The sequence below is a fragment of the Cervus elaphus genome, chromosome 5 (assembly GCF_910594005.1).
Source record: "Cervus elaphus chromosome 5, mCerEla1.1, whole genome shotgun sequence".
Classification (NCBI taxonomy): domain Eukaryota; kingdom Metazoa; phylum Chordata; class Mammalia; order Artiodactyla; family Cervidae; genus Cervus; species Cervus elaphus.
Window position 1 is genome coordinate 66,623,461 of NC_057819.1, and position 288,358 is coordinate 66,911,818.

Consider the following 288,358-nt stretch of genomic DNA (forward strand, 5'->3'; position numbering starts at 1 on the left):
TGTTTGCATTTCTAATAACACTTAAAACTTCCAAAGTGCAAATGTAAATGACTTTGGCAAGGGTAATTAGGTAAAGGGAAATGAATAATCAATGAGAGAGTAGCTATTGATAAGGTGGATATATAAAAATTATTAATTAGAAACCAATAGCCATCTTCTATAAAGGAACAGCTAGTGAAAATATATAATGGAAGAAAAAATGTACTTATATATATGTAATTTCTACCATGCACACATACACATACAACTAGATAAAATATCTAAGGAGAAATTAACAAGAAATAAGCAAGATTGATATTATTAAAAATTCCAAACAATACTATCAGGATATAAAATAAGAGCTGGTGAAAATTAAAATCATGCTCTATGCCTAAATAAAGAGATTCAATAAAACTGTCAATTATTTCTGTGATAGTTTAGAACTGTATTGATATTGTAATAAGGCTAAATTCAATTTTTTTTTGTTCTTTCTCCTTTTCTTCCTTTTTAAAAAGGAGTTAGGTAAGATGTTTCTAAAGTGCAATGAAAAAAAGAAAATTATCTTGGAAAATTCTAAACAAGAAGAAAAATGAGGGCAAAACTATCTCTCAAATATTAAAGCATGTTATTAATCCATAATTTTTAAAAAATGCAATACTGGACCATGGTAGGTAGATAGATAAATATTCTTCAGATATAGGCCTAAATATATGTTGGTGTTTAGTATGATCAAGTTGACATTGCATAGGGAATGATAGAAAAAAATTATTCAGTATATGGCATTAGTATGGTATTAGCATAATTTCCCAATTATCTATCTGCAATGTGCAATTATATCTGCAATTATATATCTGCAATTATGCTATCTGCAATGAACTGCAGGATGATTCTTTTATTTTTTATTTAAATTAATTTACTTATTTTAATATGAGGCTAATTACTTTACAATATTGTAGTGGTTTTTGCCATACATTGACATGAATCAGCCATGGGTGTGCATGTGTTCCCCATCCTGAACCCCTCTCCCACCTCCCTCCCCATCCCATCCCTCAGGGTCATCCCAGGGTGCACCAGCCCTGAGCACCCTGTCTCATGCATTGAACCTGGACTGGTGATCTGCTTCACATATGATAATATACATGTTTCAATGCTATTCTCTCAAATCCCAAGAGGAGACAGCATTTCTCTCCTAGAGAAGAAAGTAATTTAGGTGGAAAGGCCATTCATCACAGATGAAACGATATTAGGACCAGTTGACTTGCCCTCATGATAAGGTGTGCATCTTACTAGTAAGCATGTTGGGCAGAACATGTTGTCATTGAGCTTCTTTTTGCTGAAGACCATAAAATATCAACTTCTTGAATTTAAGGTAATAATTTATAACTTTATGCTAACTATATATATAAATATAATACATAACTTCATATATACAAGGTTAATAAAGACTTAAATTGAGGAAACTGGAAATTCTTATATAATTTTGGAAGTGTAGTGTATTCTGGTTTGGGGCTGACTTGCCTTAGGATCTGATATGTGTCATCACAGTTTTACAGAAAAGGCTTGTTTTCTTTTTCTCACCAGAATCTCAAGTCCTAAATCAGAGTCCTATCAGATAAGATGCTCTCTGAGGGAAAATGGCCAACAGTGACTCAGTGACCTGCAGTGGCCTTGCATTCAGGCACTTGGGTTTTATTAAATTTTAACTACTTGTTGTCTTCCATGTTTGGGATACTTTTTTCCCCCTCTGATAAATTATAAATGATTAATGAATTCCAGGAAAGAAGAATATTTCTTAAATCAAATTTCTTCTACATCCCAGTTGATTTTCTGAGAAAATAGCATAGGTAATATTTAAGCCAAAATAATCATTTTATTTAATTCAGAGATCAATGGGCTTGCTTATTGATTTAATAATTTCCCAAATCACCTATCATCGAATTATTTGTACTCTGATTTAAAAATAGAAGATCTATTGCTAATGATCTTCATGTACATTGATCATTCACTCAATGAGTTCCCTTTTCTCTTTTGTTCATCTCTGCTCCAAATTGTTTGTTGAATTTGAATTGGATTATGTAAAGCTAAACTTAAGATGTCCTAACTGTGACAAATGTTATAGGCCTGAAAGAATAATAGAAGCACTTATTTTAAGAATCTTCCTTATATTTGATGTCATGCTACAGTTTAGCTGATGATGTTTTGTATTTTCTGTCATTTAATCCTCACAACACGCCTTGTAAGTAGATCTGATTATCTGCATCTTATGAATGAAGGAGAGCCTTTGGGGGGTTATGGTGATATACACAAGGTCATTGTGCACACAGAGTTCCAAACCCATGGGTCCAATACCTGTACTCTTAACCATGACTGCAAATGTAATCATGAAGCACTTCTTTTTATTTTTTTAAATTTTAATTGGAGGATAATTGCTTTACAATGTTGTGTTGGTTTCTGCCATGCAACAACATGAATCAACTGTAAGTATACATACATCCCTTCCCTTGGAGCCTCCTTCCCACTCCCCTATCGCCCACCCCCGACCACCCCACCCTTCTAGGTCAAGCAGAGCACCAGGTTGAGCTTACTGTCTTGTACACAACTTCCCACTAGCTATCTATTTTACACATGGAAAAATATATCTTTCATTGCTACTCTCTCAGTTTCTCCCACCCTCTCCTTCCCCCACTGTGCCCACAAGTCTGTTCTCTATGCCTGTGTCTCTATTCCTCTCCTATAAATAGGTTCATCAGTGCCATTAATGAAGCACTTCTTAATCTAAGGTGGTATACAGATATAAAATGTTATCATGAGAATCAAAGTTATTCATTGATAGAATGGTTTGCTGGTGGGGTTTATGGATTTTAAAAATTAATGTGTGTATGCATGTGTATCAGAGAAGGGAATGGCCACCCACTCCAGTATTCTTGCCTGGAAAATCCCGTGGACAGAGGAGCCTGGTGGGCTACAGTTCACGGGGTCGCAAGAGTCGGACACAACTGAGGGACTCAGCAGCAGCATGCATGTGCCTGTATGATTATATGAACTTGTATTTACATCTCTTTTACCTGTCTATCTAATCTGCCTATCTATCTTCTCTGGGTTAGAAACAAGGTTGACTTTTACTGTCTTTCTTAAACCTGGATTTTAGTTATTTTGTAATTGCATTTGTATTTTCAGTCCAAGTTTAAAAGGAAGCAGTTTTTCAATGATGACCACATGGTTCACATGGTTCAAGTAAATAGGACTTGATGAATTGAATTCTCTCAGTAGCTTAAAGGAAGGTACATCAGTTGAATGGTCCAAGGAAACTCAAATCAATGCTGACAATGATAAGTCTATTTTTCTAACATTAAACCATTTCCAGATCTAAGCTAAATTTATAGCCTTACTCTTTAGAATTGGATTTCCTTAAAATAGCAAAAAGAAATGACCTGTTGACACTGTTGAAAATCAGTCCAACCTAATAGTTAAAATATACCACTAAGGAAAAAAGTTATCTGTTAGAATATTTGCTTTGTTTATAAAAACAGCCCAAGGAAAGTGAAAATGAAATTTTTTCCTTGATAGTCTATGAACAACGTGCTTTTAGTTTCACTATGTAAATTAAAGACAGAAAAACAAAGTGAGACAGGTAATACAGGGTTCTCCCTGGGGGTGGGGTAGCAGTCACAGACTGGGTTTTGAGCTTCTTAACTTTTCAAAGAAAGTTTCACTGGATGTGTCCATGGAAGCATACGGCTGAGGGCAGGGGTGTTCACAAAGTGCTGTGGCTGGGATATAGGAAACTAAGGGTTTAAGAGAGAAGGATTATCCTAATTGGAATTACATCAAGAGCCCCAAATGGCCAAGAATCAGCCCTTTTCAATACTGACTGGAGATAAAGGAATGTGCTGAGGCCGCCCTGGATTGATACAAAGTGAAATGGAGAAGAAGTTAGATTTAAGCCTTTGATGAGACAACTTGGTCCCTTACTGCATTCCTGGTTGGTTTGTTTGTTTCTATCTTCACGAAATTTGCAATTTGAGGTCCCTTGCCCTGTGAAAGAAATTTCACCACTAATTTTCATTTTTCTGTTTGAGAAACTCTGATCATTTTGTCCAATAAATTATCTTTGGAGAAAAACAATGATCTATTCCCAAAGAAGAAGAGAAGGTAAGAAGAATGCTGTCAGATCAACAAAATGATTCATCTTATCCTACTTAATGCCCACATTTACTTTAACTTCCTATCTTGAATGAGGGCAAATAAACATTTGCAAGACTTGTATCTTTGTTTTAAATTGTAACTACTTAGGTTAGCTTACTACCTTACTGTGATTTGGCTTTAGTCCCTCCTGTTCAAAGTTAAGTCCTTAAAGAATACACTGTGTACAAAGGCTGACTCCTTATTGACATTTTGAAGGAACTTGCTTCATCCCTGAAAGGTGACATGGTTGCTACCTTTCTTCAAGCAGAGATTGGTGTGTGTGTTTTACCTTGAGTGATGGAGCAGTAACCTCTGATCAGTAAATAAAGATATGATTTGTAAACACCCAAATGTTTGCTGAATGTTTTGCAAGGAAGACTAGAGTTTGTAAACCACACCCCTAGTTGATAACCATTGTGCCTGCAGGACTAACTGGGACAAGCTTATTCATCAAGAAACAAAATAAGTCAAAATTCAGAACACTGTGTTTCATATTTTATAAAGAACACAGAGGAAATTCCTTTTACCAAGATCCAGAAAACTAATTGCTTAATCACACATCAGTCTAGTTCTGAAACTGCCCAATATTCTTACCTCAGTGCTTCCTGTGGATCTCACTCAATTTGCTCTATTAAGTCAATTTCATTGATATTTAATTCCACATCATCTCATTGTGGATGTGGAAGGCCCCTTCCTCAACCCTTTCATATCTTCCTCACGTGGTAAACTGCCTCTGGATCTGACACATGGGCCATATAGAAGCATTCTAGGAAAATTCCTGAAATAATGCTTGATCAGATATGCACCCCCAATTTGGTTAAAAGGTCACTAAACATTTCCCATGATGCTCCTCTGCTGGCTCTCAGACCAAATGCTTGAAGTTCTATATGCCAGACCCTCCTTGTCCAACACAATAAGCAAAATAGACAAAACTCTGCTTTCAGGAAGTTTACCCTCTGCTGGAGAGAATGAGGCAATAAACAACATATTATGAAATGCTTAAAACAAAAACCGAAAACAGCCTCAGGGTGTCCGTGCTGGGTGCTGTGACTTTGCTGGGTTTGTGGTGGGCGCGTCGCAGAGTGCATGGCTGGCTTACCACTGGCACTTGGAGGCCTCGGGAAGGTGGGTGGTTTGGGGCCAACATACATAGTTTTTTTGATTTGGGATTGTCAGAAATTTGACAAGCTCAGCTAAGTGACAGAGTAAGAATAAAGTAGAGGAAGCTTGTAAAAGTTAGTCCCCAAACACCACGAAGTCCACCTATCCACATCTGCTCACGAGTGTCACCTCTGGGATCATGCCTCATGATGCCATTTTCCTTATCAAAAACTTCCAAGGACTCCTTCAGTGTGTGCAAGTCGCTTCAGGGTCTGACTCTTTGCAACCCTCCACCAGGCTTCTCCGTCCATGGGGTCCTCCTGTCAAGAGTACTGGAGTGGGTTGCCATGCCCTTCTCCAGGGTAATCTTCCCAACCCAGGATTGAACTCATATCTCATAGTCTCCTGCATTGGCAGGTGAGTTCTTTACCACTAGGGCCACCTGGCAAGCTCAGAAGCCAAGGATGTGAGCTCCTAAAGATAGGTTTTAGGAAACAACCCTTGGGAGAGAGTTATGAAATCAAATAACACAACTGAGGTGACTAAAGTAGTATTATAAATCAATTTAATGGTGTAAGAATAATATTTTATTTCTTTATTAAGCACTCAGAATTTCTTCTACATGACTTTTTCTTTAGAATGCGACTTAGATTTTTGTTTTATTTTGTTTAAAAATGCAGATCTCTCAGCTTTGTTTTGAATATACTGAATCAGTGTAGCAGGGTTGGACCCCAAGAATCTGCATTTTATTAACAAGCTTCCCCAGATGATTACTAAGCCCAGGAAAGGAGGAAAATTCCTGGTAGCTCTGGGCTGCAAAATAATCACACTGGCTCTACATAAGGAGGCCCGATTTCTGCTCTATAATCTTAAAGCTCACATAATTCCACTTTGTTATATTGGATTGGCCAAAAAGTTTGTTCAGGCTTTTTTGTAAGATGCTATGAAAAACCTGAACAAACTCTTTGGCCAACTCACTTATTCAAGATACACGAAATCAATTATTGTGACAAGAAGAATAAAACATCAAACTACTTCAGTTTCTTCTATTTAAACTAAAATAAGATTTTTGGTAATTAAATTTATTGATATGTACTGCTCTATGAGTTTTGCTTCAATGCTGCCAAAGCAATGAAAAGTAACTGGCGCCAAGTCCAAGGCCTTCACACAGTGCAAGAGTCCTTGTTTATACGAAGGATTCAAGAAACAGTTTCAAGGCCTACAAGCACTTTACAGAATAGACCAGAAAGGATTTAGGGAAGGATAGAATTGGGAGGATGTGGAGGGGAGAAAAGGATCAAAAATAGTAGCTTTGAGGAACAGAGGAGATGGGGGACCATTAACAGAAATCAGCAAATGCGAAGAAGGAAGCGGTTTAGGGCAGAGAGGAGACTGGGCAAAGTTTCCAATATTTTAAGTCTGAGCAGCTGCAACAGCCTTGGAACTCTGGAGTCAGAGATTTGGGGACGAAAACTGATGTTGAGTTGATGGTTGGCAATGAGAGTTTCCCAGAAGAAAATGTGGTGTGAAAATAAAAGGGCCTGGAAACAGAACTTGGACCTGAATTTAAGGCTATCAGAACAGACAGATAAGGAAAGAATGGTTCTGTGCCTGCCTCACTCCCCAACCCTACAAGACCCCAAACACTTTCAAATCTCCAAAGTGAAATCCCTTGGACTGAGTTCACCTATTTATCTGGACTTGGAATACTTTCAAATTAAAAAATAATAAATAATATTATATATAGAGAACCTTTTCTGTTGGATAATATGTCTAATGATACAGAATGAGTAGTGGGGTAGTCATTTCACTTATTTGGTGTCCTAGGGAGCCAGGAGCAGGTAGACTATTCTAGTAAATGGATTTTGTTTTCTTTTCCAAAAACTAAATACATGTATTGAGTTTCCTGAAGGGCCTGGGGGAAACTGTTGGATTGCACAGTGAATGGGCTTAATATCACACATGTTATTGTAAATGCCCATGATTTGAAGGGCTTGCTAGAGCTGTGACCAGATATAAGGAATTTATGTACTTTTTTTTCAGGCCCTAGGGCTGAAGGCAGACCCTCTCGGATGTGTTATGTAACAGAGCCGCCTGCTGGTGAAATTGGACAACAACAAGCACACTGATGTGGACACACACCTATCCACTCAAACTGCCTCATAGATATTGTATGTACAATATCTTCCTGCCCATTCCTTTTGTGTGTATATTATTTGTTGTCTGAGTGTTAGATTTCTTTGTTTTTGTGCTGATGAAGGGATGGCGAGGCAATAACCATCATCAGCCACGTTGATGACCAGCATTCAAAGTGGGTCCTCCAGTCAGAACCCTGGATCCAGAATTTGGGTATGCACCATCCGTCTGGGCCTGGTGGAGCTGTGCGTGCTGGCTCTGTTTGGCTGTACTTCCTCCTGGGTCTTGGGATACTACATAAATAAGCCGAAGATGATGCCCATATATTGGCTCCTGGATTGTTGTGAAGACAACAGTCTGGGATCCCTGAACTCAAAAGCCTGTGGACTCCCAAGCCAAATTTTCGTATTTACAGCATACTCAGCTGTTTTAAACACAGCCTCAGTTCAGTTCAATTCAGTTCAGTCGCTCAGTCGTGTCCAACTCTTTGTGACCCTGTGGACTGCAGCACGACAGGCTTCCCTGTCCGTCACCAACTCCCGGAGTTTACTCAAACTCATGTCAGTGATGCCATCCAACCATCTCATCCTCTGTCGTCCCCTTCCCCCACCTTCAATCCCTCCCAGTATCAGGGTCTTTTCCAGTGAGTCAGTTAGTCGCATCAGATGGCCGAAGTATTGGAGTTTCATCTTCAGCATCAGTCCTTCCAAAGAATATTCAGGACTGATTTCCTTGAGGATTGACTGGTTGGATCTCCTTGCAGTCCAAGGAACTCTCGAGAGTCTTCTCCAACACCACAGTTCAAAAGCATCAGTTCTTTGGCGCTCAACTTTCTTTAGAGTCCAACTCTCACATCCATACAGGACTACTGGAAAAACCATAACTTTGACTAGATGGACATTTGTCAGCAAAGTAATGTCTCTGCTTTTGAATATGCTGTCTAGGTTGGACATAGCTTTTCTTCCAAGGACCAAGCATCTTTTAATTTCATGGCTGCAGTCACCGTCTGCAGTGATTTTGGAGTCCCCAGAAATAAAGTATCTCATTGTTTCCATTGTTTCCCCATCTGTTTGCTATGAAGAGATGGGACCAGATGCCATGATCTTAGTTTTCTGAATGTTGAGTTTTAAGTCAACTTTTTGTTGCAGGATATAAAATTAACACACAGAAATCCCTTGCATTCCTATATACTAACAATGAAAAAACAGAGAAATTAAGGAAACAATACCATTCACCATTGCAACAAAAAGAATAAGATACTTAGGAGTATATCTACCTAAAGAAACAAAAGACCTATACATAGAAAAGTATAAAACACTGATGAAAGAAATCAAAGAGGACACAAACAGATGGAGAAACATACCGTGTTCATGGATTGGAAGAATCAATATTGTCAAAATGGCGATTCTACCCAAAGCAAACTATAGATTCAATGCAATCCCTTCAAGCTACCAATGGTATTTTTCACAGAACTAGAACAAATAATTTCACAATTTGTATGGAAATACAAAAAACCTCGAATAGCCAAAGTAATCTTGAGAAAGAAGAATGGAAGTGGAGGAATCAACCTGCCTGACTTCAGACTCTACTACAAAGCCACAGTCATCAAGACAGTATGGTACTGGCACAAAGACAGAAATATAGATCAATGGAACAGAATAGAAAGCCCAGAGATAAATCCACGAACCTATGGACACCTTATCTTTGACAAAGGAGGCAAGGATATACAATGGAAAAAAGACAACCTCTTTAACAAGTGGTGCTGGGAAAGCTGGTCAACCACTTGTAAAAGAATGAAACTAGAACACTTTCTAACACCATACACAAAAATAAACTCAAAATGGATTAAAGATCTAAATGCAAGACCAGAAACTATAAAACTCCTAGAGGAGAACATAGGCAGAACACTTTCCGACATAAACCACAGCAAGATCCTCTATGACCCACCTCCCAGAATATTGGAAATAAAAGCAAAACTAAACAAATGGGACCTAATGAAACTTAAAAGCTTTTGCACTACAAAGGAAACTATAAGTAAGGTGAAAAGACAGCCCTCAGATTGGGAGAAAATAATAGCAAATGAAGAAACAGACAAAGGATTAATCTCAAAAATATACAAGCAACTCTTGAAGCTCAGTTCCAGAAAAATAAATGACCCAATCAAAAAATGGGCCAAAGAACTAAACAGACATTTCTCCAAAGAAGATATTCAGATGGCTAACAAACACATGAAAAGATGCTCAACATCACTCATTATCAGAGAAATGCAAATCAAAACCACAATGAGGTACCATTACACACCAGCCAGGATGGCTGCTATCCAAAAGTCTACAAGCAATAAATGCTGGAGAGGGTGTGGAGAAAAGGGGACCCTCTTACACTGTTGGTGGGAATGCAAACTAGTACAGCCACTATGGAAAACAGTGTGGAGATTTCTTTAAAAACTGGAAATAGAACTGCCATATGACCCAGCAATCCCACCTCTGGGCATACACACTGAGGAAACCAGATCTGAAAGAGACACGTGCACCCCAATGTTCATCGCAGCACTGTTTATAATAGCCAGGACATGGAAGCAACCTAGATGCCCATCAGCAGATGAATGGATAAGGAAGCTGTGGTACATATACACCATGGAATATTACTCAGCCATTAAAAAGAATTCATTTGAATCAGTCCTAATGAGATGGATGAAACTGGAGCCCATTATACAGAGTGAAGTAAGCCAGAAAGATAAAGAACATCACAGCATACTAACACATATATATGGAATTTAGAAAGATGGTAACGATAACCCTATATGCAAAACAGAAAAAGAGACACAGAAATACAGAACAGACTTTTGAACTCTGTGGGAAAAGGTAAGGGTGGGATGTTTCAAAAGAACAGCATGTATACTATCTATGGTGAAACAGATCACCAGCCCAGGTTGGATGCATGAGACAAGTGCTCGGGCCTGGTGCACTGGGAAGACCCAGAGGAATCGGGTGGAGAGGGAAGTGGGAGGGGGGATCGGGATGGGGAATACGTGTAAATCTATGGCTGATTCATATCAATGTATGACAAAACCCACTGAAATGTTGTGAAGTAATTAGCCTCCAACCAATAAAAAAAAAATTAAAAAAAAATTAAAAAAAAAAAATTAAGTCAACTTTTTCACTCTCCTCTTTCACTTTCATCGAGAGGCTCTTTAGTTCTTCGCTTTCCGCCATAAGGGTGGTGTCATCTGCATATCTGAGGTTATTGGTATTTCACCCAGCAATCTTGATTCCAGCATGTGCTTCATCCAGCTCAGCATTTTGCATGATGTACTCTGCATATAAGTTAAATAAGCAGGGTGACAATATACAGCCTTGACATACTCCTTTCCCAATTTGGAAACAGTCTGTTTTTCCATGTCCAGTTCTAACTGTTGCTTCTTGACCTGCACACAGAATTCTTAGGAGGCAGGTCAGGTGGTCTGGTATTCCCATCTCTTTAAGAATTTTCCACAGTTTGTTGTGATCCACACAGTCAAGGGCTTTGGCGTAGTCAAACACAGCCTAGATGAGCAGATTTTTAAATGTTTAGAAATGGCCTGCTTTGTATATCCTGAGAAACTGCATCCAGCATCTGAGAGCCACAGAGAAGCCTGGAGCTGTTAGAGACCTTGCTGGCCGGTACCCTTTGGGAGAGCCTGGAAGCAGAGACTCCCAGAGGGCCTGCCGAGCACCCTCCTCTAGACGCCTAAGTCCCTCCCCACCCCTCTCCCTGAGAGCCCCTTTACCTTCTCACTCTCTGTGGGGTGGTTCCGTGCGGCCTCTGAGGGCCCATAGCTTCTGTGTGGAATTCCCCTCCTCGTGTTCCAGATACAAACCTATCAAAGTGTTGCTCCAAACTTTTGCTTTTATCTTTTTCCCTGTTCAGCCCCCAGCATCCCTTGAACTCACTATACTGTGCAAATATTCCTCTCCTGGGTGGGGAGAGAGAGAGGAGCTTCATAAATGGACCCAAACCAAGCTGTACATGGTCATAGTCAATACACATCCTCTGTCCTTCCTCTTTGACTGCCCTTGCTCCCCTTCAGAAAGCAAAACCGTTTCCCAAATAGGAGCCTGGAAGGCGTGGAGGTACTGGCTATGCCTTCTCAAAGCGCCCTGAGGCCGGGCCTCAGAGGGGATAGAAGCTCGGTGTGCAGGCGCTCTACATACGCTATGATTCCTCAGGAAAGAGACAGGGAAGATGTCTGGAGCATGGGTGGTTGGTCGCGTCTGACTCTTTGTGACCCCACAGACTGTAGATTGCCAGGCCCCTGGTGGCCATGGAATTTTCAAGGCAAGAATATTGGAGTGGGTTGCCATTTCCTCCTGCAGGGGGTTTTCCCAACCCAGGAATCGAACTCAAGTCTCCTGCATTGGCAGGAAGATTCACCATTAAGCTATTTGGGACTCATCTAACTCTGCATTTGGTCAAGGATGCCTGTGTTCTCAGCATCACTAGTGGAGTTTAGGAATGTTGGAGCTGCTTGAAGAGAAAGCCCAGACCAGCGCTAAATCTAGGAAAGAGCATGAGTGACTGAGTCTAAAAGCCAGGGGCTCAGGTCATGAAAGCTTCATACACTTTGTTTATTTTATTTTTTTTAGAAAAATGGTAATGATAACCCTATATGCAAGACAGAAAAAGAGACACAGATGTACAGAACAGACTTCTGGACTCTATGGGAGAAGGCGAGGATGGGATGATCTGAGAGAACAGCATCGAAACATGTATATTATCAAGTGTGAAACAGATCACCAGTCCAGGTTGGATGCATGAGACAAGTGCTCGGGGCTGGTGCACTGGGACAACCCAGAGAATGGGATAGGGAGGGAGGCGGGATGGGGGTTCAGGATGGGGAACACATGTAAATCCATGGCTGATTCATGTCAATGTATGGCAAAAACCACTACAATATTGTAAAGTAATTAGCCTCCAAGTAGTAAAAATAAATAGGAAAAAAAAAAAGCTTCATATACTTTGGAGACAATTCATTCTATCTCCACATGGCTGAATGTATGAAAATAGCTTCTCTCTTCTTCTGGTTAATTAATAATCAGACGGGGGGCCCCACTTACAAGCTCTGTGATCCTGGACAGTTCCTTAGCCTGTGTTTACATTTCTTTTCCTGTAAGACTGAGAAATAATAGTACCCACCTGGTATATTTGTTGTGCGGATTAAGTAAGATCTTAGTTCATTTTTCTTCCAACTGAGGCCGTGTAACATGAGAGCTGAGAGTGTGGACACTGAAGCCAGACCATCTGGCTTTAAATCTCAGCTTTATAACTTACAGCTGAGTGACCTTGGAGAAGATACTTTTTTTCTGTGTCTCAGTCTCAACTGTAAAATGGGGATAATTACAGTATTCATCTCATACCTGCTAAGTGCATGCTTGCTAACGTGCTTCAGTCATGTCTGACTCTTCGTGATACTAAGGATGGTAGCCTGCCAGGCTCCTTTGTCCATGGGACTCTTCAAACAAGAATACTGGAGTGGATAGCCATGCCCTCCTCCAGGGGATCTTTCTGACCTAGGGATTGAACCTGAGTCTCCTGCACTGGCAGGAGGGTTCTTTACCAGTAGCCTGTGAAGCCCCATTCATCTCACAGGGCTGTTTTATTTAATGTGCTAATAAATGTAAAACATTTAAGGAAATGCCATAAAAGCTGATTTTTATTATAAAGCAAATAAAGCTATTAGAACAGTTTCTGGTAAATAGTAAGGACTCAATAAATGTTGACTTGTATTATTTATCACAAAATTGTCTAGACAATCCATAACCTTTATTAATCATCCTGTAAAGAAGGGAGGCCTGGTTTCTGTTTCCTTTTATTTTGCTTCTTCTAACTTGAACTCTTGCTTTGCTAAACTCAATCTAAGAAGAGAGCACCACTGGACTTGAAAGAAAAGCCCATTAATGGAAACAAAACAAAAGATTAAGTTTAAAAAAAGAGACAGGCGACCCTTCGTTCACTAACGATTAACTAGATTGTGACTTCCTGTGTGTGGTTCTTTCCCATCGTTTTCAGTACCTAGGAAAGAACCTATGTGGTCATCATGTGCCCCACAGGCTTTGATCAGATGGTATTTATAACTATAGGAAAACGAAGCAAACAGGTTCTTCACCGCCCTGTCTAGAGAAGCAAAGCTGGCCTAGATACAGTTCTCTAGCTGCTTGGAAAAGACATTGTTGTTTTTCTGTCAGCCAGTGGTGTGTGATTTTTTGGGGCCCCATGTACTGCAGCACGCTAGGCTCCCTGTCCTTCACCATCTCCTGCAGTTTGATCAAACTCATGTCCATCGAGTCGGTGATGCCATCCAGCCGTCTCACCCTCTGTCGTCCGCTTCTCCTCCTGCCGTCTATCTTTCGCAGCATCAGGGTCTTTCCAATGAGTGGCTGTTGGCATCAGTTAGCCAAAAAAATTTGGGGGCTCCCATGTATTTATCTTGTTTGATTTTTTTCCTTCTGAAACTCAGAATTTGGAAGGGAATGGGGAGTGCAGGGAGAAATTTTAACTTTTTGGCGCAAACTTCAAAAACAGAAGGAAGGAGTTGAACCAGCAACCCTAATCAAGGTTTTGCAGGCTTAATGGTTGCACCTGATCTCTGTTCAACGCGGGGCCTCCGGGCCGGGCTGGGCGCTGTGGCGCTCGGCCAGTAGGGGGCGCGCGGGAGCCGAGGCCCCACGGGGCGGCCGTGCGCGCGGGGCCGGTGGCTCTGGGCTTCCGCGCGCGCGACGAGCGGAGACGCGCCGCTGCGCCCGCTTCGGCGATTCTCCGGCCCGGGATTGGGCTCCCCCGGGCGCCTCCTCGGCCGCGGGGTCGCGGAGACTGGGCACCTGGGCGGAGGCGGGGGACCGGCGAGCGCTGGAGGGCCCCGTCCCGCCGCACGCCGTGCGCTCTGGCCGCGCCTCCGCTTTCTGAGGAGTCAGGTAACCGAGAGGCGGCCCTCACTCAACGCGCGCGGCGGCCGCGTCCACCCCGCGGTCCGGAAAGGAGAGGCGGGAAGGGAGGGCGCCAAGTCAGCTGCAGCCGTAGCCCCGGTCGGGGCCCCCGGCCCCGTTGGTGGTACTCGGACTCTGCCAAGCCAGAGCCCCGTCAGGCTTCGCGGCTCCGGAGGAGGCTCGGCCCCTGGGGGCCCTCGCGGATCCTCTCCCTGGCCAAGTGCCCGCCTTTCCTGGCCTGTGATGGTCAATCCTCCGTCCCCACTTCGTGCAGCTCCTTTTCGTCCATTCCCCGCTCTTCTTCCCTTTGGAAATTTTCACTTCCTAGTCTGCAAAATCGTTCAGCAGATGTTGGCAACAGTGGATTCCTTAAAGGAATTGGGGTTGACTATTGGGGGTTGAGTTTGAGCGGGGCACCTTGATAAAGTCAAGTAAAGGAAAGAGCATGCGGAATCAGATCCCTTCTCTTCAAGTCCTGACTATACATAGCACTAGTGACATCTGGTAATCAGGCCTGATTATTTACATGGGAATCTAATTATTCACATGGAAATCACCTAGCAAAATGCAGTGAGCAATGAACACAGAATTCATTTTGAGGAGATGTAAACCTTCCTTTGCATTGAATTGTGTTTGACACCTGGGCCTGCCCTCTTTGCAGTGTCTGTCTACTTGATTTGAGGGCCATTGCCTCTGTTATGAAATGCCAAACCTTGGACTGTCATTGTGCCCCCAAATTCTACTGACGTTCATTCCTTTTGGGTTATGGTCTTAGTATTCTTTTAAAGCCCCCCTCATGAATGGCAGTTACCATGGGAAGGATGGTCATAACAGGTAGAAGAGCCTGGTCTGGAATTCAGGAACCAAGGCTCACTTCTGAAGGCCTGTGTTCAGGGTTTTGTTCTGGGCCCCCAGTTCTATTGCCAACTGGCTACGTGACCCTGGTTGTTCAATTTATTTAATCTTTCAGGACCTTGTTTTTCTCATTTCAGGGAAGCTAGTAACACTAATAGCCTCCTAGTATTCTTGCCTGGAAAATCCCATGGACAGAAGAGTCTGGCAGGCTACACCCCGTAGAGTCACAAAGAGTTGGACATGACTGAAACAGCTTAGCAGGCACACATTGGCCAATGACTGTGCTAAATTCAGTAGTCAGTCTTGACCTTCACCCTCCTTGACCTATCAATGGTATTGGACCAAATCAATCATTGTCTCTGTAAAATTCTTTCTTCTGGAAGTCTTATGATTTCTGTCTTCCTCCCTCCCACTCTTTCTTAGTTTCCTTGACTGGATCCTCTTTGTTTCTAAAAGTTAAAGTGTGGAGTGCTGTAGGCCTTTCCTCTGACTCACTTTGTAAGTTTGCTAGACCCCACATTTATGCCTCCAACGTGGACTTGTCCTCCTGTAAAACCCATATTCAGGTGTCCAGCTGCCTTTTTGATGTCTTTTATAAAAGGCATCTTAGAAGTAATATGTTTAAAGCTGAAACTCCTGATCTTCATTCCCACACCTGCTTCCCTCCATCCCCCAGTCTTGTCTGTCTCCGTAAATGGCAGTCCCATCTCTTCATGCTCAGGCCAAGACCATTGCAGTCAAACTTGTCCTTCACCATCATTCTAGTATAAAGCACCACCCTTCTGATTGGACTGTAGAAATGCCCCCTGCCTCGTCTCCCCTTGCCCTTCTACAGTCTTTTCTTGTAGCTGCAGGAGCAGTCATGCAAGTTAGTCATGTGCTGTGTTGGTTGAAAGCCGTCCAATGATTTGTCTCCTTCAGAGTAAAATCCAAAGTCCTTAAAGTGACCTAAGAAACAGTGATTTAGTCTCAGCTCCTTTTCTGGCCTCATATCTTTCTTGCCGCCCTCCCCTCTAGTTATTAACACTGCCGGCACATTGACCTCCCAGCTATTATTATGGGTTGGTGCAAACATAATTGCAGTTTCAGACCATGAATTTAAAATCTTTATAAGTAGGCTCAAAAACATCTTTATTAATCAAAATAGGAACCAACACAATCAATGCATTTGATACAATAAGAAATAAGTTTGTTTATTCCTGTAGCAAAAAAATTTGTGCTTCAGAATTCAATGAACTCTTGGAAAGCATTTTCTGCCTCCTGCTGGTTGTGGAAGGGTTTTCCCTGCATAAAGTTGTCAAGATGCTTGAAGTGGTAGTTGGTTGGTGAGAATATGACAGATGAAGCAAAACTTCGTAACCAGATTCATTCAACTTTTGAAGTGTTGGTTGTGTGACATCAGTTGGGCGATGTGAAGAATTGGGCCCTTTCTGTTGACCAAAGCTGGCTGCAGGTTTTTCAATTTTCAGTGCACCTCAGGGATTTGTTGAGCATCCTTCTCAGATGTAATAGTTTCTCAGGGATTTAGAAGGCTGTAGTGGATCAGACTGGCAGCAGACCACCAAACAGTGGCCATAACGTTTTTTTTTCTTGTGGAAGTTTTGGCTTCCAAACTTTGGTTTGGCTTCTTCTTGATCCAGTCACTGAGCTGGTTGTCGCTAATTGTCCTATAAAATCCACTGTTCGTTGCGTATCACAGATCGAGAAATGGCTCATTGTTGTTGTGTAGAATAAAAGAACACAACTCTTTAACATGATAGCTTTGGTTTTTGGTCAGTTCACGAGGCACCCACTCATCGAGCTTGCTCGCCTTTCCAGGTTGCTTTAAACACCAGATGACTGTAGAATGGGTGACGGCTGACTTCTCTGGCAGCTTCTCATGTCGTTGTAAGAGGATCCGCTTCAGTGATTGCTCTCCATCCGACGTCGTCAACTCCCAAAGGCTGTCATCTCCTCTGTAAAACTGCTTGAACCACCCTTGCACTGTATGTCCATTAGCAGTCCCTGCGCCAAACGCATTGTTGATGTTGCAAATTGTCTCGCTGCTTTGCAGCCCATTTTGAACTCAAATAAGAATGTTGCTCAAATTTGCTTTTTGTCTCACGTTGTTTCCATAGTCTGAAATAAATATAAAGCACACAGCAAGTAATAAGTCATTAGCAAAAAAAAAAAAATAATAATAATGATAAAGCAAGAAATGCTCTTTAAAATGAAGTATAACATAACTATATTTATTTAAAAATGTGTTCCAATAATCAGACAACAAATTTTAACAATGCAAAACTTCAGTTTCTTCTGCACCAGCCTAATATTCCAATAGGCCAAGAACATCCCTGTTTTGGGGACTTTGCACTTAATAGTCTGCATCTGGAACACTCTTTCTGCAGGTGACCCATGGCTGGCTGGCTGGCTCTACTTCCTTCAGATCTCTGCTCACTCAGATATCTTATGAAAGACCCCTGCCCTTGACCACTCCATACTCAATAGCTACATTTCTACCCAATCCTGCCTAGGACCTCCTAACCCCTTACTTTGCCTTATCTTTCTCCACCGCACTTGCCAACTGGACAAATATCTGTTGGGTTTCTTTTTTCCTCTTCCCACACCCTCGCCAGAATGTAAATTCCAAAGACAGTTTTGTTCACTGCTGTGTCTCCCATGCCTGGAACAGTGTTTGGAATGTGTCTTAGATGACTTGGGATTCTGTAACAAAATGCCAGAGACTGGGTAGCTTACAAACAACAAAAATGTATTTCTCAGAGTCCTGGAGGCTGGAAGGGGATCTGAGAACAGGGTGCCCGTATGGAATGGAAAGGCCTCTTCCTTATTGTATCTTCACATGTCAGAAGACACTAGGGAGAATCCCAGTGATGACCCAAGCACCACCCAAAGGCCTCACCTCATAATACCATTCTACTGGGCATTAGGACTTCAGCGTATGAATTTTGATGGGACACAAACATTCAGTCCAAAGCAGCAGGTAAGGTTATCAATATGTCTTTATTGAATGAGTGAGTCTGTAAAGTTAATACTTCTATCATGTGGTTAAAGTTAGGATCACATTGTGAATACACTTTTTATTCTAGAAAGAACCCTGGTTTACAGTAACACAAATCTGGCTTCAAATCCTGGTTACACACACTTTATGGTGTGAACGCCTCAGAAGGTCTGTTTTCTGTATTTGTGGGATGGATATAGTATAATGCCACAAAGGCTTATTGTGAGTATAAGGTGAAACATTAACACACATAAGACAGTTAGTTATGAGGAGGCTAAAAAGTGAGCAGCTTTGATAATTTATGTATGGATGTGCTTTGTAAAGGATTCCAGGTGGCTCAGTGGTAAAGAATCTGTCTTCTAATGCAAGATATGCAGAAGACTCAAGTTCGATCTCTGGGTTAGGAAGATCCCCTGGAAGAGGGACTGGCTACCCACTCCAATATTCTTGCAGGGAAAACCCCATGGACAGAGGAGCCTAGTGGGCTACAGTCCATGGGATTGCAAAGAGTCGGACATGAATGAGCATGCATACACACTTTGTAAGTTCTAAAGTCACATACATACATATTGCATGAAAATTACCAAGGACTGTCATATGCAGTGTACTGTTCTAAATATTTCAGGGTGAAATGAGCATTTCAGTGCTCATAGAATAGTGCAGTTTAGAAAATGAATAGTCAGTGGCACCTATACCTCATGTGTTCTAATGGAATCAATTGTCTGACATCCATTATTCCTGCGTAATTTTCCCTTATCCTTTGGCCCTGCTGTGCCAATATATAGGCAAAATATATTATTTTCTTTTAAAGTAAAACAAAATTTAATGCATTTAGACAATTTTCAGAGTAGCAATTCTGTTTAGTGAAAGTGGACTTTAAGCTTGGCCCAATTATACAGGCAATAATTCCACAGAGGTGCAGTAATCACTTTTTTCAGACGTCATCAAAAGACGATATTTTTGTTTTCTGTGGTAGTTTTTATTTATTATTATTTTTAAACTATTGTTAACATAGCATGGCAGAAAGATTATATCAGGAATGTGATATAATACAACTGTTTCCATTGATGTCTTAGAACTTACTGTTCCCTAGGCAGCTGAGAATGTCCTCCTCCCTTGCACTAAAGTTCAACTGTGATGCCTTTACTGCCTTTCCCAGTAAATAGAAAAATATCACACTACTACACTGAAGGTATATTTTACAATTACCATTAGCAGCATTACTGAACTTTCCATAATTGGGGTTCTACAGAGTTAAATACTTTTGAAACAGGCAACATATATTCTTGTTATCTCAGTCTCTCATAAAAACTTGAGTACAAATTCAGTCACTTAAGTCACTGACAGCTAACCCAAGTATACAGCTGGTAAGAAAAGCTGTCAGTTGCCATCTCTTCAGCATGGTCGTACTGCATGAATACTATTTTAGTTCAGTGCATAATGTTGTGAAGATCCCCTAGAGGAGGAAATGGTAACCCACTCCAGTATTCTTGCCCAGAATATCCCACGGACAGAGGACCTTACAGTCTGTGGAGTCACAAGGAGTGGGACGTGACTCAGAGACTGAGTACACATGTAATGCTAGGCCTCAGAGATTTAAAGGGAAATGTGGCATTTTTTTTTAATCTTTTGATAGTTTTTTTCCTGAAATTCCATATTCTTAAGACTCTAAGTAAGCTTAGAAGAGTCCAGGTCACTGTTGTTGGGGGGTGGGGGCTAAGACCCAGACCTAGTTTTGTATTCTTATGGGTAGAGATTTAAGAATCATGGTCTACAGGACTGCTAGATAAATGGAGACAGCTTCAGAACCTGCCTGGGAATTCCCCAGCCATCCTACTTGGGCTGTGATGTGACTTTTCCTTGGTTTGCAGCACCTTCTTGAGTACATGCAGGTTCAGAATGATTTCAAGAACCCAGGAAGCAGCTGAGCTTTCCCTGGATCCACACCCCCGCCTCCCCGACAGCCCCGCCTCCCAGACAGCCCTTCCCTAGCGGCCCAGTCTCCCCCGCATCCCACCTGAACAGAGCTAGACTCCCTACGGGCTGAGCAGGTGCCCCACCTGGTGCTGAGGGAGCCAACCCCCAACGAGTGAGGGTTCAAGCAGACAGAGGTGTCCTAGGCCTGGAGGAGAGGCTGGTGTATTTGACCTTAGGACATCACACTTGAAGAAGAAACTTCTTCAATTTAGAAGTTGGGTATGGCCAATAAGTGCCTTTATTTTCCAATAAAGTAAAAACAGCCTGATAAGCACTCACAGAACTGAGACCAGGTTTTATTCATTCTTGCCTGGCACAGTGCCTCTCTCACACAGAATATCACTTATTTATTAATTGTACATAGATTTATTCTTTAGGAATATCGATGAGTCTCTTATTCATCAGGAATTATGGAATATCTACATAATTTGAATTGTTCTGGTTAGCATTTACTTAACAATAAATAATTCTTGAGCACTGTGCTGAATCTTGGAAATACAAAACAGAACACAAGCTATTGGAGAGAGTCAGTCTTTTCTAGCAAGGGGGTCTCTGTTGCTTCTGCATCCTTGTCCCTTCCCTTTCTGACATGGGCTGCTTGGCTGGTTCCTGTGCACCGGAGGTAAGGCAGACTGATAGCCAGTTCTGCTCCTTCTTGAAATTTTCCACCGTTTCTTCCACTGGTTCAGATAGCTTTCATCAAGAAAGCAAATCTCATGAGCCTCTCCATTTGCTTCTTGACGAGTAAAACACTCACTGGCAGATATGATGACTTAAGAATCTGAACAAGGAAACATTTAAAACTGCATGGCTCTCATTTGCAATGGAGCTCCCCTCTGTTTTGGAGTTTGCGTTGTCTCTGCAGCCTATGGTGGTCATTAAACCACCTGTCAGCCACAGACTGGGCTTTGTCTGCTCTCTGTGGTATCCATTTGTTCTTGTCTTGCTTTTCTCTCTTCCCACAATATTCCCACGATCGCAGACACAACCTTGTTTGAATTTCATACTTTTACTAGGCATTTTGACTTGAAATCCCAAAGTCAGATTTATCATCCGTCTCTGAAATCCCTAATGAAAAGATTCTGTTTTGTGTGCAGTCTGTAGAACAGTTTAATTGGAGATTGACAGACATTTCATCAGATAGTTCTGCTTCTCATCTCAGAGTAGTTTCTGTAGACCTTTCTGAGTTCAGATGTCCTGGAGAAATAACGTAGAATTAATTATAGATACATTTGTCTTTCAAAAATTTCTCCTCATATGTTAATAGTCTTTTTGTATGTATATCACATCATGTCTGAATTTGCTCTTTTATGACTGTAAAAGCCACCCATCGTCTCATGGCATACTATCTTGTAGCATATTATACAGGGGGAAATATGTGAATAACTTCTCAGTAATTAAGAAATACTTCTGCACTGCCCTTATGTATTTGCATAAGACTTTGCTGTACCAAGGTCTCTGATATAGTAGAAAGTGTTTCCCTGTGAAAAACCTTTACATAGAATCTTTACAGTAGGCATGAGGAATTTCAACAGGTCAGAAGAAAGGGATTCTATGGCAGTTAATAAGAAATTAGAGGTTGAAGTACTCCTTCATTATGACTCACAGCTCATGAAAAATGAGAGATATGTGAAGAAACCTTTAAGAATAAGAGCTCTTTTGAAATATATTCTCTATTATTTCAACCAACTTTTACTAAGTGCCCATCGAGTACAGTGCTGGAGACTTAGGGACCCCACATTAAGACAAAGCTCCTGCCTTTCAACATACCACTGTTTAGGAGAAAACAGTATCTTATGATAGTATTTTTCTTTAGACTTTTTAGTTCTCTTGTTTTGCACTTTGAGAATTGCCTTTATTTTTAGTTAGGGAGTAACTTGAAGACAGCCAGCTATCTTAGAATGAGGTAAGGAGCAAAACTAGAGGCTTGATTGGAGCAGATTTGCCCTTTGACCTCTCATGTTTACATCAGACCAGGTAGTGAGGGGCAGAGTTGATTTTTGTCTGAATTGATTTATAAGCTTGGAATAGCAAAGATTTTACACCTGGTGAATTAAAAATAGATCATTTCTTTTATCAACAGTCTTTGCCATTTGAGGGAAACAGCTTCTGGGGGGCACTGGGCATAGGGAAATCTGCTGTCACTGTTGTAGATATTTCTCTACTTCTTGTCTTTTCTGTTACCCTGTAATTACTTTTCTTTAGTTAGCGTGGTTCAGTGTGTGGATTTTCACCCCAAAATGATGATGCTTGGATGTAAAGAACAATGACCAAAAGCTCACTGTGATAAAATGATTTCCCATGCATAACCCCAAAAAGCATAAGTGTATACCCACAGCATCTGTACTTGAATATGTAAAGCGAATAAGATCTTACACATTTTCCCAATTAAATCAAAGTTAAATTCCAATTAAACATTTTTGATTAAGTTATTGTTAATATTAAGTTTAAAAAGCACAAATACTTTGTGCTTTACTTCTAGTTCCTCAGCTACTATCTGTAGAGAAGCTGGATAATTTGTTTTCTTTTAAATTTATTTATTTTTAATTGTAGAGTAATTGCTTTACAATGTTATATTGGTTTCCACCTTGCATCAACATGAATTATCCATAAGTATACAATGTCCCCTCCCTCTAAAACCTCCCTCCCACCTCCTACTCCACCCCACCCTTCTAGGTGATTATTTGGTTTTTGATTAATTCTCAGAGATAACCATATGTCTGCTAACTGCTACAAAAGTAAAATAGTCTGTAAGTTAAGTAGTGTGGTCATTTTAATGGCCAAGTAACCACACATGGGTGGTTACAAGGAAATGATTATGTGATTTATTGTAAAACTTTAAAATGTGAGGTCTTCTTAATTTTTGTGAAGTCTTCTTCAGGCTTCCATTGTGGCTCAGCTGGTAAAGAATCTTCCAGCAGTGCAGGAGACCTGGGTTCGATCCCTGGGTTGGAAAGATCCCCTGGAAAAAGGAAAAGCTACCCACTCCAATATTCTGACCCGGAGAATTCCATGGACAGTCCATGGTGTCATAAAGAGTTGGACATGATTGAGTGACTTTCACTTTCACTTCTTTTTTTCTTATTCTTGGGGAAAAAGTATAAGTCTTTGGCTATTTGCCATCACATAAGTCAGAATTATCCTGAGGAAATATAGCTAACTGCAGAAGAACTTTATTCTAAAAGATGGATAGCACAGCCCCATGTATTATGTACACAAAAACTAAAGGCCTAAATGCCTAACTGGAAGGGAATGGTTGAACAGATGAGGAGATCTCCAGACGATGAAAACTTAAATACTCAATAAAATTATGTTTATGAAAAGCTTTCTTGACAAGGAAATTTTTTATGCTGTCATATATGGTACATGATAAATATCTTAGTCCTAACTTTGAATATTTCTGTTAGTTCCAGTGGATTAAATTTTCTCCTTTTAAAATGTAGGGCCTAGATATTGGCCTGAGGCATGGACTATCCCAGCAGAAATTCCATTTAGACAAGAGAAACATTCACATGATTTAGCTTGTTAGAAAATATGTAAAAGTCTTAGTATAATTATGCCATCAACTTTGTGATATTTAGTCTATGTAAGTACCTGCTTTTACTTGGTAGAATTAATTTTTAAAAAATGAACCCATAGTAATAAAACTAATTATCTAGCTTGTGCTTTAAACTGTAGTTTGATTGAAAATGAGATACTTTTGAATAACTACATCACTCCCAGTGACTCTTAGTTCAATCTACCATTTTGGTCTCCTGTATCTATTTCTATAATCTTATCAACTACATGTGAACTTATTGGCGTCTATTGAGAATTAATGTTGGGTTTTCAATATGAATGCTCAGGGCTTGTATAGTGTTAGCAATTTTAGGTTTTACTAGAACTTTGGAATTAAAATTACTAATAGATCACAAAAGAGAAGTGATAGTTTTTAAAGTTATTATCATAATGCTCAAAATTCTCCAAGCCAGGCTTCAGCAGTATGTGACCCGTGAACTTCCAGATGTTCAAGCTGGTTTTAGAAAAGGCAGAGGAACCAGAGATCAAGTTGCCAACATCCGCTGGATCATCATAAAAGCAAGAGAGTTCCAGAAAAACATCTCTTTCTGCTTTATTGACTATGCCAAAGCCTTTGACTGTGTGGATCACAATAAACTGGGGAAAATTCTTCAAGGGATGGGAATACCAGACCACCTGACCTGCCTCTTGAGAAACCTATATGCAGGTAAGGAAGCAACAGTTAGAACTGGACATGGAAAAACAGACTGGTTCCAAATAGGAAAAGGAGTACGTCAAGGCTGTATATTGTCACCGTGCTTATTTAACTTCTATGCAGAGTACATCATGAGAAACGCTGGGCTGGAAGAAGCACAAACTGGAATCAAGATTGCTGGGAGAAATATCAATAACTTCAGATATGCAGATGACACCACCCTTATGGCAGAAAGTGAAGAGGAACTAAAAAGCCTCTTGATGAAAGTGAAAGAGGAGAGTGAAAAAGTTGGCTTAAAGCTCAACATTCAGAAAACTAAGATCATGGCATCTGGTCCCATCACTTCATGGGAAATAAATGGGGAAACAATGGAAACAGTGTCACACTTTATTTTGGGGGGCTCCAAAATCACTGCAGATGGTGACTGCAGCCAGGAAATTAAAAGACACTTACTCCTTGGAAGGAAAGTTATGACCAACCTAGATAGCATATTAAAAAGCAGAGACATTACTTTGCCAACAACAGTCCGTCTAGTCAAGGCTATTGTTTTTCCAGTAGTCATGTATGGATGTGAGAGTTGGACTGTGAAGAAAGCTGAGTGCCGAAGAATTGATGCTTTTGAACTGTGGTGTTGGAGAAGACTCTTGAGAGTCCCCTGGACTACAAGGAGATCCAACTAGCCCATCCTAAAGGAGATCAGTCCTGGGTGTTCATTGGAAGGACTGATGCTGAAGCTGAAACTCCAATACTTTGGCCATCTCATGCGAAGAGTTGACTCATTGGTAAAGACCCTGATGTTGGGAAGGATTGGGGGAAGGAGGAGTAGGGGATGACAAAGGATGAGATGGTTGGATGGCATCACCAACTTGATAAGGACATGAGTTTGAATAAACTCTGGGAGTTGGTGATGGATAGGGAATCCTGGCGTGCTGCGATTCATGGAATCGCAAGGAGTCGGACACGACTGAGCGACTGAACTGAACTGAACTGATCTTTATTTCATCACTTTGGTGCTGATGAAAGTTCCATTTATTTTGAACATAATTTTAGACCTTTCCATTGATTGATCATATTTTCAAATTCACATCAGACTACTTCTTTTCAGGCAACGTAAATATTACAATTACTTAGTGTTTAATGTAGCTTTGCAAGTAATTAAAAGATTGATTAGTCTATTGCCTTTGAGTTGATTGCATACATTTTATAGTGCATGACACATTTATTTTTATATTTTAGGACTTGGACTATGTTCCTGATTTGTCTAGACTGCCATGGCTCCATATATAAAGGACATTCATCAAAAAGGTAATCTGAAAAATGTTTGTCATTAAATCATCTTAAGTTCCTATATTCAGTGCCATGTCAAATTTTAAGAATGAGAGATGTTTTTTAAGAACATAGCATTTTTTCCAGTTTGAAGATGGTGATGTAGAATGACTTATGGTCATCTCCTCCTGTGAGATCACCAAAATCACAACTATTGAACAACCATGGACAGGAGGATGCTGAAAACGTTAGTTACTCAGTCATGTCTGACTCTTTGTAACCCCATGGACTGTAGCCCACCAGGCTCCTCTGTCCCTAGAATTTTCCAGGCAAGAATACTGGAATGGGTTACTATTTCCTTCTCTAGGGGGTCTCCCAACCCAGGGATTGAAACTGGGTCTCCCATATTGCAGGCAGACTCTTTACTAACTGAGCCACCAAGGAAGACCCTGAAGGATGCTGGAACCTACCAGAAAAAGATACCCCACGTCCAAAGATAAAGAAAAAGCCACAGTGAGAATGGGGGAGGGGCACAATCACAATAAAATCAAATCCCATTCTTACTGAGTAGGTGACCCTCAAACTAGAGAACAATAATACCAAAGAAGTTCTCCCACTTCTGAATGTTCTGAAGGTATGAAAGTTCTGAACCACATGTCAGACTTCCCAGTCTGGGTATCTGACAAAGGGACTGGAAATCCCCAGGGAATCTGACCTTGAAGGCCAGTGGGATTTGATTACAAGACTTCCACAAGACTCCCAGTCTTGGAGGGCACAAACAAAACCTTGCTCGCACCAAGACTCAGAGGAAAGGAGCAGTGACTCCACAGGAGAATGAATCAAAGCTACCTGCTAGTGTTGGAGGGTCTCCTGTGGGGATGTGGATCAGCAGGGTTTCACCACAGGGATGGGGGCACTAGCAACAGCAGTCTGTGAAGGTCACCTTTGGTGTAAATCCTCTTGGAGGTTGCCATTAACCCAACCATAGAACCCACAGACCTATGAAGGCTGGGTCACCTCAGGCTAAAAAACCCCACCCATCATCAGATATTTGGATTAAAGTTTTACTGAGCAAGCCCAGCCCATCAGAGAAAGATCCAGCTTTGCCCACCACCAGGCCCTCCCATCAGGAAGCCTCTTAGCCTTCTCCATTGGAGAGCAAGCAGAAGAAGCAAGAGCCACAGCCCTACAGTGACTGAAACAAAAACCACATTACAGAAAGTTAATCAGCATGAAAAGGCAGAAAGTTATGTCCCAGATGAGAAAATAATAGCAAATGAAGAAACAGACAAAGGATTAATCTCAAAAATATACAAGCAACTCCTGCAGCTCAATTCCAGAAAAATAAATGACCCAATCAAAAAATGGACCAAAGAACTAAACAGACATTTCTCCAAAGAAGATATTCAGATGGCTAACAAACACATGAAAGGATGCTCAACATCACTCATTATCAGAGAAATGCAAATCAAAACCTCAATGAGGTACCACTACACACCAGTCAGAATGGCTGCTATCCAAAAGTCTACAAGCAATAAATGCTGGAGAGGGTGTGGAGAAAAGGGAACCCTCTTACACTGTTGGTGGGAATGCAAACTAGTACAGCCACTATGGAGAACAGTGTGGAGATTTCTTTAAAAACTGGAATTAGAACTGCCATATGACCCAGCAATCCCACCTCTGGGCATACACACTGAGGAAACCAGATCTGAAAGAGACACGTGCACCCCAATGTTCATCACAGCACTGTTTATAATAGCCAGGACATGGAAGCAACCTAGATGCCCATTAGCAGACAAATGGATAAGAAAGCTGTGGTACATATTCACAATAGAATGTTACTCAGCCATTAAAAAGAATTCATTTGAGTCAGTTCTAATGAGATGGATGAAACTGGAGCCCATTATACAGAGTGAAGTAAGCCAGAAAGATAAAGACCAATACAGTATACTAACACATATATATGGAATTTAGAAAGATGGTAACAATAACCCTATATGCAAGACAGAAAAAGAGACACAGATGTACAGAACAGACTTTTAGACTCTGTGTGAGAAGGTGAGGGTGGGATGTTCAGAGAGAACAGCATTGAAACAAGTATACTATCAAGGGTGAAACAGACCGCCAGCCCACGTTGGATGCATGAGACAAGTGCTCTGGGCTGGTGCACTGGGAAGACCCAGAGGGATGGAATGGGGAGGGAGGTGGGAGGGGGGATCGGGATGGGGAACACATGTAAATCCATGGCTGATTCATGTCAATGTATGGCAAAAACCACTACAATATTATAAAGTGATTAGCCTCCAACTAATAAAAATAAATGGAAAAAAATTATATATATATGTATATATATATAAAAGAAAGAAAAAAAAATAAAAAATAAAAAAATAAAATCCCAGAAAAACAACTAAATGGAGTGGAGATAGGCAAAATTCCAGAAAAAAATTCAGAATAAGGATAGTGAAGTTGACTCAGCATCTTGGAAAAAGAATGGAGGCAAAGATTGAGAAGATGCAAGAAATGTTTACCAAAGACCTAGAAGACCTAAGGAATAAACCAACAGAGATTCTTTGAGACCCCATGGACTATACAGTCCATGGAATTCTCCAGGCCAGAATACTGGAGTGGGTAGCCTTTCCCTTCTTCAGGTAAAATGTTAAAAGCGCCAAGGGAAAAATGACTAATAACACTGAAGGGAACTCCCATCAGGCAGTCAGTTGATTTCTCAACAGAAACTCCGCAAGCCAGAAGGGAATGGCTTCTGTAACATGTTTAAAGTGATGAAAGGGAAGAACCTACAAGCAAGAACACTCTACCCGGCAAGACTCTCCTTCATATTTGATGCAGAAAACAAAAACTTTCCAGGAAAGCAGAAGTTAAGGGAATTCAGGGCCACCAAACCAGCTTGACCACAAATGCTAAAGGAACTTCTCTAGGCAGGAAATAAGAGAAGGCGAATACCTATCTACAGAAAATAACCCCCCCCCAAATTAAGAAAACAGTAATAGGATCATACATATTGATAATTACCTTAAATGTAAATAGGTTAAATGCACCAACTAAAGACTTGCACTTCCACTTACCACATCACTGTGCTAGACCCTCTAAATTGTATGTAATTATTTTATATTATTAGGTTAATCATTAATCATGTTTCCATTATGGTTTGCAACTGTAATTATCCTTTTTTTCCCCTGGCTATTGATTGTGGAAACTGATAAACATCTTCCACTGTTGTGGGAAAAAAAGAACACGGCATTTTTATTACTAATATTTTAATTTACTTATTAATTGCACTTGGTCTTTTTAAAATTAATTCATTCATTTTAATTGGAGGATAATTTCTTTACAGTATTGTGGATGTTATTGTCGTACATTGACATGAATCACCCACAGGTGTACATTTGTCCCCCCATCCTGAACACCACTCCCATCTCCCTCCCCACCCCATCCCCCTGGGTTGTCCTAGAGCATTGGCTTTGAGTGCCCTGCTTCATGCATGACACTTGCACTGGTCATCTATTTTACATATGGTAATGTTGGGTAGTTAGAATAGGAAAAAGGGAGTCCAAAATGGTGGTGGCTAAAAGACAAAGAAGGGAAAAGCCCGCAAAAATAGAACAAAGGAAGGTCTGAGGACTGGAGTGAGGACCTCAGGTAAAACAAACAGCCCTCCTGGCTAGCTCAGTTTACATAGGGCAGGCCCAGAGGGAGGAGAAAAAACATATAAAAAGAGGAGTCAAAATCAGGCTGGGGGCCTCTCTTCTCTTCGTCTTTTGGGTCTGCCCACCCTCACTCCTCGAGGATGTATTTTCCTTTGCTTGCCAATAAAACTGAGCTATAACACCAGTCTGTCCGTCGCTTCAAATTTTTGCTGCAGAGACAGAACCGAGGAAATTACACACTCTCCCAACAGTAATATACATGTTTCAATGCTATTCTCTCAAATCATTCCACCCTCCCTTTATCCCATGTAGTCCAAAAGTCTCTTTACATCTGTGTCTCTTTTGCTGCCCTGCATATAGGATCATTTTTACTGTTCTCCTAAACTCCGTAGATATGCATTAATATACTATATTGGTGTTTCTCTTTCTGACTTACTTCACTCTGTATAGTAGGCTCCAGTTTCATCCACCTCATTAGAACTGACTCAAATGTGTTCTTTTTAATAGCTGAGTAATATTCCATTGTGTATATGTACCACAGCTTTCTTATCCATTTGTCGGCTGATGGACATCTAGGTTGCTTCCATGTCCTGGCTATTGTAAACAGTGCTGCGATGAACACTGGAGTACACGTGTCTCTCTCAATTCTGGTTTCCTTGGTGTGTATGCCCAGCACTGGAATTGCTGGGTCACATGGCAGTTCTATTTCCAATTTTTAAAGGAATCTCCACACCATTCTCCATAGTGGCTGTACCAGTTTGCATTCCCACCAGTAGTGTAACAGGGTTCCCTTTTCTCCACACCCTGTAGACTTTTTGATGGTGGCCATTCGGTACCTCATTGAGGTTTTGATTTGCATTTCTCTGATAATGAGTGACGTTGAGCATCTTTTCATGTGTTCATTAGCCACCTGTATGTCTTCTTTGGAGAAATGTCTGTTAGGTTCTTTGGCCCACTTTTTTATTGGGTTGTTCATTTTTCTGTTATTGAGCTGCCTCTGCTGCTCAATATTTTGGAGATTCTTTGTCAGTTGTTCCATTTGAGATTATTTTCTCCAATTCTGAAGGCTACCTTTTCACCTTATTTATAGTTTTCTATGTTGTGCAAAAGCTTTTAAGTTTAACCAGGTCCCATTTGTTTATTTTTGTTTTTATTTCCATTACTCTGGGAGGTGGGTCATAGAGGATCTTGCTGTGATTTATGTCGGACAGTATTCTATGTTTTCCTCTAAGAGTTTTATAGTTTCTGGTCTTACATTTAAATCTTTAATAAATTTTGAGTTTGTTTCTGTGTATAGTGTTAGAAAGTGTTCTATAATTCTTTTACACGTGGTTGATCAGTTTTCCCAGCACCACTTTTTGAGAAGACTTCTTTTCTGCATTGTATATTTTTGCCTCTTTTGTCAAAGAGGTGTGGATATAAGGTGTCCATAGGTGTGTGGATTTATCTCTGGGCTTTCTACTTTGTTCCACTGATCTATGTTTCTGTCTTTGTGCCAGTTCCGTACTGTCTTGATGACTGTAGCTCTGTAGTATAGTCTGAAGTCAGAAAGGTTGATTCCTGTAGTTCCATTCTTCTCTCTTAAGATTGCTTTGGCTATTCAAGGTTTTTTCTGTTCCCATACAAAAAAGCATATAAAAATTGTGACATTATTTGTTTTAGTTCTGTGAAAAATACCATTGTAACTTGATAGGGATTGTATTGAATCTATAGATTGCTTTGGTTCTCCAAGTCCATGAACATGGTATATTTCTCAGTCTATTTGTGTCATCTTTGATTTCTTTCATCAGTGTTTCACAGTTTTCTGTATATAGGTCATTTTTTTCTTTAGGTAAATTTTTTCCTAAGCATTTTATTCTTTATGTTGAAATGGTAAATGGGATTATTTCCTTAATTTCTCTTTCTGTTTTTTCATTGTTAGTGTATAGGAATGCAAGGGATTTCTGTGTATTAATTTTACATCCTGCATCTTTACCATATTCATTGATTAGCTCTAGTAACGTTATAGCGGTATCTTTAGGGTTTTCTATGTAGAAGATCATGTCATCTGCAAACAGTGAAGGTTTTACTTCTTCTTTTCCAGTCTGGATTCCTTTTATTTCTTTTTCTTCTCTGATTGCTGTGGCTAGGACTTCTGAAACCTAGTTGAATAGTAATAGAGAGAGTGGCTTTTCTTGTTCCTGATTTTAAAGGAAATGCTTTCAGTTTTTTGCCATTGAAGATGTTTGCTGTGGGTTTTTTGTATATGGCTTTTCTTATGTTGAGGTATGTTCCTTCTATGCCTGCTTTCTGGAGAGTTTTTATCATAAATGGGTGTTGAGTTTTCACTGGATCTTGTTGCTGTGTGAGGGCTTCCCCTAGCTTGCTGAGTAGAAGCTGTTCTTTGTTGTGGTGCTTGGTCCTCTCATTGCGGTGGCTTCTTTGTGGAGCATTGGCTCCAGGGCATGCACCCTTCACTCATTGCAGTTCACGGGCTTAGTTGCCCTGTGGCATATGGGATCTTCCCAGACGAGGGAGGGAACCCATGTCTCTGCATTGGCAGGTTCCTAACCACTGGACCACCAGGGAAGCCCAGGTTCAAGATATATAAAGAAAGAAAGAAAGAAAACTGGCTGATACAACCACTAAAAGTAAAGAACTCAGTGAGACTTTGGGCTTTATTGGCCACATCAATGTGGTCATGAGGAAAGAGGGAAGTTACTGTTAGAGGAAAGAATGTTTAAAAATATGGCCACTGTTAACTCCCAGTACACTTGGGTTGATTTCTAGTCAGAGGCTTAGAATTGTGGTTGTTTGCTCTCTCTCACCCTGGGTCTTCTTTGGCTCAGGGAGAATCTTACTTAGATGACTTTCTGGAGTCAGGGTGAAGCCCTGTGAATTTGGGCCCCATAGAAGATGCTTGAACCAGATCTAGGGCTGTGCTCCCACTAGCATAACACTGTGATTTATTGGGCTAATGGAAATCTTGCCATTAGGTATGGAGGTGGCATTACTGAATATTTCTTTTTTAAGTAGTGAAAATGTATCTCTGCTTGAGAAGGATAAATACCTACAACATGTTGTTATTTATTGTCATAAGATGAAGAGCTTTGGATAATTAATAGTCTGGATGTCGTTTTTACATACCTATTAGTTTTATTGTTGGTGTATTTTAGAATACACTAGTTAAGAGGGTTTCTTTTTAATCTTATTATTGTCCACCAGGGGGAGCTATATCCCCTTTTAAAAACTTGTTCCTTCCCTGCCATTTTCCACTCTTTGCGACCCCATGGACCGCAGCCCGTCAGGCTTCCCTGTCCTCCACTGTCTCCCAGAGTTTGCTCAAACTCATGTCTACCGCGTCAGTGATGCTGTATAACCATCTCATCCTCTGCTGCCCTCTTCTCCTATTGCCTTCAATCTTTCCCATCATCAGCATCTTTTCCAATAACTCAGCTTTTCACATCGAGTGGCCAAAGTATTGGAGTTTCGACTCTCTAGAGGATTATTTAGAAAATCCAGAGTGGCACCAAAGCCAAAAGCAGCTCCACCATCAAGGGTTAAAGCTAGGACTGCTCCACCCTAAATCACCAATATGGGACGTGGTGTTATACATGATGATGTATGTGTAATATAAAACACACACATACATATCCTATAGAACATATGTGTGCTCAGTCATTTCAGTCGCATCTGACTGCAATTCCATGGACTGTACCTGGCCAGGCACCTCTGTCCATGGGATTCTCCAGGCAAGAATACAGGAGTGGGTTGCCAGTTCGTCCTCCAAGGGATCTTCCCAACCCAGGAACTGAACCTGCATCTCCTGCAGCTCATGCATTGGCAGGCGGATTCTTTACCACTGAGCCACCTGAGAAGCCCATAGAACATATAAGGACATGTTATTAATATATATTATGACAAGTATGTTTTACATTGTGTCAGTTATCATTACAACAAGGAGTAGGTTTAGACTATAAAAGGTCAAATGTTGTTCCAAGGGAGGACCTACTTCTCAATATTACTGTTTCCATATTTGTTTTCTATAAACATATTAAGCTTAAATCTCGCTAGGCATATCTTCCTTTCCATAAGAGAAAGACAGGCTTACAGTTTAATTCTCTTGGTTAGGATTTGCATGTTTGTTATCACATTGGGATTATTAAAACAGTATCTGTCACTTGCTAATGTTGAATCAGATTTAAATATATCAATAGATAGTTAGGCAACAAACTCACTCATAGCAGTTACTTTCTAAGTAGTTAAAAAATAACCTGTTTTTAGGAGAAGGACACAGATGAACTAGCAATACATTATTGACACAGAAATAGGAGGACTCTCATGGTTCTCTCCACAGCAGTTTCCACAAATCACAAATCTAACTCTGCAGATAGTACATTTACATTCCTGGCTCTAGGAAGATAAGCTGTTAATAGTTATCAGATCCAGAGAAGGAAATGGCAACCCACTCCAGTATTCTTGCCTGCAGAATGCCAGGGACAGAGGAGCCTGGTGGGCTGCCGTCTATAGGGTCACACAAAGTCAGACATGACTGAAGCGACTTAGCAGCAGCAGCAGCAGTAGTTATCAGCTGCTCTGTTCTGTTCACACTCAGACAAATGAGTCATTTGGTTTTCTGTGGGTTCCTGTCAGCTAGTACCAATATTATAAATATCCAAAGACTCATAAAACATATTTGCATTTCACAAGTAGGATTTTACCTCTTTTGCACTTTACCAGGTGTCAAGTACTGATGGCCTTCCCAGATGGCACAGTGATAAAGAATCCTCCTGCCAGTGCAAGAGACACAAAAGACGCGGGTCTGATCCCTGGGTCAGGAAGATCCCCTGGAGTAGGAAATGGCAACCAACTCCAGTTTTCTTACCTGGAAAATTCCATAGACAGAGGAACCTAGCGGGCTACAGTCTATGGAGTCGCAGAGTCAGACATGACTGAACACACCCCATGCAAGCACAGATGGTACTAAGGAAAGAATGCTATGAGAAGCTTGGAATAAAACCTGAGCAAAGAACAAGAAGTGTTCAAAGAAGGTCTAGATGGATTTTAATAGAAGGCAAGTGAACTTCTATTAATTAAGCATAAATATTGATAAAAATTCAACCGATAGATTAAACAGCAGATTAGATTCAATTAATAGATTAATGAATTGGAAAATGGATCCGAAAAAAATTATCTGGAGTACAGGTCAAGGAAAAGAGACAGAAAATGAACAAAAATAAATATGTGGATAGAATTATAAGCCTCAACTCTTATATTAACTCTAGAATTAAGAGTTTCTAGAAGAAGAAAATGTAAAGAAGGGGTGGGGGGAAGCAGTATTCAAAGATGATGACTGAGCGTTTTTCAGGGTTGATGGCACAGACATATCCACAGAATCAAGAAGGAGATTCACTCTCAGGCAGATTAAAGGAAAAGAAATCCATACCAGAAGTATCAGCACAATTGTCTAAAACCAAACACTAAGAGTATAAGAGCATCTAAGGGAGAAGACAGATAACACACAAAGGTCAGCGCTTAGACTGATAGCCACCTTTTCATGGTGGCCTGGGATGCCAGATGATTGTGAGATAGGATCCCTGTAGTAAAATGACTTCTGTTCACCTTCTGCCCAGATAAACTAGAATAGAATGAAGGTGGTGCTGACAGAATGCTTGACAAACAGCTCTACAGGAAACGCTGATTGAAAAAAAAGGTAATAGAAGTAAATATTTAGGATTGTTTTTATCCACATTATTTTATGACTGGAATTACTTAAGGCATATTGTGTCATCGGGTGAAATGATAACATTGGCTATTTTGCTTGTTTTAATCAAAAGCCTTCATCTGACCTGGGGTAAAAACAGTAACAGCGATGTCCTTCTCCCCAAAGAGCAAGGCCCTGGACCTTGGTGCTGACTTGGTTCTGACAGTATGCTGTGGACAGTGCTTTGGTGCTGGGACCCCTCATTCATACAGTGAGTTTATGGAGAGAACACTTTTACCAGCTCAAGTTTAACATCTTTGTTTTACTTTCTAACACAGTTCATTTTCTTTAGCCTTTTCAAAATGTGTTTTCAGGTGCCGATTCGTTAACTTTAAAACATTAAAAGCAAACCAAAGAAAATAAATTGCTTTCCTATTTGGGGTTGATATATAGTGTATCAAAAGGCACATGGTGAGTTTCAAATTCAATTTTATAGAACAATAATGTTCTGTTTAAAATGGTAGACAATTTGTTGTTACTGTTAACCAGATTATTCGGAGATGACCATGTGAAGTTGGTTTATAAGCTGTGCTGTGTGGTTGGTGTAGTAACTTCTGCACGTATTCAGTATCCCCAGGTTTTATATTACATATCTTGTAATTCTTAAGAATCTTAGGGTAGTTTACAATTTGAAGCCCCTTCTGCATCTTTGGGGGCTATTTTGCTTACATTAATTTTTTTATAGTAACTTTCCCTAAATTTAGGAGGAATGATCCTTTCCTGTTTCAAATTCCCAATTCTTGGCATGTCTCCATCTAATTCCTTAGGGGCTTGAAGTTCTATATTGTAAGATATTCTCAAGTCAGATTAGGCTTCTCAGGGATAGTGGGCCCACTTTTCCTACATATGGAAAGAGAATGACAGTCATTGTGTTGTTTAGGTAGAAATGAAGATCCATGTTTCAGGCTTCTAGGTTTGCCCTGTTTGCCCATTCAGACCGAACCCAGAGAGTTCTTTAGTTTTAAGCTTACACTTTCCCATGGGGGCTGCTTCAGGGCCAGACCCCTCGTGTTGCCCCTCAGATCCATGTAGCTTTTGGCCCTGCTTCCTTCCAGTAGTCACTTCCTTCCATCCTTTTCCAATCAGTGTCTCTTTAGGGCCTGGCTCTTACTGATACTGACCTCTTTTTTCCTCTCTTTTCTTCCTCCTGCTCAGGAAGTATTGTTCTTTGTAATCTTTGTCTTGCTAATGGTTTGAGCAAATTGTATCCTATGTAGATTCAATAGACTGGCAGCATTTATCATTATCTCTTACTAACTGTGTGACTTTGGGAACTTACGTAATTGCAGGGCCTCTGCTTCTTCATCTTTGTATCCACATAGGTTATTGTGATGATTAGATGAGAGAATGCAGGTGAAGCCCTTAGTTTAGTGTCTGTAAGGCCCCAACAAACATTCTAGTTGTTACTAGAGATACGACGAACATCATGGCAGGGAATGTTTAGGAAGTGTAGGAGGTTTATAGCAGGGGTCCTAACCTGTTCAGTGGGGGGCGAGGAAGGTCCTTCAGGGGAGGTGATATTTAAGTTGAGACCTTCAGGGTGAAGAGAGATTGTTCTGGTGAAAAAACAAAAATTCCAAGTAGAAGACACGACACTGCACATCCCAGGGTCTAAAGACACAGGCTGCAGGGATGTAGAAGCTTATGAGTCCTAAGTGGTGGGATAGAGGGATGCAGCTAGAAGGATGGTGAGAGCACAGGCTTGGAGATATGGGCAGGAGCCTGGAGGCAGAGGACTCTGAAGGTCACGGCTAGGATTGTATACCTCCTTTATCTTAAAAAAAAAAAAACAAAAAAAAACCTACTTATTTTATTTTTGGCTGTGCTGAGTCTTTGCTGCTGGCAGGCTTTCTCTAGTTGCAGCAAGCTGGGGTGGCGGGGGCGACTCTTCATCTCAGTGCATAGGTTTCTCATCACAGGGGCTTCTGTGACTGTGGAGTACCGGCTCGAGGTGTGCAGGCTCAGTAGTAGAGGTTCATGAGCTTAGTTCAAGTAATATAGGTTCATTTTGGAAAATATGGTTGATCAAAAGAATAAAGTAAAATGTAATAATAATCCCACTTCAGTTCAGTTCAGTCGCTCAGTCGTGTCCGACTCTGCAATCGCACAGAGAGCAGCACGCCAGGCCTCCCTGTCCATCACCAACTCCCGGAGTCCACCCAAACTCAGGTCCATTGAGTCGGTGATGCCATCCAACCATCTCATCCTCTGTCGTCCCCTTCTCCTCCTGCCCTCAATCTTTCCCAGCATCAGGGTCTTTTCAAATGACTCAGCTCTTCGCATCAGGTGGCCCAAGTATTGGAGTTTCAGCTTCAACATCAGTCCTTCCAATGAATAATCCCACTACATATAGCTATAGTCATATATTCTTCCCATCATCTACCTATGGGTATGAACACATATATTTCATTTAAAACCAATCATTATATATGTGTAATAAAAGCTTGACTCCATTTTTGATGTCTGGGTGCTGATAGCTGTCTAGCACCCCTACTCCCCTGCATTTGGGCAAGCTCCCTCATTTGGTTCCAGTGACAAGTTGAAAACACAAATCTTACATGTGGGCACCCTCACCCCAGCCCTACCCCTGAACTGCAATAAAGTACAATCCAATCTCCTTTCCTTGCTCTCTAGAGCCCTTAAAATTTGTTTTTTAATACATAATTTTTATTTGTCAATTATGACTCAATAAAACTGGGAAGAATATGGGATGCCTGATTAAATTTGAACTTAAGATAAACATCGAATAATTTTGTTTTAACTTAAATGTGTCCCAGATATTGCATGGGTAGGCCTGAAGGATTGAAGTTGTATCAGAGAAGGCTGCCTGGAAGAGATGAGTATGATCTGGTCTTGGGCTGAGAGAGAAGTCAGGTGCAATAATGCCAGTATACCTGCTGCCCCAGCCCCTGATGCAGATGTGATGGCTAGGGAAAGGCAGCAGTTCCGTGGTTGTAGAGCACAAGTGAGCATGTGGACTCGGGAATGTCAGCTAGGGTGCTTCTAGCCCTTATGGCCACTTCCACTTCACTGGCCACCTCTGCTTGCTGCCTGCCAACTTCCCCTCCTGGGCCCTGCTCCATCTGACATCCCCCTGCCCCACATCATGGGAAATGTCATGCTGGATGAGTCACAAGCTGGAATCAAGATTGCCAGAAGAAATATCAAGCACCTCAGATATGCAGATGACACCACTCTGATGACAGAAAGTTGAGGAGCTAAAGAGCCTCTTGATAAGGGTGAACGAGGAGAGTGGAAAAGCTGGCTTGAAACTCAACATTAAAAAAAACTAAGATCATGGCGTCTGGTTCCATCACTTAATGGCAAATAGTAGAAAAAGTAGAAGCAGTGACAGATTTTATTTTCTTCAACTCTGAAATCACCGCTGACAGTGACTGCAGCTATGAAATTAAAAGACACTTGATCCTTGGAAGGAAAACTATGACAAACCTAGACAACATATTAAAAAGAAGAGACATCACTTTGCTGACAAAGATCTGTATAGTCAAAGCCAGTGGTTATGTATGGATGTGAGAGTTGGACCATAAAAAAGACTGGGGACCAAAGAACTGATGCTTTGTAATTGTGGTGCTGGAGAAAACGCTTCAGAGTCCTTTGGACTGCAAGGAGATCCAACCAGTGAATCCTAAAGGAAATCAACCTTGAATATTCATTGGAAGGACTGTTGCTGAAGCGCCAATATTTTGGCTATCTGATGCAAAGAGCTGACTCATTGGAAAAGACCCTGATGATGGGAAAGAATGAAGATGAAAGGAGAAGGGGGCAACAGTGGATAGATGGTTGCACGGCATCACCAACTCAAAGGACATGAATCTGAGAAAACTCCAGGAGATAGTGGAGGACAGAAGAGCCTGGAGTGCTACAGTCCACGAGGTCACAAAGAGTCAGACATAACTTAGCAACTGAACAACAGCAAGAAATCAGGCTCAGAGAGGTGAAGCCATTTGCCCAAGGGCACATAGCTTTTAAGTGGCAGAGGCAGGACTGGAATCCAGGTTCAAGTCATTTTTGGATCTGCTTAGGAGACTCTGCTCTCCCCAGAAAACCTCACTATGTAAGTAATAAACCTTTTATTAGATGCTTTGTATGTGGGGCATCATCATCAATCTCTGTGTCTGAACCAGCTTCAGTTGATGAGGGCTGAGGGGCACGTCCATCACATCTCCTTGCTGTGGACTATAAACATGAAAAAGTTAACTTATGTATCTCAAACAAGAGGGCTTCCCTGGTGGCTGAGTGGTAAAGCATCACCAGTGCAGGAAATGCAAGAGATGGAGGTTCTGTCCTTGGGTCAGGAAGATCCCCTAGAGAAGGAAATGGCAACCCACTCCGGTATTCTTGCCTAGAGAATCCCATGGCTACAGTCCATAGTCACAAAGGGTGAACACTACAGAAGCAACTTAGCATGCATGCATGCTTGGTTCAAATGATGTAGCTTATTATAAGTGGACATATATGTTGCTTACGATTTTCTTTACTATTTAAAATAAGCTACAGTGGATATCCTTGTAGCTAAATCTTGGTGTCTTTTTATCATTATTATTTCTTTAAGATAAATTCTCCTGTTTTTAGGTGTTAATGAATACATTAACACTTACATACATACATACATTCAGCTCACTAGGGTGATCACTAATGGAGCATGAACTACGGGCAGGTATTCAGTTCAGTTCAGTCACTCAGTCGTGTCTGACTCTTTGCGACCCCATGAACCACAGCAGGCTAGGCCTCCCTGTCCATCACAAACTCCTGGAATCCACCCAAGCTCATGTCCATTGAGTCAGTGATGTCATCTAACCATCTCTGTCGTCCCCTTCTCCTCCTGCCTTCAATCTTTCCCAACATCAGGGTCTTTTCAAATGAGTCAGCTCTTCACCTCAGGTGGCCAAAATATTGGAGTTTCAGCTTCAACATCAGTCCTTCCAATGAACACCCAGGACTGATCTACTTTACGATGGACTGGTTGGATCTCCTTGCAGTCCAAGGGACTCTCAAGAGTCTTCTCCAACACCACAGTTCAAAAGCATCAATTCTTAGGCACTCAGCTTTCTTTATTGTCCAACTCTCACATCCATACATGACTACTGGAAAATCCATACCCTTGACTAGACAGACGTTTGTTGACAAAGTAATGTGTCTGCTTTTTAATATGCTGTCTAGGTTGGTCATAATTTTCCTTCCAAGCAGTAAGCGTCTTTTAATTTCATGGCTGCAATCACTATCTGCAGTGATTTTAGAGCCCAGAAAAATAAAGTCAGCCACTGTTTCCACTGTTTCCCCATCTATTTGCTATGAAGTCATGGGATCAGATGCCATGATCTTAGTTTTCTGAATGTTGAGCTTTAAGCCAACTTTTTGACTCTTCTCTTTCGTTTTCATCAAGAGGTTCTTTAGTTCTTCTTTACTTTCTGCCATAAGGGTGGTGTCATCTGCATATCTGAGATTATGGATACTTCTCCCGGCAATCTTGATTCCAGCTTATGCTTCTTCCAGCCCAGGGTTTCTCATGATGTACTCAGTGTATAAGTTAAATAAGCAGGGTGACAATATACAGCCTTGATGTACTCCTTTTCCTATTTGGAACCAGTCTATTTTTCTATGTCCAGTTCTAACTTTTGCTTCCTTACCTGCATACAGGTTTATCAAGAGGCAGGTCAGGTGGTCTGGTATGCCCATCTCCTTCAGAATTTTCCACAGTTTATTTTGATCCACACAGTCAAAGGCTTTGGCATAGTCAATATACAGAAAGAGATGTTTTTCTGGAACTCTCTTGCTTTTTTGATGATCCAGTGGATGTTGACAATTTGATCTCTGGTTCCTCTGCATTTTCTAAAACCAGCTTGAACATCTGGAAGTTCATAGTTCACGTATTGCTGAACCCTGGCTTGGAGAATTTTGAGCTTTACTTTACTAGCATGTGAGATGAGCGCTATTGAGCGTAATTTGAGCATTCTTTGGGATTGCCTTTCTTTTGGATTGGAATGAAAACTGACCTTTTCCAGTCCTGTAACCACTGCTGAGTTTTACATTTTGTGGGAATATTGAGTGCAGCACTTTCACAGCATCATCTTTTAAGGATTTGAAATAGCTCACCTGGAATTCCATCACCTCCACTAGCTTTGTTTGTAATGATGCTTCCTAAGGGCCACTTGACTTCACATGCCAGGATATCTGGCTCTAGGTGAATGATCACACTGTCGTGATAATCTGGGTCATGAAGATCTTTTTTGTACAGTTCTTCTGTGTATTCCTGCCACCTCTTCTTAATCTCTTCTGCTTCTATTAGGTCCATACCATTTCTGTCCTTTATTTTGCCCATCTTTGCATGAAATGTTCCCTTGGTATCTCTAATTTTCTTGACGAGATCTCTGTCTTTCCCATTCTATTGTTTTCGTATATTTCTTTGCATTGATCACTGAGGAAGGCTTTCTTATGTCTCCTTGCTATTCTTTGGAACTCTGCATTCAAATGGGAATATCTTTCCTTTTCTCCTTTGCTTTTCGCTTCTCTTCTTTTCACAGCTATTTGTAAGGCCTCCTCAGACAGCCATTTTGCTTTTTTGCATTTCTTTTTCTTGGGGATGGTCTTGATACCTGTCTCCTGTCCAGTGTCATGAACCTCCATCCATAGTTCATCAGGCACTTTGTCTATCAGATCTAGTCCCTTAAATTATTTCTCACTTCCACTGTATAATCATAACGGATTTGATTTAGGTCATACCTGAAAGGTCTAGTGGTTTTTCCCACTTTCTTCAATTTAAGTCTGAATTTGGCAATAAGGAGTTCATGATCTGAGCCACAGTCAGCTTCAGGTCTTGCTTTTGCTGTCTGTATAGAGCTTCTCCATCTTTGGTTGCAAAGAATATAATCAGTCTGATTTTGGTGTTGACCATCTGGTAATGTCCATGTATAGAGTCTTCTCTTGTGTTGTTGGAAGAGGGTGTTTGCTATGCCCAATGCATTCTCTTGGCAAAACTCTATTAGCCTTTGCCCTGCTTCATTCTGTACTCCAAGGCCAAATTTGCCTGTTACTCCAGGTGTTTCTTGACTTCCTACTTTTGCATTCCAGTCCCCTATAATGAAAATGACATCTTTTTTGGGTGTTAGTTCTAAAAGGTCTTGTAGGTCTTCATAGAACCATTCAACTTCAACATCTTCAATGTTACTGGTCAGAGCATAGACTTGGATTACCATGATATTGAATGGTTTGCCTTGGAAACAAACAGAGATCATTCTGTCATTTTTGAGATTGCATCCAAGTACTGCATTTTGGACTCTTTTGTTGACTATGATGGCTACTCCATTTCTTCTAAGGGATTCTTGCCCACAGTAGTAGATATGATGGCCATCTGAGTTAAATGCACCCATTCCAGTCCATTTTAATTCACTGATTCCTAAAATGTCGACGTTCACTCTTGCCATCTCCTGTTTGACCTCTTCCAATTTGCCTTGATTCATGGACCTAACATTCCAGGTTCCTATGCAATATTGCTCTTTACAGCATTGGACCTCGCTTCTATCACCAGTCACATCCACAATTGGGTGTTGTTTTTGGTTTGGCTCCATCCCTTCCTTCTTTCTGGAGTTATTTCTCCACTGATCTCCAGTAGCATATTGGGCACCTACTGACCTGGGGAGTTCATCTTTCAGTGTCCTACCTTTTTGCCTTTTCATAAGAGAAACCCAAGTAAGACGGTAGGTGCTGAGAGAGGGCATCAGAAGGCAGACAGACTGAAACCATAATCACAGAAAACTAGCCAATCTGATCACACGGACCACAGCTTGTCTAACTCAATGAAACTAAGACATGCTATGTGGGGCCACCCAAGACGAACGGGTCATGGTGGAGAGGTCTGACAGAATGTGGTCCACTGGAGAAGAAATTGGCAAACCCCTTCAGTATTCTTGCCTTGAGAACCCCATGAACAGTATGGGCAGGCATTGGCGATCTTCAATACAAAAGACATCAAACTTGTTTTCAGATAGGCCGAGACATCAGGTTGGCCAAAAAGTTCCTTTGATTTTTAAGTAAAAATAAGACACAATTTTCATTTTCACCAAAAGAACTTGATTGACCAACATATTCACTCTTTTGTTCCATTAATTTCTGCCATTTTTCAGGCAACTTCATAATTCAGTCCTCCCAAAACTTTTTTCTCTTTGAGCAAAGAACTATTCCAAGTACCTTTTGTAGTCTTTCAAAGAATTGAATTTTTTTTCCATTAAGAGAATTTTGCAAAGACCAAAAAAAAAAGAAAAATGGAAATTTGAAGGTGCAGTGTGTGGTGAATATGGCAGATGAATCAGAACCTCCCACCAAGCTGTAACAGTTTTTGCCTGGTCATCAAAGAAACATGCGGTCTTGCATTATCCTAGTTTTTAAGTAAAAATAAAAGACACGATTTTCACTTTCATCAAAGAACTTCATTGAAGAAAATATTCACCATTTTGTTCTACTAATTTCTGCCATTTTCCGGGAAACTTCATAATTCATAATTGGATAATTATATGTTTTCTGTTGACTAATTCCAGATGCTTTTCAGTTGGTCTAATTGGGAACAGTACTTGTTAGAATTAATCATTTGGTTTTCTAGAAGGAACTCATATTAACAATAGAGGATTGCTTTCCAATCCCACCATATACACAATATCACCTTCTTTGGATGAACACCAGCCTTTGGTTTGGTTGGTGGTGGTTCATTTCACTTGTACGACGATCTCTTCCATTCCACATTATTGTACAGTATCCACTGTACACTGCCTGTCACAATTTGTTTTAAAAATAGAACGTTTTCATTACATTCAAGTAGAGAATCACATGCAGAAATGCGGTCAATTAGGTTTTTTTCACCTATGTGAAATCCAGATATCAAAGCGATGAACGTAACCAACCTTGCGCGAATGATTTTCTCACCTAATGTCTCAACTTGATTGCTATCAACTTCAACTCATTTACCCACCCATGAAGTGCGGAATCATCCAGTGAGGAATCTTCAGTACAGAACTTTACAAACCACTTTGGACATGTTTGATCAGTCACACCTTCTATACAAATCCTTTATTATCTTTCAGTTGAGTTTTTACCTTTCTTGAAATAATAAAGCACCACACACCAGAAATGTTGCTTTCTTTCTTCTATCTTCAGTATTCTCGCCAATTCTGGTAAGTATTTTTAAATGCATGCTGATTTGACAGCTATCATAATACAATCTAACAAAATCGTTTCAGATGAAGTTAAAGACATGTCATGTCATGCGTTAGTTGCTCAGCTGTGTCAGACTTTTTGCAGCCTCATAGACTGCAGCCCGCCAGGCCCCTGGGTCCATGGAATTCTCCAGGCAAGGACACTGGAGTGGGTTGCCATACCCTCCTCCAGGGCATCTTCCCAGTCCAGGGACAGAAGTCGGTCTCCCACCTTGCAGGCAGATTCTTTACTGTCTGAGCCAGCAGGGAATGAAGCACTAGTGGAGACGTCTTACGTGAAAAGCTGAATGACTTCTTTGGCCAACCCAATTCAGTAAGGGATTCAGAAGAAGGTTTGCAAGTTAAAAACTGTAATGGTTTTTAAGTGAGGACATCTAAACCCAATAAACGATCTATTTGTACAAAATTTATAAGGTGTGACGTTGACCACAGGGTAGCACCAATATGTTTCCACTTATTTGTAATGTGTTAATGAGCAGTTTTTTCCTTCTTTTTTGGTGAAAAATGCTTAGGTTTAATTTGTAGGTTTACAAATTAATAAAGCTTAGGTTTAGTTTGACATTCAAATAAAACTTAGGTTTAGTTTGACATTTAAGAAAATTAGTCTACATTTAAAAAAAGACAAAGCAGGATTTTTATTTAAAAGCCCAGGTATTATATATGTTTTCATAACCACAGAGCCTGACAGATGATTTTTAAAAAACCAAAAATCATATTACTGAACATAGTATGTACTTATGTGTGTTTGCATGTGTGAGTACATAAATTTATGGGTGTAAGGGGGTAAAATAACCAATTTGCAGAGTTGGTTTTATATTCTGACTTTTGTCTAGCTGAAATTTCACCTTTTATATTTTCTTAAATTAGAAATCCTTAGTGGTCCATTTTTTTCTCTCCTGCACCAATAAAATCTTGGAAATGGGAAGCTTATACATAGTATACACTATGGTTTGCCCCTGCTTCTTCCCATCTCTGAACATTCTGAGTGCACCCAGGGGCCTTTGCTCCACTTCTTCCCAATTACTGCTGTAGTAAACTGTTAATGACAATTATATTTATATAATTATTATTTCCTTCTGATGAAAGTCCTCCTTATCATTGTAAAATGACACTTTAAAATTTTATAATATCAGTATAAAGTTGTTATTTTGGTGTTGGCTCTAATGTTCTTCTATGCATCTTTACTGTAGTGGTCTACTTTCAAGTGATGTTACATGTAGTATAAGAATTTTACAATCATATACTTCTATTTCTCTTGTTTTTTGTACTCTTCCTACATTTTACTTCTATGTATGTTATAAACTCAACAATTCATTGTTATTATTTAATATTATGTTCTTATTCATTGTTATTCATATTTTATTGACATTGTAATAAAGTATCGTTTAAAATGCTTTATTTTATTTTAAGATTTTGTTTTTTGTTTTAGTGTGGACCATTTTTAAATTCTCCATTGAATTTGTTGAATAATGCTTCTGTTGTTTATGTTTTTTTTTTTTTGGCCATGAGTCCTGTGGAATCTTAGCTTCCCAACCAGGGACTGAACCTGTGCCCCCTGCATTGGTAGTGATGTCCTGATCACTGGACTGCCAGGAAAGTTCCTAAAGTGCTTTAAATACTATAAAGAATAGATAAGAAATCCTAGATAGTTATCCAAGTAGTTAACATTTTTGAGGCTTTTCAGTCTTTTGCAAGGATTAACATTTCCATCTAGTAGCATTCCTTCTGCCTGAAGGACTTTGATATTTGGAGTGTTATTATAATACAGGTCTGCTGGTGGTAAATTCTTTCAGCTTTTTTATGTCTAGAAAAGTCTTTCTTTTTTTCAAAAGATATTTTCCTTGAGTATAGAATTCTAGGCTGGCAGTTTTTTTTTCAGTGATTTAAAGTTAATGCCTACTGCATTCTCAGCATTGCTTCTGATGAGAAATCTGCTGTCATTCTCGTCATTGTATCTCTACATGTAAGATGTCTTGCTTTTGTGTTTGCTTTCAAGAGTCTTTCTTTATCCCTGGTATTAAACGGTTTTATTAGGATGTAGCTTTTCTTCACGTTTCTTGTGTTTGGTGTTTGATCTTCTTGTATCTGTGAATTTATAGTTTTTGTCAAACTTGAAAATATTTAGCCTTTATTTCTTCAAATATTTTTTATGTTCCTCTCCCTTCTCTGGGACTAAAACTTAGCAACAATTCATTGTTAAAATTCACTCTCCAAAAATCTGGAATATCTCGCATATAGGGTCATCGTTACCATCTTTCTTAATTCCATATATATGCATTAATATACTGTATTGGTGTTTTTCTTTCTGACTTACTTTACTCTGTATAATAGGCTCCAGTTTCATCCACCTCATTAGAACTGATTCAAATGCATTCTTTTTAATAGCTGAGTAATATAGGATATAAATATTCTATAAGTTGTCTCTCCTACTCTATAACATAATGACAATATCACACTTCAAGTATGATAATAACTTACATGTTGAAGCCTTTTGCAATGTTCATAGTGTTTTCACATATTTTTTTTCAGTTAATTCTTACAACTATACCAGAAACACATTAGCCTCATTTTGCTTAGTCTCTCACTTGGCCCCAGATCTTGTGGTTCTTAGACCAGTGGGTTTTCTACTATTCCAAGATAGCCTTCCTACATTTTAACTTTCTTTATCAAAACATACCAAAGAAAATGGCACCTTTCCCACTTTTATGATGATAACTTCAAAAGTCAACTTTATTTATAATCTATTATTTTATATTTGCCCAATTGTTGGTGACTCAATGGTAATCAAATGGTGATAAAAACCATCCAAGATTGCAAAATGGCAAAATGGTTGTCTGAGGACACCCTACAAATAGCTGTGAAAAGAAGAGAAGTGAAAGGTAAAGGAGAAAAGGAAAGCTATACCCGTTTGAATGCAGAGTTCCAAAGAATAGCAAGGAGAGATAAAAAAGCCTTCCTAAATGAACAATGCAAAGAAACAGAGGAAAATAATAGATTGGGAAAGACTAGAGATCTCTTCAAGAAAATTAGAGATACTAAGGGAACATTTCATGCAAAGATGGGCACAATAAAGGACAGAAATGGTATGGACCTAACAGAAGCAGAAGAGATTAAGAAGAAGTGGCAAGAATACACAGAAGAACTGTACAAAAAAGATCTTCATAACAATCATGATGGTGTGATCATTCACCTAGAGCCAGACATCCTGGCATGTGAAGTCAAGTGAGCCTTAGGAAGTATCACTATGAACAAAGCCAGTGGAGATGATGGAATTCCAGTTAAACTATTTCAAATCCTGAAAGATGATGCTGTGAAAGTGCTGCAATCATTATGCTGGCAAATTTGGAAAACTCAGCAGTGGCCACAGGAGTCAAAAAGGTCAGTTTTCATTCCAGTTCCAAAGAAAGTTTTCATTTCCAGTTTTCATTTCCATTCCATTACTGAAGAAAGGTAATGCCCAAGAAAGTTCAGACTGTCACACAACTGTACTCACTTCACACGCTAGCAAAGTAATGCTCAAAATTCTCCAAGCTAGGCTTCAACAGCATGTGAACTGAGAACTTCCAGATGTTCAAGCTCGATTTAGAAAAGGCAGAGGAACCAGAGATCAAATTGCCAACATCCACTGGATCATCAAAAAAGCAAGAGAATTCCAGAAAAACATGTACTTCTGCTTCATTGACTATGCTAAAAACTTTGACTGTGTGCATCACAACAAACTGGAAAATTCTTAAAGAGTTGGGAATACCTGAGAAGACTGTAGGCAGGTCAAGAAGCAACAATTAGAACTAGACATGAAACTGGTTCCAAATTGGGAAAAGATTACGTCAAGGCTATATATTGTCACCCTGCTTATTTAACTTACATGCAAGAGTACATCATGCAAAATGCTGGGCTGGATGAAGCACAAGCTAGAACCAAGATTGCGGGAAGGAATATCAATAATTTCACATATGCAGATAACACCACCCTTATGGAAGAAAGTGAAGAGGAACTAAAAAGCCTCTTGATGAAAGTGAAATAGGAGAGTGAAAAAGCTGGGTTAAAACTCAACATTCAGAAAACTAATATCTGGCATCCGGTCCCATCACTTCATGGCAAATAGATGGGGAAACAATGGAACCAGTGAGAAACTTTATTTTTTGGGCTCCAAAATCACTGCAGATGGTGACTACAGCCATGAAATTAAGATGCCTGCTCCTTGGAAGAGAAACTATGACAAACCTAGACAATGTATTAAAAAGCAGAGATGTTACTTTGCCAACAAAGGTTTGTCTAGTCAAAGCTATGGTTTCTTCAGTAGTCACATATAGATATGGGAGTTTGACCATAATGAAGGCTGAGCACTGAAGAATTAATGTTTTGAACTGTGTTGGAGAGGAGTCTTGAGAGTCCCTTGGGCTGCAAAGAGATCAAACCAGTCAATCCTAAAGGAAATCAAGATCCTGAATATTCATTGGGAGGACTGGTGCTGAATCTGAAGCTCCAATATTTTGGCCACCCAATGCGAAGAGCCAACTCATTAGAAAAGACTGATGCTGGCAATGATTGAAGGCAGGAAAAGAAGGGGATGACAGAGGATGAGATGGTTGGATGCCATCACTGACTCAATGGACCTGAGTTTGAGCAAGCTCTGGGACATGATGCAGGACTGGAAGCCTGACATGCAGCCCATGGGGTCGCAAAGAGTCAGACATAACTGAGCAACCGAACAACAAGAGATGGTAAAGAATCTGCCTGTAATGCAGGAGACCTGGTTTCAATCCCTAGGTCAGGAAGGTCCCCTGGTGGAGGAAATGGCAACCCATGCCAGTATTCTTGCCTGGAGAATTCCATGCAGAGAAGATTCTGGTAGATTATAGCCCAGGGGATAGCAAAGAGTCGGACACGACTGAGCAATTAACACTTACTTATTTTATATTTGGACAAGTATCAAAAGTTTTGCTTATCATATTAATGCTATTTTTTGTTTGCTTTGCAATCTTGCAGGCCATCTCATTGAATAGATTACTGGTGGAATATTCACAGATTGGAAATTGGTGCCAGACTGGTAGGAAGCAATCCATATATTATAAAGGTTTTCAGGTGGCATTATAGCATCTACATTTTAGAAATTTTATTATCTGTTCATTAAACTATATTTAATAATTGCTCATTTTTATTTGCTCTTTTAAAATTTGTATTGCATATTGCTTTTATTTTTACTGTGAAATGCAAACAAATTTTATGTCTTAGCCACAAGTATCTTATTAGGATCCAGAGCTAAGTTTCAAGAGCATCCTATTTGGCATCTTAAAAGTCACACTTCTCTCAATAATATATAATGTTTTCATATTCCTGTTATTTTGGTCTTCATTAGTAAGATGAACTTTGCATGTCTTAGGGTAGAATTGTATCCTCTAAAGATAATGTTGAAGTTCTAACCCCAGGACCTTAGAACATGATCTTATTTGTACACAGGGGTTTTTTGTTGTTGTTCAGTTGCTGAGTTGTGTCCAATTCTTTGCAAACCTATGAACTGTAGGCTGCCAGGCTCCTCTGTCCATGGGATTCTCCAGGCAAGATTACTGGAGAGGGTTGCCATTTCCTCCTCCAGGGAATCTTCCCAACACAGTGACTGAACCTGTGTCTCTTTATCTCCTGCATTGCAGATGGATTCTTTACCACTGAGCTACTGGGGAAACCCACATAAAGGCTTTACAGAAGTAATGAAATTAAAATGGGATCATTTGAGTGGGTCTTAATGCAATAGGACTTTTGTTCTTATAAAAGTGGAGAAATTTGGGCATAAAGACACCTACAGAGAGAAGACAATGTGCAGACACACAGGGAAAGCACCATGTGAGGACAGGATTGGAATTATGTGTCTACAAACCAGGGAACACCAGATTGCCAGCAACCAGCAGAGAACAGGAAAGGACAAGAAAAGACTGACCCCTAGAACCTTCAGAGACAGCGGACTCTGCCTGTGGACTTGATTTCAAACCTCCAGCCCCCAGAACTGAGATAATGTTTCTTTAAGTCAGCCAGTTTTGGGAAATACTTTACTAGGGCTTCCCTGGTGGCTCAGATGGTAAAGAATCTACCTGTAATACAAGAGACCTGGGTGTGATCCCTGGGTCAGGAAGATCTCCTGGAGAAGGGAATGGCTGCTCCAGTGTTCTTGCCTGGAGAATCTCTGCACAGAGGAGCCTGGTGGGCTCCATGAGGTCCATGGGATGGCAAAGAGTTAGACGTGCCTGATACTTGAACTTTTCGCTTTGTTGTGATGACCTTCAGTTTAGTTCAGTCGCTCAGTCGTGTCTGACTCTTTGTGACCCCATGGAGTGCAGCACACCAGGCCTCCCTGTCCATCACCAACTCCTGGAGTCCACCCAAACCCATGTCCATTGAGTCAGTGATGCCATCCAGCCATCTCATCCTCTGATGTCCCCTTCTCCTCCTGCCGCCAATCCCTCCCAGCATCAGGGTCTTTTCCAATGAGTCAACTCTTCACATGAGGTGGCCAAAGTATTAGAGTTTCAGCTTCAGCATCAGTCCTTCCAATGAACACCCAGGACTGATCTACTTTAGGATGGGCTAGTTGGATCTCCTTGCAGTCCAAGGGACTCTCGAGTATTCTCCAACACCATAGTTCAAAAACATCAGCTTTTGAAAGCTCAGCTTTCTTCACAGCCCAACTCTCACATCCATACATGACCACTGGAAAAACCATAGCCTTGACTAGACAGAATTTTGTTGGCAAAGTAATGTCTCTGCTTTTTAATATGCTGTCTAGTTGGTCATAACTTTTCTTCCAAGGAATAAGTGTCTTTTAATTTCATGGCTGCAATCACCATCTGCAGTGATTTTGGAGCCCAGAAAAATAAAGTGTGACACTGTTTCCATTGTTTCCCCATTTATTTCCCATGAAGTGATGGGACCAGATGCCATGATCTTAGTTTTCTGAATGTTGAGCTTTAAGCCAACTTTTTCACTCTCCTCTTTCACTTTCATCAAGAGGCTTTTTATTTCCTCTTCACTTTCTTCCATAAGGGTGGTATCATCTGCATATCTGAGGTTATTGATATTTCTCCCGGCAATCTTGATTCCAGCTTGTGCTTCTTCCAGCCCAGCATTTCTCATGATGTACTCTGCATAGAAGTTAAATAAGCAGGGTGACAATATACAGCCTTGACGTACTCCTTTTCCTATTTGGAACCAGTCTGTTGTTCCATGTCCCGTTCTAACTGTTGCTTCCTTACCTGCATATAGGTTTCTCAAGAGGCAGGTCAGGTGGTGTAGTATGCCCATCTCTTGAAGAATTTTCCACACAGTTTATTATGATCCACACAGTCAAAGGCTTTGGCATAGTCAATAAAGCAGAAAGAGATGTTTTTCTGGAACTCTCTTGCTTTTTCGATGATCCAATGGATGTTGGCAATTTGATTTCTGATTCCTCTGCCTTTTCTAAAACTAGCTTGAACATCTGGAAGTCCACGGTTCATGTATTACTGAAGCCTGGCTTGGACAATTTTGAGCATTACTTTACTAGCGTGTGAGATGAGTGCTATTGTGCAGTAGTTTGAGCATTCTTTGGCATTGTCTTTCTTTGGGATTGGAATGAAAACTGACCTTTTCCAGTCCTGTGGCCACTGCTGAGTTTTCCAAATTTGCTGACCTATTGAGAACAGCACTTTCACAGCATCATCTTTTAGGATTTGAAATAGCTCAACTGGAATTCCATCACATCCACTAGCTTTCTTCATAGTGATGCTTTCTAAGGCCCACTTGACTTCACATTCCAGAATGTCTGGCTCTAGGTGAGTGATCATGCCATCGTGATGATCTGGGTCGTGATGATCTTTTTTGTATAGTTCTTCTGTGTATTTTTGCCACCTCTTCTTAATATCTACTGCTTCTGTTAGGGCCATAGCATTTCTGCCCTTTATTGAGCCCATCTTTGCATGAAATTTTCCCTTGATAGCTCTCATTTTCTTGAAGAGATCTCTAGTCTTTCCCATTCTATTGTTTTCGTATATTTCTTTGCATTGATCACTGAGGAAGGCTTTCTTATCTCTCCTGGCTATTCTTTGGAACTTTGCATTCAAATGGGAACATCTCTCCTTTTCTCCTTTGCTTTTCACTTCTCTTCTTTTCACAGGTGTTTGTAAGGCCTCCTCAGACAGCCATTTTACCTTTTTGCATTTCTTTTCCATGGGGATGATCTTGATCCCTGCTTCCTGTGCAATGTCACTGAATACACTAAGTAGAGTGGAGTGTTGAAATATCAGCTTACACTAGTCAATTACTTTTTCTAACACCCTACTGCATCCAGGGCTTTGTTATTAGTACCAGAAGGCTCTTAGTCCTGATCTAAGAAGCCTCTAGGACATGAGCCGGCTCACCAGTGTGAAGCTTAGAGTACATAGGTCTTTGCCTTCAGTGTCAAGTGGGAGCCTCTAGAGGCCCTTCCAGACTGCACTCAGTCTAGGCAGTGGCTCTGTGCTCTCTTGTTTCCGCTCCTCCTCCGAGGCTTGTCTAGAGCCAGGCGGGTGCTGCTCACTCCTTTTTTCTCTTCCTCCTTGACTGTCTCACGATGCCAGGCTGGTAGGAAACAGTGAAGACGTGAGGGCTCCCGCACCCTGGGATGTGGTCCGCAGCCCTGCACTCTCTCCTTCAGAATGATGCTCTATCAGCAGTTGAAAGCAGCTTGGCAGAATGTGAGGAAAAGACTTGGAGATTTCCATGACACTCAGTGAGAGACAAGCTTCGAAGCCTTGGAAGGGGTGTGTGGCTTGGAGGGTGCAGAGTCAGCAAACCCAGGGAGGGCAAGGGTGAGGGCAAGGATGAGTCATGGGAAGAGTACAGCTTACATTCAGAGGTAGTGGGAGGAAGAAGGTGCAGTCTAAGATGGGATGCTGTCACCACAGGCTGCCCGAGAGAAAGAGATCAAGGGTCAAGGAGGACAGTCCAGGCTGGTCTGCCCCAGCCCCACCCTCCTGCCCTCTCTGCCAGCAGTTGCTCAGTCATCCTCTCATCCTTCTTTCTGTCTCAGAATTGTCTTTTTTTCTCTAACACTTAAAAGTGTTACATCTAGATGCTAAATCACTTCAGTCATGTCTGATTCTGTGCGACCCCATAGATGGCAGCCCACCAGGCTCCCCCATCCCTGGGATTCCCCAGGCAAGAACACTGGAGTGGATTGCCATTTCCTTCTCCAATGCATGAAAGTGAAAAGTGAAAGTGAAGTCGCTCAGTCGTGTCCGACCCTTCGAGACCCCATCAACTATAGCCTACCAGGCTCCTCCGTCCATGGGATTTTCCAGGCAAGAGTACTGGAGTGGGGTGCCATTGCCTTCTCCGTACATCTAGATAGATAGGTTTAAATAGACACACACAGAGTATTTGTCATAAATGAGTAAACGTGGTCATATCCTACCTGCTCAGTTTACTGCAGCGTTTTCAAATGTTTTCTTTGGCTCTCTTTTCCCATCAACCCTCTCTCCCACTCTCAGTATCACTTCTGCCCATGTAATCATGCTACCGACCTAGCATACATTCTTTCATATTTCTCATACTTCAAACTTTTATTAATCCTCAGATAAGAGTGGGGTGCCATTGCCTTCTCCGTACATCTAGATAGATAGGTTTAAATAGACACACACAGAGTATTTGTCATAAATGAGTAAACGTGGTCATATCCTACCTGCTCAGTTTACTGCAGCGTTTTCAAATGTTTTCTTTGGCTCTCTTTTCCCATCAACCCTCTCTCCCACTCTCAGTATCACTTCTGCCCATGTAATCATGCTACCGACCTAGCATACATTCTTTCATATTTCTCATACTTCAAACTTTTATTAATCCTCAGATAATCATATGTGGATTTAAACACATATGCAAACACTCAGATATTGGTGATGAGCCAAGTCCTTCTTCACTCCTCGACTTCTTAAGATGTGTTTTGCTGTTCTCTGTCATTCATTCTTCCACATGAAACTTAAGATTCTTTTATCGAAAGAAGGCAATTCCAGTTGGATTTATTTGCAGTGTATAAATTTGTTACAACCAACATTTTTTTTATAATGTTTTCCCATCTAAGAAGTTTGTTTGTTTTGCCATGGAAATATCTTGTTTTATTGCCCTTCACAACATTTTAGAAATGTTGAAAAAAATGCATCAGCTTTCATTATCTTTTTTTTTTATATATGATCTACTCATTTTGACTTTTAAACTTATATTATGGCCTCAGTTCAGTTCAGTTCAGTTCAGTCACTCAGTCGTGTCTGACTCTTTGCGATCCCATGAATCGCAGCACGCCAGGCCTGCCTGTCCATCACCAACTCCCAGAGTTTACTCAAACTCATGTCCATCCAGTTGGTGATGCCGTCCAAACTATCTCATCCTCTGTCGTCCCCTTCTCCTGCCTTCAATCTTTCCCAGCATGAGGGTCTTTTCCAATGAGTCAACTCTTCGCATCAGGTGGCCAAAGTATTAGAGTTTCAGATTCAGCATCAGTCCTTCCAGTGAACACATTTAGGATAGACTGGTTGGATCTCCTTGCAGTCCAAGGGACTCTGAAGAGTCTTCTCCAATACCACAGTTCAAAAGCATCAATTCTTCAGCACTCAGCTTTCTTTATAGTCCAACTCTCACATCCATACATGACTACTGAAAAACCATAGCTTTGATTAGATGGACCTTTGTTGGCAAAGTAATGTCTCTGCTTTTTAATATGCTGTCTTGGTTGGCCATAACTTTTCTTCCAAGGAGTAAGTGTCTTTTAATTTCATGGCTGCATTCACCATCTGCAGTGATTTTGGAGTCTAAAATATAAAGTCTGTCACTGTTTCCACTGTTTCCCCATCTATTTCCCATGAAGTGATGGGACCAGAGGCCATGATCTTAGTTTTCTGAATGTTGAGCTTTAAGCCAACTGTTTGACTCTTCTCTTTCACTTTCATCAAGAGGTTCTTTAGTTCTTCTTCACTTTCTTTCATAAGGGTGGTGTCATCTGCATATCAGAGGTTATTCATATTTCTCCTGCAATCTTGATTCCAGCTTGTGGTTCATTTAGCCCAGCCTTTCTCATGATGTACTCTGCATATAAGTTAAACAAGCAGGGTGAAAATATACAGCCTTGACATATTCCTTTCCCGATTTGGAACCAGTCTGTTGTTCCATGTCCAGTTCTAACTGTTGCTTCCTGACTTGCATATAGATTTCTCAAGAGGCAGGTTAAGTGGTCTGGTATTCTCATCTCTTTCAAAATTTTCCACAGTTCATGTTGATCCATACAGTCAAAGGCTTTGGCATAGTCAGTAAAGCAGAAACAGATGTTTTCCTGGAACTCTCTTGCTTTTCCGATGATCCAGTGGATGTTGGCAATTTGATCTCTGGTTCCTCTGCCTTTTTTAAACCCAGCTTGAAGATTTGAAAGTTTGTGATTCACATACTATTGAAGCCTGGCTTGAAGAATTTTGAGCATTATTTTACTAGCATGTGAGATGAGTGCAATTGTGCAGTTGTTTGAGTATTCTTTGGCATTGCCTTTCTTTGGGATTGGAATGAAAACTGACCTTTTCCAGTCCTGTGGCCACTGCTGAGTTTTCCAAATTTGCTGGCACATTGAATGCAGCACTTTCACAGCATCATCTTTTAGGATTTGAAATAGCTCAACCGGAATCCCATCACCTCTACTAGCTGTGTTCGTAATGATGCTTCCTAAGGGCCACTTGACTTCACATTCCAAGATATCTGGCTCTAGGTGAATGATCACACCATTGTGATTATCTGGTCATGAACATCTCTTTTGTACAATTCTTCTGTGTATTTTTGCCACCTCTTCTTAATATTTTCTGCTTCTGTTAGGACCATACCATTTCTGTCCTTTATTTTGCCCATCTTTGCATGAAATGTTCCCTTGGTATCTCTAATTTTCTTGAAGAGATCTCTATTCTTTCTCATTCTATTGTTTTCCTCTATTTCTTTGCATTGATCACTGAGGAAGGCTTTCTTCTTTCTCCTTGCTATTCTTTGGAACTCTGCATTCAAATGGGTATATCTTTCTGTTTCTCCTTTGTTTTTTGCTTCTCTTCTTTTCTCAGCTATTTGTAAGGCCTCCTCAGAGAGCCAGTTTGCTTTTTTGCATTTCTTTTTCTTGGGGATGGTCTTGATCCCTGTCTCCTGTACAATGTCATGAACCTCCGTCCATAGTTCATCAGGCACTCTGTCTATCAGATCTAGTCCCTTAAATCTATTTCCCACTTTCACTGTATAATTGTAAGGGATTTGATTTATGTCATACCTGAATGGTCTAGCGGTTTTCCCTAGTTTCTTCAATTTAAGTCTGAATTTGGCAATAAGGCGTTCATGATGTGAGCCACAGTCAGCTCCCGGTCTTGTTTTTTCTGACTATATAGAGCTTCTCCATCTTTGGCTGCAAAGAATATAATCAGTCTGATTTCAGTATTGACCATCTGGTGATGTCCATGTGTAGAGTCTTCTCTTGTGTTGTTGGAAGAGGGTGTTTACTATGGCTAGTGCGTTCTCTTGGCAGAGCTCTATTAACCTTTGCCTTGCTTCATTCTGTACTCCAAGGCCAAATTTGCCTGTTATTCCAGGTGTTTCTTGACTTCCTACTTTTGCATTCCAGTCCCCTATAATTAGTTCTAGAAAGTCTTGCAGTTCTTCATAGAACCATTCAGCTTCTGTTTCCTCAGTATTACTCGTTGGGGCATAGACTTGGATTACTGTGATATTGAATGGTTTGCCTTGGAAGCAAACAGAGATCATTCTGTCATTTTTGAGTTTGCATCAAGTAGTGCATTTCAGACTCTTTTGTTGACTATGATGGCTATTCCATTTCTTCTAAGGGATTCTTGCCCACAGTAGTAGATGTGATGGTCATCTGAGTTAAATTCACCCATTCCAGTCCATTTTAGTTTGCTGATTCCTAGAATGTTGACATTCACTCTTGGAATCTCCTGTTTGACCACTTCCAATTTGCTTTGATTCATGGAGCTAACATTCCAAGTTCCTATGCAATATTGCTCTTTATGGCATCGGACCTTGCTTCTATCACCAGTCACATCCACAGCTGGGTGTTGTTTTTGCTTTGATTCCATCCCTCCACTCTTTCTGGAGTTATTTCTCCACTGTTCTCCAGTAGCATATTGGGCACTTTCCGACCTGGGGAGTTCATCTTTCAGTGTCCTATCTTTTTACCTTTTCATACTGTTCACGTTAATGTTCATATTATGGCCTACCTCAGTGAAATGTTCTTTTCTCCCAGAATCAAAGAGAAGTATTTTCCTTATTATTCAGAATGATCATGTTTAATATTGAACATTACTAAATAACATGGTAGGACCAAACAAAGGCTATATCTCTAAATTACCCTGGATTTCTACTCTTTATTTATCATTTTTAATCGTCTCGTATTTCTTAGTGAAATAACAGATTAACTTTATAAATTAAGGGCTTCTTGAAAGCTGAGGCCCAAGTCTCCCCTGCCTGGGTTTATAATAAGCAGTAAGAGGAGGGCGGGGAAACCCAGCAGATCACCAGTGGAGTGAGCTGTGCTGTAGGCGGAAGCTCACTAGCGACCAGAGAAATCCCACTGGACAGCATCCCGTGACGTGCAGTTCTCTCAGCACCACAGCTCCTGCAGTCTCACCTTGACTTCTTATCCTTGAATATCATCTGGGATTCTGATTGTTCTCACATCGAAAGGACACAGAGACCATTTGCAAGCTTTTTTAAAAACAGTATCTGAATCTCTACACCAAATCTTCATCCATTCCTCTCAGTATGATTTCTTTTTCTCTGGACCCCAGATATCCTCTGTATTCAGTGCTTATTACACACTAATAAATCAGCGTGATTTCAGAAGGTGTCACATTAAATATAAAGCTAGAACAAGCAAAATACATGGTGAGTTTTTGGATAATTATGATTCATCAGAAGTACTTTTTGTTATGCTGTAGTCTCTTTTCCTTAGGCTTTTCTTCTGACTTCTGTAAACCATAGGTTTCCATGTTTTTCACCTAGTCACAATATAGGACTTCCCACAGTAGACTGTGTTCCTGGTGGACAGCTCACCCTACCCAAGCCCCCGGCACGGCGTGTGTATGTTTGTGGTGGGGTAGACTTCGTTGGTTCCATGGATGAACAGCTGGTACATGAAATCTGCAACCCGCAGCGTTTCCTCTTACCTGACATCATTTGTGACCTTTTTCAGGCTTCTAGTACTGAAATTCCAGCTCAGTGACTACTAATAGAGTTTTGTTCTAAGATGATCTAAATTCTGGTCTAAATGTTTTAAATTCTCTCTCTCTCTCTTTCTACAAGTTTTTAACAAACAAAAGAGTAATTGTTTCCAAATACAATACCATCTTTCTAAGCAAAATGTGGAAAATTGACATTTTTGGGATGAGATCAGTGGCATATATTAGAATATAGTTGACATGAGATGGTTAAGAGATTTTTTTTTAAATTTGCTCTTAATTTGTGTTTTATAATTTGACCAAAAATAACTTAATCAGGTATTCAGCTAGCAATTAACTTCAAGATTAGTTTGCCACCTGGAAATAGTGTCTTCTACCCACTTCCAAATCATTTACCTGTATCCCTCACATGGCACTAAATGATTTCAACCTTGTATTATTTACTTATTTCTATATTCATTTTATTCCATATTTCTTCTACTGTAGCCTTCTGAAAACAAAACTTTTGCCTGGTTAATTTGTCTTTTATAATCCTTAGCATAGCATCTTGTAAATGATAAATACCACATTAACAGCTATTAAGTGAATGAATGAAGAAATGGCGTGATCCACTAAAATCAATTGACAGTACATGGAGAAAATATTGATATGCTGGAGAGAACCAAATGTGCTTTTCAACTTAAGAAGCAAGTTATAGATTTAAAGCTCTGTGGTAAAGCTGGGGTCACACGTCTGACAGAAGAAATTGAGAACCAGTGAGTTCCACCCTTACTCAATCCATTTAGAATCCTTCACTGAACTCTGTACCAGTACTTTATAAAAAGAAAATGTTTTAAATCTGGAAACCCAGCAGTTATGTGCTAAATTTTATATACATGTTCACTATTATTTTCCTTGAAATTATTCTTCTAAACATTCTCAAAAAATGTGAAGGTTTTACCCAAAATAAAATCTTAATTTTTGCTTCAGCAATTCAAGTAGTATTGACTAATGTTTGTTCAATTTAAATTTTTTTTCAATGACAGTAATTTTCTTCCAACTTAAACATTTTTCTTGGCTTCCTGTGGTGTTCTTAAATAGCATTTTTAGCAACTGCAAATTAAAAATCATCTCTTGTCAGTTAAATAGCAAGATGATACTTATTTACTATTTCTGATGTTTTACTCTTTTTTCTATATCTCTGTATAACTGTTCTTAAATATGTAGTTTAAACAAATTATTCAATACAGTATAAGATAGGACAGCTGTTGTACTTTATTATCAGAGTAACCAAAATTGATCTACAGCTTCTCCTCTCAAAACAGCCCCAATGATGCTATTGTAGGCACCTTCCTTGTAATCATTGTTGCCGTTATGCATTGCACATGGTCTTTTAAAATTTGTAATTTTTATTCACAAAGCTTAAAGATGCTGTGATCACAATGCAGTAGAACATAGCTGCAATTAGTTATATTTATCCTTTTTTTTCACTTTAGTCTTTAATAAACTCCCAGTGAACTTTTACCTTGTAAATGACCTGATATGACATATTTGAACTTACCATGAACTTTTACATGAACTTTTATTCTCTGAGAAATACAACAGATGGAAAATGGGCAGATTTTTCAAATATTTTTAGCTGCAGTACTTTGACATGTTTGACAAAGTCAACAAGGCCAACTATCTCTTTCCAGTGTTTACTTTGCTGACTTCATGGTACCACAGGCCGTTTGGTTACATTATATTCCCAAATTCAGAGGTTCCCTTATATTTTTGTTTGACCAGCATCTTGATTTTAAACCAGTACTTGTATATTCATTTAAAGATGAAGCTAATTGTATCATAAGGTGTAACAAATTGTAAGAAAACTTTATTTGATCTATTGAAATATGGTTGTTTCAAATCACTTAGATACTAGGGGCTTTTAAAGTATCCATTTCAGATTTTGGAATATGAATCCATTATAATGTTTTACCTTTGAATAGTTTGTAACTAGGAATTCAGTTCAAAATGCACATGGTTTTTGAAGGGTCACTTGGGAAAGGAAGAGGAAAATTAACTGAGCACGAGCTATTGTGTTACTGCTGCTGTGGTGAGAGATAGTCTCCTTAGAGGTTTTTAATGTTTATAACTCTCTTCTGAAGTAGTTATCCTGCTTGTTTTCTAAGAGGGAAGGGAGACAGAGAGGTTGAGTAACTTGCTGGAGAAGTGACACGTCAGTTGGGAATTAAATCCAGGTCTCCCAGGCTTTCAAATCCTCGTACCTTTGAAGGATGAATTGTTGACAGTTTCATGCTCCCACAAACAAAATGCTTTCTTTGATCAAATAGACACTAAAGATAAAGGTGTGATGAAACTATAATACCTCCGTAATCTTTTTTTGAGAATTTGAGTTTATTTCTTTGTATTTATTGCACAGTATTAATAAATGAATTAGATTAAAAAAACTCTCAGAATGCTCTCAGTGATATAAAAATAGTAACATTTTTGCTTCTCTTGAAAGTTTTCTGTTGTTTGCAAAAAACTACATATACATGTGTTACATTTACCAATAATGCAAGCATGTATATTATTTATCCATTGATATGCATCTCCTTGCTCAGAATCAGTTCTTATTAACGCCCACTTTATTCTCAGACCATAATTTATTCATACTGAAGAGTATATTAGATGTTTTTTAGTTCAAAGGGAGATTATACTTAATAGGCATAGATATGTATAAAACAACATACAACTGCATTTATAAGATCAGAACTCTGTTAAGCTTTAATTAGCCCAAGTTTCCTGACACTTTACTTAGTAATGACAGTATCATTGGCAAAGCTGATAAAGACTTTGTGTTTCACAAGGACATGTTCAGAAGCTTAAAAGGCCTGTTGTGGTCTGGTCAGTGATGTAATTTAAATGGAGAGCAAGTTAAAATAAGTTGTGTTACTCATTTTAAGGGAATTGCTAATAATCTGTATGCTTTAATTTTTAGTTCATTTTATAAACAATTTTTCATTAAAAATTATGAACAGGCTTTATATTAAAATAAATGATGTTGTTTCTCTCTCCAGTGTTTAGGTATTGAAGGTGGAGCATTGCAGGTTCAAGGAGCAAAGAGCTCTCTTCCTTCTTCCTCTTATAAGATCTTTTCACAGGTGTTATTTTGTTGCCTGTTTAGAGTTCCAGGAGGAGGTGCATAAATTTGCCTCTATACAACAGATAGGGGATTTAGTTAGGCATGAAGATATTTTCTTGAAGAAAGTGGGCCAGAAAACATGGTAGGAGAATAAGCCCACAGAATATCTTTGGTTTCTTGGTATTGGTTAAGATTAATTGGTATATATAAATTCCAAAACTTATGATTACACTTATAATAAGGCAATTTCTTAAATTTAAGATAATCATCATTTACTCAAACTTGCAGGTGTGTATGGTGGTACCATGATTACAGAGCCTCATAGAGAAGGATAGGTTCTGAAGTATTGATGCATACAATGTATATTTATAAGATACTAGAAATAATGTTATTTTTTCAACATATGTCCATGACAGAAAACATAATTTTAGGTATATGTGCTTTTTCTTTTATTCTCTTGCTTTAACAAGGACTCTGAAAGCTATAAAGTGATACTATTTCTAAAATTAAGGTGTCAGTTTAAAAAAAACAAACTTCAGAAAAGTTCTTAAAATTAATTTTCCTTAATAACCTACAAGTTTCTAGTTAGGACTTTTTTGATTGCAAGAGATGAAAACTAAATTCAGACTAGCATAAAAAAAGGGGGGGTGGCAATCACATTCAAATACAAATGCAAATTTAGGTTATATTGTATGCTGTTTCTGCATCTTTTTAAAATTTAATATCAGGAGCATTTCCTCATGGTTAAATGCTTTTTATTTCAGAAGTACTTCATAGCACTTCATTATCTGTATACATCATGGCATATTTAACCAGTACCCTCCTGTGGGACATTTAGATTGTTTCCAATAGAGTATTTCCAAATTCACAGCCCAAGTAGAGTAAAAAGCTAGATTGGCAGCTTAAATAGCAGTAAAATTTAAAAGCAGAAAAATATTTTTCTAAATTCCAAAATAAAAGTCAAATATAGTTGTAATTAGTTATTCAGTTATTTGGCTAGTGAATAATTTTAGTAATTTATTAAATTCAGTGTTGACACAAAAGTAGTTTTTAAAAGAACATATTTCTTATAATGAACTTGGTCTCAATTTACTCTTGTAAATTTTGTTTGCTAGTCTTTTGTTTGTTTTTGTTACTTAGTAATTGGGGTATCCCTCCATAGGTGGGCCAGTTTCTTCATATAGTTTTAACCAGTAACTAATGGGAAAGGACTCTGTCTAGGCTGTATATTGTCACCGTGCTCTTTTAACTTATATGTAGATTACTTCCTGTGAAATGCCAGGCTGGATGAAGCCCAAGCTGGAATCAAGGTTTCTGGGAGAAATATCAATAACCTCAGATATGCAGATGACACGACCCTTAAGGCAGAAAGCAAAGAGGAACTAAAGCCTCTTGATGAAGGTGAAAGAGGAGAGTGAAAAAGTTGGCTTAAAGTTCAACATTCAAAAATCTAAGATCATGGCATCAGGTCCCATCACTTCATGGCAAATAGATGGGGAACCAATGGAAATAGTGAGAGACTTTATTTTGGGGGGCTCCAAAATCACTGTAGGTGGTGACTGCAGCCATGAAATTAAAAGACACTTACTCCTTGGAAGAAAAGCTATGACAAACCTAGACAGCATATTAAAAAGCAGACACATTACTTTGCCAAAAAGGTCCATCTAGTCAAAGCTTTGGCTTTTCCAGTAGTCATGTATGGATGTGACAGTTGGACCATAAAGAAAGCTGAGCACCGAAGAACTGATGCTTTTGAACTATGGTGCTGGAGAAGACTCTTGAGAGTCCCTTGGACCAAAAGAAGATCAAACCAGTCAATCCTCAAGGAAATCAGTCCTGAATATTCATTGGAAGGACTGATGCTGAAGCTGAAGCTCCAATACTTTGGCCACCTGATGCGAAGCTCTGACTCACTGGAAAAGACCCTGATGCTGGGAAAGATTGAAGCCAAAGGGGTGGCAGAGGAAGAGATGGTTAGATAGCATCACTGACTCAATGGGCATGAATTTGAGCAAACTATAGACCCAGGTTCGGTCCTGGGGTCAGGAGATCCCCTGGAGAAAGGAATGGCAACCCACTCCAGTATTCTTGTCTGGAAAATCTCATGGACAGAGGAGCCTGGTGGGCTACATTCCATGGGGTTGCAAATAGTAGGACATGACTTAGCAATGAACACACATACATAGGAGATAGGAGAGGACAGAAGAGCTTGGCTTTAGTCCATGAGGTCTCAAACAGTTGGACACAACTTAGTGACTGAACAGCAAGTGACAACAAACTATTTATGTAATTAGAATAGATAAAATAGTTTCTGATCAATAGTTCCATGGCCCATTCTAGGGCATATTATTGTTGGCACAGATTAATACCATTGTTTATATTTGTAACCTTATGTCATCAGGTAAATACTTTTTTTTTTTTTAATTTATTTATTTATTTTTTTTTGTCATACATTGATATGGATCAGCCATAGATTTACATGTATTCCCCATCCCGATTCCCCCTCCCACCTCCCTCTCCACCTGATTCCTCTGGGTCTTCCCAGTGCACCAGGCCCGAGCACTTGTCTCATGCATCCCACCTGGGCTGGTGATCTGTTTCACAGAAATACAGAACAGACTTTTGAACTCTGTGGGAGAATGTGAGGGTGGGATATTTCAAAAGAACAGCATGTATACTATTTAAGGTAAATACTTATTACCATGATGGTTTTAGAGCACCTACTGTCTGCCCAACGGGAGGGCCAAAAGCAGCTGAAAAAGGAAGGAGGACAACTCAAGAGTATTTTGAAAAAGTTTGTATGAAACAAAAAATGAGCTCTCCCATATAACTAAATTCAAGATTTGATTGTTAGCAATCAAAATATTTCACAGGAATCATTATTATTTTATAAAATTGTCTAAAACATTATTTTATAACAAAATATTTTATTTTTATAACATAATATTTTATACATATTAACATTTTCCCCTCGAGTACTCATACATCTATCCAGCATGTTTTAAGTGACAGTTTCTGATACAAATGAGTCCTGTGCCAATAATTTTAGAGTTTAGCCTGCACAGTTACCTGGGAACAGTAAGTATTGGAAAAGCTTCATGGATAATTCTGAATTCTACTAGAAAACCTATACATTTTTTTCTCTTAACCTAAAGATTATGTTCAGAAAGTTAACATCCTGTACATAGACAATAGAATCAGAACTAATACTGTCAAAACTTTGACAGTTTTGTTGGTAATTTCAACTGTTTAGTGTCTGGAGACCATTTAGTTTGTCCCAGAAATTTATATTTTCTTTTAAAAAATCCAGATAAAAATTTTTATAATATTTCTGTAACCAAATTTAACTAACAAGTTTTATAAAATTGCTGATGCTTAATCAAAACATTTCCATCCTATCTGCAGTAGTAATGTGCCCTTCCATGTCTTATATTTAAACCATGTTATTCACTTAATCAAGAAACTCTGGATGAAAAGATTCTTTTAATAAAAATAAGTAAGCACTGATGAGAGATAAGAATAGACAAATTAGTGCTAATTTTTTTTCTTTCATAGGGAAGGAGTCATCAAATCATTTTATTCTTTATCAACAATAATCATAAAACATTTAAAAGTGCAAAAAATATAAACATGAAAATTAATGGAAATAGTGCAGCATCCCTTCAGTCACTATAGAATCAGTGTTTTGTGTTTAGTTATTTATTTGACCACGTGGCCTGCAGGATTTTAGTTCCCAGTCAGGGATGAACCCAGCCCCATAGTGAAAGCACCAAGTCTTATGCACTGGACCACCAGGGAATTCCCTCAAAGCATTCTTAAAGAGAACTACAATTTGAATTTGTAAGACTAAATTGATTATTAATTACTTAATCCTCTCTTTGAACTAACCATTACCACAGGGCAAGCACTCTGGGTCCTGGCTGTGCCCTGAACAGATGAAGTTGCTATCTAATGGACGGAGCTCAGCATGTGGGTAGACATTAAACTAATAATTCACAAATCAAGTAATGTATTTTGAAGAAATACTAAAGAGTGCTATGAAAATGAATAATAAGGGAACATAATTTTTTTTGGCTGCACCTTGCAGCTTGTGGAATCTTTAGTTCCCTTATCGGGGGTTGAACCTGGGCCACAGCAGTAAAAGTGCCCAGTCCTAACCACTGGACCACCAGGGAATTCCCAGGGAACATAGTTTAGATTTAGTAGTGTTAAAGAAGGTTTTATTAAGTGATGTTTGGATAGAGAAACCTGAAAGATGAGTACCTGCTTAGGCACTTAAATAAAATGAAAGCAATGAAAACATGTGACACACAATATTCAGTATGTATTGTTGAATGAATGAACGCTCCCCTTAAAGTCAGAAAACAAAGCAAACACTAAAACAGAAGCATAAATCAAGACCTCAGAAGTTATTTAAAAAACCATAGCTGTTCAAACAAGCATAAATAATAACAAACTTCCCAAATAAGAAGATGAAGTCTCTTAGACTAAAATCAAAATCCCACTAAGTCTTATGATGCACACTGAAGTAGAACAATGCAAGAGTTAGAAATATCAGAATATGCAAGGAACAAGAAGGAGGGCAAGGAAGCAGACATGGAGGAGGAGAATGAGGAAGAAAAAAGTTGGGGGACATGACCTGAACAGTAAAGTAGTGGCTTCCCCAAGCTTCCCAGGTGGCACTCGTGGGAAAGCACCCACTTGCCAGTGTGGGAGACACAAGCGTCAAGGGCTCAGTCCCTGGTGGGAGATCCATTGGAGGAGGGCTGGCAACCCACCCCAACATTCACACCTGGAGAATCCCTGTGGACGGAGGAGCCTGGCGGGCGAAGGTCCACAGGGTCTCAGAGAGCTGGACACGACTGAAGTGATTTAGCATGCATGCAGTGGCATCCTGGTGACTCAGGGATACAGAATTCTCCTGCCAATGTAGGAGACGTGAATTCGATCGCCGACCTGGGAAGATCCTACATGCTACGGAACGGCTAAGCCAGAGTGCCACAACTACTGAGCTTTGCTCTGGGGCCCAGGAGCCACAACCACTGAAGCATGCAGGCCCTAGAGCCCATACTCCGCAACAAGAGGAGTCACTTCAGTGAGAAACCTGGTCACTGCAACTAGAGAGTAGCCCTGCTCACCAGCTAGAGGAAAACCGCACAGCAGTGGAGACCCTGCACAGGCAGAAATAATTAAATAAATGAAGTTATTAATGTTAAAGTGGCATTCAAATGACATAAGTGTACCTACACAGTAACGATAAGGTAGTCATGCTCTCATGTGCATAAATAACATAGAATTAGTATATTTAAGTCAGCACTATTAGATCTGCTGTGGAAGATTTCAACAGATCTTAATATTTATTAAGTTGATTAAAAAGAACATAGAGTATTAGAACATAAGTGTTGAATTAATAGCTACAGGTAGGGCATTTTCCCCCATAAGATAAGTATGCCCATTATTTCCAAGCATCCTCAAGATTACTATAATCTGTTTCAGACAATAGAAATTTTATAGGTCTAATTCTTTGACCATATATAATATAATAGATTAATAATTAAACTTTAAGCAAAACCAAAAACTCTAGTCTCTTAGAAATATAGAAAGTACTTGTACATATAATTACTGGGTCAAATAGGAAATCTTCAATTTTAGACTATTTAGAAAATAAGGACATTGAGGCTATAATATGTCAGATGCTGTGGTTTGAAGCTAAAACTACATTCAGGAGTGCCTAATGGCCTTTAATACCCTAGATTGCCCTGCTTTGACTGTAATTATTATTTATATACAAAGTGGATGACAAACCAAAACTAAGGGATTGTGGAAGTTGATCTAGTATAAATTCAGGAATATTTTCAAATCACATTTACTTTGCTGCAGAACTCAAATTTGAAGAAACTAGTTTGGAAGATTATAGTGAGGTTCATGTTTTAGGATCTGAGTAAACATTGGAACACGAGCTAAAGAACATTTTAATAGAGTAAGTAGAACAGGAGATTTCTCATTCCAGTGCAAATTAGCAGGTTGAAATACAGTAAGTTCCCTACATATGATCCTGGAAGTTGTGAACTTTTCAAAGTTGTGAACATGCGTTCACATGTCCAGTCACATAAGTTAGTTCACGTGTCTGGGGTGCATTGTCACCTGCATACAACCTCTACCAAAGGTTATGCTTTTGTGTATTTTACTGTACCATACTGTATTCAGTGGGCTTCCCAGGGGGCTCAGTGGTAAGGAATCCGCCTGCCGATGCAGGAGCCACAAGAGACGCAGGTTTGATTCCTGGGTTGTGAAGGTCCTGGGGTAGGAAACGGCAACCCACTCAGTATTCTTGTCTGGGAAATGGCATGGACAGAGGAGCCTGGCGGGCTACAGTCCATGGGGTCACAAAGAGTCAGACACGACTGAGCCATGGAGCACACATGCATGTATAGAGCGCAGTAGGACAGTATTCTTATTTTAAGCCCAGGATGTCCAGAAGCAAGCATAAAAGTAGCAGTGATGTGGCTGGTACTACTGTACTTTTCAAGATATTGTACATAAGATTAAAAATGTTTTCTCTATTTCTGTGATTTTTTATGTAGTATTTCTGTGAGAAGTATTATACACCGATTACAGTAGAATACTATATAGCCAATGGTGTTAGTTGGGTACCTAGGCTAGCTTTGTTGGACTTGTGGACAAACTAGACTTACGAACCTGCTCTTGGAACAGAACTCATTTGTATGTAGGGGACTGACTGTATTCTTAATTTGTGTATGAAAGTATTTATTGTGAAGGTTAGCCTAGTTAAGTTTTAATGGGTAATTAATTTGGGGTTACTTCTGTTTTACAGTGTGTATATATTTTTTAATTTATAGTTTTAAAACAAGTTTATAGTTCAGTTTGAATATTCTGTGTGCCTATGGCAATACTTACCCCAATTCCATTCCCTTCCTTCCTTGTTCTAACTTTAATATTTGAGTTATGTTTAGGCTCTTGGGTGTCACATATATTGTTTTCTTCAAAATTTTTTAGAGTTGTGAATTTAAATTTTTAACTTCTACCTTGTTCTTACTATATGTTGTTTGCTCTTTAGAAGTATTATTTTTTCTATTCTTGCTGGAAAATTTCTCACTATTGACTAAAAAAGGGATCAGTGATTTAGAATTAAGTATTTGTTTTCATTAAAAAATTCAGCATATAAAGCATGTCAATATCTATTATAAACACCCATTAGAAATCAATTTCATTAATTTAGTCCAAGATATATTGAGGTTATTTTTAAAAATATGAATGGCTAAATTAAATGAAGTATGAAAAAGTCTCATTAAATTATGGATAATTTCACCTTGTGTAGGTAGTTTTTTCTGTATTTAAACATTTATTCCAGCAGCATTATTATAGATACATCCTAAATAAGCTTTCTGTTCACATCTTGAACCCCTTTTAGGACTTTTTAATCCTGATAGTCATATTTACCATGGTTTGGCCATCTTATTCGTCCCAGAGTATTTGTGGATATCCTGGCTTATGGTGATTGCTTTCACTTAAGTATCAATCAAAGATGGGAAAGTGTAAGGGAAATAACAGTGACAGTGAACAGTGAGCAGTAATTGAGGGGTTGGTGTGTCAGGCACTGTTCTGAGTGCGTCACTTGTGTTGTCCTTTAGTTCTCACAGTCTTTTCTGGGAGCTCTGTTAGTATACCTGTTTTAGAAACGAGGAAACTCGGGCACAGAGAGTAATTTGTTTGTGGTCTAAGAGCTCTGAGGGACAGAACCAGATTTTGCATCCACTACCATCTAGTTCTAGCATCTGTATTTTGAACCACTAGGAGCAAGAGTTTCATTTTGATGTGGCCTAAGACCTTTATGACTGAATTATTAAGGCTTGAATAATATTAAAAGATAATTTATTAAATTTTCAAAGAGAAAAATAATATTGTTATTCATAGTCCAGATATATTAAATAACTCAAATATCTGTTCAAAACTTTAGTAAGATTCTTTTCTGTTTAGAAATTTTAGAAACTTAGAAATTTTCTCTTTTATATGAAATAGTACGTAAGTTCCACAGGATATTGACTAAATGTTTTATTTCAATGACACTTTTAAAAAAAGAATTCTTGGCTTCATAATTTTTGCAGTTTGTTACTCATTTCATATTATAAAACTCACAAAATACCAAAACTCTTGTGTTTCATTTTGTATGACTAGTGTGTGGAAAGGCCAGGATATAAACTAGGGACCATTTAGAATTATATAGGAAATTTTAGATGTTTGATAAAATCCAGAAACAGGAAAGAAAGTGAAGTCACTCAGTTGTGTCTGACTCTTTGCAACCCCGTGGACGGTAGCCTACCAGGCTCCTCTGTCCATGGAATTTTTCAGGCAAGAATACTGGAGTGGGTTGCCATTTCCTTCTTCAGGGGATCTTTCCGACCCAGGGATTGAACCTGCACCTCCTGCATTGCTGGCAGACACTTAACTATCTGAGCCACCTGAGAAGCCCAGAAACAGGAGCCAGATGTCAAAGTGTAGCTGTTCACTGTTCACAGAAATGTGTGCTGTATTAGTTTCCAGGTAGCTTAATTATCGTATTTAATCCACTGAACTAGAGCTAGCGAGTGTAGAACTTAAAAGGAAAGGTTATTGTGAAAGACAACTTTTAATTTGTTGTTTGAAAGCCTCTCTTTATTAAAAGATTGTGGAAAGCATTATCTATGTCTATTTTTCTTGATGTGCCCATGAACATCATTTTAGTCACATAATTAAATTGTCAAATAGATTCATTAAGTTGGTTTTAGATAGAGGGGTTGACAGTAAACCTAAAAGGGAAAAGTAGAAGTTTAATTACTAGTCTTATTAAAATAATTATATCTCATATTTGTACTTGAAGCAATGTTTCACATTTGATGCCACCATATCTGATGTCATCATAATAGCTCTATGCAGTGGTTAGGAAACTGATATGATCTGCATTTTGCTAAAAAGGAAAATTATATTATGTAGAAATAAACTGACTTAATTAAAGACAAGTAGTTCTTTGGATGAAGCGGCAGAACTAGTCCTCAGAACAAGTTCCACTACCTTTTAGTGACCTTCCTTAGAAAATGGTTGCTGAATTCTTAATATTTTTAAATGATACATTTTATTTACATACTTATAAGCTATAATTCTGTTTCAAAGTAGGATAATCAATTCATTCTGTAATAAACTATGCAATAACTATAGATGATCTATAAATACGTTGTGGATATTCTTAGGAGAAACACATGTAATTTAAAATCACCTGTTATATGAAGAAAGTAATCAGTATCAAGGAAATAAAAGAGGAAAAATTTCAAAAAAGGAATTTTGCAAATATAATTTTTGCATTTTTTGAAGCTATCGTTACCATGTGTCAAGTAATATTCTCAAGATAAAGTTAATTATTATTAATTTATGAGGGACTCAGAGTGTTATCATCTATTTTTTTTTTGTTCTTTTTCTTTATCATCTATTTTTTATAGGATGTTTATTTTTGTGGACATGGATGGCATAATTGGGGAGAGATAATAATAAACCCCTTATAGCAATCATGCAGACTAGAGATATTTATATGGTCCAGAAAATAATCTTTCATGCTATGCAAGCACAGATTTGTGCCTTATTTTGACCTATTCATTTGTTAATTTCTACTCTTTGCTAATCGGGTCCTTGAGAAGTAGTCCTTTGGCTTTCAGTACATCATAAACAAAAGGGGCTTCCCCAGTGGCACAGCAGTAAAGAATCTGCCTGCAATGCAGGAGACTCGGGTTCAATCCCTGGGTCAGGAAGATCCTCTAGAGAAGCAAATGGCAACCCACTCCAGTATGCTTGCCTGGAAATCCATGGACAGAGGAGCCTGATGGGCTGCAGTCCATGGGGTCCCCAAAAGAGCTGGACATGGCTTAGCAACTAAATAGCAACATCATAAATAGATGGTGGCAGTGAAAATTTTTTGAAGAGAAATTGTACCAGCAGGGACTGGAATGGATAAATACACATTTTTTACAGTAACTCTAAGAATTTGTCCAAGAATCCCTTGCTTTCTTATCACCAGCTCAATTATAATAGTCATTACTCCTGAACTTGGCAATGTGTGCTAAGTTGTACTGTACTGTACTCCCATCCCTTTTGCCTTTGAGCATTTTAAAATCTTTTAAACATTCATCTGATACATACCTCTTCTCATAATACTTATCAAAATTTTAGAAGCCTCCTTAAGTGTGGCTGTTGGTATTTTCCCACTATGTGTATTCCAAACGATGGACTTGGGTGTGGTCCCAGGTAAAGCAACCTGGTGAAGTCCACTTCAGGTTTGCTGCGTCGGATCCTGGTTTGCAGTCCCCCCACATTCCCCTCCACTGCTCCAGAGCGGTCTCTTCTGTCCTGGAGACCCCCACCTCCGGCACACAGCCCCTTCCCCACAGTGCTGTGGCTCTCTCGTACCTGAAACGGCGCTGCTGCGGTCACAGGGCCAGCTCTCTCAAGAGCCTTCTGAGTTCTAATCCAGGGAACTCAGTCGGTCACTTGGACATAACTGTTTTACATATGGAGACACTGAGGCTTAGAGAGATGAAGTAGGTAAGATGAGCGAGGGCAGGTGTCCTCCTTTGGTTCGCAATAAGAGAAGTAAAATGTTCCAGTGACAATAATGTCACAGGAAAAGTTCTGTTCTATTGCCACTTCTTTCCTCTTCTTCTACCAGTGATTAAAGTGGAGCAGAGAGTTGAATTTTGGCCAAGCAAGACTTACATTTTAAAAATTAAAGGAAAGCAAAAATCAGCAAGTGGGGCTACATTAAACTAAAAAGCCTCTGCACAGAAAAAGAAACAAGCCACAAAATGAGAAGGCAGCCTACAAAATGGGCGGAAATATTTGCACATATCTAACAAGGAGTCAATTTTTTAAATAAAGGAGGAATGGGTAGAAACAGCAAAAACCAAACAATACAGTTAAAAATGGGCTGAAGATTTGAAGAGATATTTTTCCAAAGAAGACATGCAAGTGCAGCACTAGTACTCGGGAAGGTGCTCAGTACCACTGATCATCAGCAGAATATCAACCAGAACCGCAATGGGTGTTACCTGCTGCCTGTTAGAATGGCTGCTATCAAAAAGACAAGAGCGAACAGGTGCTCGCGAGGGTTTAGAGAAAAGGGAACCTTTTACACCAGTGTAAACTGGGGTAGCCAAAACAGTAAACAGTATGTGGAGTCCTTAAGAAGCTATAAATGGAACTGACATATGATTTAGCAATTCCACTTCTGGGCATTTATCCAAAAGATATGAAAAGACTAACTAATGCACCTTCATGTTCATCACAAAATTATGTGCAGTAGTCAAGACATGGAAGCAACTAACTTGTTCATCAATAGTTGAATGGGTAAAGAAAATGTGATATACACACATGTGAACATGGATGGGCCTTGAAGTCATTCAGTTCAGTTCAGTTCAGTCGCTCAGTCGTGTCCGACTCTGCGACCCCATGAATCGCAGCACACCAGGCCTCCCTGTGTTGAAGTCGTTAGCCTGAGTCAAATAGGTCAGAGAGGGAAAGACAGATAGTGTATGATCTCACTTATATATGGAATCAAAAACATTGAGCTCCTGGAAACAGAGTCAAATGGTGGTTGCCAGGGTCTAGGGGCAGGGGACATGGGGAGGTGGTAGTCAAAAGGTACACGATTCAGTTCTGAGTTGAATAAGTTCTGGGGATCGAACGCACAGCAGGGTGACTAGAGCTGATGCTGCTGTATTGTATACTGGAAAGTTGCTATGAGAGTCGAACTTTAATGTTCTCATCATAACAAGAATTTGGTAATTATGTGAGGCAAAGCATTTGTTAACTCACCTTATTGTGGTAAACATTTTGCAAGATATGCTTATATAAAATCATCACATTGTACACCTTAAACTTATACAATGTTGTATGTCAATTATATCCCAATAAAGTCACAAAAAGAATCAAGTTAAATTAAAACAAGAAACACATTATGGAAAAAGCAGAGAAGCGTATTCACCATAAAGCCAGTGAAGCTTAAACTCCAGGATCCCTGATGCACGGGCCCCTTCCTACTGTTGTGCTCAAAGAGGCAGATGTTTTGTAAATTTTCTAAGAGTAAGGTGTTTTATCTGCAGGACTCTTACGATCTCTTTCCACTTCCATCAAACTGTAAATTGTAAGAATGTTTCCTAAACTTTCTTAAAATTTAACTTGTTGATTTGACAACAAATACTAACATCAATGGCGCTAATGGTAAATAATCCGCCTGCCAATACAGGAGACATGAGAGATGCTGATTCAATCCCTGTATTGGGAAGACCCCCTGGAGTAGGAAATGGCAACCCACTCCAGTGTTCTTGCCTGGAAGATTCCAGGGACAGAGGAGCCCGGCGGGCTACATGGAGTCTCAAAGAGGTGGATATGACTGAGCACACTTGGCAGCAGCACTGACATAAATAAAACAGTGTAAAACTCACAATATCACACAAAATAAACCATCAGTTACGAGCTGGCTGAGTGTTGTCATAAAGCATGTAAGATTAACTTGCACAAGAGAATGGAAATGTTCTGACCTCCTATAGCAAGGGCGTGAAAGAAACTTCTTTCCCAAACTTAAGCTTACAGGACATAAAAGAGGTGTGAGGCTGAATTTTTTTTTTCAAAACTATTAATAATAAAGAGTACATTTCAATCTGCTTTGCTAAAGAATGAAAACCTTTTTGACTTTATGTAGACATTTATATGTAAAAAATTATTTTCATATGAAGAGGTGATCAGATTATGCACCATAGACATGTAGGAAAAGATATTGGAGAAGATATTAAGCAGTTAATTACTTAAAACTTATTCTTTTTGCCATATTCTGTGATATTGGTGATATTTTTCAGCTTTGTAAAATTATGATTTGTGTTTTTTCTTATTAACTTTCATATCAGAGTTTATATTTTTAGTTTTGTATTATTTTCCTTAGCAAAGTTTCTGCAAATTATATTAGCTTCAGGCCTCACCAAACCTGGATCTGCTCTACTTCTAATTAATGATTCTAACACTTGATTTTTAATGTTAAAATAGTTGTAAAAGTTTTTAAAGCCCCAGTTCCTTCTCTTCTTTGAGAACAATAATAAATAATGAATAATGCCTGCCCAGATATCCTATAGGGTTACAGGGTTCTCAAACAAGGAAAGGAGATGGGGAGGGAGGGACACAATGGGGAGATGGACAGGAGGAGAGAGAGGAGGAGGAAGAGACAGGAGCAGAGGAGAGAGAAGGAATATATGAAAATGTATTTTAAGCTGCAAAGCGACGTTCATGAGTCAAATACAAAGTGATCTCAGTGAACTCTTGCCATAGCATGTTATCTACTCCTCTCTCTTAGCAAATTGCTCATCATTTTGCTGTTTCCTGATGATTTGGGATTGCCATTTTCAACATACTCAAGTGTGTAGACTGACTCTTCCTTTATAGTGTCCATTAATCTTCAAAGCTTGAGGGAAAAAAAAAATCCCAGATTTAAGTCCCTGTTTTGTTTTCTTTGTTGTTGTTGTTTGTTTGTTTTTTTAAAGGTTTTGATGCAGCTGAAAACAATTTCTAAGCGATACTGAATTTGGGAAGGAGTTTAGGACTTCTGAGAACTCCTACTAAATCTCCTTATTTTAGGCAAATTTTTCTTATTACTTCCTCTACTGGAACATTCACAGCACCTCGTCTGTCTTCTGAGGTACAGCAGGGGATAGTTTGACAAAACTTTGTGTCACAGAGTTACTAGCTTTCTGCTTCCAGTGTGTGCGCCTTCCCTGCTCAGAGCACCACCTCCTCCAGTAATCCAGTTCTACATTTTAGGCACAGAACTCCATTTCCTGGTACCAAACTCTATGTAAGTCAAGGTTGCTAGTCTTAGCAGAACTCTAGGTGGTTTAAGCAGAAAGAGATTTATTAAAAGCTATTAGGTGGCTCCCAGAATCTTGCGACCACGACGTTTGGGTGCTTCTCAATCAAAACCCAGCCGCAGAGTGGGCTAGGGAGCCACTGCTGCCTCGGGCAGGCAGCAGGCGTGCGCCCGGGCCCACCTCCACGGTCCTGGAAGCACCACTTGGCTCCACCACCAGCCTTCCCAGAGACACCAGCTCCTGCACGGCTGCCACCTCTCACTGCCCATTTCTCATCCAAGTCCTGGCCAGACAGCTCTGCCAGCCAGGAGCCTTGGCCACATGCCTGCACCCTAGCTGCAATAACACTGAAAAATGTTGGAGTTAGGATGAGTGAGGGTGAGCCCAGCTGCAGAATCTTCCAGAGCTTCCTGCTTCCTTACAAATTCATTGTGAGACTTTAGGCAAGGTATTTAACTCTCTAATCCATCTTCCTAATCACTAGCATGAGGATTTGGGACTCCATAAATTCCAAAAGTCCTTACAGTAATACAAAACTCTGTGTTAGTTGCAATTCTGGCATCTAGTGATGCAGTCCTTACATGAACCTAACTGTGGGAAGAGCAGGGGTGAAGCTGACTTCAGGGATGCCTGGCTCATCTGACCACGTGCTGTCTCCCCGCTCTGCTTTCTGGATGTTGGCTGTAGAAACTAGCTTCTCAGTGAAACTAAAGAGGCAGCCCCTGACAGCTTCAAAGCTCACATGCCTCAGATTCTAAAGGAAAAGGATGCAATGGCTCCTTCTCAGAATCCATTTCTAAGATCTGGAAGAAGGACTCTCATTAATCAGGCTTGGTTTGCACGCCTGCTCTTGGTTTGTGTGACCAGATGGTAGAGTCTAACCAGAGAAAGGGTGTCACACAGGCATGGCCACCTGGGAATTGTGAGGCAGTCAGCCACCCCCGCTGTGAGCAATACAGCTCTAAGATCTAGGGCGCCTCAGTATGTGATGTGGGCTTTACTCATTCGGCTGCAGGCTTTTATTTTTGTGAATCCCAGTGAGGTATGGGGTTTGGTGGGAGATACAAACACTACTTAGGACTGAGCGCCTGCATTCAGGGAGCTTACAATTTAGAGGTAGAAGCAGTTAGTCATAGACGTGATAATGATCTGAAATCCTAAAGTATATGAATATAGAATTGAAAGCATGAATTGATTTAACAGTTTTTGTCCGGCATTTTGTCCCAAATCATATCCCCAAACCACATTTGGCTTGAAACATCATTGATAAATATTAAAACTGACATTTATTTCTTTGAATTTTTGGTCTTGATCTTTTTTTCTTGGATGTTGAGTGTGTTGGCATATAGACAGAATTTTCCTTTATAAACTTATATTATTGTACTGAAACATATTTTGTATTTAGCAATAAAGAGGACAATATGACCCTTTGGTCATACACTTCATGTGCATGAAAGTGAAAGTTGCTCAGTTGTGTCCGACTCTTTTCGATCCTGTGGACTATACAGTCCATTGAATTCTCCAGGCCACAATACTAGAGTGGGTAGCCTATCCCTTCTCCAGTGGATCTTCCTGACCTGGGAATTGAACCAGGGTCTCCTGCATTGCAAGTGGATCCTTTACTTGCTGAGCTACTTGAAGTGAAAGAAAGTGAAAGTCGCTCAGTCCAGTCCGACTTTTTGTGACCTCATGGACTGTAGCCTGCCAGGTTCATCTGTTCATAGAATTCTCCAGGCCAGTATACTGGAGTGGGTAACCGCTCCCTTCTCCAGGGGATCTTCTGAACCAAGCTCTCCCACGTTGCAGGTGGATTCTTTAACATCTGAGCCACTAGGGAAGCCCATGTACATATCTTATATAACCTGGAAAAAAAAATCCATTTTCTCCTTAGAATCTGGCTTATCTTAAAATTTATCTGAAATTCAGATAGCATTTTGTGTATTAATTTATATTGTATTGACAATTAGATTGTTGAAAATTTTTAAAAAGCTTCAGCTGATCAAAGTGTCAGCCTTTGGTTCATCATACAAAGCAACTTCTTGGTTTTATAATCTGAAGCACATGCATATTAAGTAGAGAAAACTAATTACAGTAAATCCTGGTAATAATCTGATGTTTCAAGAATGACACATTGTTATTTCTGAATTTATGTGTAACACTGTTACATAAGGGTCTTATTTTTAAATTATTTTAGTCTTGTTGGCCTCTGCTTCTTTGATGATTAAATTAGTGATGATTAAACTAATGATTTAATCTGATGATTAAACTATTGACTTAATTAGACTTTATTTAACTAAATTTTCTGCTTAAGTCATGTTAAAGCTTTTGAGTGCATTTAAATTTTTTTACACTTTTATTTATTTTACTTCCTAAACTAACAATTCTCAAAAGGCTACAAAAAAGTAGAGATAAATGTATAGTGTAACCCACATATCAGTCACCCAGCTTCAATAATTCTCAATATATGGTAAGTTTTGTTTATTAAATACTTCCACATAATTCTGGTGTTTTGTTTATTAAATACTTCCACATAATTCTGGTCTGGATTGTTCTGAAGCAAATCTTAGTCATTAAAACATTCTGTCAGTATGTTATTAATAGGATGTAACTGTAAATTATAAGACATTATTTTTTAGTTTTTATAAACAAAATAACATTATCATATCTTAAGATAGCACTTCTTTAATTCATCAAGTTACCCAGTCAAAATATTTGCAATTTTTTGGAAAAATCAATGAAAACTAATTGAGTTAATTTACATAAGATAATGTCACTACATATAAGTATGCAATTTGATGACTTTTGAAAAATGTGTAGGCTCATATAATTATTGTTACAATCAAGATATATAGCACATTTCTATCACTCCATAATTTTTCCCCATGCATTTTTACTGGCTGGGGTATATGATAGGTGCATGTTTAATTTTTAAGAAATAGTTATGGAGTTTTCCAAAGTGATCATATCATGTTACTGTCCTGCCAGCAGTATATGAGAGTTTTAGTCTCACCAACACTGAAGTGGTTGAATGCGTTTTATGCCCTTCTCCTTGTGGACAATCCATATAGATGTAGTTAGTGGTTTATACATAATTTGCTTAATTATTTTTCTTGGAATTTTTACTGCAATAGGCAATAACAATTTACATACCTCAGGGATGATAGAAGGTCACTTCTTGTCTTCAGAAGTAGGATATATCCATCCTAATAAGTGGAACGCTGTGCAGTGCTTAGTTGCTCAGTCGTGTCCAATTCTTTGCGACCCTATGGACAGCAGCCCACCAGGCTCCTCTATCTTGGGGATTCTCCAGGTAAGAACACTGGAGTGGGTTTACATGCCCTCCTCAATAAGTAGAATATAATTGTCTAAATGACTACTAAAGTCATTCTAATGGCTTTCTTAAAATGTATGTCCTTTTTTCATTGTAGAGTAAGTGACTCTTTAAAAATTAAATGCAAATCCTTAATATTACAGGGATTCAATCCACAACCATTAATGAATGCCTGTGCTATACAGAGAATTGTCTTAGGGCCAAGAAAATTCAAATCTTGGCATTATAATCTAGCTAAGGAATGTATTTGGAGAAATGAAATGTGTCCTTATGTAGCAAAACAAAACAAAAATAAGATAGTAGGGGTATAGGATGTTATGCAAACACATAGCAGGAACACCCAGCCCAGCTTAAGGTCCCAGAGCAGTGGAAACCTAAACTGAGAATTGAAAGGTTAGTACTAGTGATACTTAGCCTTGTAAAAACAAATTCTGGTCAGAGGACATACACACAAGCTTTGAAGTAAAAGAGAGGGTGGCAAAACCACCAGAACAACAGCCTAGAGATGAGGTCCTCTGAGGGAGAGGTTTAGGAAGCTGATACCAGAAGAGGTTAACCTGGGAGAAGATTAGCAGGACAGAGAGGAGGGGGCTGGTCACAGAGCTTTAGGAGCTGAATTCACAAAGATTACTGATTAACTGGATTTGAGGAACAAGGGAGAGAGGGGACATCAAGGGTCATTTTAGAATCTGGCTTGGAGCCCTGGGTAGATGGTACCACTTATGGAGAAAGAAAACATGGGGAGGGTTTGTGCTCCTGAAGAGATGCAGATTGAGGGTACAGCAGTATATAGATTCTAACCTCATACCAACAGGCAAAAACAGGGTCCTTCCAAAGAGGCTCAGAAGCATCTGCCAGAGGAAGGAAGAAAAACTAGGACAGAATACTTTTTAAAATTCTAAGGGAGAAAATATTTCAAAAAGGATAGTGTGGTCATGGTGTCAAATGTGACAAAGAGGTAAATTAAGTTAAAAACAAAAAAACTTCCCGTAGGATTTTGTGGTAAGATGTAGCTGGTGACCTTGGCAAAAGCACTTTCAGTGGTGGCCAGGGCACAATCCAGATACAGTGAGTTGAGGAATAGGAGATAAGGAATTGGGACTGTGGATGTAGACAGCTCTTTTAAGAAGAATGTTGGTGAAAGGAGGGACAAAGATAAGGCAGAAGCAGCTCAGGAAGATGCCAGGGTGAGGGACAGTTTGTTTATACCTGAATGTTTTATCTAGTACAGCGGAAATGAGTGTGTGAAACAATGATGATGGGAAATAGAGGAGAAAGGTTGGAGATACTGAAGGGAAAGGGGTGCAGTCAATAGCAGGGCCTCTGAGAAGGTAGAAATGGGATGCGTGGTGCTGGATAAGAAGCCCTCTTAACTGGAAGGGAGACAACAGCTTCAGTGTCAGCTAGGAATGCTTTCCCTTGCAATAACAGAAAACCCAGCTACTAAGAGTGCCTCACACTTGCGGAGGTTTATTTTTCTCAAGTGACCGTGTTTCTCTCAGGGAAGCAACCGCTGGCGTGGCTTCTGCACTCAGGGACAGGGTGCACCTCGCTGAGGTCCACTGAGAGGGCGGACCTCCCTGCGTTCTCTTTTCCCTCTCAGGCCACGAGCAAGGCGGGAGGAAGGGGAAGGCTGGCTACGCTTCAATCAGGGAAGTGCTTCCAGAGGCCGCCAGGATCCCTCTGCTTACATCTCATTGGCCAGTGCTAGGTCACATGACCATGCGTCACTCCAAGAGAGGCTGGGAAAGCTTTCCTCTTCTCCAGTAGAAGAAATCACAGACTTGATATGGCAGCTGGATCAGCCAGATGGCAGCGTCTACCACAGAGCATGCAGGTGAAGGACTTCCCATCTGATACTTCTGTTTTCTTTGAACTTGGAAATGAGATCATCTGTTCAAAGAGTAATGGAACTTTTGAGAATGATAACAATGTAAATACTGCCTTTGGAGCTTTGGAGAAATTGAGGACTGATAATTTTTAGCACCAGTGAGGTCCAGTTGAGATTAGAGACCCTGAATTGGAAGCGCACAACGAGGGGACATCAGGAAGTTGTTCTTCCCTGTGTATCCCGCTTTTAATGCATAGGAAATGATTGCCCTATTTAATGATTTGTATTTTGAATTCAGTTTATATGAAATTCATATATCTTTTAAAATTTATACTGTATACATCATTACCTCCTTGTTTTAGGTATGTCTATTATAGATTTGCATATCGTTGTAGGAGATTAATAATATATACATTTCTGTGGAATTTTTTCCACAGCTTTTAATTTTGATAGTTTTCACATCTATAGATAAATGTAAAGACTAGTAGAGTGAATACCTTTGCCATCCTGTAACATTCAGTAATTAACACTTTCCCTCATATCCTGTCTCCTTTCTGTTTTTTTTTTTTAAATGTCTTTTTCTTTCTCTCTACACACATAGGTACACACGTAGACACTTACTTTTTTCCCCTGAATTATTGAAACTTAAATTGTAGACACTGTGACACTTCAGCCCTACACATGTCAGCCCGCAGCTCTGGGACAATCTCCTACTAACTACAGCAGTGTAACTGCACCCTAGAGAATTAACATCAATATCATGTCTAATCTTTTGTATGTATTTACACTTCCCAGTTGTTCTTAAAGTGTCTTTCAACCTAAATATACTAAAGATACTTGAAAGCTGTATCTATTTTGAACCTCTAACAGGTTCAGTAGCAGGCTTAATGTTGCAATTTTGTTGCCATTTGTCAGAGCCTTTCCATAGTCTTCCTAGGCTTTCATTTTATATGCACATATCAATTTACAGTATCTTATATATGTGTATATATCTAAAACTTATAGGAATATATTTCCAACATACTTTAGCAGTATCCTCCTATTTCCCAATTTAATGATCAGCCTTTCCATCTTCCATCTGTTGCTATGGGTGAGTATTATGTGTTATCAGCCTCATCACATAAATTATCAGCTTTATATCTTCAATAAGCTAATTAAAGTCTACATTTCAGTATATATTATAAACTGCTGTTTTCATTGTTTAGATGGTAAATTGTGACTTAGTGTTTGTCCAAGTGAATAAAGTAGCTATTTTGTGGGTTCATTAGAACTTCCCATAAAACCTAATCTAGTGATTGGGAGGAAAGCATGTCATATAGAAAATCAATTTACTCTAGGTAAAATTGCAAATACTAGTGATTAATGTGCCCTGGACAAAGGATACTCTAGGAAAAAAACTGGGTTTCCCTAATATAATATATTAATTATATATTAATATATAAACAATAATATTGTTAATAATATTAATAATATTGATAATTGTTTAAAATAATAATAATATTATTATATTTAATATATTAAATATATATTTATTTATATATACATAAATATATTTATATATAAATATATATAATAAATATATATTTATAAATATACATTTATAGATATATAAAAATAAATATATAAAAATATAAACATAAATAAATATAAATGTATATATAATATATAAATATATATAATAAATAATATATAAATAAATATATAAATATAAATATATAAGATAAATTTTAAATAAAATATAAAAATATATTTATATTTATATAGATATATTTAAATATATATTTTATATATTATATATATTTATATATATAATATATGTTACATAGATATTATATATTTAATATATCAAACAATATAATATTAATATAGTAATATAATAAAAATAATATATTAATATATATTATATATATTATAATCCTAGATATAATACAAACACAATTCCTTATCAAGGAACTGGAATTCTAAAACAACATTGAAATGCACATGTAAATAAAAGACTTGGTAAGGAAACGAAGTCTGTACATTGAGGCTGTCTGCCAAATGCATAGGTAGGATTGAGGATATTTAAAAAGGAACATGTTCCTTGACTTAGATTGTCTCCTTTTAATTTTAAAATTTTGTCCCATTTTCTCCATTTTCTTTGCCATGTCTCCTTTCTCCCTGACTGTTAATGCTGGGGAATCCCAAGTTCTGCACCGTGGCCCTCCCCTCTTCTCTAGCTATGTTCCACCCTTAAGTGAGGGATTCTTAACCTAGAGTCCACAGGTCTGGTCTCTGTGATCTTGAAAGGGAAACATTTCTTTATTTTCATGAACCTCTAGATGAACTCTTGCATTTCCTGAAATCGTGAATATAGACAACCAAACCACGGCAATATCAGCTAGATCTGTGAGTTTATTTGCTAATAAAAAATTGCAGATATTTCCATCTCATTATAGTTGTTACAGATATCTTGAAATATTTATGCATATGACTTCTTTGAAGTGACTGTGATTATTTTGCTCACTGTTAGATCTCATTATTTAGTGTGTCAATTAAAATATTGGTTTACTACTGTGTAACTTTTAAGATGTTTTGATGACTTGTTTTATTATAATTGGCTTTCTTTATATCAATTATATATACCAAAACATATTTAAGATGTATTTTATTCTGTGCATTTAAAATGTCATTCAGGGAAGGAGTCTGTGGGTTTTAACAAATTTTCAAAAGGGTTCATACACAAAAACCTTTAAGAGTCTATACCCTAAATGTCGCTAATGTCACAGCTTTAAATATTATTGAAAGTTCATGCTTCTCAATTTATATTTCTTGCCACAATCTCCCTTTTTAGCTGCTAAACTCACATCTCAACTGCTTCGCAACATTTCCTCTTGGATGTTTAATTAGTGCCTCCACCCTACCCTGTGAAAAACTCAGCTCCAGGAGCTCACTCTAGACCTGCCTCTCACAGTACCCTGCTCAGTAAAGGGCAGCTCCATTTTTCTGGGTGCTCAGGCCCCAACCACAGAGTCACCCCGCATGCCCCTCTTTCACGAGCCATGTCTGATTTAGTGGCAGTTTGGCTGATGTGTCATCTAAGGCGTGCAGGGCCTAACTAACCACTTCTCACCAGTTCCACACTGCCCATCCTGGTCCAAGCTGTCACCTCGTCTTGCCTGGATCTTTGCAGCAGTGTCCCAATAGCACTTCTTCCACCACGGAGTACCTGCCCCCAGCATGAACACGTGTGCACACACTCACAGTTATCAAAACAGCAGCCAGAATGATCCTGTTACAACATATTTAATCAGATGGCGCTGCTCTCCTCTTTGGAATTCTCCATGGCTGCCCTACTCAAAGTAAAAGTCAAAGTCTCCATAGTGGTCCATGAGGCCCACAGAATTTTGCCCCTGCCTAACACTGTGCCCTGGGCTTCCCTGGCAGCTCAGATGGTAAAGAATCTGCCTCCAATGCAAGAGACCTGGGTTCGATCCCTGGGTTGGGAAGATCCCCTGGAGAAGGGAATGGCAACCCACTCCAGTATTCTTGCCTGGAGAATCCCATGGACAGAGGAGGCTGGTGGGCACAGTCTATGGGATCAAAGAGTCAGACGTGAGCTGCTAACACTTTTGCTTCACTTAACACTGTGACCAGGTCTTCTTATCATCCCTCACACACACCAAATGTGCTTCCCCTCGCGCATTTGGCATTTGCTATCATCTCTGCCTGCAGGGTCTCTTTATCTGGATGGCTTTTTCTCTCAAGGATAAAATAGCAGTTCCTTCTACCACATTCCTCATCACCTTTTCCACGCTTTAGTCTTCCCCATGGCACTATCACTCTCTGATGAAGTAATTACAAATTACAAATTGATTGCTTTTTATAGCCTCTCTCTCACTGCCATATCCTCAATGACTAGAACAATGCCTGGCCCCTGAGGGTACTCAATAAATATTTGTTGAATAAATAATTTCTTCTGTTTCACAGAGATTTTTCACTATCTCCAGGAGATGAAGACTATGAAGCTTTTAAAATAAAATATTCAGAAACACTGTTTTAAATCAAACACACTTAAATTAAACACACTAGTACAAGTTGAGTAGTAATGTTTTACTCAAGTTTATATTAGAGTATAGGATTTTCATACATAAGATTTATTTATTCATACCAACTATTTTTCTAATGATTAAAGCTATGATATAGGACCTTATCTGGGGTCTTATTAAGAAAAGTCTTAGCAATGTGAGTAATTTAAATTTGGTGTCCTGAAAATGTAGTTAAATTTTAAGTTAAAGATATCCCCCCAGACACACAAAATTAAAGGAAAATATATGGTTACATTCAGCCCATTGCTATTTTAGAAATCTAGGCTGCTTATAGAATTATGTCTCAAGGGAAAATTTTTAATGAAATCTTGTTCATTCTGAATTTTTATGTGAACATAAAAAACATTTTTTTATTGTGGCTTATTAATATTTACATTATAATTGCAGCAGGAAGCATTAATGACCACTTGTGATATTCCCTATGCTTTCTTTGATTCCAACCTGTTCAAGCTAGAGCAAAACAGATAATTAGGTTATGTAACTCTGTGATCTCTTCCAAGTCTAATATTCTGTGATTAAATGATGTCAATGAGTAATAAGCTGTTGGAGAAATAGGATTATACCTGTTTGGGAAGAAGTGATAAACCATGCTTTTTGTTCACTCTTACTCGTTTTCTTTGAAATAACAAGTGCTAAAGTATAGGAAACATAAAAGTTCTTTACTTGAAGTTTTCAAAAAGTCCCTATCAGTGCTACATCCCAGGCCACCCAATTCTTACCATATCCTGTGCTAAACTCCAATCTAAATCACTGTCCTCTCTTGCCAGGACTGTTTTAAAAGCCTTCTAGCTTGCTAGAGTCGTCATCTTTGCAGCCCTGCACCTTTTCTCTACATAGGCTCCAGAATGAGCTTCCCAGCGATGGTTTCCCACGACCGTTAGAGCAGAAAACAAACTCCTTGTGTGGCCGATGCCCCTTCCTGCCCTGTGGCCTGCTGATCTCCCTGACCTCACCTCCCACGTCTCAGCCTCACTCCCTGCCTTCTTTCTGCTCCTTGAACACGCCAAGCCCAGGTCCCACATTCTCCCTGCTCAGTCCTGACATCCTCTCCTGATTTAGGTGTCAGATGGGCCTCTCCACAGAGGCTGTCTTCATCATACAACTGAAGTAACACCTCCATCACTCCTCTCCTGTACTCCCACTACTTTTTGTCATACAACTTACCACTATCTGCAATTACATTATTGATTTGTCATGTCTTTACCTTTTCTCAGAGGACAAGTGATTGTTATTGTTCATGATTGTTATCATTCACCACCACCTCCCCAGCACCAATGGTCATCGCAGATGCTCAGCACATTTATGTTCAATGATGGATGAATGAACTAGGTGCAGGTGACAGCAAATACTAACTGGCAGAGTGCGTCACTCAGAACCTCACTGAAAGGGAACCAAGTAGATACCTGCAAATACTTTCCCTCATTTATCATAGTTTGAATGTGTAATTCTAAGCCCTTCTTCTTTAATGTGATGACTGATGAAATAATTCCATATAATTAATTATCCTGATGCAGGTTAGCAAAAAATTTTTAAGGTGAGAATCAAAAGTCTAGGGAAAAAAGCCAGGAATAGGTATTAGCTTATAAATTTGAGTGTTAAACAGAAAACTGAGAGAATAAACTTTAGAAATAAACAATGTATTTTAAAGACCAACAATTTAGTAAAATTTGTAATGATGTTTGGTGGTAGTGGTTTATTCACTAAGTCCTGCCCAACTCTTGTGATCCAATGGACTGTAGCCTGCCAGGCTCCTCTGTCCATGGGGATTCTCCAGGAGAGAATACTGGAGTGGGTTGCCATTTCCTTCTCCAGAGGAGCTTCCTGATCCAGGAACTGAACCCAGGTCTCCTGCATTGCAGGCAGACTCTTCACCAACTGAGCTATGAGGGAAGTTCTCATAGCTAAAGTAATGATCTTTACGGTGTAGTTTCTAGAATGAGCAATGAAAAAAAGACTATGCCATCTTATCATTTTTAATTTTTTCCTCTTCTACTTTTTTTTTGAGATATAATTGACATACAGCAGTATGTAAGTTTAAGGTGTACAACATACAACATAATTATTTGACTTATGTGCATCATAAAATGATTACCACAATAAGCTTAATGAACATCTTCTCATACAAATACAAAATTAAAGAAATTGAAAAATACTTTCCCTTTGATGAGAATTCTTAGGATTTACTCTCTTAACAACTTTCATATTTAACATACAATAGTGTTAATTCTATTTATTATAATGTACATTATATCTCTATTTATTTATTTCATAACTGGAAGTTTGTACATTTCTGATTATGACAAATCTGATCTCTTTTTCTATGACTCTATTTTTGAAGTATAATTGAGCTACAACCCTGTTAGTTCCTATTATACAACACAATGATTTGATATTTCTATACATTTGAAAATGATCACTGGGGAGGAGGGTGATCCTCCCCAGTGGAGGAGGGGGAGACTAGACATAAGTCTAGTCAGCATACAGAGATGTTGTATATTTATATTCCCTGCACTGTACACTTCATAGCATGACAATACATTTCATATATTTTACAAGTGGAAGTCTATAGCTCTTATGTTGGTGCCATGTTATTTTAGATACAGAGAAAAAAATGAATTGGCATGGTGCACACACTGGATGTCATTCTTACATGCAAATGTTTCCTAATCATCAGTACCAAAACATGTATAGACCATACTGGGTTGTCTATATTTTTGGTTGTTAACAATACCTTAAAATATTAATTTGACATTTTTACTTTTCTCCATTTCTTTTTATTTTATTTATAAACAGTCATGAAACCCCACAGGCCTGGATAACAGCAGTCTGCAGTGGGGACCTACTGTCGGGAGTTTAAGCAGAGTTCAGTAACTATAGAGTATCTCACTAATAGGGGAAGAGGAAGACAAACCCTTGGTTGACCTTTGTTTCACATTAAAATGACCGGAGTTTGACACCAAAATGACAGCTGGTCAAAACAGCTTGAGATTTCAAAGTGCTTCAGGATATATAAATATTTTGACTGATCTCATAAGCGTGTTGGAAAACACTCTAAGAAAGGTCCTTGGTTTAATAGTTGGCTATGTTGTCCCCTTTTGTTTGGAGGAAAGTATCACCCTCCTCCCCAGAAAAAGTTTTATCTTCTGGATTTAGAGGAAGTAGAATAATTAGAATCATGTAGTTGACCTCAACAGAACCAAGACTGAAGATTAATACTGTGAATGTAAATTACTGTTTCATGCACAAACCTAGCCTCAAATTCCTGTCAATTGATAATAAGACAGTTTGCGCTTCAAATCAACTTTATATAATGAGATGTCAGTAGCAATAGTGTGTAGAAAGTTCATCACTAAAGTTTATTTTAGCTGTTTATTTTTCTACAACAGATGTATATCATGAACAGATCAACCCTCAACTCTAGTCTTGTAGTATTCCTAAGGGCACACCTACTCTCAAACCCCTTCTTTTACAATTGTCTTGACTTTTAAAAAATCCCCTTAAAGCTACTGTTTACTGTAAATGTGATATAATAGCTACGTGGGGCCTTCTGTGCAGTTTTCTGTGGGCAAGGAAACTTTGGGGTGACAGTGGGGGAGAATAGGAAGCAAGAATGATAAACAAGAGTCAAAATTATGTGTTTGTTATTGGACAGAATAGACTAACATTATCAGCAGTACAGAGTTCAGGCAGAAGCTTTCCCATGAAGTTTGTAACATTTCTAAAAGAGGGATTAGCATCAGTTGAAGAATCAGTTCAGCAAAGTGGAGTCTGACTAGGGTCAAACCATCAGGGTGTGGGTGCAGAGCGGAGGGCAGAGAGCAGCAATGCTTGTCTCCACAAGGCAGTGAGCAAAGAAGAGGGAGGCGGTGTGCATAGCATAGGCTGAGATGAGTGATTTTATTTCTATGTTTACTTTTAAATTCTTAAAAAATGCACAAGTTACCAAGTTCAAACAATACAACAGAAAATAGAATGAGAATTAAGTTAGCTTTACACCTTAAATCCAAGTACTTAGTTCTACTCCAGAAGGTTAAAACTTTCTTATAAACCTTGTATATGTATATGGACAAGAATTTATTTATAGCTGCTTTTTAAAAATCAAGCAATAGTGTTATATACAATATCTCCATTTTTCATACAGTTACAGTGCAAGTCATACTAAACATTGATTTCTTTTTTAACCCAATAGATTATAGTTTCCCTCCTCCTTATGTCCTCAATTCCTTGTCACAACCACATTATATTTTATCCTATGAATGTGACAGTCCCTTATGATGGACATTTAAGTTGTTTGCAGTCCTTTGGCCCTATAAACAGTGCTTCAGTCATAGCCTCGTATGCCTCAGTTCATATCTTTTTCTACTTCTGCTCAAAAATATTAGAATTGGTATAGAAAGATCAGAAAATAGAGTTGTCCGAATTAGATTGGTATATATAGGCCAGACCCGTTTATTCTGGGACAGAGAGAAATTAGAATTAGGTGGTATTGATAAGAGAATAAAGTTGATTTAGATTAATTGAGTTTCATTGCTCTGTAAGTTGATTTGAGGCAAAGAAAAATATGCTTCTGGATATTTTGGTGCTAATTTTCACAAAAATAAAAGTTTAAAGTTAGAGTAAGTAGCTAATGAAAGTGAGTAGACAGCAAATGTAATGATGGCTGTATAAATCTTTTAAAGGAAAGCAAGTTATTATTTGTAGATATTCCCTCACAGCATTAATTACTAATTTCAAAAATTATTAATAAAATAAGAAAAACTCATTGGTACATATAGGCAGTAAGCATGTCAAAATGTGAGCTCTATTACAAAATAAAGAAATAAAAAGCATGTGTGTACAATTTAGAAAAAATTATTTTAAATTATAATGCACAATGTTTGTATTTAAATAAATAAAGATACTTTTACATGGAGACAGTTTTAAATAATATTTTGAAGACTACTGGCATGTAAATATTCACATTATATTGTGAAATCAAATTTTATACTATCTACACACTATGTTATACTATCTACACAGAATCCTACGATAACTAAATCTGAGATATGTTCTCTACTTAATGGATTATATAGCTTCTTTAGGATATTTTGTGTTTCCCAAATGTGCTACAGAAGTCCTTTTTTTTTTTTAAAAGATTGAATAAAAAAAGAAAGACTGAAGAATGTAAAGATGGAGATACAGCTTATTTTTAATAAGAACTTTTCAAAAAATGTCTATTCCTTCTCTCAGAAGATGCATTCCTAGCTCCATCTACGTTTAGAAGAATACTTGATTCAGGATTTCTTAAGGACCTCACATTTCTATAGATTTTATGTTTTTGTCAATTGAATGTCACACTGAGATTCATTGTGAATGGTCTGAAACCCTCCACAATTTCTCTAGGTTAAGTCTATTACAAGTATGGACTGTCCTGAATGTACCTCCCCAGCCTAGACCTGCCTTCCAAGCTTCAGACCTGCATACCCAATGCCTCCACAACATCTCTGCCCGCGTATCTCCTCGGCAGCGCTAAGATAGCACGTGTTTGTCCTAAAGGAGCGCGAGGTCTTCCTTCAGTCTCACGTATCCCTTCCAAATCCCTCTCCCACACCCGCGTCACCTTTGACCCCAGGGTCAGTGCTCGTGCACAGCCTCACCCGGCAGGTCGGTCCCACCTGCACAGTGTGTGGGGCTCTGCCCCGCTCCATCTCCACTGCCACACCCAGCCATCCCAGCCCGGCTCACTGCTCTCCCTGAGTTCCCTCTTGGCCCCTTCAAGTCATTGCCACGTGCAGTGGACAGGACCTGTTCTCTTCATGAGAGAAATTCAAGCTACAACAAGATGCCGTTTTCCATCTATCAGACTGGTGAATTTTAAAAATTCTGATCATACCTTTGTTGGGAAGAGGGTTTCCCAGGTGACTCAGTGGTAAAGAACCCGCCTGCCAATGCAGGGGATGCAGGAGACGCGGGTTTGATCCCTGGGTCGGGAAGACTCCCCTCAAGTAGGAAATGGCAACCCACTCCAGTATTCTTGCCTGGAAAAATTCCATGGCCAGAGGAGCCTGATGGGTTCCAGTGTGTGGGGTTGCAAAGAGTTGGACATAACAGAGTGATAATAGGATAATAGGTGCTCAATACATTTATGGGAGTATAAATTAATTTGCTCACTTTGGGGAACAATAGCATTATCCATCAAAGTTAAAAGTATATAAAGCCTTTATGACCCAGCTGTTTATTTCTGGAAATTGATCCTTTAAGTATCTTACAGAAGGGCAAAATGATATATGCCTCTTCAGTGTGACATATGTGTATGTACATATATGTGTGTGTATCTCCTAAATATCTACAAAGGGAAAACTGATCTAAATAAAGACTTGTGAATGATATGCAATAGTGTACTATGCAGCTTTTGGTCAGCTCTAAGTGAGCTGTGTGAAAAGTGCTCTAAGATGGTTAAGGAAATAAAGCAAAATGCAAACAATGTATATATTTCAATTTTTGTAAAAAATAAAAAGAAGAAATAGTGTTTGATCTGGGACAGAGAAGTGGGTGGTTGTAAAACAGGAGTGAGATGAATTCTAATGAATACCCTAATTTTGAACCTGATATTGTATATAGTTTACACATTTAAGAGGCAAAAACATTTCTTTTAAATAGTCAAGGTACTGGGCACATGGCCCCTGCTAAGCATCCTTCTGTGAATTCCTTTGCATCTAGGAAAAAACCCAGTCCAGGACTCCATGCCTCCACTTGAGCCAACCTCTGTCCATCTCCCCAGGGGGCTTTGAGGATTTCTCTGAGCTCCCACTCTCCAGCCCTGCTTTCAGTTACTCTAACATGCCATGTTGTTAATTTTTTAAGAATCTCAGGAATGAGAAAGTACATGCATCTCTGTTTATATTGCACCTGAAATGCTTCTTTCCTTCTTCTACAGAGAAAATTCTCTGTATAAATTAAGTCCCCTTATTAGTCTTTCTCGTAGAAAGATGAAAGTACATATGTATTTGGGTTTTTTTCTCTAATATTTTTAGTTCAAGGATAATTACAATATTGTGTTGGTTTCTGCCATACATCAATATGAAATCAGCCATAAGATATTTGTTTGGATTTTAATTTCTGTCCTGTGCAGCACTTTTTATTCTATCAGGTTAAGGTAGTGGCAAAAAACATTTTGTTTAGATTCAAGAAATCTGAGTTCTGATCCTATGGCTGCATAATGATTGCTGTTGTCATTGTCCAGTTGCTAAGTCCTGTCCTACTCTTTGAACCCCACGGACTGCAGCACGCCAGGATTCCCTGTCCTTCACTATCTCCTGGAATTTGCTCAGATTCATGTCTATTGAGTCAGTGATGCTATCTAACCATCTCTTCTTTCTCTGCCACCCCTTCTCCTTTTGCCTTCAATCTTTCCCAGCATCAGGGTTTTCTCTAACGAGTCAGCTCTTTGCATCAGGTGGACAGAGTACTGGAGCTTCAGCTTTAGCATCAGTCCTTCCAATGAATATTCAGAGTTGATTTCCTTTAGGATTGACTGGTTTGATCTCCTTGCAGTTCGAGGAACTCTCAAGAGTCTTCTCCAGCACCACAATTGGAAAGTATAAATTCTTTGGTGCTCAGCCTTCTTTATGATCTAACGCTTACATCCATACTTGACTGCTGAAAAAACCATAGCTTTGACTATAGATCTTTAGTGGCAAGGTGATTGATGTCCTTGCTTTTTGACATGCTGTCTAGGTTTGTCACAGCTTTTCTTCCAAAGAGCAAATGTTTTTTAAATGTCATGGTTGAAGTCAGTGTCTGCATTGATTTTGGAGCCCAGGAAAATAAAATCTGTCACTGCTTTCACTTTTCCACTTCTATTTGCCATGAAGTGATGGGACTGGATGCCATGATCTTTGTTTTTAGAACACTGACTTTTAAGTCAGCTATTTCAGTCTCCTCTTTCACCCTCATCAAGAGCTCCTCTTCACTTTCTGACATTAGAGTGGTATCATATGCAAATAGCATATTGTTGATGTTTCTGCTGGCAATCTTGATTCCAGCTTATGAGTCATCCAGCCTGGTGTTTCTCATGATGTACTCTGCGTGTAACTTAAATAAACAGTGTGACAATGTACAGCCTTGTTGTACTCCTTTCCAAATTTTGAACCAGTCAGTTGTTGCATGTGAGGCTCTGTTGCTTCTTTACCTGCATACAGGTTTCTCAGGAGACAAGTCAGGTGGTCTGGTAACTGCAACTCTTTAAGAATTTTCCACAGTTTGTTGTGATCCACTCAGTGAAAGGCTTTAGCATAGTTGATGAAGCAGAAGTAGATGTTTTTCTGGCATCCCTTTGCTTTCTCTATGATCCAACGATTATTGAAAATTTGATCTCTGACTCCTCTGCCTTTTCTAAACCCAACTTGTACATCTGGAAGTTCTCAGTTCATGTACTGCTGAAGCCTAGTTTGAAGGATTTTGAGCATAACCTTACTAGCATGGGAAATGAGCACAGTGCATAGTAGTTTGAACATTCTTTAATTGCCTTTCTTTGGAATTGAAATGAAAACTGACCTTTTCCAGTCCTGTGGCCACTGCTGAGTTTTCCAAATTTGCTGGCATATTGAGTGCAGCACTTTAACACATCATCTTTTAGGATTTGAAATAGCTCAGCTGGAATTCCATCACCTCCACTAGCTTTATTTGTAGTAGTGTTTCCTATGGCCCACTTGACTTCACAGTACATAGTATAGAGTGAAATACACATAAATATTGAATGCAAGTGTACTCTGAATATAATTGAAATACACCAAAATATTGCATGCTTCTATAAAATAATTTTATTATGACTGAAAGTTTAATTAAGTTCTTTCTTCAGAGTAACTTAACTTTATGATTATTCTCCACAGTGTAGTTGTTAGAGTCCTTCCTTACTGTTTATGAATGTGTCAGATACCTAGATATTCGGCTAACATTCTCAGATATACTTAATACTTAATGTAGAGACAGGATATTCTGAAATGCCAAACCCCAATTTTTTTTATAATATTCTCTTGCCATGTTTTTATAAAGCAATTTTTTCCCCAATATTTCTGCAATTTAGATCATATAGCTATTTTCTCATTCTTGTTTTCAATTAAATTGTAAATCCACTAGGTGTTGAGTATGGGCAGAGAGAAAGAAAAAAAGATAGCTCATTTTTTTTTCTACTCTATATCTCAAATTAAAAGTTTCTATTTGAGAAGTCTCAAAATTTATGATTACATTTGGCTTTTGGAGGAAGAGGAAGATATCGCCATCAAAAAAACAAAACCCAAAAGAATCTTTTGCAATAAATGTTAAGATTTCTATTGGCTGTTAAAATAGTTAATCCTACAAATTGAATATTTAAATCAGAAGAATGTATTAAATAAATACAATTTGATTCAAAAATATGAAAATTGTTTGTCTTCTTATCTCTTACAGCTTTTTCAGCTGCAATAATAACTTGACTCCACTCCATGAGAATTTTTTTTTAAATGTGTATTTATTTATTTGAACTGAGTCTTAGTTGTAGCATGCAAACCCTTAGTTGTAGCATGTGGAATCTAGTTCCCTGACCAAGGATGGAACCCAGGACCCTTGCATTGGGAGCTCATAGTCTTAGCCACTGGACCACCAGGGAAGTCCCCCATGAGAATTTTTAATTATCAAATTATTCCTTCAATACTGGTTCCTACTTTCAAATTCTGGACATTGTTTAACCTGTGTTTTCTGAAGATCTCACTACACCCTACAGAGTGAGAAAATCAATCCTTTGTTAGAATGAGCCTCACTGGGGTTTGGGGTTACATTATAGTAATTTACAAATCCCTATGTTATAAGAAGGACATTTTTGTAATTAATTTTTTTTTCTCTTTAGCATATAGTCAGGCCGCAGTGCTTTGGAAGTTGTCCGAAAGTGCAAGTTTGCAAATGATAGGCTAAAGTCAGTCCTCTCTGTCGTTCCCTCAGTCCGGTTTTCTGGATGCGGGGAGGGCAGGGTGGATCAGGGATCAGAGGCCTCTCCCCCTGCCACATCTTGTTCGTATTCTCCTAGACTTGTGGCAGGTCTACCGAGGTTCTTGAACAGGAGGCTGGCATTATCTGAGACTCACCTGTGCTGACCCTGGATGAGTCAGACAGATGCATTGGCCCCTGGGGTTAAAGTTCTCAGGAGATAAATGGCATTATAAGGTAATAACATAATCCTGAGCTAGTCTATTTTTCCAGCTACTAGTTTGAGGGAAATTTTATTTGTTGACAAATAAAGGGGAGTTCTTCAGCATCACGAAACGTAGTCAGAGGAAGGCGGCCACTTCAGTCAGGCAACCAGACTCCCTAGTTCAGTTTCTCTTGGTACAGAAAACAATTCTCTGTTTTAAGAAAGTGAAGCGGGTTATTGTACTTTTGTGGAATTTTCTAGTTGTTTCGAGCTCTGTTCCCTTAGAATGAAATAAGGTATGATATGACCAGACTGCTGCTGCTTTACAGTATATATTTGTGTCAGTTTAATCAGGAATACATGGATTTTCTTTCTGTCTAAAAGTCAGATGAGTCAATAAAAGAGCCTCAGAATTGTCTGTCCCTAACTTGTCACCATTTCCCCAGAACTGCCCTTGTCCGAGTCTCCCAAAACCTTTATTTTGTTTAATACTGCGGTCTATTATTATCATCTCACTTGGAACCCGAGCCTCTTTTGACACCATTAGTCACTTCTTTAAATACTTTAATTGGCTCCCACAGCACTGCAGTTCCCTGGGGGACTCCTACCTCCCTGTCTGATAATCCTCCATCTCGTGTGCTGGATCTTCCTCTTCCTCTTCTAAATATGGCAGTGTTCCAGAGATGGTCTTTGGACCTCTCCTCATTTCTAGCTACACTTAGACCCACAATTATCTCATCCTATCTTTAACCTTCAGATACCACCTGTATGTTGAACTAAATACTAAGTCGCTTCAGTCCTGTCCAACTCTTTGTGACCCCATGGACTGCAGCCTGCCAGGCTCCTCTGTATATGGGATTTTCCAGACAAGAATACTGGAGTGGGTTGCTATCCCCTTCTCCAGGGGACCTTCCTGACCCAGGGATGGAACCTGCCTCTCTGCTGTATTGGCAGGCTGAAGCTTTACCCCTAGCGCCATCTACCTGAATGCTCAGTTCAGTTTAGTCACTCAGTCTTGTCTGACTCTGCAATCCCATGGACTACAGCACGCCAGCCTTCCCTGTCCTTCACCAACTCCCAGAGTTTGCTCAAACTCATGTCCATTGAGTCAGTGATGCCATCCAACCAGCTGATTCTCTGTCACCCCCTTCTCCTCCTGTCTTCAATCTTTCCTAGCATCAGGTCTTTTCTAAGGAGTCAATTTTTTCTGAAAGGTGCAAAGTATTGGAGCTTCAGCTTCAGCTACAGTCCTTCCAATGAATATGCAGGACTGATTTCCTTTAGGATTGACTGACTTGACTGCCTTGCATTCCAAGGGACTCTCAAGAGTCTTCTCCAACACCACAGTTCAAAAGCATCAATTCTTCAGCACTCAGCTTTCTTTATGATCCAACTCTCACATCCATCCATGACTACTGGAGAAACTATAGCTTTGACTAGACAGACTTTTGTTGGCAAAATAATGTCTCTGCTTTTTAATACACTCCCTGCGTTTGTCATAGCTTTTCTTTCAAGGAGTAAGCATCTTTTAATTTCATGGCTGCAGTCACCATCTGCAGTGATTTTGGAGCCAAAAAAATTAAAATCTATCACTGTTTCCATTGTTTCTCCATCTATTTGCCATGAAGTGATGGGACTGGATGGATGCCATGATCTTAGATTTTTGAATGTTGAGTTTTAAGCCAAATTTTTCACTCTCCTCTTTCACTTTCATCAAGAGGCTCTTTAGTTCTTCTTTGCTTTCTGCCATAAGGGTGGTGTCATCTGCATATCTGAGGTTATTGACATTTCTCCTGGTAATCTTGATTCCAGTTTGTGCTTTAATCCAGCCCAGCGTTTCTCATGATGTACACTGCATGTAAGTAAAATAAGCAGGGTGACAATATACAACCTCGATGCACTCCTTTCCGGAAAATTTTGAACCAGTCTGTTGTTCCATGTCCGTTTCTGACTGTTGCTTCTTGACCTGCATACAGATCTCTCAGGAGGCAGGTATGTTCAAGCTGGATTTAAAGCTGGATTTAGAAAAGGCAGAGGAACCAGAGATCAAATTGCTAGCATCTGTTGGATCACAGAAAAAGCAAGAGAGTTCCAGAAAAACATCTACTTCTACTTTCTTGACTACACCAAAGCCTTGGACTGTGTGGATCACAGAAAACTATGGAAAATTCTTAAAGAGATGGGAATACCAGACCAACCTACCTGCCTCCTGAGAAATCTGTATGCAGGCAAATCAAGAAGCAACAGCTAGAACCTGTATGCTAACGACTCTCAAATTAATTTTTCCAGCTTCTATGTTTCCCTCTACCCTCAAACTCATATATCAATTGTTTAATTAACAATCCCACTTGGATGCCTAGTAAACATTTCAAGCTTAACATGTCCCAGATGAACTCCACTCTACCGCCATCCAACCAACACCTCCTCTTCTCAGTAAATGACTGCTTCAAGCCAAAAGCCTTCGTATCATCCCTGCTTGCTCCCTTTTTCTCATGCCTCACAGTCCATCAGCAACAGCTCTGCACCTATGCCTTCAAAACATGCCAAAATTCTGTCCTCTTATCACCTCCACTCTTGCCACCCTAGTTGCAGCATAGCCTCAGTTATTGCAATAATCTCCTAACTGGTGTCCCTATGTCTACTCTCCACTGTCTTCCATTCCCAAAAGAGAATCGTCCTTTAAACACATAAGTCAGACCATGTCTGTGCATTGTCCACCTACTCAAATCACCTAGAGTAACAGCCAAGGTCCTTCAAATGTCTAGCCTCTGATCCACTCTCCAGCCATCTCCCAGGCATTCCCTCCGCTCCAGCCACACTGGCCCCCTTTCCAGGCTGCCTCGAGGTCTTTGCACATCCTTCTCCCTCTGACTCAGAGTCTCACTGCCTCTGTGTCACTTCAGGTCTCAACTCAAGAAGTCAGCTTTTCAAAGAGAACAACCTGGCAACCCTATTTAATGTTGCCTAAAACCCTCTAACATTTCCTGTCCCCCTACCCCGATTCATTTATCTTGAGGGCACTTATTCCTATCTGCCCTACTGTCTGTTTTACTTACTTATTTTTTATTACCAACACACTTCTGCTGCACTCCCACCCCTCACCCTCACCCCACACACTCAAGTATAAGCCCTTTGAGGGCAGAGAATTTTGTGTTCACTGTTGTACCCTTAGCACTGGAGGAGCGCTTGGTATAGAGTGAGCCCTTAATGTGTGTGCATGTGCTCAGTTGCTCAATCGAGTCCTACTCTTTTGCGACCCTATGGACTATAGCCCTCCAAGTTCCTCTGTCTGTGGGACAAGAATTCCCCAGGCAAGAATACTGGAGTGGGTTTCCATTTTCTCCTCCAGGATATCTTCCCAACCCAGAGACTGAACCCATGTCTCCTGCATTAGCAGGTGGATTCTTCACCACTGAGCCACCTGGCAAGCCCAGGCCCTTCATAAATATTTGTAAAATGAACTCGCATTTTAAAAAAGTTTGTATTGTTACATACCCTAATGACTCTAATGTGATAGGATGGAAACAATGTTAACAGGCAAAACTGTAACACTGTGAACTTTCCTGTGTTTGAACTATTAAGGTAAGATTAACTGAACATCCACTCTGTGCCAGGACTTATTTAGCACTAAGCATAGAGAGATGAGTAAAACATAGCCATGTGCTCCATTTAAAATTTTATTTTGTGTCCAAAAAAAGAAAAAGTATATACCCTTTATATCAAAAACATAAAAAGTAATAAACTCTTGTATGCCTACCTCATACCTGAAGAAAGAAAACATTACCAGCACAGGTAAGCTCTCATTTTACTCTTCTCAACTGCATCTCCTTCCTTGCTGCCAAAGGGAACTGCTATCCTGAATTTGGTGTTTATTATTCCCATGCATTTTACAAATACTTTTGCTACATATGGAATCCTAAACCACACATAGCATTGTTAAGTTAAAATACTGTCAAAACACAAGTCTTTGGCTTTTCTCAGTGTTGTTTATGAGATTCATCTGTGTTGATACACATAACCATTTATTTTCACTGCTTTATAGCTTTCCACCTTCTTATCCATTCCCCTGTTAGTGGACATTTAGGTTATTTCTAGGGTTTTGATATTATGAGTATTGTTGCCTTAACTCGAGACCAGTTCTGCCCAATAGAAATGCCTGTACTGATGGAAATGTCTCATATCTGGATGTTACAGTAGCATAGCTCTAGCCACACATGGCTCCTGAGCATTTGAAATATGGCTAATCTGGGTGAGGGATCTTATTTTTTTAATTTAATTTAACTTTAAATAATGTGGTTTGTGGCTACTGTACACCATAGTTCTGTACTATATTTGTCTCTTTGGGTACATATCAGAATTTATCTAGGGTGGTAATTCTCAGTACCGTCAAACATCACAAATTTATTTTGTGTCACCCCATTTACAATCTTGAAATGAAATTCATAAATAATTTAACTTATCTACACACAGTAAAAAATCAAATGTAATGTATTTACTGTGATATAAGAAAGTTAACTTAAATAAAACAGTAGGTATTTCAATATGTTAATGGCCACAGATACATGGTAGTACATTAGGAGACGAAATGAAGTCACCTACAAGTGCAGACCCATAGAGGCTTGTGATGTTGGAAACTCAACTTTCAAAAAACTAAGATTGTGGCATCCAGTCTCATCACTTCAGGACAAATAGATTGGGAAACAATGGAAACAGTGATAGACGTTATTTTCTTAGGCTCCAAAATCACTGTGGATGGTGACTGCAGCCTTGAAATTAAGACACTTGCTCCTTGGAAGAAAAACAACGACAAACCTAGACAGTGTATTAAAAAGCAGAGAGATTATTTTGTGTACAAAGGTCCATATAGTCAAAACTATGATTTTTCCAGTAGTCATGTGCAGATGTGAAAGCTAGACAAAAAAAAAAAGAAAAAGGCTGAGAGCTGAAGAATTGATGCTTTCAAAGTGTGGTGCTGGAGAAGACTCTTGAGAGTCCCTTGGACTGCAAGGAGATCAAACCAGTCAATCCTAAAGGAAATCAGTCCTAAATATTCATCAGAAGACTGATGCTGAAGCTGAAGCTCTGATACTTTGGCACCTGATGGGAAAAGCCAAGTCATTGGAAAAGACCCTGATACTGGGAAACAACAAAGGCAGGAGGAGAAGGGGACCACAGAGGATGAGATGGTTAGATGGCATCACCGACTCAATGGACATGAGTCTGAGCAAGCTCTGGGAGACAGTGAAGGACAGGGAAGCCTGGCGTGCTGCAGTCCGTGGGGTCACTAAGAGTCAGACGCGACTGAGCGACTGAACAGCAACAGCAACAGCCCATCACATGGCAGACACCAGAAGCAAGAAGAACTACAGCCCTGCAGCCTGCATAACACACACTGTAAACACAAAAGTGTAAAGAGAATGAGACAGCAGAGGAATGTATTCCAGACAAAGGAACAAGGTAAAACGCCAGAAGAACTATTAAGTGAGCTGTATAGGCAATTAAGGGTTATAGGCAATCTATCTGAAAAGGAATTCAGAGTAATGAGAGTAAAGATGATCTAATATCTTGGAAAAATAATGGAGACATAGACTGAGAAGATACAAGAAATGTTTAATGAAGAACTAGAAGATAAAAAGAACAGGGTAAAACAATACAATAACTAAAATGGAAAAGCACTATAAGGAATCAGTAGCAGAATAAAGGAGGAGATTTATTTAGCTGGGAAATTGGTATAAATCACTGTCATGGAACAGAATAAATAAAAAGGAATGAAATAAAATGAAGACAGTTTAAGAAACCACTAGGATAATAGTAAGTGCACAAAAATTCATGTAATAGGGCTCCCAGAAGGAGAAGAAAAAAGGAGCCTGAGAAAATAGTTGAAGAGATAATAGTTGAAAATTTCCCTAACATGGGAAAGGACATAGTCACTCAAATCCAGGAAGCACAGAGAGTCCCCTATAGGATAATCCCAAGGAGGAACTTGCAGAGACAAGGTTAATCAAATTGACAAACACTAAAGACAAAGAAAAAATATTACAAGCACAAAGGAAAAGCAACAAATAACATACAAGGGATTCCACATAAGGTTATCAGTTGACTTTTCAGCAGAAGCTCTGCAGGCCAGAAAGGAGTGGCATGATATATTTAAAGTGATGAAAGGGAAAAACACGCTCTACTGTAGGAAGAATACCTGCAACCAAGAATACTCTATTCAGCAAGGTTCTCATTCAAATTCAATAGGGAGAAATCAAAAGCTTTACATGTAAGAAAAAGCTAAGAGAATTCAGTACCACCAAACCAACTTACAGCAAATAGTAAACAAACTTCTCTAGGCAAAGAAGAGAAGGCCACAACTAGAAACAAAATGACAAATGAGAAAACGGACCAGTAAAGGCAAACATATAGTAAAGATAGGAAATCATCCACACACAAATATGATAGCAAAGCCAGCAATCATGAGAAGAGTAAAAATTAGAATTGCACTTGAAATTAAGAGACCAGCTACTTAAAATTATCTTGTGTGTGTATATATATATAGACTGCTATATTAAAACCTTGTGCTAACCACAAACCAAAAATATACAATAGCTATACACACACAAAAGAAACAGGAATCCAAACAGAACACTAAAGATACTTATCAAAGCACAAGAGAAGAGAGCAAAAATGGAAGGGAAGGAAAAAGACCCACAAAAACAAATCCAAGACAATTAATGACGTAGCAATAAGAACATGTGTGTGTGTGTTAGCTGCTTAGTCGTGTCCGACTCTTTGCAACCCCATAGACCACAGCCCACCGGGCACCCCCGTCCCTGGGATTCTCCAGGCCAGAACACTGGAGTGGGTTGCCATTTCCTTCTCCAAAAGGAACTATAGAAAGAAAGAAAGAGAAGTCGCTCAGTCATGTCTGACTCTTTGCGACCCCATGGACTGTAGCCTACCAGGCTCCTCCATCCATGGAATTTTCCATGCAGGAGTACTGGAGTGGGTTGCCATTTCCTTCTCCAAAGCAAAGAGAACATACATATCAGTAATTACTTTAAATACAAATGAATTAAATGCTCCAACCAAAAAACAGACTAGCTGAATGGATACAAAGCCAAGACTCATAGGAATTATGTCTCCAAGGGATCCACTTCATATCTAGGGACACATACTGACTGGGAGTGAAGGGACAGAAAAAGTTACCCCATGCAAATAGAAAAAAAAAAAAAAAGCTGGCGCAGCAATACTCATTCAGACAAAACAGACTTTAAAATAAAGACTGTTACAAGAAACAAAGACATTACATAATGATCAAGGGATGGATCCAAGAAGAAGATATAACAACTGTAAATATATATGCACCCAATATAGGATTACCTCAATATATAAGGCAAACATTAAGAGCCATAAAAGGAGAAATTGTTTGTAGCACAATCATAGTGGGAGACTTTAACACCCCACATCAGTGGACAGATCATCCAGACAGAAAATCAATAAGGAAACACAGGCCTTAAATGACACATTAGACCTGATGGAATTAATTGATATTTATATATAGAACATCTTGTCTATTTTTATTATAGAACATTCCATCTGAAAGGATCAGAGTACATGTTCTGAAACATTCTCCAAGAGGTATCACATGCTAAGTCATAAAGCAAGCCTTGCTAAATTTAAGAAAATTAAAATCCTATCAAGCATCTTTTCTGACCACAAAGCTATGAGATTAGAAATCAACCACAAGAAAAAGAAAACATAAACACAAACACAAAGAGGCAAAACAGTATGCTACTAAACAACCAATGGCCTACTGAAGAAAGCAAAGAGGAAATGGAAAAAAAATAGAGACAGATAAAACAAAAACATGATGATTCAAAACCTATGGGATGCAGCTAAAGCACTTCTAAGAGGGAAATTTACAGCAATACAGTCTAACCTTAAGAAACAAGATAAAGCTCAAATAAGCAAGCTAACCTTAAACCTAATGCAATTAGAGAAAGAAAAAGAAAGAAAACTCAAAATTAGTAGAAAGAAAGAGATCATAAAGATCAGAGCAGAAATAAAATAGAGACAAAGACAATAGCACAGATTAAAGAAACTAAAAACTGGCTTTTTGAAAGGATAAAAAAAAATTGATAAAACTTTAGCCAGACTCATCAAGAAAAAAAGGGAGAGGGCTCTAGTCAATAAATTAGAAATGAAAAAGAAGAAATTACAACTGACACCACAGAAACACAAAGGACCATGACTACAAGCAATTGTATGCCAATAAAATGGACAACTTAGAAGAAATGGATAAATTCTTAGAAGTACAATCTCCCAAGACTGAACCAATATGAATAGACAAATCACAAGTACTGAAATTGAACTGTGATTTAAAAACTCCCAGAAAACCAAAGTCCAGGACCAGATGGCTTCACAGGTAAATTTTATCAACCATTCAGAGAAAGGTTAACACCTATCCTTCTGAAACTCTTCCCAAAATTTTCAGAGGAAGGAAAACTCCCAAACTCTTTCTATGTGGCCACCATTACCCTGATATCAAAACCAGGCAAAGATACAACACAAAACAAGACAATGACAGACGTACATCACTGATGAAACTACATGCAAAAATTCTCAACAAAATACTTGCAAACTGAGTCTAACCATACACTAAAAGTATCATTCACCATAATCAACTGGTATTTATACCAGGGATACAAGCATTTTTCAATATCTGCAAATCAATCAGCATGATATACCACAAAAATAAATTGAAGAATAAAATCCATATGATTATATGATCCATATGATTTTGCATCAATAGATGCAAAAAAAAGCTTTTGACAGAATTCAACACCCATTTATGATTTAAAAAAACTCCAGAAAATGAGCATAGAGGGAATATGTACTGTGCTTAGTTGTTCAGTCATGTCCAACTATTTGAAACCCCCTTGGACTGTACCCCCCAGGCTTCTCTGTCCATGCAGATTCTCCAGGCAAGAATACTGGTATGGGTTGCCACACCCTCCTCCAGGGGATCTTCCCAACCCAGGGATCGAACCCAGGTCTCCCTCAATGCAGGTAGATTCTTCTCCATCTGCACCACCAGGAAAGCCCAAGAATACTGGAGTGGGTTCAGTTCAGTTCTGTTCAGTTGCTCAGTTGTGTCCAACTCTTTGCAACCCCATGAATCGCAGCACGCCAGGCCTCCCTGTCCATCACCAACTTCCAGAGTTTACTCAAACTCATGTCCATCGAGTAGGTGATGCCATCCAGCCATCTCATCCTCTGTCGTCCCCTTCTCCTCCGGCCCCCAATCCCTCCCAGCATCAGGGTCTTTTCCAATGAGTCAATTTTTTTGCATGAGGTGGCCAAAGTACTGGAGTTTCAGCTTCAGCATCAGTCCTTCCAATGAACACCCAGGACTGATCTCCTTTAGGATGGACTGGTTGGATCTCCTTGCAGTCCAAGGGACTCTCAAGAGTCTTCTCCAACACCATAGTTCAAAAGCATCAATTTTTTGGTGCTCATCTTTCGTCACAGTCCAACTCTCACATCCATACATGACTACTGGAAAAACCATAGCCTTGACCAGACAGACCTTTGTTGGCAAAGTAATATCTCTGCTTTTTAGTATGCTATCTAGGTTGGTTATAACTTTCCGTCCAAGGAGTAAGCGTCTCTTAATTTCATGGCTGCAGTCACCTTCTGCAGTGATTTAGGAGCCCAAAAAAATCAAGTCTGACACTGTTTCCACTGATTCCCCATTTATTTCCCATGAAGTGATGGGACAAGATGCCATGATCTTAGTTTTCTGAATGTTGAGCTTTAAGCCAAATTTTTCACTCTCCTCTTTCACTTTCATCAAGGGGCTTTTTATTCCTCTTCACTTTCTGCCATAAGGGTGGTGTTATCTGCATATCTGAGGTTGTTGATATTTCTCCCCGCAATCTTGATTCATCCAGCCCAGCGTTTCTCATGATGTACTCTGCATAGAAGTTAAATAAGCAGGGTGACAATATACAGCCTTGACGTACTCCTTTTCCTATTTGGAACCAGTCCGTTGTTCCATGTCCAGTTCTAACCCTTCCTTCCTGACCTGCATATAGGTTGGGTAGCCTATCCTTTCTCCAGGGGATCTTCACGACCCAGGAATTGAACTGAGGTCTCCTGCATTGCAGGCGGATTCTTTACCAGCTGAACTACCAGGGAAATCCCTAGAGGGAATATACCTCAACATAATAAAGGCCACATATGACAAACTCAGTCTATCTGCCCTCTGATGCCCTCTCTTAGCACCTACCATCCTACTGGGGTTTCTCTTACCTTGGACTTGGAGTATCTCTTCACAGCAACTCCAGCAGAGCGCAGCTGCTGCTCCTTACCTTGAACATGGGGTATCTCCTGTCAGCCACTGCTGCTGACCACAGTCTTGTCTAACTCAATGAAACTAAGCCATGCCGTGTGGGGCCACCCAAGACGGTCGGGTCATGGTGGAGAGGTCTGACAGAATGTGGTCCACTGGAGAAGGGAATGGCAAACCACTTCAGTATTCTTGCCTTGAGAACCTGATGAACAGTATGAAAAGGCAAAAATATAGGACACTGAAAGATGAACTCCCCAGTTCACTAGGTGCCCAATATGCTACTAGAGATCAGTGGAGAAATAACTCCAGAAAGAATGAAGGGATGGAGCCAAAGCAAAAACAACACCCAGTTGTGGATGTGACTGGTGATAGAACCAAGGTTGGATGCTATAAAGAGCAATATTGCATAGGAACCTGGAATATTAGGTCCATGAATCAAGGCAAATTGGAAGTGGTCAAACAGGAGATGGCAAGTGTGAATGTCGACATTTTAGGAATCATCAAACAAAAATGACTGGAATGGATGAATTTAACTCAGATGACTATGGGCAAGAATCCCTTAGAGGAAATGGAGTAGCCATTATAGTCAGCAAAAGAGTCTGAAATGCAGTACTTGGAAACAATCTAAAAAATGACAGAATGATCTCTGTTCATTTCCAAGGCAAACCATTCAATATCATGGTAATCCAAGTCTATGCCCTGACCAGCAGTGCTGAAGAAGCTGAAGTTGAACAGTTCTGTGAAGACCTACAAACCTTTTAGAACTAATACCCAAAAAAAGATGTCATTTTCATTATAGGAGACTGGAATGCAAAAGTAGGAAGTCAAGAAACACCTGGAGTAACAGGCAAATTTGGCCTTGGATTACAGAATGAAGCAGAGCAAAGGCTAATAGAGTTTTGCTAAGAGAATGCACTGGTCAGAGCAAACACCCTCTTCCATCAACACAAGAGAAGACTCTACACATGGACATCACCAGATGGTCAATACTGAAATCAGACTGATTATATTCTTTGCAGCCAAAGATGGAGAAGCTCTATACAGTCAGCAAAAACAAGACTGGGAGCTGACTGTGGCTCAGATCATGAACTCCTTATTGCCAAATTCAGACTTATTTCAAAGAAAGTAGGGAAAACCACAAAATCATTCAAGTATGACCTAAGTCAAATCCATCATGATTATACAGTGGAATTGGGAATTAGATTTAAGGGACTAGATCTGATAGACAGAGTGCCTGATGAACTATAGACGAAGGTTCGTGACATTGTATAGGAGATAGGTATCAAGACCATCCCCAAGAGAAAGAAAAGCAAAAAAGTAAAATGGCAATCTGAGGAGGCCTTACAAATAGCTGTGAAAAGAAGAGAAGTGAAAGCAAAGGAGAAAAGGAAAGATACCCATCTGAATGCAGAGTTCCAAAGAAGAGCAAGGAGATATAAGAAAGCCTTTCTCAGTGACCAGTGCAAGTAAATAGAGGAACACAATAGAATCGAAAGACTAGAGATCTCTTCAAGAAAGTTAGAGCTACCAAGGGAACATTTCATGCAAAGATGGGCAAAATAAAGGAAAGAAGTGGGATGGACCTATCAGAAGCAGAAGAGATTAAAAAGAGGTGGCAAGAATACACAGAAAAACTGTACAAAAAAGATCTTCATGACCCAGATAATCAGGACAGTGTGATCACTCACCCAGAGCCAGACATCCTGGAATGTGAAGTCAAGCGGGCCTTAGAAAGCATCACTACGAACAAAGTTAGTGGAGGTGAAGGAATTCCAGTTGAGCTAATTCAAATCCTAAAAGATGATGTTGTGAAAGTATTTGCTGCACTCAACTATGCCAGCAAATTTGGAAAACTCAGCAGTGGCCACAGGACTGAAAAAGGTCAGTTTTCATTCCAATCCAAAAGAAAGGCAATCCCAAAGAATGCTCATACTACCGCACAATTGTACTCATCTCACGTGCTAGTAAAGTAATGCTCAAAATTCTCCAAGCCAGGCTTCAGCAATACGTGAACTGTGAACTTCCAGATGTTCAAGCTAGTTTTACAAAAGGCAGAGGAACCAGAGATCAATCTGCCAACATCCACTGGATCATGGAAAAAGCAAAGTGAGTTCCAGAAAAACATCTATTTCTGCTTTATTGACTATGCCAAAGCCTTTGACTGGGTGGATCACAGCAAACTATTGAAAATTCTTCAAGAGGTGGGAATACCAGACCACCTGATCTGCCTCTTGAGAAACCTGTATGCAGGTCAGGAAGCAACAGTCAGAACTGGACATGGAACAATGGACTGGTTCCAAATAGGAAAAGGAGTACGTCGAGGCTGTATATTGTCACCCTGCTTATTTAACTTCTATGCAGAGTACATCATGAGAAACGCTGGGCTGGAAGAGCACAATCTGGAGTCAAGATTGCGGGGAGAAATATCAATAACCTCAGATATGCAGATGACACCACCCTTATGGCAGAAAGCAAAGAGCAACTAAGGAGCCTCTTGATGAAAGTGAAAGAGGAGAGTGAAAAAGTTGGCTTAAAGCTCAGCATTTAGAAAACTAAGATCATGGCATCCAGTCCCACACTTCATGGCAAATAGATGGAGAAACAGTGGAAACAGTGGCTGACTTTATTTTTGGGGGCTCCAAAATTGCTGCAGATGGTGACTGAAGCCATGAAATTAAAAGACGCTTACTCCTTGGAAAGAAAGTTTTGACCAACCTAGATAGCATATTAAAAAGCAGAGACATTACTTTGCCAACAAAGGTCCATCTGGTCAAGGCTATGGCTTTTCCAGTAGTCACGTATGGATGTGAGAGTTGGACTGTAAAGAAAGCTGAGCGCCAAATAATTGATGCTTTTGAACTATGGTGTTGGAGAAGACTCTTGAGAGTCCCTTGGACTGCAAGGAGATCCAACTAGCCCATCCTAAAGTAGATCAGTCCTGAGTGTTCATTGGAAGAACTGATGTTGAAGCTGAAACTCCAATACTTTAGCCACCTCGTGCAAAGAGCTGACTCATTTGAAAAGACCCTGATGCTGGGAGGGATTGGGGGTAGGACGAGAAGGGGACGACAGAGGATGAGATGGTTGGATGGCATCACTGACTCGATGGACATTGGTTTGAGTAAACTCTGGAAGTTGGTGATGGACAGGGAGGCCTGGCGTGCTGCAGTCCATGGGGTCACAAAGAGTCAGACACGACTCAACAACTGAACTGAACTGATCTGACTGATAACAAACTCACTGCTAACATAGTCAATAGTGAAAAGCTAAAAGCATTTCCTCTAAGATCAATAACAAAACAACGATGTCAATTCTGGCCTCTTTTATTCAGCATAGTTTTAGAAGTCCTAGCCATGGCAGAGAGGAAAAAGAAATTTTAAAAATCTAAATTGGAAAGGAAGATGTAAAATTGTTACTGTTTGCAGATGACATGATACTATACATAGAAAGTACTGAAAATGACCCCAGGAAATACTAGAGCTGATCAGTAAATTAAATAAAGTGTCAGGATACAAAATTAACATACAGAAATCTCTTACATTTCTAAATACTAGCAATGAAAGATCAGAAAGAGAAATCAGGGGGAAAATTCCACTTACCATCACATCAAAAATGATAAAATATCTAGGAATAAAGCTACTTAAGAAGGCAAAAGAACTGTACTCCAGAACTTATAAGATGCTGACAAAAGAAATAAAAGATGACAGAAACGGATGGATAGACCTACCATGTTCTTGTATTGAAAGAATCAATATCATGAAAATGACTATGCTACCCAAGGTATTGAATCTGTAGATTCAATGCAATTCCTATGAAATTATTAGTGTTGTTTTTGCAGATCTAGAACAAAATGTCTTAATATTTATGTAGAAACACAAAAGACCCAGAATAGCCAAAGCAATCTTTGGAAAGTATCAGGCTCCCTGACTTCGGACTATACTATAAAGCTACAGTGTTGGAGATGATGCTTGAGAGTGATAGCAAGGAGCTCAAACCAATCAATCATAAAGGAAATCAGTGCTGGGTGTTCAGTGGAAGGACTGATGATGAAGCTGAAGCTCCAACACTTTGGCCACCTGATGCAAAGAACTGACTCATTGGAAAAGACCCTGAGGCTGGGAAAGATTGAAGGCAGGAGGAGAAGGGGATGACAGAAGATGAGATGGTTGGATGGCATCACTGACTCGATGGATATGAATTTGAGCAAGCTCTCGGAGTTGGTGATGGACAAAGAAGCTTTGTGTGCTGCAGTCGATAGGATTGCAAAGAGTTGGACATGACTGAGTGACTGAACTGAACTGAATCAAAAGATTATGGTACTGGCAAAAAGACATACTTGTGGATCAATGGAATAGCATAAAAGGCCTAGAAATAAACCCACATACCTATGATCAATTAATCTGACAGTGGAGACAAGAATATACAATGGAGAAAAACTGTCCCTTCAATAAGTGATCCTGGGAAAACTGGACAGCTACATGTAAAAGAATAAAATGAGAACATTTTCTAACATTTCTAACTGTACACAAAAAGGAGCTTAAAATGGATTAATACCTAAGTGTAAGACTGGATGCTGTAAAATTCAGAGGAAAACATAGGCAGAATACTCTTTGACATAAATTGCAGCAAGGTCTTTTTTTTGATCCACCCCCTTTAGTAAAGAAAATAAATAAATAAATAAACAGATGGGACCTACTTAAATATAAAAGCTTCTGTATAGCAAAGAAAACAAAACAAAAAAGACAGACCACAGAATGAAAGAAAATATTTGCAAATGATGAGACCAACAGGGGATTAACTTCTAAAATATACAAACAACAGGTGCAACTCAATATGAAATAAGCAAGCAATCCAAGCAAAAAACTAGGCAGAAGACCTAAGTAGACATTTCTCCAAAGAATACATACAGATGGCCAAAAAGCATATGAAAAGATTCTCAACATCACTAATTATGAGAGAAATGCAAATCAAAAGTACAATGAGGTACCAACTCACGCTGGTCAGAATGGCCGTCGTCAAAAAGTCTACAAACAGCAAATGCTGGAGAGGGTGTGGAGAGAAGGAAATCCTCCTACACTGTTGGTGGGAATGTAGTTGGTGGAGCCACCACTGACAATAGTATGAAGGTTCCTCAAAACTCTAAAACAGAGCTCCCGTTGATCCAGCAATCTCACTCCCATATATCCAGAGAAAAACGTAATTTGAAAAGATCCATACACCTCAGTGTTCATTGCAGTACTGTTTACAATAGCCAAGACAAGGAAGCAGTTTAAATGTCCATTGGCAAATGAATGGATAAAGACAGTATAGTACATATATACAACAGAATATTACTCATCCATAAAAGAGAATGAAATAATGCTATTTGTAGCAACCTGGACAGAACTAAAAATTATCATACTGAGTAAAGTAAGCCACACTCAGAAAGACAAATATCATATGATATCACTTATATATGAAATATAAAAAATGATACAAATTAGCTTATTTAAAAAACAGGAACTGATTCACAGACTTAGAAAACAAATTTATGGTTATCACAGGTGAAAAGGGGCAAGGAGGGATATATTAAAAGGTTAGGATTAATATATACACACTACTATATATAGAGTAAATAACCAATAAGATTCTATTGTATAGCACAGGAACTCTTCTCAATATTCTATAATAACCTATTTGGGAAGAAAAATCTGAAAAATAATAGATATGTGTATATGTATAACTGAATCACTTGGCTGTACACTTGAAACTAACACAACACTGTAAGTCAACTATATGCCTATAGAAGATCAAATTTAAAAATAAAAAATCAATAACAAGTTTTTCATCTACATGAATGCTATAGTATACCATCTAAAGACATGGAGAACCCAGGACAACTCTTTTTGGAATGGGACAAGCCTTCAGATTGCAGGACATATGGGACACCTGGCTCCTACCTACTATTTGGCAGCAAACTCCCCATCACTCTTATAAACAAAAATGCCCCACAGGCGTGGCACCAGTCCTGTTGAGTCCCACTGGGACACATCTAGCCTCACATTACTGGCTCTTAAGAAATGAGCATCTTCAACTCTATTTATTATAATATATGCTTGTTCTCCAAAGTGATTTCCAATTACTCCAAGGTCTCTGAAGTGTTTAGACCAATTTACATTCATAGGATGTGAAATCTACCATTTCTTCACAAATATGCAATTTTTACCTCTAAAATTGCTCTTTTCATAAGTTACAGCTTTGTTGACTTCAACAGTTAGCTGTTAAGAAACATAACCTACCTATGCTCTAATTCTATATATGTCTCGCCAAAGTAGGGCATCTCCTAACTGTATCAATCATCCTATAACAACATACCTCTCACTTGAATGCAGGGGCAGTCTCTTTGGCCATTTTGCCAAGTGTAGCTATGGCAAGAAGTTCCTTACTGATCTTCCCTCCTGTTCACTAACACCAAGGAGGTTTATTCCCATCTCCAATAAGTCCTTTTCTTTGAATTCCAAAGGGATTTGGTAGCACTTTCCTGGGCATTTAGAATTTGCCTTGAAAAAATCTTGAAATCTGAATCTCTGGTTTCATAGAGCAAACGCAGAATGAAATAAATGGAGCCAAGTCCACTATTAAGGAATGATAACGACTTGACCTTTATACCTCTGACTATAGCTGTAAAACAATCTTCACCACCATAATGGCAAAATACTCCACACTCAGAGCTTCACAATAATAAACACTTTTTCTCGAGTTCAGGTCAACTTTAGCTGGGCTGACATAGGCTCAGCTGCAGTGGACAGCTGCGCTTCAAGTTGTGGGTTAGCTGGGCTTCAGCATGAGCTCAGGTCTGCCCCGTATGTTTCATTCTGGGGTCCAGGGGCAGCAGCCACCAGGGCTTGCTCTTCTCCTGCAAATCACTGGAACACAAGAGCATGAGTCCACCATTCAAGGATACTTAGCGCTGATTTCCCAGTGGCCAAAGCATGTCACATGGACAAGCCCCCAAATAGGAAAATAGATTTCATTCCAAAGGAGAGTTGGAGGAGGTTAATAAAACAGTCTATGGTTAGAAGAACTTTTTTGGTATTATGACCAAAACACAGCAAATATATCAAAACCAATATCAAGAATTAATGGAATAACAACCAGAACTGAAGCCCTTTTGTGCACGTACACACACACACACGCACTCCTTCTATCATGCCTACACACTCACGCTGCCATGGAGTCACAGTTTCCTGACTCCTTCTTCAGTGGCAGAAGACAGAGCTATATGGTTTGGAGCAGAGCCTCCAGTGTTTCTCTAATGCGTTAAAAAAGGGGAAAGAAACCCCACTTCTCCTTCCATCTTCCCTCTCTGCCAGCTCAATAAGAATCAGCACTCTCTGGTTAGTCCTTTTCTGAAGTACACTGAATTTAAGAAAATTTATTGTTCCCCTCCTTTAAATGAATCAGCTTCATAAATTAAAAGATAGTTGATATCTTCCCCTTAATGAAAGTCTAAGTAGTTAGAAAAAGATTAAGACTTCTTTGGCTTTTTAAAACATCTAAAATTAGAATGGATAAAGAAGTCGTGGTACATTATTTTAATATATTTGAATACCAGACAGCAACAAAAATTCATAATATTTACTTTATGTAGCCGAACAAATCACAGCTACATTCAATAGCATGTGTGAATCTCATAAATACAATATTGAGTGAAATAAGTCAGGAACAAAGAATATATACAGTAATTCCATTTATATAGAGTTCAAAAAGAAGACAAAAATACACTAGTGTTTGAAGACTCATGCTTAGGTGGAAGAACTATAAAGAAAGCAAGGAAATGATTTTCATAAAAGTCAGGATAGTGTTTACCTTTATTCGGGGTGGTAGTGATTGGAAGAAGTAGGAAGGAACCAGGTAACATTGGTAGTAAGTACGTGGACATTGTTCTCTGATAAGTCATCAAACTGTACATGTTTGTTCTTTGAACTTTTCCCTGCAGCTATTATGTTTACTATTTAAGGTTTAAAATGTCTAAGGATCCCATGGTATTTGGTCCCATCAACTTAATCTTTACAAACCATAAAATTTAGTAATAACATACTTTATCTCTAGTTTTTACTTAGTCTACGTGTTTTCAGTGGCTTCTCTATGTATGTCTTCCTGTTTATCCCTTTTGTGGGGTTTCCTTCTAATTGTTGTCTGTCCACATTGGATAAGTAATAGATTTCCTTCCAACCATTATATTTGTGATTAAGGTTAAGCTTAAATTTAGATCCCATTAAAAGGTTATTTATCTCTGTCTATGCCTAGAAACTATGCCCTAGCTCCACCCAGACTTCTTTTAGGTAGGTTCTCACTTGGTACCCAGGTTTGATCCCTCTGTCGGGAAGATCCCCTGGAGAAGGAAATGGCAGCCCACTCCAGTATCCTTGCCTGGAGAATCCCATGGATGACGGAGCCTACAGGCATGGGGTCGCAAAGAGTTGGACATGACTGAGCGACTTCACTTTCTTTCTTTCACTTGGTAGTCACCTCATCCTTAGACTGGTGAAGGAATATACTGGTGAAAATCCATAAGTAGTACTAGAAAAACAGCTTCACCATTTAATGACCCACTAATGTGTAGTTTTTGTGTATGGAAAGACATTATCTGTTAAAGACATCTTATTGCTCCTTGGTAGGATCAAAGGGAAATGCAAACAAGAAATAGATCAGTGTATATGTCAATGGAAAACTAGATAGAGTTTAGTCAGGCATGACAAGTAGCAGAAGTCTGTGGAAAATCCCCTCCTTCTTTTCTGGGCCCCCAGATTTGTGAACCTAATTTTATTGCACCTCTTTTGTATTTTATCTCTAGATCTCCTGTTCTAAAACTACTTTTATTTCTGTATCCCCCAGAAAAGCTTAAGGTAAGAGAGTTTCCTTAATCTGCTTCAATAGTACCTTAATTATTTAATAGTTTCAAGCACATGTAATGTGGGTGGTTTGGGGAGAGGCTAATCTTGACAAGTTTCCTTCATTCAGTTGACCCTTAAATATAAGGTCCACTGATGTGTGTGTGTGTTTGTGTGTAGTAAATACTACAGTACTGTACAGTCCACAGTTGGTTGAGTCATGGATGACAAACCAGCAGGTACAGAGAGCTATGATTTATATGTACATTTTCCACCCTGAGGAACCCCTAAGCCTGCATTGTTCAAAAGGTCAACTGTATATTATTTGACTAAAAGGAGAAAAGCTGTTAAGGGACATAGTTGGGGAATAGGTCACTCTGATTACCTGATTGTTTCTATTAAGTGAAAATTAATTCTCCCTATGAATTGTATCTGTCTTAACTTTAGACTACTGACTTTATGACTACTCAGATGAGTAGACTACATGCTATTGCATCTGGATTTTTCCTTAGGGCTGTGAGATTATATTGGATAGTGTCTCAAGTTATTTACTTTTTAAAATATGGCACTTTATCAATCATCTTTAGTTTAGGAATCAGGATAGCATGCACAATGACAATATACTAAAAATATAAACATCTCTGATCATTTTATTTAAATAGAATAAACCAAATAAAGAGAAAGTGAATGTTTATAAACCTTCACACATTAAATATAAAATTTCAGAAGCCATGCATGTGTGCTTGGTCACTCGGTCATATCCTACTCTTTACAATCCCACTGACTGCAGCCTGTCAGGCTCCTCTGTCCATAGGGATTCTCCAGGCAAGAATGCTATAGCGGGTTGCCATGCCCTCCTCCAGAGGACCTTCCCAACTCAGGAATTGAATCTGCATCTCTTATGTCTCTTGTATTGGCAGGTAGGTTCTTTATCACTAGCACCACCTGGGAAGCCCTTCAGAAGCTCTTAGTTCCTAAAAAAAAAAAAAAAATCTGAGTTTCTCTAGAAAGTAATTGTCCAAGTAATCAAAGATAGAAAGTGAAGTTGCTCAGTCGTGTCCGACTCTTTGTGACCCCATGGACTGCAGCCTACCAGGCTCCTCTGTCCATGGGATTTTCCAGTGCTTGCAAATTTCTGAGTCAGCAAAATTAGGAAATTTTTAAAACTAACATGTATTATAAGTTACATGAAGAGGAGGGATCATATCTATCTTATTCACCACTATATCCTGGGCATAATGACTGGCACATTGTAGGTGCCCACAAAAGATTTTTAAATGGATGAATGAATGTCCATTGTGGGTTCACAGCATTATAATTGCTATGTAATCTTCACAGTAATGTTAAAAGGTAGGCTTTGGAATTCCTATTTTATAGATGAAGAGACTGAGTCTTATCAAGGGTAAAAAGTTGCCCAAGCCACACAACTAGGAAATGACAGAGATGGGACTCAAAGTAATGAGTCTGACTCCAAATCCAGCTCTTGCCCAGCAATGATGTTCATTCTGGCAGACTGCCATTTGCCTGCCCAACACCCTTTCCCTCCTCATCCTTAGCCAGAGCCTACTTTTGTTTAGTGTCCTATTCCCACAGATGACTCAGGTAAATCCTAGTTTGTGGAAGCCCAAATAATGCCCTCCTTCTGCTTGCCTGTGACCAGTTTTGGGGTTTGGAACATAATCTGGTTTTGTCCAGTGAGATTGGAAGGAACTATTCTGATGGTGGGGGCCGGGAAAGTGTTCTGGAAAAGGATTTTTGTTGCCTCTTTAACAAAGAAATATGAGAGAAACAGCCCTTTCTCTGACTGCTGAGTGTTGCGGGGTTGTGATGCACAGAGCACTGAGGCCGCCTTGCTGCCAGGAGGCAGCCAGAAGACGTGGTTCAGTGCCGGATATGCTGTTGGGTGGGCTTCCCTGGTAGCTCGGCTGGAAAAAAGTCTTCCTGCAATGCAGGAGACACCGGATCCATTCCTGGGTTGCAAAGATCAGCTGGAGAAGGGATAGGCTACCCACGCCAGTATTCTTGGACTTTCCTGGTGGCTCAGTTGGTAAAGAATCTGCCTGCAATGCAGGAGACCTGGGTTCAATCCCTGGGTTAGGGAGATCCCCTGGAGGAGGGCATGGCAACCCACTCCAGTGTTCTTGCCTGGGGCACCCCCATGGACAGAGGAGCCTGGTGGGCTGCAGTCCATGGGGTCACAGAGCGTCAGACATGACTGAACGACTAAGCACAGCACAGCAGCATGCTGTTGGGCCTCCAGAGTTGCTCAGCAGGTGGCAACTATCAGTCAAGTCCTTGGTTTTGGTCAGCCAGTTACTTGAGAGCATGGCTGCCAACCATCTAATTGGAGTGGCAGTCACTCTGCAATACTGACTGTCAAAACTAGCTCTACCAGTTTTAAAAATCTATATTCCAAATGAGCACATAAAATGAAATGCTATTAGAGTTTTATTAATTATTTTATGGGAATGGGACGTCTTCACTTATTCATTAACTCACTAGCCAGTTACTTGGTGCCAAGTGCCAGGAACACGGTAAGTACTTGAGAAGAAGCACAAAGAGAGACACTCAAAGAGCCTGCTCAGGAAGAGGCAGAGTCAGAGAGAAAGCCCCAGGGACATTTCTACCCCAGGGCTGCCAAGAAGGGACATGTGAATGGAGCCCTGAAAGACCGGTGGGAGTTATTCGGGTAGAAAAAGAGGAAAAGGGGGCATTCCTTGCAAAGGTACCATATGGCAGCCTTAGAGAATGTGGCACAATTGGGGAAGCACAACTAATTGAGTCTGTAAGGTTCAGGTCAGAAGAGTCGGGAAAGGAGTCTAGAGAGGTGAACAGAGGCCCTGGGGCCTAGCTACCCAAGCCCTGGGGAGTTACTGATGGATATTGAGGATGTACAGGACACGATTCACTTTGGCAGCAGGAAGAAAGATATTTTGGAGAGGAAGATGGTGAGAGGTGATGAGCTCGAGAGAAGAAATGAATGGTTAAGATGGAACTTGGTGACTGGATATGAGGGATGAGAGAGTAGTGGTAAGAAGTCAGCAAAGAAAAGTAGGACTAGAGACTGCCAGGAGGCAGTGGAGGAGACTGCCAGGCTGTGTGCTGGGGGCTCGGGGCAGGACAGGGACCATAAGCTAGTGGCTCCAGCGCACAGCATTGAGTGATGGACTTAGTGTGCTGTTAGAAGCAAAGAAGACTGAATTAATCCGTGTTTCAGTAAGCAGTGCAGAAGGAAAAAGGAGAAAGAAATTGAAGATATTGTTTAAAGAGACAAGTTGAAGTGCTGAACCAAAGTGAGATGGAGAAGGAAGCAAAAGAAACTCTTTAACACCTGGAGTGAAGAATAGGAAATAGGACTTTAGTCACATTTGTGGATACAAGTACGACTGAAACGGTGAGGGTAATAGGAGCCTATGGTGAGAAAGCTGAGCCAATTGGTTTAAGATTTTACAGGTGGAGCAGCTCCAGGTGGTAACAAGGGAGACGGCGTGAGTTGTTGATTTCTGTGCAGAGACGCAGGTCACTGGAGTTGGAGAAGTCAAGGTCCTGAGTATTGGAAGAGTTGTCCAGTGAACACTAAAGAGAGAAGGATTGTGGCAGACTTAAGGTGAAGAGAAAAATCATAAGCTGTGTTCCAAAATTCTCTGATGCACACAAGAACAAAAAGAAGGGCTGGAGGATAGTACATTTGGGAGGTCCAAGTTTCAAAGGGAAGGATTTTTACAGGAGAGTGAAGGAATACTGAATGGTTAAATGTGAACAGTCATTTAGCACTTATTGTGCGCCAAGTTCTGTTCCAAGTTCTTTACAAAACTCATTAAATTCTCCCTTGTGAGATGAGTACTATTATTATTCCCATTTTGCAAATGAGGAAACTGAGGCTCTCAGATATTGAATAACCTGCTCAAGGTATCGACCCATGATTTCAGTCCAGACAGTGAGGCAACAGCATCCACACACTTACCCACATCCTTATTTTGCTGATTCTGCTGGATAAGCCTGGCCAGCCCCTGTGGTTAATGGAAATGTCAAGAACAAATAGCCTTCACTTGAGTGTAGGGAGGAGGTAGCATCTGAGGTGGGGAGCCATTCAAAAAAAGCATAACATGACTGGTCCTTGATAGCATCGACTCCTTTATGTTTTCAAGTCTATTTTATTTTAGTACTTAACCATAATGGTGTGCCTTTGAACTATGTGTTAATGTGTAAACTGCCTCCGGCCTTTTAGAAGTGGGTGAGGTAGACTTTTAAAATAAATAGCTACATTAATTATTAACTATAAGTACTCAATTACATAAAGGAATTAATTTGCATCTTTCAGAAAACTTATACACAGTCTAAGAATTGCAGATAAGAAACTAAAACATGCAATCTTGAAAAATATATGGTTGTTTTTTCTGTGTATTAATAAGCTTTATGGCAAACCAGTTTAATTTGGGGTTCATGACTACCTGTTGGAAGGAAAACTCTCCTTTTTCTTTTTGTTACCTACCAGACACTACCTAAAAACCAAGAGCCCAAAAATGTAAAAAGGCTTTATAATTCAAAGGAGAAGGCTATTTTGCTAGACTCATATTAAATTCTGCTTATTTTCATAGAATTAATGCCCAAAGAGTCTTTGCATAAAGTACTAATACTGCAAAGTGTTGAGAAACCAGCTTCCTGTCTTACAAAGCTGTTTCTCTTCATGAAAATTGTGACTCTTGGAAGTACAGACATGAGGAAAATATAGATTTGTACGAAAGAAAATTTATGGTATAGTTATAAACTATACCATAAAATCATAATTGGAAATTTTCATCTCAATATACATTTAAAAACTCCAGTGCATACAAATTTATTCTTTGAAAATGTGAATCTAGTGCTTCTTGGAAACGCATCTACTGAAATGAAGCTTACTGCAAAAAGTTTATGCTAATCATGAATGTGGTCATAGACAGTGTAATCCAAATTCAGATTGGATTCATCAGAAGTAGAGTCTCAGTCAGGTCATTTAAAAGAAACAAATGATTTTTTTCCATCTCAAAGTTTCACAGAGGCGGCTTTCGACTCTTCAAGGTAGCTGTTCTCAATGCAACTGAAATAACTAGAAGGTTTATAGACCAAATCGTTCTACACAAGGGGAGAGAACAGAAATTGGAAAATTCTTAGTAAAGAAGATTATCCTTTACTTCTATTACCACCTGACTCTTGGGAGCAAATTATGTGAAGTCAGAGAGTCAAGAAGAAGAAAAGGCAGTGAGATTCAACACAAATCAGTCTGATGCATTTTCAGTGTCCAATGTGCAAGACTCCACGATCCCTGCTAAACTGGGTCTATATGGTGAGGGTGGGGGGAGGAGGTGGTAGAAACAAGATACAGTCTTTCTTCTCAGGTTGCTAATAATGTACTTGAATTTTATGCTTATTATTTTGCTGATTATCTGTATATTTTGCCACTTATATACATATTTCAAAGAATTGGTTGCTTAGTTTTACAAAATTTTGAACTTTATATACATGGACTCAAGCTTTGTTTTCTTCTATAACTTGCTTTTCTCACTCAAGTGTTGAGACATGTAGCAGTTATCATTCATTTTTCATACCTGTAGAATACTCTGTCATGAATATGCTTTGGGTATGCCACAGTGACAGTGGCACAGTTAATCAAGTGCTTTTGCCTTGGTAACCTTAAGCAAGATGAACTAACCAGCAGTGTTAAGCAGGCTGGATAGGCTGGCAGGAGAATGAAGGTGCCATTTGTTTAGCTGGAACATCTTGGAGACAAAAATCATCCTGGAATAATACAGAATACCTTTGCAACTGATATGTATTGCCTGCCTACTCTGTGCAACTTGGTTCCAGTTCTCACAACCCTTGCATTGGTCAAGGAGAGGATCAAGAATAACTGCAAGGGAAGCTTTGAGAAACAAACAAAACCCTTAGGTTTAGTATGACAGTTACTGAGAGCTTGTATATTGCAGGTACTGACTGCCTAGGCATTAGGACACAAAGAAGCAGCAGTTAGGGCCCCACTTTCATACAGTCATATAACGCGGCCGTATAAGCCACTACCAAAGACATGCCACTCTAGACTCCCTGTTACAATATGAGCTGACTGCATTGCTGCATGAGCCAGGTTCACGCTGCCCTGATAATGAGATGAGACTGGTTTGACCCAGAATACTCCATTGTGAGGCCCTGGCACTTGAGAGAAAATATGCCACAGACCTGATTGAATTCTTGGAGGACAGGATAAGGAAGCTGGAAATGCTTTTCCTGGGAGCTGTATGAGTGAGGCAGGCATCAGTCATCAGTTCTCAAGAAATGATCTTTGATTCCAGTGTCAGCTGCGGGTCTGTACTTGTTAGTGCGTCTTCATCTTAGTTTTCCCCAGTCTGCCAACCAGAGTTCTCTGTCACTCTGTCCTCACCAACAGCAAGCAGAGGCAGGCCCTCCTGAGAGAGGAATGCTTGCCGAGAAGCAGAAGAAAAGAGAAGTTGGAGGCAAGTAATGCTTTAGCTGTTTGCACTAAGAGGAGTGACAAAGCAGTCAGCTCCATGCAGTTTGTAACAGCTTCAAAAACAGAACTTCCAAGGAGAGAGTAAAGAACCAACCAGTTCATATTAACCTAACTAATTCCAGTTAACCTAAATGATAACAGACTTGCTTACTCATAAAAGCTTTTATTCCCCATTTCCTGGCTTAAAAATATTTTTTTCAGGTTGATACACACGTTAAAGGAGAATATGTTAAAACCTTTGAGGAAGGTCTCACCTTGACACATACACATTGGTTCCACCAAATTTATCCAAGACAGATGATGACTGTGAAAGAAACTGAGTAGACTGAAGAGGCTCCATTTTCAGGGAGGAAAATGACGAGCCTGCAATTCTGCTTGGTCTATCCTCTCTTCCTGGATGAAAGGGTCCAAGCAAATGTAAAGGTTATTATTGCATAAATCAAGGATTGGTCTGCACAAGTGGAAGGTCAGATTTTATCCCGATTTCAAGAGGCAAACATTCAGAAAAATGATCCTCTCCTTCTAGGAGGAAGACTTTTTAATGAGGTTAAAAAGGGTTAACAAAAGGCACTGTCTGTTATGGGAAATAGTCAGGAAGCATTTGAATCAGAAAGAGAGAGTGAGCTCAGGAAGGCTCTCAGCCTTTTAGGGATTCATCCTCAGGAAACTAGAGTAAGTTTGCAGTTTGCTCTGACTTGCCAGGCTCCTCTCCATGTCTGGATCAACTTTCAACCTTTTACCCCTGTACTTTCCCTGGTGTGGAATAGCGCCAAGAATTCCTGTAAGGTGAAGGTTTTCTTTCAGCAGGCATCATTTCCTCTGGGATGTCTCCATGCTTTTGATCACAGTCATTTTTTCCTGTATGTTGATATATTTGCCTTCACTCATTTCCTCTAACTGCACATCGAGTTTTTCAGACATCGAGTGTCTGCCTTCCTCCTGTCAGCTCTTCCTTCTGTAATTCTTTTACAGATGGTCTGAATTTTACTTCCCTTGATACCACTTGTCGTTTTTTAAAGCACTTTCATATTTCTTGGCCAGATCTCTCTTCCAGGGGCCCATTTTTGTAAAATATTGTGTGGGTTTGTTGAGAGATAGGGAAGCGACGCAACCACACACTTTGTGTGTGTACATGAACTGAATAATAATCTTGCAATTACATCCAGTTGATTTATCTTGGTATTGAAATTGGAACCCTGCTGTTGGCAGACTGGTGTTAATCAACTAAATCTTGATAACAGAAATTTCTGTATATTGGAATGCAAAGTGAAGACTGCCTATGTATTTAAAGGATTTATAGTGTAATTGTCCATGTACTTTTTGGCATAAATCTAGTTTTTGTGTTTATGAAATTTGCTTTAAAGGTATTTTACCATTAAGGTTTTTTTCCACTTTTTGGACAAGTTTTCTTATTAATTCATTTTAAAGAGGTCTTACTGGCTTTGCACATTTTTTATCTTTATCTTGGTAAACATGTTTATTGCATAGTTCCCTGTATTAACTTAAATACTATTCAACCTTAGAGAATATCCATAGCACTGTGGTCTCCTGGGAAGATGAGTTGTGAATTTAGAGTCTAATGAAGGGAAAGTCGCTCAGTCGTGTCTGACTCTTTGTGACCCCATGAACAACTATACAGTCCATGGAATTCTCCAGGCCAGAATACGAGAGTGGGCAGCCATTTCCTTCTCCAGATTTAGAATCTAAACAAAGTACTATTTTACCATAAAAGCATCATTGTTGACTGGGAAAAAAAAAAAAAAGACAAACAAATATGAGAATTGTGTTACATTTTCTTTGGGGCAAAGTGAGGACTATAGCCCAGGAGACAGCCTCTCAGAGAGCTCTGAGGAGTACTCCACAGAGGTGAGGGAACAGGTCAGTATTTCACTTACGTCTTCTTTGAATTGGCCTTTTGCCAAGAGTTCACTTTAAATCTTTCCCTAATGTTCCCTAAATAGTACAATACCTCATTATTATCACTATTATTTCTGCTTTTCCTTATTCATACATATTTCATTTATTTTTATATTTTAAAGAATATCTTTTTATCCTTAAAATTCGTTTCTTCTTTTCCTCTCCAGAAATTGGTGGCTCCTTTCCTTTTCTTCTTAGGATAACTTCCCTGGTACTTTCTCCTTTTTTAACCTCATGGAATGCGATTCAGCTCTCTTTCCTGAAATTCAGAGGATAATCAGACAATTTTTTAATAAATGCCTTTAAGTGGACTGTAAAAAGCTGTCATCCTTTAGTAAAATCAATATATATTTATATATTTTAAATATATAAAATATATAAAAGTCAGAGTTGTCTTAAATTTCTATTGTCTAGTAAATTTGTAAGCTTAAAAGATGGTTCATCTACAGATTCATTTTCAAGGTGCCTGTGTCCACTATGCCATAAACAGTGATTGCACTGATGCTTGATCTGTACCGGGCAGGTGATCTGGGTTCTAGCTACAGTTACTACCTCCATCACCTGCTATGTTTATTGAAGCTGGTTGAGCTGAGGTGACTAAAAGGACTAGATTAGCCAACTTTTTATTCCTGATGATAAAAAGGAAGAGTTTGCTTTTGTAGAAAAAATTGAGACATTTATATCTGCTAGTGAAGTGAAAGAAAGTCACTCAATTTTGTCCAACTCTTTGCGACCCCATGGACTATGGAATTCCATGGAATTCTCCAGGCCAGAATACTGAAGTGGGTAGTCTTTCCCTTCTCCAGGAGATCTTCTCAACCCAGGGATTGAAGCCAGGTCTCCCACATTGCAGGCAGATTCTTTACCAGCTGAGCCACAAGGGAAGCTCTTATATTTGCTAATTTTTCCTCAAAAGAAACAAAAACAAAAAACATTCCCTAGAATACCACTTGTGGAATTGTGGGCAGGAATAGAGCAGAGAGCATGGTATTCAAGGTCCTTGACCTCTAAAACATGTAGTCTTTTGAAGTTAACATCCTAACATCCTCCATTTGATTTTGCATCTATCTTCCATCCCCTCTTTGCAAGTTATTGATACAGCTATACAACATAAGCTTGGTTTCAAAAAGTAAAGGAATGAAAGTAAATCTTCTAGAATTTTATAATTCCCCTTGAGATAATTACAGTTGACAGATTAAAGGAAAGCCTTGTAAAATCAAAATTTCAGATAAGCAATGAATAATTTTTAGAAAAAGTGTGCCCCATGCAATAATTATTTGAGTATGCCCTAAATTAGACATACCTAAGTCTGGCAACCTCAAATTAGAGAAACTCTGGACATTGTCAAAACAGGGAGAATGATAATCACTACCAGGAGACTCATTCAATGGCAACAGTTGGATGCTGTGTTCCCATCAAATCCCTCCACTTCTCCCATTCTCAGCTGACAAACAGTATCCTCACTGAATCAGAGTAATGTACTTCAAATTATTGAGTCATCTGGATCCATCTTCATTGTATGTGCTTATGAATATGTGGTTTTGTATACAATAGGCATCATAGCACAGCACCCTCTCTCTACTACGCATACTTAAAAAAATTTCTGACTGCTCAGGCCGTAGAAGATTATTTATAGCATAGTCTATGTAAAGAACCACCTGAAGGGAATACAGTAGTAAGGTATGGTTCAACATAAGTGATTGAATTACTGCATCTTTATTTAGGAATTATAAATAGTTGAGGGTGTTAATTTTGAATTAGGTGATCAATAACTTTTATTTTGATCCTAGGACTTTTATCTTTTGTCCACATTATGGGAGGAACAAAAAAGCAGAAGACTTAATCTTTATTCTTCAAAATGAATTGGTGGTCTTGCTAAATTGGCAAGATTTGGAGCATCTAGGCCTTCCCTGGTGGCTCAGATGGTTAAGAATCCATTCACCTGCAATGTGGGAAACCTGAGTTTGATCCCTGGGTTGGGAAGATCCCCTGAAGGAGGGCATGGCAACCCACTCCAGTATTCTTGCCTGGAGAATCCCCATGGACAGAGATGCCTGGTGTGCTGCAGTCCATGGAGTTGCAAAGAGTCGGACACGATTAAGCACACAGCAACTCTTTGATACATGCTAAATTGGTGATCCAAACACTAACCCTGAAGCCCTGAAAAAAGCTGCATAACACAGACTAGGAAAAAACTTGGTGGAACTACTATATTGAACTTTTAAATGTTGCCTCAATTGCAGAAGCTTAGTATAATTGAATCATATGCAAGAAAATATTTATTGTTGAAATGCAAATTTCTTTGGATTACTCAATCTAAGTGAAAGCCTAACTTTTTTAAAATTAGAGTTTTTAAAGATATAAGATTTATATTAATATATAGGATGGTATATATATTTTAAAGCTCTAAGTTTTATATGTATTATTGGACATTAAGTTGTTTTCTTTAAAGATAACTAACATTTTCAATGAATATATAAGCTATACAATTTTTCTTTTAATCAGATTAGTATTTCATTATTATTTAACTTCTTTGCATTTTCTGATAGCTGACTTTTAGAAATTTACATATCTTAACAGTTTAGTCTAAGACTAGAAGATTGAAGTAAATAGATGAATTTATTTACCATCCAAAATCAACAATTAGAACATTCAAAACTAAAAGTGGCATAATAGATATTATTACTTCTATCAGTTCAGTTCAGTTGCTCAGTCATGTCTGACTCTTTGCCACCCCATGGACTGCAGCACGTCAGGCTTCCCTGTCCATCACCAACTCCCAGAAATTGCTCAAACTCATGTCCATCGAGTCAGTGATGCCATCCCACCATCTCATCCTCTGTTATCCCCCTCTCCTCCTGCCTTCAATCTTTCCTAGCATCAGGGTTTTTTCCAGTGAGTCAGTTCTTCGCATCAGGTGGCCAAAGTATTGGAGCAACAGCTTCAGCATCAGTCCTTCCAATGAATATGCAGGACTGATTTCCTTTAGGATTGACTTGTTTGATCTCCTTGCAGTCCAAGAGACTCTTAAGAGTCTTCTCTAAAACCAAAGTTCAAAAGCATCAATTTTTTGGTGCTCAGCTTTCTTTATGGTCCAACTCTCACATCCATAGGTGACCACTGGAAAAACCATAACTTTAACTAGACGGCAAAGTAATGTCTCTGTTTCGTTTTGTTTTAATTAATTAATTTTTTATTGAAGGATAATTGCTTTACAAAATTTTACTGTTTTCTGTCAAACCTCAACATGAATCAAACATAGGTGCACATATATCCCCTTGCTTTTGAACCTCCCTCCCATCTCCCTCTCCATTCCACCCCTCTAGGATGATACAGCGCTCCTGTTTGAGTTTCCTGAGCCATACAGCAAATTCCCGTTGGCTATCTATTTTACATATGGTAATGTGAGTTTCCATGTTACTCTCTCCATACATCTCACCCTCTCCTCCCTCCCCCCCATGTCCATAAGTCTATTCTCTATGTCTGTTTCTCCATTGTTGCCCTGTTTAATATTCTGTCTAGATTTGTCATAGCTTTTCTTCCAAGGAGCAAGTGTCTTTTAAATTCGTGACAGAAGTCACCATCTGCAGTGATTTTGGAGCCCAAGGAAATAAAGTCTGTCTCTGTTTCCATTGTTTCCCTGTTTGCCATGAAGTGATGGGACCAGATGCCATGATTTTAGTTTTTTGAATGTTGAGTTTTAAGCCAGCTTTTTCACTCTCCTCTTTCACTTTCATCAAGAAGCTTTTTAGTTCTTTCCTTTCTGCCATAAGGGTGGTGTCATCTGCATATCTGAGGTTATTGATATTTCTCCCAGCAATCTTGATTCCAGCTTGTGCTTCATCCAGCCCAGCGTTTCTCATGATATACTCTGCATTTAAGTTAAATAAGCAGGGTGACAGTATTCAGCCTTGACATACTCCTTTCCCAATTTGGAACCAGTGCGTTGTTCCATGTCCAGTTCTAACTGTTGCTTCTTGACCTGCATACAGTCTTCTCAGGAGCCAGGTTAGGTGGTCTGGTATTCTCATCTTTTGAAGAATTTCCCACAGTTTGTTGTGATCCACACAGTCAAACATTTTGGCGTAGTCGATAAAGCAGAAGTAGATATTTTTCTGAAAGTCTCTCTATGATCCAAAGGATATTAGCAATTTGATCTCTGGTTCCTCTGCCTTTTCTAAATCCAGCTTGAATGTCTGGAAGTTCTCAGTTCACACTGTTGAAGCTTAGCTTGGAGTCTTTTAAGCATTACTTTGCTAGTGTGTGAGATGAGTGCAATTGTGGGGTAATTTGAACTTTCTTTGGCATTGCCTTTCTTTGAGATTGGAATGAAAACTGACTTTTTCTAGTCCTGTGGCCACTGCTGAACTTTCCAAATTTGTTGGCATGTTGAGTGCAGCACTTTCACAGCATCGTCTTTTAGGATTTGAAATACATCAGCTGGAATTCCATCATCTCCACTAGCTTTGTTCATAGTGAAGCTTCCTAAGGCCCACTTGACTTTGCACTCCAGTATGTCTGGCTCTAGGTGAGTGATGACACCATCGTGGTTATCTGGGTCATGAAGATCCTTTTTGTATAATTCTTCTGTGTATTATTGCAACCTCTTCCTAATATCTTCTCCTTCTGTTAGGTCCATGCCATTTCTGTCCTTTATTCTGTCCATCTTTGCCTGAAATGTTCCCTTGGTATCTCTAATTTTCTTGAAGAGATCTCTAGTCTTTCCCATTCTATTGCTTTCCTCTATTTCTTTGCGTTGATTACTTAGGCAGGCTTTCTTATTATCTCTCCTTGCTATTCTTTGGAACTCTGGATTCAGATAGATATATCTTTCCTTTTGTCCTTTGCCTTTTGCTTCTCTTTTCTTAGCTAATATGTCTATATAAATGATCTTTTCTGTACTCTCTGATTTTGGAATGTGCTCCTACTTAAAAACATTGCAAATCTTTATTTTAGTTAATTTGTGTTTTCTGCCTGACTAAAAGCAGCAATGAGGCTCTACATTATTTTTGGCACTGTTTCACTCCATAATAAAGCTAATTGGCACTCCTTCGCACTCTAGGTGGGTTTTATGAAGTACTTTGGCTTATAATAGATGTTTGGGTATGTCAGATCAGTAGCTCTTGGGACTGAAAAGTGCTGCTACGGTTCAGTAAAATTAGAAGGCAGTTTATGCAGCAGTTTTGAGAAGACAGGCAGGCAAGAAAACCAGACAGATCACCATCGGTGTTTTGAGTGGGAGAAGAACTTGAAATGGGCTGGAGTTGAAGAATCCCTTGGGCAAGTCTCAGTAGAGGACCATGACCCATTAGACCAGATCAAAACAGGGCAAAGCTGTTGGCAGGTTGAAACCTATTGCCTTAGCCAAACAGGACAGGCTCAGGGAAGGCTGCAGTCATGATCAGATGAGTTAGGAGGCGGACCAGGAATTCCTTGAGGAATGTGAGACAGCCAGATAAGCAGAAGCTGAGGCCTTGCCCTGAGCTAGTGCTAAGTATCAGTTCCTCTTGGTTGTTTCCATAAGCTCTGCTACACTTGGGCTTTTCCTCTGTCTAGGCAAGTACAAATCTTCCACAGGTGGCTCTGCTACTACGCCTGTGTTTCTAGGATGTGTTTGTTGGGGCAAATCAGCAGCTGTATTTTTCACTCCCAAGCCCTGAGCCCTGTGTGTGGGGGGCAGCAGTGCTCTGACCACAGGCCTCAGCAGGGGTCTCCTCCAGGCTGAGTGCTCTGATTCCTTTAAGCTCCTTTGTGGGACTTTTACTCCAGTTGCTCCCCACCCCCACATCTGGGCCAAGGGCCAGGCTTATAAAACCAGGCTTTGAATCAGGGCTGAGACATACGTTGCCTATAAAAATGTCTCTGAATTGGCAATAATTAATCTGCTGTGCAACTGTATTTGGCTCTAAAATGCTGTGTGTACTAGCAATTGCCCTAACTGGAAACAGATCCACGGCAGTTGGTCAGGGATGATATAAATATCCTCAATCAATGGGGGTGGGAAATCTAGGAATATTTCTGTTACTGTCTCCTTATCAAAGCTTTTAAAACTACTGAACTCTGATATTAGGTTTCTAAATGTTACAGGAAAAGGCTGTATCCAGTGTGATTTGATTCTCCTGTGATCTCTGGCCATCAGATAAGTGGTTCTCAACCCAAGGCATTTAGAAATTAACATGAATGTGTTTTGGTTATCACAAGGACAGGTGAAAATTCCTGGCATTGAGTAAATTAGCCAGTGATGCTACAGTCCTGCAAAACCAAGAGTTACCTGGCATAGAATTCCTCCAGCACACTCAAAATTGACAACACTTGTAGTGATCTCTGGTTGACTCTCAGCTGTATTCCCACTAGTAACTATCCCAAACTATTTCTGCTCTCAGAACCACTTAGTTACTACCATAATTTCACACTCTTCTTTCCTCAGACTTTTCATATTATTCAACAAAAGCTTAGTGAAATTCCCTCCCTTTTCCCTTTTCTATTCTCCATCTGTACCTGCCCAGCCTGGTATCTTTGCTGCCCTTTCAGTTATTCCTAAGGATAACAACAGCTCCATTGGAGATACTGATTGCTCCCACCTTGCTCCACTCCATCCCATCCCAGCCCTCTCGCATCTTCAATGCCTTGCCAATTCCTTCTTCCCCTCAGAAAAGTGCTTGAGTTTTTCCATGCCTATGTCAATAAAAGCAGAAACAAAAACCCTTAAAGCTGCTACTTACCCCCTCAAATTAACACTCCATATAATTTCTTCATCATCTACTGACTCCCAAAACCCTCATAAGCTGGTTTCCACTCCCCATTTCTGCTTTCTTTAAGGTTATCTCAATGGTCAGTTGCCAGACCACTCACTCTTCAAATTCTTTGCATTTCTCTGAAAAAACTGGAGCCTTGAAAACCCAGCTAAAGATCATTTCTCTTCTTGTTCCTTCAGCTGTTTCTTGATATCCCCAAGAAGACTGGGGCCAGCCACACCATAAGAGCATCTTAATTTTCTTGAGCTTCATTTTAACATTTCCCTGGGTGTACTTGTGCAGGATCCTGGCTGGCCATCTTTGGGGCTCCTTTTCCTCATCATTTTCCCCTAATTTGGATACAGATGTTGGCTGCACTCTATTTACTGTCCTTAGCCTTCTTCTCAACTAAGTAAATGATCCTCAGACCTACATACAGAACTAATCATAACCTCTTCTCTTGAACTCTAGGCCAGAGCCAGCTGCCTGACAGATAATTTCATCCACTGGTTCATTGTTGCTGTTGTTTAGTCACTAAGTCATGTCTGACTCTTTCATGCCTCCATGGACAGAGAGGCATCCCCGCCAGGCTCCCTCTCCTTGGGATTTCCCAGGCAAGAATAATGGAGTAGGTAGCCATTTCCTTCTCCATAGGATCTTCCCGATCCAGGCATTGAACCCACATCTCCTACATTGGCAGGCGGTTTCTTTACCACTGAGCCACCAGGGAAGCCCCAATAGCAAGGACCCAACAGAAGCAGAAGAGATCAAGAAGTGGCAAAAATACACATGAGGCTTATACAAAAAAGGTATTAATGACCCAGATAACCATGATGGTGCGGTCACTTACCTAGACCCAGACACCCAGGAGTGTGAAGTCCAGAGGGCCTCAGGAAGCATTACTACAAAGCTGGTGGAGGTGATGAAATTCCAGCTGAGCTATTTCAAATCCAAAAAGATGCTGCTGCTAAAGGGCTGCACTCAGTATGCCAGCAAATTTGGAAAACTCAGCAGTGGCCGTAGGACTGGAAAAATGTCACTTTTCATTACAATCTCAAAGAAGGGTGATTCCAAAGAATGGTCAAACTACCATACAATTGCACTCTTTTCACATACTAGCAAGGTAATACTCAAAATACTCCAAGCTAGGCTTCAGCAGTGTGTGAACTGAGAACTTCCAGTTTTACAAGCTAGATTTACAAAAGGAAGAGAAATCAGAGATAAAATTGCCAACATTCATCGGATCACTGAAAAAGCAAGGGAATTTAAAAAAAACCATCTATTTCTGCTTTGTTGACTACGTGAAAGCCTTTGACTGTGTGGATCACAACCAACTGTGGAAAATTCTTAAAGAGATGGGGTTACCAGACCACCTTACCTGTCTCCTGAGAAACCTGCATGTAGGGCAAGAAGCAACAGTTAGACCTGGACCTGAACCAACGGACTGGTTCCAAATTGGGAAAGGAGTACGTCAAGGCTATACACTGTCACCCTGCTTATTTAACTTCTATGCAGAGTACATCATGAGACACGCTGGGCTGGATGAAGCACAGCTCGAATCAGGATTGCCGGGAGAAATATCAGTAACCCTGTACATGGAGATGACCCCACTTTACTGACAGAGAGTGAAGAGGAACTGAAGGGCCTCTGAGGGTGAAAGAGGAGCATGAAGAAGCTCTGGCTAAAAGGAACATTCAGAAAACTAGGATCATGGCGTCCAGTCCCATCACTTCATGGCAAATAGCTGGGGAAAAAGTGGAACCAATGACAGATTTTATTTTCTTGGGCTCCAGAATCACTGCGGATGGTGATTGAAACCAGGAAATTAAAAGATGCTTGCTCCTTGGAAGAAAAGCTATGACAAACCTAGTATGCATGTGTGCTAACTCACTTCAGTTGGGTCTGACTCTACGTGATCCTCTGGACTGTAGCCTGCCAAGCTCCTCTGTCCAGGGGATTCTCCAGGCAAGAGGGTGGGGATGAAGTGGTAGAAACCTTATAAACAATCTTAGAGATAAATGAATATATCACATCTGCTTAAATATTTAAGGTAAAGAATGGGTGTGTTTAGGTGTCTCTACTCAGGATAGCATGTGTTTTAGTTAACTATCTCCTGCAAAAACCCATGAAAATGAAGTCGCTCAGTCGTGTCCGACTCTTTGCGACCCCGTGGACTGTAGCCCACCAGGCTCCTCCGTCCTCCTCCTTCTCTCTCCAGGCAAGAATACTGGAGTGGGTTGCCATTTCTTCTCCAGGGGATCTTCCCAACCCAGGGATGGAACCCAGGTCTCCCGCATTGCAGGCAGATGTTTTAACCTCTGAGCCACCAGGGAAGCCCCTGAAAAAACCCACATGCAGGCGTAAATCTACACACAGAAGATTAACTTCATTTAACACTGAATATTTAAGAAACTATGGTATTCTTAGGGTATGTACTTTATTACAATATTGAATGGTCAGTAAAACAGAAATTGAAGAGCAGTAGACCGCATGTCTCGCTGATCCTGCTGACTATACCAGGCGTCTTGCTGTATTTCACTGTGTGCACTGTTTGTTGAACCCAAGGTAGGCAAGAAGCTGGGGAAGGAAAGGCGAGGAGCCATAGGAACTGCACACATGTTTATTTTCTCCAGCTGGCACAACAGTTGTAGAGGCAGCAGACATGCTGTAGTCTCTCCTTTTGTGGTTGAGCCAACAGGCGCAGCCATAACGCAGCCTCCCCGCCTGACGCAGCCATAACATAGTCACGCCGGCTATTTCAGGAGCGCTTAAACGCTTACAGAGCAAAAGTAGCCTGCGGCCAAGTGGGTGCATCGTGATGCACATGCGCAGTGCTGTAAGTGACCTCAGCTGTTACAAAACCATGTATCTGCAAACTATGGGGCGAAAGCAAGAGGATGTGGAGCGAGAGAGCCTGACCACACCATCTTGGCTAATTTGCTCTTTCCCTACATTCCACCCCTTCAGGGTCTCTCACCTCACCGTCTACCCCAATCCATCTTCCGCAGTGTTCTCTTGGCAAGTAACTCTGACCCTTGTATTTATATCTTGCAACAGAAGCAGCTACAAAAACAATTACATCCCCAATACACGGCGAGACCCAATACCAGGTATCATCTGAAACTCATGTTCCAGTCCTTGCCCTTACCAGGCTAAAGAAGAGCCACCCACCGCATGTGGAGTGCCTTTATCTCCCATGGCCAAGTCCAGTCCACCATCTGTCCTTGTGGGATTGCAGGAAAGCCTCCACAGGGCAGCTCCACCCCTGTGGAGCTTTTTATTAAGGACCCGCAAACCACCACCCCACCAAACGCAGGCTCCAGGCCCACCCCTTCAAAGAGGGGATTTGTGTGGCATTCAGTCTACCCACATGATTCCAAATGCTTTCAACGCTGTTCTAGGTCTCCAAGAGAATCAGGTTAGTACCACATCACAGGACACAGTTGCAGTACACAGTCCTACTGACTGTAGAACACAGCCGTGTTCTGAACCGTTTGGCCACCATAGCCATGGATGTATGCACTAGGTCTGGGAAACCGCCCCGGCTTGCGGTCAACGAGGCTGCACTCAGCCCCAGTGTCAACCAGGGCTGTTACTCTCTGTACATAGTGACCAGTGAACTGCAAGTTCTACCTGGGGTCTCTGGCCCCTGCTTGGGTTTTGCCAGAGGGCACCTTGGTCTGAGCCCTATTCCAAGCAGAAAAGGGCATCACCGAAAGGAATGTCCTTGGGCGCCATGTAATCTTTTAACCGACCCGACTGTATCTCTTGCTGTGGGTGCTTCCCAGGCTCGGTAAACTGCAGCTCCCGTCTCAGCTGCCTCAGTATCTCCAGGAGCACTGCGCTGTGCTGTCTATCAATTTTATTTCTGTCAACTCGCGCTGCCAGAAAATCGGCTCGTATTTGCATCCGTGTAACCCGGACGGGACCCTGCCGGCTCGGGCCCCCTTCAGGGTCTTCACACTTTCCAACGGTGTCTTGCATGTCATCCCTCTACTTTTCTCAGTAAGGATCCCCAAAACCCCCCACAGGTGCCAGGCCCAACCCTCTGTCCCAGAGTCACAAAAGGCAAGCTGCCAAGGTTTCCCCTTGCTTTTGCCAAAACTGCTTACCCAAGTCGACCAACTCCACCCGAGTACATGGTCGCTACGTTGCGAACCCAGTCACACCGGGGGCCCCTTGAGGATGCCCGCCTTGGTCACAGGCTGCTCAGACGCCCCTTTTTGCCGCACAATGGGCCTTGCTGCCAAGCGGGGACCCGTGGTCTCGCGATGTTCCTCGTCATCATCCCTCACTGCCTCACTGTCCAAGCCCCTGGTTCCTCAAGGCCTCGCATCTTTTCTCCAGCAAGTGTACCCCCTGCTCTAGCTCTTCTTCTCTCTGTGGTCTGCGCACTTACAAGCATCACGAAGGGCACTATCCCTATGTGCCTTCAAGGCAGTCAGGAAAACCCACCCCGCAGTGCCGGCAGCAGCCCTTGCCACTTTGTCCAGTAAGTGCGGACTCACCGCAAGGCCTTTTCAATGCTATCCTGAGATTTAGAGCTATTTGCACTAGGGGCTGAAAAAATAATTACCCTATGTAGTCCCAACTTTCTGCTCATTAACAGATTTTCCTAATCAGGTCGGCAGTTGGGTTAAGAGCACCAACAGCATGGAGTGCTGAGTTTAAATATCACTCCAGAATATCATAATTTAAAAATAGTATGTCCATTATCAGTATTTGGCTAATCTTGGAATCTGTACTTTGAGGAACCAAATTCTAGGAAATGTGTAAAACTAGAAAAGCCATTTCTGATTTTGTTATCTAGAGAAGCATGTGGCCCCCACAAGGCTTACCTTCCTGTCAGCCATACCACAACCCACCCATATCCCGCACCACACACACCCACACCCACACACATACACACACACCAGTGCTGAGATTTTCCTGAGAACAAAGGACTTAGTTCATCATTCTTCCTAATAAACTCACCATAGTAGAACAGTTTGGACATACCATACAAAACATTTCTTTGAATACATTCAAATAACTTAATGTTTAGACTGATTTCTAAGAGGTTAGTATTTTCTTTGTGTGACACACCATTTCTTAGGTGTGCTCAATCATGATGAAATTGTGAAAGTTGTAATATATTTAAATTTAAGATTTTTTAATTTTTTGTATAACTAAAATTAGAGAAAAATCATGTATTTTTCTTGGGACCATCTGGTAACTTCACTAAGAAGGAAAGAGTTTAAATTGCTTCTTGTTGCTTTGAGCAAATCCATATGGTGCCAATCATTACCTACACCAGCCAATGAGAGAGGTGAATTTCACTAGTGTGTTCTGAGATTTAGTCTGATCATCTGTTGTTGCTATTCTAATTCCACACAGAGGCATTTTCTTTCTTTTTTCATTTAATGCTTTCCAGAAACTACATATAATCAATTGATATGGTCTATTTTTCCATATAGCTCACCAATAATAATTTAGCCAAAACTAACAGGAAATTGACTTGGAGTCTGATCTCTAATGAATACTGAAAGCAAGCTCAGCACATTAAAGGAAGTAGTTATGAAGCACCCCACTGTGTGTAATATGCTCGGTCAGCCAAAACAGAGGACTTTTCTATTTTTATGAGCTTTGTCAAATTTAAATTATGTTACATTGTAAGACAAAAATTTTAAAGAATTTGTTAGTAGCAATGCCACTCTTTAAATATTTATTTTTAAAATTATCCTTCATGTAACTTAAAGACAATTTTTTGAAGCAAATGGCCTAGACATACCAATAAAAATACCTATTCATTTGCAAAAAAAGTAATAAATACCACAGGTATTTCTAGCTAATTATATATACATACACTATAGTGTGTGTGTGTGTGTACATGCTATATAGCACACCAGTCCTGTGATCAGCATTAACTGGGAAAGTGCAGAGGTCATCTGGCTCATCACTGAACTTCACAGCAGGCTGCCCTCTGTTCCTCTGGAACATAGCTCCTGTGGTTTCTTAACGCTTGCTCATCCTCCTTGCTTCTCTTGGGTGCAGTCGTGGTCATGACTAGCCCTTGGCAGTGTCCACCATTTACCAAGCACCTCTGTGCTGTTTACACACTGATTCCTGTCAGCTGGCAGCGACTCCCTCACAAACCATCTCCCACCTCCTTCTTCGCTTACTGAACTCAACTCTGACTTGACATAGAATCTCCACTCTTACTTCCTGAATTCTTATGTTCATACTTCTTATTCTGACTGTTTCCTGACGTGTTTCCCTACTTTTGTCCACAGTGTATCTTCCTGCCATTTTTCCCTCTCTATCATATCTTCTTTTCATCACCTCCACTTTCCCCAGATCCTTCCATGGGCAGATCTGTCTGGCTGAGTGCTTGGCACCGGCCAGGCTGAGCCCTCCCTTGTGTCACTAGCAGAGGGGGCAGTGAGGTCGGAAGGCTTTGGTGAGCAGCACTTTCTGGGATGGGCATGGTGCAGGGGTGGGCAGTCAGATCACTATTCAGGTTAGCAGTCTCCAAGGGAATAAAAGCCCACCTTCTCTGAGGGCTATTTCAAATGCATACCCTTCCTAGGGAAAATCTTAAGAAACTTCAACTTGTATCAGTCACAGAATTGCCTGGGGGCTCATTAAAGCTGATTGCCAGCTTGCCCACACTCCACCCACATCCAGATTCTATAGGTCTGGGGATGAGATTGGAATATGCAATTCTAATAGCTCCCAGGCTATTCACATGCCCCCTGGCCAGAGATCACTGCTTGAGTAGCACTAGTTTGCGATGCTTTCTGTTTTTCTGATCTCTAACAAATAATTCTGGATACACTTTACAGCAAATCACCTATACCCTTATTTCTGTGGAACTGATCAGCAGGTAATCCCTGTTAAGTGACACTAACTCATTACATTATTTTCTCATAGCTCAATAACATGAATTTCCTTAGCTTTCTATAAAATCTATTCTGTAAATCTTTCATTACTCTATTGTTCTCTTCTATTTTTTCTACCAGTTGCCCACATCACTCTCCAGTTGTGGAAATGCAAACTGAATTTAGTAATCTATATAGTGTTGAAACCAGCAGGACCCTGTGGAGCTCCTGGGCATGGAAGACTTTCTGTGTCTCCTTTTTCTTATTTGTAGGGAATAGACTCCAGCCTCCATGACCTTCCCTGAATTCCAAAGAGCAGGTTCAAACAGCTGCTAATCAAGGAAGGGAGGTGATACAGAGACAAGGGAGGATCAATCTAAAAACAATAGTGCAGCCTTGGGACAGGGTCCTGATTCAACCTCAGGATACATATTAAATACCTTTGAGCTCTTTTGCAGAACTAAAACACCCAACAAATGGAAGATGTTAACTACTTGATACAGCATTCTTTATTCCAGAGAGAAGGTCACAGTTTAAACACATATTGAACTGTATCAATTCATTCAACGGGTGTTATTAAGTGAAAGGCTATCTGATCTACTCAGGACTTTTTCAGCACTTTTAAATTCAGTTATTCTGCCTCACGAGTTTCTTACAATACTAGGTGGGAAGTACATCATACAGTGATAAATAATGCACTGGAGGTCACAGTTATTGAGCCATGATTCAAACCCAGGCAGTCTAGCTCCCCATTCTGCACTCCACCCCTTACCTCACCTTACCAGAAAACTGCCCTCATGTCTTCCTCTCCACAGCCCGGTGACAGACTCTCCTCTGCAGCACTTCTTTTTGCAGAGCTGGACACTGATATTTCTGAGATAATGGGATGTGTGGTACATGTGGGTTTGAGGCTTTGCCTTGATCCAGTACTGACATGTTTAAAGTGATCCAAAATTTATTAGTGTGGGTATCATGACCTTAGTTTGATGCTAGTTTGAACAAGATACTGAAACTTATGTTTTTTAAGTCTCTGGTAAAATATTTTTATAGTTTTTAAATATTTAGTATCTTGATTATTAGTTATCTGAAATTTGGTTATCTGTTTTTGTAGATAAATTGTTGATCTTATTCACAATTTCCCTCTCTGCAACGAGGTGTCCCTCCCCTGTATTAGTTGGACATCAATGTTTCTAAAGTATGATGAGATGGGTGGTACATGTGGCTCTGGGGCTAGTGCCCTGATCTAGCACTGCTGTGCTTAAATTGATTCAACTTTACATAATGAGAACCAATCTTGGCCAGCATTTCATCCTTCTTTGAGCTCCTAAAAGATCTTGTATTATTCTCTTGTCACACACTGCCCTGGGTTGTTAGGGAAGACTAGTATACATCCTGCTTAGAAGTATTTGTCCAGTAAATAAAGAAATGAATGAGAAAAATCTGGGGAGAATTCTTTATCACCTGAAGTTCACTAGCAGACTTTTTCTGTGAATATAATTTCAGTAATTATAGAAGCATGATTAATAACAGTTCTCATATAATTTACAGTCTTCTCATTAAGGCCACATTCTACCTGGTTATATGTACATAGAGAAAAAATGAGTCAGATATATACTAACAGTCATCAACTTACAAAGGAAATAGTAACCTAGGGCAGGTTCTCTTACTTAAAATTAATTTTTGCTTAAAATAACATTTATAAATTGCTCTTAAACATTCCTTTTATTCATTAATTTGAGTAATAGTAAATGCATTTAATTCTAATGAAATTTGGTCGCTGAAGTTGCACAGCAGAAAAGAAAATCAAAGTCGTTTCAGCTCCTCGAAGGTAAAAAGTTTAAGAGAGAAAAAAGTCTCCTGACACCAGTCTTGTGATTAACACAAAGTATCCTGCATGTAGGCATCAAAGCAAAATGGAAAAAGTTATTTTCAAGCCATTGATGATGAAGTCTTCTATGAGTCTTAATCCCAGAACAAATTTTGAATGTATAAATTCTTATATTGATGCCTGTGCATTCCATAAGCATATTTGTTCTACTTCCATAATAATTTTATTTTACTATGCATCCTTGCATAGCTTCAATTATATTCATTTGTTTTCATGTTATTATTCAAGAAATTAATCAAACAATGTTTAAAATATCATAAGTAAAGGAAAATATTTTGTTACTAAATGACAGGATATCTCTACTACATGCAAGGATGTCAGCTACCTTTTCTTTTCCATTGAATTTCCTCTTTTTTTGCCGCCACTCCTTTCACAGATCCACATCTTGGTCACGATATACCGTCTCACACTGCCCTGGACAGTGTTGATTGTATCTGAAGTATCTCCATGATGTACAATAAATATAAATATACACATATAGAAACAGGCCATTAGTCCACACTGTTAACATGATACGCGTGTGCACGTATATGTTCCCCTCATGCTCTGAGTGCAGGGAACACTGCACAGAAGATACAATATAACTTTGTCTGGAGGTCACTAGTAAGTCTTCCCTGGAACACTTGTGGACTGCCTACTAAGATATTCTGACTTATGGGACTTCCCTGGTGGTCCAACGGTTAAGACTTCATGATTCCAATGCAGGGGGCACAGGTTTGATCCCTGATTGAGGAACTAAGATCCCATAGGCCTCAAGGCCAAAAAAAAAAAAAAGGATATTCTGACTTCAGCATATACTTCATGGTACCTGGTTTAGTCCATGATCAAATGTTTGAAGGACAAAAAATTTCAGAGGAAAAAAGATTCATCTTGATACCAACCTCATGGTCACCTGATATATGCTACATATGTGGACTTTTTTTTCTACCACCAACTTTGTGTCCTGACAAACAGTTTTGAATTCTAAGACTGATAGCAGTTTGCTATGCTAGTGCTGAAACCATAGCAAAGAAACTGGAAGGAAGTTTGTATATGTTAAAATGCAAGCTTTACCATGGGCTAAACCTTTTTCAAATGAACTGTCAGTTAAACAGTGTGTGTGTGGGGGGAGGGTAAGGGGATCAATTTAGGATTGACAGAAGCACATTGCTGATATGAAGGCCACCATTACCATTACTGATGCTTGGGAAATCTGACCGCTTGCTGTAGAGTGGTGACTAGAAGAAGCGCTCACTGACCTCTAAACAGGGCTCAGGCAGAGGGATTGCTAACACGCAGCACTAGCCATGCATGCCCACAAGGACCATAGCATCAGTATCCTGTAAATGCTCCCCTTGATTACAGCTGCCATTGTTGAAGGCATGCTGTGTACTGCCTATTCATGATGGGTGAGTGTACTTAAAATGCAGGCCAACTCCAGAAAGACCCTTTTGTGGTTAGATTGGAAGTATCAGGATAAACTCATGACTTTGACAATATAAAGGGAAAGGAAATAGACATAGAGTACAATATCTGTGTGTGTATTTAGGTATATGTGTGTGTGTATGTGTGTGTGGGTATATGTGTATGCGTGTATTTGTTGTTCAGTCACTCAGTTGTGAATGACTCTTTGCAATCCCATGGACTGCAGCACGCCAGGCTTCCCTGTCCTTCACCAGCTCCCAGAGTTTATTCAAATTCATGTCCATTGAGTCGGTGATGCCATCCAAGCATCTCATTCTCTGTCGCCCCCTTCTCCTCCTGTCTTCAATCTTTCCCAGCATCAGGTCTTTTCTAAGGACTCAGTTCTTTGCAAGAGGTGGCCAAAGTATTGGAGCTTCAGCTTCAGCATCAGTCCTTCCAATGAATATTCAGGACTGATTTTCTTTAGGATTGACTGATTTGATCTCTTTGCAGTCCAAGGGATTCTCAAGAGTCTTCTCCAGCATCACAGTTCAAAAGCATCAATTCTTCAGCACTCAGCTTCCTTTATGGTCCACCTTTCACATGTGCGTGTGACCACTGGAAAAATGGTAGCTTTGACTAGATGGACCTTTGTTGCCAAAGTAGTGTCCCTGCTTTTTAATACCCTTGCTGTTTGGCATAGCTTTTCTTTCAAGGAGCAAGCGTATTTTAATTTCATGGCTGCAGTCACCATTTTCTTTGGAGCCCAAGAAAATAAAGTCTGTCACTGTTCCCGTTGTTTCCCCATCTATTTGCCATGGGACCAGATGCCATGATCTTACTTTTTCAAATGTTGCATTTTAAGCCAGCTTTTTCCACTCTCCTCTTTCATTTTCATCAAGAGGCTCTTTAGTTGCTCTTTGCTTTCTGCCATAAAGGTGGTGTCATCTGCATATCTGAGGTTATTGATATTTCTCCTGGCAATCTTGATTCCGGCTTGTGCTTCATCCAGCCCAGCGTTCCTCATGATGTACTCTGCATATAAGTTAAATAAGCAAGGTGACAATACACAGCTTTCATGTACTCCTTTCCCAATTTGGAACCAGTCCATTGTTCTCTGTCCAGTTTTAACTGCTGCTTCTTGGCCTGCATATAGGTTTCATAGGAGGCAGGTAAGGTGGTCTGGTATTTCTGTCTCTTTAAGTATTTTCCACAGTTTGCTGTGATTCACACAGTCAAAGACTTTAGCATAGTCAATAAAGCAGAAGTAGATTTTTTTCTGGAATTCTCTTGCTTTTTCTGTGATCCAGTGGATGCTGGTAATTTGATCTCTGGTTCCTCTGCCTTTTCTAAATCCAACTTGAACATCTGGAGGTTCATGGTTCACGGACTGTTGAAGCCTGGCTTGGAGAATTTTGAGCATTACTTTGCTAGTGTGTGAGATGAGTGCAATTGTGCGGTAGTTTGAGCATTCTTTGGCATTGCCTTTCTTTGGGATTGGGATGAAAACTGACTTTTTCCAGTCCTGTGGCCACTGCTGAGTTTTCCAAATTTGCCGGCATATTGAGTGCAGCACTTTCTCAGCATCATATTTTAGGATTTGGAATGTATCAGCTGGAATTCCATCATCTCCACTAGCTTTGTTCATAGTGATGCTTCCTAAGGCCCACTTGACTTCGAACTTCAAGATGTCTGGCTCTAGGTGAGTGATAACAGCATCGTGATTATCTGGGTCATGAAGATCTTTTTTGTACAGTTCTCTGTGTATTCTTGCCACCTCTTCTTAATATTTCTGCTTCTGTTAGGTCCCTACCGTTTCTGTCTTTCATTGAGCCCATCTTTGCCTGAAATGTTCCCTTGTGATGTTGCTCAGTTGTGTTCAACTCTTCGCGATCCCATGAACTGTAGCCTTCCATGCTACTCCATCCATGGAATTTTTCAGGCAAGAGTGCTGGAGTAAGTTGCCATTTCCTTCTCCAGGGGATCATCTCAACCCAGGGATTGAACCCAGGTCTTCTGCATTGCATGCAGACGCTTTACTGTCTTAGCCACCAGGGAAGCCCAACGTTCCCTTGGTATCTCTAATTTTCTCAAAGAGATCTCTAGTCTTTACCAGTCTATTGTTTTCCTCTATTTCTTTGCACTGATCACTGAGGAAGGCTTTCTTATCTCTTCTTGCTGTTCTTTCTAAGCTCTCCTTACCTCTGCATTCAGATGGGTATATCTTTCCTCTTCTCCTTTACCTTTCACTTCTTTTCTTTTCTCAGCTATTTGTAAGGCCTCCTCAGACAACCATTTTGCCTCTTTGCATTTCTATGCATGTATATATACAATTGCTTCCTTTTCCTCTGAGCTGAGAGGGTATGGAATCAGTGACAATCCAGTAGTGGTGAGCACACCAAGTGTCCAGATTTTTATTTCTGAATGTTATTCTACACTAGAACAAAGGTTGTGAGAAATGGTGTTTGTAGGATTGGAGTGGAGAAAAAAAAGATGAGCTTGGAACATCTTTGGTGGCAGGAAGTAGAGAAATGCTCAAAGAATGGTGGAGATAAAGCAAAAGAAGGCCTGGGCCAGTCTGAAGGAGCTCACACAAGACAAACTTGGAATAATTTGACCATCAAAATAAACTAAATATTTATGGATCATAATCCATTGAATAAAATAAAAATGCAATAAAGTCTGGGATAATATGAATATATAGGAGAGAATGGAAAGCTTTTCCTTATGATAGAAATCTCCTTGATGTAGAAAGAATGATGAAAGTAGAAATATTACCATTTGGCATTATTTTGTGTTCCTGAACCTAATTTCAGCTTGGGAGGGTGTTCCCACACCACCACCAACCAATTCTCTAGACAATTGAGTATCCTACAATTTGACTCAGTTCTGCTATTATCCTCCCTGACAATAAGATAGCATCAGACTCCAGTTTAAGGGTTCAGTCCTACAAGACTCCCTCCAACCCTTTCAGATGCCAGTCACAATTCTAGGCTGCCGCCTGTGCTTCTGACCAACTGGCTATAAATCAGAGTTTCCCATGACACGCCCCCTTCCCCCCACATTGGGTTCAAATAATTTGTTAGAGTAGTTCACAGAATTCAGGAAACCCGTTTACTCACTAGATTACTGATTTATTACAGAAGAACATAGCTTGGGAACAGCCAGATGGGAGAAATGCATAGGGGAAGGGGCACAAAGCTTCCCTCCCTCTCCAGGTGCCCATTCACCCCACATCTCCACGTGTTCACCAACCTGGACACTCTCCAGAGCCCTGTCCTTACGAGTTTTTAAGGAGCCTTCATTATGTAGACATGACTGATTAAATCATTGGCCACTTGGCAGTTGATCGCATGTCCAACAAACCTGCCTCCAATCCCCAGAGGTCAGGGGGACAGGACTGAAAGTTTTAACCCACTCATCCCCAGTGTCTGTTTCCTCTCGTGACCAGCTCCCATTCTTGGGCGATCTGAACTGGAGTGGAGTGTATATGCTTAGTCATGTCCAACTGTCTGCGACCCATGGACTGTAGCCCACGAGAATCCTGTCTGTGGAATTCTCCAGGCAAGAATACTAGAATGGGTTGCCACTTTCTTTTCCAGGGGATCTTCCCCACCCAGGGATTGAACCCATGTCTCTTACATTTGACCTGCATTGACCCGCAGATTCTTCTAAAAGTCACCTTATTGACAAACCAAAAGACAACTTTCTCCCTCTCAGCACTTAAGGTATTCCAAGTGTTTTAGAAGCTTTGTGCCTGAAACAGAGAGGAAGACCAAATATATATTTCTTATTATTGAAACAGAGCAGGATCCTGTGCAGTCTCCCAGTTATAAATCCTTTCCTTGTCTCCTGTTTCTTGCTTGCACAAAATAGGCTTCATTCAACCTCTTTGACCTTCCCTGAGTTCCAAAGGGCAGATTCAAACAGCTGCTTATCAAGTAAGGGAGAGGATGCAGACACAAGAAAGGAACAATCAGGAAACAATAGTGCAGCCTTGGGGTAGGATCCTGGTTCTTCCTCAGAGAATATATGTAAAAGTTTCTTTGAATTGTTCAGCAGAAACTAAGGCCCCCTCCCACATGGAGGACAGTAACTTCAGGTTGAGCGCAAGATTCCTGGAGTACTGCCATATTACCTCACCACCAACCAATCAGAAGAAAGTTTGCCCACAGTAGGACAACAACTCTGACCCCTTCCCCAAATGATTCTCCCTTTAAAAAGTTTCACATGAAGCAACATCTGTGGAGTTCATGTTTGGACAAGAGTCAGTCTTCTCCCCAATTTGCCAGCCTCCTGAATAAAGCAACTTTTCCTTCCCAATCAACACTCCTCTCTTGAGTATTGGCTTTTGAGCAGCAAGCAGTCAAACCTGAGTTTGATAACATTATAAATCACAATATCACAGGCAATCACCTTAGTAATAATTGACTCAGGCAAGAATCATCAGTGGATGCTAAAACTATGAAAGAAAGTTGGATATTACCAGGGTATATATATATATATATAGTCGCAAAGTATCACCCTATAAGATACATGTTAGTTACAAAAGGAAAACAGTAACTTACAATGGATAAACGAGGCAAACATACCTTAACCATTTGATCAAAGTTGTCATCAATAGTGTCAGTGCCTTGCAGCCTAACACTACCGGAACACACCTGTAACTGAACAAGCAGTGAGGGCAAATGCACACCATGGGACACCCTGGGGCCTCTCAATGAAAGGGTGTGAGTAAGGACTCAGAATTTGGGTATGTTAGGTCATCTGGGAGAAGGGTTAGGAAGTGGCTTGTTCAGTTGCTAAGTCATGTCCTATTCTTTGTGCACAAGGCTTCCCTGTCCTTTGCTATCTCCCAAAGTTTCCTCAAACTCATGTCCATTAAGTTGGTGATGGCATCCAACCATCTCATCCTCTGCCATCCCTTTCTCCTCCTGCCCTCAGTCTTTCCCAGCATCAGGGTCTTTTCCAATGATTTGGCTCTTCGCATCAGGTGGCCAAAGTATTGGAGCTTCAGCTTCAGCGTCAGTCCTTCCAGTGAATATTCAGGGTCAATTTCCTTTAGGATGGACTGGTTTGACCTCCTTGCAGTCCAAGGAACTCTCAAGAGTCTTCTCCAGAACCACAGTTCAAAAGCATCAATTCTTTGGCACTGGGGATTGGAATCTGTCAGGAAGCAGGGGTAATTCTGTCTTGGGTGTCTTATTAAATCTTATATAAAGGGAAGGAAGACTAAACTAAAACTAGAGCTGTAGTTGATAAAGAAATCACAGGTGCACATGTCAGCTAGGATGGAGGGATGTTTGACCACCTGTATAATGATGACAGTATTCATTGTTTTGTCTCTGTCCAGGCATGACAGGTTCTTGCCACAAGGTCTTGGAGTAGCCTTGACTAATACTGACATTCTGGAAAATAGTTTATGTGCAATAAAACACCTCAGCCAGGTTGTGAGTACCGGTTATCTCCTAGCAACACCAAGGCCTAGCTGGTAGCATCCTCAGATCCCAGATGTCAAGCACTGCTTTTCTCATTCTTGCTGGTAATGGGACAGATCAACATCTCATGCCCTCTTATATGAGAAGGAAAACAGTATCGCTCTTGTGCATTCCTGCCCCTAAATGCAGAACCTGAACCTAATCATGAGGAAACATCAAACACAAACTGATGGACATAGCAGGCATGCATTCTTTAAAAATGTCAGTGTCGAGCAGGAGAGAGACTGAGGAATTGTTCTAGACTGAAGGAGACAACCACACATAAGGGCCAGCCGCACTGTGTGATCTGGAAACTTATTTCACTGTAACAGGCTGTCCTGCAGCAATGGAAAATTCTGAATAAATTTATAGTTTAGATAATTATAGAAATGTTAATTTTCTGATTTTGATAATTATACTGATAAATAAGAGAATGTCTTTACTTTTAGGAAATACACTGAAGAATTTAGAGGTCAAGGGGCATCATACCTACAACTTATTCTCAAACATTTAGAAAAAAAAGTACATATTTGTTTAAGTGTGTGTGTGTGTGTGTGTGTGTGTGTGTGTGTGTGTGTGTGTATACAAAGAGAAAGAAAAAGAAAGGATAAAACAAGATTTAGAAAATCTGGGTGACAAATATAGGGAATTCATATTTTTACAACTATTCTAGAAGTTTGTAATTAGGTACAAATTAAAAGAAAAATGCCTTTCTCATTTATCTCATGCTTTTCTTTTCTGAGTGAAAATATTCTGGGTGAATAACTTCAGTATTTCACTCACTGCATTCTGAATAAAATGTTTACATTCATACTTACATTTAAATCTCCAACTTTAATTTTTCATGGCTATCCAAGGACTGACTTGTAGGGTTTCTTTAGGAGGTGGATACTTCCTTCAGCAGTTCTTATATTTGGTAAAACTTGTTATAATTGATCTTTTCTGTTTTTAATTCTGTAGATACTAATTGCCAGGAACGTATGCGTTAAATTTGTTTGAATAATTCCCTTGGTGGTGGGGGCATTGCCTTACTAAGAAGTGGCCCACAGGTGAGTATCTGAGCAGCGAATGCTTTCTCTTTTCCATCTTTTCCCATGTGTTGCTGACAGCAGTCTGTATCAGTAGGCCTCTATAAAACATATACACTAATACTACAGAGCTCTTAGTTTGGAATGAGGAATAAAACAGAAGTGAAGTCTTTTTGATAACTTCTTGAGGAAGAAGAATTATGCTTGAGGAAGCATAATTGTCTTCATTTTAGTGAGTTGTTTTAGAGGATTTGAAGACCATATAACAAAAGAGAAAACTTAAACAATGTTTAAGATAATAATTCAAATATGACTTAATCTTGAAACTGAAGAGTGTTTAGTATTCTATAGCTAAGAGCCATTATTTGAGGTAAAGAAAGTTACTATCTTATTGTCAGGTCCAGAGCCTGTGGGTTGAAACATGCCTGGGTCATCCCAGAAAGGAACTAAAGTGAAGTAGCTTTAACTCAGCTCTAAATTTTGCCTCTTATTTTGAAACTTTTACTTCAAATAGAAGGTCTTACTTATTATTGACAACTGGTGGTGACTATGTAATTTCTAATAAATATGTATTACAGTCTGCTTTTAGTGGGAGTACCTTTAGGTCCTCACGTGCGCGTGCGTGTGTGTATGTGTGTGTGTGTGTGTGTGTGTGTGTCGGGGGTCGTGCCTCACCATTTGGACGCCACTGTTAACCTCACCTGGCCTCATTACCTTTTGGTGCTGACTCAAGGTTTAGCAGAATTGTAAGCAAGAACAAGTGTCAGTGATCTCCAAGGTTTGAGAACTCCCTGCCTCAGAATCACCTGGGATGCTTGTTAGAATGAAGATTCCTGGCTCCACCACAGACCTACTCACTTGGAAGCTCTTAGTGTAGGGCTCAGGAACCTACTTTGCAAATAGCTCCTAAAATGATTCTGAGGCATTAAATATAGGAAAACATGTTTTCAACAGAACTTGCCTGAAACGGAATTTTTTAAATTGAATGATCTTTATTCTCCTCTATATCTTTCATATTTCCTTTTACATCACATACTTAATCAGTATCTCAAATTAAAATATGTAAGAGCCTCTCCAAGGTCAGCCTGCTCCCACATCTCAGGAATATATTATCCACTGTCTGTTTAATAAAAGTTCAGTCTGCTTCAGCTGTTAAAAAAAAAAAAGAAGAAATCATAGAAATAATTTTATTCTGTCCAAAATTTAAAAGGCCAGAAGTACATAAATGATCTTTCTCTGTAGTTCTGCTGTCTTTTAATCAATCATTTGAACCCTCTGAAGTTCAAGAAATCATGCTAAGCTGTAGTCATCAGATAAAAGGAAAAATTGTAAAGGTGATAAAAATAGCTCACATCTTCAGCTATGATTTTTTTCTGAGCTGATAACTTGCAGTTATCATTGATGAAATTAAAAAAAACTTCTACTCATATGGAGAATCACTAGCAGAAAGAAGATATTTCAGTTCATTTATATGTTCAGTTTACTTATATGTTTACCTGTGCATTATGCTCTGTATGTGACGCTTATTTTCCTCTTACATTTTTTCTTCTCTATTGTGTTCTTGTAACTAGTACATTCCCACATAAGCATTAAGTTTTTCTGATTCAGTATCTCCTTTACTCACATAAAACTTTTTTATTTGTGCTTCATCTAGAATGCATCTATCAAGTAATATATTTTATTTGTAACTGTGTACCCTTAGTATGCATTTCTGAAATTTCTTAATTGTCAGTATATCAAATAAAATCTTATTTATCCAAATTATTTAAATAGAAGTAACTTTTTAAAGCTGTGTTACATGAAAACTAGTAACTATAATAGAGTCCTCTAAACATTTAGAACTTTTCCATTTGTTTTGCTCAACAGGGCAAAGTGCTTGGACAAATGGTATTAAACTTGCAGATAAAAGGTGTTCCTGATTTCAAGTCATTAGCAGATGGATAAAAGAGCTTCGGCACTGAGAAACTTACTGTTTCTTAGTACAAATGCAAACTTGAATCCAAAGTAAAAGGATATAGAAAATATGCATTATAAATAAACACCAGCTTGGTGGATTGAATACCAGTATTAATAATTTGACCACTGGAAGGTAGAAGACAGTAAGTGATTTTTAACACAGAACTGTAAACAATAACAATTTAACATATAAGACAGACAAGAAGGTTGATAGATATATCCTCTAGGCATTTGATAAAGGTGTTCTTTAATTCTTTAAAGCATATACTTTAAAACTTTAATAAGCTGTGATTTGTTTAATAATATATTAACTTTTAGAGTATCCCTCTTGGATACCCAAATCCAAGCTCTGTTAATCTTGTCATTTGTTTAAAGATTTTCTTCCTCTTCCTTTAAAATGTTGTTTATACATCTTATTATCCTTTCGAAGTAATATTCATGCATAAACATACAGATTAAGTTCAGATCCAAACAAGCAGTCTATCAATCTCTTATATAATTTTAACATATTTGTGGCATCCTCACACTGATTTTGAAAAAATATAAAAATTTGAATATTTTGTCCTTTTCAGTAGGAAAGAATTTGAAAGTTAATAGTGACCTAATACTTTGAACTCAAATTAAGTTCAAAGTTGGCCATAAAACTACTTTTGCACTTTAGTCAGGGAATTAACCACTTTTAGCTTCCCTTTAAGAATTTTCTGCTTCAGAGTAAATAGTTTGGTAATAATTTTGAAGCAATTTGACATAATAAAAATGTGACTAAGAATTTTAATGATTTATCCTGATAAGCCTGATTTCCCCTAGCATCCATCATGAACAGGACCCCCTCAATAAGCACCTTGCCATGCCTTTAATACTAGAGGTTGACATCACTAAGGAAGAGCTAATTGTTGCTTAACAAATGAGAAAAATCAAGGTCTTGGGAACACGACTATAAAATTTACTATAAACAAATGCTCTGAATAGGAATGAAACTCAGAACTTTCTCATTTTCATTAAGATCTATGCCATAAGCCAAAGGCCTACTTTCATTATGTCAACTTATTGTACATCATCAACTTTCATGAGCTTCCTGATTGCATGGAATCTTGAGGCATCTATGCAAACTTTGCCAGTGGGTTGGGTTTGGGAGTTTTCTTTTTCAGTCCACGGCACAAACAATAGTAAGTGGGTTAATGAAGGCAATACTGTCTTCTTGATTTCCACTTCCAGATGTTTCCAAAGCTCCATTTCTTATCTGCTTCCTCCTCTCCTGACTCAGAGGAACGACAATCCTTACTCATCACCAGCTTTCCCACCTGGAGCTTTGATCCCATCAAATCCCACTTCTCTGGGACTGACTTCCATCAGCTATATCTTTTCCCTCTTCCCTGATTTCCCTTCCTTTTATGTACACATAGCTTGGTGTATTCCCCATTAAAACAAACAAAAAGAAATAAGCAAGAAAACTTCCATTTGATCCTCTTTTTTTTTTTTTTCTTTTCTTTACTGCAGAATTTTTGGAAATAATCATCACCATTTGTTGCCTAGCCCTTCCATTTGCCTAACTCCTCCTCTCTCCACCCTCAGCAGTATGGCTCCTAGAAACTACCCCCACCCTAGGCCTTCCTTACTGCCTCGTCCAATGGGCCCTTAACTCCCTTGCTAGCTCGTCTGCACTGGAGCTTCTGAGTCGGCCCTCCGGTGAAGACTTTTTCAGCCTTCCCTTCTTCCTCGGGCACCTTGGCACCTTCACGCCGCCTTCCCTTTCCGCACAGCTCTGCCCTGGTTGCCCTCTCTCCCTAGGCTGTGTGCTGCCCCTGGGCAATTTCGTCTCCTCCAAAGACTTCACCTACCACACAGATGCTTCTGAGGCTTACAATTCTTTCTCTTGGCCAGTCTGTTCTCTGGAGATCTTGTTTCACCATTCATCTGCCTACTAAACATCCCCACTGGCAAAGGCTCTTGAAACAATAGATCCGAAATTGAATTCATTTTCTTGCTCCCACAAACCTATTCTTAACACTACCTTTCTCCGTGAAGGGTTTCACTCTGCCCACTCGCTCCAGCAAGCAACGTCAGAGTCACTCCTGGTCCCTCTTGTTCTTGCACTTTCACCACCGCCGTTACATCGTGGTCACCAGAGCGTGTTGGTCTGTGTCCAGAACTATTTTTCGACTTTTCCCTCAGCCCCTCCATCTCCTGCTCCTTGTTCTAGCTCCGTCCCCTTATTCTATTTCTGTCCCTGGACTGCTCAATGACTTTCTGATTCCAGCTTCTCTCCCTTCTTCCAGTCCAGACCTTTTCTGACCCTTTCTTTAAAGCCTCTCAAGCTCCCTACTGCCTGCAGAATAAAATCTGAGCTCCCACTATGGTCCAAGAGGCCTTCACAGCTGCCTTAAGCCTTCAGGTGGGGCTTAGCCTCTGCTCTTAGAGAAGGACACATGTTATGCTCTGGTCGAGCTGCACTATTGCTCTTTGCAAAACATACCAAACATTTTAAAAACATCTTGTCCATGTTTCTTTAGTCTGCCTGGCCATTTGGCACTAACTTACCTCTATCATGTGTGTGTAACAAACTCCAACTCCTCTTGGTATATCCCAACTCCCACTTTCCCTGCCCCAGTTAGAACAAACTGTTCCCTCTTCCATGTCCCAGCAAGTACCTGTGGTGCATGCTACCATTTTAACACATCACACTGAATTATGGAAGTTTATTTAGGACTGACTCCTCCCAGCCAGGTTTTATGTTCCATTAAGGAAGGGACAACACCTCAGTCACTGTTGTATTTCTGAGCCACACAGAACCTCAGATGAACGTAAATACTTGTGGAGGTAGATTATAGATTCAAATTCTCCCATCCCCATTCACAGGCTTTCCTACTACTGTGTAGATCTTTGCTGACTCTTGCAAATTTACGAGTGCTGTGGATAATCAGTGGATTGCTAAATGTGTTCCAGAATGAAAACTATTACGTAGCCATCATTTCTTGAATAAGAACTAGGTGTTACTCTTAATAATATATGTATATTCATGCTTTAATCCTTACAACAACCTTGTGAGATAGGCATCATATTTATCATCATACTCATCTTAAAGGGAGATGACTGAGATCAGAGGGCTTAAGTAAGTTACCCAAGGCCACAGAGTTAAGTAAAAGAGCCAGGATTTGAACCCAGGCAACTTGGCTAGACATTCTTAGCGACTTCCCTAGGCTGTTTCTATTCGGTGTGCTGACCCAGCCGACCCCTCAGTGTTTACCTGTTTGGGAAAACATGCATGTAACTTCAGGAATACACAGATATTATGACTCAGCATACTTCGTCTAATCTATTTGGCTATTTGGGAATATTTTCTGACATAAATAATTTTTTAATATATACTCTCCAATTTTAAAATAGTTAAAACAAATTATGCTAATATTTTATCATTATGATTTACTTTATAAATTTGACATCTGACTAGCAACAAATATTAAGTGTATTACTTTTGTCTTTCTTAAAGAAGTATGGAAATTTAGATTCAAAGAGACTTTGAAGGTCACTCAAAAAATGAGCCTTTATCCAAAGTAATGCAATCTTAACACAGGAATGATTCTGAAATATTAATCAATAGAATTATGAGTATTAACCAGTCCAATTATGAGTAATTTATAATTAAAATTTAAAATACAATGGTTAAGATAAAATTGTAAATAGGAGTTTTTATTGAATGCCCACCATGACCTTGGAACATTTATGAATACTGCTTTAATCAAAGATAATATTCTACATAATACTGCTGAAATGAGTTTTAAAAAGTCACATTTTGGGTCGAGTACATTATTAAAGTAGCTCTTTAGCAATAAATCTTTTTTCCTTTGATAATAAATCACTCTTTTTTTAGTTATTCTTCCTTAATTTGGTATTATAAAAAAAGAATAAACCCCTGCTAGATATTCTACAGAGAAGGAAATGGCAACCCACTCCAGTATTCTTGCCTAGAGAATCCTGTGGACAGAGGAGCCTGGTGGGCTGCTGTCCATGGGGTCGCACGGAGTCGGACACGACTGAAGCGACTTAGCAGCAGCAGCAGATATCCTACATTGGAATTAAATAAATAGAGAAAAATCTTTCCATTTAATCTATTAAAATTTCTTCCATTTAAACTATAAAGCAAAATACTTCACTAAATTACAGTTAAGTCTCACTTTACTTTTTCTTAAGGAACAAAACCCAAAAACTGTTATTTGCAAACCATAAAAGACATATAAGTCTGGTCCCTTTCAACAAAAGTAAACACAAATGCAGGAGAAACCATAGTCTAAGGAAACAGTTTAGATTTTGTTGTCTTATACTTGACTTTGTGGTGAGGCATGCAGGACTATTCAGAGCTATTGCTACACTGAATTCCAGGAAGTTCAGGAGGTGAAGAGATGAGTAGAGTCATCACCAGTCACCCATTCTGTAAGTGACTAGACCAGGGCATGAAAAGTTTAACCAATATACTTAAATCACATAGTAAGTTGTGACAATATTCTTGGTGACGTAGGATTGAGTGTAGGAAATCTAGCACAGATGCTGAGAGAGTTTAAGTCTGGCTAAACCTCTGGGCCCAGTGCCTGGGTTCCACGGCTGTTGAGTCCAGCTTGGCCCAAGAGGTTCTTGCCTGTCTGCTTTGGTTACTTATTCTTCTGTGGGGTGAAGGTCCCTGGAGGATGAGATGAGTGATCTCAGAGCCCTGAACTCACTTTCATGCTGGCAGCAAGACTGCCTCCCCAGGTTCCAGAGCACATTTAGGACTGTGATTTGCTGGTTGCCATCTGGCCTCCAGTAAGACCAGTGCCCTTAGAGGATACCACAAAAACATATCAGAAACACTGCTTCAGGAAGTAAATAAGTATAAGAATGAAGATGGGAAAAGAGAAAGCGTTAAGATATATGTTAGAACATGAAATAATTATGACCAACGGACAGATAGCTATCCCGGTTTATTCTTTTTGAAAGTTTAACTCAACGTTAAAATTGCAGTGATTTCTGATTTAAACTCCTATGTGGATGAAAACATTTTCATGGATTTTTAACTTTAAAGAAAAAATAGTTATTGAATTTATTTTCCTTATTAATTCTGTGTGATCTTGATCTCCGGTGGCCTCGACTTGCAGCAGCTTGAAGCAGGGTTTCCGTTCCCAGCCAAAGATTAAGATCAGGTCACAACAGTGAGAAAGTTGAATCCTAACCACTAGACCAGCAGTCAGTGACAAGGCCCTGGCCCTTCGGCTTTACAGAAAAGAATTCCCCACAAAGATCAAAAGTAGTGAAACAGGTAAGGTATTTACTAGGAAGAAAGAGTTCTGTATGTCTGGATAGTCACATGGCAAACTCAGAGAAAGTCTCACCCTCAGATAGTTTAAATCGCTTATATGGGGGAGTTCTCCTGAGTTTCCTTTGGCAAATCATTTTGATTTGCCTGGTTCAGGGTCTGTATTTGGTGTATCCCAAGGTCAACCTGTGTGAGCGCCTGCATCTCTCAACCAGGATGGATTCTGGCGAAGAAGCCTGTGGGTAGACTTAGCATCACCCTTCTTTGGACCTCCAAGGAGCTTGCTAGGTGGGAAGGCTTCCTTGACTTCAAGAATGAGAGATATGTGGTCTCTTACCTTTTATCTGGGAAGGGCCCAGTCCTCTCTTGATTGCCCTGCCATGGGTTTTGGAGTATCTGTCTAAGTGGAATCTATTCAAATTGTTTTCCTCAGTGGTGGGGATAGGGATCTACCTCTTGCCTCAATGCCATTTCCATTCTGCTCACGTTCTTCACAAATGAAGTCTAGATGGAAATAAAATAAAAGTAACTTTATATAATCTGACATGAAGGCAAGTCATTCCAGAGGGCAGCCAGGGTAAAAATAAGAACTTAAGTCAAGCACAAAGTTTTGTGCCTACAATGGAGAACACAGGCAAACTAGTTCTTCAAGAGAGAGCGACCCACTTGGAGTTCACCCAGGTAAGAAGTATTACAATTTAAAATCCAATTTCCCTTTTTTACAACTGCTTGAGCTGTGTCGGTATGAATCAGCTTTAGCTGAACTACACTGAATTTTCCTTGAGCATGGGTTGGGTAAAAGTAAATACAATTACAAAAATACCAATATGATACACTTCCCTTCAAATTAACTTTAGAAATTAAAGATGTTATTTTTTTCAAAAAACAATAGTATTTGTTGCTACAAAATATCGATGAGACTGTGTTTATATTATTTTAAATTTCTGCACATATATTATCAAAAGAGCATATATTATCGATATATTGATTGAACATACATTATCAAAAGATTCACTGATTTCCAGCACCAACTGCTGCCAACCCCCTGCTCAGTCATTTCTCTTCTTCTTGTGTAATTACTGCTTCACTGGAGTATAAATGATTTCTTTCATATTTTTTTAATCCAATGAGACATTGCATGTTTTAAAGCAATTATTGTGAATGCTATTTAGATTTTCTAAGCACTGGACAGTGATTTATCTTTTATGCTAATTACTCCCTGTGAAAATTCACCAAGAACAAGAGCTAAGACTCTCTGAAGGGCCTGAGTAGTTTGATTTTCATTGGCCCAGGGACTACTCACACTATAGGGATTTGGAGATCATCTTTTCATCAGCTCAGGACATTTCACACATGAGGCCTCGTGAGTCCCAGTGATCTCACAAATCATCAGATAGTAGTGAAAGCAAGGCTGATGTTAAGAAAGTTCTGTCTTCAGATACCTGCCAGGTTACCCTTAGGATGTCTATGCATTTAGAAAGAATTTTTGAAATATAAATTTCACAGAGCATTCACCACCATTCCTGGTGCTTATCAGTCCTGGTGATTGCTGGTGCTTTCCTATTTGGAGCATAACAGTACCTGATTTTTCTGTACAGTTCCTATATGAGTACAGTGGTGTGGTAACTGTCTTTTGAAAATGTCGCCAAAGGTTATTACTATCACATTTGCTTTTGTTAACAAACCTGGGTCACCCAATGTTCATATTTTTATTGCTTTATAATGGTAGATTATAGAATCAAAAGGAAAGAAGATGAATTTATAAGTTAGTTTCTATCTTCTCCAAGTTATTAAGAAGTAACATTGCTTGCCATTTACTATTTGTAAAGTGTAATGTGCTTTACATGTCATGAGTATCTCAAAACTGTTAGTCATTCTTTGACATAACATTTCATCATTTCTAAAATGGACATCTGGGGTTTTATTGTACCTTGTGAGACATATTTTCAAATAAATGGCAGGCTTTTAATCTTTATTTTTATGAATTATAAAGGACTTCCTTGGCGGTGAGCAGTGGGAGGACCAGAGCTCTGTCTCTCTGCTCTTTGTGCTCACCTCCAAAACACTTACGTGCCTACTTTCTGCTCACCCCTTTGGCTCCGTGATGAGACACGGGAAGGGGTCTGTTAGTAAAAACATGGCTCTGTCTACTCTGCATTCTTGCATGATGGTGCTGTCTCTCTGCCTTACTCTGCTTCACTAATGAATATACAGATGATGATGTTAGAGATGGGTTTCACTTTATGAACTTCATACAATGCTGCAGAGAAGTATTCCCCTAATCCCGAAACTGCCCTCTGAAATATTATTCATATTTTTTAGAGAAATGAAATTCTGGCTTATAGGTGGCAAATGAGTTGTCTGAGTTCATTTAGCTGTGAATGGCAACACAAGGCCTTACACTCAGGATTTCTGCTCCCTCCTCTGCATTACAACTGCCTTGACCTGTTATTAATTTATAGCAAGCTGTATTCACTTACGGAAATATGATTTTTGCAATCAGTTCAGTGCAGTTCAGTTCAGTCGCTCAGTCGTGTCCGATTGTTTGTGACCCCATGAACCGCAGCATGCCAGGCCTCCCTGTCCATCTTGAACTGCCACAGTCCACCCAAACACATGTCCATTGAGTTGGTGATGCCATCCAGTCATCTCATCCTCTGTCGTCCCCTTCTCCTCCTGCCCTCAATCTTTCCCAACATCAGGATCTTTTCCAGTGAGTCAGCTCTTCGCATGAGGTGGCCAAAGGATTGGAGTTTCAGCTTCAGCATCAGTCCTTCCAATGAACCCCCAGGACTGATATCCTTTAGGATGGACTGGTTGGATCTCCTTGCAGTCCACGGGACTCTCAAGAGTCTTCTCCAACACCACAGTTCAAGAGCATCAATTCTTTGGCGCTTAGCCTTCTTTATAGTGCAACTCTCACATCCATACGTGACCACTGGAAAAACCATAGCCTTGACTAGACGGACCTTTGTTGGCAAAGTAATGTCTCTGCTTTTTAATATGCTGTCTAGGTTGGTCATAACTTTCCTTCCAAGGAGTAAGCGTTTTTTAATTTCATGGCTGCAATCACCATCTGCAGTGATTTTGGAGCCCCCCAAAATAAAAACTGTTTCCTTATTTATTTGCCATGAAGTGACGGGACTGGATGCCATGATCTTAGTTTTCTGACTGTTGAGCTTTTTTTTTTTTTTTTTTTCATTTATTTTTATTAGTTGGAGGCTAATTACTTTACAATATTGTAGTGGTTTTTGCCATACATTGACATGAATCAGCCATGGATTTACATGTGTTCCCCATCCTGATCCCCGCTCCCACCTCCCTCCCCATCCCATCCCTTTGGGTCTTCCCAGTGCACCAGCCCTGACCACTTGTCTCATGCATCCATGAATGTTGCGCTTTAAGCCAACTTTTTCACTCTCCTCTTTCACTTTCATCAAGATGCTCTTGATTCCAGCTTGTGCTTCTTCCAGCCCAGGGTTTCTCATGATGTACTCTGCATATAAGTTAAATAAGCAGGGTGACAATATACAGCCTTGACGTACTCCTTTTCCTATTTAGAACCAGTCTGTTGGTCCATGTCCAGTTCTAACTTTTGCTTCCTGACCTGCATACAGGTTTCTCAAGAGGCAGATCAGGTGGTCTGGTATTCCCATCTCTTTCAGAATTTTACACAGTTTATTGTGATCCACACAGTCAAAGGCTTTGGCATAGTCAGTAAAGGAGAAATAGATGTTTTTCCGGAACTCTCTTGCTTTTTCGATGATCCAGCAGATATTGGCAATTTGATCTCTGGTTCCTCTGTCTTCTCTAAAACCAGCCTGAACATCTGGAATTCATGGTTCATGTATTGCTGAAGCCTGGCTTGGAGAATTTTGAGCATTACTTTACTAGCATGTAAGATGAGTGCAACTGTGTGGTAGTTTGAGCATTCTTTGGCATTGCCTTCCTTTGGGATTGGAATGAAAACTGACCTTTTCCAGTCCTGTGGCCACTGCTGAGTTTTCCAAATTTGCTGGCATATTGAGAGCAGCACTTTATAACTCAACTGGAATTCCATCACCTCCACTAGCTTTGTTCCTAGTATTGCTTCCTAAGGCCCACTTGACTTCACATTCCAGGATGTCTGGCTCTAGGTGAGTGATCACAGCATCGTGATTATCTGGGTCATGAAGGTCTTTTTTGTACAATTCTTCTGTGTATTCTTGCCACCTTTTCTTAATCTCTTCTGTTTGTTAGGTCCATACCATTTCTGTCCTTTATTGAGCCCATCTTTGCATGAAATGTTCCCTTGGTATCTCTAATATTCTTGAAGAGATAAGATTTTTGCAATATTCAATATGAATTTCTTGGGTTTTTTTTGTGTGTGTGTTATTTTATGGCTTTCAAAACAACAACAGCCACAACAACAAAAAACAACTAAGTCCTGTCTGGCTGGAGCTGCTGCCTTTAATCTTTCTAAAGACCCTATGCAGGATGGAGGCCCTCAAGAGTAAGGTGCTGGCCAACCAGCAAGGAAGTTGGGGGATCTTCCTCCCAGGAGGTAATGGCTTCCTGCCAGAAAACACTCCAGGGAACACTGAGTTAGGAGATTCCTTGAAAAGGTGTCAGCTCTTTTTCCTCTGCCCCCAGAGGGGAGTTCACAAAGACTTTTATTCTTTGTCTCCTTAGAGTCAGCTACTTTGAGACCCTGTTTGCATCCCTGTGGCCAGAGCTGAGCATATATAAAGGGACCGAGAGCAGATGGGTACCCAATCCAGAAGGAAAACAAGCATTAAGACTGTTGTTATTTACGTGCCCAGTGATTTATTAGTCTAAAAAATCTAACAGCAACAACAAAATAATCCTGAAGGATGATAAATCAAAAAACATTAAGTTCAGAAAGCCAAACTTGTCAGGCTTAGGAGAGAGAAGTTCTAAGAGCTAAGGAGTTTGGGACATTGCCCTTAGATTCTATTTCTGACTCTGTGCCCTTGGCAAGATACCCATCACCTATCTGCCTATCCTATTCTTGTCTCTAAGGAGAAGGTAGTGCTGGGCCTTCCTGTGAGGGATTCTTTTAACTAGAAACATAATCAGATCCTTCTCTATAGCAGTAAGTGATGTTAAAAATTGGAATCCCTACAGAAGCAGGGAAATGAAGTCCAAAAGAAAAAGAAAAGTTTTGGGAGCTAAATTTAGGTTGGGTATTTAAACGAAATTCCAGGACTGGGAACAGAGCTGGTCATACAGTAGGCCCTGGGTGATGGGGTGATAGGTGGGTGAACTGACGGGAAGTCAGACCTTCCTCAATGGTGGTGGACCTGGGAGCAAAGAAGCTGTGGTTCAGTCCTGATCCCCACTAACACACGTCACAGAGAGTGACTTATAACCTCAGTTTCTTCCTGTGTAAAACAGAGGCTACACTCGTAGGGTTAGGAGGACTAAGTGAGAAAATGCTTATTAATTCAGTGCCTAGCACAGAGGAAGTACAAGATTCTGTGATCCAGTCTTCCGCTACAAAGTCTTCTGAGGAAGAGGATCTCCAGAGGTAAAAAGTCTGCGGATAGGAAACCCCTCAGCTTTCGGGCTTCTGCGGGACTCCACCCTTTGGCCGGAGAACGGAGAACCAACCGAAGCTCTTTCTCTTGGGACCCGCGGCGGGATACAGGGCCTGAAGGTGAAGCCTGAAAGTTAGGTAGGCTCTGCGAGCCCGGATTCCAGCTTTCTTTATGCAGAAACCCCGTGGAATCGTGGTCTGCCCCACTGGGAGACACGGACGCCGGCCTGAGTGGATGCTGTGACTGTCTTTTGACTTTGCTCTTTCCTTGGGAAGGTAGAAAGAAACAGCGAGGCCAGTGTTGATAGTTCTTTGACATCATTATTTTGTCCTGGAAGGCCAGCATGCTTTCACAATCCCCCCACCAGACCGGGCGACCAGTTCTGAATGCATTTAAGGCGTTTGCACGAAACTTGTTGAATGTAGCGACCTTTCCTACAACTGGGAAACCAGGAGTCTCTCTAGCAAGTCGGATTTTCCCCTTTACGAATGAATGACCGCTTCTGGTTTAGGAAGGAAGATGTTCTGATGTTAGGGGCCTTTCCTTCTAATAGCAATTGTGTTTCCTTAGTTTGACTGATTTAGGGAGGCAGGCTTACTTATATGCGACTCTGAGAATGCTGACTACTGCAGTTGTAAGGAAAGTTTTGTTCAGCCAACAAGAGCTCATTCTCTCAGCGGAAAAGCAGCCTAGTCCTCGCTGACGCCTCCCTGCTCGACAGATCTGAAGAGACTTCAAACATGGACACATGAAGACGTTTCATTTTCTCCTACAGGTTCCCGGAGCCGAATTCCCGGCAGGCAGGGAAGGCCGAGAGGGCAGGTCTGGGGCAGTTACATTGAGAAAAATAAATTTATTCAACAGCATAACCCTCTGGCTTAAAAATAGGGACTTAATCCAGGCAAAAATAACGTCCCAGAAACTATGGACACTCTCTCACCATTCATTGCCCAAGACAGCAGAGCGCCTACATCTTGAGCAACGTAGTCGGCTTCATGCTTCATATTACTCTCATATCTCTTTCTCTCTTTTTCTTTCATTAAGTGATTCCCTTTTCAGAGGCGGCGGCCCAAAAATTAACTTTACTGGGAAAGAGAAAAATCAAATGCAAATCGGCTTGGCGCTGCCTGACTCACAAAACGCCCCGGGGATGCGACTATGTCTGTAGGTGATTTCTCCTTAATTCCCCCCCAACCCCCTCTCTGAAAGAGTGAAACTGCCTGCCCTGAGGCAGTTCTCCTTGCTTTTGTCTCCAGCAAATTCGCCGGGTGCAGACTGTCGTAGCGTTTTAAGTCGGGTTAGTGACCACTAGAGACGGAAATCGCTAATTACCAAGTCCCTTTTGATCTCCCCGGGCCGCTTGGCTCTTGACTCTGGAGGCCCAGGTATCCGTGCTTTCCCAAAACTGGACCAGAGCAGCGAGACCAGAGCCGGGTCTGCAGTTAACGTGTATGCCAAGGTCTGGATCGGACTGCTAAAAATGTCCACAGACATCCCAGAGTTGCAGACCTCGGGAGCTGGTGTGCTGCTGGACGTTAACTAGCGCCTGTGTGTCCAGGAGTTTGATTAAACTACCCGCTGATCGCACTTTTCTTTAAATTTGAGGCTAAGAATGAGGAAATAATATCTTAAAATTTCCTCATACACTGCCTCTCCCGTCTTACCCCACCTTCCTTTTTCGATTTTTTTTTCTTTTCTTTTTTTTTTTTTTGTGGGAAATGGAATTTTCTTCTTCTTGCTGGGACTAAAATGTGATTCGAAATCTTTTGTGAAATGAACAAAAGTCACCAGCAGCCGGACGTCTGGGGCAGAGCGCTGACGGCAGATAGTGAGCGAGTGCGAAGGCTGGGCCTCAGAGGATAATAAGGAGCCGGCTTCATCCCCGTCTGGTCTCCATTCCACTCCGTGTTCCAGGTAAGACGGGTGTCCCTTCATCCATCACCCGCCGGGAGCGCCCTCACCCAGGCGGGCGGAGAATTTGCTAGCTGACAGAACCTGTTAGCTCCGTACGGGGCGGCTTTGTGGAGCCAACCGAGGCGCCCTCATCGTGGCCTTTGTCCCAGGAATTTACGTGTTTACATAATGCGTGAGCACGGAACTCGGCGATGGGTCGAGTATGGAGCCTGGCGCTGACTCGGCGATGGCTCCGCGTATGGAGCCTGGCGCTGACTCGGCGACCGCGGCGCCCTGGAGCGCGTGCGCCCCAGAACCGCCCCGCTGTGCGCGGCCCCGGGCGCTCAGGCCAGGAGGGCACCGCCCCTTGCTCGGTCGCCTCCGGGGGGCTGCGCTGTAAGAGGCGAAGTTTCGGTCAGTGAACCGAAGAAGCAGGATCCGTGTGGCTCTGAAGCTGGAAAAATTAATTCGGTTTTCCAGGAGAATGTTGGGCGCTTCGTCGTTTTACTTGTTGACCGTTGGGAACCGTGCGCTCAACGGTCCCTGGCGCCACGGAACGCGGAGGCGCCTCGGGTTCCGATCACTCGCGGGGTCGCTTCCCAACCGCGCGCCGCTTCCCATCCGCGCGCCAGCGGACAGCGAGGGTCATTCGGGGCATTTAAAGGGGAGAAGAGTGCGCGGTGTGCAGGACCACTGCTCTACGTAGTTTGGGAAGGAATCTGGAGGCTTTCGAGGCGCGCACACTTCTCAGAGTAAATTTAGATATTTTAGGAAGCCGACGTCTCCGAGTATCCAACCTTTTGGCGAGAGGTGGCTCTACTCAGAAATCTCGCCCAAGGAGACTCTCCACCAAAAACGTCCCAGAGGTACCCAGAGCACGCCCCAATCTAGCAGGCGCAAGATCTCTTGCGCGGCTTCTACTTTCCAAAGCCGGCCGCTGAGAGGCGGGAAGTGCTAAGGTCTGGATCTCAAAGAGGAGGCCTGCCCTGAAAGGGGTCGCAGAGGGAGGGCAGAACCTCGAAGCCCAGAAGCGGCCCGCCCTTTCCAAGGGGCCTGCGGGCCGGCACCGCCCCTGCCGCCAGCCCCAATCAGCGCTCTCGCCGGGTCTGTGATGGCGTCCGGCCCCGCCCCCTCGACGGCGATAAAAGCCTCGGCAAAGGCTCCGTTGCTAGCACCGCGCGCGGCTCTGCGCCCCGGCCCGACCTCCAGGTGCGCTTCATATACATAGCCTCCAGCTTGGCGGGCAGGTCCCGCTGTCCCAGCGGTCAGCCGCGGCCAGCTCCGCATCCTCTTCAGTCCCCCGTGGGGTGCGGCCAAGCCAAGCCGATCTCCAGGCTTCTCGCCTTCTCCTTTTTCTCTCCCTCCCTCCTCCGCAGGCGACGTGCCCCGCGGCACTGGCCGGCCGGCCTGCCGGTGAGCGGCGGCGCAGCGCACCTAGCCGGGCTCCGCGCGGCCCGTCCCGGAGAAACGGCGGTGCCCCAGCCACAAAACTCCCTTTTCCCTACAGGATGAAGAACCCAATGCTGGAGGCGGTGTCGCTCGTGCTGGAGAAGCTGCTCTTCATCTCCAACTTCAAGTTCTTCAGTTCGGGCGCCCCGGGGGAAGACAAGGCTGGGAACACTTTATATGAGATCAACTCTTTTCTCCGCGGCGACGTGCTGGAGGTGCCTCGGACACACCTGACGCACTATGGCATCTACCTGGGCGACAACCGTGTCGCCCACATGATGCCCGATATCCTGTTGGCCCTGACTGACGACAGAGGGCTCACGCAGAAGGTGGTCTCCAACAAGCGTCTCATCCTAGGCGTCATTTGCAGGGTGGCCAGCATCCGCGTGGACACCGTGGAGGACTTCGCCTACGGAGCCGAGATCCTGGTCAATCACCTGGACAGGTCCCTCAAGAAGAAGGCGCTGCTCAACGAAGAGGTGGCGCAGAGGGCAGAGAAGCTGCTGGGCATAACTCCCTACAGCCTGCTCTGGAACAACTGCGAGCATTTCGTCACCTACTGCAGGTTCGGCACCGCGATTAGCCCCCAGGCCGACAAGGTACCACGTGTGACCGACTCCCCGGTGGGCTCGGTGGGAACACCTCCTCCCATCCCTAAACTTTCCTCTCCCCTGGGAGCAGGGATTGAGTTCTAGATTTAGTAACGAACCTTCTGGTGTTCCTCGGGAAAGCGAAGTAAAGAAATAAATGGCAATGTGCCTTGCAGGATGTCTCGAAATGCACGGAGAAAGAATGTGGCAATGCCGTTCCGCTGCCAGCGACGCCAGAGAGCTGCCCAGTTATTGCCGCAGAAGTCATCAGGGGGTCCACCCAGCATAGTTGAAATGACAAGGGCAGGTGACTGGGAGGGTCACACAAAACCTGTCGCCTTATGCTTGCAACTTTACCCAAGAATTGGCAGTTGGAAGGAAGGTGTCCAGAGTTTATATTTAATCTATAACACTGTCTAGTACAAATTGTTGTGCCTTTAAAACAAGGAAGCATGCCCGTTTTCCCTATGAGCTGCAGAGAGAGAATTCTCTTTGCTTAATATAAACTACCAAAATATCCATTAGGAAGCCCTCCCTGGTAGGTTTTTTACTCCTGTGGCTGAGCTTGAGGGAAATCTTCTCCTTGGTATTCTGCATTTCTTTTATGCTGGCTTTAATCCCCATTTAGACTTCCCCATTGTTAAGCATCCTATATCCACTAGCCCCACAGTTGGGTTGGAGTGTTTCAGAGTTCCCCAGAGATTAAAACAATTGGTTTTCCAGAAGAGTCATTAAATGTTGGAAGGTAATTTTATGGGTACTTTAAAAAAGTGGGGGGGGGGGGGACTGTTAGAATTTAAGATGATTAAATTAGCTACAAAGCCAAAGGAAAAAATAGTGGATTTTTTTATTGCCTTTTGAAACCTTTTAACTTATAAAAATCACATTTTAAGCCTGCAATTTCATTTGCAATTGGAAGTCTTAACCTTCTCTGCAGTTGCTAAAGAGGTGCTGTTACTGTGCATCCTTCACAATGAAAATCTGGGCAACCACATAATACATTTCATTTATACTCTTCATGTTTAGATATGTTGGGACCAAAAGAATCTAAGTCCATGTAACCAGTATTTTATTTTTCCACATATAATTTTTTGACCCACATGGGAAAATCTTTCCTCTTTCACAGAGCATGAAAGTATAGTGCTTGTTTACATCCATATATGAAACTCCTTACAGAATATTTATAAAGCCATAACAGACTCAATCTAGGAATTCTAAGTGAAATAAAAATACAGTTAAAGCACTGTGCAGTGATTCAAGAATCACAGCATCAGTCCAGGACTGTTTAGAAATGAGCTTCACCACATTTACAAACACTGGCTCCAAAAGTGTTCAAAAGGAAACATGTCAGATTTACTTACGACCCAAGCAAGTCATTTCTCTAAGGAAAAACAGTATTTCCCTCCCATAATTAGGAGTTACCCTTTCATGGAACACATATAACACTGTATTGTATATTTCTACAAAAAAATAGTACAAGTGCTTTTTTAAGGTAGTAAAATATTTAATCTGCATAAATAACTAGTTGGAACAGTTTTTCCTCTTTGGAAACTTTTAAAGGTTTTATAGAAGTAGAGAAGTGCTTTAATTGCTGTTGCTGCATAGTACCTCTTGTGAAACTGAGTTTTTGTCTTCACTGTGAATGGTCTAACAAACAATTTGGCCACACAGTAGATTTCCTAGGGGAAAAAAAAAATCCCCTTCCCAAATTTTCCAATTCTAAGGACTGTTTTTGAACATGCTCTGAGAGAAGTAGGTCATTAGTTCTGAAGGAGGACTGGCTTTTATTTTCTAGAAACATGAGGACTGCCTTGCTTCTGGGACTGGTGATTGAATTCTCCACATATACAACTGTTATCAGATTAACGTGAGAGTTACACAGTTGTCTTACTTAAATTTGTATTTATAAAATCTCTCAAGAGCACTTTCCCTCGTGAAAACACTACAGTTAATCATGTGAAAGTGAACTGGAAGAGAATCTTTTTTTTTTCACTTTGGCAGTGATGCTTTTTTTTTTTTTTTAAACAAGCTTAGAAAATGTAGAATTAAACCATTTTATAATAATTTCAGTATTTCATAAACTATAAAGCCCTTTAATTAGTAACTATTATTATTTCTTATGCTTTTCTTTTCTTTGCTGGTATTGCTTTGCATTGCCAAAATGAATACATGTACCCCTTTTAATTTGCAGGGATTTGTTGCTCAAAGGTGCCCCTACAGGCTTCTTAATATTAATCTAGAACTAGAGGGCATTTCCTACCATAGAGCAACACCAGAGGTGCCTCCTGGACAGGACATTAGAAATGTGATGATCCTCTTATGGGGGAAAGAAAGTCCACAATGATTCTAATTAATTAAATATTATTGGGAAAAAAAATTAAAGAAGAATGACTATATCAAGACAGTATTCATATTTATCTAAATGTATGTGTGTATGTTTTAGTTGTGTCCAACTCTTTGTGACCCCATAGATTGTAGCTCTCCAGGCTCCTCCTCTGTCCATGGAATTTTCCAGGAAAGACTACTGGAGTGGGTTGCCGACCCAGGGATTGAACACATGTCTCCTACATCTCCTGCATTGGCAGGAGGAGTCTTTACTGCTGTGCCACCTGGGAAGCCCACCTAAATGTGTATCTCCCCATTATTTGCCAAACAGTTTTTCTTACTATCCTGAAAACTTCATTCAGTTTGATCCTCATCACTTTAAAATTACGTATTTGTTACTCAATATCTTGTTAGCTTAGCAGAAAGAGGCAAATCATGTGTTTGACACACAAAAAGAATGATATATGGATAACCAACTGGAAATTTTATATTTGTTGAGATACTGTATAAAAGTACTGACAGACAGCCTTGCAGTGAAGGTGGTGTGTTAAAATATATTGGACTTGTTTCTGCAATGCAGGAGACCTGGGTTTGATCCCTGGGTCAGGAAGATACCCACTCCAGTATTCTTGTCTGGAGAATTCCATGGACAGAGGAACCCGTGGGCTACAGTCTATGGGGTTGAAAAGAGCTGGACATGACTGAGCGACTAACACTTTCACTTTCATTCTATCCATTAAGAATTTGGAAATGTGGCTGTCCAGAACTACATAGGCAATTCTAGGAGACCCTAAAAGCATATACAGTGCCATCTAGAAAATGAGCTTAAAGCCAAGTGCTTAGTCGTTCAGTTGTGTCCCCAGCTTTTTGTGACCCCATGGACTGTAGCCCATCAGGCTTCTCTGTGCATGGGATTTTCAGGTGAGAATACTGGAGTGGGTTGCCATTTTCTTCTCTAGGGGATCTTCCCAACCCAGGAATCAAACCGGGATCTACTGCATTGCAGGTAGATTCTTCACTAGCTGAGCACAAGTAGGAAACTCTTATAAAAATGGAGCAATTAATTGCTAAATTCTGCCCCAACAGTGATGAGGTAGAGATAACTGTCAAGATCTAGCAGTGAAAATAATCATTGTAATACCTTACATTTATACAGCATGCAGACGAATGCAGAGTACTTTTGCAAAATAGATCTCATTTGATCCTCACAACAACCTCAATATTTGCATGGAGGAGAAGAAGATAGTCTGGACAGGTTAAATGATTAAGAGTGACCCAGGCAATATTTCTGAGAAAAATTAGTTTCTCATAAAAAAATACACATCTTAGAAGAATGCATTCCTCAGCAGGTAAAGATCTCGTTTATGTTTATCTCCAGCAGCCAATTTTCAATTTCAATTGATCTGACTTTATTTTGGCAGGGAATGGGATAGGACAATAAAATTAGACTTTTGATGTCTTTAGATTTTGTGGCTTATCAGAAATTTATCATCAGAAATATTGCCAGATTTTAGAATGGTGAGTTGTAGGAATCAAATTCACCAATTATGATGGGCTAAATTCTATTCGCTCAAGATCATTTTACTTTTGAATATGTTATTGTTACCAAGAGGCAGTTTAATGTTGTTTTTAACCTTTAATCCTGAATAACTTTTATGTGGTTATATTCTCTGTAGTTTTCTGTAAATGTTCTGCATTTACAAAGGCAAGTGCCTAAAGTATTATTTCAGCCACTATGGGATGTGGAATCAGGAAACCGAACTGTTAACAACTTAAATTCTTTCCTAAGTTGTGAGAGAAATTCTAGTTCTTCTGGTGACAGGAAATAGCTGGAAAAGTTGTGCTCTACTGTTTGGTATATATGATTCTTCTTGGGTTTAGCCTTTTCTAATATTCTTAAATTTTATTTTCCAGTTTTGTGAGAATGTGAAGATAATTATTCGTGATCAGAGAAGTGTCCTTGCTTCGGCAGTCTTGGGATTGGCGTCTATAGTCTGTCTGGGCTTGGCATCATATACTACTCTTCCTGCAATTTTTATTCCATTCTGCTTGTGGATGGCTGGCTAACTTCATACTCCTGTGTCAGTGTATGCATTCTGTGTATAGAAATGTTTATATTTATATAGCACAAATCAGTATAAGCATTGTCGAGAAAAATCTGACCTACAATAATGTGTGCTGGATAAAAGTGTGATTGAGGATCACGCCAAGTGCTTACCGTGTAAGCCCAAGAATGGAGGATTTCTGAATCTTCCCAGGCAGTTCCGTTTCCAGGCACTGAGAATCCTGGAGCGTGATGGCCTGCACTAGGATTCACCACAAGAAAGCCAACCTGTGAGGTGATGGCCACAGGAGGTCGTGTGTTATGTGCTTTTCTCCTGTGATCATTGCTCTTCTCTGTTAAGCCTGAATTAGAAGATTGGAAAATTTATTGAATGAGACCACTAAATACTGTAAATTTATGCTGTTTCATTGAAAATTTTATGTTAAACTAAAATGATTTCCCTTGTTCAGATGAAAGCATGTTTGATGATTGGCCAAAAAAAATCACATTTTCTTTGTGTATTATATATAATTTCCAATAAGTCGAGAATAATTTGATTTCTTGAAACAATATGGGCAAAATTAAGGTTTAATGATAAAATAACTGACCAGAACTATAGAAATCTGTTTTCCTGCAGAAATAGCTAATAATACTATAGTTTTGATTTGGCTTTACTTAATAGGAAGCCTGGCATTCATTTTTTTTCCCTTTTGTGTGTCACTGTAGTTACTTTGAACCACTCTGAGAGGAAAATGAACATAGGATTGAAGTAAGTTGGGTACTTGGAGAGTGATGTGCCAGTTAAATACAGAGATGTATGGAGCACATGTACTCAGACTGATGTCCTGAGACTGAGTACAGGTATTCCGACATGTACTCAGACTAACAAATTGTCAGTTCTTTATTGTCATAACAGTGTAGTTAGTATAGAGCATTGGTGGAGGTGAACATAAGAGCACAGTCAATCCATTTTTTTGCATCTATAGTGTAACTTGCATGTATGTCATTGGATGGTTTAATTTTAAAGCACTTACTAATGCACTGTATAATTTTTAAAAGCCCTGGCATTTGTCTTCTAGTTAGGTTTCTTCATTTCATTACCAAGTCAGTATAGTTTACATCCTTAAAAGAATGATGCTTCAGCAATATATAAAAACCCAAGCAAGTAAGACTAAGGGAAATAGCTGTTAGAAGTCATTTTTAAGTGTCTTAATACTACCAAGCATATAAGTTGATTACACAGAGGCTGTTTTAATGTCAGAGTTGAGATGCCCCAATGTTAAAGCCAGCGTGCAAGTACTTTTGCAGAATTACCAAATTCTAAAAACTAAGCTACAAGCCTATAAACTATCAAGAATCAGAAAATAATGAGTCACATAGAGTGGTATGAGGGTTGGTAACTCAGTGATCCAATCAGAACAAATTTAAGAGTAGATTTTAGTATATTTGATGTTTTATCACCACTAATTTACCAACAACAAATTCAGTTAGAGTTTAATAATAAATAAACTTTGTATTTAATCATTTAAATGTGTTGAATACTTAAAACATGAAATGACAACACCACAGAATGAAGTGTTCTATGAGCCTGTACCAAACACTTAAAGTTATTCTAAGTGTGTATACATAAAAACAACCACTGTGAGAACTCCATTGTATTAGTGGTTTTCTCTTACTGTATATTACTTATATAGCAATTGTTTATAAATAAACTCATTTAAACATATGGTGTGCTCATGAATAATTTACACCTTTCTTCAGACTTTAGTATTGTAGGTCGCAAAAACAATCACTGTGTATTGTTAAATCTGTGTTCAAAGATCATGATCTCTCATTAAAAGCTAAGGGAAGTATTTGAGGTTGAAATTAAGCTAATTAGTCTTGACTCACTTCATATCCTTAAAGCAAGATTCAATTCATCTTTCATTTATGTGCTCATTATGTGCCAAACATTGACCTGTTACAATTTCATGGCCTAGAATTCATGTTTGTTAACTACCTGTATTAGAGTATACACAGTGCTTTGGGAAAACAAATAGAAGAACTCTTCCTGAAGGATCAGAGGAATCTGTGTGAGGGAGGCAGTGCCAGCATCAGGCAGAGAAATAGAAAGAGGGGATCTCATCATACTGACGTGTCCTGTTACTTGTGGGAAAAGGGAATGGGAAGGAAGGTTTTATTCCCTGGAGCTTGTTGACCTTCTTAGGAGAAAATCAGAGTTTTTATTTTGTTGTGCTCAGTTTGGTTGTTTAACAAGGAAGAAAAAGAAGCATATAATCCTTGATTGTGATTATGGAAGAAACCCTGAGCCATTAATGTCTCTAGTGAATTCCTCTGGGCTTCATTAGGTAAAATTCATCCTTATAATCCTGCAAATTTTTACTCTAACTTGTGAAATGATAATCCAGTAGTGTACGATGCAGTTTTTGGTTGCTTATTTTGTTCTTTGCCATACCTAGCTAAAGGTTGAACAGGACTAGCCAGCGCTAAGATGAAACAATGCAAGTGCCGGGTGCTCTGCAAGTGCTGAGGGTGAAAAGATGAGCAGGATGTGGGCCTTCTCCTCAAAGCTGATGGCCCATGTGCACAGAAGGACACAGTGAGGCTTTCTGCAATGAAGCTGACGGAAGGCACAGAAAAAGCAGCGGTTCACTTTCACTGATACAGCCAAAACTCTACGGACTGTACTGAGACTTGAAAAATGGGAGTGTTGTCCAAAAGCACAAATTTTACACATTGGGGACAGCATGAGCAAAGGCATGAGAACTGCCCCCACCATGCCTGGCTCAAAAGAGTGAGGTACTTTCTTATTCTGTGACTGAAAGCCAAAAACTGCGTGTGGGCATTTGGGCAAGTGCAAGAGGCCAGAGCAGAGCAGAGGTGATGAGGGGCGACGCTGGGAGAGAGTGACTGGGTGGAGCAAGTCTTGTGTAGACCAAGTTTAGACTTTATGAACAGGCAATAGAGACTTGGGGTTCAGAGGGACAACTCCCAAAAGCATGTAGGTAAATGGAGGCGTGGGGCAAGACAACAAGGGACTAGTTACGATAACTAGTTATGAGTTAGGAGACTAGTTATTGTCCCCGATCTCTAAAATAATGGCCTGTTATTGTAAGGGTGGAGAACAAATGTGTCAAGGAAATGTCAGCGGACTTTAACCAAATTCTGACTCATGAGTAATTCCTGGTGGAGTGTCTGGGAAGAATCATGCATCCTTCCTTCCTGCCAGAAGGCTGGTTCCTGAAAAATAAATGTGATGACTGTGATGTGATGAAATGTGATTAAATTATACATTTCAGATCTTTGTTCTGCTAAATGTGTTCCTTGTCGAGAACAAGCAAATAAGTATGGATTTGTTGTTTAAAAAATATTTTTTTAGAATAGAGATATATTTCATATTTTTCCATTTTCTATTTCATAATATTACTGTCAAGTATCAAAAATATTTTCCAGCAATATCAAAGTTATGCCAAAGGCAAAAGGCTTTTATTATAGATGAGAAGTCTATGAGAAATGATGGTTGCTAATCTTCTATTTTTATATAATCTATTTAGAGAGTTTTATCTAACTGGATATGTCAGCTCAACTAATTTTACATTTGGTATACATGCATGTTCAATAAAATCAGATTTTCATACTGTCCCCTCTTGTCTTTGAATTTGAAATGCATGAAAGTAAATAACAAACTTTCTTGAACATGGTAGCCTGAAAGTTTCTGCCTCTCAAAGCTTCCTTTACTGAACATAGTTTTATATATTTGAAATTAAAACATCTTGTGAATCTTCCTTCAGATTTATATAATCTATGTTATCTACATCTTAAAGCCTACCTTGACTATGCAGAAAAGGGTCCTGTGTAATATGAAATAACGAATCCCCTCTCCACTCCACAAAATCAACACAAACAAACAAGCAGAGTCACAGACATGAACTCTAGAATCCAACGTGTGATGTATAACTACCAAGGCAGTTGCGGCTTTACATCGGCCACAGGTGCAGTGAGGATGAGGTGTCAGTAGAAGCAAGTCCCAGCCCAGTCCTGAAATGAATTCATGGCATAGCAAGGACCACAGAAGTTACTGGGCTGAACCGTTAAACATCTGACCACATTTCAGAGGTGGAAAATCAGGTAGAGGTTGAGATACTTTGTGATTATGCAAAAAACTTAGAGCCAGATCCAAAGCTTGACTCTAACTTTCTTTCCATTGTATCATAGCAGGTCACTGAGGCTTCCCATAAACAGGACAAGCTTTCCTTCAATGAATGTATTAACTTCTTGCAGACCTTCTATGTACTCTGTACACAGGGCTATATAGGAATGCACTAGTTAGAATCTTAGTCCTAGTTCCTCAGTCTAAGGAGAGAGAATGAAAATTCAACAGATTTCAAAACAATGATAATTTTGTACAGGTCAGGGAACAGACAGACAAGACCTGTCTACCGGAGGCAGTGAAAGAAAGGGAGGGTGGCAAAGAAGTCTTCATTGACCTTTTAACTGAGCAGTAAGACTACAAACATTTAAAGTGACAACTCCCTTTTCCTGGCCATTGCAGGCACCCAGAGCAGTAAATACAAAGGCACAGAGTCATGAGACTCCCTTGCAGTTGGATTGCTGCTAGTTATTAAGAATAATCACCTGCATTCACATGGCTGCTTTGAGAGAAAGGTGCCCAGTGCTATTACAAAGACCTCACAGTTCTTTTGAGGAAGAACAGCTCTGCTCAGGTGCTTCTAGAGACAAAAGAGCCAAGATCCTGGAGGGCTTTACACTGTAAAAGTCCTGAATGGGAAGGAAGTGTTTCCTAAACTTTCCAAGTCCCTCTGGTGAGTCTAAGTAAGCAATTTTGTGAAACACATGATGAATGGGGGTGGAATTAGATTGTGAGGAAAAGAAACCATTTTATGGAAAGATTTATTTAAGGTAGATGGAGAAGGGGGAAGAACAGGGATCTCCTCCAACAGATGAGTGGCCCCTTGTCCTGTCAGCTCACAGCTGCTCCCAAGTCCCAGCAGCGATCCTCCTGACCCTGGATACTGTCCTCATATTTCTTCCCATGGAGCTTCTAGCTGGTACTCCCAGGGCTGCTGAGCTGCTGTTCCCAATGCTGAGAGCGTCACTGTGTCTGCTGCCTCACGGCTTCCCTCAACTCCTTTCCTCTGTTTCGCTTCCGTTGCACTCTCCTGGGTAAAGTCTCTCACTGAAAACTGCCAAAGGATCTAATTAGACTGACTATTGATGGTGCAATGTTGGTGTATTGGTACTCACAATGAACAAAGTTTTCAAGCCAGGCTGCCTTATGGGCCACTGAACCCTCTCATATCCTTTTTAGATTAGATACCTTCAGATCAGGTCATGACCTTGGGCCAATCAGTTATTGCTGAGTTGTACAACCATGGTCTCCAAGGCATGGTGGAGCTATTCTAAGAAGCTACTTGTAATAGATTTTCCTTTGCAGATGGCTATCAGCCAGGTTATATGGGAGAGTAGTACCTGCCCGTCACCTTTGAGAGTTCAGTCTGCAACAATATAGAGGATGGATTGCTCGAGCAAACTTAACTCAAAGGACATACGTTCTGTCACCAAGATGTAGGAGAGAAATTATGAAGACAGAAAGTCAACGACAGTGAGGATGGAGAGGAAAGAACGTAATGATTTGAGGGGTGTAAAAGGGGGGTATTTCATAAAGGGTCCAACCAAGAACAAAGAAATTGTTTTAAGTATTGTCTGGCAAGATGCGTGTGTGTGTGTGTGTGTGTGTGTGTGGTGTAATAACTTGGATTTTCCCTTCCAGTAAGCCTCCAAACTCTTGGGAGGGCCTTACATTTGCCAACTAAGCCAGAAAGCAGCTGACTATAAAGCCCAGCCAGCATCCTGCTGGGACACGTACCTGAGGGCTCATAGGAAAGCCTGGGCGCCCGTCAGCGTAACTGGTTGTATTGTGCCACACTGGCTAATTTGGAGGAGTGGGCCTTGGAAGAAGTAGGATGAGCCTGGTTTTGGATATGCAGTTTTAGTAGCCTAGGGTCCCATAGATAGAAATATAAACAACTGGAAAGTGTAATCTCTCGCTCAGAGCAGAGCTCAGGGAGAGACATATACTGGGAGTTATAACACTGCTGAATGGAGCCAGGCCATGAATATACCATTTGGGGGTGTCTATGAAAAGTGAAAATGTAGTGATGGGAGACTACAGTCACAAACAAATAAGAGCAAGGAAGAAAGACCAAGAACCTATTTAGAAGGAGATTGAGGAATAATGGTACAAAGATTAGAGCAGACCAGGAGACATTATGAGGAACCTACAGAGGGGTGAGTTTTAGAAGGAAGTATATGAATAGCATCAAGATAGAAAAAAGAAAAAGGCTGAATATGTTCACATTGGACTTGGCAGACAAGGAGTGGAGCGGCCTTGATTAGTAAGCACCCGCTAATACTAGATGTGGGGAGTTAGTAGTAGGAAGTCAAGAGATACTGGAGTAACAGGAAATGTTGGCCTTGGAGTACAAAATGAAGCAGAGCAAAGGCTAACAGAGTTTTGCCAACAGAACACACTGGTTATGGCAAATATCCTCTTCAACAAAGCAAGAGATGACTCTGCACATGGACATCACCAAATGGTAAATACTGAAATTAGACTGAGTATATTCTTTACAGCCAAAGATGGAGAAGCTCTAAACAGTCAGCCAAAACAAGACCTGGAGCTGACTGTGGCTCAGATCATGAGCTCCTTACTGCAAAATTCAGGCTTAACTCGAAGCAAGTAGGGAAAACCACTAGACCTTTCAGGTATGACCTAAATCAAATCCTTTATGATTATACAGTGGAGGTGATGAATAGATTCAAGTGATTAGATCTGGTAGACAGAGTGCCTGAAGAATTATGGACAGAAGTTCGTAACATGCTATGGGAGGTGGTGACCAAAACCATGCAAAGTGGTGGTCTAAGGAGGCAAGAGAATTCCAGAAAAATATCTCATTCTGCTTTATAGATTATGCCAAAGCCTTTGACTGTGTAGATCACAACAAACTGTGGAATATTCTTCAAGAGATGGGAATACCAGACCACCTTACCTGCCTCCTCAGAAATCTGTATGCGGGTCAAGAAGCAACAGTTAGAACCGGACATGGAACAACAGACTGGTTCCAAATTGGGAAAGGAGTACGTCAAGGCTGTATATTGTCACCCTGCTTATTTAACTTATACGCAGAGTACGTCATGTTGGAAGAAAAGCTATGACACATCTAGACAGCATATTAAAAAGCAGACACATTACTTTGACAACAAAAGTCCATCTAGTCAAAGCTATGGTTTTACCAGTAGTCATGTATGGACATGAGAATTGGACTACAAAGAAAGGTGAGTACCAAAGAATTGATGCCTTTGTACTGTGGTGTTAGAGAAGACTCTTGAGAGTCCCTTGGACTGAAAGGAGACCAAACCAATCCATCCTAAAGGAAATCAGTCCTGCATACTCATTGGAATGACTGATACTAAAGTTGAAGCTCCAATACTTTGGCTGACTGATGTGAAGAACTGACTCCTTGGAAAAGATCCTGATGCTGGGAAAGATTGAAGGAAAGAGGAGAAGGGGATGACAGAGGATGAGATGGTTGGATGGCATCACCAACTCAATGGACATGAATTTGAATAAACTCTGGGAGCTGGTGAAGGACAGGGAAGCCTGGTGTGCTGCAGTCCATGGGGTCACTAAGAGTTGGCCGCGACTTTGGAACTGAATAACGAAGAACAACAAGTTCATTTTAGTTCAGTTCAGTTCAGTTCAGTCGCTCAGTTGTGTCCAACTCTTCGCAACCCCAAGCATCAGAGCCATAGCCTTGACTAGATGGACCTTTGTTGGCAAAGTAATGTCTCTGTTTTTTAATATGCTATCTAGATTGGTCATAACTTTCCTTTCAAGGAGTAAGTGTCTTTTAATTTCATGGCTGCCATCACCATCTGCAGTGATTTTGGAGACCAAAAAAGTAAATTCTGACACTGTTTCCACTGTCAACCCATCTATTTCCCATGAGGTGATGGGACCAGATGCCATGATCTTAGTTTTCTGAGTGTTAAGCTTTAAGCCAACTTTTTCACTCTCCTCTTTCACTTTCATCAAGAGGGTTTTCACTTCTTCTTCACTTTCTGCCATAAGGGTGGTGTCATCTGCATATCTGAGGTTATTGATATTTCTCCCAGCAGTCTTGATTCCAGCTTGTGCTTCTTCCAGCCCAGGGTTTCTCATGATGTACTCTGCATAGAAGTTAAATAAGTAGGGTGACAATATACAGCCTTGATGTACTCCTTTTCCTCTTTGGAACCAGTCTTTTCTTCTATGTCCAGTTCTAACTGTTGCTTCCTGACCTGCATATAGGTTTCTCAAGAGGTGGGTCAGGTGGCCTAGTATTCCCATCTCTTTCAGAATTTTCCACAGTTTATTGTGATCCACACAGTCAAAGGCTTTGACATAGTCAATAAAGCAGAAATAGATGTTTTTCTGGAACTCTCTTGCTTTTTCGATGATCCAGCGGATGTTGGCAATTCGCTCTCTGCTTCCTCTGCCTTTTCTAAAACCAGCTTGAACATCTGGAAGTTCACGGTTCATGTATTTCTGAAGCCTGGCTTGGAGAATTTTGAGCATTACTTTACTAACCTGTGAGATGAGTGCAATTGTGTGGTAGTTTGAGCATTCTTTGGGAATGGACTTTTTAATAATAATATTATTATTAAAATATTAATATTAAAATATTATTATCATTATTAAAAAGTCCATCCCAACAATATGATAATACCTAGCCAACTAAAGTACTTTATTAACACCCACATCCCATTTTCTACCCTTGTTAATAAATAAATTTTCTTTTCAAGATATATATTCCTGGAAAATATATATTTGAAATATATTTCTTGAAAATATATATATTTCTTGAAAATACATATCTTGAAAGGATATATATAAACTTGGAGGCTTGAATGCCTCCATCAAATGGACTGAGTTTTAAACTCAGCCAATTATAATTTTCTGATTTCCTATACACTGTTCCTTAATGTGAGCTCCATGGTGACCTGCATCAGAATCACTGAGGAAGCATGTTAAAGTGGCAGGTTCCTAGACAACATTCCACATGCAGTGGAGCAGAAATTACTGGTTACAACGCCATTGTCTCTTTTTCAGTAACATGATCCTTATTTAGTTGGGGCTAGCAATACACGTTTGGAGAAGGAAATGGCAAGCCACTCCAGTGTTCTTGCCTGGAGAATCCCAGGGACGAGGGAGCCTGGTGGGCTGCCATCTATGGGGTCGCACAGAGTCGGAAACGACTGAAGCGACTTAGCAGCAGCAGCAGCAGCAGCAGCAGCACACGTTAGAATACTACATTTCCTGGCCTTCTTTTCCATGTAAGAGTATTCTGACCAATGTAATGAGAGTGGAGGTGTTGTACAGGAATTCCAGGAAGGCACTTTGTAAGGGAAAGAATGCATTTTTTCTTTACCTATTTCTCTTTCTGCCACTTTGAAAGTGAACACAATGGTTAGATTGCCTGCAGCCATTCTGGAACCTGGTGTTACTTTATGGATGAACTCAGGTATCCAGGGTGGTGAAGTAGGAAGAAAGAACCTTGGTAGAACCTTATCAGATTTTGGCTGCCTTCCTCCAGAGGAAATAAGCTCCTAATTCACTTATACCATTGAGAATGTTCTGTTCTATGCAGCTGACCTAATTCCACTTTCTAAATCTGCTGAATCAAAATCTGTTGAAAAGCTGCAATTTTAACAACCCTCTTAGATAATTCTTGAACACAGTCACATTTGAGAACCACTGGCATGGTTTAAAAGGTCCATAAGTGACTTTTTTTTCTTTTTCTCCATAAGTGACTTTATAATTATTTGTTAGACCAATCAGGATGAGGATTGTATACATTATAGCTTTGCTTGTATTGCCAGGGTACAGGGTCATGAAATAGTAGGAGATGGTCCATCAGAACCCACAGAATGAACGAATGGGTAATAAAACCTGCTAATTTCTTCCCTTAGCTAGCTAAGAAAATGTTCCTTAACTATGGACAATTTTAAGAAACACTTGGAAGATAAATCTTTTTCTACTGCTCTGAACACCAAAACAAAAGTATAGCAGTAATCACAACACAGTGGTTAGCGGCTTTGCAGTGACGCTGTACTTTCTCAAATGTGGTGTCTGTTTTGCCTTTGGAATCCCCTCCAGAGTTTGCTACCAGGAAAGTATGAGTCCAATAATCCCATTCAATCCTTCAGCGCTGCTAGCCTTATGAGGAGTAAATCCATTTCTAAACACAAAGCAATTAAATGCTCACCATATTGCTTCAGTAATCTATACCTATACTTATAAGTGTATGTGTAGACAATATCATCACACATATCATTTTTTATTGGAGGGTAATTGCTTTAGAATGTTGTGGTGGTCTCTGCCATACATTAATGCTAATCAGTCATAATTATATTTACACACACACACACACCCCTTTCCTCTTGAGTCTCCCTTCCTTCCTTTCTTTCTCCCCTAATTCCACTCCACTAGATTGTCACAGAGCACCAGCCTGGGCTCCCTGTGTTATACAGAAGCTTCCCGTTAGTTATCCGTTTTACACGTGACAGTGTATATATGTAAATGCAACTTCCTCAATTTGACTACCCTCACCTTCCCCCACTGTGTCCATTAGACCAATTCTCTATGTCTTCATTTTGTCTCTGTAAATAGGGTCATCAGTACTATTTTTCTAGATTCCATATATGTGTGTTAATATTCAATATTTGTTTTTCTCAGTCTGACTTACTTCATTCTGTATAACAGGCCCCAGGTTCATCCACCTCACTGCAACTGACTCAAATTTGTTCCTTTTTATGGCCAAGTAATATTCCATTGTATATATTGCCACACCTTCTTGATCCATTCATCTGTCAATGGACATCTAAGTTGCTTCCATGTCCTGTCCAGTGCTCCAATGAACACTGGGGGGCATGTAACTTTTTGAGCTGTGGTTTTCTCAGGGTATATGCCAGTAGTTGGGTTTCTGTGTCATACTGTAGCCTTATTGTTAGTTTGTTGAGGAATCTCCATACTGTTCTCCTTAGTGGCTATACCAATTTACATTCCCTCAAATAGTACAGTGGAGTTCCCTTTTCTCCACAGCCTCTCCAGCATTTATTTGTAGTTTTTTTTTTTTTTTTTTTTTTGATGATGGCCATTCTGATTGAGGTGATACCTCGTTGTAGCTTTGATTTGCATTTCTCTAATAATGAGCAATGTTGAGCATATTGTCATGTGTTTCTCAGCCATCTGTACATTTTCTTTGGAGAAATGTCTTTTAGGTCTTGTGCCCATTTTTTTGAGTGGCCTGTTTATTTTCCTGATAATGAGTTGTACGAGCTACATTTATATTTTGGAGATTAATCCTTTGTCAGTTGCTTCATTTGTAAATATTCTCTTCCATTCTGAGGTTTGCTTATCTTGTTTATTATTTCCTTTGTTGTGCAAAAGTTTCAAGCTTAATTATGTCTCAATTATTCATTTTTGCTTTTATTTCCATTACTCTGGGAGGTGGGTCAATGAGGATCTTGCTGTGATTTATGTCGAAGACTGTACTACCTATGTTTCTTCTAAGAGTCTTATAGAACTTAATCCATTTTGAGCTTATTTTTGTATGTAGTTTTAGGAAGTTTTCTAGTTTCATTGTTTTACATGTATCTATCAAGCTTTCCCACCCAAGCACTATTTATTTAAGAGGTTGTCTTTTCTCTATTGCACATTCTTGCTTCCTTTGTCAAAGATAATATGCCCATAGATACTCAGGTTTATCTCTGGGCTTTCTATCTTCTTCCATTGGTCTATTTTTCTTTTTTGTGCTGGTACCATACTGTCTTGATGACTGTAGCTTTGTAATATAGTCTGAAGGCAGGCAGGTTGATTCCTCCAGTTCTGTTTATCTTTATCAAGATTGCTTTGAACATTTGAGGTCTTTTGTGTTTCCATACAAATAGTGAAATTTTTTGTTCTAGTCCTGTGAAAAATAGCATTGGTAATTTGACAGGGATTGTATTGAATCTGTAGATCACTTTCTGTAGTGCACTCATTTTCACAATATTGATTTTCCAATCCAAGAACATGGTATATCTTGCCATCTATCTGTGCCATCTTCGATTTATTTCATCAGTGTCTTATATATAGTTTTCTGCACACAGGCCTTTTGTGTCTTTAGGTAGAATTATTCCTAGGTATTTTATTCTTTTTGTTGCAATTTTGAATGGAATTGTTTCCTTAATTTCTTTCTGATTTTTCATTGCTAGTGTATCAGAATGTAAAGAATTTCTATGTGTTGATTTTATATCCTTCAACTTTGCTATATTCATTGATAAGCTCTAGTAATTCTCTGGTGGCAATTTTAGGGTTATCTATGTTTAGTATCATGTCATCTGCAACAATGAGAACTTTCCTTCTTCTTTGCAAACCTGGGTTCCTTTTATTTCTTTTTATTGTCTGGTTGCTGTGGCCAGGACTTCTAAAACCATGTTGAATAATAGTGGTGAGAGTGGGCACCCTTGTCTTGTTCCTGATCTTGAGGAAATGCTTTCAGTTTTTCACCATTGAGAATAATCATGGCCATGGTTTTGTTGTATATGGCCTTTATGTTGAGGTAGAATTCTTCTTCTATGTCTACATTCTGGAGAGTTTTTTTTTTTTTTTAACCATGAAAGGGTACTGAATATTTTAAAAAGCTTTCTCTGCATATATTGAGATGATCATATGGTTTTTAACTTTCAATTTGTTAAGGTAATGTATCGCAATGATCAATTTGTGTATATTGAAGAATGCTTGAATCTTTGGGGTAAACTCCACTTGACCATGGTAAACAATCCTTTTAATGTGTTGTTGGATCCCAGAGGGTAGAATTTGTTGAGGACTTTTGAATCTTTGTTTATCTGTGATATTGTTCTGTAAATTTCTTTTTTCTTTTTGGTGTCTTTTTCTGGTTTTGGTGTCAGAGTGATAATGGCCTTATAGAATGAGTTTGAGTTTTCCTTCTGCAATTTTCTGGGAGAGTTTGACCAGGATAGGTGTTAGCTCTCATGGCATCTAGTCTTGTCACTTCATGGCAAATAGATGGGGAAACCATGGAAACAGTGGCTGACTTTATTTTTTTGGGCTCCAAAATCACTGCAGATGGTGACTGCAGCCATGAAATTAGAAGACGCTTATTCCTTGGAAGGAAAGTTATGACCAACCTAGACAGCATATTAAAAAGCAGAGATAGTACTTTGTCAACAAAGGTCCGTCCAGTCAAGGCTATGGTTTTTCCAGTGGTCATGTGTGGATGTGAGAGTTGTACTATAAAGAAAGCTGAGCGCCAAAGAATTGATGCTTTTGAACTGTGGTGTTGGAGAAGACTCTTGAGAGACCCTTGGAGTGCAAGAAGATCCAACCAGTCTATCCTAAAGGAGATCAGTCCTGGGTGTTCATTGGAAGGACTGATGCCGAAGCTGAAACTCTAATACTTTGGCCACCTGATGTGAAGAGCTGACTCATTTGAAAAGACCCTGATGCTGGGAAAGATTGAGGGCAGAGGAGAAGGGGATGACAGAGGATGAGATGGTTGGATGGCATCACCAACTCAATGGACATGGGTTTGGGTTGACTCTAGGAGTTGGTGATGGACAGGGAGGCCTGGCGTGCTGCAGTTCATGGTATCACAAAGAGTCAGACATGACTGAACGACTAAACTGAACTGTTGAAACATTTGGTATAATTTGCCTGTTAAGCTATCTGGTGCTGGGCCTTTGTTTGTTGGAAGATTTTTGTGTACAATTTAGATTTCAGGGCTTGTGTTTGATCTATGTAAATTTTCTTCTGGCTCAGTCTTGGAAGGTTATACTTTTCTAAGAATGTGTCCATTTCTCACAGGCTATCCATTTTATTGACTTATAGTTGCTCATAGTGGTCTCTTCTGATCCTTTGTATTTCTGTGTTGTCTGTTGTAACTTCTCCTTTTCCATTTTTAATTTTATTGATTTGAGTCTTCTCCACTCTTTTCTTGGTGAGTCAGCTAATGGTTTGTCAATTTTACTTATCTTCACAAAGAAACAGTTTTAATTTTATTGATCTTGCTATTGTCACCTTCATTTCCTCCCCCCCCCCATTCACTTCTAGTCTGATCTTTATGATTTATCTTCTTCCTCTAGCTTTTGCTCTTTTTCCAGTTGCTTTAGGTGTAATGTTAGGTTATTTGATGCTTTTATTTCTTGAGTTAGGCTTGTATTGCTGTAAATATCCCTTTTAGAACTGCTTGTTTATTGCACCCCTCGGTTTTGAGTTGTCATGTTTCACTGTCATTTGCTCTGAGTTATTTTTTATTTCCTGTTTGATTTTTTCAGTGACCCTTTGGTTATTCAGAAGCATATTGTTTAGTTTCCATGTGTTTGTGTTTTTTTACAGCTGTTTTCTGTAGTTCATATCTCATCTTAGCACTGTGGTCAGACAAAAATACTTGATTCAAATTCATCTCTTTAAAATTTACCAAGGCTTGATTTGTGACCCAAGATGTGATCTATCCTGGAGAATGTTTCATGTGCACTTGAGAAAAAAGTGAAATCTACTGTTTTTGGATGAAATGTTCTGCAGATGTCAATTAGGTCTATCTGATCCAATGTGTCATTTAAAGCTTATGTTTCCTTAATTGATTTTCTATCTGGATGATGTGTCTATTGGTGTGAGTGGGGTGTTGAAGTCCCCCACTATTATTGTGTTACTGTCAAATTCCCCCTTTATAGTTGCTAGCATTTTCCTTATGCATTGAGATGCTCCTATGCTGGGTGTGCATATGTTTAGAATTGTTATGTTTACTTCTTGAATTGATCCCTTGATCATTATGTAGTGCTCTTGCTTGTCTCTTGTAATAGTCTTTATTTTAAAGCCTGTTTTATCTGATATAAGTATTGGTATTCCCTGCTTTCTTTTAATTTCTGTTTGCATAGAATATTTTTCTCCAGCCCCTCACTTTCAGTCTGTATGTGTCCCTAGGTCTGAAGTGGGTATCTAATAGACAGCATATATAGGTGTCTTGTATTTTTATTCATTCAGCCAGTGTGTGTCTTTTAGTTTGAGCATTCAATTGATTTACATTTAAGGTAATTATTGATATGTATGCTCCTATTACCATTTACTTGATTGCTTTGGGTTTGTTTTTATAGGTGTTTCTTTTCTCTTATGTTTCCTGTCTAGAGAAGTTCTTTAGCATTTGTTGTAAAGTTGGTTTGTTATTTACTCACTAAGTTGTGTCCAGCTGTTTTGTGACCCCATCGACTATAGCCCCTCAGGCTTCTCTGTCCATGGGATGTTCAGGCAAGAATACTGTACTGGAGTGGCAGCCATATCCTTCTCCACGACATCCTCCTGACCCAGGGATTGAACCTGCATGAACCCAGTTAGCACTGCACCACTTGGGAAGCCCCAAAGCTAGTTTGGTGGTGCTGGATTCTGTTAACTTTTGTTTATCTGTAAAGTTTTTTGTTTCTCCATTGAATCTGAACAAGATCCTTGCTGGGTAGAGTAATCTGGGTTATAGGTTTTTTCCTTTCATCACTTAAGTATATCCTTCCACTCCCTCTGGTCTGCAGTTTCTATTGAAAGACCAGCTGTTAGCCTTATGGGGATCCCCTTATATGTTATTTGTTGTTTTTCCCTTGCGGCTTTTAACACTTTTTCTTTGGTGCTAGTTTTCATTAGTTTGATTAGTATGTGTCTTGGAACCTTTTTTTTCAGGTTCATCCTGTATGGGACTCTCTTGGCTTCCTAGTCTTGGGTGGCTTTTTCCTTTCCCATGTTGGTAAAGCTTTTCACTATAATCTTTTCAAATATTTTCTCATACCCTTTCTTTTTCTCTTCTTCTGGGACCCCTATAATTCAAATGTTGGCGCACTTTATGTTTCCCAGATGTCTCTGGGACTGTCATTTCCATTTTTTTCTTTATTCTGGTGTGTTTCAGTTATTTCCACCATTCTATCTTTCATCTCACTTATCCATTCTTCTGCCTCAGTTATTTCATTAATGGTTCCCTCTAGTGTATTTTTAATTTCAGTGATCGTGTCATTCATTACTGATTGTCTATTTTATTTTTTCTAGGTCCTTGTTAAACATTTCTTGTATGTTCTAGATCTGGGCCTCCAGTCTATTTATCTGTTCATGTGTGCCAAGTCACTTCAGTTTTGTCTGAGTCTTTGCAATGCTATGGACTGTAGCCCACCAGGCTCCTCTATCCATGGGGTTCTCCAGGAAAGAATACTGGAGTGGGTTGCCAAGCACTCCTACAAGGGATCTTGCTGACCCAGGGACTGAATGCACATTTCTTATATCTCCTGTATTGGCAAGTGGGTTCTTTATTACTAGTGCCACCTAGTTGCCTCCACTTTTTTTCTGAGATTTTAGATCAACTTTACTCCTATTACTCTGAATTCTTTTTCAGGTAGACTGCCTACTTCCTCTTCCTTTGTTCAGTTTCTGCAGGCTGCAAAGCCACAGGTGCTCTTAGCTGTGGAGTCTGCCCCGTGTGGGCGGGTTAGACCCATGCCTTGCGAAGGCCTCCTGGTTGCGAGCACTAGTGCCTGTGCTCTGGGGAGTGCAGCTGAGTCTTCTTTCCTCTCAGGGCAGTGCTGTTTCCAGTGGGCGTTCTGGAGTGTCTGTGGGCTTGGCGTGGCCTTGTGTAGCCTGTCTGCTAATGACCAGCTTTGTGTTCCTGTTCTGCTGATGGTTTGGCAGGAGGTGTCTGGCACTGAAGCTTGCTGACTTTTGGGTGGCCTGATCTTAGTGTTGAGGTGGAGGTTTTGGGAGAGATCTTACCAATTAATCTTCCATGAGGTTGGGCGTTCTCTGGTGATCCAACCTCCTGGACTCAAGTCTCCCACCTTGAGGTTCAGGCCCAACCCCTTACAGTAGCACAAGACTCCGGAAGCCACCAGCACAGGCGTGAAAGAGAAAGGAAGAGACAGAGGGAAAAAAAGAAAAGGAAACAGAGAGAGAAAAGAAGGAAAAAAATAAAGGATAAGAAAGAAAAAAAGAAAATAAAAATAAATAAAGGAAATCTCAAACATACAAACAAACCAAAAAAAATGGACAAAATCCCAAGATAAATGGTGAAAATACCACTCATCAGACAAGAATACCCAAAGAAACTCGTATACTTACAAAGAGAAGGGAAAAAAAAAAATAAAAACAGGAGCCAAAAAAGAAGATAGCAGTCAAGTCAATATACAAACCACTAAGTGAAAACAAATACTAAAAACTAGACTAGAAGAAATACAAAATCAAAATCATGGAATAAATGTAATGTAACTAAATAGTACTGTAAAAATATAAGACAATAAATTTATTTAAAAATAAAAGTTTTTAAAAAGGAATACATAAGTTTAAAAATAAAATTTAAGGGAATAATAAAGAATAACATTAGGACAATACCAAAAAGAAAAAAGATTATATATATAATTATATATACAGATTTTATATATATATGTAGATTATATATAGTCTGTATATATTATATATAGAGAGAGAGGGAGAGAGAGTAGGAAGAATGTCTTCCTGTGTGTCCTTAATACAATGAGCAACAGCCAATCATACTACTCAAGAAGTCCTCCAATATTTCTGGGGGTCTCTCAACCTGTTGTGTGTGCTTAGACTCAGACCTGGCCTTACTCCAGCTTGCAATTGCTTCCAAAGTCCACAATTGGCATCAAAGTCCGCAGTCTCAGGCTAACTGTGGGGATTTACTCTGCTGCACCTGTGGCTGCAGGAGGGCATTTCCTTCTTCTTTGGTCTTGGTCTTGCGTCTGCTTGTAGGACACCTTCTGGTGTCTGTTTCCTCCCCAGACAAGACAGGGTGAAAAGAGTGGCTCGTTAGGGCTCACTTGCTCATTTGGGCTGGGGAGAGGGAGGGGGTATGGCAGGCACAGTTGGGGTGGATGGGGAGTGCCTGCCCTGTCCAAGGCCCATGAGATGTTGCTATCATCTGAGGCAGTTCCTGCGTTCCCGCAGAGCATCGGTCCTGGGTTGTGTTCCTAAGCAGTGTCAAGCTGCATAGGCTTCCAAGAAGGTGTGGGCAGTGTCCTGTGCCTGCACACAGCATGGTGGCAGCTGCCACTTCTGGGGTCAGGACTGCAGCAGGCTCCTGTCCTCCACCTCTGGCACTTGCCCTGGCTTTGGAGGTGGACTGCTGGCACGAGTTCCCCGCTCTGGGATTGTAAACTGCAGTCACGGTTAGTGCCGCCTCCGGCACTTGTGTTGGCTTTGGCGGTGGCCAGCCAACGTACTCTGGGGTCTCAGTCCACAGCCACAGCTCATCCCACCTATAGACTTGCAAAGGTGAGATCCTTCTATCTGTGAGCTCATGGAGTTAGAGGGCCCCTGCAGCAATGATCTCTTGCCTCTCTGGCAGGCCCAGGCTTTTTCCCTGACACTTTCAGCTATGTCATATTTGCCCCCTTTTATTTTATTGGCAGTATTTTAATGGCAGTCCATCCCAGTTCTCTCCCTGGGGTCAGACCTCCCAAAACCTGAGCCTTGGAATGCAGCCTCTGCTTGCTGAGGCAGGTGTGAAAACAGTGTCGTCTGGGAAGTGCTGGTTTGTAACCATCTCTGTGGTGAATTCTCTCCATTTTGTCTTCCAAGCACTTGTTACTGCGTTCCGCTCTGAGGTTCCAAAGCTCCCCCAACCCAATCCCTGTCCATGAGGCAGTTTCTGAGTGTGTGGAAACTTTTCATCCTTAGGGCTTCCTCTCCGAGACACAGGTCCCCGACATGAACATTTTGTCTCTTATTTTTCTTCTATCTTTTGCCTTACATCATTCTGTGGAGATTAGTTTGCCTTTTTGGAAGTCTGGGGTCTTCTGCCAGTGTTCGGAAGGTGTTCTGTAGTAATTGTTCCACATGCCAATGTATTTTTAATGTATTTGTGGGGATAAAGGTAATCTGACCATCTTACTCCTCCACCATCTTGGAAGCACTCCCCCTACACAAACCATTTTATGAACAAAGTAAACATCCAAGTTCCTGGACGTTGATGTGTCCTCTAACATTATGGAAGTTAACAGCTCTGATAATCATATTGAAAATGCCAGTTCCATGAATGGAAAGTTGTATTTTTCATTTAGAACTGTGATGCTCAGAAGTCAAGGGTGATGCATGTTAATGATCCATAGCGATCTCACTAAGAAGTTTGGAATTATATTCCACCTGCATGGCTTAAGACATTGATTATTCAACATTTCTTAAAAGGTATAAAAAATCCAGCTGTTTGCCTGTATTTACAGATTCCCCATGTCTTCCATGGATATCATCAGCCTAACCAAGGTATTGTCTTTTCCTTTTGCTCTTTAAGTATTGGCATATGTTGCTGAGACCTTGTGCTAGAGATTCTATAATTAGTATCATAAGGCAATGCTTAAAAATAAAGTGATTGCTAAATTCTTGTCTATAAACATCAGCAATACTGACACTAAAAAACCAAAACAATTTAGTTTCCTTCCTTGCAAAATGGAGATAAAAATAGTAATTTTTCATGAAGTTGTAGTGAAAAATATATAACAAGGCATTTAATGTTCTGAGTAAATGTTAGCTGAGATTGGTCATTTTTCATTCTATTAAGTGTTTTGGTTTCATTGAGCTTCTGATAGATGATAAAACATCTGTGAAACTTTATTAAATACATTATTTTAAACCTATTTCTGAAGATTTTTTGTGGCAATCTCCAAAATTGGAAAACCAACCCGCATCTTACTCCTAAGGAAAGGGGAAGTGACTCTGGATTTACAGGGGAGTCTGACTCCTTGGGTCATTCCCAAGGAATTGACTCCTGGGCTAGTCTCTCCCCTTTCATTCAAGTATCATCTCTTCAGTTCCTTGTCGGTGGGACTGTTAAGTTGCTATCACGCATGTGTGTTAAGTTCCTTCAGTCGTGTCCAACTCTTTGCGAGCCTATGGACTGTGGCTTGCCAGGCTCCTCTGTCCATGGGATCGTCCAGGCTGGAGTGGGTTGCCATGCCCTCCTCCAGAGTATCTTCCTGACTCAGGGATTGAACCTGCATCTCTTATGTCTCCTTCATCGGCAGGCCTGGGAAGCCCAATTTGCTGTACATCATTTGCTATAAACCACATTTTCAATGTATTCTACATTAAAAAAAAAAATTGGACTGTGTTTTCCTTCTTCCTGTTATTAGCAGTATTAGAAAGAGAATGAAATATTGTTGAAACCTTGAGACAAGGCCACTGACCTAAATTCCATGGATTTGGAGACAATTTTGATAGCACTTGGATAAAAAAGCACAACATTCAAAAAGCCTGAATGTGCTCAATTTTTATTCTTTTTGAATTGACTTTTCTAACTATAGATGTAATATGTGCTCATGTAGGAGATCGAGAAACTTCGGAAGTACATAATGAAATTTAAAGTCACCAAAAATCCATCTATCTGGAATTACACTCACTGTTAGGATTTTAATGTATTTCTAGTTAAGCTTTCCTGACTCCCAAGCTAGACTGGGTAGAAGGTCAAAGTGGCTCTACTGTACAGAGTAGCCTAGTAACTGCAAGATTTCCAAAGAGGAAACCTGTTAGCTTCTTCTAGAGCTCTCCTCACAGGGTCAGACCTTGTTTGGGCACTTCTCCATCTGATGACACAGTGATTGATGCTTGGGCAACAACTTGACTAGAGAATACAAGTAAGAGATGGCAGCTAAAAGCACGATGAGAAAGGAGTAGAGTGAGAAGTGGGACCATTCATAGTGCACAAAGGACGCTGCAGCCTCGCACTCACAGGGAGCCTTGTTCCTTCTCTAAATGTACTATATACACAACAGCTCCGATTTACTGTTTTCACTGTTTCCCCCTTGTCTGCTAAGTTCCTGCCTTTCTCAGGATCCTTGTGAAGTGAGGATATCTGCAAGTAACAGATGAGAAACCCTGGTTGATTTTTTTTTTTTTTTAATTTATAAGTGCGCAAAAGGGCCCTCACCCTCACCGCATCTCGAAACTTTAGGCCTGTCCTTCCCACACTGAATGCCACCTTCAATCCTAAAGTTGTTTCTCTGGACTCTAGGATCCAAACATAGATGGGAGACATTATCCACTGAAAACAATGTGGCTGAATGTATTCCTCCCTGAGAGAAGAAGGATTCCTGTTACAACCAGCCAACAGAGGAACCCAGGGGGAAGTCTTTTTTTCTTCTTAGTCTTGACTTATCCATGTAAATTTTTTGATTAATTTTTATTGGAGTATAATTGATTTACAATGTTGTGTTAGTTTCAAGTGTATAGCAAAGTGAATACATTTATCTACTGTTTTTAAGTTTCTTTTCCCCGATAGGTCATTATAGAGTACTGATTAAGTTCCCTGTGCAATACAGTAGGTGTGTGAGTGCTAAGTCGCTTCAGTTGTGTCAAACTCTTTGCAACCCTATGGACTGTGGCCTACCAGGCTCCTCTGTCCATGGGATTCTCCAGGGAAGAATACTGAAGTGAGTTGCCATACTCTCTTCTAAGAGATCTTCGTGATCCAGGCATTGAACCTGAGTCTTATGTCTCCTTCATTGGCAGGCAGGTTCTTCACCACTAGCACCACCTGGGAAGCCTGACACAGTGGGTACTTATTACCTATTTTCTATATGGTAGTGTGTATGCATCAGTCTCACCTCCCAATTTATCCTTCCCCTCCACTTAGCTCCTGCTGACCATAAGTTTGTTTTCTATATCTGTAACTCAACTTCTGTTTTGTAGATAAGTTCATGTCTATGCATTTTTTAAAGATTCCACATTATAAGTGATGCCATATGATATTTATCTTTTTCTAACTGACTTCACTCAGCGTGACAGCCTCTAGATCCATCCATGTTTCTGCAAATGGCAATATTTCATTCTTTTTTATGGCTGAGTAATATCCATTGTATATACTTTCATTCATTCTTCTGTTGATGGACATTTAGGTTGCCTCCCTGTCCTGACTATTGTGAATAGTGCTGCAGTGAACATGGGGATACATGTATATTTGTTTCTATTATGTTTATTTGTTTTGCTTTTAGATTTCACATGTAAGTGAATTTGTCACATATGTATGACATTTGTCCTCTGTCTGACTTGTTTCACTTAGAGTAATACTCTCCAGGTTCATCCATACTGTCACAAATGGCAAGATTTCATTCTTTTTTTATGGATGCATAACATTCCATTTTATACACACACAGACATAAAATTTTCTTCGTGCATTCATCTACTGATGGGCACTTAGGTTGCTTCCATATCTTGGCTATTGTAAAGAATGGCACAATGAACATAACGGTGCATATATTTTTTCCAATTAGTGTTTCTGTTTTCTTCAGATACATACCCATGAGTGGTATTGCTGGATCATACAATGGTTCTTCTCTTCCTTTTTGTTTTCTTTTTTTGAGGAATCTTCATATAGTTTTCTATAGTGGCTGTACCAATTTACATTCCCACCAACAGTGTACAAGGATTCCCTTTTCTTCACATCCTTGCCAACAGTTATCTGTTATCTTTTTGATAATAGCCATTCTGACAGCTGTAAGGTGGTATCTCATTGTTGCTTTCATTTTGCTGATGACTAGTGATGTTAAACACCTTTTCATGTGCCTGCTAGCCACCAGTACGTCTTCCTTGGAAAAATATCTGCTCAGATCTTCTGCCAATATTTAATCAGGTTGCTTAAGGGATATTAAGCTATATGAGTTGTGTATTTTGGATATTAACCCATTATCAGATATACAATTTGCAAATATCTTCGTCCGTTCAGTATGTGACCTTTTTGTTTTGTTGACAGTTTCTTTTGCTGTGCAAAACCTTTTTAGTTTGACAAAGTCCCATTTGTTTATTTTTGTTGTTGCACCCCTTGCCTGAGGAGACATATTTTAAAAATATCATGAAAATGAATGCTAAAGAATGTACTATGTTTTCTTCTAGAAGTTCTATGGTTTCAGATCACATTTAAGTCTTCAACCCACTTTGAATTTTTTTGTACATGGTAGGAGAGAGTAGTCCAATTTGATTTTTGGGTGGGGGGAGCATTTAGCTGTTTAGTTTCCCCATCACCATTTGTTAAAAAGGCTAGCTTTCCTCATTGTATAATCTTGCTTTCATTGTCATAGATTAATTGCCATATATATGTATGGGTTCATTTCTGGGTTCTCTTTCTGTTCCATTGATTTATGTGTCTATTTTTGTGCCATATCCATACTGCTTACTGCAGCTTTATAATGTAGTTTGAAATTAGAGAGCATGATACCTCCAGGTTTGCTCTTTTTTCTCAAGGTTATTTTGGCTAGTCAGTGTCTTTTGTGTTTCCAAACAAATCTTAAAATTATTTGTTCTTGTTCTGTGAAGAATGCCATTGGTATTTTGACAGGGATTGACTCTATAGATTACCTTGGGCATTATGGCCATTAATTCTAATGCATGCACACAAAATATCTTTCCATCTGTTTGTATTATATTCAATTTCTTTTATTAATGTATTATATTTTTCTGAGTAGAGATCTTTTACCTCATTAGTTAGATTTACTTATTCTTTTTGATGTGGTGATAAATGGGTTTATTTTCTTAATTTTTCTTTCTGATAGTCTGTTGTTATTGTATAAAATGCAAATGATTTATGTATATTAATTTTCTATCTTGCAACTTTACTGAATTCACTAAGGATCTCTAGTAGTCTTTCGATGGCTTCTTGAGGATTTTCTCTAGGTATAGTAAGTATCATTTCATCCAAAAACAGTGACAGTTTTACATTTTCTTTCCCAGTTTGGATTCCTTTTACTTTTGTTAGGGCATCCGATACTGTGTTAAATAAAAGTGGTTAGAGTGGGCATCTTTGTCTTGTTAGAGGAAATGCTTTCAGGTTTTCACCATTGAGCATGTTGAATGTAATGCTAGCTGTAAGCTTATCATATACACCTTTAATATGCACCTCTATACCAGGTTGACAATTTTTTAAAATCAGAAGTTGATGTTGAATTTTGTCAAAAGTTTTTTCTGATTCTATTGAGATGATTATAGGATTTTTATTCTTTAGTTGGTTAATACAGTGTATCACACTGATTGGTTTGCAGATATTGAACTATCGTTGCATCTCTGGGATAAATTCCACTTGATCATGGTGTAAGATCCTTTTCATGTATTGCTAAATTTTGTTTGCCAATATTTTGTTGTAGACTTTTGCATCTATATTAATCAATGATATTGGCCTTTAGTTTTTTTTTTTTTATTGTGTACCTTTGTCTTATTTTGATATCAGAGTGATGGTGGCCTCATAAAATGAGCTCAGAAGTGTTCTTTTCTCCACAACCTTTTGGATTAGTTTAAAAAGAATAGATACTAACTCTTCTTTAAATGTTTAGTAGAATGCACCCATGAGGCCATCTTGTCCTGGACTTCTGTTTATTGGGACTTCTTTTTTTTTTATTATGAATTCAAATTCATTACTGATAACTGGTCTCTTAATACTTTCTATTTCTTCCTGGTTCAATCTTGGGAGATTGTACATTTCTAAGAATTTGTATATTTCTTCTAGGTAGTCTGTTTTATTGATGTATAGTTGTTTGTAGTTACTTCTTATGATGTTTTGTATTTCCATAGTGCCTATCATAACTTTTCCTCTTTCATTTCTGATTTTATTGATTTGGACTCATTTCCTATCTTTTGATACATCTGGCTAAAGTTTTATCAATTTTGTTTCTTTTCAAAAAACAACTTTTAGTTTCATTGATCATTTCTGTTTTTATTTTTTAGTTTCTACTTCATTCACTTCTGTTCTTTAGGATTTCTCTTTTTCTACTGACTTTCGGTTTTGTCAGTTTTTTGGTTATAAGGTTATATTGTTTGAGGTATTTCTTGTCTCCTGAGGTAGGTTTGTATTACTATAAATTTCCCTCTTAGGACTGTTTTTGCTGCATCCCATAGATGTTGGATCATTGTTTTTGTTTTATTCTTCTCCAGGTTTTTTCTTCTTCTTCTTCTTGATTTCTTCAGTGATCCATTGTTTAGTAACACATTGTTTAGCCTCCACATATTTGTGATTTTTTGCAGTTTTTTTTTTTTTTTTCTTGTAGTTGATTTCTAGTCTCATAGCATTTTGGTCAGACATGATGCTTGATATGATTTCAATTTTCTTAAATTTACTGAGACAAACTTGTTTTATGGACTACCATGTAATCTCTGCTGGAGAATGAGTATGTGTTCTGCTCCTTTCAGACACAAGGCTTTGTATTTTTCTATCAAGTCCAGCTGGGCTAAGGTGTCACTTACGGCCGGTGTTTCCTTGCTGATTTTGCATCTGGATGATCTACTGACATAAGCTGGTTGTTAAGGCCCCTGTTATCAGTGTCTCACTACTAGCTTCTCCCTTTATGTCTCCTCAAGTGTTTATGTATTTGGAAGCTCCTATGTTGGGTGTGTATGCATCTATAATTTTTCTATCTTCTTGGATTGATCCCTTGATCATTATGTTATGCCTCTTGGCTCATCACAGCCTTTGTTTTAAAGTCTATTTTGTCTGTCGTAAGCATGCCATCCAGGTTTTCTTTTGATTTCCATTGGATGGAGCGCCTTTCTCCATCCCCTCACTTTCCGTCTGTGTCTCTGGATCTGAAGGAAGTCTCTAGGCAGCAGATACATGTCTTACCTTTGTGTCCCTCCAGCCACTCTGTTTTGCTTGATTGAAGTGTTCTGTCCATTTGCATTTAAATATTGACAGGTATGGACTTACTGCCATGTTATTAATAGTTCCGGGGTTGTTTTTGTATTTTGCCTTTATCCTTTTTTCTTCTTTTGTTCTCCTACCATGTGGTTTAATGACTGTCACTAGCATTGTTTAGATTCCTTCATCTTTTTGTGTGTTTATCTATTATAGATTATTGGTTTGTGGTACCCTGAGGTTATAAATAGCAATCTATATATTTTGCTCTCTATATAAATATAGGTATGACTATTTTAAGTTGCTTATTTTTTCATTTCAAATGCATTCTAACCGTTCTGCATTTCGACTTCCCTCTTCCCATGTTTTACTGTTTTGACATCACACCTTACATCTTTTGTGTGTGTGTATGTTTCTCTTACCTGCTTCTTGTAGATATTGGTAATTTCACTACTCTTGTTTCTTAACCTTCCTACTTGCTTTGTAGGTGGTCAATTTACTACCTTTACTGCATTTTGCCTTTACAAATGATTTTTCCTTTTATAATTTTCATGTTTCTAGTCGCATCTTTTCTTTTCCACTCAGACACATCCCTTTTACCTTTCTTGTAAAACTGGTTTGTTGGTGCTGAATTCTTAGTTTTGGCTTGTCTGCAGAACTTCTGTTCTCACTATTAAATGAATGAAATCCTTGCTGGGCAGAATATTCTTGGTTATAAGTTTCTCCCTTTCATCACTTTAAATATATAATGCCACTCCCTCTCTCTCCTGTATATTCTCCTGAAAAGTCAGCTGATAGCCTTTGGGTTTCCTTGTACATAACTTGTTTTCCTTTGCTGCTTTTAGTATTCTCTCTACTCTGCTATCTTGGCCACTCTCCCCCTTATTATGGTTTTGATTTGCATTTCTCTGATGATTAATGATGTTGAACATCTTTTCATGTGCCTATTGGTCATCTGTATGTCTCCTTTGGAAAAATAGTCAGATAATCAAATTCTGCTTCTAAATCTTCAAAATTAATAACAAAAATGACAACCTAATATTGCCTTTGTATAGTCAGTTTGTTGGGATTAGTATCACAAATCCAAATTCAAGCCAGCCAACTATAGCTACTGTAGTCACCACAATGAACATTAAGTTCCAAAGATTTTACTAACACAGAGGTACCATAGACAGTTGCACACTTTTTATCATGAGTGAGACTTTATCCCCAGTCTCCTTTCTGCCAGGCCATAACTGGCAGCCCCATCCATGCCTTTTATCACTTGAAACCTCACCATGCCAGCTGCTTGGTCCTCCAGGGCATCCATTATATAATGGGTAAAAGAGCAGTCTAAAAAGAGTAACAGGAATGGCTACAGGAGTTAAGTTCCATTTATAAACCATGTACTTTATACATTAAACCTCCTCCAAAGGGATGGAATAATAAAGAAGGAAGTCTTCAGATCTCCCTATAGGCTGGTATATACCATGAACAATAAATGACAAAATATATTTACTCAAATAAATTTGAAGGCTAATCTTCATTGACATAATAAAATCTGGCTATTTATATTATATGGAGCACATTTCTTTTTCTTTTTCTGTTTTTGACTGATGAATTAGTTCAGACCTTCAAATTCCTCATAAGATGGTTAATTTGCACTGGCTCAGGCAGTTTCCCAGGATCAAACTCTGGAAATGTCATCATAGCACAAGAGATATAAAAGGATCTATATAAAGATAAAAATGTGAGAAACCCTGAAAAGACTGTTAGAGGTAATATTCTAAGAAAAATGGGAATACACTTAGGCAGTCACAATGAGATATATGGGAGTAAGAGGTGAGTAAATAAATTTTTAAACAATTAACAAGAATAATAGTGAGGTGTGTATATGTATGAAAATCCAAAACTAAAATTTCATGTAACTACAACAAAGCATATGTGTGTAGTTTGGCTGAGGGAGCAGGTGAAAGAAAGTGGGAGCTGAGAGAGTCCTAAAGTCCTTGTCTTAGAGAGAAAATACACGTGCTGATAAGCATAGGTCTTAGTAAGTTCAGCATATAGAATATATAATTTTCACATCAGCAGGAAAATAATCACATAGGTGGGAAAGGGAAAAAAATAAAAGAACTCCATCCTTCAGCATCTCCATGGTGTTAAATTCCTATTTCCCTTATTCCTAATTTTGTGATGCATAGGTTGAGTTAATATGTTGGTTTATTCCACTGTCACTACTAGAGGTAGATGATATACTGGCTATAAATTATATACCAATGTATCTAAAGCCTCACTAATCCACAGTTAACTTGTTAAAAAATTAACTTAAAAAGTTACATTCTGTGACAGTGCTAACAGAGATAGGTTGAGACTTAATCCCACAACAATTTAAGAAAATTAGGAGTGTACCAAGATTCAGTTCAGTTGCTCAGTCATGTCTGACTCTTTGGACCCCATGGACTGCAGCATGCCAGGCCTCCCTGTCCATCACCAACTCCCAGAGTCCACTCAAACTCATTTCCATTGAGTTGGTGATGCCATCCAACCATCTCATCCTCTGTCATCCCCTTCTCCTCCTGCCTTCAATCTTTCCCAGCACCAGGGTCTTTTCCAATGAGTCAGTTCTTCACATCAGGTGGCTGAGGTATTGGAGTTTCAGCTTCAACATCAAGATTATGTACCAAGATTATGAGAGAATATTCAAATTATTTGAGACAACATTGTAAGAGTGGCAAATTCACATCTTTGTTTGCATATATGCTCAGCTAAATCACTCTTATGTATTAATTCAATCTGTTCCCCAAAGAATTCTGTGTCAGTATTTTATCGCTCAAGTTTCTATTCAAAATAAATATAAATGATCAGTCTGGTCATATAAAATATTGAATTTTTCATAAGATAAAAGCTCCTTTCCTCCTTTTGATCTAAATGAGTGACATTAGTTTCTACCGTAAATAGACATTGAGTATTAAATCTTTACTAAGTGCAACACAACACTCGGGCCAACCTCATGTTAACCTTGGGTCAACCTCATGTTAATCTTCCGTGGCAGTATACACCCCATGGTCAGGAAGCAAACCCATCCATGAGGATTCTAGTTCTCACAGTAAGCAGTACAATCTTTTCTTAAAAGAACTTTACACTTATATATACCACATAGGTGCATTCAGACAAGATAACTGGTGGGTAACCAAGTAACACATTCCTTGTTAAAACTAAAACTGTTTCTTTGGCATATTACTATTATTAATATCTATCTTTTTTTTAATGGCAGAAGAAGACTTCTTTTACTGAGTGGTTGATCTACGTAATTGCTGAGGGCAAGGAGAGGAAGTGGAGAAGCGTTATTTTGAGATCTCTCCATCCTGGGCAGCCTCTAGGAGCCTGGCCTTGGCTGGGGGAAGACACCCAGGGCATTTGCATGCTTCCTGGCTTGCCCTGAGCTCTCGGCATGGATGGTTGTTCAGGAGCTCCCTGCGGGTTTTGTCCATCTTCAGCTTGTGACGTGTTCCGTGAGAATCCGCCTGCTCCTGGACATGCTCGCCTTGACTGGCAGGTACAGGCAGTGATATGCAGGTGGCGGTCACTCAACTTAGTGACAGTGTCCTCTGAGCAGTGGGCACAGAGTTCTCATCCCCCCAGAAGGCATCCCATCCAGGTTACCTTCTCAGACATTCAAGTGCCCTGTGTTACCTGTACCAATGTGCCTGCCCTTTTCTGGAATCAGATCCCAGAATGAACAGACATAGGATTGCAGGCAATCTGCTCATGTTTGATACATTCCAAATCTGCAGACAAGAGCCACCAGTAGCTATTTCACTAGTCTCTTCAGAGTCCAACCAGACCATATTCTTAACACAGTGAAGGACGCCGGAGGCAAAACTCTTCTGAAGCCTGGCATTCTCATGGCTGTGGCTCAAGCACTGAAAGAAAAGTAAGTCTTTGGATTTTTTTTCCTCTTAAAAAATATCTTTTTTTTTTCTTTTCACAAAATAATTATATTACAAGCTCACTGTCACAAAATAAGATCATCTGTAATCCTTTTGTTAATAACATAGGAATATTTAACTTTTAATTAAAATGGGACTCTCCTTTTGCCATCAAAATCATAGTAAGGAGTGTTTCCTATGCCACGAATATTCTTCTGTAACAGAATTTTTGTTTAATCAGTCTGGGAATGTTAAACATTTTTCTAGCTGTGAAACCTCTATTTTCCATCTGTAAAATGAGGCTAGTACTCACGGGAACTTTAAGGGTTGTTATGAGAATTAAATGAATTAGAATATGCAAAGTCTTAGAACAGTGGTGATTACTATTCCCCTACTAGACTATGACCACCATCAATGCAAGGATCTTGTCTGCCCTGTTCAATCTGGTATTTCTCGGGTCTAACATCAACTTGGCACAGAGGAGGTGTTCAATAAATGGGAATAGTAGTGTTGGTTTCAGCAGAACTGCTGGTAGAATTAAACTCTCAATAAATATTTGTTGAATATTTGTTTTACTTACATATTTATAGACTACTATTTTTAAACAATTAGCTATATTAGGAAACTCTGTAATAAATCCCAGGGTAAGATGTTTTGTTTCTAAATGCTAAGACCTTTTTCATTGCCAGCTGAATTTCAGTGAGGTTAGTCTTAGATTCATTGGAGTAACATTTTCCAGTAAATATTCAGTAGATGACCCACAGGTTACTAATAGCTATTAGTACCTGTTGGGTGTTGAACCTGTTGGGTGATTAAGTTTAAGCTTTGGGTTAAACAGAATTAAACAGTTATCTTTGCTGTATCTCTGAACTTTTACAAAGCTACTAGGCACTGAGAATTTCTGAAAAGGATGTAATATGTGATTCTTCTCTAATTTTATCACATAACTTTTTTTTCATGGGGCATTTTCTGGTATAAGTATTGTACTGAACACAGTTTGGGAATTCAAGGATAATGCTTTTGAGGTATAGATCCCTCCATTTTATAAATAAGAATGCATATGGGGAGTAGGCTGGAGAGAGGAAAGGGATAAATGTGAGGTAGATACTGTGCTCGACACTTTACATGTCTATGGTCATGACTGATGTTGCTTAGTAAACATGCAGGCGCCCACATTTTGGGTGTCAGCAGCATGTTACCCCCTAGATGTCCTGGTTAGGGGCATCATGTGACCAGTCTCAGCTAGCAAACTGTGATTGGAAAGAACACAAGTCAGTTTGGAACCCAGCATGTGAGTGCCCATGTGAGATCACCCACAGCACTCCTGTCTCTGCCATGACCACCTGCAGTGTGACAGGTGGCAGCACCCGTTAGTCTGGGCTCCAGAGTAAAGGGAGAAAGGAAGACTCCACGAGAGCAAACCTGCAGCTGCTGTAGCTCACCAGAGAAATCAATCTTCTTGTTATTTTAAGCTGAGATCTGTCAGACTGTTTATTATTGCACCATAACCTAGTCTACCCTGACTGATACAGTATCTTATTTAATCTAGACAAACAACATCCAAGACAGACAATACTGTTTTTTAAGTGTAAACGATGTGAAAGTAGAGACTTAGAGAGGCTAAATAATTTGTATACAAAGTGAGACTGCTGGTATTTGAACTGTCTTACTCCAAAGCCTGTTTCATTTCCACCTTATTACACTGACTGAAAAAAATATGTTAAAATACAACTCTTAGATTTACTAGAGTGTTTACAAATATGTTCTAAACAACAGTGAAAACAAGACCAGGAGCTTACTGTGGTTCAGATCATGAACTCCTTATTGTCAAAATTCAGACTTAAATTGAAGAAAGTAGGGAAAATCACTAGACTATTTAGGTATGACCTAAATCAAATCCCTTATGACTATACAATGGAAGTGAAAATAGATTCAAGGGATTAGATCAGATAGACAGAGTGCCTGAAGAACTATGGATGCAGGTTCATAATATTTTACAGGAGGCAGTGATCAAAACCATCCCCAAGATACAAAAGGCAAAATGGTTGTCTGACAAGGCCTTACAAATAGCTGAGAAAGAAGAGGAGCAAAAGGCAACGAAGAAAAGGAAAGATATACCCATCCTAATGCAGAGTTCTAAAGAATAGCAAGGAGAAATAAGAAAGCCTTCCTCAGTGATCAATGCAAAGAATAGAGGAAAACAATAGAATGGGAAAGACTAGAGATCTCTTTAAGAAAATTAGATACTAAGAGAACATTTCATGCAAAGATGGACACAATAAAGGACAGAAACGGTAAGGACCTAACAGAAGTGGAAGATATTAAGAAGAGATGGCAAAACTAAACAGAGGAACTATACAAAAAAGATCTTAATGACCCAGATAACCATGACGGTGTGATCACTCACCTAGAGCCAATCATCCTGGAGGGTGAAGTCAAATGAGCCTTAGAAAGCATCACTATGAACAAAAAAGTGGAGGTGATGGAATTCCAGGTAAACTATTTCAAATCCTAAAAGATGATGCTGTGAAAGTGCTTCACTCAATATCACTCAATATGCCAGCAAATTTGGAAAACTCAGCAATGGCCACAGGACTGGAAAAGGTCAGTTTTCATTCCAATCCCAAAGAAGGGTAATGCCAAAGAATGTCCAAACCACCGCACAACTGCACTCATTTCACATACTATCAATGTAATGCTCAAAATTCTCCATGCCATGCTTCAACAGTATGTAAATTGAGAACTTCCGGATGTATAAGCTGGATTTAGAAAAGGCAGAGGAACCAGAGATCAAATTGCCAACATCCACTGGATCATCAAAAAAGCAAGAGAGTTCCAGAAACACATCTACTTCTGCTTCATTGACCATGCCAAAGTCTTTGTGTGGATCAGAACATACTGTGTATAATTCTTCAAGAGATGGGAATACCAGACCAACTTACCTGCCTCCCGAGAAATCTGTCTGCAAAAAAGCAACAGTTAGAACTGGACATGGAACAACAGACTGGTTCCAAATTGGGAAAGGAGTACGTCAACGCTATATATTATCTTGCTTGCTTAACTTATAAGCAGAGTACATCATGAGAAACGCTGGGCTGGAAGAAGCACAACTGGAATCAAGATTGCCAAGAGAAATGTCAATAACCTCAGATATGCAGATGATATCACCCTCATGGCAGAAAGCAAAGAGGAACTAAAGAGCCTCTTGATGAAGGTGAAAGAGGAGAGTGAAAAAGTTAGTTTAAAGCTCAACATTCAGAAAACTAAGATCATGGCATCTGGTCCCATCACTTCATGGGAAATAGACGGGGAAACAGTGTCAGGCTTTATTTTTTGGTCTCCAAAATCACTGCAGATGGTGACTGCAGCCATGAAATTAAAAGACACTTACTCCTTGGAAGGAAAGTTATGATCAACCTAGATAGCATATTAAAAAGCAGAGACATTACATTGCCAACAAAGGTCCGTCTGGTCAAAGCTATGGTTTTTCCAGTGGTCATGTATGGATGTGAGAGTTGGACTGTGAAGAAAGCTGAGCACTGAAAAATTGATGCTTTTGAACTGTCGTGTTGGAGAAGACTGTTGAGAGTCCCTTGGACTGCAAGGAGATCCACCCAGTCCATCCTAGAGGAGATCAGTCCTGGGTGTTCATTGGAAGGACTGATGCTGAAGCTGAAACTGCTATACTTTGGCCACCTCATGTGAAGAGTTGACTCATTGGAAAAGACCCTGATGCTGGGAGGGATTGGGGGCAGGAGGAGAAGGGGATGACCTAGACGAGATGGTTGGATGGCATCACCAACTCGATGGACATGAGTTTGGGTGGACTCCGGGAGTTGGTGATGGACAGGGAGGCCTGGAGTGCTGCGATTCATGAGGTCACAAAGAGTCAGACAAGAGTGAGCGACTGAACTGAACTGAACTGAAACCTTGACATTATGAAAGCCATTCCACTCATATTTTGAAAATAAGTGCTCTACTTTTTCTATAAATGGGGATTATTTTTTTGTGTATCAGTAATTTGGAAAATCACATAAATTTAACTTTTCTTTCATTACATCACTTCAATATTAAACTCTGAGAGGAAAATAAGCTGCTTTAATTTTTAATCTTATTCATTCCTTGGACAAATAAGTTTTGAGGGTTCTGTACTAGGCACTGGAGATCGAGCAATGAATAAATCTCTGCCTTTTTGGATACCATATTTCTGTAGAGGAGATGATAATAACAAGATAATAAAATATAGAGAATTAAATGGTAATAGGCACTATGGAGAAAAATAAAGCAGAGATAGATATAGCTTGTATGTATGATGTAAAAGGATGTAATTCACACAGTATAGCCTTGCCTTAGAAGGTCTTACTGAGAAAGTGTAATTTGAATAAAGCCCTCAAGAAGATAAAATAGCCAGCTACCTTGTTTTGTGGAGGAAGAACATTCCAGGATCATGGAATAGCAAGAATAAGCTCCCTGAGGCAGAAGTTTACCTGCTATGTTCAGAAAGTCAGTGTAGCTGGGGTAAGTAAAGGCAAGGATTTTTTAGTCTGGTTCATCATGAGCATTTACTCTGGCAACTAGCATTCATGACTAGCACATAGCAGGCATTCCATAAATGTTTGCTAATAAATAAATCCACCAATGGGCAAAGGATATCAATACAATGAGCACTGGTAGCCAGAGGAATTCTAATTTTATCCTATGTGTACATGCACATACACTTTTTAAAAATAAAAGATTAAAGCAAATTACTGCTGCTGCTGCTGCTAAGTTGCTTCAGTCGTGTCCAACTCTGTGCGACCCCATAGACGGCAGCCCACCAGGCTCCCCTGTCCCTGGTATTCTCCAGGCATGAACACTGGAGTGGGTTGCCATTTCCTCTCCAATGCATGAAAGTGAAAAGTGGAAGTGAAGTCGCTCAGTTGTGTCCAACTCTTAGCGACCCCATGGACTGCAGCCTACCGGGCTTCTCTGTCCATGGAATTTTCCAGGCAAGAGTACTAGAGTGGGCTGCCATTGCCTTCTCTGAAAGCAAATTAAGCCAGTAGTAAATTCTGGGTGGTGAGAAAGTATAATGTATTTTATTCTTATATGTCTACTGAAAATTTCTGAAGTTATAGTGAACAAACCACAAAAAAACAGTTTAGGAGATGATACTAAAAATCACATATCCTGAAGTGTCCAGTATAGGGCTGAGTGTTTTCACTTGCTATGTTGATGTTATGTTCCCCACCTGTGAGAGAGTTGGTATTATGTCCATTTTACAACTGTGAAAACTAAAGCTCAGAAAGATTACATGAGTTGACCAATGCTATGTACACTGGGAAAGAGAAGAGCTGAAATTTTCATATAGGTGTTATAATATTAGTGCTTTTATTTACACCATTCTGCACATAAAATATATGAAAATATCTTACATGTGGATATATATATATGCCTGCATGCACGCTCACTTGCTTCAGTTGTGTCTGACTAGTTGCAACCCAATGGACAGTAGCGCACCAGGCTCCTCTGTCATTGGAATTCCTCAGGACAGAATACTGGAGCCATGACCTCCTCCAGGGGGATCTTCCCAAGCCGGGGATCAAACCCATGTCTCCTGTGTCTCTTACATTGCAAGTGGATTCTTTACCCACTGAGCTGCCTGGGAAGCCTATATGTGTGTGTGTGTGTAATTGTATGTAAAAGTACACTTTTCTACAAGTATAGATTATAAGATATAATTAACTATTTGTCACATCTAATAAAAACAAGTAGTATGAAAAATATGTTTAAATTTTTAATATGATTTCTTGCAATTAGAATTTGTCCTTAAAAACAGTCATTCTGATTTTACATCTTATAGTCATTTTACTAATCACTCCCCTTCTTTCCTCCTATGTCTCCAGTTAATTGACATAGACACTACTCACCCACTTTCTAGAATTCTAAACACATACTTCAGATTTGTTCTATCTCCTAGTTATTCACAGAACCGAAGCTCTGTCTCTGGGTTACATGGGGCTACTGGACTGAACCAGAGAAGTAGTTCTAAATCAGTCTGGTTAGCATACCCTATATATAAAGAACACTGGTGATGAAAATTAGAATTAGTAATTGTAGTTATTTCAATTATAGATTGTAGTTCTTTCATCAGTTTCCATTTAAATACATTATTCCTACAGAAAAAGATTCCAGTGGTGCTAAGTTAGAGGTTGAGATTGAAATGTATCTCTTTATTAAGAATGAGAATTGGAATAGAATGACTAAAAACTGGTAAAACCTAAAAGGTCAGTGATTTCAGGGATGCTGTAGAGATTGTACAAGCGGATCAATGCAAATGAGAACAGATATAATATTTTTTTTTTTTAGATATAATAATTTTTTAAGAAAGATCTGATGCTTTAATGTAAAATGCAGGGGGAGGGGCAGGTGGTCCCAAGATGGTGAAGGAATAGGATGAGGTGACCACTTTCTCCCCCACAAATACATTGAAAGATCATCTGCGTGTGGAGCGACTTCTACAGAACAACTTCTGAAAGCTGGTGGAGGACCTGAGATACCCAGAAACGCAAACCAATCTCTTCAAAATGAGGGCAGACAAAAGATAAAGACTAAAAGAGAGACAAAGGATTTCAGGTCAGAGACCCATCCTGGGGAGGGAGTCGTGAAGGAGGAAAAGTTTCCACACAATAGGAAACCCTCTCACAGGTGGGGTCAGTGGGGAGCTTTGGAATCTCAGAGGGCAGCATAACTGAAAAAAAAAAAAATTCACCACAGAATAGGTGCTGAATGGCAATTACCAAGGAGAAGCAGCTCATGTGCTTGTGTTTGCCTGCAGTGAGCAGGGGCTGGGTGTGTAGGCACGGGCTGTGTTGTAAATCTCTAGGGTAACGTCTAGGGCTAAATGCCCTGAGGACGCTCTGAGGGGACTAATGTGACATAGCAACCCAAGCCTTGGGAATGCCAGAGAGACAGAGAAAAACACAGGACCTTTCCTGCAAGAATGTTCTAACGCCGCACTGGTACCCCTGTGGTGTGTGTGCTACCCTGGCGAATACCAAAGGAAAGCAAGCCAGCTGCAGTCTAGAGCCTCCCTCCTTGGAGGTAGAGAGGCAGGTGTGTGACAGCCAGAGTCAGAAGGCAAGGGCCGCTTCAGTCTCTGCCCCAGAGACCTGCACCTTCCACCGAGCTCTGAGCAGGCGGCCAGCTGCTAACCACGTCTTCCTGGGATCTTGGGTGGTTCACATCTGCCAGGGGTGTCACAGCTTAAGTTCAGCCCCCTAGGGGAGGCACACGGCACGCCTGGGACTGTGACCTCGTTGCACACACAGGAAGCTGAGTGGCCAGGACCAGGGACGGACGTGAACACATGGCCACCTGGACCGTGAGCTTGGAAAGCACAGGTCACCAAGGGGCTTGACCTGAGAAAGGCGCAGAGTGCACAGCCATCGGGGTCTGTGCCCTCACAGAGCACCTGAGCGTCTTACACCTGGGGAGTGCAGGAAACACAGGGTCCACATGGAAGAGTGCCCTTGCAGAGGACCCTGGACATGAGCAGTGTGGGTCCGGGGAGTACAGGCCACCGTGGGCTGTGGCAAACCCAGTGCCATCCATCTGCTGTGAGCACTGCCCTCACATGCCAGGGGTATTTGCAGCGTCCCTCCCTCCCCACAGCACAACTGAACAAGTCAGCCTAAGTAAGTGGCCACCTTCGCCCCCTTGTGCCAGACAGGAGATTAGACATGGAAGGTGCTTGCAAACCAGGGAAGCCACAATAAACAAAGAAGAGACAACTGCTCTGGAAGTGACAGCTGCAACGGATTAAAACCCCGAGGTGAAGGCAGAGACTGTGCATTTGAGGGGCAACTATAGACCTTTAGGACAACTACAAGCTGGAACAAGGGACTACCTGGCACTGAATTGACCCAACACTGCCCACAAAAGCTCCAGAGAAGGTCCTAGATATATTTTTACTATTATCACTTTTAAGTTTTAAAAATATTTTATTTTTTAATACTCCTTTAACTTTCATTTTTATAGCCTACTATAACTTTCAAAAAAACTCATATTTTTAAAAAGAAATTCCATATATATATATATATATTTTAAATTTTTGTGATCAATTTTGTTCTGCATTTTTTATTGTATTTTTGAGAGCTTAACCTCTTTTCTAGGTTTTTAATCTTTGCTTTTTGCCATCAATTTTGTACCTTTAAGAATCTAATCTTCAGTATCCATTTTCACTTAGGGATTTGATTATCGTCATGGTTAGTCTCCCCCTTTTGGCTCTCCCTTTTTACCTCCAGGTCACCTCTGTCTCCTTCCTCCCTCTTCTCTTCCCTTCTCTATGTAACTCTGTGAGTCTCTCCAGGTGTTCTGGGCTGTGGAGAGCACTTAGGGATGTGATTACTGTCATGGTTATTCTCCTCCTTTTTACCTCCAGGTCACCTCTGTCTCCTTCCTCCCTCTTCTCTTCTCTTCTCTATGTAACTCTGTGAGTCTCTCCAGGTGTTCTGGGCTGTGGAGAGCACTTAGGGATGTGATTACTGTCTTGACTGCTCTCTCCCCTCCTCTCCTCTCCCCTCCCCCTTGCCCTCCCCTCCCCTCCCCCTCCCCCTTGCCCTCCCCTCCCCTCCCCCTCCCCCTTGCCCTCCCCTCCCCTCCCCCTCCCCCTCCCCTCCCCTCTTTTCTTCTCTTCCCTTCTCTATGTAACTCTGTGAGTCTCTCCAGGTGTTCTGGGCTGTGGAGAGCAGTTAGGGATGTGATTACTGTCTTGACTGCTCTCTCCCCTTCTTACTCTCCCTTTTGTCCTCCTGGTCACATCTATTTTCCTCCTCCCCCTTCTCTTCCCTATATGACTCTGTGAATCTCTTTGGTGTTCCTGGCTGCAGAGAATTGTTTCACCATTAATGTAGGGATTTTATCATCTATGCTGTATGGATGGAGAAGTCTTGAGACTACTGTAAGAGAAGGACTGAAACCCAGAGGCAGGAGGCATAACTCCAGAACTTTAGAACATCAGAGAGCTCCTGACTCCAAGGAACATTAATAGACAAGAGCTCAATACCAAATCTCCATATCTACATAGAAACCAAGCTCACTCAACAGCCAACAAGTTCCAGTGCAAGACAAACCATGCTAATTCTCCAGAAAAATAGTAACACAAACCTGAGCATTAAAAGACAGGCTGTCAAAGCCATGCCAAACCCATAGACATTGCCAAACTCACTGCTGGACACTTCACTGCACATTAGAGAGAAGAGATCCAGCTCCACCCACCAAAACACAGGCACAAGTTCCTCCAACCAGGCAACCTTGACAAGCCACTGCCCCAACCCCACCCACAGGGAGCAGACTCCACAATTAAAGGAACCATGACCTTCCAGCCTGAAGAAAGGGGCATCCAAAACACAGCAACCGAAAAAAAATGAAAAGGCAGAGAAATACTCGGCAGAAGAAGGAACATGATAAAAACCCACCAAATCAAACAAAAGAGGAGATAGGGAGGCTTCCTGAAAAAGAATTCAGAATAATGATAGTAAATATGATCCAAAATCTTGAAAACAATTTTAGTATATGTGCTGCCAAAGCGAGCACCAAAATCTTGAAAACAAAATGGAGTAACTGATAAATGGACTAGAGACAAGGACTGAGAAGATACAAGAAATGTTGGACTAGGAGAAATAAAGAAGAGCCAATCAATAATGACAATGCAATGACGGAGACTAAAAGCACTCAGGAGGGAACCAACAGTAGAATAACTGGGGCAGAAAAGAGGAAAAGTGAGTGGAAGATACACTGGTGGAAATAAATGAAACAGAGCAAAAAAAAAAAAAAAAAAAAAAAAGGAAATGAGGAAAACCTCAGAGACCTCTGCAACAATGTTAAGCACCTCAACATTTGAGCCATAGGTGTCCCATAAGAAGAAGATAAAAGGAAAGGGTATGAGAAAATATGTGAGGAGATAATATGCAAAAACTTCCCTAAGAAGGGGAAGGAAATAGCCACCCAAGTCCAAGAAACCCAGAGATCCAAAACAGGATAAACCCAAGGCTAAATACCCCAAGACCCATATTAATCAAACTAACAAAAATTAAACACAAAGAGAAAATATTAAAAGCAGCAAGGTTAAAGCAACAAATAACACACAAGGGGATCCCCATAAGGATAACAGCTGATCTTTCAATAGAAACTCTCCAGCCCAGAAGGGCAGGATATACTTACAATGATGAAAGAGAAAAACCAACAACCAAGTTTACTCTACCCAGCAAGGATTTCATTCAGACTCAAAGGAGAAATCGAGAGCTTTACAGACAAGCAAAACCTCACGGAATTTAGCACCACCAAACCAGCTCTTCAACAAATGCTAACGGATCTTCTCTAGACAAGAGACACAGAAATGGTTTATTAAATAGTAACAGGATCATACTTATCAATGATTACCTTAAATGTAAATGGGTTAAATGCTCCAACCAAAAGACAAAGACTGGATAAATGGATACAAAAACAAGACCCCTGTACATGTTGTCTACAAGAGATCCACCTCAAGCCTAGGGACACATAGAGACTGAAGTTGAGGAGCTGGAAAAAGACATTTCATACAAACAGAGACCAAAAGACAGCAGGAGTAGCAATACTCATATCAGATAAAATAGAGTTTGAAATAAAGACTGTGATAAAAGACAAAGAAAGACACTGCATAATGATCAAAGGATCAATCCAAGAAGAAGATATAAAAATTAAAAAAATATATATGCACCCAACATAGAAGCACCTCAATACGTAAGGCAAATGCTAACAAGTATGAAAGGGAGAACTGACATAACACAATAGTGGGGGACTTTAAGAAACCACTCACACATATGATAGATCAATTGTACAGAAAATTAAAAAGGAAACACAAGCTTTAAATGATACAGTGCACCAGTTAAACCTAATTGCTATCTACAGGGCATTTCACCCCAAAACAATGATTTCTCCTTTTTCTCAAGTGCACATGGAACATTCTACAGGATATATCACATTGTGAGCCATAAATTTAGCCTTGGTACATTTTTAAAAATGGAAATCATTTCAAGCATCTTTTCTGATCACAATGTGGTAAGATTAGATGTCAACTTCAGGGAAAAAAAACTATTAAAAATACAAACATATGGAGGCTAAATGACATGTTTCTGCATAACCAACAGATCATGGAAGAAATCCAAAGGGAAATCAAAACACACATAGAAACAAATGAAAATGAAAACACAACAACCTCAAACCTATGGGATTCAGTAAATGCAGCGCTAAGAGGGAGGTTCACAGAAATACAAGCCTACCTCAATAAACGAGGGAAACATCAAATTAACAACCTAACTTTAAACCTAAAGCAAGTAAAAAAGAAGAACAGAAGAACCCTAAAGTTAGTTGAAGGAAAGAAATCATAGAAATCAGAGAAGAAATAAATGAAAAAGAAATGGAGATTATAGCAAAGATCAACAAATCCAAACACTTGTTCTTTGAGAAGATAAATAACATAGACAAACAGCTAGACTCATCAAGAAAAAAAAAGGGAGAATAATCAAATCAATAAAATTAGAAATGAAAATCCAGAAATCACAACAGACAACACAGAAATACAAAAGATTATGAGCCTACTATGAGCAATTATATGACAATAAAATGGACAACTTGGAAGAAATGGACAAATTCTTAGAAAAGTATAACCTTTCAAAACTGAACCAGAAAGAAATAGAAAATCTTAACAGATCTATCACAAGCATGGAAACTGAAACTATAATAATAAAATCTTCCAACAAACAAAAGCCCAGGACCAGATGGCTTCACCAGTGAATGCTACCAAAGCTTTAGACAAGAGTTAACACCTATCCTTCTCAAACTCTTCCAAGAAACTGCAGAGGAAGATAAACTGCCAAACTCATTCTATGAGGCCACCATCACCCTATTACCAAAACCAGACAAAGATGCCACAAGAAAAGAAAACTACTGGACAATATCACTGATGAACATAGACGCAAAATCCTCAGTGAAATGCTAGCAAACAGAATCCAGCGACATATTAAAAAGATCATACATCATGACCAAGTGGGCTTTATCTCAGGGATGCAAGGATTCTTCAATATTCACAAATCAATCAATGTGATACACCATATTAACAAATGGAAAGATAAAACCATATTATTACCTCAATAGCTGCAGAGAAAGCCTTTGACAAAATTCAACTCCCATTTATGATAAAAACTCTCCAGAAAGCAGGCATAGAAGTAACATACCTCAATATAATAAAAGCCATATATGACAAACCCACAATGAACATTATCCTTAATGGTGAAAAATTGAAAGCATTTCCTCTAAAATCAGGAACAACACAAGGGTGCCCATTCTCACCAATACTACTCAACATAGTTTTGGAAGTACTAGCTACAGAAATCAAAGAAGAAAAATAAATAAAAGGAATCCAGATTGGAAAAGAAGTAAAATTCTCACTGTATGCAGATGACATGTTCCACAACATACAAAACTATAAAAATACTACCAGAAAATTACTAGAGCTAATCAATAAATATAATAAATTTGCAGGATATAAAATTAATACACAGGAATCCCTTGCATTCCTAACAATTGCACTAACAATGAAAAAAACAAAGACAATTTAAGGAAACAATCTCATTAACCATCGCAATGTAAAAAATAAACTACCTAGGAATAAATTTACCTAAAGAAAAAAAAGACGTATATATAGAAAACTATAAGACACTGATGAAAGAAGTCAAAGATGACATAAATAGATGTAGAAATATACCATGTTCATGGATTGGAAGAATCAATACAGTGAAAATGAATATACTATCCCAAGCAATCTATAGTTTTAATGTAATCCCTATCAAGCTACCATGGGTATTTTTCACAGAAGTGGAACAAATAATTTCACAATTTGTAAGAAAACACAAAAAAACCCTCTAATAGCCAAAGCAATCATGAGAAAAATGAATGGAACTGAAGGGATCAAACTTCCTGATTTCAGACTATATTACAAAGCTACAGTCATCAAGATAGTATGTGCTGGCACAAAGACAGAAATATAGATCAATGGAACAAAATAGAAATCCCAGAGAGAAATCCATGCACCTACAGATACCTTATTTTTGACAAATGAGGCAAAAATATACAATGGAGAAAAGACAATCTCTTTAACAAGTGGTGCTGGGAAAACTGGTCAACTACAAGTAAAAGAATGAAACTAGAACACTTTCTAACACCATACACAAAAATAAACTTAAAATGGATTAAAGATCTAAATGTAAGACCAGAAACTATAAAACTCTTAGAGGAAAATATAGGCAGAACACTCCCTGTCATAAATCATAGCAAGATCCTCTATGACCCACCTCTCAGAATAATAGAAATAAAAACAAAAATAAACAAATGGGACCTAATTAAACTTAAAAGCTTTTGCACAACGAAGGAAAATATAAGCAAGGTGAAAAGGCAGCCTTCAGAATGGGAGAAAATAATAGCAAACAAAATAACTGACAAAGAATTAACCTCCACAATATATAAGCAGTTCATGCAGCTCAATACCAGAAAAACAAACAACCCAATCAAAAAATGGGCCAAAGAACTAAAGAGACATTTCTCCAAAGAAGACATACAGATGGCTAATAAACACATGAAAAGATGCTCAACATCACTCATTATTAGAGAAATGCAAATTAATACCATAATGAGGTATCATCTCACACCAGTCAGAATGGTCACCATCAAAAAGTCTACAAACAGTAAATACTGGAGAGGGTGTGGAGAAAAGGGAACCCTCTTACACTGCTGGTGGGAATGTAAACTGATACATCCACTATGGAAAATAGGGTGAAGATTCCTTAAAAAACTGGAAATAGAACTGCCATATGACCCAGCAATTCCACTGCTGGGCATACACATTGAGGACACCAGAACTGAAAGAGACACGTGCACCCCAATGTTCATCGCAGCACTGTTTACAATAGCCAGGACATGGAAGCAACCTAGATGCCCATCAGCAGACAAATGGATAAGAAAGCTGTGGTACATACACACAATGGAATATTACTCAGCTATAAAAAAGAACACATTTGAGTCAGTTATAATGAGGTGGATGAAACTGGAGCCTATTACACAAAGTGAAGTAAGCCAGAGAGAAAAACACCAATACAGTATATTACTGCATACATATGGACTATAGAAGACAGGGATGACAATCTTATATGCAAGGCAGCAAAAGAGACAAATGTAAAGAATAGACTTTTGGACTCTGTGGGAGAAGGTGAGGTTGGGATGATTTGAGAGAATAGTATTGAAACATGTACATAACCATATGCAAAACCAATCACCAGTGCAACTTCGATGCATGAAGCAGGGCACTCAAAACCAGTGCTCTGGGACAACCATGAGGCATGAGGTGGGGACAGAGGTGGGAGGTGGGTTCAGCATTGGGGGACACATGTGCACCCATGCTGATTCAAGTTGATGTATGGCAAAAGCCACCACAACATTGTAAAATAATTATCCTCCAATTAAAATAAATAAATTAATTAAAAAAATTACTACCAAAAGGTAGGGAAAAAAACACTGATGAAAGAAATCAAAGGTGACACAAACAGATGGAGAAATATACCATGTTCTTGGTTTGGAAGACTCAATATAGTGAAAATAAATATACTTACCCAAAGCAATCTATAGATTCAATGCAATCCCTATTGATCTCCCAATGGTATTTTTCACAGAACTATAACAAATAATTTCACAATTTATATGGAACCATAAAAGACCCCAAATACCCAAAGCAATTTTGAGAAAGAATGAAATTGGAGGAGTCAACCTTCCTGATTTCAGATTATACTACAAATCTACAGTCATCAAGACAGTATAGCACTGGCACAAAGACAGAAATATAGAACAATGGAACAAAACAGAAAGTCTGGAGATAAATCCATGCACCTAGAGACACTTTATCTTTAACAAATGAGGCAAAAATATACAATGGAGAAAATAACAGTCTTTTCAACAAATGGTGCTGCAAAAACTGGTCAACTACATGTAAAAGAAAGAAACTAGAACACTTCCTAACACAATACACAAAAGTAAAATCAAAATGGATTAAATATCTAAATGTAAGATCAGAAACTATAAAACTCCTAGAGGAAAACATAGGCAGAACATTCTCCAACATACATCATAGTAAGATCCTTTATGACCCACCTCCCAGAGTAATGGAAATAAAAATAAACAAATGGGACCTAATTAAACTTAAAAGCTTTTGCACAATGAAGGAAACTATAAGGAAGGTGAAAAGACAGTCCACAGAATGGGAGAAAATAATAGCAAATGAAACAAATGACAAAGAATTAATCTCCAAAATATATAAGCAGCTCATTCAGCTCAATACCAGAAAAACAAAAAACTCAATCAAAAAGTGGGCAAAAGAACTAAATAGACATCTCTCCAAAAAACAGGCAGATGACAATAAGGCACATGAAAATATGCTCTAGATCAGTAATTATTAGAGAATTGGAAATCAAAACTACGAGGCATCACCTAATGTCAGTCAATATGGCCATCATTAAAAAGTCTAAATATATGCTGGAGAGGCTCTGGTGAAAAGGGAACCCTACGGCACTGTTGGTGGGAATGTAAATTGGTACAGCCCCTATGGAGAACAGCATGAAGATTTCTTAAAAAACCAAAAATAGATCTACCATATGATCTAGCAATCCCATTCCTGGGCATATATCCAGAGAAAATTCTAACTCAAAAAGATGTTAAGATGGTATGGAAAACATGAAGGAATTTTTGGCCAACCAAATACATGCACCCCAGTGTGTGTGTGTGTGTGTGTGTGTGTGTGAATATTACTCAGCCATAAGAAATAACAAAATAGTGCCATATGCGGCAACATAGATGGGTCTAGAGGTTTTCATGTTAAGGAAAGTCAGTCAGACAGGGCTTCTCAGGTGGCACTAGTGGTAAAGAACCCACATGCCAATGCAGGAAACGTTAAGAGACATGGGTTCGATCCCTGGGTTAGGAGGATTCCCTGGGGGAATGCCTGGCAACTCACTCCGATATTCTTGCTTGGAGAATCCCATGGACAGAGGAGACTGACGAGCTACAGTCCATGGGGTTGCAAAGAGTTCGACATGACTGAAGTGACTCAGCACACACACATGAGTCAGAGATATGATATCACTTAAATGTGGAATCTAAAGAATGATACAGTCAACTTATAAAAGAGAAGTAGACTCACAGACATAGAAAACAAATTTATGGTTACCAAAAGGGAAAAAGAGGAAGGAATAAATGAGGAGTTCAAGATTAACATACACACACTACTATAAATAAAATGGATTACCAACAAGGACCTATTGTATAGAACATGGAAGTATTTTCAATATCTTGTAATAACCTATAATGGAAAAGAATCTGAAAAAGAATATACATGCAAACATATGCATTTTTTGTATAAGTGAATCACTTTGTTGTATACCTGAAACTAATACAACATTGTAAATTAACTTACTTCAATTTAAAAAAAACAATAAAGAACCCCCCCTCAAAAAAAAAAAAAAACCCAAAATATGCAGACTGCATTGTGGATTATAAAGGCATTTTAAACATTTTCCCCTTAGAGTTCCATGGGCTTTGTGGTCCCTGCATATGAGAAAATGCAACCTGTTCTTGGTCCAAAGAACAAGTATCCTTCCGCTTCCTCTGCCGTGACAAATGACAGTTGGACAGTCAGAGCTGGAGTCATCAAGAGAGGGCACCACCCTGGATGGAGCAATAAAAGAGCCCATCGAAACATGTATATTATCTAGGGTGAAACAGATCACCAGCCCAGGCTGGATGCATGAGACAAGTGCTCAGGCCTGGTGCACTGGAAAGACCCAGAGGAATCGGGTGGAGAGGGAGGTGGGAGGGGGGATCGGGATGGGGAATACTTGTAAATCCATGGCTGATTCATGTCAATGTATGACAAAAACCACTACAATATTGTAAAGTAATTAGCCTCCCAACTAATAAAAATAAATGGAAAAAAAAAAAAAAAGAGAGAGAGAGAAGTCACACCTGAGGTACTGCTTTGCCTCAGGCAGCCTTCATGCCCAGGGGTACTAATGTCTCTGAACCAAAGCTGACTTCAGCCAAAGTCATTTTCTTCATTGAATATATTTATGATGGCACTTTAAAAAGAATCTGTAAAAGTTCAAAGTCCAATTTAAAAGTTTCTGTGAGAGCCAGCACATAAGACTGGAAGTCAGAGGTGAGCAGCTGGGGATCCAGTACTGCCACTGACTGGCTCTGGGACGTGGGGCCAGCGCTCCGGCCGCTTCCTACTGGCCTGATGACTCTTAAGGTGTCTGTAAGCTCCAGTACCACTGTACCTCATTATTCAACCACACGAGTGAGTTAACACGAGAGTTTATCATGCTCTTTCCCCAACCAAGTGCTCACATTTCTAAACTTCTCCATCAGAAAAATATTTTTCCATATGTCAGTTTCATCATGTCATGAGTTAAGTCAGAGGGGGAAAATGGTTTTTTTCTGTATTGCCTAATACTATTTCTAATATTGTAGTTGATTAAAAAATTAATTGGATAACTAGATTTTTTTTAACTGAAAATGGGAAACCAAGGGTCAGATGATCAGCATAGCACTATTGTTATTGACAGATGATGTTACAGAAAGACAAGTTATTAGCATTGCATAGTCTGATGTTTATTACAGTTTTTCTATACTAGGAAGGCTACATCAAATTAATTTGGTGACTCTGGCATAATATTTCCTCCATTCTTTTTTTAAATTATTTTAATTTTTAAAATTAAGGTACAATTGACATAACACTATGCTAGTTTCAAGTGTACAACATAATGACTCAATATTTGCATATAATGCAACATGATCACCACAATATGTCTAATTAATATCTACCACTATTTATAGTTACAACTTTTTCTTTGTGATGAGCACTTTTACTATCTGCTTATAGCAACTTTTAAATATTCGATACAGTATTATTGACTAGGTGTCATGTTGTACATTACATAATACACTTGCTTGAATTCATTATTTTATAATTGGAAGTTTGTACCTTTTGACCTCCTTTACCCTTTGGCCCTCATTTCACTTTCTGCCTCTGGGAACCACTAATCTGTTCTCTGTATCTGTGAGCTTCTTTTCCTTTCTTTCTCTCATTTCTTCTTTCTTCCATTTCCCATCCCTACATTCCTCTCTCCCTCTCTTTCTTCTTTCTTTCCATATATAAGTGAGATCATCAGATATTTGCCCTTTATGCTTGACTTACTCAGCCTAATGCCCTAAGATTCCAACCATGTTGTCACAAATGGGAAGATTTCATTCTTTTCTTATGCTCGAGTAATATTCCATTGTATGAATGCATGTGCATTTATGTATGTATGTATATATTTGCCACATTTTCTTTATCCATTCATCCACTGATGTGTGTGTCTCCAGGCCTTAGCTATGGGTTTATTCTCCATGTAGAGCATTAATCTATGTAGGAAGATCCAAAAGATCTGCTGCCTTGAAAAGACAAGTTGTTAATCATGGGAGGTACACTGACTGGATTTAAAGATGGTGTGGTATAACCTATCACCCAAACTAAAGAACACACTATTCTACTTTATAATCGTCCTGGTACTGACATTCACATCCCAGAGTCATGAAAAATTCAAATTAAACTGTCAGGCACAAAGGAGCAAATCTGGGTGAGAAAGTAAGGGTCAGAGAATTGAATGAAACGCATTTACTCTAAGTATTGGAAAAGCTCCTATACTTCTGAAAGGGTTTTGAGAGATCATATAGATTGGAGGGTCACCAAATTAAAGGAGGTTCTCTAGCTCCCATGCTGTGTTCATTAATTCCATAAATATGCAAGTAGTTGCCTTTTTTTTGGTGGATCTGTGCCATCACTGCCAGGTATGGTTAAAGGAGGCTCCAACAAACGGAAAACAAAGCAGACCACTGCCCAATGCTCTTTCATATATAACTGTTCACTTCTTTCCTTCTTTATTAGGACCAAGTTGGATTTTAAACATTTATAAGGACTTCTCATGCCTTTTTCTTTCCCTTTTGAGGTTTTGTATTTTATAGAAGGTATATGAAGATAATTTAATCCAAAAAGCTTGCATTTAATATGGGGAAAAACACATTTACATAGTAATCCAGATCACTTTATCTAATTGTATTTTGTATACCCCTTCCAATTTTTTATTCTAACTTTTCCTTTGCATCTTCCACAATATTATTTATCTTTTTGGCATTTACTGAGCTCCCTTTCTACTTTCTCCCTCACCAATAAGTATCTTTCAACTTCGGCTTCTTTTCACTCAAAAACACCTATACACAGTTTATCTTCCTATTTATTTGGATCACATTTCCCATAAATTTGCAAATAAACTTCTAACAAAGCCTAACTTGGGATCTATTTCTGAAAAATAATTCAAGTTGGCGTAAGTGTTTTAGATTCTCTTTTCTAGGAGCCTTGAGAAACAAAGCTAAAGGCCATTCCTTCAATTTTACTTGAAGAGAATACAGTTTTAATAGCTTTTGATAAATATATAGGCTATGGGTAATAAAAGATTTGGGCTTCCCCAATGGTTCAGCACATCCCCTGGAGAAGGAAATGTCAACCCACTCCAGTATTCTTGACTGAGAAATCTCACAGACAGAGGAGCCTGGCAGGCTACAGTCCACAGGGTCTCAAGAGTCTGACATGACTTAGAGACTACACCACCACCACCACCACTGATAACTCAGCAGATGAAGAATCTGCCTGCAAGGCAGGAGTTGCAGGAGACATGGGTTCAGTGCCTGGGTTGGGAAGATCCCCTGGAAGAGGGCATGGCAACCCACTCCAGTATTCTTGCTGAGAAAATCCCATGGACAGAAGGGTCTGGCCTCATGGGGTTGCGAAGAGTCGGACATGAACTGAAGTGATTGAGTACACTGAGCAATAAAAGATTCAGAAGAAATCTGACCAAAAGGACATGTAATGTTAGCATCAGAGGGGTCTTAAAATAACACTGTCTTATCTAAAGCAAGCATCTTTGGCCTGACTCTAATGCCTATTGAGGAACTTTTCCTTATTTGGTTTCCTTTATATTTGTAGGAAAAAAAAAGGAAAAAAGAAAACTGGAAATGTAAAACAATTCTTCAGTCTACTTCCAAGAATGTCTTGTGCAGCTCACAAGATAACATCTCCACTTTAGTGACAGTGAAGGATCCTTCAGCAACTCCTTTAAAAATGATTAAACTTGTCAGACTAATATGTCTAACACAATTTTAGTTTAACTTTGAAAATATGTATTTAGAATGTGTATTACAATGAATTGCTTGGGATTGAGGAGGCACCAACATGAAAATTAAGAATGTGAGTAATCTTTTTTTCAGAGAGATAAATGAGTAGCTACAAATAGTAATCAATATAAGAGAATAATTATCATCCTGTGGTTCCCAAAGTAGAGAAATGCATTAGAAAAAAAAAACCTTAAGTATCAATAGGAATGGTCTATCAGTCTAGGTTTTCTGTACTTTGAATGCATGCAGCCTTCATAAATGAGACTGGTGTTCACTGCCTGAAGGGTAGGGAGTTTAGGGAAGAGTATTTGTTGAGCATCTAGTATGCACTGGGTATTATGGCACTTGTTTCTGCACACATTTTGAGACAGTAAAACATACTGGCTTTGTCTGCAGGTTTCAAACTGGGGCCACTTACTTGCTAAACGACCGTAAACTACTTAAGCTCTGTGTGTCTCATTTTCTCCATCTGAAACAGAGGGCTGCAGGGAGCTAGCATGTTTGCCAAAGTTACTTGGAGAAATAAATGAACTAACATATGAAAATCCCTTAAAGTTGTTTCTGGCACACAGTAAGTGCTCATTATTTGTTAACATAATCATTTAGACACCCTATCCCATTTTAAACTGGGGCTCAGAGAAGTTACTCATCCAAGGTATCATAATCATAAAATGGTGACACAGGGAGTTGAGCCCAAATCTGTATGATTCTAAAGTTCTTGCTCATTCTTTACTGTTGGAATATGTTAATACATATATTAAATGTACATATCTGTTTACATATACATATGCACACACTTAACAACTAAGAAAACTTAAGACATTCGTTAGGCCTCCAACATATGGAGATGATAAACAAACTGAAATCACTAGTTAGTGTAGAAGAAGCATCATGTGTTTGGAAATTAGGGGGCTGTGTTACTGTGTAACTCAGTAGATTATTCTGGGCACCAGTTTTCCTTTGTTAAAGGATAAACTACACGATCTAGGATCTTTCTGGTTCTAATATTCTTTGAATCTCTTTGGGAGTTGGTTCCTAAAGCCATCTTTTTCTTTTTTTGTCTGCCATATAAACCCAAGCTCTATCTTTAAAGGAGGCAAAATTCAGTATAATGTGTGCAGAACGCCACACAACTGTATCCGTGAAAAGCTGGTTTTACACAAGCATACAACCTGGCGCATCAGCTCGGCCACCGTCAAATCACTTTCCAAACTGATCAGCGGTAGGTTACTAGGTCTCCGATTCAGCCCATTTTCTTGTGCACTTAAACCATTCAAACTTTGTGAGTCTATTGCAAATCTGCCTTATATTTCCCCAACCCGTCCCCAAGTCCTTATTTAAAGAGGTCCATGGACAGAGGTTCCTCGTGGGTCACAAAGAGTCCGACACGACTGAAGTGACTTAGTGCGTATGTTCACATACACAACACACACACACACACACAATATATATATATATATATATATATATATATACACGTGTTGGGTCAGACTAGCAGCTAAAGACTTGAAAACTCAGAAAACTTTTCCAATGCATCCACACTCTTCCCAAGTGAAAGTTGTAAGGACGTTCAGGTCACAGCCCTTGCTTTATAAACATCTCAACAAAACACGCACTACTTTTTTTTTTTTTTTTGGTATCAATCTCTGCCCACCTGCCGGGATGGCTGGCTCTTCTCGCTCTAATTGGCTAAAGGGTCAGTCACTCCAAGCATTACCCCCCCTCCCCCCCCCCACCTCCGGCCCGAGAACTTCCTTCCGAGGACCTTAAACCTCGGTCCAGGAACCCCGCCCTCCTTCCCGGGGCTGGTCGCTGATTGGTCGAGACGTCCCTCCACGTGCGCTGCCTAGGCCACCGCGCAGCGCCCGTCGGGAGCCCAGTTTGGGCTCGAGGACCGCGCGAGCTGCTCCTCGTGGACTGCCCTCCCCCTTGCGGCGAGCCCCGCCCTCCACCCTCGCTCCGACCCACTGGTCCCCGAAACGGTGGCGGCGGTTTGTGGTCGTTGGTTCCACGGATTTAGGACCAATATTTGAAGACTTGAAGGGGTGAGGAGGGGATGGGGGCCGCGGGGTCACTGCCAAACCGCCTGTAACGGCCGGAGACCGTGCCTCCTGGCCGCAGAAAACCCCGTCCAGCTCCCCGTCTCGGCAGCCGCGCCGCTGGGACCCGCGCTCGGCTGCAGGCGGCGTCTGCGGGCTGCGCCGTCCCCCGTCCCCGTCTCGTGGAGCGGCAGGGACGGGGAGCGGCAGGAGGACAGGTGCCCTCGGCCGGGCTCCCAGCCCCAGGGCGTCTTCTGCGCTGCTGCATCCGCGGTTGCCGCCGGCGCCCACTGCCCGTCGGGGCGTCGGCGCCCCTCGGCGGCGCCTTCCGCCCGCGGCGCCCGGCCCTCTCCCCGCCTTATTTCCGCTCTATGCCGCCCCCTTCCGGCCGTCCCCACCTGCTGCCCTCCATGTTCTCCTAACACTCTTTCCGTCGACCGCCGCGGGTCCACGCCGCCTGCCGCGTCCGTGCGGCCGTTGTCGGGCCCGCGCGTCCCCTCTGGAGGCTCTGGGACAGCGCCCCGGGTGTCCGACTCTGCTGGGTGAGATTTGGCAATGACGTCGTCCTTCACTTCGTTGAAACGGGGATGAGCCTCGAGCTCTCCCTCTGCCCTGGGCTCCCTTCCGTCCCTGCCCGAGGGCTCGCGTGTGTCGGGTGTTGACAGCGGAGGGCTGTGGGTGGAGGGGACCGTAATTGATCCCTCTCCCCGAGACTCGCAGTGTGCGGCCATGGACGGAGTGCGGGCGGGAGTACACGCAGGGTACCATCTTGTTTCCTGATGCCAAATGGTTTTCCTTACTAAGTTTAAAAATACTTTCTTTGGGGTACTGAAAAGACCTCTGAATCTGGAGTCGGGAGAATTTAGATTTCATCCCGGCATTGATATTGAGTCTGAAATCCTTGTGAAACTGCTTTGTTTATCTGGACACTCTTGCCTCATATGTGAATTTAGTTTATCTAATGTTGACGTTTCTTTAAGCTCTCTCTTTACACTCTAAAGCTTTTATCGTGTATGGCGATTCTAACACGGGCCAATATCAGACGGGACATCAGCAGGTGCTTTTCAAAAGACGTGGTTTCTTTTACGGATCTGCCGCTTTGTGTTTGAGGATTGCTGTAGAACCAGGAAGCAGCATACATTGCGTGTATAGGTGGGCTAACGTAAATAGCATTCGCATGTTGATAGAATTTTGTTTCTTTAAGGATGTAATTTTCTTTCAAGAATCTTCAGGAGTTGGACAGACTTCCATTTAGAGCCTCTCAGGATTAAACTTCACCATGGGCTCTAATGATAGACTTCTTTCCAGAGTACACATTTAAAACATTGTTTGAAAATTAGCTTGTTTGCAATTACGTACCATTATAGACATAAAGGGACTAAGCTGGTGCCTCAGACAGTAAAGAATCCGCCTGCCGTGCGGGAGACCTGGGTTCGATCCTTGGGTTGGGAAGATCCCCTGGAGAAGGGAAAGGTTACCCACTCCAGTATTCTGGCCTGGAGAATTCCATGGACTGGATAGTGTACGAGGTCAGGAAGCGTCGGACAGGACTGAACGACTTTCACTTGCATAGACATAAAGATTACTACTGGTGCTGTAATTATTAAATGTAAGCAGTGCTGTAATTAGCACTGTTTTGATTGCTAATTTTGACTTAAGATTGAGTATTCAACTTGAACATTATTGTCTAAGATTATAATACTTGAAATATGAATGTGAAATGTGAAGTATGAGTTTTATTGAAATATAAGATGTAGCCTTACTGAATATATGATGAGGTAAAAATTGTCAGGCATACAAGCGTATGCCCAATTTGTGGACCGAAATTAAGGTTTATATTTTTAGTGGTGTCATGTTTGTTGTTAGGAAACTTAGACATGCTGATTTAAGGAGGATTTGGTGTAAAATCTGACCAGATATGCATATTAATGCCGTGGTTTTTATTTTGTTTTATTACCTCATGGTTGGTGAGGAAAGATGACCAAAATCTGTTCAAATTATGACAGGTTTCACATGACATTGATTATAGAAGACCTTATATAAGTAATGGTAATGCATAATTTTGTAGCAGCACACAAGAATTTTGGTTCTATTGTAGATAGCTTTATCCTGAGTTCAAAGAGCATATAATACTTCCTATTCAAAGCACTATTTTAGACATTTATTATTATTAGTTCCAGTTATTTTTAAAGTAGTTCATTTAAAAAAAAAGTAGTTCAATTTTTAAGTGTTTTCTGAATTTAAATCTGCAGTCCACAGTATTACTAGAAGTTGTGAAACACCTAGTACTAAAACTTTTTATACATAGATATATTTAAGTTAGGAGTAAAATGTAGGAATAAAAATACAGAAATAAAAATGTGCTCTCATCTTTAAAAAAAGTGATTTAAAGTGGAAGGTAATGGGTCCATTACACACTTTTATTTCGAAATAACCTTAGACTTACACATCCATACATTTTCGATTATCCTTCTCATTTTTCCAACCTTATTGCTGTAGTGCAGTCTGTCGCTAAAATGAGTTGTCACTAAAAAATCTGTTGACCTGCTAGCCATGTACCACAGTCAATAACAACTGAACTAACAAGTCAGAAATTTAATGTCATGTAATTTAAGGGATACCTTAAAGTGCTAATATGCTTTTTATAAGTGCATTTTGATACTTTTAAAATTAATATTTTTTCACTGTTAAATTTAGGTTTTAAAAATCAAAATAAAATTTATAAAATGTTCATTTTCACAACTTCATAAATTTCTACGTAATTGATAAGTTGAAGTTTCAATTTAAGTATAGCTTGAACACAACTGACCTTCTTTTAGATGATTTTCACTTATATTTTGTTAAAATAGTGCTTCTTATTTTTCATTAATATATTTTCTATTTTGAAAGTAGGAGTTTGAAACTTGAAATTTTTGTCATTAAGATGCTTAACACTAATGAAGATATAGTTAACCGTTTCAGACTAAAGACTTGATTCAGATTGCTGCTTGAATATCTATCCTGTGATTGGCTAACTATCTTGGTCCTTCTACTATAGTGGATTTTTTTTTCCTTTTTTTCTTCTTTTACTTTAAAATAGAGATGGAGAGAAATCTTTGAAAGTCCAAAATTTGGGAAAGAAGACTTATCTATGCCAGCTAGAGTCCACATAGGGTGCAACAGCTTTTAATCTGCCCTTCCCACTTTTCATTTTTATAAACACTGTGTTCCATTCTCCTGTTCAGGACCCTCTTCCTTTCCTCGATTATCTGGGTCAACAGGGGAAGGAGAACCCTTGTGAAATACGTAGCACTGTGGATCCACAGCTGAGAGTGCCAGAGGACTGACTGAGTCTTGGAAGCTTCAATTGATAAAATCAACTTTGTCATAATGTATAGGACTGCTGTGCCTCTTTGGAGTTTTGGTAATTCTCAGATTCTGGAACATTTTGAAATGAGTATAAAAATACTGTATGCCTGCTTTAGATTTGATTTATGATTCCCTGGTTGAGGGTCTTGAATTCTGGCTCTTTTGTAAACATATTTTGGCTAAATAAAGTATGGTCTTCATGTTAGATATTTTTCAGCTTTCTTAAATGTGAATTAGATATATGCGTATGTTACTTTTGTTTGGGAGACTTTAAGAAAACATACTCTTTTTTAAAAAAGAGTGGGATTGGTGACTCTCCAGTGTATCTTATACTTCTGCAATTTCAAGTTTTTGTATTTTGATTGCGATTCCTTAAAATGTACCAAATATAGCATACATTTTTACTATCTCTTTAGAAAAAACATCTTTAATGTGGGGTCTGGCCTATTATTTAAGCATGGGACTCTAGATAATATCTTTAAAAATACAGCTTCAGTGACATGGGCTAACTCAAGATATATATCTATAAAGTAATTGGGAGGGTAGCGTGGGTTGCAGAAGTCAGTCATTTGGAGCAGGCTGTGCATTACAGTTAAAAAAAAAAAGTCCAGAACTGTTTTGGATAAAATGGAAGCAGAATCTATATTTATCTGTTGTGCTTGTAGGCAGTAAATTTCATGTGTAAGGTAACGTATTAAACTAGAGTCTCTCTTTCCTCATCCTTTTTCTTGCAGCATGTTTAAAACATGGAAATCTCACACTTTCCTTTTCTCTACATTGTGTCAACATGATGTCATTAGTGTAGTGGGCCAGTATGATGTCTTGTGGGATGTTTAGTCCGTTAAGGCCCCTCAAGAATAAATGATGGGCTTCCCTGGTGGCTCTGACGGTAAAGCACCCCCCTGCAATGTGGGAGACCTGGGTTCAATCCCTGGGTTGGGAAGATCCCCTGGATGAAGGCATGGAGAACCAACCAATTCTCTGGTATTCTTGATTGGAGAATTCCATGGACAGAGGAGCCTGGCAGGCTGTAGTCCATGGGGTCGCAAAGAGTCAGACAGGACTGAGCAACTAAGTACAGAGAATAAATGATGGAAGAGAGCCAGAGTTTGTTAATCTCTTAGAGTTTGAGGGTTTGGGTCCCAGGACTTTTTAGTTCTAGTTTTATGATCTTAAGCAAGTTTCTTCACCTTATTTACTCTTAATTTTCCAGTGTGTAAAATTTGAGGGATTTAAGGTCCACTTGCAATTCTGATATTTTCTTACTGCAAAGTCTGCAGTGATGGTATAATGGCAAAACCTAGAATAAAAGTCTTAAATGGAGAAATGTAGCTATATCATTTAAAATGCTCTTAATTTTAAAGGAATGATAGTAGAAAAAATTGTGTTTATTCAAAGACAAAAGGCTAGTTAGCAAATCTTTAATGATTCTGATTGTCAAAGAGTAGCATCTCTTTTCTAAGAATCTGTTAATAATAGTTTATTGGATTTTATATCACATTAATAAAATATATTCCTAAAGTATAGTGTAAGATACACAGCTGGATGTACAGACTTAAGACTTTTCCTTGGATAAGGCTTTTTTTCTAATTCTGCCAGTTAATATATGAGGCCAGTAAATTAGAAGAATCTGAAAATCATATAAAGAGAAATGAGACATTACCAGCCATGGTGAAATGAACATGGAAGGAGGAATTGAAGAAAAGCTGAACAGCTTTTTACCTTTTCTGGAAATGGGCCTTTGCATAGTGGCTGTATTATTTAAAACAAGAATTTTTTAGGCTATCAATTATACCTGTTCTTCAAGTGTAAATACATTTTTAAAATGAATTGTCAGTACCTAAATAATATTAATGAGTAGATACTCTTTTATTATAAAGATGACAAAATGTTTTATTCTGAATCAAAGATGAACAAGGATGACTACTTAAACCAGTATTGAATTCTGTTACTATCACTAGTCAGACTTGGGCAGATTTAAGTTGTTTTTTGATTATATTTGGAAAGATAACTGTTAATTAAACTTGAAAATATGTGAAAGTTGTGTCCTGGAAGAGGAGAATAAGTTAAGTCATTTCATGGATGGGGCACAAGTTGATAAAAGGTTAGAGAGGAGGGTTGGAGGAACTGGTGAGTTGAACCTAAGAAGACGAAATTCATCATGAGTCTAAAATTGGTTACTTGTTAGAGGCTAAAGCAGATGTAAGTTTTTTGTTTTTTTGGCAGTTTGCTTAATTTGAACTGTCAGTATTATGCAGCTGTGTCAGACACTGATGTCTGTCTTTGTACTGGTGGCCTTTTCAGTTTCAAAGGAAAGAGGTTAGTGAGGAAGCATGAAACTATCATAGAAGAAGCAGTTCATACACTCATTTTCCAAATGGCTCTATAGAAAGCTGATTACCAAGGAAAGTTAGGATATCATATTGAAATGTTTGGGAAACACAGAGTTAAAGCAGAAAGATTTGTTTTTAATTAAAATTTTCTTGGCCTTAAATATGCTGCTGTTCATTGTGATGCTCCTAAGAGGGAGTTATAGTGATTCCCAGGTGTATTTACGCATAAAACACATTTTTGAGGCCTGCTAATAGCTCCTGGAATGATCATTTTAGGAATATCATTTTAGAAAATGTTGGATTAAAGAAACTGAATCCGCCTGTGATGTAGAAGACGCGGGTTCAATCCCTGGGTCGGGAAGATCCCTTGGAGAAGGGCATGGTAACCCACTTCAGCATGTCTGGAGAAGTCCATGGACAGAGGAGCCTGGTGGGCTATAGTCCATGGGGTCACAAAGAGTAGGACATGACTGAAGCAGTTTAGCATGCATGCACAATGATGTTTAGCCTGGAGAAGGAGAGAATCGTTTTTCAAATGCAGTTATATGAAAGGGGCATGTTCAGTTTGGCCAGAAGGATAAAGTCAGAACCTGTAGGTGAAAGTTACAAGGAAAAAGATAATGATTCATTAAAAAGACCTTTATTAAAGAATTAGCCTAAGTTATGTTGTTGTAAGGATTCAAAAATAAGTTGGGTGACTGCTTTGCAGCAAAATTGGTTGAATTAAATTATTTTAAGATCTCTAATTAAAGTTTGAAGTTATTTTATTAGGAGTTTTCCAAAAAGTTTCCATTGATGGATTTTTTCCCCCTCTAAGTTTATATAGTATTTTTTAAAAATCATGCTGTAGTTTTAATTGATTTGTTATTGTAAACATTTTAAAAAAAAACTGTTATTGTGAAAAAAAAAGTCTGGATTCAGGTTATATGATCTCAGGTAAATTATGTTACTTTCTGTACATCTCAGATTTTTAAGTAAGTAAAATGAGGGTAATATAAACTACGGGTTTAGGAGTCTCATATTTAGGCAGACAGGTCTCTAATTTGCATATCTACCCTACCAGGCACTATCAATTTATAGGCACTATGACTTGTACCTCTCTTATTCTCAGCCTATTTATTTTTAAAATGGAAAATAATATCTTAGAGGGTAAGTACTAAATGAGATAATGTGTGTAACATGCCTGTCGTCATGCAGAATATAAATGTGCTAAATAAATGAATGCAGAAATAAGTGTACAGTGGAATTTCAGAAATTAGTAAAGGTAAAAGTGTAAAGTGATCTGTCAAAGATCTGTTGACTGAGAACTAGAACCTTCGCCCCTTATGTTTACTTAAACCACAGTGTATCTTCCTTCCTGTCTCTTCCTTTGAGCAGCAAGCTAGTGAATGTGCCAGGGAATGTACACTGTGGTGGGGATTTGGGAATAAAAGACCAGACCCTGCTTAAGATCTGTCAGGGGTTGGGGGATGAGGGGGCAGCAGGGACTGACAGTCCAGCACTGGGAGATGGTAGCAGTACAAAAGGATACAGTATCTAATTTAGCATTGGGAAAGGAGGGTAGAAGATGGTTTGTTTGTGTTTGTTTGTTTGTTTGGAAAATATTAAGCATGGGAAAGACAGAGAAAGCAAGGGGGACTGTGGAGCAGCCTATGCAAAGGCCCGTGTATGAGAACATGGTACATTTACGAAATTGCAACTGGATAAATTTTGTTGTTGACATACAAGAAGTGAAGTTTAGAGAGAGGCTGGGCAGGTTAGGAAAGGACCTTTATGACTCTTTTAAAAGAGAGTTTAGATTTTATCTTTAAAGAACAGTGGAAAATCCCTGAAATGACCTTTTGCTTTTAGTAAAAGTAGCATATGCTCTTGATAGTCATAGAAAAGTGACAAGTTAAGGTCCCTTAACTCTTAGTTCCTACTTACCAATGATAACTACTGTTAAAGTTCCTTGTAAATTTTTCCAAATTGTATGTCTTTAATTTTTGTATTCACAAGCATCTGTGAGTGTATACATATATATCTTTAAACAAAACACGTGGTTGATACATAGTCAATGCGTTGTTTTCCAGCTTATTCTCATGTGATATTTCTTGAATATTTTGCCATATCAGCACACACAAATCTTAAGAAATTCTTTAATAGCTGCTTAACATTCCTTTATGTAGTTATACCATAATTTTAAAATCAGTCCTCTATTGGTAGACAACTAAATATTTTTTAGACTTTTTATTTTGAACACAGTGTTTCAGTGAACATGCTTGTGTGTATATCTTTATACACTTGTACAACTATATCTGTAGGTTAATTTCTTAGTAATTACTGAGTATATATACATTTTAGAATTTAATAAGATTACCATATTTTCCTAAAAAAATCATTCTAATTTAATGCCAGAGTATATGAAGTCATGTTAAGGATTTTTTTTTTTTTACTTTTCTGTTAGCATCTTCATCCAACAAATAATTACTAAGTACCTACTGTGTACCAAGCACTGTGTTGGATAATAGGGAAAGTGTTCAAGGCAGATAGGAATGTCTGCTTTTATGCATCTCAGAGTTTAAGCCACAGATTATCTGCAGGTATTTTGTTTGGTTTCTATAGTTTTTGTTATTATTTTTATAATTGAATTAATTTCCAGGGTTTTCTTTTCTTTTTTTATTTGTGACCCTGCAGCATTTTGTTTTCAAGGAACCATGAACCTCTTGTAGAGATAATGATCTCCAAAATGCAGACTTAAAACATAGAAGGAAGCTGACTGCATGATGATGCTATTACTCTTTCCTGGATTGTAGGTCCTTTTAAAAAGGCAGAGTCTATGCTTGAACTCCCTTTGTATTAAATTTTGGAAGGATTATGAAAAGTCACCTAGTCCCGCAATGCCCCCTTTGGTTGAATCTCCAGCATGTCCAGCCTGTGTTTGAATACTTGAGTTAGGCAGGAAGACACCTTCTGGTCAGCCCTTTCTCACTGTGCAGTTCTCTCTGCTCGGCAGAAAGTCACACTGAGTTACTCTGTCTTCTGCTGTCCACCTGAGTGGTGGTCCTGCCCCTCAGGGTCATCCACATGACTAAAAATCCAGAAAAATGACTTAGTCATAGAAAACATTCAGTAAATGTGTAGAAACTTGAACTGAATTGTGGGAGTTTGACTCATTAATTTTTTGAGTTGGAATTTGGATAACATATACCCTAGATTAAGTTTGAACATAATATTCTACCAGATTACATTTTCATCATGCCATTCTTATGCTGTATTTGTACATGTATGTACATGTACATGGATGACATTTATGTAGTTTTTATAGTTTTAATATAATAATGCAGCTCCTTGACTCAAATTTTAAGAATTCAGAGATTTTACATATGAAATCTGCATATTTCTGGCTTCTCCTGAAACCTTGGAAAATTTAGTGTAACTGGGCAAACTGGGGATTTCCTCACAGTAACAGTTTGCTGGAATTGAGTATCCACTGCCTTTTTCCAGTATCTTCCTTGTTAAACACAGTCCATGGCACTTGCCAGAATCCTGTGGTTTTGCCTTTTGTTTTCACTCATATAACATTCCTTGCCATGGCCTTATGGGCATTTAAGTTGGTCATTTAGTGGATATTCAAACTTAACAGGCCCAGAACTGAACTCTGCTCTTACCCCTAAGTATAAGTTCTAAGTTCTATCTCAGCCTTCTTTACTTCCTTGCTTCTTGTTGCTCAGGTCAAAACTTTGGTGTTATCCTTGACATCTCTGTTTATCTCATTCATATCCTATCTGTCAGAAAACTATTGGATGTACTTTCAAATTATATCTCACATCGGAGACTCCCCTCCACCTCTACCTTTCTGGTCCATGGCACCATCATCTCTCACCTGAATTTTAGTCTTGGTGTTTGTTGGTCTCGTTGCTTCCACCTTTGCCCTTCTACAGACTTCACAATATAACAGGCAAATAATCCTTTTAAAATGAAGGATCGTATTACCCTTGTGCTCAGAATCTCCAGTGGCTCCACCGCTGAGGACCTTTAGCACCTGACTTAGAAGATTGGTGTGATGTGGCAGCTTGTTACCTTGCTGACTTCATCTCCTGCTGTTCTCTTCTTGGCTTTACCATACTGGTCCCCTTGCTGACCTCATATGTGCCATGCACACTTCTCTTCTTGGGCTTCTGTCCTCATTTTTCCTTTTGTGGTGTTCTTCCCAACACGGCCAGGTTCCCCAGTTCTTTGCTCAAATGTTATCTTCTCAGAAAACTCTGAATACTAGTTATCTGATTAAAATTGTACACTGTCTTCTGCACACCTCTTCCCCATCCATGTACCCTGTACCCATTCATTTTCCTCCTCCTGTTATCTTTTAACATATATTATTACATATTACTTGTATTATCATTTGTTTTTCTTCTTGGAGTATAAGCTGTGCAAGGGAGCAGTTTTGGTTTTTACCTTACTGATGTATCCCAGACTTAATGAATAGTGTCTGGCAAACAGTTTGTCCTTAATAAACATTCATTGAATAAATGAATGAGTGAATTCATGTTTGCAGTCCCTGGTCAGCAGTTTTTTTTTTTTTTTTTAGCAGTTTTTTTTTTGTTGTTTTATTAATTTATTATATGATAATATTATTTTCCTAAAAGTTAACATTAAGTATATATATTATTGTATTAATTAGATAGTAAATTTATAGTGCTTATATGCAAAATACTATTTTAAGCCCTTTATGCTTATTCCTGACAGCAACCTTATGAAATAGAAAGTGTTATTTTCTACTTTTAGAGACAAACTGAGGTCAAACTTGTCCAAAGTCATAGCTAAAAAGGGGAGGAACCAGACTTCACATTTAAGCCGTCGTTTAGGTACCTGAGTTTGCTCTTTAATATGATACCATGCTGCTCTTTCTGTTTTAAGAAAATTAGGTTTTTATTATGTTGTGTTGCAGACCATTTCCCCCCGTTTGTAATTTTCTGCCTTCAAAATAGTTAATACTTATTTAGTAAAAATGAAGTGAAAGTTGCTTAGTCGTGCGACCCCATGGACTCTCCAGGCCAGAATTCTGGATGGGTAGCCTTTCCCTTCTCCAGGAGATCTTCCCAACCCAGGGTTCAAACGCAGGTCTCCCACATTGCAGGCGGATTCTTTACTGTTGGAACCACCAGGGTAGTAAAAGTAATTTAGTACTATTTTTCTTTGAGGGTTTTTTATTTCTTAGAAGAGCCTTCTTGATTCTAAGATAAAGTAAATTCACTCATTTCCCCCTTAATTTTGATTTGTAGAAGCTTAAAGTAGTCAGGTACATATTTTTATATCATCTTGACAGCACTGAGATTTTGTCTGAAAGGGACAAAAATCTCTAGAACAATGGTTAGGAACCTAGCATAGTCATTTCTCTCAATCCATGGTTCCACAACTGCAAATTCAACCAACCTTTGATCAAAAATATTTGAAAAATAGTTCCAGAAAGTTCCTCAGACTTGAATTTGCCACCCATACTGGCATATATAGCATTTGCATTGTATTTCCAACTCTTTACATTGTGTTTATATTTTATTATAAGTAATCTATAGAGATGGTTTAAGTATATAGGAAGATATGCATAAGTTATAGGGAAACGACTATGCTATTTTTTTTTTTTTTTTTTTTTTTTACGACTATGCTATTTTATGTGAGGTTTGAGCGTAAGTGGTTTTGGTGTCCTTAGGAGTTCTAGAACCAACCCCTGTGGATCCTGAGTGATGAAAAATGACTATGCTGATTCAAGTAAGATATAATTGAGAATAGGCTGTGGGGATATACAGGAAAAGATTGATTTCAAGAAATATTTGGAAGGGAAAATATGCAGGTTTTTGTGGTTGATTAGCTGTGAGTCAGAGGAAGGCCTCAAGATTAAGTCCCGGAGTTTCTGATTGTGACGGTTTGGAAAAGGAGTAATAAATAATCCTTGTGGTGCCATTGTCAGTTGGCCAGATGAATTTGATGGAGATAAGGTAAAATAGGAAGGAACAGGTTTGGAGGATAAAATGACATTCAGTTTTAAATCTGTTGAATTCAAGATGCCAGTTAAAAATCTCATTCTTAGTGTTTGCTAGGCAAACTCAGTAGGCAGTTTGATAATGACTGGTAGCTTAATGAAGAGCCTTAGACTGCTACATTTAGCTGTGTGGGTGCATGGGCTACTTCCCTGCTCTGTTGTCTTCAGAAATGTATCATTGATGCAACTGGGTAGCTTGGGAGGAACTGTAAAAAGACTTTGTGCGTGTGGTGTATATGATAATGGATGTTCGCAGCTATATTTCTCATCACTCAGAAGAAAACTCAGATATTTTAGAACTCAGAAGGACTTTCTCAGGTCACCTAATATTAGCTATATCATTTTAGCATTTCTGAATACTTTGTCACTACTTCCACTGGCTGTTTTCTCCTCTAACTCCCTTTCACTTACTCTTGTTTTCCCACTTTGCTTTTGTTGTTCCTTTGTCTTTTTCACTTTTGCATCCCTTTCTTTGTAGCTTATGCCTTATAAAGGTGCTGCTTAACTGATTAGAGACATTAAAAGGTTTCCAGTTCCCTTGTAGGGAAGAACTTTGGGCCGAGGCTTCAGTGATCTCTGAATAGAGCAGCACAACTATTCTTGGGGGGCCAACGCTTCAGTGATCTCTGAATAGAGCAGCCACAACTATTGTTGGGGGGCCAAGGCTTCAGTGATCTCTGAATAGAGCAGCACAACTATTGTTGGGGGGCCAAGGCTTCAGTGATCTCTGAATAGAGCAGCACAACTATTCTTGGGGGGCCAAGGCTTCAGTGATCTCTGAATAGAGCAGCACAACTATTCTTGGGGGGCCAAGGCTTCAGTGATCTCTGAATAGAGCAGCCACAACAACTATTCTTGGTTTTTGCACTCAGTGAAATGCTTCATAGGTTCCTCCTGGAGCTCCATGTCATAAACACTTCTCTTAAATTTTGCTTTAGGAACTGCAGCCATGAATGAAGAAACTATAGATGGAACAAATGGATGCAACAAAGTGCGGACTGGTACTCAGAATGAAGCAGCATTACTTGCTTTGATGGAAAAGACTGGATACAACATGGTTCAAGAAAATGGGCAAAGGAAGTTTGGTGGCCCACCTCCAGGTGTGGATTTCTTTATGTTCAAAAAATTGCATGTTTAATGCTGTCATTTACATTAGATATATATCTCCACAAGTATCCCAAACAAATAACTCTTTCCTTGAAACCACTTTAAGACCTCAGCAGTCATTTTTACTGTTGTGAAGGAAAAGAGGTAGATTACATTTGTCATGCGTGTCTTTCCCTAAACATTCTACTGTTGGTTTAAGTAGCAGTTAAGAAACAAGTCAGGATTAGGTCAGTGGGGAAAGTGGACTCTAGCTGTGAAAGGGGAGGGCATTTGGGGAAGAATCAGAAAGAGGAACAAGTAAAGGAGTGATGTTTATACTAGACGCAAGCAGATTATTAGATACCATGTTTTGCCTTTCTACCAGTAGCCAGTACAGTTTCCTTGCTCAAAACCCTCCAGTTAACTTTCTGTGAAACCCAAACGAGAGCCATGGCCTCTCACTGCAGTGACGGCTGCTTTGCCTGTCATTTACTCCTCTCCCAAGTATGCGTTTCCCGTACAGACCTGCTTGCTGTGTGTTGTTCTAAGATGACTAATATAAAAAACACTTGTTTTTTTCTTTTTTCTGATACATTCTCAAGGCTGAGTCCTTCATTTCAGTCAGGTCTCTGCTTAAACCTCATGTGCTTAGAAAAGATGTACCTGATTACCAAAAATATCAACCTTTCTGTGGCTTTATTTTTCTTCATAGCACTCGCTATTCATTGTCTTCTTTTTCTATTGAATATAAGCTTCATGAGGGAAGGCGGCTTCTAGTTTGTTCATTGTTGTATCCCTAATATGTATAATAGTGCATGGCATATAGAAGGCTCACAGTAAATCTGTGGAATGAATTATTGAATAGGAAACATAAATACCTTATTAGAATTTGTCTATTTATTTTTGTTTTTCAGGTTGGGAAGGTCCACCCCCACCTCGAGGCTGTGAAGTTTTTGTAGGAAAAATACCTCGTGATATGTATGAAGATGAGTTAGTTCCTGTATTTGAAAGAGCTGGGAAAATATATGAATTTCGACTTATGATGGAATTTAGTGGTGAAAATCGAGGTTATGCTTTTGTGATGTATACTACAAAAGAAGAAGCCCAGTTAGCCATTAGAATTCTTAATAATTATGAAATTCGACCAGGGAAATTTATTGGCGTGTGTGTAAGCTTGGATAATTGCAGATTATTTATTGGAGCTATTCCGAAAGAAAAGAAGAAAGAAGAAATCTTGGATGAAATGAAGAAAGTTACAGAAGGAGTTGTAGATGTCATTGTCTACCCAAGTGCAACTGATAAGACCAAAAATCGTGGTTTTGCATTTGTGGAATATGAATCTCACAGAGCTGCTGCTATGGCTAGGAGAAAACTAATTCCAGGTAAATTTATCCTTTTTCAAAGGTTATTTTTCTGTTAACCTTACCATACATTTGAAAAAACAGTAGTACCTCATAGATCAATTTATGAAAATATGTAGTGCCCTTGAAGAGGAATAGAAATTAAGAAAGTAAAACAAATGATTCTAAAAGAATATGATCCTATAAAATGAGTCATTATTTATAACAGTTTACTGATTTACTGAATGTATTCAGTTTTATTTAGCTGTTAGTTGTTTGATAAAAATAAAAAGGACAGTACCTAATCCTTCTAATAAAGGTCTGTTTTGAAGTGTATTTGTTCTTTTGACTCTCAAAATTAATTTCACTGTTAAGTCCTGTCTGGGTTCACCTTAGTAAAAACTTGTGTGAATAGGAAATTAATACTTTTACCAAATATATTATATGTATTTGAGTTTCTTCTTTGGAGAAACAGTTTTACTTATTTTTGACTTTGATTTATTTTAATTGTCTTCAAATTAATTTATTTTTTTATAGGAACCTTCCAACTGTGGGGCCATACCATTCAGGTAGATTGGGCTGACCCAGAGAAAGAGGTTGATGAGGAAACCATGCAGAGAGTTAAAGTTCTCTATGTACGAAATTTAATGATCTCAACTACTGAGGAAACAATTAAATCAGAATTCAATAAATTCAAACCTGGTACAGTTGAGCGAGTAAAGAAACTTAGAGATTATGCTTTTGTTCACTTTTTCAACCGAGAAGATGCAGTGGCTGCCATGTCCGTAATGAATGGAAAATGCATTGATGGAGCAAGTATTGAGGTAACACTGGCAAAACCTGTGAATAAAGAAAACACTTGGAGACAGCATCTTAATGGTCAGATTAGCCCCAATTCTGAAAACCTGATTGTGTTTGCTAACAAAGAAGAGAGTCACCCCAAAATTCTAGGCAAACCGCCAACTCTTCCAGCTCGTCTTAATGGCCAGCATAGCCCAAGTCCCCCTGAAATTGAAAGATGCACTTACCCTTTTTTTCCTGGAACAAAGCTTACTCCAATTAGTATGTATTCTTTAAAATCCAATCATTTCAATTCTGCAGTAATGCATTTGGATTATTACTGCAACAAAAATAATTGGGCACCACCAGAATATTATTTATATTCAACAACAAGTCAAGATGGGAAAGTACTCTTGGTATATAAAATCGTTATTCCTGCTATTGCAAATGGATCCCAGAGTTATTTCATGCCAGACAAACTCTGTACTACATTAGAAGATGCAAAGGAACTGGCAGCCCAGTTTACATTACTTCATTTGGGTAAGTTTATAAGTACTTTAAACAATATAGTAGAATATGAAATTAGAAAGTATTATTATAGAGTATTTATAAATTTATTTTGTTTGAACTCAATGGTGAGTATTTAACATAAATTTTACCTCAGTTTCGTGAACTTATGCTAAATTGTGTTGATACTTCTGTTTGATCTTCCTGTATTTAGCTTTTTATTTATTACTTACTAAGGCGGGGAGGACATTTGGTTTTGATTTACTGAGAGTTCATTATCTTGTTTTATCAATTTACTGTTTTCGTAGTGATTAATCCTCATGTGAAATAATTTCTATATAAGTTGCATTATTTATTACTTAAACCAGTTTATAAGAGTGTTTCTACATCCTTGGTGAAGTCTACACGATAATCTTTTTTTGAGGGCAGGCTTAGGCTTAAAATCAGAAGCATTTCAGATGGGTCATGTGTAGAGACACCTTATGCTCACCAATCTGGAAATCTGTCATTATTACTCATGAAAAACAAGAAGCATCATTAAGAGATGTTTATTACCATTCTCTTTATTTTCATGCTTTTAAAAAAGTTTCTCTGAAGCATTTGAGTGATAATTAAAACACACTTGGGGCCATATGCTAACTAAATATTTGGCATTGTGAAGAAAGAGATGTAACATCACTCTGGTATTTTCCTTCTGCTGTTTTTTACTGTTCTGGGTTAGTGTCTTGCCCTTGTACTAGTTTGTTTCATTTTTTAATGCAGCTGTAGATTTCAGTTGGTTATTACTTTGTGTTTAAAATAATATTTATTAGAAAATACTGGCTTATTGAAAGTTACAATAGAATGGAAAGGTCTCCTACTAAGGATTATAATTGTTCTTGATTATAATTGTTAGTCATAGCTTAAAATTTATTTGTTATATAGTTGCAGTATCATATTACTGAAGATTGCATCTATTTAAAGTTGATACTCTCAAATTTGTTAAGGAAAGGAAATCAAAAAGGAAAATCATTGTCAAAGGGAGAGTAATTTTTGTACCTCATTATAGACTTGCTTATTTATCATGGCCACTCTCATGCTATTATGAATATTTTTAGGAGATTCTGATTTGGAGGTGGAGTCAGAATTTTAGGGCTGAAGGGAGGTTCCCTACAAGAAACTTTAGAGCAGTGTTCTCAATTATTAGTTTAGAATTTGGAAATTTTACAATCATCTAAGTTAATAAAGTCTTAGATGTGATTTCTGTTAATGTGCAAAATATTGGGTTGGTCAGAAAGTTTGAGTTTTTCTGTATGATGATACATACATGCATGCTAAAGTCACTTCAGTCATGTCTGACTCTTTGCAACCCCATGGACTGTAGCGCGCAAGGCTCCTCTGTCCATGGGATTCTCCAGGCAAGAGTACTAGAGTGGGTTGCCATGTCCTCCTCCAGGGGATCTTCTCAACCCAGGGATTGAATCTGTGTCTCTTATATTTCCTGCATTGGCAGGCGGGTTCTTTTACCACTAGTGCCACCTGGGAAGCCTGTATGATGATAGAGAATAACTGAAACGAACTTTTTGGCCAACTCAATAGAATCCTTCAGTTTTTCTTTTAATAAAGACAGTCTGAGTTTATAAGATAATATTAGGTGGATAGCAAATGACTAACAGTGTTCTTAGAGAAAATGGATCAAATTATTCTTTCAAGGTGGAATGTTTGGCATTCAGTTGCTTAGCAAGGTACTTGTGCTTGAAACATTTTATTTCTATATGCGTTCATTTCCTTTACAAATTTAAATTTGCAAGATTCTTAAAACATTTTTTTTTAGTTTGTCAGATTTTCTGTTTAGACATAGTTTACCCATTTACTTTTAAATTCCATTATTAAGATGTTTTTCACTTGAGTCCTAGGGCCATAGTTAATGCCTATTCACCTGTAGTTCCCAAAGACAACCCCTGTTCATTTATAGTATTTCCAACTTGATTATGTTCATTAGGGATACAGTTAGTTTCAAGGAATGAAGTTCTTAGAGGGCACAGACAGTTTGTTTTAGTCTTCTATTACAGATTTTATCAATGTATATCAAAACTGCTTATAAAAAGTTGAACAGTTTCATTTTATTTTTTTTTCAGTTTCAGTTCATCATCAGAGACAAAAGCCAAGATCCAAATACAAGCCAAAATTTGAATTTCATCCACAAGGCCAGAGCCCTTGTCTATAGATAGTAGCGCACAAACTGTGATTGACTAGAAATACGAGTGAAGGCTGAGTTAAGAGGCAGCTAAGCAGGAAAAGAGAAATCAAAGAAGTTGAAGAATCAGAAATCAGAAGTCTAGAAATCTTTAATAAGAAAACAAATATCAGACCTTCAGAGGTCTCTAACGTAGGCAGCCGGAAAGCGACATATTGCCACAGGGCAGGCTAGGGGTAGATTGAATACTGTTGGCAGTGCTCTGGCGTGCTTGTTCCTTCTGTTAGCATTGGATCCTTTGGGCTGTAATGAACTGTGCCTTTTTATGTACGGTTTCCTTTAAATAAAGATTGCAGAGTTTCACTGGGTGACTCAGGGTTGAGATCAGTTGGTGATAGTGGTGTGTTTTTAGAGGGGAAGAGGTGCTGTGTTATTGATGTTCTGCACGTTTCAAGCATTGGATTGTTCTGAGATCTTGAGAGGTTGCTACTGGTTCCTGGAATTCCTCAAATGTGAGTGAAAGTTGCTCAGTCATGTCAGACTCTGTGACTCCATGGACTATACAGTCCATGGAATTCTCTAGGCCAGACTACTGTAGTGGGTAGCCTTTCCCTTCTATAGGGGATCTTTCCAACCCAGGGATTGAACCCAGGTCTCCCGCATTGCAGGCAGATTCTTCACCAGCTGAACTATCAGGGAAGCCCCCTCAAATGTTCATTAAGTATGAAATCATATTTTGGTTCTATTTTCTTGAAGAATTTGAATCTAATTTCCTAGATAGTAAATTTAACTGCTGTTAATATTTTAAGATGTTTTCTTTAGGTGTTGCATTTTGTTTGCTTTGACACTCTTCTCTTTCAGTTTTGATGCTATTTTGATGCTATTAAATCTTACCTTAATGATCTTTGGCTGTCCTATCCTATATAAACAGTCATTTGCCTTTTTGTCTCAGAGCTCTTTAAGAATGTGCTTTCACTATCCACATTTGTTTTAGCTTCACTATGCCTGTTTTTCAAGTCTGAAAATAAAAAAGAAAAAAGAGATTTAATTTAGTTAAATGATGATTATTGGTGTTGAGGGACATAGAAGTTATTTCAAGGGAGAGCAGGCATCTTATATAAGTACCAAAATCAGAGTACTTCTGGCGACCATTTAGTGCTCTTACTAGAGTCCAAAATATTCTTGTTGCATAGTAACGTAAAATGAATTTTTAAAATATATTGGGTTTTTTGTTTCCATTTATAGTAAGCTTTATTTTAAGCAAAATAATTTAAGAAAAGCTGGAAGCTGGGGTTCTTGCCAAAATTGAACCCTTATTATTATTATTTTTTACTTCAAAGATAGAGACCATCTTCATCTTCCAAATGTCATAGAGCAACCTCCCTGGAAACTCAGTACCCAACCAACAAGATAAGAAATTACCTATCACTTGGTTATTCAGTGTTAGGAAGCTGTAATAAATGGGATACTCAGTAGGTTTAACGGCTTCCCTGGTGGCTCAGCAGTAAGGAGTCTGCCTGCAGTGCAGATGTGGGTTCCGTCCCTAGGTTGGGAAGATCCCCTGGGGAAGGAAATGGCAACCCACTCCAGTATTTTTGCCTGGAAAATCCCAGGGACAGAAGAGCCTGGCAGGCTACAGCCCATTGGGTTGCAAAGAATTGTGCATGACTTAGCAACTAGACCACCACACCACCATCAGTAGGTTTAATGGGTAGAATACAGACTTGGGGGATAGGAGATAGGCTCTATACTAAATATTTGGTGTATGGAAACATCTCGGGTCATTCCGTATCACATCTTTTTACGTAAGCCTTTTCTATCTCATAATTTTTATCTGTTTAATAATTGATCAGACTATCAGTGTGAATAATCCTGCTTTTCCTAAAACTTTCTTTGCCTCTGTCTTGAATCTGGGCCTTCCAGTATTGCCATGGCTTTCTTCAGGAGGAGTCTTCACTATTTAGGAAACAGATATCAAGGTGATAAAGGAAAGTCCTAGTTTTGTAAGTAGAAAAGTCCTGGAGAATACTTACTGAAAGGAGGGAGGTAGTCTTAGTGTGTGATGATAATTGATTCTGTTAAATAATTTAACAAATAACTGTAGGCAAGACATTTCTCATTTCTATGTTTGTTCATTCCTGATGCAAATGGTAGTTTTTTTTACTTGAATGACCACCTAAAACTCTTTAAAAACAGGAGTGAAGAACAAGCTGGTTTGTGACATTGATTTAATTTCGTCTGAAATCTTGCACTATTGCTATGACTGATGAGATTTAATTAAAGAACAAATCTTTTTTGAATGCCTCTTTTGTGTGAATTGTACTTTACTAAGCAGTCTGGACCTAAAGGTAAATAAAACATTGTTTTGGCTCTTAAGGAGTCATATCTGCTGAAGAAGGCAGAGGTGTGAACTCTTTGCATAGTTACTTTGGGAACACAGAGATGTGCTTTGGTGATTTCAGTCAGATATTTAGAATTAGAAATAGAAAATATGTGGACTTTAGTTAATCACAATTTCATCGGTTCTACTTTTTGAAACTTTGTGGATATTTTCTTTCTTTTTTAGTACAGCTGTGTTGACTATGCTTGATTTTTCTCTGTGCAAGTAATGTTTTTCTTAGATGAATCCGTTTTGATTTGTGTGGACCAGTTTATGTGTGAATATTCATCTTTTTTACATATTCTGTACTTTTTTCAGCATTTTTTGGTTGACCTGCATGTTGCTTCTCATATTTGACTTTGTAATGACATACATCATCAGAATCTGTTTTTTTTTTCTGGTCATTGAGTGCTAAAATATTAAATATATATATTCTAAGCACATGACCGTTATGTTTGCTATCCCTTTAATATCATTAAAAGATTAGAGGATTAGGTTTTTCTGTTGTCACTTGTAACTTGGTTGAAAGTTATGAAATAGAAGACACAGTAAGATGAAGAAATACTATTCTGAGAAGTTTTCATCTGAAAAATAATTGGTGCTGTTTTCTTATCATTATTTGCTATCATTATTGCTATTATCATTATATTGCTATTATCATTATTGCTATCATATTTCCAGATTGATGGGCAGAAATTAAAAAAATTTTAAGTTTAAAAATTTGCCAATAAATTGCTTTGAAACAAAGAGAAACTTGTCTAGTTCCTTATATTTAAGAAATTTTAGGAGACACTTAAGCTAAATATAATGGTTATAGTGAAATTTTAAATTGTAAATAATTAGAAAAATTAACACTTTTAGAAAGTTAATCTTTTCTTTCCAGTTTTAATTATGAATCTAACTTTTATACCATTTTAAGCTTATATTTTAAAGAAAAAAAGTAATTTTCTTAATTTGCTTTAAAATTCACCTAGTTAAGTGGGATGAGCACCAACATTTTATACATTAATTTGTTTTCATATGACCAAGTGGTGAGGTGAAAATTCCATTAACTCAACTATGTGTCTTTGGACCTCTGAGAGGGCCCCGTGTTTGTGAAAATGTGTTTTTATTCCTCTTGAAACTTACAGTTTTTTTTTTTCCCAGAAGATCATCGTTTGGTATTACTCATAATTTTTATCTTACTAACACTTGTTTTAACGGACCATAATTTTTATGAAGTTGTTGCTGTCAGAGAAGCTTAATAAAGAGTACTCAAGTAAAAGAAGCTGTAGTCTCAGCTGCCAACAGAATGTGGCCGTGAGATGGGCCACCTCTGTGGGCCATGGCGCCGCCATCTCTGAAACACCAGGGTTTTACTTGGTGACTGCTAAGGAGGTCACTTCCCCCAAATCTATGGTTTTGTTTAAAGTATGATAAAAACTCTGTAAAGAACCAAAAAACAACACTTGAGTTTTTCTTATGCATGCTGAGATAGAATTCAGATAGTTTAAATCAAGAGCTGCTTTTGTCAGAATTAACCCTTTTCTCAGTTTAATGCTCCTTCTTTCATATAATTCAAAACTTGTTTGTCTGCTTCACAGCAAAAACAACTAGATTAAGAAAATGAGTTAGCCTATTTCATTTTCATGATAACAAGTAATTATTTTTTCTTTCCATGCATTTGTCAATTGGTTACAATCAAAACCAAGATTTTATAAAGCAACCTAATTACTTAGCAATTTGGAAATTAGTTTTTGTACCAGAGAATCTAGGAAATTAATGATGTATATTAAAACATATATGACCAGTATTTATTCCAGTTATATTATTAGCTGACAAATGTGATCAGTGATTTCATTTACTTTATACATTCATTTAGTCATCCTTAATCTTCCATCCTACAGTTTCTTAGTATCTTTGGTTAATACATTTCTAAAATTCTTTTCCTAATACACTAGTTTTAATAGTAGCTACTGATTTTTAATTTATAAACAATGTATGATATTTAATATTTAAAAAACCCATGCTTTGTAAATTTTCCTCTAGTGTAATAGGCCACAGTAAATTTTGCATATGTGCATTCTTAGATATCAGGAGCAACTCAAAATTTTGCCGCATGGTATCCCCTAAATATATTTTTCAATGTGGCTTTAAAAGGAATTTCAGTATTGATTTTTTTCTCTCCTCTAAAGCTTACTTATTTTGGAGGGTTTAGAATAGTGAAAATCTGTAGAAGCTGCACTATTATGCCTTTATTTCTGCTTCCTACTTAATATTTAGTAGACAGTAATTGCTGATGCTGTAAAATGAATGGACTAGTGAATGGGGATGGAAGCTGTTTGGAAAAATGATTTTACTGTGATGAATTTATTCAAGTGATCATTTGTGCTTTTAACCACTTTAAAATTACTCAATGTCAGTTGCTTCCAAGCCTTTTGGTGAGGATTAAATGTAGTACCTGATCTTATTAGTTAATTTCAGATATAGTATCTGTATTAGAGCAAGTCATGCTCTGTCATAGAGTGATACATATTCTATCCAAGACCTGATAGTGCATTACCTCTAAGAAGAGTGTACTTGCCTCTGGAGAGTCAAAAAAAATAAAAAAAAACTCTAGTTTCCCCAGGTTATTAGAATCTCTCAATCGCCAAAATATTAATAACAACTTGGATTTTCTTGCCCTTAAGTTTGGAATATTTGGTTAAAGGTCATTAGTTATATGTGGGCCTTTGCTTACCACAAGTGACATGTGAGTTATAAAATTTATTTACAATAATTCATATTTTAAGAGAATCATTTATTTGGCTAAATGTATATCTTTCTGCATTGCCTTTAGCAAATACAGTCTTAATGTACTTATAACTTCCAGTTAAGAAGCGTATCAGAGTGCAATCATTAGAAAACATCAGTCTGTTCAATTGTTTTGCCTGACAATTTGATAAGTGTACTCTAAACTTCCTCGAATTCTTTTTTTAACTTACCACTTTGCATGCAAACTGAAAAGTATGCCCAGTTCTTGACTGAAAGCTTTGAGAATTACCACAGAGGGAGCACCTCAGTGTAACCACTGCTGTGTGCTCAGCGGTTTCAGCCGTGTCCGACTCTGCAGCGCCATGGGCTGTAGCCTCCCAGGCTTCTCTGTCCATGGGATTTTCCAGGCAAGAGTACTGAAGTGTGTTGCCATTTTCTCCTCCAGGGGCTCAACTTGTGTCTCTTAAGTCTCCTGCTGGCCAGCAGGTTTTTTACCACTAGTGCCACCAAGGAAGCTGTAATCACTAGGGGAAGACCAAATATCAATACCCTAGAATGGTACTGTACTCCTACTCAGATATCTCTGTTCCCAAAGGAAACTCATCTTCCGACTACTTCTGTTTTAGAAATTTGTACAGAATTTTGTATATTTTTGTCTGGCTTATTTTGACATTATGTTTATGAAATTGGCCTGCATTGTTATATGTACTGTCATCTGTGTAAGGATTCCATCAAAATCATACAGTTTGCTATTTCTGTTAGAAATTTGAGTGCTTCATATTTGAGCTGTTTGAATAACGATGCTATGAATATTCTTGTACATGGTGGGTTTTTCTGGTGTACATTTGAATGTGTTTCTGTTGAATACACAGGCATAAAAGTGGTAGGTACTATTTTTAAAACTTGAGTGCATATGTGCTCAGTCACTTCGGTCATATCCTATTCTGTGTGACACTATAGACTGTAGCCTGCCAGGCTTCTCTATCCATGGAATTCTCCAGGCGAGAATGCTGGAGTAGGTTGCCATGCCCTCCTCCAGGGGATCTTCTGCACCCAGGGATTGAACCTGAGTCTCTTAGGTCTCCTGCCTTGGCAGGCAGGTTCCCTACCACTAGTGCCACCTGGGGAGCCTTTAAAAGTTGAGCAGATAAGGCCAAACAGTTTTCCAAAGTGATTATATCAATTTATACTTTACTAGCAGTACATGGGTTTCAGTTGTTCCATATCCCTGCCACCACTTTGAATATTATTATTAGTCTCTTGATATTGAATATTCTGGCTAGATATATATTGCTGTCTCACTGGGATTATAACTTTTGTATCACTGTTGAGTAATGGATAGTGAGCATCTTTTAATAAGATTATAGGGCATTAAGATGATCCCTTTGATGAAATGTCTCCTTTTAAATCTTTTGTCTCTTTCTTATATTGGGTTTTTTTTTTTTTTTTTTTAAAGGTACAAGCCCGTTGTTGGATATATACTTTACAAATACCTTCTTCCACTAGTGGCTTACCTTTCTACTCTCTACATGATATACTTTGAAAAGGACAGAAGTTCTTAATTTTAGTGTGGTTTACTTTATCAGTCTTTAAAAGTTAGTACTGTTTGTGCCCTGCTTAAGAAATCTTTGCTTACCTCAAGGTGATAAAATATTCTCCCGTATTATCTTTTAGAAACTTTTATCTTTCAAATTTAGTGAGGTTGTGAAGTATGTATTGTATGTATATGTATGTATACATTTACATATATATTGGTATAAGTCTTACTCTAGATTCTGTATTTTCTTCCATTGATCGATTTTATTACAGCATCTTAATTATGAAAATCTTGATATTTAGTAGAGAATTATCTTCCCATACTTTTTTCGTTTCTTCACAATTACCTTGACTCATCTTAGCCTTTATAGTTCCATATAAATTTTAGAATCAATTGTAAATTTTCACCAAAAAATATCCTACTAGGGATTTGGTTGGAATCTGTAGCTCCATTTGTGATGAAATGACATTTTTATACTATTGGGCTTTCTGATCCATGAAACTTATAGATCTATACATTTATTTAGACTTTCTTTAATTTTTGTAAACACTCAATAGTTTATAAATGTTTTTATTAGATTTATTCCTGAGTCTTAGTAGTTTTTCACTGCCATTGTAAATGCTGCCTTTTATTTCTATTTCTAATTGTTTCTGTTTGTATAAATGCAATTTACATATTATGTATTGTGTAATACTATTTATTTGAGTATAATGGTTTGACTCTATATTATTTAAAAATTTCCTACTTACACAGTCATATCACCACCAAAAAGTGGGATTTTTTTCCTCCTTTTCTGTCCTTTCACTTTTCTTTTTTTCTCTTGCTTTATTGCACTGGCTAGAACCACTTATCCAGCCTTGAATACAAATAATCATAGAAGGCATTCTTAAATCCTTTCAGTATTTCTCGGTTAAGCTATGGTGTTTACTGTGGTTCTTATAGAAGCTCTTTATCATGGCCCTTCTATTCATAGTTTGCTCAGAGGTTTTATCACAAATGGGTGATGAAGTTTTTCTGCATCTTTATGGATAATTATATAATTTTATCTATTATTCTTTTAATGTTAACTGCATTGATTGATATTTGAATGTGACACTAGTCTTGCATTTCTGAAATAAACCCAGTTGGTTCATGATATATATTATCCTTTTTAATGTATTGTTAAATTTCATTTTTATATTTTCTTTAGGATTCTTATATCTGTGTTCATTAATGGGATTGGCCTATACTTTTCCTCATAAAAACATTTACTAAATTTTTTCTCTTTTAATGTTCTATGGAAGAGTTTGGTTTGCGTTATATGTATATTTTTGGATATGTGGAATATCATTTAAGAAGTCATCTTAGAGTTTTCAGCCTTTCTTTTATTACACTGTACATTTCAAGGCTACAAATTGCCCTTTTAAGTGTGGTTGTAGCTTTGTCACATATGTCTTGATGTTGTTGATTTTTGTCTTTATTTATTTGAAAATACTTCATTTTGAAGTATTTCACATGAGTATAAATTTTAAACATACGAAGATTTCCATAGTTATATTTTTGTTTTTTATTTTGCTGTGATCAAAATGTATATTATGGATCATTTCCGTACTTTGTCTTTTGTTTTTTAATGATTAATTAGATTAAATAATTCATGCCTGATTAAAAAGAATGTATTTCCAGTTGTTAATTGCAGTGTATTTAGTTTGCTAGGGTTGCTGTGGCAAAGTATAGCATTCTGTTTGACTTGAGCAACAGAAATTTATTTTTCCATAGTTTTGGAGTCTAGAAATAAAAAATCAAGGTGTTTGGTTCCCTCTAAAGTTGGTAGGGGAGAGTCTCCTTGCACCTGTTAGCGTCAAGTATTTGCCAGCAGCCCTTTGGTTCGTTGGCTTCTAGGCATGACTGCAGCCTCTGCCTCTGCTGAGTGAGGGTGTCTTCTCCCTGCATCTTTCTGTGTCTTCATGAGGCATCTTCTCTGTGCCTCTCTGTTTCTGTCAGGGTGTCCAGCATGCTAGATTAAGAGTCCCTGCTGTGGGCTTCCCCGATGGCTCAGCAGGCAAAGGGTCTGCCTGCAGTGCAGGAGACACAGGGGATGCAGGTTTGGTCCCTGGCTTGGGAAGGCCCCCTGGAGGGGGAAAATGGCAATGCACTCCAGTATTCTTGCCTGGAGAATTCCATGGACAGAGGAACCTGGCAGACTATAGTCCATGGGGTCACCAAGAGTTGGACACTGTTGACCAACTGAGCACATACTACTCCAGGGTGACCTTATCTTAACTAATCACATTTGTAATTAACCTGTTTCCAGTTGAGGTCACATTACGAGGTGCTAGGGATTAGAACTTCAGCATACCATTTTTGGGCACATGATTCAACTCATAAATTAGACTAGGTTTACTAATCATATGTAAAATCCTTTATCTTTCATGTGTTTTGGGTGCTTATTCTATTACTGTGAGAGGGTTGTGAAAATTACCCATTGTGACTACAAATTTGGCTTTTCCTCCTTTTGGTTCTGTCAGTTTTTGCTTTATATAATTTTAGGTTGTATATTATTAGGTGCATAGTAATCTAGAATTGCTATGTTTTTCTGGTGAAGCATACATTTTATTATTATACTGTCATTCTATCTCTGTTATGCATTGTTGTTGTTTTGTTCAGTGGCTAAATTGTGTATGACTCCGCAACCCCGTAGACTGCAGCACACCAGACTTCCCTGTCCTTCACTATCTCCTGAAGTTTGCTCAAACTCAGGTCCATTGAGTTGGTGATGCCATCCAATCGTCTCATCCTCTTTTGCCCCCTTCTCCTCCTGCCCTTATCTTTCCCAGCATCAGGGTATTTTCCAATGAGTTGGCTCTTCTCATCAGGTATTGGAGCTTCACCTTCAGCATCAATCCTTCTAATGAGTAGTCAGGGTTGATTTCCTTTAGGATGGACTGGTTTAATCTCCTTGTAGTCCAAAGGACTCTCAGGAGTCTTCCCTGGCACCACAATAAAGAAGCATCAATTTCAGCCTTCTTGATGGTCTAACTCTCACATCTGTACATGACTACTGGAAAAACCATAGCTTTAACTATACGGATGAAAAGTGATGTCTCTGCTTTTTAATACACTATTTAGGTTTGTCGTAGCTTTTCTTACAAGGGGCAAGTGTCTTTTAATTTTGTGGCTGCAGTCACCTTCTGCAGTGATTTTGAAGTTAAGAAAATAAATTCTGCTGCGGTTTCTACTTTTTCCCCATCTATTTGCCATGGAATGATGGGACTGGATGCCATGATCTTAGTTTTTTGAAGTTGACTTTTAAGCCAGCTTTTTCACTCTCCTCTTTCACCCTCATCAGGAGGCTCTTTAGTTCTTCATTTTGTGACGTGAGAGTGGTATCATCTGTATATCTGAGGTTATTGATATTTCTCTTGACAATCTTGACTCCTGTCATTCTTTCCTGCCTTAAAGAATACTTTTGATATTAACATAGGTTACCAGGCTTTCTTTTGATTAGGGTTTCACACATGTGTTTTATTCCATTTTTGAGCTTTTACTTTCCCTGCATTTTAGTTTTAAGATGACCCCAATGTAGAGTTCGTGTTGTTTGTGTTGCTGATACTTGGTTTTGTTGAAAGTCTGTGTTTTAACTGTTGGATCAGCTTGCATTTAATATACTTGCACGAATGTTAAGAATTAAGTTTCTTGTCTTGCCCTGTGCCTTCGATTCCTTGTTCTGAGTCCTTGTGTACTCACCCCCTTTCTCCTTTCTTGCTTTCCTTTAATGGATTGTTCAGTTGTGTTTTTCTGTCTTCCTCTTTTAGCTATGTTAGTCCTAGAGTCTTTATTACACTAGTTTTAACCTTGCAGCCTCCAGTATGTATGCTTTTTGGGGGGTTGCACTGCCTGGCGTACAGGATCTTCATTCCCTGACCTGGGATTGAACTCTCAGTCCCTGTGGTAGAAGTTCAGAGTCTTAACCATTGAACTACCAGGGGAGCCTCCAACATGTATTCTTAAGTTACTGAAATGTAATATTAATTAGTGCTTTTATTCCATTTCAGACAATGCAAGGACCTTAATACACTCTTAACTTATTAAATGTTCTCTTCCAATTTTTTGTAATGTCTTGATACCTCTGTATGTCTTAGGACTGTTTTAACACCCAAATACCTAATTATAGTAGTTTTTAGTTAACATAGATTTGCACTGTTTATATATCATTTCCTTTCCTCTTTATTTTCTGATGTTGCCAAGCATCAACTATGATTAATGACCCCTTCTTTATTCTGCTCAAAGAATATTCATTTGTGTTTTCTTTGGTATGAATATGCCAGTGACAGGTTATGTCCGTTTGTTTGCCTGACTATGTCTTTAATGCATCTGCCTTTTGAAAGGGTATTTTTACTGTACCAACTGTTACTTTCCATTAATTCCTTGAGGTTATTTATTCCATTCAGTCTTCAGGCTTCTGTTGTTTCTGTTGAGAAGTCAGATGAAATTTGCTTATTACTCCTTTTTTTATTAATTTATTTAATTGGAGGCTCATTACTTTACAGTATTGTGGTGGTTTTTGCCATACATTGCCATGAATCAGCAATGGTTATACATATGTCCCCCTGTCCCCAACCCCTCCTCCCACCTCCCTCCCCATCCCCTCCCATCCCCCTGGGTTGTCCCAGAGCACCGGCTTTGAGAACCCTGTCTCATGCATTGAACTTGGACTGGTCCTCCATTTCACATGTGGTAACATACATGTTTCAGTGCTATTCTCTCACATCATCCCACCCTCGCCTTCTCCCACAGAGTCCAGAAGTCTGTTCTTTACATCTGTGTCTCTTTTGCTGTCTCACATACAGGGTCATCATTGCCATCTTTCTAAATTCTATATATATGCAATAATACACTGTATTGGTGTTTTTCTTTCTGACTTACTTCACTCTGTATAATGAATAGGCTCTAGTTTCATCTACCTCATGAGAACTGATTCGAATGTGTTCTTTTTAATAGCTGAGTAATATTCCATGGTGTATATGTACCACAGTTTTCTTATCCGTTTGTCTGCCAGTGGACATCTAGTTTGCTTCCATGTCCTGGCTATTGTAAACAGTGCTGCGATGAACATTGGGGTACACATGTCTCTTTCAGATCTGGTTTCCTGAGTGTGTATGCCCAGAAGTGGGATTGCTGGGTCATATGGCGGTTCTGTTTTCAGTTTTTTAAGGAATCTCCACATGTTCTCCATAGCGGCTGTACTAGTTTGTGTTCCCACCAACAGTGTAAGAGGGTTCCCTTTTCTCCACACCCTCTCCAGCATTTATTGTGTGTAGACTTTTTGATAGCAGCCATTCTGTTGTGAGATAGTACCTCATATGTTGAGCATCTTTTCATGTATTTGCTAGCCATCTGTATGTCGTCTTTGGAGAAATGTCTATTTAGTTCTTTGGCCCATTTTTTGATTAGGTCATTTATTTTTCTGGTATTGAGCTGCATGAGCTGTTTGTATATTTTTGAGATTAATTCTTTGTCAGTTGCTTCACTTGTTATTACTTTCTCCTGCTCTGAAGGCTGCCTTTTCACCTTGCTTATAGTTTCCTTAGTTGTGCAAAAGCTTTTAAGTTCACTTAGGTCCCATTTGTTTATTTTTGCTTTTATTTCCATTACTCTAGGAGGTGGGTCATAGAGGATCTTGCTGTGATTTATGTCAGAGTGTGTTATGCCTGTGTTTTCCACTAGGAGTTTTATAGTTTCTGGTCTTACATTTAGATTTTTAATCCATTTGAGTTTATTTTTATGTATGGTGTTAGAAAGTGTTCCAGTTTCATTCTTTTACAGGTAGTTAACCAGTTTTCCCAGCACCACTTACTTGTTAAAGAGATTGTCTTTTCTCCATTGTATATGTTTGCCTCCTTTGTCAAAGATAAGGTGTCCATAGGTGTGTGGATTTATCTCTGGGCTATTTTGTTCCATTGATCTATATATCTGTCTTTGTGCCAGTATCATACTGCCTTGATGACTGTAGCTTTGTAGTATAGTCAGAAATCAGGAAGGTTGATTCCTCCAGTTACATTCTTCTCTCTAAAGATTGCTTTGGCTATTTAAGGTTTTTTATATTTCCATTCAAATTATGAAATTATTTGTTCTAGTTCTCTGAAAAGTGCTATTTGCAGCTTCATAGAGATTGAATTGAATCTATAGATTACTTTGGGTAGTATACTCATTTTTACTATATTGACTCTTCTGATCCATGAACATGGTATATTTCTTTATCTATTTATGTCATCTTTGATGTCTTCCATCCATATTTTATAGTTTTATATATATACATTTTTTGTTTATTTAGGTAGATGTATTCCTAACTATTTTCTTCTTTTCATTACAATGGTGAATGGGATGGTTTCCTTAATTTCTCTCAGTTTTCTCATTGTTAGTGTATAGGAATGCAATGGATTTCTGTGTATTAATTTTATATCCTTCAACTTTCCCATATTTATTGATTAGCTCTAGTAATTTTTTGGTGGTGTCTCTAGGGTTTTCTATGTAGAGGATCATGTCATCTGCAAAGAGTGAGAGTGTGACTTCTTCTTTTCCAATCTGGATTCCTTTTATTTCTTTTTCTTCTCTGATTGCTGTGGCTAAAACTTCCAAAATTGTGTTGAATAGTAGTGGTGACTACTTGTCTTATTGCTGACTTTAGGGGAAATGCTTTCAATTTTTCACCATTGTGGATAATGTTTGCTGTGTAATAAACATATATGGCTTTTATTATGTTGAGGTATGTTCTTTCTATGCCTGCTTTCTGGAGAGTTTTTTTTTTTATCATAAATGGGTGTTGAATTTTGTCAAAGGCTTTCTCTGCATCTATTGAAATAATCATATGGTTTTTATCCTTCAATTTTTTAATGTGTATTACATTGACTTGGAGAAGGAAATGGCAACCCACTCCAGTGTTCTTGCCTGGAGAATCCCAGGGACGGGGGAGCTTGGTGGGCTGCCATCTCTGGGGTCGCACATAGTCGGACATGACTGAGGCGACTTAACAGCATTACATTGATTGACTTATGAATATTGAATAATCCTTGAATCCCTGGGATAAAGCCCACTTGGTCATGATGTGTGATCTTTTTAATATGTTGTTGGACTTTTTGCTAGCATTATGGTGAGGATTTTTGCATCTGTTCATCAGTGATATTGGCCTGTAGTTTTCTTTTTTTGTGGTGTCTTTGTCTGGTTTTGGCATTAGTGTGATGGTAGCCTTAGAGAATGACTTTGGGAGTTTACCTTCCTCTGCAATTTTCTGGAAGAGTTTGAGTAGGATAGATGTTAGCTCTTCTCTAAATTTTTGGTAGAATTCACCAGTGAAGCCATCTGGTCCTGGGCTTTTGTTTGTTGGAAGATTTTTGATTACAGTTTCTATTTCCATGCTTGTGATGGGTCTGTTAAGATTTTTAGCTTCTTCCTGGTTCAAATTTTGGTTTATACTTTTCTAAGAATTTGTCTGTTTCTTCCAAGTCATCCATTTTATTGGCATATAGTTACTGATAGTAGTCTCTTATGGTCCTTTGTATGTCTGTGTTGTCTTGTGATTTCTCCATTTTCATCTGTAGTTTTGTTAATTTGAGTCTCCCTTTTTTTCTTGATAAGTCTGGCTAATGGTTTGTCTATTTTATCTTCACAAAGAACCAGCATTTTTGCTGTAGCCTCCTTTGTTTCTTTTTCATTTATTTCTGCCCTAATTTTTGTGATTTCTTTCCTTCTACTAACCCTGGGGTTCTTCATTCATCTTTTTCTAGTTGCTTTAGGTGTAAAGTTAAGTTATTTAATTGACTTTTTGCTTGTTTCTTGAGGTAAGCTTGTAATGATATGAACCTTCTCCTTAGCACTGCTTTCACTGAATCCGATAGGTTTTGGGTTGTCGTGTTTTCATTTGTTTCTATGTATATGTTGAATTCCTTTTTGATTTCTTCCATGATTAGTTGGTTACTCAGAAGCATGTTACTTAGCCTCCATGTGTTTGTATTTTCAATAGTTTTTTTTCCCTGTAGTTGACATCTAATCTTACCATATTGTGGTCAGAAAAGATGCTTGAAATGTTTTCAGTATTTTTGAGTTTACTAAGGCTAGATTTATGGCCCAGGATGTGATCGGTCCTAGAGAATGTTCTGTGTGCACTTGAGAAAAAGATGAAATTCATTTTTTTAGGGTGAAATGTCCTATAGATATCAATTAAGTCTGACTGGTCCATTATACTATTTAAAGTTTGTGTTTCCTTGCTAATTTTCTCTTGGATTGATCTATCCATAGTTGTGAGTGGGGTATTAAAGTCTCCCACTATTATTGTGTTACTGTTAATTTCCCCTTTCGTATTTGTTAGCATTTGTCTTACATATTGCGGTGCTCCTATGTTGGGTGCATATATATTTATAATTGTTATATCTTCTTCCTGGATTGATCCTTTGATCATTATGTAGTGGCCTTCTTTGTCTCTCTTCACTGCCTTTATTTTAAAGTCTATTTTATCTGATACGAGTATTGCTACTCCTGCTTTCTTTTGGTCTCTATTGCGTGAGTTATTTTTTTCCGGCCCTTCATTTTCAGTCTGTATGTGTCCCTTGTTTTGAGGTGGGTCTCTTGTAGACAGCATATATAGGTGTCTTGTTTTTGTATCCATTCAGCCAGTCTTTGTCTTTTGGTTGGGGCCTTCAACACATTTACATTAAGGTAGTTATTGATAAGTATGGTCCCGTAGCCATTTGCTTTGGTTGTTTTGGGTTCGCGTTTATACACCCTTTCTGTGTTTCCTGTTTCCTGTCTAGAGAAGATCCTTTAGCATTTGTTGAAGAGCTGGTTTGGTGGTGCTGAATTCTCTCAGCTTTTGCTTGTCTGTAAAGCTTTTGAATTCTCCTTCATATCTGAATGAGATCCTTGCTGGGTACATTAATCTGGGTTGTAGGTTTTTCTCTTTCATTACTTTAAGTATGTCCTGCCATTCCCTTCTGGCCTGAAGAGTTTCTATTGAAAGATCAGCTGTTATCCTTATGGGAATCCCCTTGTGTGTTATATGTTGCTTTTCCCTTGCTGCTTTTAATATTTGCTCTTTGTGTTTGATCTTTGTTAGTTTGATTAATATGCGTCTTAGGGTGTTTCGCCTTGGGTTCATACTATTTGGGACTCTCTGGGTTTCTTGGATTTGGGTGATTATTTCCTTCCCCATTTTAGGGAAGTTTTCAGCTATTATCTCCTCGAGTATTTTCTCATGCCCTTTATTTTTGTCTTCTTCTTCTGGGACACCTACGATTCAAATGTTGATGGGTTTAACATTGTCCCAGAGATCTCTGAGGTTGTCCTCATTTCTTTTTATTCTTTTTTCCTCTCTGCTTCATTTATTTCCACCATCCTGTCTTTCACCTCACTTGTCCTGTCTTCTGCCTCAGTTATTCTACTGTTGGTTCCCTCCAGAGTGCTTTTGATCTCAATTATTGCATTATTCATTATTGATTGACTCTTCTTTATTTCTTCTAGATCCTTGTTAAACATTTCTTGTGTCTTCTCAAGCCTTGTCTCTCATCTATTTATCTGTAATTTCATTTTGTTTTCAAGATTTTGAATCATCTTTACTATCATTATTCTGAATTCTTTTTCTGGTAGACTCCCTATCTCCTCCTCTTTTGTTTGGTTTGGTGGGCATTTATTGTGTTCCTCACCTGCTGAATATTTCTCTGCCTTTTCATTTTGTTTAGATTGCTGTGCTTAGGGTTCCCTTTCTGTAGGTTGTAAGTTTTTGGTTCCTCTGTATTGTGGAGGTTCCTCCTTGTGGGTGGGTTTGGACGAGTGGCTTGTCAAGGTTTCCTGGTTAGGGGAGCTTGGATCTGTGTTCTGGTGGGTGGAGCTGGATCTCTTCTCTCTGGAGTGCAGTGAAGTGTCCAGTAGTGAGTTTTGGGGTGTCAGTGGGTTTGGTATGGGTTTGGGCAGCCTGTCTTTTAGTGCTCATGGCTGTGTTCCTGCTTTGCTGGAGAATTAGCTTGGTATGTCTTGCTCTGGTACTTGCTGGCTCTTAGATGGAGTTTGGTTTCAGTGTAGGTATGGAGGCTTTTGGATGAGCTGTCTACTAGTGTTCCCTGGAATCAGGAGTTCTCTGATGTTCTCAAGTTTTGGAGTTAAGCCTCCTGCCTCTGGCTTTCAGTCTTATTCTTACAGTAGCCTCAAGACTTCTCCATCCATACAGCACAGATGATAAAACATCTAGGTTAATGATGAAAAGTTTCTCCACAGTGAGGGACACCCAGAGAGGTACACACAGTTACAATGGAGAAGAGAAGAGGGAAGAGGGAGATAGAGGTGACCAGGAGGAGAAGAGGGAGAATCAAAAGGGGAGAGAGCTAGCTAGCCAGTAATCAATTCCATATGTGCTTTCCACAGTCTGAAACACCCAGAGATTCACAGAGTTACATAGAGAAGAGAAGAGGGAGGAGGGAGATAGAGGTGACCAGGAGGAGAAGAGGGGGAGTCAAAAGGGAAGAGACCCATCTAGCCAGAAATCAGTTCCCTAAGTGTTCTCGATACTCCAGAACACCCAGAGATTCACAGAGTTATGTAGAGAAGAGAAGAGAAGGGGGAGGGAGGAGATAGAGGTGACCTGGGGGAGAAAAGGGAGACTCAAAAGGGGAGAGAGCAATCAAGCCAGTAGTCACACCCCTGCGTGGAAATGGATACTGAAGATTAGATTCTTAAAGGTACAAAATTGGTAACAAATACTCAAAAGCAAAGATCAAAAATCTAGAGTAGAGGTTAGACGCTCAAAAATACAATATTAAAAATACGAAACAAAATCAATCACAAAAATGAAAAAAATATGTATATATGAAATTTGCTTTATAAATGGGGTCTTTTTTGCAAGGTTATATGAAAATTAAAGGAGTAATAAAGAACTAATTTTTTTAAAAAAATTAAAAAGTGATAATAGTAAAAATATATCTAGGAATTTCTCTGGAGCTGTTGTGGGCAGTGTAGGGTCAGTTCAGTTTTAGATAGTTCCTTGTTCCAGCTTGTACTTGTTCTCAAGGTCTATAGGTACCCTCTAATGCTTAGTCAGTGTTAACTACAGGATTTTAATATATTGCACCTGTCACTTCCAGAGCAGTTCTCTCTTATTTGTTCATTTTGCCTTTCTCTGTTTGCAAGTCTCTTCTCATTTCTGCCCTGACACAAGGGGGCAAATTGGTCACTTATTGAGGCTGACTTGCTCAGTTCTGTTGTGGGGAGGGAGAAACACTGCAGACAAATATTGCTGGCATGTGTGGGGGGTGCCCGCAGGGTATGGACCACACTGGATTTGCCCCCGCTCACAGAGGCGTGTGCTTTCTGGGTCTACACTGCTCAGGCTCCAGTGTGCCCTGCAGGACACTATCCAAAGCAGGCCCTGCCTCTCGTGCACTTCCCAGGGCCAAGCCACTCAGGTTCTCGGGAAGTCCACAAGGGCACAGACTTGGTTGGGTATCCGTTTTGTGCCCTTCAGGTCTGAGCAGGTCAGGCGACCAGGTGCTTGGCTAGCGCGCTGTCACAGGTGGGCTGTGCATCCTGTCACCTCCCTGGTCCAGCCGCTCGGGTTCCCTGCTGTGCCACAGGAGCGCCATCTCAGCTGTGCATCTCCTCTGGGGAGTGATCTCAGGCTGCGACCTCCTGGCAGGTGTCAGCCGTGCAGGATCCCAGGTAGACGTGGTGAGCAGCTGGGGGCCTGCTCGCGGGCTGGTGGAGGGTGCCGTCTCTGGGGCCGAGATTGGAGCAGCCCCCAGCCTTCTGGCTGTGGCTCTCGCATGCCTGTCTCTCTGCCCTGGCGGGGGAGCGGCAGGGGTGGGGAGGGCTGTATGCAGCTGGCTCTCTCCTTTGGTATTCTCAGTCCTTTGTTGTGTGAGCGGGCCAGGCTGCGTGTTAGAGCCTTCCATGGGAAAGTTCTCTCTCTTTTTTACTATTCCTCTCTAGAGATCCCACAGTTTGGGTTGCTGTCTCACATTAGCTTCCTCAGATTGTCCTCAGGGCATTCAGGTCTGGTCCTTACCCTAAGGACCGATGATGCTGCCCCGGCCTCCCTGTCCAGCCCCCCCACTTGCTAGTGGTAGATACGAGCGTCTGGGCTGCTTCTCCGTTGGCAGTTGCGGTTAGGCACCTATTCTGTGCGGGTTTTTTTTTTTACCCCGTCTGGGTTATGTTGCCCTCTGAGATTCCAAAACTCCCCACAGACCCGCCTGTGAGAGGGTTTTCTACTGCTTGGAAACTTCTCCTTCACGACTCCCTCTCCAGGTCGGGTCTCCGTCCCTAACTCTTTTGTCTCTCTTTTTATCTTTTATATTTTGTCCTACCTCCTTTCAAAGAGAATGGGCTGCCTTTCTGAGTGCCTGGTGTCCTCCACCAGCGTTCAGAAGTTGTTTTGTGGAAGTTGCTCAGCATTCAAATGATCTTTTGATGAATTTGTAGGAAAGACAGTGGTCTTCCCGTCCTATTCTTTGGCCATCTTGCGACTGCCTCCATTACTCCTTTATTATAAACTCCTCTGGCTGCTTTTAATATTTTCTGTTTCTCCTGTGATTTTCAGAAGTAGTACTATGGTAGATTTAGGTGTAATTTTCTCAGTTTTTGTCTTAATTGGAATTTTCACCACTTCTAATCTGGATCAATGTTTTTCACTTGTTTTAGAAAGTTTTAAGTTATTCTGTTTTCTTATACTACTTTTGTCCCATTTTCTCTATTTTTCTATATGGTACTTCAGTTATGAATTGTTGGACCATTTTACTGTATCCCATTTATCTACTGTATTCTTTCTATACTTTTTCATTCTTTTGTATACTAATTTCCTATATATTTTCTTCAGGCTTGTCTTTTGGCTCATGAATTCCTTTTTCATCTGTGTCTAACATGATAAAGTAATTATTTGAATTTCTAAGTTCTGAAATTTCATTTGATGTTTTGTTGTGATTTATATTTTTCTTCCAAAATTTTCAGTCTTGTTTTTTATTTCCTTGAGGATAGCAGTCATAATTATTCTGATGTCTATTTCTGAAAAGTTTGTCTACATTTCCTATAGCTCTGTTACTGTTGACTTCTGTTTCTTGTGATTTTAGGTCACATTATTTTATCTTTTTATATGATTGGTTCTTTTAAATTGAATGCCAGGTGTTATATATGAAAAACATGGTGGTGATCTGAAAGGTAATATGCTTGTTTTAAAAAGGTGACCATAGGACTGGCAACCCCAGATTGTCTTAATCTTGTCAGCTATTGAGGAAATTTTAATTTAGTCATCTAAATTAAGTTAAAATTGGTCTACTTCTAGTTCAGTTTTATTCAGGGTTTTAGACGTGCTCCTCAATTCCAGTTTCTGCCCTCATATCCTCAGAAACTTGTCTGTATCTTGCCATCTTCCTTTGTCTTTCAGATCCCTCTTTAGAACCTGCCAGTCTTTGTAGGCAAAAGACACCTCTGGAAGATGTGTATACCACTTTGAGTTTCTTCTTGTCTAAAATCACAGTCCCACAGTTCTTCAGTCTTGACCATTCTCAGTGCTTTCAGATAGTTAGCTTTTCTTTTAATAAATGTCTGGGTATTTAGTTCTCACTGGGAAGGGTTGACTAAATACCTAATTTATTACATAAAAATCAGAAAATATGGTGAATTTTTCTGCTGAGTTATGTGTAAGATCAATATTTAAAAGTCTATAGTTTTATGTGGATCAAACAGTTTTTACTTGTTCATACTTAAATATGGAGATGCACCAAAAGGGATGGACATTCAAAGTTATACTGTATATAGCTAAGTTAGGCTTCAAGTAGATCAAGTTTAGCTGTTAATAAGTCAAATATTTTTTAAGGTTAGTATTATTTTGGCTACTTATTTCTTTTTAACACAGAGGGAAAGGATATTGATATTTTTCAAATTCACTTCGGTTCTTTGGCTATCCACTTATCAAAAATCGGGCAGTCTCATTTGTTTTTAAAATATTTTTCTTATTTTATTGGTAGAGTAGTACTTCTTGGAAAAACCAGCTGATAAGGTCTTAATTTGTATAGAAAGATATGTTAATTCTGTTAATGTATTAAATCACAATTTTCATTCCAAAAGCAAAATACTGCTCTTTGTTCATCTTTGCAGAACTTCAGAAATAACTATCACTTGTTTCTTTTCCTCTAAATTTATTTTCATATTTACTGATCAGATAATTTTAACTGAAGTTATCAAGGATTCTATCACTTCCAAGATAGGGATAACATCAATCTAAAGACTCAATTCTTTTCTGTCTTCACTGCTTACAGACAGGGAACACAGTCTCTTCAGCCTGGACCTATGTAGAAGAATTTGGAGAAAATAAGCAGGTAAGAAAAAGCCTCTTAGGAATATTAAGTGATATATTTAGTTTTCAGAAAGCTAGTTATAAATTATTCTTCTTACAGTTTTAAGAAGAATTATTTAAAACTGTCCAGTGAAACCTTGTGACAATTTTTGATGATTATAGCTTTGTTGATTATAGACACATTACAGAAAGTTTTAAAAAGTTGACCTGGTTTCCATATTTTAGGACTTCTCAACACTTTAAACAGGCTAGTGTGTACATTGTAAAGCACTAAGATGACAAACAGTATTTTAACGTAGATGTAGTTGAAACAAGCATATCATAAGTAGATTACCCCAGATTTCTCAAACTAACTTGACAATGGAAGTCTGATTTTTTTCAGATTTATTAAACCAAAATTATTATTGATACAGTTTAGAATAAAAGTTATATTTATTAGGATTCACTTAGTTTTTTTCAGTGTGGTACTGAGGAGGATAAGTTTAGTTGGAAATTAAAGGTAGTTTAGAGTTTGAGTAAAGATTGTTAGTATCTAAATTCATTTTTACATATAGAGGCAAAAAAAATGTTGTAGTTCACTGGGAAGTAATCCATATGTTCTTGAGTAAGTTTTTTACCTTTCTGTACCTCAATTTCCTCCATGTTAAAGAGAAAATTAGTAGTACTTACCTTGTAAGGCTACTGTAAGGATTAAATACTGCTGATCTTGTGTAGTTACTTTTGTACTTAGTAAATGCTCAATAAACATTAACTATAACTCATACTTCAGCTACTGTTCATGGGGTTCTTGCGGCAAGAATACTGGAGTGGTATGCCGTCTGTTCCCCTACTAGACTGCATTTTGCAGAATTCTTCACTATGATCCAATCAACTGGAGTGGCCCTGCATGGCATGGCTCATAGCTTCATTAAGTTATACAAGCTCCTTTGCCATGACAAGGCCATGATCCATGAAAGAATCACACTTTTGCATTGGAATGCAAAAGTAGGAAGTCAAGCAATACCTGGAATAGCAAGGCAAATTTAGCCTTGGAGTACAAAATGAAGCAGGGCAAAGGCTTGACAGTTTTGACCAGATGGTCAATACCAAAGTCAAATTGATTATATTCTTTGCAGCTGAAAATGGAGATGCACTATACAGTCAGCAAAAACAAGATCTGGAGCTGACTGTGGCTCAGATCATGAGTTCCTTATTGCAAAATAACAGACGTAAATTGAAGAAAGTAGGGAAAACCACTAAATCATTCAGGTATGACTTAAGTCATATCCATTATGATTAATACAGTGGAAGTGACAAAAAGAGTCAAGGGATTAGATCTGGTAGACCGAGTGCCTGAAGAACTATGGACGGAAGTTTAAAACATTGTACAGGAGGCGGTTACCAAAGTCATCTCAGAAAAAAAGAAATGCAAGAAGGCAAAGTGATTGAGGAGGCTTTACAAATAGCTGAAGAAAGAAGAGAAGCAAAAGGCAAGGGAGAACGGGAAAGATATACCCAATTTTAATATAGAGTTCCAGAAAACAGGAAGGATAGATAAAAAGGCCTTCTTAAATGACCAATGCAAAGAGATAGAGGAAAACAATAGAAAAATCTCTTTAAGAAAATTGGAAGTATTAAGGGAACATTTTATGCAAGGATGGCCACGATAAAGGAAAGAAAAAGTAAGGACCTGATAGAAGCAGAAAAGATTCAGAATAGGTATCAAGAATATACAGACAAACTATACAAGAAAGGTCTTAATGACCCAGAAACCGTGATACTATAGTCATTCACCCAGAGCCAGACATCCTGGAGTGTGAATTCAAGTGGGCTTTATGAAGCATTACTATGAGCAAAGCTAGTGGAGATGATGGAATTCCAGATGAGCTATTTCAAATCCTAAAAGATGATGTTGTTAAAGTACTGCACTCAATATGCCAGCAAATTTGGAAAACTTAGCAGTGGCCACAGAAGTGGAAAAGATCAGTTTTCATTCCAATCCCAAAGAAGGACAATGCCAAAGAATGTTCAGACTACCATATGATTGCACTCATTTCACATACTAGCAAGATAATGCTCAAAATTCTTCAGGCTAGACTTCAGTAGTATGTGAATTGAAAACTTCTAGATGTACAGACCAGATGTGCAACTTCCAGATGCCATTTAGAAAAGGCAGAGGAACCAGAGATTTAATTGCCAGCATTCATTGTATTGTAGAAAAAGCAAAGGAGTTCCAGAAAAACATGTGCTTCTGCTTCATTGACTATGTCTAAAGCTTTTCACTGTATGGATCACAACAAACTGAAAGGTTCTTCAGGAGATGGGAATACCAGACCACTTCACCTGTCTCCTGAGAAATGAGAAGCCTGTGTGCAGGTCATGAAATAACAGTTAGACCCAAATGTGGTACAACTGACTGGTTCAAAATTGGAAAAGGAGTATGGGAGTGCTGTATATTGTCACCTTGCTTATTTAACTTTTATGCAGAGTATGCCATGTGAAATTCCAGGCTGGATGAATCACAAGCTGGAATCAAGATTGCCAGGAGAAATATTAAGAACCTCAGATATTTGAATGATACCACTTTCATGACAGAAAGTGAAGAGAATCTAAAGAGCCTCTTGATAAGGATGATAGAGGAGAATGAAAAAGCCGGCTTAACTCAACATTAAAAAAACTAAGGTCACAACATCTGATCCCATCACTTCATGGGAAATAGTTGGTGAAAAAGTGGAAGCAGTTGCAGATTTTCTTTTCTTGGGCTCCAAAATTATCTGTGGACAGTGACTGCAGCCTTGAAGTTAAAAGATGCTTGCTCCTTGGGAGGAAAGCTATGAGAAACCTAAGTGAAGGTGAAAGCTGCTCAATCATGTCCAACTCCTTGTGACCCCATAGACTGTGCACATCCACGACATTCTCCAGTCCAGAATATTGGAGTCAGTAGTGTTTCCCTTATCCAGAGGATCTTCTGACCCAGGGAAGATCCCAGGTCTCCCTCAAGCAAGTGAATTCGTTACTAGCTGAACCACAAGGGAAGCCCAAGAACACTGGATTGGGTAGCCTGCCCCTTCTCTAGCAGATCTTCCCAACCCAGGAATCGAACTGGGGTCTCTTGCATTGCAGGCGGATTCTTTACCAACTGAGCTATCAGGGAAGCCTCTAGACGGTGTATTAAAAAGAAGACATCACTTTGCCAACAAGGTCTGTATGGTCAGAGCTACTGTTTCTCCAGTAGTCACCTATGGATATGAGAGTTGGACTGTAAAGAAGGTTGCGCGCTAAGAATTGATGCTTTTGAATTATGATGCAGGAGAAGACTCTTGAGAGTCCCTTGGACAGCAAGGAGATCCAACCAGTCCATCCTAAAATCAACCCTGATCATTCAGTGGAAGGACTGATGCTAGTGCTAAAGCTGTAATACTTTGACCCCCTGGTGCAAAGATCTGACTCACTGGAAAAGAGCTTGATTCTGGGAAAGATTGAAGGCAGAAGGAGAAGGGGGAAAAAGGAGAAGGGTGCAGCAGAGGATGAGATATTTAGATAGGCTCACCGACTAAATAGACATGAGTTTGAGCAAACTCTGAGAGAAAGTGAAGGACAGAGGAACCCAGTGTGCTACAGTCCATGGGGGTAGGGCATGATTTAGCAACTGAATAGAACAACATACTTCAGATACAAGCAATATATTTAAGTTTGAAACTTAAAACTTTTATTTGTACAGATCTTAATCTTAGTTAAAATTTCTAAATATGAGATGCTGTTCTCAGAACTGCCTTCCCTACAATTTTTTTTTGTTCAAATTTTAAATTATAAGGACTAAATTTACTGATGGAAATGAAACTTGAGAAGAGTTGCTGTCTTTCCTAGAGCTGTATCTTTACCTTGGCTCAGACGGTTTTTGTAGCCAGCTACAAATTTTAAGCTACACTGAAGCCTAGTTTTGTATGTGTGGTGTCGCTTCAGTCATGTCTGACTCTGTGACCTTATGGACTGTAGCCTGCCAGGCTCCTCTGGACCTTGGATTCAGACAGGAATACTGGGGTGTTACCCTGCCCTCCTCCAGGGGGTCTTCCTGACCTAGGGATCAAACTCTTGTCTTAAGTCTTCTGCATTGACAAGTGAGTTCTTTACCACTAGCGCCACCTAGGAACCCTGTTTGCTATTACTCAAATCATAATTTTCCCTTTCATAGGCTGCTCTTTTATTCTTTTTCCAAGTGGTGTATAAACTAGCATTAAAAGGAATTTGACATAATTAAATCTCTTAATACAAAGGTAGCATACTAGAAGTTCTAGAAAGAATTTGTTTGGTCTCTTCAGTTTTTTGACGGGAAAGCAGCTAGGTTTCACTTGAGTACAAATAGCTGGACACCTCTTACTTTACATTTGGTCCTTTTTGAGCTCTTTTGTTTGTTACATCTTGGCCTCTGAAGACATTTGAGTTTATAATAGCTGTATTTAACATATTTTAAGAATTTTTCTGATTTGTTTTTAATGTTTTCCCATTATATAGTAATCTTATTAAAGGTTCTTCCTATACTGATTTGCACAGTTGTTCAGTGAAAAAGCTGTTTCTGTGGTCAAGTTTGGGAAGAACCATGAACTATATATATTCCCCTTGGAAGTTGTAATGCGTTGCAATTAGCATCCTGAATAACTACAGTACAATTTGTTTAGCTGTTAGATCCATCTTTCCTAAAATTTTCCTAAGATGTTTTCTGGCCTAAGGGATTCTTGTTTCAACAAGAATTGTGTGGGATGTAGTTTGGGAAACTTTTAAACTAACCCAGAGAAATGTTTGGGATTTCTTTATAACTTTTTTGAGGTATAATTAAAATACAATAAAATGCTCATATTTAAAGTGTACGCTTTGGTCAGTTTTGCTTTATAAATCTGTGAAATCAAGAAAATGAAGATTTCCGTCACCTTTGCTATAATTCATTTCTTCTTCTGGGTCCTCTTTCCCAGGCAGGTACTGAAACTGATTGCTTTCACTGTAGTGATATTAGTTTGCATTTTTGAGGATTTCAAACCTTTGTTTTGGGGTTTTGATTTAGAATGAAACAGCTGTGATTTCTTAATGATAATACAGATAATTGACAAAATGTTTATGATATATGATATCAGAGTTTTTAGACTAAGGATTTTAAACCCAAATCTTCAAAATTATATGGGAATTACAATAATTTTAAAAAATAATTAAAAACAGCAGTAAATAATTTTCCCTCAAAATTGCATCTGAGAAATGTAATCATCTAGTAAAATCAGAGAACTAATTAACTAGAAGCTTATAAGGAAACAGTTATAGACAGTAACTTTCTTACCCAGCCACCTGTTTCTAAGACTATCATCTTCAAACCCTCCTATAAACCATGTTAAAACAGAAATACTGACCTCAGTTACCCTGTGGGCCTAGTCTTAGAGAAACACACTGGTCATTGCATGTATACTCTTCACCTGATAGGAAAAATTAAGTAGGAAGTAAAAATACTTTTAAAGAATTTACTTGAAGTAGGGAAAGTAAATGAGGTAAAAATACCAGTAAATTTGATACTCCTAATGTAGTCCAGTCAAAAACATCACATAAAAATTTAGTTAATGAGTTTTAAGTATTTCATAGGTTATAGTTGCTTAATAATTACCAATTCTGGAAATGCTCTCCTCTGCTCTACAGTTAGCTGTTGGTCTTCTGTACTAGGATAGAAATACAGCGTAATGAATGATAAGTGTTAATGGTTTTCTAACATACGTGATTTTAATGTCTATGTTTGAACCCAGCCTTTTAAAAATATTCTAGATATGTATAGTATTGTTACAAAAAACTATTTTAAAGATGAAATTCAGTGGTTCAGTAAAAGAAAGTTATTGATTTACTATAGTTATGGCTATTAGAATATTAGAAATTGAAATAAAAATGGTAAAATGAAATTTTTTCAAAATTTTGACAGAGATCTCATAGAAATCTGAAGAAATGCTTGAAATACATGTTAAAGGTGGAAATGTTTTTCATAGGTCAAAACATTGGGTGCTTCACATTGCTGTTGGGAGTGTTAAAATGGTATATAGTTTCTTGGAAATCATAGGCAATACCTCAGAAAGTTAAACATAGAGTTTACCATATGACCCAGTAATTCCATTCTTAGTTATTCACTCTAGAGAATTGAAGACATATGTTCACACAAAATTTTGTGCACTTATTCTTTAACAGCATTATTCCTAACAACCAAAAGGTGAATGTCCATTGATAAACAAATTGATAAACAATTTGGATAAACAAAATGCATTATCTCTATACAATGGCTATAAAAAGTTCTGATACATACTACATGGATGAACCTTAAAATCATGCTAAGTCAGTTAAGAAAGACCACCTTAATTATGTAATTTCATTTATATGAAAAATCTATAATAGGCAAATCTGTAGAAACAGAAAAGTGAGTGGTTGCTGGGGCTGGAGGAGATGGAATGGGGAGTGACTGTTAATAGGTACATACAGAGTTTCTGTTGAGGGTCTTGAAAATGTTCTGGATAGTGGTGTTTGGTTGCATAACTTTGTGCATGTACAAAAAATCACTGAATCATACACTTTAAAAAGGTACATCAAAAAGAGGAGGTGGATATCAAGGTAGAATTCACAGAGCTAACAAGGAGAAGGAAAAAAACCATTTATGAGGAATTTACTTTCTAATGGAAAATTAATTTAAAGGGTGTCTGGTTAGAAACTAAAAGAAAAAGATTAATATGAGAGGATACGTTCTTGGAACTCACTTTAAAGTCTCTATTAAGGCTTTCTCCTTTGTATGAAACAAAACCAGCTAGCGTTCTGTGATGTTCCGTCAGGACGTGTAAGAGAGTTAGAAAAGCAAGACACAAATAGAATAAACCAGTATACCTATGTCTCAGTTTTCACTGAGAAACGCATTGGTGGCATTTGTCTCTCATGCTGGACAGAGAAGGGTAGGAGACCACATTATGCTCACTGCAGAGGTGGGCCTGGCAAGCAGGCTCTGCACTCGCTCCCTGGCCACATGTGGCACTGTGGCTATTACGATCCTGCCCACTCCAGACACAGCCTCAGAATCTTCTGGAATTAAGAGCCCACTTAAAGTTAAGCCTATAAGTCACATTTATTCTGTAAAAATGTTTTCATTCAGCATATAAATATGGAATTTTAGAGGATTTGATTAAAATGGTATCTCTAATAAAGCATTATATTAGAGCAAGTTACTCACACATTTTTTTGTACAAAAGGGCCTTTTCCTTAAATATTGCATAAAAGTTTAGCATTTAAAGCAAGGGAATGCAGAGCTGTGTGTTGAAGTACAAAATGAGGGTGGGGGTAGGTGCAAGCAGAAGCCAGGTAGCTTAGTGTTAGCCACTCAGTCATGTCTGACTCTTTGTGACCCCATGCCTATAGTCCACTAGGTTCCTCTGGTCAGTGAAATTCTCCATGCAAGAATACTGGAGTCGGTGGCCATTCGCTCCATGAGGGAATCTTCTCACCTCACCCAGGATCAAACCTGGGTCCTGCCACATTGCGGGCAGATTCTACCACATGAGCCACCAGGGGAGCTTCAGCACTCCCTTTCTCTCACCCTGCCCCCAACCCCCTTTTGAAACACTTTCTCTCAACCCAGTTTTGAGGAAATTGTCGGAGTAAAAGAGCTTGATCAGGTGGAAATAGTACTTTCCTAGGAGTTAGAAGCCCTGACTTTTAACTTGTCTTTTCTCTGTTTAACTGGGTGGAATATGAAAAAGTCACTCAAATCAACCATCTTTTGTAATATTCTTCAGTGAAAGAGGTGGTTTAAAGTAGAGACTTCTGAGGACTGAAGCTATTCCTATTTAATATTTTGATTTAGAGAATTTAATTAGTAAAAAAACTTTATTAATATCAACAGTAAGAAGAAAGAACCAGTAAGTGACCATTTTAGTAAAATATCTAGTTCAAGCATTTGGGTTCATTTTTATTGCAAGTCACTGGGGTCAGAACCAAGACCTATCCAGGACCCTCATAAATCATAACAAAGAATCTTTTCAGATGCTACATGCCATGAAATATGCCTGTAGCCAGCCTTTGCATCTCAGGAGCTCTTTGCAACTTGACTTTTGCAATTTAAACAGCTTGGTTGTGTTCCACCAGTCTCTTGGATGCCATAACAAGTAGGAATGTAGCCCCCATTCAGCAGGCTGTGAGGTTTTCTGTAACCCTGATTATCTGGAGATCTGTAAATTTTATGATGAAATTTTGTGAAAGTAAAATGTTAGTCTCTCAGTCGTGTGTGACTCTTTGTGACCCCGTGGACTATAACACACCAGGCTCCTCTGTCCATGGGGATTCTCCAGGCAAGAAGACTAGAGCGGGTTGCCATTTTGTTCTTCAGGGGATCTTCCCAACCCAGGGATCAAACCTGGGTCTCCTGAATTGCAGGCAGATTCTTTACCATCGGAGCCACCTTATTAGACATAAGGGAAATACAAATTAAAACCAAAATGAGATATCACTTCACATCACTGGAATAGCGGTGATTAAAAGCTCTGGCAAATAACATGTTAGGTGTGGAGCAACTGGAGCTCTCATATTTTATTGATGTGAGTGTACTGTTGTAAATGCACTATTTAGCAGTGTCTGTCTCTACCCTATCACCTAGCAATTCTACTCTTATTTACCCCAAAGAAATGAAAATATGTATTCACAAAAGAACTTGTATAAGAATGTATATAACAGCTTAATCATAATAGTCAAAGTTAGAAACAACTCAAATTTTTATCAAATGGATAAAGAAATTGTGGTGTATTCATACAGTGGAACACTACTCAACAATAAGAATGAACAAACTACTGATATAACATGAATGTATCTAGACATAAAAAGTACCTTAAGAATTCATTTTATATAAAGTTCAAGAACAGGCAAAACTAAGCTAATAATGCTAGAAATCAGGAAGTGGTTGCCTCCAATAGAAGGGCTCTGAAATGGATAATGGGATCTTCTAGATTGAAGGATATGTTTTATATCTTGCTTTAAGTGTTGTTTACATAGGTTTTTATAGTTAGCAATACTCATTGTAATGAACACATAAGATGTATACATTTTATTATATGTAAATTGTGAAAGTGAAAGTCACTCAGTCGTGTCCGACTGCTTTGTGACCGCATGGACTAAACAGTCCATGGAATTCTCCAGGCCAGAATACTGGAGTGGTTAGCCTTTACCTTCTCCAGGGGATCTTCCCAACCCAGGATCGAACCAAGGTCTCCCGCATTGCAGGTGGATTCTTTACCAGCTGAGCTATCAGAGAAGCCTGATGTAAATTGTACCTGAATTTAAATGTAAAACGTATATTGTACTTCAATTTAAAAAGTGTTAAGACAGTTGAATAATCCTCAATGTAAAACAGATTCTGAAATTGGTTCTATATCATTCCCTTAAGAAGAAGGGGAGAGGGGAGTCCATATCCCAGTCTGAGGGAGAAACAGTGGGATTGAAGAACTAAGGATGTTCATTGGGAAGAAAAAGCAGGGGTGGGAAAGTAAATATATGTTAGGAATTTTAATTCATTTGTTAATTTGTTGTTTCCTAGAAATCAGTGATGTTTCTGAGTTCTGTTGTCTGTGATACATAAATTATATGTTAGAGGAAATACAGTTCATCTATATTTATCTCACAGGTATTATCTCAAGTTTGGTATGTATTATATTTTCTAGACACCCAGATGTTTTCTGAATATATCTAGAGTTTTAGATTGCAAAATAATTTTTTTGAAATGCTTGTAAACATCTGAAGCTTTTTATTTCCAAATCTTTGTAATATTAGGGAGAAATTTTTTTCCTTTATTTATCCTCTATGAATAAAGCCGTCAAAGTGCCCTTTTAATTTTTTATTTTAGTCTCCTTCAGAGTGTAAGACTACAGTGGTCATTAGTGTGTTTTTAAATTGAAAGTTTACAGTAGAGGTATATAAAAAATGCAGTTTTTCAGACCTAATGAACACTCTTGTTAGTAGCCAGTTGTCTTTGTGAAATCTTCTGAAAATCTCTCTTAGCCATATTCCATGAACAGGCTGCAACCCAAACTGAAAGTGATTTCTCTGCAAACTGTGTTTCCCCACATACAAAGTATAACTATTTAAAGATCTGTTCTTTTAAATCATGTTGTCTATGATGACATTGTTAAAATTTGAAAGCATGAACTATATGTGCATGGCTAATAAGGAATTGGCCACCTCATGTGAAGAGTTGACTCATTGGAAAAGACCCTGATGCTGGGAGGGATTAGGGGCAGGAGGAGAAGGGGACGACAGAGGATGAGATGGCTGGATGGCATCACCGACTCGATGGGCATGGGTTTGGGTAGACTCTGGGAGCTGGTGATGGACAGGGAGGCCTGGTGTGCTGCGATTCATGGGGTTGCAAAGAGTCGGACACGACTGAGTGACCAAACTGAACTGAACTGAATAAGGAATTGATTGTATTTGTGTGATAATCTTTAGAATGAGAGAAGAGAATCAGAACTTTTTAAAAAACAATCAGAATTATCAGAAACACTAAGGTTTCTATTTATACTCAATATTGTAACGCTTCAGGCAAAGAGGATCCTTTAAAAGAAGAAAAAAAATTTCTATAATACCTGGATTTATGCTAGTTTATTCTATAATACCTAGATATTAGGAAAGCAAATGGTATCAAAGTAATTCCTTATCCAGTTTCAAAATAGTGAAAATATTTTTAACTGGATGCTTGGTATTTGTCTTTTTTAAATTTTTTCTTATTTTATTTTTTTTCATTTATTTTTATTAGTTGGAGGCTAAACTTTACAATATTGTAGTGGTTTTTGCCATACATTGACATGTAGCAAACTGCTTTCATTGATCTTATGGTACCATTAAAAGTTTATAAAAATTATTCTAACTAGAGTTTTTACAGTGTTAGAAAATAAACTTATATTTAACTGATTTTTATTTTTTCCATTTTTTTTCTTAACTAGGTTCTTTCTGATGTTTCTTGAGCTTATTCCCCTGCAGTTGATCTCATTCCTGTTGGCTTACTATTAAGTTCCATGACAATACTAGGTTAATGTTCATTTTTAGGCCTCATTTATAGTACCAGGAAAATGTAGAAAAAACTTGACCTATGTATTAGATGACCTAATTTCTTCCATCCCTAGAAGTACCATACCTTTTATAAATCATTTTATAGTCATTTTCACACTCTTTGACTTACTCTACACTGAAGAACATAGTTGAGTTTTTGGAAAGTACAGGATTTACAGATTTGGTCTTTAATGGTCACACACATCTCTAAACATTATAATTAATGAAGCAGGAAATCACAGCTACATAAGATGAATGTTTATTTTGGAACAGCAATATTTCAAATACTGGTTTTCAAAAAATAATTTGGTTTAATTTTTGGATTTCTCAATACTGTAAGTTGATAATGGTTTCTTGATTATTTTATGAAGATGATTCATTTTACTGTTTGATGGTACTGGTAGGATTCTGATACTAAGTTGGTTTGTTGAGTTGTATAATTGTTTATATTAATATTTAAGTGATGAAATATTAGATAATTTTTGCAATCCAGCGGTAAATGTTTCTGCTGGTTTGATACCTAACACAATTTTAAAAAAGAAGCAAATAATGAATTCAGTGTTTCATATCTTTTCTTCATGGATGACCGACCCGTTAGTGTCAGTATCAGATTTAAAAGGAGCTTCATTGTGAATAGAGTAAGAGAAATCAGAGGTTCTCTTTTTCATTGATCATAAAGACACAAAACAATTAATAGATATCCAAGAATGCATTCTAGTAAGATCTCTGAAGCATTGTGTCAGTGAAAGTTTACGTAATACTGACTGATGAAACTGTCAGGATTTGCAATGCAGTGAATGCTGAAATAGTCTTTACCAGCAATATAAGATTATCAGGATTTTGAAAGTTTCAGAACATTATGTTAAACTGTGATTATAGTTATAATGCTTTGTCTCTTTGAGTTAAATTTGTAACCATTAAGATTTGCAGCATAATTGTTATGTATTTGTTTACAGACTACAGTTTCCGTCGCAGCTCGATAAATAGTCTTTCCCCTGTTAGTGCTACCCTCTCTTCTGGGACTCCCAGCGTGCTTCCTTATACTTCAAGGCCTTACTCTTATCCAAGCTATTCCTTGTCACCAACGATACCTCTTGCTAATGCCAGCCATGTTGGACAGCGACTATATATCTCCAATCAGGCCTCATTCTTCTGAAGAAAATACTGTAAACAGGAGTATGAAGTTTCTTTGTAAAGCATGCACATTAAAATACTGTTTTATTTTAGAATCGGGTTTGTACATTTGGTTTTAAAATGAAAATTATATATTCAACATAGTAAACATCAGTCATAGTAAACATCAATAACCTACAGTTGTAAAACTTGTAAAAATGCTATGGTTAAAAAGTTACTCAGTGATTTCTCTTGATAAAGGTATAACAAACTACTCTTCGTTTTAAACTTTTGGGATTTTAAATAACTTCTGATTCTTGAGTGGTCAATAGAACCTGGAAGTTTACATTAAATTTTTTCATTGTAACTTTACTAAATAGAGTTTCACACGTATTAAAGCACTTGCAGACAATGGTTACACTAGATTTGATTACCAAGGATCACTATGTGTATCAGAGATTAGAACAATTATATAACCAGAAGCATCTATTATGTAAAAAGAAATGAAGGGCAAAAAGATTAAGATGCAAATTTTATGCAGTATGAAAGAAAAAGCAGTCTACCATTGTGGTCCTTGAAAATAACTATAAATATTTTAGTTAATAATTATTTGTTGTAGAAATAAATTATAACTTTGCTGTTAATGTATTCAAGGTTTTTATAGTTATACTTCTGTTTTTTTGATATTCAATGTATAGTTGAGTAAGAAGTGTTACAGTTTTTTAACGTTGAAATCATGTGTTGTTTAATTTTTGTACTTGAATTCAAATTCTTTGACATTAAATATACAGTGTTTCTAATATGTGTGTGTCTCACTTGTTTATTAAGTATGTGGAAAAAGTTTAGTTCTCGTGATTGTCTTGACCTGACCTCCTAGAAGCCAGTTTCCCTGCTTGGTATGCATAGGCTCACTGTCTTCACTGGGATCAAAGCAAAGGGTTATGCAGGCAGAAAATACTAACAAAGTCTTTCTTAGGGGCTGGTAGAAATATTTTGTTGATTAACCCAGTGATGTTTTCCCCTCTTTCTTATGAATAATTAACAAACTCAGGTCATTTGGGCTGTTTAATAGTTTAGTAGCATACATCTGTAATCAGTTTCTAATGATGGTTTCCATAGGAGGCAAAAATCTTTGCACTGTTTAGATCCCAGATAGTAGCTTTGGTAATCATCTCATTGTATGGAACATAGGGTTTTGATAAGTAGAATATTAAATAGCTGCGTATGTCTTCTACTGAAGTTTTTCTTTAGCAGAAGTTATTGGAGATAATAAATTTGCCTTGTTTTCATCCTCTAAAGAAGGTTCATTCCATCAGACCATACTTAATACTTTCTCTAGGTTGTTGCCTTAGATTTTCTAATTTAAATGAGCATAGACATTATCCTTAAGTAGTGTTAATTTTTTTCTGACATCTGATTTTACAATTTAACTTCTGTGATTCACAGCTTCAAAATCACTCCTTCAGCAAACATACAGTGAGCATTTTGTCAGCTGCTATGGAAATGCCCTTGAGATACAAAGGTGACTCTGATTCAAACCAGAAGATAGACAAATTAGTTCAGTTTTTCATAGAAATGTTTGGAATGGCCCAAATATAATTATAAGTTCCCACATAACTTTTTCACTTAAAATATTATACAGTTGACCCTTGAACAGTAAAATGCGTGTGTTTACTTATATGTGAATTTTTTCCAATAAATATGTACTGCTATAGTACATCATCTGTGGTTGGCTGAATCTGCCAGTATGGAACCATGGATACTGGAACATGGATACTACTAACCCCCTGTGTTCTTGAAGGATCAACTGTACATCACAATTCAGAGTTTACCAATCACACAGTGCATTTGGAGATCCATAGTTATATGGTGGGAAAACGTACAAACTTTGGCCTTTGATTACCAGTTCTGCCATAGCTGCCATACCCGTATGGCAGGTATGTACAAGCCTCAGGTTTGATTACCAGTTCTGCCACAGCCAAGTAATGACTCTGAGCTTGTACATGATTTTTAATCTCTCGAAGCTATAATTTCAAATCTGTATAATCTTGATAAGTTGACAACGTTAAAGGTAAAGCACTTCCAAGGAGAAAGCACTCAAGCAGGAGCCTGTATTGTTTAGGTGTAATTATATAATATATAGTAGTCATTTAATGTACTGGTTTCTCCTTCTCTCTGTTCCCTTTAACCAGAAACATATAAATCATGCATTCTTACCAAGCACTGTCTCTGTGATGTAATGTTTGGGCTTGTAGTGATTGATGTAATGGTCAATTTTGTCCATACTGCATATGAAATTTCACTTGTGAACGCAGCTACTGATTACTTGCTGCTTTGATTCTTATAGTACAGGCTCTATAATAAGCTATTAACCACAAGCCATTATTAATTGGAAACTTTCTTAGCTATGTCATGCAGCTCATTGGACAGGGAAACACTTCTAAAGACAGCTATTTATCAAATTCTTTGTGCAACTTTGTGCAAGGAGCTATGGCTGAAATATGAAGTACTAAGTAGCTATGATCCTTGGTTTGCATAAAAACCCTGGTAAGAAGAAAGATTGGAAAAGTTATGCAGAGTAACCTTACCTCTCTTCTCTGGTTTTCCTTTTACAATATTAGAGTGGGGAAGTTTTCAGTAGCTATGACTCACAATCTAAAGGCCATTATAGAAGAAGGTGAAAGTCCAATTTAAAAAGGAAAGCCTGTGTGGCAAGAAAATGCCAAAATATGTCAAAAGACAAATGATAAAACTTGAAAAGTAATTGTGAATTGATTCACAAAGTGCTAATCTCTAATATTTATAAATATCAGTGAAAAGAACTTCCTTCCACTCAAGAGGAAAATGGGCAAAATGTATGAAGACAGAAGATTGTTGATCCTGAAACATATGAGAAAGTGCTTTTCCTCATAAGAAAAAAATGCAATCTGAAAAGTTAGATTTATAGGAATTCAAAAGGTTGATAAACCTTTGGAAGCATTGAATAAAATGAGCATTCTCATACATTGCAGGTGAGATTATAAGTTAGTGTAATTCATGTAGAGAGCAATTATTTAGCTATCATCCAAAATTACAAATACTTAACTCTTTTGATCTAGAAGTCCTATTTCTGGAATATACTTGCACATGTGTGTGAAATAGTATGTGTAAAACTATTCATTGAAACATTTTGTAACTGAAATACCCATCACTAGGGAAAGTTGCTCAGTCCTGTCCGACTCTTTGTGACCCCATGGACTCTATAGTCCATGGAATTCTTCAGGCCAGAATACTGGAGTGCATAGCTTTTCCCTTCTCCAGGGGATCTTCCCAACCCATAGGTTGAACCCAGGTCTCCCACATTGCAGGTGGATCTTTACCAGCTGAGTCACTAGGAAAGCCCAAGAATACTTGAGTGGGTAGCCTATCCCTTCTCTAGCAAATCTTCCCGGCCCGGGAACTGAACCGGGGTCTCCTGCACTGCAGGCGGATTCTTTACCGACTGAGTTAACGAAGCCGTCATTAGGGAACTGATTAAATAATACCTTTATTGGTGCATAGTATGAGTTGGACTATAAAGAGGGCTGAGTGTGGAAGAATTGATGCTTTTGAACTGTGGTGTTGGAGAAGACTCTTGAGAGTCCCTTGGACTGCAAGGAGATCCAACCAGTCCATCCTAAGGGAAGTCGGTCCTGGGTGTTCATTGGAAGGACTGATGTTGAAGCTGAAACTGCATATTTTGGCTACCTGATGTGAAGAGCTGACTCATTTGAAAAGACACTGATGTTGGGAAAGATTGAAGGCAGGAGAAGAAAGGGACAACAGAAGATGAGATGGTTAGATGGCATCACTGACTCGATGGACATGAGTTTGGGTAAACTCCAAGAGTTGGTGATGGACAGGGAGGCCTGGTATGCTGCAGTTCATGGGGTTGCAAAGAGTCGGACATGACTGAGTGAGTGAACTGAACTGAACTGAAAAGTTATACAAAATAATATTTATTCCTAATATAGAAGGCAATGTGAAGAAGTAAGGTTTAGAAATACTGTGTATAAGATACTATGATGTACTTTGGGTAAAGAGGGAGAAAACATTTGTATGTGTTTATATTAGACTGTGAAAGGATTACAAAATAAATGATTATGAGGAAAGCATAGTTCCCTTCACGCCAGATACAGTACAATGATAAATTGGGTCTATCTGTCTCTTCTATATTTTATCTAAATTTCTTTTAAGTAAAAAGATATATTACTTCTAAGAAACAAAATGAAGATCTTTAGTGAACCATAATCCAAACAAACACGTTAGGAAAAACTGCACTGGTGTATTTACTCTGTGATCAGAAGTTAATGGGTCTTGAATAGGGAACTCAGGCAAAATAAACAGCATGGTAAAAGCAGCAATGTAATCAGTTATGCACTTCACCAATTTTGACTCAGTGGGTCCAGTGTACTTGAAATGTGTCTATCTCTGATAGGGAAAACAGTGAAAAAAGACCTCCAAGATTTGAAACAAAGTTGCATTTTCTTAGGCAAATAAGTCTCTTCCTGAAAAACAGCTCTTAGCTTGTGATTAGGTTTAATAGAGATTCAGTTCAGTTCAGTTCAGTTCAGTTCAGTTGCTCAGTAGTGTCTGACTCTTTGCTACCCCATGAACATGGAGCATGTCAGGCCTGCCTGTCCATCACCAACTCCTGGAGTCCACCCAAACCCATATCCATTGAGTCAGTGATGCCATCCAACCATCTCATCCTCTGTCGTCCCCTTCTCCTCCTGCCCTCAATCTTTCCCGGCATCAGGGTCTTTTCAAATGAGTCAGCTCTTCGCATGAGGTGGCCAAAGTATTGGAGTTTCAGCTTCAGCAGCAGTCCTTCCAATGAACACCCAGGACTGATCTCCTTTAGGATGGACTGGTTGGATCTCCTTGCAGTCCAAGGGACTCTCAAGAGTCTTCTCCAACACCACAGTTCAAAAGCATCAATTCTTCTGTGCTCAGCTTTCTTTATAGTCCAACTCTCACATCCATACATGACCACTGGAAAAACCATAGTCTTGAGTAGACAGACCTTTGTTGACAAAGTAATGTCTCTGCTTTTTAATATGCTGTCTAGGTTGGTCATAACTTTCCTTCCAAAGAGTAAATTTTAATTTCATGGCTGCAATCACCATCCACAGTGATTTTGGAGCCCAGAAAAATAAAGTCATCCACTATTTCCCATCTATTTGCAATGAAGTGATGGGATGGGATGCCATGATCTTAGTTTTCGAATGCTGAGTTTTAAGCCAACTTTTTTACTCTCCTCTTTCACCTTCTTCAAGAGGCTTTTTAGTTCCTCTTCACTTTCTGCCATAACGGTGGTGTCATCTGCATATCTGAGGTTATTGATATTTCTCCCAGCAATCTTGATTCCAGTTTGTGCTTCCTCCAGCCCAGCATTTCTCATGATGTACTCTGCATAGAAGTTAAATAAGCAGGGTGACAGTATACAGCCTTGATGTACTCCTTTTCCTATTTGAAACCAATCTGTTGTTCCACGTCCAGTTCTAACTGTTGCTTCCTGACCTGCGTACAGGTTTCTCAGGAGGCAGGTCAGGTGGCCTGCTCAGGATTTCCCACAGTTCGTTGTGATGTACACTGTCACAGGCTTTGATAGAGACTGACCCTCATGAATTGGGTGTTGCTTTGTCACCAGGTGTGTGCCCGGCAGCCCTGCTCTCAGCTGGAAGTGACATGTCATAGTCTAAAGGACTGTTGTTGCTATACTCCCATCCTTTGCTCAGTCTCCTGTGTTATGGGGTTGACTAAAGTCAGTTGACTAAGGGGAAAAAAAATTGGAATCTGGTGTCCTAAAGATAGTGGAATGCACCAAAACCCGGAGCTCTTTTACACATTTTCTGGAAACTATATGGAATAATCTAAAGCAAGGCCATGGATGATCCATACCTTTAGCACAACTAGAGAACACTACAATGTGCAAACTACCTGTAAGTAAAAATAAATACGGATGACAAATGCAGAAGAGTTTTCATTATTATTGAGATGTATTTCACATATAACACTATACTATTTTCAGGTATATAACAGTGATTCAGTATTTGTATATATAAATAAATCTTAACACCCATCACCACACATAAGTAGACATTTTTTTTTCTGATTACAATGAGAACTTTTAAGATCTATTTTTTAGTGATTTTCAAATGTACAGTATTACTATAGCCACCATGCTTTACATTATATCCCATTACTAATTTCTTTTATAGCTAGAAGTTTGTATTTTTTTACCCCCTTTACCTATTTTGCCAACTCCCAGACCCTTGAATCTGAACTCTGTACCTGTGAGTTCAGTTTTGTTTTTTTTTTTTGTTGCTTTTAGATCCGCATATGAGATCATACAGTATTCGTCTCTCTCTGTGTAACTTACTCCACTTTGGCATAATGCCTTCGAATTCCATCCGTGGTGTTGCAAATGGCAAAGTTTCCTTCTTTATGGCTGAATAATTTTCCATCATATATACATACACATTTTCTTATTGATTCATCCATCATTGTATACTTAGTATATTTTCCTGTCCTGGCTTTTGAGCTAATGCTACAGTGAACATGGGGTGCAGATATCTTTTTCAGATAGTCAGATATCTTTTTCAGATATCTTTTTCAAATAGTCATTTTTTTTTCTTTCAGATAAATATCCAGAAGAATTGCTGCATCATGTGGTAGTTATTATATTTTGAACTTTTTGAGAAACACTCATACTATTTTGCATAGTGACTGCATCAATCTACACTCCCACCAACACTGCACAAATGTGTCCTTTTCTCCACATCCTTACCAATACTTATTTCTTGTCTTTTTGATGATAACCACTTTTAACAGGATTGAGGTGATACTTCATTGTGGTTTTGATTTGGTCTTCCCTGATGATTTGCTATGTTGAACATCTTTTCATGTGCTTATTGACCTTATGTATGTGTTCTTTAGGAAAAATGAGTATTTTTCCCATTTATAATTGGAATTTTTCCAATTGAGTTATGTGAATTCTTTATTGGATACTAACCCCTTATCATATATATGATCTGCAAATATTTTCTCCCATTTTGTAGGTTGCTTTTTCATTTTGTTAATGATTTCCTTTTCTGTGCAGAAACTTTTTAGTTTGATGTAACCCTGCTGTTTGTTTGTGCCTTTTTTGCCTTTGGCTTTGGTGTCAAATATAAAAAATTCATCACCAAGATTGATATCAAGGAGCTTACTACCTATAATTCCTTTTAGGGTTTTAGAGTATCAGACCTTACATTAATGTCTTTAATTCATTTTGATTTAATTTTTGCGTATGGTGTAAGTTGGGTCCAGTTTCCTTCTTTTTCATGTAGCTATTCAGTTCCCCAACAACACTTATTGAAGACTCTGTGTTTTTCCCACTGTATATTCTAGGCTCCTTTGTTGTAAATTGATTGTCCATATATGTGTGTGTTTATTTCTCAGTTCTTTATTCTGCTGCATTAGTCTATATGTCTATTTTATGCCAGTGCCATACTGTTTTGATCATTATGGTTTTGTAATATAGCTTGAAGCCTGAAGCCTCTAGCTTTGTTCTTCCACTGGTTATTTTTTGAGTTTTTGATGCAGACTTTTGTGGAGGACAAAGGATGTGTTAAAGGGTCTAGAAAATGGTAAAAAGGGATCTGGAAGTATAAAGCTTAAGGGTGAGCTAACAGTACACTTAAACTGTGAAAATACTGAAAAAATCCTGGTCTATACAAGCAGTCTCTTCTGGAAGAAGAAAGTCAAAAGGAACTGGGACATGTCCTTTGAATTGTGAATGGTAAAAGGGGAAAAAAATTCAAGAGGTGAAATTCAGGATCCTATAAGACAAATAACCATAGAAGAAAAGGGAGCACACAATTGTCACCCACAAAAAATCCATTAAAGAAATTGTACTTTACTACACTGAGAGCAGAGAGCATTCTTAAACCTGGAATCTTATAAATCATTCAAAATTGCCAAGCTTGTCTGTGAAGTAAATAGATCAAAGCAGTTTACTTCTTCATAAAGCCACCATAAAAAGAAGACAGAAATGAGTATACAACTCAGCTGATGAAAATTTCCTGAAAAATAAAAACAAATACTAAGTAGCAGAAAATAATTACACAATATATTAAACTGAAAAATCCTCAAACATTTGGCAGTATGAGAAAAACAAAAGCCACTTTAGGCACTCATAGAATATCCTCCTGAGGCTTCCTAAGGAATCTACTAGAGGATATGACTAGGGAAACTTTAGGAAAAGAAATGATTGTGAGCATTTCATTAATTGAACCAAATCAAACCAATACTAAAAGGTGGGGCTAAGGGTGGGAATACAATACACAAGTGTTGTAACAAAGTAGAAATGATGCAACTGAAAATAAGAGAAGGGAGAGGAAGGTGAAGTAAACTCTTTTTTGTAAATGGCCACTAGCACTCAGAGAATTCCCATAATGACTGACAAATCAGACTGTAAAATGTCAAGAAAACAGACTAAAAGCTTTATAAAAAAATGCATGTAAAAAGGCTACCACCAAGGGATTGGCCATGATAGCAGGGTGGAAAAACCCTGAGCTCAGCTCCCTTCACAAGCACACCAAAATCACAACTATTTTTCTAATTAATTTATTTTAATCAGAGGCTAATTATAACATTGTGGTGGTTTTTGCCATATATTGACATGAATCAACCATGGGTGTACCCAAACCCCCCACACACCTGCCTCCCTATCCCATCCCTTTGGATTATCTCAGTGCACTGGCTTTGAGTGCCCTGTTCCCTGCATCGAACTTGGACTGGAGATCTATTTCACATAGGGTAATATACATGTTTCAATGCTATTCTCTCAAATCAGGACACCCTCGCCTTCTTCCACAGAGTCCAAAAGTCTGTTCTTTACATCTGTGTCTCTTTTGCTGTCTTGCATGTAGGGTTGCTGTTACCATCTTTCTGAATTCCATATATATGCATTAATATACTGTATTGCTGTTTTTCTTTCTGACATACTTCACTCTGCATAATGGGCTCCAGTTTCATCCACCTCATTAGGACTGACTCAAATGTGTCCTTTTTTATAGCTGAGTAATATTCCATTGTGTATATGCAAAATCACAACTCTTTGCAGGACAATCATAGATGAAAAAGACTGGAACCTAACAGAAACGATCTACAACTAAAGACATAAAGAAGGAACCAAAATGAGACCTGTAGGCAGGGCAGACTCAATATAGTCAAATCTCATAACCCTGGGTGGGTCACCCACAAACTGGAAAACAAATATATTGCAGAGATTCTCCTACAGAAGTGAGAGTTCTATATCCCACATTGGGCTTTCCAGTCTGGGGATCCTGCACAGAGATGAGTCCTCATACATTTGGCTTTGAAGACCAGTGGGGCTTAATTTCAGGAATCTCAGAGGATTGGAGGAAAACAGACTTCATTCATAAAAGACACACCTAAAATCTCACATGCTCTAGGACCCAGGTCAAAAGCAGAAATTTGGTAGGAAACTGGGCTAGACCTACTTGCTAGTCTTGGAGAATCTCTAAGAGAGGCAAGGGGTGACTGTGGCACCCCAAGGATATAGAAACGGTCAGCAGCCATTCATGGGAGTTACTTCTGCTGTGTGGACAGTGGTGTGGCTGGGTGCCATTGCAGAATCTTCCCTTTAGCTCATTAACTCCAAGACTTGGCCCTGCCCTATAGCCTGTCGGTAGTAGTGCTGGGATGCTTCAGTTCAGCTCAGTGCAGTTTCTCAGTCATGTCCAACTCATTGCGACCCCATGGACTGCAGCATGCCAGGCTTCCCTGTCCATCACCAACTCCTGGAGCTTGCTCAAGCTCATGTCTATTGAGTCGGTGATGCAATCGAACCGTCTCATCTTCTGTCATCCCCTTCTCCTCCAGCCTTCAGTCTTTCCCAGCATCAGGGTCTTTTCCAATGAGTCATTTCTTCACATCAGGTGGCCAAAGTATTGGAGCTTCAGCTTCAGCATCAGCTGTTCCAATGAATATTCAGGACTGATTTCCTTTAGGATTGACTGGTTTGATTGTCTTGCAGTCCAAGGGACTTTCAAGAGTCTTCTCCAATACCACAGTTAAAAAGTATCAGTTCTTTGGCACTCAGCTTTCATTATGGTCAACTCTCACATCCATACATGACTACTGGAAAAACTGTAGGTTTGACTAGATGGGCCTTTGTTGGCAAAGTAATGTCTCTGCTGTTTAATATGCTGTCTAGTTTTGCCATAGCTTTTTTTCCCAAGAAGCAAGCATCTTTTAATTTCATAGCTACAGTCAACATCCTCAGTGATTTTGGAGCCCAAGAAAATAAAGTCTGTCACTGTTTCCATTGTTTCCCCATCTATTTGCCATGAAGTGATGTGACTGGATGCCATGATGTTTGTTTTTTGAATACTGAGTTTTATGCCAGCTATTTCAGTCTCCTATTTCACTTTATTCATGAGGCAAGAGCAAGTTCCTCTTCGCTTTCTGCCACAAGGGTGGTGTTATCTGCATATCTGAGTTTACTGATATTTCTCCCAGAAATCTTGATTATAGCTTGTGCTTCATCCAGTCCAGCATTTCATGTGATGTACTCTGCATATAAGTTAAATAAGAAAAGTGACTATATACAGCCTTGACATACTCCTTTCCCAATTTGGAACCAGTCTGTTGTTCCATGTCCAGTTCTAACTGTTGCTTCTTGGCCTGCATACAGATTTCTCAGGAGGTAGGTAAGGTGATTTGGTATTTCCATGTCTAAGACTTTTCCACAATTGGTTGTGACCCACACAGTCAAAGATTTTATCATAGTCAGTGAAAGAATAGTAGATGTTTTTCGCTTGTTTTTTCTATGATCCAATAGATGTTGGCAATCCGATCTCTGGTTTCTCTGCCTTTTCTAAATCCATCTTGAAGATCTGGAAGTTATTGACTCACATATTGTTGAAGCCTGGCTTGGAGAATTTTGAGCATTACTTTGTTAGCGTGTAGATGAGTACAATTGTATGGTAGTTTGTACATTCTTTGGCATTGCCTTTCTTTGGGATTGGAATGAAAAACTGACATTTTCCAGCACTGTGGCCACTGCTGAGTTTTCCAAATTTGCTGGCATATTGAGTACAGCACTTTCACAGCATCATCTTTTAGGATTTGAAATAGCTCAACTGGAATTCCATCACATCCACTAGCTTTGTTCGTAGTGATGCTTCCTAAGGCCCACTTGATTTCACACTCCAGGATGTCAGGCTTTAGGTGAGTGATCAAACCTTTGTGGTTATCCAGGTCATTAATATCTTTTTTATATTGTTTTTCTGTGTTTTCTTGCCACCTCTTCGTAATATCTTCTGCTTCTGTTAGGTCCATACCATTTCTGTCCTTTATAAAGTGCCCATCTTTGCTTGAAATATTCCCTTGGTATCTTTAATTTTCTTAAGAAATCTCTACCCTTTCCCATTCCATTGTTTTCCTCTATTTCATTGCAGTGATCACTTAGGAAGACTTTATCTCTCCTTGCTATTCTTTGGAATTCTGCATTCAGATGTATATATCTTTCCTTCTCTCCTTTGCATTTTGCTTCTCTTCTTTTCCCAGCTCTTTATAAGATCTTCTCAGACAACCATTTTGCCTTTCTTCTTCTAAGGGATGGTTTTGATAACCCCCTCTGTACAATGTTATGAACTTGAGAAATGCCTCAGGCCAAGAAGCTAACTGGGTTAGTTAGTTAATAAATCCCCACCCATTTATCCACAGGCTGTCTTAAGACCACTGGAGCCCACAGCCACTATGGGACATGGTCCTACCAATGAGAGAGCCCAGGACATAGCTCCATCCATCAGGCTACAGACGACAGATGCAAGGAGACCAAAATCCCACAGTGTATGTACCCAGTGTGCTGCAGCAGGGTAGACCCTGCCCTGGGGTCAACTGGGGCCTGGCCATGCCCAATAGCAGGCCAACCCAAGCTTCAGGATACCCTGGACCCTGGACCCAACTGTGTCAGGAATGTCCCCGTAACCAACCAGTGATCCAAAACCAGCTGTAGGATTCCTATGCTCTGCATCCAGGCTCCATGACCCCGTTCTGCCTGCCAGTAGTCCAGCATTAGTCACAGGGTCCACTGAGTTTTGCATCTGCAACCTTGTGACCTGGCCCTGCCAGCCAGCACCTGGCAGCTTCTGCACAAAGCAGGACCTGGCAGTCAAGCAGACCAGGGGCAAGAAAGTCTCCAAGATTGTCCACACAATCAGACCAACACAACAGAAGGACATGCACAGCCCTCATGGGGAAGCTTCTCAAGCATATAGTTTGGGTGACAAGAGGGAAGTATGCTGCTTGGATGCACAGGACATCTTGTATAGAAGACCACTTCTCTAAGGTTGGGAAACATAACTAACCTACCAGATACATAAAAATACAAACAGAAACTTAGGCAAAATGAAGCAACAGAGGAACATGTTCCAGAAGAAGAACCAAGTGATGATAGGCAGTCTATCTGAGTAGAGCTCAGAGTAGTGATCATAAAGATGGTCAAAAGGACTTGTGAAAGAATGGATGCACAGAGCAGGAAGTTAGTACTTTATAACAAAGAATTAGAAACTATAAAGAATAATCAAATAGAGAAGAAGAATACAACTAATGAAAAATACACAAGATGGCATCAACAGTAGAGTATAGATCTTTATAGAGGAATGGAACAGCGAACTGGAAGACTGGGCAGTGAAAATCACTGATGCTGAATGGAAAAAGAATGAAAAGAAATGAAAACAGCTTAAGATACCTCTGGGACATCAAGTTCACTAATATTTGTATTTTAGAGGGCCTGGGAGAAGAGAGAGGGAAAGGGCCTGAGGAAACATTTGAAGACAAAATAGGTGAAAACTTTCCTTACCTGGGAAGGAAATAGTCATCCAAGTCCAGGAAGTGTAGAGTCCCATACTGGAATAGCCCAAAGAATACACCAGGGCACACTGTAGTCAAAATGACAAAAGTTAAAGAGAGAATATGAAAAGCAGCAAGGGGAAAGCAACAAATAATAATCAAAGGACATCCCATAAGGCTATCAGCTAGCTTTTCATCATAAGTTCTGCAGGCCAAAAGGAGTGCCACAATATATTTAAAGTGATGAAAGAGGAAAGCCTACCAAAAGCCTGAGTAGAAAATACTCTGCTCTACAAGGCTCTCATTCAGATTGCAGAAATCAAAATCTTTACAGACAACCAAAAGCTAAAAGAAGTCAGCACCACCAAATCAGCTTTATAAGAAATATTAAAGGATCTTCTCTAAGAAGAAAAGAAAAGGCCACAACTGGAAACATGAAAATTATACAGGAAAGGCAAGAAATCATCTATACACAAAGCTGGTAGGAAGTTTAAAAGATGAAAGTATGAAATGGTCTACAAGCACAATAAGAAGTTAAAAGATATGCAAAACAATTTGGTGTAAAATATGACATCAACAATAATTGTGAGGAAAGAGTAAAAATTCAGGATTGTTACAATACATTTGAAGTTAAGAGATCAGCAACTTAAAACAATCACATGCATGTGATTGGAACAGAAAAGCTTCATGGTATAACCACAAAGCAAAAATCTCTTACAAATAAGCACACACTAAAAAGAAAAAGAAATCCAAATAAAATGCCAAAGATAGTCATTAAATCACAAGAGAAAAGAATATAAGAACAGAGGAAAAATAGACCTAAGACAACAATCCCCAAACAATGAACAAAATGGTATTCAAGACATTGTTGTTATTTTGTCGCTAAGTAATATCCAACTCTTTTATGACCCCACTCCTCTGTCCATGGGATTTCCCAGGCAAGAATACTGGAGTGGGTGGTCATTTTCTTCTCCAGGGGATCTTTCCAACCCAGGGATCAAACCCACATCTCCTGGATTGGCAGGCCAATTCTCAATTCTGCATTGAGCCACCAGGGAAGGCCATTAAGTACATAAATATCAGTAATTGTCTTAAAATAAGTGCACTAAATGCTCCAACCAAAAGACATAGAATGGCTGAATGGATAAAAACATGAGATCCATATATTTGCTACATGAAGGAGACTTGCTTCATATCTAAAGACATACACAGATTGAAATTGAGGTGATGGATTAAAGTATTCCATGTAAATAGAAACCAAAAGAAAGCTGGAATAACAATACTTATAGCAGACAAAACAGGCTTTAAATTAGAGGCTATTACAAGAGACAAGGGCTTCCCTGGTGGCTCAGAGGTTAAAGCGTCTGCCTGCAATGCGGGAGACCTGGGTTCGATCCCTGGGTTGGGAAGATCCCCTGGAGAAAGAAATAGCAACCCACTCCAGTATTCTTGCCTGGAGAATCCCATGGATGGATAAGCCTGGTGGGCTACAGTCCATGGGGTTGCAAAGAGTCGGACATGACTGAGCGACTTCACTTCACTTCACTTCACAAGAGACAAAGAAGAACACTACATAATGATCAAGGGGTCGATCCAAGAAGATACAATAATTATAAGTATATATACACCCAATACAAGAGCACCAAAATACATAAAGCAAATACTAATAGATATAAAATGATAAATAGAAATTAATACAATAATAGTATGAAACTTTAACACCCCACTTATATCAATGGACAGATCATCCAGAGAGAAAATAAACACTGACCTTCAATGGCACATTAGGTCACATGGACTTAATTGATATTTATAGAGCATTCCACCTGAAAGCAGCAGAATACACATTCTATTCAAGTGCATATGGAACATTTTCCAGGTGAGGTCACACAGTGGGCCACAAAATAAGCCTCAGTCAATTTAAGAAATCTGAACTCGTATCAAGCGTCTTATCTGACCACAACATCACAGTGCTAGAAATTAACTACAAAAAAATGCAAAAAAAACAGAAACACCTGAAGGCTAAAAAATATGTTACTAAACAACCAATGGATAACTGTGGAGACAGAAAAAAACACCTAGAGACAAATGAAAACAAAAACACAATGATCTAAAACCTATGAGATACAGCAAAAGCAGGTCTAACAGGGAAGTTTATAGCAATACAATCTTACCTCAGGAAACAAGAAGAATCACAAATAAACAACCGGACTTTACACATAAAACAATTAGAGGAAGAAGAACAAACAAAGCACAAAGCTAGTAGGAAAAAAAGAAATCATAAAAAATTAGAGCAGAAATAAAAGAGAGACTAAAAAAAAGAAACGATCAATTAAACTAAAGGATGGTTCTTTGAAAAGATAGTATTAATAAAGCTTTAGCCAGATTCATCAAAAAAATGGGGAGAGAGAGGGCCCAATTCAAAAATGAAAAAGAAGTTACAACCACCACCACAAAATAGGAAAGATCATAAGACAACTCCAAACAACTACAGGCCAATAAAATGGACTCCCTCTTAAAAATGGACAGGTTATTAGAAGTTTACATTCTTCCAAAACTGAACTGGGAAGAAATAGAAAATATGAAGAGACCAATTAACATTACTGGAACTGATTAATCTGTGATTTAAAAACCTCCAAAAAACCAAAGTTCAGGGCTAGATACCTTTACAGATGAAATCCCTCAAATACTTATATAAGAATTAACACATATATTTCTGAAACTATTCTGAAGAGAGTGCAGATAAAGGAATCCTTCCAAACCCATTCTGTGAAGCCACCATCACCCTGCTATCAAAACCAGCAAGGATTTCACAAAAAAGAAAAGTATATACAAATTGTCAAATCATATGTTCTAGTTTTGTGAAAAATACCATTGGTAGTTTGAAAGGGATTGCATTGAACTATAGATTACTTTGGGTAGTATCCTCATTTTCATGATACTGATTCTTTGAATCCTGGAACATGTATATTTCTCCATCTATTTGTGTCATCTTTGATGTCTTTCATCAGTGTCTTACAGTTTTCTGTATACAGGTCTTTGCTTCTTTAGGTAGATTCATTCCTAAGTATTTTATTCTTTTTGTTGCAATGGTGAATTGGATTGTTTCTTTAGTTTCTCTTTCTTCTTTAAAAAAATGATTTATTTTAACTGGAAGATAATTGCTTTACAATATTGTGATTTTTTTTTTTTTTGCCATAATCAACATAAATTGGCTACAGGTATACATACCCCCCCCTCACCTTCCTGAAACCCCCTCCCACCTCTCTCCCCACCCTATTCCTCTGGGTTGTCCCAGAGCACTGGCTTTGCGTGACCTGCTTCATGCATCAAGCCTGCTCTGGTCATCTCTTTTAAATATGGTAATGTAAGTGTTTCAATGTTATTCTCTCAAAACATCCCTAACTTCTCCCACTGAGTCCAAAAGTCTGTTCTTTAGGTCTGTGTCTCTTTTGCTGCCTAGCATGTAGGATTGTCAGTATTGTCTTTCTAAATCCCATATATATGTGTTAATATACAGTATTTGTCATTATCTTTCTAACTTTATTCACTCTGTATAATAGGTTCCAGGTTCATCCACCTCATTAGAACTGACTCAAATGCACTCCTTTTCATAGCTGAGTAATATTCCATTGTGTATATGTACCACAACTTTCTTAATTTGTTGATGGACATCTAGGTTGCTTCCATGTTCTAGCTATTGTAAATAGTGCTGCAATGAACTTTAGGGTACGTGTGTCTTTCAATTCTGGTTTCCTCTGGGTATATGCCCAGCAATGGGATTGCTGGGTTGTATGGCAGTTCTATTCCTACTTGTTTAAGGAATTTCCACACTGTTCTCCATAGCGCCTGTATCAGTTTGCATTCCCACTAACAGTGTAAGAGGGTTCCCTTTTCTCCACTCCCACTCCAGCATTTATTGTGTATAGGATTTTTGATGCTGGCCATTCTGACCAGTGTGAGGTGATATCTCACTGTAGATATGATTTGCATTTCTCTGATAATGAGTGATGCTGAGCATCTTTTCATGTGTTTATTAGCTGTCAGTGTGTCTTCTTTGGAGAAATGTCTGTTAAGGTCTTTTGCCCAATTTTTTTTTTTTTTTTGAATTGTTCATTTTTCTGGTATTGAGCTGCATGAGCTGTTTGTATATTTTGGAGATTAACTCTTTGACAGTTTTTTCATTTGCTATTATTTTCTCCCATTCTAAGGGGTGTCTTTTCACTTTACTTATAGTTTTTCTCGTTGTGCAAAAGCTTTTAAGTTTAATTAGATCCCATTTGTTTATTTTCACCTCCCATTATTTACACCCCCCATTACCCTGGGAGGTGAGTCATAGAGGATCTTGCTGTGATTTATGTTGGAGAGTGTTCTGCCTATCTTTTCTTCTAGAATTTTTATATTTTCTGGTTTTACATTTAGGTCTTTAATCCATTTTGAATTTATTTTTGTGTATGGTGTTAGAAAGTGTTAAAATTTCATTCTTTTACATGAAGTTGACCAGTTTCCCCAGAACCAGTTGTTGAAAAGACTGTCTTTTCCCACTGTATTTATTTTTGCCTCCTTTGTTAAACATGAGCTGTCCATAGATGTGTGGATTTATCTCTGGGCTTTCTATTTTGTTCCATTGATCTATATTTCTGTCTTTGTGCCAGTACCATGTGGTCTTGATGACTGTAGCTTTGTAGTATAGTCTGAAGTCATGAAGGTTGATTCCTCCAGTTACATTCTTCTTTCTCAAGATCGCTTCAGCTATTCGGGGTATTTTGTATTTCCATACAAATTGTGAAATTATTTGTTCTAGTTCTGTGAAAAATACCATTGGTAGTTTGATAAGGATTGCATTGAATCTCTAGATTGTTTTAGGTAGTATACTCATTTTCAGTATATTGATTCTTCTAATCCAAGAATAGTATATTTCTCCATCTATTTGTGTCATCTTTGAGGTCTTTCATCAGTGTTTTACAGTTTTCTGAATACTGGTCTTTTGTTTCTTTAGATGAATTTATTCCTAAGTATTTTATTTTTTTAGTTGCAATGGTGAATGGGATTGTTTCCTTAATTTCTCTTTTTGATCTTTCACTAGCATATAGGAATGCAAGGAATTTCTGTGTATTAAGTTTGTATCCTGCAACTTTACTATATTCATTGATTAGCTCTAGTAATTTTCTGGTGGCGTCTTTAGGGTTTTCTATGTAGAAGATCATGTCATCTGCAAGCAGTGAGAGTTTTATTCTTCTTTTCCAATTTGAATTGCTTTTATTTCTTTTTCTTCTCTGATTGCTGTTGCTAGGACTTCCAAAACTACGTTGAGTAGTATTGGTGGGAATGGGCACTCTAGTGTTGTTCCTGATTTTAGAGTAAATGCTTTCAATTTTTTGCCATTGAGGATAATGTTTGCTGTGGGTTTGTCATATATGGCTTTTATGTTGAATTATGTTTGACATAATATGGCATACAAAAAGTATGCCTACTTTCTGGAGACTTTTTATCTTAATAGGTGTTGAATTTTGTCAAAGGCTTTCTCTGCATCTATTGAAATAACTATATGGTTTTTATCTTTCCATTTGTTAACATGTTATATCACATTGATTGATTTGTGAATATTGAAGGATCCCTGCATCCCTGGAATAAAGCCTACTTGATCATGATTTATGATCTTTTTATTATGTTGTTGGATTTTATTTGCTAGTATTTTGTTGAGGATTTGATGAACATAGATGCAAAAATCCTCAACAAAATTCCTCAGCAACACATTAAAATCATCA

General features: G+C 39.1%; 2 protein-coding genes across 10 annotated transcripts; both read left to right on the forward strand.

The window, feature by feature from the left end:
* Window positions 1–14,145: 14,145 nt before the first annotated feature.
* Window positions 14,146–168,708, forward strand: LRAT (lecithin retinol acyltransferase). Of its 6 annotated transcripts, XM_043902675.1 has the most exons (6): window positions 14,146–14,348; window positions 25,640–25,708; window positions 145,834–145,922; window positions 160,466–160,595; window positions 162,082–162,588; window positions 162,790–165,075. In XM_043902675.1, the coding sequence occupies exons 5-6, from the start codon at window positions 162,083–162,085 to the stop codon at window positions 163,031–163,033; spliced, it is 750 nt and encodes a 249-aa protein (XP_043758610.1). In that variant the 5' UTR covers window positions 14,146–14,348; window positions 25,640–25,708; window positions 145,834–145,922; window positions 160,466–160,595; window position 162,082; the 3' UTR covers window positions 163,034–165,075. The 6 variants fall into 6 exon arrangements, with proteins under 6 accessions (XP_043758610.1, XP_043758612.1, XP_043758611.1 ...); XM_043902677.1 differs by lacking the exons at window positions 14,146–14,348; window positions 25,640–25,708 and adding an exon at window positions 35,221–35,288; XM_043902676.1 differs by lacking the exons at window positions 14,146–14,348; window positions 25,640–25,708; window positions 145,834–145,922 and having other exon boundaries at window positions 160,093–160,595.
* A 50,134-nt stretch (window positions 168,709–218,842) lies between these two features.
* On the forward strand, window positions 218,843–270,502 carry RBM46 (RNA binding motif protein 46). Of its 4 annotated transcripts, XM_043900852.1 has the most exons (7): window positions 219,500–219,514; window positions 222,197–222,375; window positions 231,611–231,772; window positions 232,673–233,140; window positions 233,636–234,418; window positions 257,482–257,541; window positions 269,546–269,681. In XM_043900852.1, exons 2-6 carry the CDS (start codon window positions 222,342–222,344, stop codon window positions 257,535–257,537), a joined length of 1,503 nt encoding a protein of 500 aa, XP_043756787.1. In that variant the 5' UTR covers window positions 219,500–219,514; window positions 222,197–222,341; the 3' UTR covers window positions 257,538–257,541; window positions 269,546–269,681. The 4 variants fall into 4 exon arrangements, with proteins under 4 accessions (XP_043756786.1, XP_043756785.1, XP_043756787.1 ...); XM_043900849.1 differs by lacking the exon at window positions 257,482–257,541 and having other exon boundaries at window positions 269,546–270,502; XM_043900851.1 differs by lacking the exons at window positions 219,500–219,514; window positions 222,197–222,375; window positions 257,482–257,541 and adding an exon at window positions 218,843–218,978 and having other exon boundaries at window positions 269,546–270,502.
* Window positions 270,503–288,358: the final 17,856 nt, after the last annotated feature.

Excerpts from the sequence above, each read along its gene's own strand:
- LRAT (XM_043902671.1), top strand. The coding sequence starts at position 161,686 with ATGGCGTCCGGCCCCGCCCCCTCGACGGCGATAAAAGCCTCGGCAAAG. Across the intron at positions 161,784-162,081 it reads CGCCCCGGCCCGACCTCCAG|GATGAAGAACCCAATGCTGG; the intron begins GTGCGCTTCATA and ends TTTTCCCTACAG. Across the intron at positions 162,589-162,789 it reads CATTTCGTCACCTACTGCAG|GATGTCTCGAAATGCACGGA; the intron begins GTTCGGCACCGC and ends TGTGCCTTGCAG.
- RBM46 (XM_043900849.1), top strand. The coding sequence starts at position 222,342 with ATGTATAGGACTGCTGTGCCTCTTTGGAGTTTTG. Across the intron at positions 233,141-233,635 it reads TAGGAGAAAACTAATTCCAG|GAACCTTCCAACTGTGGGGC; the intron begins GTAAATTTATCC and ends ATTTTTTTATAG. Across the intron at positions 234,419-269,545 it reads GTTTACATTACTTCATTTGG|ACTACAGTTTCCGTCGCAGC; the intron begins GTAAGTTTATAA and ends ATTTGTTTACAG.